The sequence below is a fragment of the Patella vulgata genome, chromosome 7, assembly GCF_932274485.2.
Source record: "Patella vulgata chromosome 7, xgPatVulg1.2, whole genome shotgun sequence".
In the NCBI taxonomy this organism is placed as follows: domain Eukaryota; kingdom Metazoa; phylum Mollusca; class Gastropoda; family Patellidae; genus Patella; species Patella vulgata.
The window spans coordinates 37,060,126-37,348,483 of record NC_065885.2 but is presented as its reverse complement, the minus strand read 5'-3'; the positions used below and the strand labels follow the sequence as shown (position 1 = coordinate 37,348,483).

At 34.3% G+C, this 288,358-nt stretch overlaps 7 protein-coding genes across 13 annotated transcripts; 4 read left to right on the top strand and 3 right to left on the bottom strand.

The window, feature by feature from the left end:
* Positions 1-18,060: 18,060 nt before the first annotated feature.
* Positions 18,061-49,295, bottom strand: LOC126828699 (intraflagellar transport protein 122 homolog). The gene is made up of 28 exons (XM_050558640.2): positions 49,133-49,295; positions 43,746-43,976; positions 42,935-43,011; positions 41,975-42,108; positions 41,773-41,852; positions 41,415-41,490; positions 41,048-41,239; positions 38,629-38,767; positions 37,275-37,333; positions 34,945-35,088; positions 34,516-34,653; positions 33,563-33,727; positions 32,838-32,957; positions 32,434-32,552; positions 31,427-31,580; positions 30,873-31,034; positions 30,186-30,352; positions 29,587-29,758; positions 29,020-29,122; positions 28,327-28,467; positions 28,032-28,129; positions 27,665-27,765; positions 26,037-26,202; positions 25,622-25,733; positions 24,894-25,028; positions 24,078-24,166; positions 22,845-23,009; positions 18,061-20,847 (listed from the first exon to the last, which is right to left on the bottom strand). The coding sequence occupies exons 1-28, from the start codon at positions 49,189-49,191 to the stop codon at positions 20,767-20,769; spliced, it is 3,579 nt and encodes a 1,192-aa protein (XP_050414597.2). The 5' UTR covers positions 49,192-49,295; the 3' UTR covers positions 18,061-20,766.
* Positions 49,296-54,470: 5,175 nt separating this feature from the next.
* LOC126828697 (helicase ARIP4) lies at positions 54,471-89,039 on the top strand. Its single transcript, XM_050558638.2, has 23 exons — positions 54,471-54,548; positions 55,192-55,642; positions 58,838-59,114; positions 59,525-59,679; positions 62,152-62,238; positions 62,451-62,680; positions 62,987-63,326; positions 64,326-64,490; positions 64,829-64,943; positions 67,876-68,103; positions 68,689-68,866; positions 70,237-70,380; positions 70,842-70,960; positions 71,516-71,619; positions 72,077-72,176; positions 76,164-76,369; positions 76,782-76,849; positions 77,080-77,181; positions 77,784-77,974; positions 80,050-80,216; positions 80,595-80,828; positions 81,316-81,768; positions 84,901-89,039. Exons 2-23 carry the CDS (start codon positions 55,273-55,275, stop codon positions 86,286-86,288), a joined length of 5,421 nt encoding a protein of 1,806 aa, XP_050414595.2. The 5' UTR covers positions 54,471-54,548; positions 55,192-55,272; the 3' UTR covers positions 86,289-89,039.
* A 2,129-nt stretch (positions 89,040-91,168) lies between these two features.
* On the bottom strand, positions 91,169-106,413 carry LOC126828736 (ras-related protein Rap1). Of its 2 annotated transcripts, none has more exons than XM_050558714.2 (8): positions 106,302-106,413; positions 101,354-101,463; positions 99,503-99,571; positions 99,273-99,329; positions 96,668-96,808; positions 95,176-95,316; positions 94,333-94,430; positions 91,169-92,960 (listed from the first exon to the last, which is right to left on the bottom strand). In XM_050558714.2, the coding sequence occupies exons 2-7, from the start codon at positions 101,408-101,410 to the stop codon at positions 94,341-94,343; spliced, it is 555 nt and encodes a 184-aa protein (XP_050414671.1). In that variant the 5' UTR covers positions 101,411-101,463; positions 106,302-106,413; the 3' UTR covers positions 91,169-92,960; positions 94,333-94,340. The 2 variants fall into 2 exon arrangements, with proteins under 2 accessions (XP_050414671.1, XP_050414672.1); XM_050558715.2 differs by lacking the exon at positions 106,302-106,413 and adding an exon at positions 106,141-106,269.
* Positions 106,414-109,774: 3,361 nt separating this feature from the next.
* Positions 109,775-135,228, top strand: LOC126827977 (probable serine/threonine-protein kinase nek2). Of its 2 annotated transcripts, XR_008788844.1 has the most exons (13): positions 109,775-110,032; positions 115,092-115,355; positions 116,013-116,113; positions 116,526-116,622; positions 117,286-117,393; positions 118,323-118,466; positions 123,967-124,317; positions 124,577-124,622; positions 124,890-124,935; positions 125,228-125,312; positions 127,092-133,820; positions 134,627-134,770; positions 135,057-135,228. XR_008788844.1 is itself a non-coding variant. In XM_056102461.1 (11 exons), exons 1-11 carry the CDS (start codon positions 109,922-109,924, stop codon positions 127,185-127,187), a joined length of 1,449 nt encoding a protein of 482 aa, XP_055958436.1. In that variant the 5' UTR covers positions 109,775-109,921; the 3' UTR covers positions 127,188-134,302. The 2 variants fall into 2 exon arrangements, 1 of the variants encoding a protein (XP_055958436.1); XM_056102461.1 differs by lacking the exons at positions 134,627-134,770; positions 135,057-135,228 and having other exon boundaries at positions 127,092-134,302.
* Positions 135,229-147,149: 11,921 nt separating this feature from the next.
* LOC126828737 (uncharacterized) lies at positions 147,150-150,495 on the top strand. The gene is made up of 3 exons (XM_050558716.2): positions 147,150-147,490; positions 148,088-148,267; positions 148,944-150,495. The coding sequence occupies exons 1-3, from the start codon at positions 147,407-147,409 to the stop codon at positions 149,160-149,162; spliced, it is 483 nt and encodes a 160-aa protein (XP_050414673.2). The 5' UTR covers positions 147,150-147,406; the 3' UTR covers positions 149,163-150,495.
* LOC126828712 (battenin) lies at positions 149,174-186,026 on the bottom strand. 5 transcript variants are annotated; one of them, XM_056102420.1, is made up of 15 exons: positions 185,964-186,026; positions 164,671-164,719; positions 164,046-164,163; positions 163,426-163,494; positions 162,850-162,929; positions 162,514-162,599; positions 159,725-159,797; positions 156,863-157,006; positions 156,206-156,282; positions 153,784-153,833; positions 153,270-153,338; positions 152,840-152,904; positions 152,115-152,208; positions 151,348-151,488; positions 149,174-150,932 (listed from the first exon to the last, which is right to left on the bottom strand). In XM_056102420.1, the coding sequence occupies exons 2-15, from the start codon at positions 164,712-164,714 to the stop codon at positions 150,801-150,803; spliced, it is 1,242 nt and encodes a 413-aa protein (XP_055958395.1). In that variant the 5' UTR covers positions 164,715-164,719; positions 185,964-186,026; the 3' UTR covers positions 149,174-150,800. The 5 variants fall into 5 exon arrangements, with proteins under 5 accessions (XP_055958395.1, XP_050414625.1, XP_055958393.1 ...); XM_050558668.2 differs by lacking the exon at positions 185,964-186,026 and adding an exon at positions 172,547-172,770; XM_056102418.1 differs by lacking the exon at positions 185,964-186,026 and adding an exon at positions 172,547-172,770 and having other exon boundaries at positions 164,671-164,716.
* A 73,837-nt stretch (positions 186,027-259,863) lies between these two features.
* Positions 259,864-287,346, top strand: LOC126827978 (SCO-spondin). Its single transcript, XM_056102286.1, has 16 exons — positions 259,864-260,088; positions 261,131-261,322; positions 261,999-262,190; positions 262,928-263,119; positions 263,270-263,461; positions 265,578-265,697; positions 266,374-266,544; positions 267,303-267,494; positions 267,645-267,836; positions 275,506-275,697; positions 276,040-276,231; positions 276,738-276,929; positions 279,576-279,767; positions 280,199-280,390; positions 280,858-281,049; positions 287,020-287,346. The coding sequence occupies exons 1-16, from the start codon at positions 259,998-260,000 to the stop codon at positions 287,325-287,327; spliced, it is 2,994 nt and encodes a 997-aa protein (XP_055958261.1). The 5' UTR covers positions 259,864-259,997; the 3' UTR covers positions 287,328-287,346.
* Positions 287,347-288,358: the final 1,012 nt, after the last annotated feature.

Below are 288,358 nucleotides of genomic sequence, written 5' to 3'. Positions count from 1 at the left end.
TAAAACAAGTATCCGGTAGCCAGTATATAGACCTAATAAGTTTTATGTGGTCTTCAAAAAAAAATACAGATGTGACGTTATCTTTTGATGTTGGCGTACTAGTACTTCAAGTAAAGTACACGTCTATGGTACCTACAATTAATCAATTACCTACAAATAACATAATATTGTTTTATATAATTAATAAATCAACAGGTGTTTTAAAAGTCAAAATCCGGTAGGCGTACAGCGCAGTGGTCGCTTACGACTGACCTCCGGATACATTCACTTAATTTGAGATGCTTATTTTTTTAAATATATGTGTAACCTATATTGTGTGTCGTGTCCACGAGTTTGTATTGTGTAGTTGTTTATGTGTGATGCGGTCCTATCGCTCTTACTATTCTCTCAGCTAACCGAAGAACTCCAAATGCATCAGCTGCTTATACCAACGTAGATTTATGACGTCGTGTGCCCATAATCCCTATCAGGGAGCATTAATTTTAGTCTAGACGATAAAAACAGGCGAGTTATGACGTCAACTTTGGCCGAACTCGGAAACACGCCCCTTTCCTTATATGGTCAGTTAGATTGGAGAAATATTTTTGTGATAGTCGAAAATGCAATGGAGAAAATCTGATAGTTGAAAATGCAAAAATGAAAACTTAACAGTGAATTTTCAAAGGCGAAAAGTAGAGAGGGAAAAACATAACTAGATTTTTACATTGTTAATTTTTGTCGAACAATTTTTGTTTTGATACTAATAGTGATTTATCATGATGGTAAATATCCATTAAAATGTATTAACTGTTATGTGATATTTACAAGTGAAAAATCTCGAAAAATTTTACCATTTTGACTATGATAATTTTGCAATTTTAATCATGATATTTTCTCTTAATATGGCAACGATTCGGCTCCATAGAAAACTTGTATCCATCTGCTTTGAAATCTCACGGGATCGCATAATGTTAATATTGAGTGTTGAAAAATTAATAAATTAAACGATACTTACGTAATAAGTTGAAGTTTGATTATGATTTTATGATTTTTCAACAAAATATTAACATTAGAGATCTCGTCCCCACCCTGCTTTGGTATTGGGCCCTACCCTATGCAGTATTTTCATACTTTTTAAACTAATTGATGTTGAAAAATAGTTGTCTAAAAATCAGATTATCGTTTTCTATTGTGTGTGCTATTTATTATAAGATGCAATCTCACGTGATCTCTAATGTTAATATGGTGATGAAAAATCATAATTAAACTTCAATTACTACGTACATGTATCTATATCGTTTAATTTATTAATTATAACACTAGTTTGAAGTTACAGTCCTGTTACGCATAACTGGTAAGCCAAACTTTGTATAATCCTAGTTTAAAGTTAGTCTTCGTATAACTCTAGTTTAAGGCTACGGACATGTTAAACATACATTATGCAAGAGCTAAATCTGTCTATTGCAGGCCTTTCTTTAGTCCTGAAATGTTATCTAAATTATTAATTAGAAATTCATTAACTTATCCAGACCATAATCAACTCTCGATACCATCGTTAGCCTGTGATATTGAGCGTATTGGAATACATTTTTATACGCCCACATTTTCATGTGGACGTATATTGTCGTCGCCCCTGTCCGTCCGTCCATCCGCCCGGACATCCGCCCACAATTGTTTGTGAACAGTCTACAGGTCACAATTTTTATCCGATTTCAATGAAACTTGAAATATAGGTTTATCACCCTAAGATCTCGGTTCCTTGGCATGTATTGGACTGTAACTTCATGGATTATGGCCCCTCATTGTACGAAAAATCACGTTTTAGCTTGTGAACACTGTAGAGGTCACAATTTCTATCCGATTTGGTTTAAACTTGAAATGTATGCTTATAACTCAAAGATCTCGGTTCCTTTCGATATTCGCGCATATCGGAACGTAATTTCCTGAATTATGGCCCCTGATTGTACGGAAAATCGCGTTTTTAGCTTGTGGACCCTATAGAGGTCATAATTTGAAAAACCGTATTATTATATCGCCATTACACCCTAAGGACGACTGAGTTCAAATTTCGTGAAAATCGGTCCAAAACTGACCGACAAAATGGCCGCCCTTCGTTCTCAAATAGCGTAAAAATATGGTATATCAAGGTTGTGGACCCTATAGAGGTCACAATTTTAATCCTATTTTGATGAAACTTGAAAATTAAGTTTATAACCCAAAGATCTTGGTTCCTTTTGATATTCGCGCATATTGGACTGTATCTTCCTGAATTATGACCCCTGGTTGTACGAAAATAGCGTTTTTAGCTCATGGACCCTATAGAGGTCATAATAACCGTAGTATTATATCACCGTTACACCCTAAGGACGACTGAGTTCGAATTTCGTGAAAATCAGCCCAAAACTGACAGACAAAAATGGCCGCGCCTCGTTCTCAAATAGCATAAAAATATGGTATATCAAGGTTGTGGACCTTGTAGAGGTCACAATTTTTATCCGATTTTGTTGAAACGTGAAATGTAAGTTTATAACCCAAAGATCTCGATTCCTTTCGATATTTGCGCATATCGAATTGTAATTTCCTGAATTATGGCCCTTGATTGTAGGAAAAATCACCTTCTTTTTAGCTTGTTCTCTATCCATCTCTCGAAAATGTGGGCGTATCCTGCCTGGCAGCCGCTGGTTTGAAAAATAATTCAACGTAAAAGTGGATAATCGAGACTTTGTTTTTTTATCGTACCGAATTTAGTAATGATGATCGTGGCTAGTCCAAAATTGAAAAGCTTATATCGGTCCAGAGTGGTTCAATTTGACTGAAATGTCAGCATATTCAATTTACGTTATCTATTTTTTAACTATTATAAAACTGTCAACTCTTTATCTAATCTCCCATAATGCCCCGTTAAGTTAAAGTTACAGACACGTTAATTCAACCTTAGTATAACCATAGTTTAAAGTTACAGTCCTGTTTCGTCAATCGTGTCTGACCCGCTAAATGTGGAACTCTTCACAGAAAAGTTACGTGTAAAAGGGGCGAACCTAATACTAAAGCATACGCATAAATCCGTTCTGAGAAGCGTTGTGGACCGAATAGCGTTTATTCTACGAAAATGTAGCCTTACTGTACTCAGAACGGTGCCGAGGCCACTTCAATGCAGTGGTCCAGTAGGGCACGGTTATGTTTGACCCGTTTACACCATTCCTGGCACGCTTGAAGTTTGTAATGTAAACTGGGTTTTAGATAACTATAGTATAAAGTTCCAGTCCTGTTTAGTCAATCTTATTTTTAGTTTAAAGTCCCAGTCATGTTAAGTCAACCCTAATAACTATAGTTTAAAGTTACAGTCCTGTTAAGTTAATCTTAATATAACTCTATAGCACCAACTTACACTCCTGTTAAGTATAACTCTAGTTTTAATTTAAAGTCATGTTAAGGTAGTCTTAGCATAACTCTAGTTTAAAGTTACAGTCCTGGGCCGGTTGCTCAAAGCTCAGTTAACTTATAACTGCTCGTTAACATGGAGTTAACGGATCGTTATCTATAACGGAGAGAAAGTCTGTTGCTGGAAGTCCCGTTAACTTCAACATGTCGCTAACTTGCCAATGACCAAACAGTCTTCTCTTGGATTAACTTTAATCAGTCCGTTAGCTAACGGATAATGAAATTGACTTTCCAGCAACAGAAGTTTAACGGGCGACTGTTAACAAACGACACGTTAGCAAGATAATGATCCGTTTATAGAGTTTAACGGATCGTTAAAATAACTGAGTTTTGAACAACCGGCCCCAGTTAAGTTAATCTTAATATAACTCTAGCTTCAAGTTGCAGTTCTGTTAAGTTAGTCTTAGAATAACTCTAGTTTAGTGTTACAGTCCTGTTAAGTTACACTTAGTTTAACTCTGGTTTAATGTTACAGTGTGTTATGTCAATCTTAGTACAACTCTAGTTTAATGTTTTGAAGTCAATTATTCATGTAAAATAATAATCCTTGGGAGAGCCCCTGGATCTAATATGTATCCCGCAGTTAGATGTTCCGTCATTTATACCCGAGGCTTTTTCAGTATCCTCTTTAACGCCATGTAAATTGTGGTAGTTATTGGCTAATTCCGACCTACGTTTAAGTTTGGGATTTTTACACTGCCTGTCAAGACTAGGGGTCGCCTGCGTAACCTCGTGGGTTTTCTACCACGAAGTAGATAAATAAAATATGTTTCGTCCCGACATGACATAATGGACGTTATATCCTCTCTCAGTGTTTATGTCTGGTATTTTGTAACTGAGAAAAAAATAAGGTATTACGACATGGAGTATTAACCCATTCTTGAAGGTTCCCAGGTTTCATAATTGCAAAGAGCCGCATTGTAATAATTAAGGACTCAGTTCACAATGTGTCTGGAATTTAATATTATGGTTATACATTTATGTATATAAACCATGTATTTAATCTTATAGCCAGATTTATCTTTTGTTTTTACTTTGGGTGGAAGCCATCAGATGTTCAGGTCGATGAACTGTTCCATTTGTGATAAATTCCTAGTTTACCAAAGAGCTTTACACGAAATGTGGGGACCGGGCGATAAAAAACCTACAACGAATGTGTACTTTCTAAAAAAAATAACGTAAACTAGAACTGCGAAAATCAGTACTGGCGTGTTTTGGTACCCCAGGTCACGACTTGGCATGTCAACAATCAAGTTAAACCATGAACTATTCAGTATAGTAACATCCAATACTTATTAAAGTAGAAAACCCTGGCATTTTTAACTCTTAATAAAACCGGAAGTTATAATTCAAGACCGAGCGTTTTGATATTAGTTGTTAGTAGACGCCAGGGTCATCCCATATACAAAGGTCATTTGAACGGCTAGGTCACCAGATAGTAGTCAAAAGTCGAAAAGAGTTTCAAAGTGAAACCGGAAGTAAACAAAATCGAAATTAAAAACTCGGTTCCATAAACATTGGAGTATGTTCAAAACCAAAAACAATTTTCAAAAATCGGGATAAATATGGCGACTAAATATCGATTTGAATATTTTTGCAAAAATCCAATAAGGAGGCCAAACGGTTGAAAATGTTAACACCACCATTATGTCATTTTAAAGCTAGTTTTAAAATGGACAGAACTATTCATCTTCGGGAAAAATTGGGAGGCCTCGATAATTTCCGGAGGTTTCTGGAAGCTGTAAAAAAAAAATTTAATACGCCAATTTGAAGGCATCAATGTGTTCCTTATTCCTACCAAGTCTCAACCTCAAATACTAACGGAGAAAAGTCATCTTGAATGTCGAAAAAAATGGTGAAGAAAACTTTTCGCAAATTTTTGATGCTAAAACTAATCGAGTGAACTTCCGAATTTTGAAAATCTGTCAGTCAGTTCCCATATGGGATTTGTCCAAATTTCAAAGTTCAAAATTTCGTTTTACTTGAGTTTACTACAGTAGGATTTGGAAAAGATGTTATATTACCGGCGTTCTGGTTGAAGTGAGGGATTAGCAAATGAAACGGTCTGTTATGGCAAGTTCTTGGTGTACCGTGTGTAAACCACTTGAAACGTCAACGCTGATTGATTAATAAATGTCTGGCGTCAGATCTTCATGTAGTGCAGGCCATCGAATGCATAAAAAACGAAACGAAATATAGATCTGTATTTTAATCAGATTGCGTCCAAAGAATCCAAAACTGAAGATCCGACGATGATCGTTGGGCCATCTGAGATTATTTTCTGTCCCATCCGTACACTTCCTGTTTGTCAAAAATGACAAAATTTATACTTAATAAATAGTTCCACTAGGGCCAACAACATCTACGTTGGTAGAATGTTTGCACCAAACACAGTTTGGCTGTAAACCCTGACTAAAAGCCAGAAAAAAATTAAAATCCTTACTAAATCAATACGTGGTTCGTATATTGGGGCATTTATATATAGTTGTCCATCCCGTCTGAAAACAGAGCTGAGATTTGGAGATTTAAAAAAAAAAGAAAAACCTGCTGGGATTATTGTTCTATAGTCAGAAAAGATACCATAAAGCTGTTGGATGGCGAATAATTTTAGTTGTTAGACAAGGCTATAATTTTGACGCGAGAAATAATATACCACGCCTGAGACCACCTTACGAAGTCGGTGATTCGGAAAATATTAGTCTTCATATAAATTTATAATGAGTTGAATATGGACCCTTGGCACGCGGTCGATGCAATCCTAATAAAAAAATTGCAAAACAATAAATTTCTAATACATTTTGAATTGCTACTGTAAAAATCTTTTTTTTCCTAGCTGGAAAAAGTGTCTGCAACACAAATATTTAATTCTATCTTTTTAAGAGGTGCGACATTTACTGTAACCGCCATAAAAAAAAATAGAGAATACTGCAGAACTAAAAATGGGCGACCGTCAATGTGATAAAATGATATTCTATGTTTTTATTTTTCATAACCATTCGTTATTACAGATATCCCGGAAAATCAATGCTTTGCAAATAATTAAATGCTTTCATGTTAAGTGCATTTAGCGGAACAATGTAACGTGTAGTGCGGTTTTGTGAGAATGACGCCAACTTCTAATCAAATTGTCAAATAAATTCCTTAAAAAAGAAAATTTTCTCTCAAATTTTGATTAGTTTCTTTTGACGTATGAGTTTGTGAGCGAAGAGTTTTGATCCCCCGTTTGCACTCAAACTTCTACGGTACGGAGGATGGTTGGTGCAACAATAGTGTCTTCTTAAGAAGATGATATGATTAGATTCTAAAATGCTTTTAATGTATTTAATGATTCTAATTTAATCATAACATAGAAAGTTTCTAAAAATGTCCTTTAAGAAGCACGTTTGTTCGTTGATTGTTCTCCGAATTAACAAAAATCTTTTTAAACACCCATTGTGTGGGCGCAAACCGCTCTGCGAAATCGAAATGTTGGTGACCAGTAGAATGAGCAAATTCAATGAATGTGGGTGCGTGTGCGCGCGTGTGTGTGTGTCTGACTATGTGCCTTCCATTCCGAAAAAGTGACCTCACTTCTGAAAAAGTGACCTCACTTCTGAAACACTGGCAAGATTTACCTCAAATACTCATGGAAATCCCGCGTCAATGTCATCATATCTCCATTGTCCTAATGACAACACTGTGCCCCCTTTTCCTGCTACCCTTCCCTTGTTCCAGACAGATCTAACGATACTAAAACTAATGTAGGAACACGCACTACCGACCAATCCTCCTTGCTTGTTGGCTTTCAGCCGCAGTGGGACAGAAAGCCAGATAACGCTGGCTGGCCGCTGGAATCCAATTTTCTCTGATTTCAAAACGTTTGCAGTTTGCAACAATTCAATTCCTCATTTAGCCTCGTATTGAAATTGTCAGGGGCGGACTGGGTAGCTCTGATTCTTCGGACCTACTGGTTTCGATGGGCGGTGACGAATACTTGACATAACGAGAAAACGGAACTAGTTCCATTCACTATTACTGCACCTCACTCACAAAACATTTTCCTCCTTCGGACTGGGACCATTATATTTTACAGTGGACACAAAGATGAATTTTAATTATTTTAAGCAAAAAAAATGTCAAATTATATTTCTCCAATCGAAGCCGATGGGCCCATGGACCTTCCAAACCCTTAGACCAAGTCTGGCGGTCCGAGGCCCAGTCCACCCTTTACAAAAGATTAGTAGTACCTGTACATGTTTATCATTAGAACAACTTGCCCTGGACTAAAAAGTGTCTATGTTTGGCACACATTTCTGGAGAAAACGACGAGGGCTCATATTTTGATAGGTTTTTTGTTTTATTTCGGGATCCAACATCCAATCTATTTCCTCCAGGCCCGGATTAAGCTGGGTGGTGACCAGGCTGCAGCCAGGAACTCCAATGTTAAAGTTGCCCCCAAATTAGTTCTAAAGACAAATAACTTACCTTTTGATATCAAGATTTATTTTATGATCAGTAGTGGAATACCGCGTTTTATCAGTGAAATAAAAGTGTTATTCCACTGGCTTGCAGTGAAATAGTTGTTTTTACCTAAAATGATTGTAAAATCATAAAATAAATAGAACATTTGTCGTTTTGTCGAGAATAACATATTTTATTTCATCTCGAAGCAAGAAAACGTTTATATTTTCACTCATGCTACGCATTCGTGAAAATATAAGTTTTCTTGCTTCTCGATGAAATAAAATATGTTATTCACTCTAAAACGACAAATATCCTCTATATATTAGTTAAGAGCTAATTATGCCTATTGTAAGTCTTTCTACAGGCTTCAAATGATATAGAAATTATTAATTAGACCTTTATTTACAAACAAGGCCAAAATCAACTCTGTGGACCATTGAGTGACTTGGATACAGCTTGGATTTAAACACTTGTCTATTTAATAATTAAATCATTAAATGCCTGACTAAGCTAACATTAGAAGAACGCTAGATCGGCGGCGGTCCTGCACATTTTAGTACATATTTACAAACAAGCCCAAAATCAACTCTGTAGACCCTTGAGTGGCTTGGATACAGCTTGGATTTAAACAGTAGTTGTCTATTTAATAATTTACCGTTAATTACTGACGTCAATCCCGGAGACTGCCGATGAAAGGGTTGACAATCGAGGGTACCGTAGGCATTTAGAATGTTACTTGATAATCGAGAATACGTGGGCGGAGTTATCGTCTGTCAATCAAACGATGAAAGCGGTTTGTAATATATTGGATGTTATTGTTAGCTTATCAATATTATTACGACTTAAAAGTTTGTTTTATCAATTAATGTTTGGCATAACCTTGATTATAATATTTTACGTTCATTAATTTATATCACCTTGCTCACCAAATTTTAAAATTCAGTTGCGAATCTTGTCCCGAATATCGTATTCGATATGGTTCCACCTTAGCCCAAACCCAAGTTTGAATAATATGTGTATCGAGATCTTTGTCTTGCATCGCCATAATAAGCTTAACATGTAAAAAATTTCGGAATGTCGGAAAGATAACTCTACAAGCCCGAACAAATTTGAATTTTGTTCTTCCTTGTATCCTAATGAAACAAAAAAGGAAACGAGATTTTATATAATTTCCTCTAAAACTTCCATAAATTTGAAAGTAAACGGGGTGGTAACTCTCTAATTTGACATTGATCGATACCCAATTAATGTAGGCGCCTGGTTCTTTATCTGGTTCACAAGCGCAATAAACGAATGTTTCCGCATTTACCTTAATTGAAGTTGAACGCTACCATACACTATTTTTTAAAAGTTAAAAAGCTTAATCGATAGCAAACATTTAAAAAGTAAATTGAGGAAATAAATGAAAATAATATTGTAATGGGTTTTATCGTTGTATATCCGTTATTATTATTGTATATTTATTCCTTTATTACCATGTTGACGCAGACAGTTTATTAAAACAGACATTAGTTTTTATTTAGCCAATACCCTGTAAAATAATTCCGTTAACAATAATGAAGAGGAAATACAGTCTTCAAAAAAGTAGGGGATATTCAGAAACAATACAAAACTGCGGAAATGCACTGCTGTTTTTATTAGAGGTAACCAGTGTATGTTAAAAACAGGCCAATTGCCTACATATGAATATAATCAGTTCATATGGGCGGCTTATCTGACGGCCGTATTTCACTCGCAAAGAGATGTATACACCGTCAAAAGTGAAAATGGACGTTTTTGATTTTTGTCTTAATAATGAGTAATTGCTCCACCAATCCTCAGACATTCAGCAATTCGTCCTGGCATGCTCCTAATCAACCGTCCAATCACGATTTGGGGCAATCTGACCCACTCTTGCAGTGCCACGGCCAGTTCTTGCAGTGTAGTCGGTTGACGTCGACGAACACGTCTCCCAATCAAATTAAACGTAACACACTAAAACAAAGATACACTAAACAGTACATCTTATGCAAGAACCGATAGGAAAGCAAACACGGATAGATAAACCAGCACGCGGCAGTTTTCATCAACCCTTCCTTGAAGTGTCAAAATTGACAATGAACCTCTCTAACCTGTATGGCGCTATTGCGTGTCGCATGTGCAGCTCAGTGGTTCTGTTGGGGCGATAAGTTCTTCATTTGTGAACATACTCTCAAAGCATGTCAAGTGTCCATGACTATTTATGATATCGCAACCTGCATAGGTATTTGCATTTCAATATCCCCTTCTTTTTTGAAGAGTATATATTGACCACAATAAGGTATAGAATTTAAAAAAAATTTATACGGAAGCGTGTAGGAATCATGCAAAATTTTGTAGGTCTGGAGATCCTGCGACTCTGTGATACTTTCTCGAAAGATTATCCGAAAGAACAACTTGATTGTTGACTAAATTTGATAAGGATCTAGCATCCTTCAAGAAGTCTAATCTCTGTCGTGTTCACAAGCTTTTCCGGACAAATAATATTTAATCTCTGTAACAGAAAATCTTACATTTCATGCTTGTCGGGGAACACTGTGTATCACGTTAACAAGGTTTTCGGAAAATGGAGAGTCCGAAAAAGAAGATCGCTGAGCACTGAATATCAATAGAGTTCATCCTCTCATGACCCCAATGCTTCACACCAACTTTGAAAGAAATACTTTAAAAAGTGTAGTTTCTACGACGGTAAGGAGGTATTGGAAAGAGAGGGTGGGTGTATTAAGGAACAGAAGGTAGCAGAAGAAGAATATCGATATGGTTCATCTTCTCATCCATAGGCGTACAGGCTCGATGAATAGAGACTTTTGGCAAGCGGAATTTTCCCATCCGTATCACGTATCCGTATCGTATACGTGATACGTTGCGTCAAAGTAGTTTTAGAGTTTTGGCAGATTTTTGCGTCGCGTACATATGCGTCGATGAGCTGAGCTTAGTTCTATTACAGCATGATGGCAGATATCTACCAAGATCACCATCAGTACTAGTCAAGTGCCTATTATAGTCTACAATTTCCCGGAGGGAATGAAGTCGCCCGACAGTGGCTGAGCTATTAAACAAAAATAATATCGAATCTTATTAAAAATCTTCGACTTCGACTCGACTGTAATTTTTGGTTTCACTAATGTAACATTTCAGAAAGTTTATACCCCTTTACCACAGAATAAAATCATTTTCAGATTTGCAAGGTTCCGCCTCCCTAATTTAGCACGTAGATCAGCCATCATGGTTAAAATCACATCAAATATACACCTTCGTGTTCTAGAATACACAAAGATTCATATACGCTATGATACAACATTTCAGCGTCTAAAAGTAGCAAAAAAGACGGTAAAAAGACACGACAATGTTATACGGACCCTTTCCGTATGAAAGCTGTTCGATACGTTCTGCCGTATCCGTGTGCCGTATCACGTATGAGAAATACACACACACTGATGACGTCACACGCAAAATCCATACAGATACGCGATGCGGACCAGAAATTTACGCTTGCCAAAAGTCTCTAATGTTAGGGCGGTTACAAACGACGTAAAGCCCCCCCCCCCACCCCCCCCCAAGGAGGAATATTTGGAAAGTGTGACGGTCGCAAACGCGTTTTCCTAGCGCTAATCGTGATAGTGAGAATCTAGCGTTAAGACGGTTTATTGTAACACCTCACTGGTTTGCACGAATAAAATTAATAGTCAGGTATTTTATGCTCCTTAACGCCGTCACGTGTAAAATATATATAATAGATTTGGGTAACGTCCTTGCTGAATAAGTAGGCCAATATAAATATATAATATGAAGAAGACGGTGTGTGAAGTTGTATAATATCAACGATAAATAAATTCATTATTTATACATTTGGATTATGACGTGACTATTAATTTTTTTAATTACCAGTTCCCTCTTAAGAAGGCAAATCTAGAAATATCATATAAATTTATACATAAAAATGGTCTCGTGATGCATAGGCGTACGAGCTCGAAGAATGTTTGAAAATTTAACTGCCGCAAACCAGTTTTCCTGCTATTCGAGTCTGTGAATACGATGAAAAGATGGGCTTCTGATAAAAAATATTTAAGACAGAATGAAAATTTTAGAATTCGCACACTATTCGCGTGCCAGACTGCTTTCGAGGGCCATTTGTAATGAAGCGACTCGATGAACGGGACTAAACATTATACCCGACAGGAGAATACTACCGATGTAGACTGGAATAACCCGACACCAAAGACTGCCATTCAACATGAACTTTTCGCGTATTTCGCCGCATAACTGATTAGAAATTACAGTAAAACATAAACGACTGAATGTAAATCAGTTTATATGGGTAGGCAACCGCCTACAATGCCCTTATAATGCAAAAAAAAAACCCACAAAAAAAACCAGGAAATGGCTGATAAGGCTCGAATCCGGTGATATTTCCTATCAGGGTATATGGGTATGGTGTGGCTATGTACCCTCCCTTCCGAAAAAGAAAACAGAAATGGGGTTTAGGAAGACTGCCATTGATATTCCGAGAGAGAAGGGGGTGGACGGGGTAACGTCCAATCGACCCAAACTAGTACATTTGGGGACTAACATAGTATGGAGAAACTCCACTAGGTTGGGCAAGAGACCCTACTCTGTGTTACGCAAGCAACTGCCACTGTGTCAGTGACAGCCTTCATGTTTTAAAGCGCGCGATGTTTTCTATAATTTTCGAAATCAAAAACATGAATTAGAATTTAATACTGGTCCATTTCAATCAATGTTGATGTTGTTATCTTAACGTAAAAATGTGGGATCCTAATATCCAATATTTATGACAAAATGAACATTATGAAATCCGTACACGTGTCGTGTACTCTGTAGTTCTGGGTGTCATTTTTAATTGACAAAGAAAAACATAGCCCATATGAACAACAAAAAATCTCTCAAAATATGAGCCCGCGTCGTTTTCTCCAGAAATGTGTGGCAACCTTGAAGCACTCTTTGGTCCAGGGCAAGTTTTTCTAATGATAAACATACGTACAAGTACTACTAATCTTTTTTCAGGAGTGGACTGGGTCTCGGGCACATCGGCTCCGATTGGAAAAACATAATTTGACATATTTTTGCTTAAAATAATTAAAAGTCATCTTCGTATCCACTGTAAAATATAATGGCCCAATCCGAAGGAGGAAAATGTTTTGTGAGTGAGGTGCAGTAATAGTGAATGGAACTAGTTTCGTTTTCTCGTTATGTCAAGTATTCGTCACCGCCCATCGAAACCAGTAGGTCCTAAGAAATAGAGCTACCAGTCCGCCCCTGACAATTTCAATACGAGGCTAACTGAGGAATTGTTGCAAACTGCAAACGTTTTGAAATAAGAGAAAATTGGATACCAGCCACAATAAGTCGATCACTAACCTTCTGTAAAGTTATTAGGCTTTTATATTACCCTCCAATAACCACAAACTTTGAATTTCGCATGCTCAAATAGTTTTTGTCAGATAGCAACTTATTTCCATGGGTTGAGTCCATAGGTTTTATTTCGAATAACAACCATGGAAATAGGTTGCTATCTACTACCCATTTAATTAATGGTATTTTTTTTTTTATTCAAAACAGTAAAAGTGATGGATGAAGTGGAGGGAACGATTAATAATACTGTTTTATTTTTTGGCAAAGACAGGTTACAGTAAAATGAGTGTTTATTCTTTCTTTATGACTTGGTAGTTTAACATTGGTTTAATTTTGGATGGGTAAAATGTCGTTTTATAAAAAGATGTATGAGTTGCTGATGGGATCAATGTTGGTTTTTATTTGTGAAGTATTTTAAACAATATGGCACGTTGGTAGTGTTTGCGATTGCATGTCAAAAAGAAATGTATTGAACACCGCCGTCTGTCTGTTTACATTTGGTCGTGGAAACTCTGCAGGTCACATTTTTTATCCAATTTTGATGAAACTGAAGAGCGAATATTATGTTTATATCACTAAGATCTCTAATGGGTTCGATTTTGGCACGCACGGACCGTAACTTCCTGGGCCCTGCGGTTTCACAAAAACTTAAACTAAAATCACTAAAATAGATTTTAACTAAAATCAAAATGAAATTTTAAATTTTATGCGTTTCACGAAGATCGATTGTAACTTAAAATGCAATTTTAATAGATTTTAGTTAAAATTGCTTGCGCCCGCGCAGTGCACAATTCCGGCGAGGGCACTTAGGGTGTAAGCATAAACGCTTCGGAACTGAAAACTGTTGCCAGGTTGAACTAACCGTTACAATACAAATGAGGAGGATTTCATACGTTGTAACAATGTCAGCACATGGTCAGACATGTGATATTTCTGACTCAAACGATTAATCTAGATTAAAGTATTGTCGAATTTTAAAAGTATTTAACAACTTTTAAACTAATACACGAAATAGCCAATGTTCCGATACCTAGATTTGAATTGTCAGTCCCACGGACCCTTTCAATAATACTTTGAAAATGCCAAAGTGCCACACTCCTTGTTGGATAATGCCTATCTATCTTAGTAAATTAAAATGACATTTACCAATATAAAATACCCATGGCTCCTATATAAATCATCATAACCCCAAAACCATAAATACTTTGCATATGGCGTGTCTAGTATTATAGGACTGGCGAGGTTTCGATTCCCCGGTTGTACGTGACACGGAGTATGGTCGCCCGTCCAACCTCGTGGGTTTTCTCCGAGTCCCCCCACTACTAAAGACACCTATGCGCAAGCGAATTATTCAAATAAAGTTGAACCATCTGTTAGTCCCGAAATGACCTAGTTTGTGTTTAGTGGACGTTAAACCCATCTCTCTCTCTCTCTCTCTCTCTCTCTCTCTCTCTCTCTCGGGCGTTTTGTTATATTCCCTTACAATACAATAAACGGGTGGACCGCAGCTATATTTTTCATGCAATGAAAAGAAATTGAATGAAAATTATGTTTGTGAATGATAGTGTGTTCAAATTATATAACCCGGGCCATTGACAATATTATCATTATTCCAAATATATCGAGGTCGGGTGTTCTATGCCTGCATTGGCCGAAGTTCATCCAGATTTTCCGGCGTGGTTCTCCCTTGTCAGTGATGCAGTACGGAGGGGCTGACAAGGAAAGCTGTCAAGTCGTTCGGATGGGACGAAAAACCGAGGTCCCGTGTACACATTGGCGTGCACGTAAAAGATCCCTTGGCAGTTGGAATGCGATATAAGAGTAGGCCGTAGTGCCGCTGTCCGGGCAAAATTTCCCTCATAGCACACTGTATGGCGTATGCCCGTCTTCATTAGCCCAGGTTAGGAGCAGAACAGTAGGACGTTAAACTCCATTTCATTTCATTTTCATTTTCCAAATATATCTATATGTCGCAATAGATCTGACAACGTAGCTCTAATTAATGTTTATTAATGTCGTGATTTTAAGTTAGGAGAGGGTCACGGCTGTCCTAAGTTAATATTGATTTTAGTTAAAGATATATTCTGGGAGATTCGATAACGAGTCGACAGTTCTCACTATAATAGTTAAAAACTAGATAATGTAAAGGCAATTTGCTAAAAATTTCATTCAAATTGATCCACTATGAACCGAGAACAAAGCGATTGAATTTCCGCCTAGCCTTGATCATCATTATTATTAAAGTCAGTACGATAAACAGCATAGTCTCGATTATCCATTTAATCGTTAAATCGTGAAGGAAAGTTATGCAGTAAATCGACTCACAATCCACTAAGAATCGCAGGCTAGCGATGCCATCTAGAGTTGATTATGGTCTGGATAGGTTAATTAATGTCTAATTAATAATTTAGATAACATTTCAGGCCTAAAGAAAGACCTGCAATAGACAGATTTAGCTCTTGCATAATGTATGTTTAAAATTGTCCCTAAAATAGTTTTGTGAAACGCCACTATTTTATGTTAAGATACAATTTTAACTTACAATATTATTTTAGTGGATTTTATCTAAAATGCTTATAATCGTTTTGTGAAACGCATCTATCTTAAGTTAGGATGGAATTTTAGTTTAAGAAGATTTTAAGGAGATTCAAGTTTTTGTGAAACAGGGCCCTGGATTATTGTCCCTGATTGTACGACATTCATCTACATAGCTTGTGTATCCGCTAGAGGTCCGAAATTTTATTTTATTTTCAAAAAATGCTGAAATATATGTTTATTTCACAATAATCGCTGATGACGTCAAATTGGCTATAAATCGGACCTTAAATTCGCGTTCAAATTGCCACTCCTCATTACGTAAATCGAGTCAAAGCTCGTGATACATATACCAAGGTTGTGGCCCGCCAGAGGCAACAATTTTTGTCCAATATAAATGAAACTTAAAAATATATGTTAAGGATCAAAAAACTTTGGTGCGCATCAAGCCACGACTTGTTTTGTTATGGCCCGAAACAGTGTAACAAAGGGTGGGTTTTCTAGCGTGATGACATGGAATATGAGGGCGTAAAACGTTCATCGTTCTCTGGATGAGCCCTGTCGATAATCAGCATTATACGACCATCAATTCCGGAGTTACTCCCCCCCCCCCCCCAACACACACTTTTGTTTAAAACTTGTAAAAGTGATAGAGGGGCAGTTTTATTTTTTCAAATTTGGTTGGAATCATTGGGGTTAACTGTTAATCATTGCTAACCGAGAGGCTACAGTTTTTAACCATATGTTCTGGTGTCATGTAGGACGAACCCTATCGATAACCAGCATTACGCCACATTTCCCATTACTGAAAGCTTTGGGAATGCGATAGAGGCTACAGATTTTTGTCAAATTTGGTGTGAAGCATTAGGTTCATATTCAGCAATTCAGGCCCTTCAGTTGCAGAGTTACATCCCCTTTCATGAAAATGGGACCAAAACTGCCTGACAAAATGTCGGTTCCTTGTACGTAAATAGTGTAAAAGTATGTCATACCAAGGTTGTGGACACTCTAGAAGTCACAATTGTTGTCAGATTTTGATGAAACTTAAAATATGTTTATGTAACAAAGATCTTGGTTCCTTTCGCTATTTGGGCATATCAGAGCAACTTCCTGTATTATGACCCCTGATTGTACAAAAAATCTTGGTTTTTAGCTTGTGTATTCTGTAGAGGTCACAATGTTTTATTCGATTTTAAAAACTGTTTAAATATATCAACATTCCACCATATGTAATACGAAGGTTGTGGAAACTCTAGAGGTCACAATTATGATGAAACTTAAAATATATCTTTATATCCCAAAGACCTCAGTCTCTTTCGATATTTGCGTATTTCAGGCCATAACTGTCTGGATTATGCAGGGGCGGATCTAGGAATTTTGAAAAGGGGGGGGCGCTGCAAAATAAAGGCATTGACCGTGGAGACGGGGCACGCTGCTGAGGGGGGGGGGGGGGGGTCCCCAAGAAAATTATCCGTCATTTCCTTGCATCTGTAGCCATTCCAAGAGCTATTTCCCAGACTGGTGTGTTTGAGTCGATGGTTTGAGTCATTTGGGATCCCTACAACGGGTTGGGAACGGACATATTTGAGTCTGAGAAAAGGCACTTTCAGCAGTAAAAAAGGGCACTGTCGAAAATTAGGGGGGGCGTGCAACCCTCGCGCCCCCCCCATTGAATCCACCTCTGTTATGGGCCCTGATTGTATCTCTTGCAAAATGTGGGCGTATCTTGCCTGGCAACTGCTAGTTCTTATTCAGACAATGTGAGGATTACCGATTCTCCCTGTTCTCCGTCCAATTCTTGCAAAATGTGGGCACTTATTTAGAAACTGACCAATCTTCCATCCCCCTGAGGCCTGAACAAGGGCGCACCAACTATAATGGATTTATGAGCAAACAAAGTTTTATAAACAAATCTTATATGCTTCCGAAAAATAAATGCATTCAAAAAACTATGTAAAATATGTTTCCATGGAAACCCAAAATTATCAAATCCAAGAGTTTAATAATTATCAATATATGCTCATCATGAACATTCATGAGATAAAGGAGTCCATTTCAATATCTGCTACATGTGAGACAACAAAATCATTAGATTTCCAACTTTACACATATGAAACTGAACTATTCAGAGGTATGTCTAATTGGATATTGATATTAAATGTCCTAATCATTCCATCAACATTACCCACCCTAAAGGGAATACAATTTCTGCACATCCACTGAAGGACAATTATTCTTGAAGGACAACTTTAAAATAACTCCAATTAAATTCATTTTATTTGTGTAACTTGTAAGCTGTAAAAGCAATTATCACAGAATATATATACATGTATATATAAATAATAATAGGACGGAATGTACAATATTTTAAAGTACTATTTTAAACATAGCTCATTTTGTCTTGACAAGACATTTTTAAATTGACAAATTCTTTCAATATTTCACAAATGCAAAATAAATTAACAGGAATATACAATAAATGAAATTTAAATTTACATACAGTAAAACAATATAGTTTAAATGAAAGTGAAATTAAATATGCCCTCTCATGTAATAAGTATAAAATCATATTTCATGCATATTGGTAATAACTTATATTTCATGCATTTACTTCATTAGTCAGTCAACTCAATTATATGGTCATCCATCAAAATTTTAACTTTTAAAAATTGATTTCCAGTAATAAATTAAAGATACTTTCCCACAAAAGTATTTATTTGGTGTTTTTTTCCATTAAAAGTATGGCAATTTTGGTATATATGGAAAGTAGAGACACCCAATCTTTCTAGAAGAGTACTGGATTCCTTGAAAAACACCCATGGGGCGCGCAAAGGACAAAAATCTGAGGATGTCATTAATTGACAGCCCGACGATTAAGGGTTGTCTCCTCACATGATGTCAAAGGTTGCACGCATAGATTGTCTGACATCTGTGTTGGGGAGCACTTGATATTGATGTAGATAAACTTGATGGTGAGCTGATGTGGAAAAAGTGAGAGACTTCAAACGTACAACAGTTTCTGATATAAAAAACACAGAACAAGAAGTTTGCTGGGGATAAACTGAGAATTTACTTAGGCTTCGATATTTATGATAAATGGAAAGCGACTAAAAACAACACTGTCTTTAATATGCAATGAATTTTTGCCCGGCTTCACATCGGTTGCGAGTTACTGAGACAGCCAATTCATGTGACAAAAACATGACTTTTTTTAAAAGATTTTTTATAGCTTGGGATATTTCCTCACAAATACGTTTTCAGGGGGATTTGAAGGAAATTTTTGATAGATTAATTAGACTTTAGTTTAAATATGTTTTTAGTACAAATACATCATCAAATAACCCAGTTTGTACACTGGAAGGTATCTTTAACAAATAATTTATCTTATATGACAAGAAAAGCAATTAATTTACAAATAGATTGACAATGTCTAGCCTGATAAAGATGCTCTTAAGTTAAACACAACAGTTCTATGGATAACAATTACTATATTTAATTAAAGCTACGTTTCAACAATGATTCTCTTGTCGTTATCAAGCACAACAAGAGAATCATTGTTGAAACGTAGCTTTAATTAAATATAGTAATTGTTATCCATAGAACTGTTGTGTTTATTTTAATGTGTTCAATTACTAAATGCCATTCAAACAGTATGCTCTTAAGTCTTACTTAAAGACTTCATTAATTTCTTGAGTCAGTTGAATATTATTCCATTTCATAAAGGAAATTTCATTAATGAGTCCGCAATCCAATTAAAATTATATTACAATTTTGTTTCTTTTTTCTGATATTTACAGTACATTATTATCTAATATACTTTATGTCACAACCATGTTCAAAGAGTTCTAAATATACCAACCAGTAATACATTTCGAGTGTTAAAATTTATGTACATCAGAATTATGGGTAAAATACATAAATATGTAGAGGCCACTAAGTCACTTGTAAATTCTCTGGTCACTTCTTGATTAGATAACTTTAATTCACTTTTTAGTTGGTTTACCTTTAAAGCTTATAGATAAATTACAAAAAGTACAGAATACTGCAGCTAGATTTGTTACTTTAACTAAGAAATGTGACAACATAACTCCTGTTATATGATTTACTCTGGTTAACTGTTAAATATCGAAATGATTTTAAGATTTTATTACTTACTTTTAAATGTTTAAATAATTTAGATCCTGTTTACCTCTCTGGACCCTTATTCACGAAAACTTAAACTAAGATACAATCGAAATTTTAAGAAATACTGCAATTCGATTTATACACCTGGCCAAACATTACATACATCAGATAAACTACTTTTAAAGCCCAAAACTGTTCAACTAGTCTCTTATGGTCAGCACTCTTTTAGTTATCAAGCACCTGTTCTATGGAATAATCTACCATTTAGTCTAAGATGTTGTACATGTCCATATTCTTTAAAAAAACAACTTAAAACACATTTATTTAATCAGGCTTTTTAACTGACTCTGTATACAATCGTTAACATGTTCATAATCTTGTTGTTTATTTATAATTATATTGTCACTTTGTAAAGTGCCCCTGAACATGTTATATGAAAGGGCACAATATAAATATGCTGTAATAATAATAATAAATCTAAATCCTCAGCTTAGTTCTAACAATTTGTGACAATCTTGAGCTAAGAAATATGGATACCTTTTAGCCTAATAATATCAAAGGAATTATGTCATCACACTCAATGTCAGTCAGTAGATCACCAAAATAAAAATCTTCACCTATCAAATCTTTTTATGAGCAGGTTTAAACGAGCTGTTTTAGTAAAAATCATAATAAAGACATAAAATGTTGTCATCACAAGGAAATTTATTAGGATCCTGTAATCATCATCCGATAATATGGACCTAAATTTGAGATGATTTTAGCCAAGATAATGAGGAGTAAACAAAAAAAAGTTGACAGAAAAATAATTTGTCTGTCAGACTACACACCAGTTAATATGAGCATAATTATCTAATCTTCATGTTTCGTACGACAGAATGGACAGTGACCTTTTTGTAGATATTGCTGTTCATAATCATCAGTATGGAACATCTGAAATTATAATGATTTTATCTATTTATGATATTCATATACAATTACATCAAATTATTGTCAAAAAATCCAATAATAGCCATATATTATGACTTAATCAGATTTATGTAATCTCAATTTCAATCATCTGACAGCTATGAGTTATAAATGATAGGGCTGGAAAACCTTTATCAAAGTCAATAGAGAGATAACAAAACAAGAGGAGAGAGAGAGAGAAATGGGGTTTAACGTCCACTCGACACAAACTAGGTCATTTCGGGACTAATATATGGTTTAATTTTATTTCCATAATTCGCTTGCGCGTAGGGGTCTTTAGCAGTGGGAGGAAACCGGAGGACCCAGAGAAAACCCATGGGGTTGGACAGGCGACCCAACTCCTTGTCACGTACAACTGGGGAATCGAAACCACGCCAGTTGACTCAATGACAGACTTTATGATAAAACAAGATGAAAGTCAAATATAGAGATATAAGAGAGGATACAATCAGGAACTTGTGCCAAGAAAAGGGGGTATGAGACAAATGTTTATTTTTCTTCACAATTGTGTTGTTTGTTAGCACATGTACAATACAATATAAACATGTGACTTTAGTGTGTATATCCAAACCATATGTAATGACCAACACATCAGTGCACTATCAGCACTACGGAGAAAAGTAGTATTGCCAGGCAACAAATAAAAGCAACTTTTTGCAGGAAGAGAAAAAATTAATAGATGTTGTGATGTAAAAATAAATGAAATGGGGTTTAACATCCTACTGTTCTGCTCCGAATTGGGCTAATGAAGATGGGTATTTGCCATACAGTGTGTTATGAAGAAAATTTTGCCCAGACAGCACTATGGTCTACTCTTATATCGAATTCCAACTCTCAAGGAATCTTTTACTTGCGTGCCAATGTGTACACGGGACCTTTGGGTTTTTTTTGTCCCATCCGAACGACTAGACAGCTGTCCTTGTCAGGCCCTCCTTCCTGCAACTCTGACAAGGGGGAACCACGCTGGAAAATCTGGATGGACTTTCTCAACCAATGCAGGGATAAAACACCCGACCTCCAGGCTAGAGAGCCAGCGTCTTACCCACTTAGCCACCGTGATCCCCCTGTAATGTAAAAATAAGCACGGGGATAGGTTGCCAGGAAATGAAACCTGCACCTACAGTCATCCAAGAATTTCTAAAACTTTTCACATATTTATTCTTTAGTAGGTAATGGGAGCATTCACAAAGCACTAAAAAGTGATCAAAAATAACAACTTATGAAGTAATTAAAATTTTAATGGCTTCTAACATTTTAAATCAAGTCAATAATTAAAATTTTAATAGCTTGTAGTTATTCCTGTGTATAAATTTTAAATCAACAGGATAACTTTAGCTTCAAGAGCATCCACAAAATTATTCAAACTGATAAAGGTTCATAACTCCCACTAATTATTGGAAATTATTCAATAGGATTCTTCGTCTCATGAACATAAGCATTGTTTATCAATTTTAAGTCAATTACAAAGACAATAACTGTAGCCTCTAGACCATCAAAATATTTTTAAAATCGATGAAGGAATAGCTCCAGCTAATTATCGGAAATTGTTCAATATTATTCTTCAACTGATGAACATAAGCACTGTATATAAACTTCATGTCAATGACTAATGAATATTTACCACCTACACCAAGTTTAAACATTCTCTCAATTAGGAGGTTTATTGATATCCAAAAGTGTGACACACAGACAGAAAGACGGACAGAGGAATTCATTTTCACTCTGACCAGTAGATCGTTTATAAGACTTCAGTAAAACACAGCAATAACTCTGTATAAAACTTATGTGTGGCTCGAAATTTTCAACAGGGTTCCTGCTTATGATAAGCTATACAATGAAAGCAACCATTTTAAATACACTGGCCTTTAGAGTTTTTACAGGACTGATAAAGAGACAGTTGTTGAGACAGGGGGTGACAACAATATAAAATAATTAAAGTGTAAATCATTTTCATTTCTTACCTTATTACAGAATGAGCACTTGGTTATTGAAACATCTACTAATAATGAACGGAAAAACTGGTAACGTAATGGTTTTGGCCATTTTAATATATGTACATCTGATCTGGACATAGATTGTAGAATTTTTCTATTCACTACTACTGGACGGAAAGTTGCTGGTTCACCCTGAAATAATATATTAAAGGTATCAGTTTTAAAAGTTGTCTTAATTACAAAGTTCATAGAACAAGTGACAAAGATAGGCCTCTACTGTTTATGGCTTGCGTTTTTGTTTTTTGTAATTAGGGTGGGGGGGGGGGGGGAGGGAGGCAGTGATCACTAAATGTGTGAGTGGATTTTCAGATATCTGTATTCTGTTGTATTTGGACTGTCATCCCCAAAATTAACAATCAGAAATGGCTGAAAAGCAATGGGTGTCAGTTGAACAGGATCAGTAAATTTGCTGGGGTAATTAAGTAATTCTATTCAGTCAGAAAAAATATTGCAGAATTGTTTCATACAGACTTGTATGTAACCACAGCAGCACCAAATTGCAATCAGCTTATTATATCAATGACTATAACATTTATAATGGACTTGAAAAATAAAATGGAATAGGGGTCAAATGCCCACCAATAGAATTACAACCAACATTTAAAGACTAAAATATGATTAATTTTATTCCTATAGATGAAGAGCTAGCGAGGGGGGGGGGAGGATTTTGTTAGTAGCTTTATCGAATGTACACAGTTTTTCATTCATTATGCAAGACAAGGTAACACTCTATATTTTTGGCCTTGCTGGGAATCTAATAAAGCATTCTAATCGAAAACCAAGTGCCCTTAATGTTCCACTATATTTACCCCCTTTGCCTAAAAGAGACTAATAAAACTGTCTTAGGAGAAAGTATCATTTTATGCTGACATTTTAACCTGCATTCAGTATAAAGATTTAATATTATAAATTCTTTATTTTTTACATGACAAACATTATAAGAATTAAAATATTAGAGATGGATAAAGAGTGGGATCAAAACCCTTGACTCAATGCCAGACTTGCATTAGACCACTCAGCCAGTCACCATCCCCACAAATTTATCAACAACAGGATTGGTTGGTAATACAATACATTCATATAGGTACTTTAAATTTTTCTGCAGAATTTCAAATAGATAAATCAATATCATTAATGGTCAAGTGGCTACACTACGGCCGATTAGGAAATTAAACAAAACTTATTGTACAAATAGCGTACATCATGATCAGGTACTTTAAGCTGAGCAGTAAATGGATCCCCTTCATCTGTTTCAGGATCATCACCAAGCCGTAATGATTGCATATTATCTTGTCATAAGTTAAAAGATAAATATCATTTACATGTAAACTCTGTATTTATAATAATCAATGATATAATTAAAGATACATTATGTAAGATTAAGATAAAGAGCTGGTTGTTCTTGCTATAATAGTTCAGACGTAAGGAATTGAAAAATGAATATATCAAACATTTCTGTCAAATTATTTTATTTTGATCAAAGTTATCAGGTTTTGACAAGATATAGCTTAAAAAGTTTTGATTGTCAAGTACTATTGCTACGATAATAAGTCTTGATTAAACATTTTAATGTTAAATTATTAAATGGGGCAGGTATTCTAATCCATTCAATGCATCGGCCATCTAATAGCCTAGAGAGTTGATTATGGGCTTTCCATGTTAATAAATGTCAAAATATAAATGTTTATTACATTTGAAGCCAAAAAAAAAACCAACTGCAGATTTAGGTCATACATAAATCTTTAAAATATTATTCCTTCACCCAAAAAACAAATATCAAAAATATCTTCCAATTTGGACATGGTGAAGGATTTCGTCCTGGTAGACAAATTACAATTCATTCACAATCACAAGGCAGATGGTACTTAAATATAAGATTTTTAATTTATACAACCTAGACATCATTATAATAAGTAGCAGGAATATGGTGAATAATTTGTGAAAACTAGATATTACATGAAATAGAGTCAGTTCACTGACTCGTTTGATAAGTTTAAATACTTTTAATAAGGATACTGGACATTTTATTTTCCTGCCAACTACCCGTTGGATCTTTTGATTTCTGCTTTGGTATGGACAAATCTAATATCTGTATAGCTTCTTCATCAGTAATGCCATCTTCTATTACAAACTCAACTAATGGTAATACTTCTATAATAAATAATTAATCAAAATCTATTCACATCCTTATTCACTAGATAATCAACCCATAATCAAATTAAATCTATCTATCAAATCCATCGGTCATTGGTATTATATAGGTTTCTAGACGCCTTTCAACAATTATTTATATCCCTCTTGACTGTCGATTTGGTATTGAATGCTATATGCAGTCTGCTTTGACCTAGTTGCTTTATTTAGAAAATCCGAAACTATCATGTGTGCAGAAAGATAACTACTTTGACGAGGCCAAAGATTTTGTTATTTAGCCACATAAAATCCGAGATCTTTGTGTTTAAGAGAGAGAGAGAAATGGGGTTTAACATCCACTCGACACAAACTAGGTCATTTCGGGACTAACACATGGTTTAATTTTATTTCAATAATTCGCTTGCGCATAGGGGTCTTTAGCAGTGGGAGGAAACCGGATGTGTTTAAGAATGAAGATGTTAACATGCTTTAGCTTTCTGTGCCATTATCCAGTCACTTTAAAAAATTTTATAATCCATCAGTCTATATTTGGCCCAAACAACATAATTATCTTCAATTTTATCATAGAATAGAAAAAGAAACAAAATCATTACCATAATTAACAGCAGAAAAAACAAAGGGCTGTAGGCAGTTGACACATTGTGGTCCTATTTTATTTAGTAAGGGATTAGTTGTAGAACATCGGTAACACAGTGGTAACAGATCCTGTTCAAAATAAAACAATTTCCTCCCTCTTTATATTTTTATCATATGGCATATCTTATTAAATTCAATTTAACTGCACACAATCACAAAAATAAATGAGATCAATATAGAGGTCGAAAGTCTGAACTTCCGATCAAATAATGGAGCTTAGGTTATGAAATTGGGTTGATCTGTTATTTTTATAAGTAATGAAACGAAGCTTTAGAATATTTAATTTTTGTTAAGAAAGATTACGCAGAAGATGGTTGTTTAATTTTAGTTTCATTTTTGGCTGTCAACTAATAAAAAAGTATAAATTCTAACCTCTCCATCTTGAAATGGTTTAGCTCTGATAGTTATACTACCTAAATCAACAGCTTCTAGAAATCTTGGTGGTATTCTCAACGATTGTAGCTTATCATAGGCATGTCGTGCTAGTTTATATGCTCCCAGGTTCTTACTCTGTTTGGCTAATGTGTAAAATGTTGCTCTGAAATATTCAAGTACAGATGCTTTACTAACCACTTAAAAAAATCCCACACTGCTTTTTATCTCAACAAGAAGAACAAACCATTACCAGTATGTGATCTATATTATTCTTCTAATGAATCTGGAAATTAAAATTGTGCACTGAAGCCTTTTATTAATGAATAAATGTGGAACTCTGGATTTTACAAGAAACAGTGAAAGACTGACAGACAACAGATGCAAGGGACAACAATATACATGGACATATTGATATTATTAGATGAGTTCATATTAGCTCAGTAATCATATTAGTAGGAAATTACCATAATTAACATTAACGTCTATTTCAAGAATAGAATCCTATATACCGGTAATTATAGAAATCAAATTACGAAAAATTAGCAGCTACACAATAAGTAAACCTTTCTGATTTCTATAATGCATACCATTATAAACACATTGGAATATTATAGTCATATTATGCTCAACTCATCAGACTTTTCAATACTCTAATATTCCATATGATTCAACCAAGTCATTATTTATTGTACTATGTATGGAACAAGAAAGGCAGATGTATTATTTTTTCTTGGTTTATTGTCAAATCGGCCAGATGGTTTAATACCAAAATAAAAAGATGAAACTCAATAATTACTTGCACATTTATCTTTTCATAAAGCATCACTGTACTTAACCAGAGCAGAAAATGGCATTTATCGAACTTAATCAAGGTATTAATGTGATGAAACCAATTACTTACTTCTGCTTAGCCTAAGCAGACTTTGCTCATCATCATACTTAGCTATAGTCATGGTATTAATTGTAACCCACTCTCACTTATAATAAATGTTATCATGTTCCAAGGTCTACAACAATCCAATTGCTTATTACTCAGATTAAGTGGAGCAGAAAATTCTTATCAAACTTAGTCAAGGTACAGATATAATGAAGCGAGAGAGAAATGGGGTTTAACGTCCACTTGCCACAAACTAGGTCATTTCGGGATTAACATATGGTTCCATTTTTTATTTCAATAATCTGCTTACGCGTAGGGGGTCTTTAGCAGTGGGAGGAAACCGGACGACCCGGAGAAAACCCACGAGGTTGAACAGGCGACATTACTCCTTGCCACATACAACCAGGGAATCGAAACCACACCAGCTGACTCAATGACAAGACCTATTGATACAATACAACCAATTAGAATCAGAGTTATTGTGTTACAAAGCATCAACAAATCAAATTGCTTATCTGTGCTTAGCCTAAGCAGAAAATGCTCATCATCAAACTGAACACAAAGTTTCATCACTGTCACACAATTAGAATCAAAGTTATCGTCTTGTTCCAAAATGTGGGACAGACAGAGAGATGGATGGATGGACAAAAGGATTTCACTAGTTCCATGCTTTGTAAGGCCAGAGACAATAAAAGATTAAAATAACAAAAAATAATGATATAGTAGTACGTAAATGTAATAAACATACCCTTTAGAAACACCATGTGGTATATCTGTACCCATACAATGTACCAGATATCGTGATATATTTAATAAACCTTCAGGTAATACAGATGTAAATGGTTCAACCTGTAATTAAACATAATATGAAAGACAGGAAACTGACTAAAATAACATATTCAAATAAATTGTTTCAATGACATTTTTTAAAACCTATTTCATATTAACTGATTGTAGAGGAAATTAATATTGGACATAGATTATAGTTTTACATCAAATAAGATGTAGGTTGTGTAATTATAGACCAAGAACTTGCTGTATCTTCATGTGTTGTAATATATCAAAGAAAGAACGAAAGAGTCAAATTGGTTGAAATATTAATCAAATCTACTTACCACGTGTCTATGTATAGTATGATAAGTATAATACATTTCTGCTTTCTTCTGAAAATCATTAAATTTAATCAACATCTCCTCTTGTTTATCTTTTTCATCTGAAAGGAAAACAAGTTATTCAGAGATATAAACAAACATAATTAAATTTTCTTGATAAATAAATGTTTAATTACATAAGTATAAACTTCTGAATTTAGATTAGTCCACTTTTTCCAACCTTTTCATTTAATTGTTACCTTTTAGATGACCCATTTGTCACAGAAAAATATAACTCTATGAGACATTTACTTATTACCTCTAGCAATATCAAGACACTGCATCGAAAGTTTCCAGAAATAATAACCAGCATCGTCATAGCGACTCTCCACAACAGCATTATGGGTAAGTTGTTCTAATACCTTAACAGCTTCAGCTTGTAAACCCGCTTTATGGAAAGCTGTAGAAAACAAAATCTTCCAGTTAAAATTGATTCTTTATCGCATTTTACAATGTGAATTGTTTTGTGGGATGACAATCTCTCTTGTTTCCAAATTTTACTAAGTTGGTAGTTGTGAGATAATTAATTGTGTTGCACCTCAGTCACATAAAACTAAAAACGGGACTAGACTTAGTACATAGTAAGCCAACTTCTGCGTAATCTTTTGAAACAATTTTTTTTTATCATATACACATAGCACTTTTCCCTCTATTACTAAATCAAAATAACACATTAGATCAGCCCAAATAGTAATTAATTTTTGTCTAAACTATGCCTAGAGACAAGAGTAGTAGATGATATACTTAAATTTTATTTGGTAACAAAAGCTATCCAGTCTATGTACATATGAAAATAGCTACATACTGTACTGTTTTTACCCAGAGTCCTGTATTCAATCTTTTGTTTACACAAACTAGGTCATTTTGGGACTAACATATGGTACAATTTTAATACTTCGTTTGCACATAGGTGACCCAGAGAAGCAGACAAACAAACAGATAAAGGTTTTACCTTGTTGAGCTTCTTCAAACTGATCATTTTCAGCTAGAAATTGTGCATATGGTACATAGACATCTTCTTTATATTCTGGATGTTTATCAACAAGAGTAAAAGCCTGGAAAAATTAACAAGATAACTTTTCTCTGTAAAATATCTATTAACATGCCATTAAAAAGTATGGTATATGCAACAGATACTGTATTTTACCTGGATAGGATGCATAAAGGTATAAAATACAGGCTTTATAAAAAAAAAAAAAAACAATTTATAATTGAGATATAAACTGATCAATAATTGTAACAAGTGATACCACAAGTGACTTGATGCAATTAAGAATGAATAATTATTTCCAAGTATAGCTCAGACAAGACAAAAAAATGTTCCAGTGATAAAAAGTTCTGCTGTTGAACTACTTTACAAAGATAACACTAATAATGTATTATTATTTAGACAACTGAACAATATAAGATGTGTTTTTGCCACATGGGTAAATAATGTCTATTGCCATCATACACCTGTAAATCATCTAAATAAATATTTTACTGCTTTTTGACAGCATCAATATCAATTATTACTTACATCATCCCAATGTTGAGCTTCCACCCTCATGGTGATCAATGATTTAATATCACCCATTTTACTATAGACTTCAGCAGCACTACCATAATCATGTAATCTAGCTAGATGATAGGCACATCGTCCTAGAGCTTCACGATCAGCTTTATCCAATCTTCTTGCTACATCAATTAACCTGATGAAAATATATTCATATATAAAATATGGCTAAGATCAGTGGTTCCCAACCAATGTCCCCCCTGTCACAATAGTATGTGCTCATAGATATCTGTACAAATATAAACTTTGTAAAGTTGTTTCAAGATCAATTCGGTAAAACCTACGATATCTCTAATGACCAACAAAATGTATTGGAAAATAAAAACGGGTAGTACCAACTTCGGGCTCATTCTGCAACTTTCACAGAAATTTTTTATAAACCATAAAATGGGCCATCTTAATTGCCATTCCAATCAAACATGTGGTAAATCAACCTACAGCAAGATAATCACCATTCATATTAATTGACTGTCACATCAGCTATTGAAATTATCTGTCCGAAAACCAACAATTATATTCTGAATTTTACTTGGCTATCCTTTGTTTAATGAAATTGTACTAACATGTCTGTCCAACCATTATCTCCTATTATTTCTATAGCTTTTTTATGTTCTCCTGCTGATATATACATCTCTGCAGCTGCTCTAGGTTCATTACTACTTTTAGCCCAATCTGCTTGTTTGGTCATCAATAATTTCTTATCTTGAGGATCTCCAATACCAATAAATTCCTATACAAAAACAATTTGTCATTTATAACAATTATTAAACATACATTACACAAGAGCTAAATCTGCCTATTGCAGGTCTTTCTTTAGGCCTGAAATGTTATCTAAATTATTAATTAGACATTAATTAACTTATCCCGACCATAATCAACTCTCGATGTCATCGCTAGCCTGCGATGTCTATTGGATTAGTTTCCGATTTGCTGTTCGACTTCCATTCATGATTTATTCATGAAATGGATAATCGAGACTATGTTTTTTATCGTACCGACTTAAGTAATGATGATCGAGGCCAGCTCTTTATCTAATCTCCCATAATGTATCTTTAATAATATTATGGCTATTGATTACTTTCTTTGATTACTATCTGTATTTAACAGTGATTAAATACTGACGTCACTACACAAAGAATCCCAAATAGACCAGTTATAGAATCTTGCTATACCATGATTAAATTACCTTTAAGATTTTCTTGAACATTTTAAGAAAATATATGCGAGGTGTATAAAAATATGTGACATACCTTAGCATTATCAAACATTCGTAGATCTGTGTACATGTTCAAAGCTCTTTGTTCTTGTCCAGCTTTTTTAAACAACTTAGCAGCTTCTTGAAACTTGCCTTGATATGCGTATGTATCTCCTAAAAACACCATGTTGTCATTCTCACCACGCTTTTTACGTTCCTACAAATAGAAGATGAATAATCATAGATCTTATTGTCAGCAAATGATAAGTAGCAACATTGTACAATTAACCGAACAATATTTTGCAGCAATCAATTGTGATAAAAAATTATGACTGGTTATTTTGCCAAATTTCACTACAATATTGATCTGTAAGTGTAACCAATACCAATCTGACCATAAAACTATTAATAAGTAAAAGCTCAAATATGATAATCAGATATATATACGAGATAGCAGTACTTTAACACAATTAGTTTCATTACATATAGAAAATAGTTCAAAGGAAATGTACAGTGTTTCATTTTAAATTTCTTAGGGGAAGAAGATTATTGGGAAAACTGCCTAATTAGTTCATATTTTTAAATGCAAAAATCTTCATTTCTACATACCTCAATATTATGAATAAGTTCAAGATAACGTAAATCTTTGATTTTGATGAAAGCTTTCTTAGCTATTGTAAAATCTGATCCTTCTAATGCTTCATGTGCTAGTACTTCCCAATCTCCATCTGTTACACCCAAACATGCTATCTTATACGCATCTCTATAATATAAAACATAAGATAGTATCAAGTTTTTCTCCGCGACAATGCCGCACTTCTTCATAAAGTCCTTGAAGATTTCAAGAAAATAAAAGAAATATCAAAACAAAAAAAAGTGTTTTTATCATTGAGCTAGATCTGTGACAACACGTCCAATCATAAAACCCTCCCTGCTCACACTATGGCTCCAATCTTTGTGTAATTGGATAAGACAATTTTTCCTTGTATTCCAATATATCCTGCTGAATATGGACCAGTAGTAAAAAACTTGGCAAAGTAATTAATGCAACAGAGATATAACATCGCAAGGGAGATAAAAGCACTATAATACATTCTGTATATTGCTATATTAATAACCTCTGCAGGAAATTGTATTTTTGTCAGGCACATATATTAAATGGTGTGTAACTAAGGATATTATTTTCAGACCATTATCAAGGTCAAGATGAAAACTAGTAAATCCAGAAAGCTCTTAAGCAATATCATTAATGTCTAGCCGTATGTTGTCAAAATTGACATTGTGTGCATTAGCATTGTTTTGATAAATGTGAGTTGAATACTTTGGGATTTAAAACATTATGGATATTCTAGATATTGTCAATCTGGAAATACTAAATTGATGTAAAATAAAGTTTTATTAGTCTTGATAAAACATGTGGTTTAATCAGAATCGGCACATAATCAATTATAGCAAATAAATCATCTATGGAGAGAAGATCCTTTTAATTGACATATAATTAAATGATCAATACTTTTCTCTTCACTAGTGTATCTCGAATTGGGAGAATCAAATTTCTAAAATTCAATAGAGTATTCAAAACACATAAAAGTCATCCATCATCATTCTTAACCTACTTGAATTGTTTCTTCTCTAAATATTGGTACATTGGTGCTGATTGTGGTACATCAACAGATGACATAGCATATACATGTAAACAAAAGATCTTTGATCCTGTAAAACCCACAACAAATCCCTGAAATTTAAAATTACATAAAAGAGTTACTTCATAGCTTATTGGGAATTCTCATGTTTGGCACAACAGCAACACCATAATTTGCAATTAAATTTCAGAGATGATGGTACTGGTGATAAAATGGTTAAATAATGGCCACTATATGATATCATAAATGAATCTAGTTTTGGTCCTTTTACAAAGTAAAACAACTGTCTGACAAGAAGAAATATTGATGTTGAAATGATAACAATGTGTGTCCTTCGTATCGGATCGAGTATTAACCAACAAAATCCTAGACATTACCTGGAGTTTTTGTTGATGAACAGGAAAAGTACTAGCTTTAATATTCAGCATACCATTACCAGAAAAACATATCATATCTTCATACTGTGTATTCCAAGCTACACTATTACCATTTGGTTCCTGAACAAAATCACAACATGTTAGAATAAAGAACATTTTGAATTGAACAATTTATCAGATACTTCAGGATAATTATCTGTATTCAATGTTTGGTGATATAGTATCAGCTAATGTCTAAATAATTTCACCAATCAGAGACTGAGGGTTCCTGGACAAACCTCTTGTTTGCTCAGATTAAGAAAAATAGACTTAAGAAGAATGAAAGATAATTTCAAAATATCCATAAAGTTGTATACATGAACCTATTCCCAATGCAATCGTTCTCATAAAATAACAAACTATATTAAAAGTTGACAATGACAGTTAATATTTCAGTCTCCTGTGTAAATAATTCTTGGATTACTTGGTTAAGTCAGTCATTAGAATTGGCAAATTATTAATGTTTTAGGTAAAGATTATAGTGAGCTTATTTTTAGTGAGATCACATTCATTGCTGAGAATTTTTGTGCATGCATCATTGAATTTGAATGTAGTCCCACCAAACTTGTACAGACTAACATGTACCCTATAAAATAGAAAAGATAATAAATAATGTCATTAAATTAGTTTCTAATTAAAATTCTTAGACTAACATATATCCTATAAAATAAAATAATTTTTCAAACCTGGAATAAGAGTTCCTTAGTAGTAAGATCATATACTAATACAGTACTATGTTCATCTACAACAGCTAGTTTATTTCTACTAGCACTAAGATCTAAACATCTGACAGATGTAGTCTGTTTTAATAGTTGTATAGGAAACGGATTATCTGTAAATACTTTCATTATCTGTAAAAAGAAATATGTAATTTATTGTTTTATTAAAAACAAATAAAAGTTAACAAAACCAGTTTAAAAAAAACATGTAATACAACTAAGACTGGGTACTGCAACCAAAAATCAATAATTGCAATAATACAGCAAAGTGTATTGATATAATGTGTAGTGCAATATATTGCAAAAATCCTTTATACAAGAAAATTCTATTTTATCTTTCTTCATGGCCATTTTTCAATGAATTTTGTTATTAGACTGCATGGTTGGGGTCTTAAAATACCAAACTAAAAGATCAGTGGCCTACTGTAAATAAGTGTCTAAAATGATCCTTGCTGTAGTATTGTTTATATGAATTTAAAGTGTTTTTTCATAAAAATGAATTCCAAGGGTTCTTTTATGTGCACGCCAATGATTTTTTGTCCCATCTGAGCAACTATACATTGTCCCTTACTAGCCCTACACCACGAACATGGGATGACCAAGCCAGAAAATCCTGATGAACTTTCTTGGCTAACACCGGGATCGAACAAGGGACCTCTAGGTTAGTTGTGCAACTTCTTACTCACTGAGTCCACAGCGGCTTGTATATTGTGGAAGACCCCATTTTATTGACAGCCATAAATATTAGATAATTAACAGCAAAATGTGTTGTTAATCAGTTAAAAATAACAGAATTTCTATCACAAATTTCTAAATGTCTGCAGCATATACCTATATGTTACCATATGAGTGAACCAATCATGGAAGACTTTTTTGTTTCTGTAAAGTTGGAATTAATAGACTAACAAACATTACAGTACCTGTCCATTTTTCAATCCAACTAGTAGTCCCTCTCTCCCAGATGCACCACCTATGACTTTAATATAACGAATTAAAGACTCCATTATCCATTCCTTTTCCTTTATACCTTGAAACGACAAACACTGCAGCCGCTTCTCCTGTTAAAAAAAGAAATCCAGTCAAATTAATGAAATATTCAAAATGATTTTGGAAGAAATATCTTTTTGGTCAAAAAGAGAAACTCATTAAGTTTATTTAATTACTTTTGATAAATGGTGTTTTGACACCCACTTAAAATGATGTCATCAGTAGTGGAAGGAAATGTATTAAAACTAAGGTATACAGGTAACTTGAACCATTGTCAAAAACAATCATAGGAACAAATCCTCCACCATTGCAGTAAAAGAACTGAAGGTCATTAATGCCATAACTCGCCTATTAGATCTTACCTGACAGAGTATAATATGTTTAGAACAAACAACTAATAAATTACATTCTAACTTCTTATTAATCTTCTCTTTGACACGATAATGCATGTCAGCTGAATCATCAGAATAAAGTTCATAAATAACTATACGGTCAGGTAGTTGTACCTACAAATATATAATAACGATAGTGTACATCTAGTTCATCCAAATAAAAACTGTCTCATAATCAAAAGTATCCAAAACGGGTCATTATGCCTTTACGGTTGTAATTTGCTCCACAATGCAAGATATAAATTCAGACATTTTGCGTCGGCTAACTTATGCACAAAACTTTATTGAATTTATAAATAGATCAGTGGACGATATGTTGACGTGGATGGAAGAGCTTTATTTACATTAAGAACATACATATCATACATAACATCATAATAAAACATACATAAAACATACATAAAACAAGCCAACAGTGAGGCTGATGTCCCCCGCCGAAATAGGAAAATAATTAGAGGACACATATAAATTTATCACAAATAAGCGGAACGGACAGACAGACAAACAGACAGACGGACGAACCCATTTTAATAGTTCCCTGCTTTCTTCGAAAGGCGGGGGACAATCAAAGTAGGAGAGTTATTGTTTTCCAAAGTCTCGACCAATCAAATTGCGTATCGCTCTGCTTACCCTGAGCAGAAAATGCTCATTATCAAACTTAGTCAAGGTATTACTGTAATGAAACTATACACCAAGTTTCATCAATCTCACTTAATTAGAACTAAAGTTATTGTGTCCCAAAGCATCAACCAATCAAATTGCTTATCTCTGCTTACCCTAAGCGGAAAATGCTCATCTTCGAACTCCATCAAGGCATTGACCTAATCAACACATACACCAAGTTTGAACATTCTAGCTCAATTAGGAAGAGAGTTATCGTGCCCCAAAGTATCAACCAATCAAATTGCTTATCTCTGCTTACCCTTAGCGGAAAATGCTCATCTTCGAACTCCATCAAGGCATTGACCTAATAAACACATACACCAAGTTTGAACATTCTAGCTCAATTAAAAGTTATCGTGTCCCAAAGCATCAACCAATCAAATTGCTTATCTCTGCTTACCCTAAGCGGAAAATGCTCATCTTCGAACTCCATCAAGGCATTAGCCTAATCAACACATACACCAAGTTTGAACATTCTAGCCCAATTAGGAAGAGAGTTATCGTGTCCCAAAGCATCAACCAATCAAATTGCTTATCTCTGCTTACCCTAAGCGGAAAATGCTCATCTTCGAACTCCATCAAGGCATTGACCTAATAAACACATACACCAAGTTTGAACATTCTAGCTCAATTAGGAAGAGAGTTATTGTGTCCCAAAAAGTGTGACGGACAGACGGACGGACAGACAGACAGACGGACAGACGGACGAACCCATTTTAATAGTCCCCTGCTTTCTTCGAAAGGCGGGGGACAATCAAAGTAGGAGAGTTATTGTTTTCCAAAGTCTCGACCAATCAAATTGCGTATCGCTCTGCTTACCCTGAGCAGAAAATGCTCATTATCAAACTTAGTCAAGGTATTACTGTAATGAAACTATACACCAAGTTTCATCAATCTCACTTAATTAGAACTAAAGTTATTGTGTCCCAAAGCATCAACCAATCAAATTGCTTATCTCTGCTTACCCTAAGCGGAAAATGCTCATCTTCGAACTCCATCAAGGCATTGACCTAATCAACACATACACCAAGTTTGAACATTCTAGCTCAATTAGGAAGAGAGTTATCGTGCCCCAAAGTATCAACCAATCAAATTGCTTATCTCTGCTTACCCTTATCGGAAAATGCTCATCTTCGAACTCCATCAAGGCATTGACCTAATAAACACATACACCAAGTTTGAACATTCTAGCTCAATTAAAAGTTATCGTGTCCCAAAGCATCAACCAATCAAATTGCTTATCTCTGCTTACCCTAAGCGGAAAATGCTCATCTTCGAACTCCATCAAGGCATTAGCCTAATCAACACATACACCAAGTTTGAACATTCTAGCCCAATTAGGAAGAGAGTTATCGTGTCCCAAAGCATCAACCAATCAAATTGCTTATCTCTGCTTACCCTAAGCGGAAAATGCTCATCTTCGAACTCCATCAAGGCATTGACCTAATAAACACATACACCAAGTTTGAACATTCTAGCTCAATTAGGAAGAGAGTTATTGTGTCCCAAAAAGTGTGACGGACAGACAGACGGACAGACAGACAGACAGACAGACAGACAGACAGACAGACGGACGAACCCATTTTAATAGTCCCCTGCTTTCTTCGAAAGGCGGGGGACAAATAATTAATACATACAGCAAGTCTATGTTTGTAGATGGCTATCTTTTTTACTAAATCTCGACATTTGATCCTCACTGAAAAGGAGGACAATATAGAATATATCTTTCAAATAAAATTAATACTTCAATTGCAATGAAAACATACACAAAAGTCATAGTAAAACGGATAATTTTTAAAATGCTTGGCTCATACTTGGAATAATTCTAATATGCATGTATCAATTCATTGAAAATAAAAAATTTAATATATCAACAGAAAAATACATTCAAATTCCTGAAAAAAAATTATTATGGCTGCCAAAATATAACCTAGCACCTAGCACATCAAAAGTAATTAGACATTGAATTAAACTTTCAATAGGATTCTTCCTTACATATAATAACTTACAATATACTCACACAAGAAATGTGGACAAATTCATATAGATGACCTAATTACCTTCAAAGTAACATTTTTAAAGAATGAATAAATAGAAAAACAGTACGAGCAGCCACTCCTATTCCGCGACATCTCCATGTAAGCAGTCACGATAATTCCTTCCCCCCCCCTCCTCAGCAATTCTACTGTTTCATCTCTTTAATCAACCGTAACTCTTCTAACATGGCCAGTGGTCAGTATTTTACTAATAAATTTAGCAAAATAGCGCATATTCATTTGAATGACACCATCTTGTCATACTTCGTAGCACTTCTACTGATCCTGTGATTAATAGTTAATTATCTGGCCCCCCCAACGATCAGGTAAAACGGACAGGGAAAATAACAATAAAACTGTGATTATCTGTTAATTAATCTTTTGTTTTATTAAATGACAAACCCTGATCATTGTTTTCACGTGTAACAAAAATATTATTTGTTACTGATTGAAAAAACTAAAAGTACTGTCAAAGTCGAGTTTTGTCACAATCATTTAGTATCTATTTTCCATTGCCACTTTGTTGCTAAACAGAAGTTTTAGCGCCTCCTATATTACATACAGAGTTACATTCCCTGAAAATCGGTGACTTATTCAGCGATGGTTTTTTGGACATGTGTTTTTTTGATAAAATTAATTCATGGATTTTTTTCACAAAATGGATAAATATTATTGAATACATCACAATGGTAGACAGTAGTATCAATGTTGGTACAAAATGACATGTTTACAGCTAAAGATATATCAGAGATTGGAGTCAAAGAATTTTCGTTCCAAGCAAGTTTCAGCGACAGACAAATTTATTGATGCATGTATTGATGTTTGCCCCCCCCCCATGCATCCAAGCGTAAAATTTACTTGTCAGCACTAACAAACACTGATGTTTTATTAAGAGGTCACTCCTGTTAAGCGGTCAGTCATAAAAATTCCCTGCTTAACACAGATTCTACTGTACCTTTTTGTTCTGTAATTAAATGTTGTATTATAACATCTGTCATATTATCTCTGTAGGCATATCTATCTTTATATAAACCATGTACAGTACTAAATATAACCTGATAATAAGCCAATGTACCATCTTGACAACCAACAGCCTACAATATATAAATATAACATTTATTATTCTTACTATAGAACTACACTAATACAAACAGTTTGAAAATTCAGGAGTGTTCAAGACCATTGACATTACTGATAAAGACAGGTTGCCAGGCAATGAAACATACGCCCACAGCAGCTAAATCGTCAGATCAGAACATAATTTTTCACATTTGAGGGTTCACAAGGTTCTACAAAGTACAAACTGAAAACAAGTAATTTACAGAAAATTTTGAAATTTGACATAAATTTCATACAAATCAGATGATAATTTTTGTCATTCGAACGTTCACAAGTTTCACAAAGTAAAACAAGGGCCATGATTCTAGAAATAATTGACCGAAATTGCTGAAATTCAACAGAACTCTGTTTCACAAATTCAAATGATGCATATAAATTTCATACATATCAGATGATAACTTTCATCCATTGAGCATAAACAAGGTTGAACAAAGTGAAACAAAGGCCATAACTCGAGAAGTAATTATTGTAAATTGCTGAAATTCAATAGGTTTCGTGGTTTCACTAATCTAAATGATGCATATAAATTTCATACAGATCGGCTGATAACTTTTGGCCATAACTCTAAAAGTAATAAACAGAAATTGTTGAAATTCAATAGGATTCTTCTTTTTACTAATTTAAATGACACATATCAACAGATCGGCAGATAACTTTTGATGTTAGAGTGTTCACAAGGTTCAACAAAGTGAAACAAGGGCCAGAACTCTAGAAGTAATTAACAGAAACTGCTGAGATTTGATAGGCTTTTTCGTTTCACAAATTTAAATAATGCATATAAATTTCACAAAGATCACATGATAATTTTTGGCGTTAGAACATTCACAATGTACAACAAGTGAAACAAGGGCCATGACTCTAGACGTAATAAACGGAAATTGCTGAAATTCAATAGGATTCTTCTTTTTACTAATTAATATCAATTTCATACAGATCGGCAAAAGTAATTAATGAATATTGCTGAAATTCAACGAGCTTCTTCGTTTCACCAATTTAAATAATACCTATAAAATTTCACAAAGATCAGATGATAATTTTTGGCGTTGGAACTTCCACAAGGTTCAATAAAGTGAAACAGGGGCCATAACTCTAGACGTAATAAACGGAAATTGCTGAAATTCAATATGTTTCTTTGTTTCACTAATTTAATTAATGCATATAAATTTAACAAAGATTGGATGAGAACTTTTGGTGTTAGAGCGTTCACAAGGTTAAACAAAGTGAAACAAGAGCCATAACTCTAAAAATAATTAACGGAAATTGCTGAAATTCAATAGGCTTCTTTGGTTCCCTAATTTCAATATTGCATATAAATTTCACAAAGATCAGATGTTAACATCTGGCATTAGAGTGTTCACAGGGTTCAACAAAGTGAAACAAGGGCCATAACTCTAAGACATAATAAATAGAAATTATTGAAATTAAATAGGCTTCTTCATCTCACTAATGTAAACAACATCTATCAATTTTAAAACAATTGGATGATAACTTTTGGCGTTCACAAGAAATTGTGGACGACGGACGGACAGACGGGGGCGACGACAATATACTTCCATATTTACATGTGGGCTTATAAAAACTAATCTCTTAGGGATAATTTAGTACCTGTCTCCTTTATTCCTAAAAATATAAATTATCAACAGAAAGAAATGATCACTTCACCAGATAGGTTAGGATAGTCAGTCAAAGGAACAGTATCTCGGACTTTGGTTGATCTAAAAATAGTATCCAAAGTTGTTTCGAACGGCACAGTAAATATAGTAGCTTGGATATCTTTGTTTCTGCATAGAAATATATTTCTGGAGCCTCGTTTTGAGAATTTTTTAGATTCATGACGAAAATTGACCATTTTACGGTACAGTAAGTATAGTAGCTCTGATATCTTTGTTTCGGCATAGAAATATGTTTCTGTTGCCTCGTTTTGAGAATTTTTTAGATTCATGACGAAAATTGACCATTTTTAAGCTCATTTCAAAATTTAATATCTTTTAAAACCACGAGAGATATGTGCCCAAACTATGGCTTGAATTGCAGCTTTGTCTATTTAAAGATTATACCAAATTTATGACAAGTTACCATAGGTCAGATATGGCAATGCTCTTAAAACAGATTGTAAATTAGAATGATTTGAATATTGCTAACAAAGAATGACAACTGTTTTCAAAGATAATCCAATTTTGCAGGACTGACCCCCTAATTCCAATCCTTCAGTTGTTTCAAATGAGACAGTCCCTCCATTCATCTTGTGTACCTACCACATAATTACCATCCTCTCTAACTTCACAGCACCATACCCATGATGTCTGATCACCTATAACACCTAGTTTAACACCTTCTTTAGTATGTAGAGAACACTGTTTATTAGCTCCACCTAAAATAACATACTCTCCACCGGCCCACCAGTTTAATGCACACGGATCATAACCTAATGGACGATCTTTACCAATCTGGAATGTATAATATTGTGGCATCGTAAAATCACAGAAATACTTTGTTTTTTTGATTAGATGATGGGCATCAAGAATGATTAGCAAGCGACTACAGGCAATAATGACAAATGAGAAGGTGTTTCGTATAGTGCTCACTCAATGGATTAAAATAAGAAAAACATGAATTATTTACCTGTTTTCCTGATAACTGATAGAATGAAAGTTTCTGTCCCCAATCAGCTACAGCTAACACATCATATGGTTCATCCCTACAAAAAGTAGAACAAAAGTAAAAATTATTTTTTTCATTATAACAAAAGAACTACAGGTACTGGCACTTACGGGGCGATCACATGATAAAGATTTATTTAATAATTTTGCTCACTGAAAGGAAAGCAGACAAAATTCACAAAATTAGGGTACTGATACTCATAAAATGTTCTGCAGGTATAATATTTATTTTTACAGGCATAGGCAAATTCTTTGAACAATAGCCCAATATATGGTATTATGACCACTGGGCACTGACCAGTGAAGAAACTGTTTAATACCTGCTTGGATTCCATGCTATGGCCCACACAGGAGCCATGTTGGCACCAGGTCTTTCTATTTTAACTTTTTCTTCTCCAGACTGTAATGCAATATCAGAGCAGCTTATCACATTATGTCATGAAATAGGCAATCATAACTTAGCACATACAAAATTCAAAAAGTGTACTCAATAATCATAAATAATTTGTTTTCAAACATTACCTTATTTCTAATGCTAACCAGACCATTATAAAGCCCTAATGCCATATACTGACCATCATTGGTCCAACTACAGGCTGTTATCCGACTATTTACTTTATGTTTTGATACAGATTTTTTCTCTGGTGCCCATAAACCTGAAAAAAAAAATTGATGCCTTTCATGTAAATTCCATGATTAACTGTCAAAGAGGCATTAGTGCTTTTAGAATCTTCAATGGTTGGTGTAAAATACATCCTGGAGGAGGGGGAGGGCTTCTAATTAGATTGTATGCAAAGTCTGAGACAAATCGACCAAGTTATGGAATCTGTAAATTTTACTTTATAAATAAATTAGTATAAATTAAGCATTTGTAGTCTAGTGCATCGTATCCAGGTATGCTCCTTTGAAGATAATTTTCTTTAGATTAGTTCTGTAACTGGTTCTGGGACTTAAAGCTGGTGATTGTCATTTGCATCTTACGGACGATGTCTTATATTTTGAGATGAGGGTTTAATCCATGCTAACATACATTGTATATTATGTTTGATGAATAACACTGTCATCTATGAGCGGAAGCGGGTAAAAAATGCTTTACTCAATATAGGTCATTGCTTATATTTACCAGAATTAGTTACATTTATTGTAAGGCTGAGAGTGATAATTCCTCTTGCTCGGCTCATATTATTTCTCGACCATTGTCAGTGATGCAGGATGGAGGGCCCGACAAGGACAGCTGTCTAGTCATTTCGATGGGATGAAAAACCGAGGTCCCGTGTATATATTGGCGTGCACGTAGAAGATCCCTTGACAGTTGGAATTCGATATAAAAGTAGGCTGTAGTGCCGCGGTCTGGGCAAAATTTCCCTCATAGCACACTGTATGACGTATGCCCATCTTCATTAGGCCAGTTCGGAGCAGAACAGAAGGACGTTAAACCCCCTTTTCTTTTGATTTCATTTTTTGACAGGTTTGATTTCTTACCAAAATCTGTACATGCACAGCTTGCTAACTGGTGGGTTACAGGATTATATTTCATACACTGAATAGCATCATTGTGCCTAGAAATAGAATGCAAAAACTTTCAAATACATACATGTGCTCTTTCGATGAGTTTTTAAAATTATGAACCAAAACTTGTCTTTAATTAAACTGTGAATAAAGTTTATCATATATAAGTATTGCCAAGACTTGGGAGACTTTCCTCTAGTTACTGTAGAAACATGTACACATGTATTATTATGCATGAAATACTTGATGTAACTACTGTATGAGAGAAAACCAAATGCAGTTAAAGCTTTTTAATGTAAAAAAAACTACAAGTTTATCATCTAGATTGTTTTTATTTACTATCCTATTCAACCTTTTCATCTACTATCCTATTCAACCTTTTCATCTATACTAATATTTGTGACTGTCGTTTGTCTGTCCGTCTGTCTGTTCGGGGTTGGCAGCTACACTAGGTCTGCCCCGAGTCTGAAATTTGGGGTATAGGGGTAGCATAGGCCAGGTGGCGTTAGTCTACCACTTCCGGTTTCAGAGTTATGACCCCCGAGCAAAGCCGGTCTGTTCGGGGTTGGCGGCTACACTAGGTCTGCCCCGAGTCTGAAATTTGGGGTATAGGGGTAGCTCGGACCGGGGAGTAACATAGGCCAGGTGGCGTTAGTCTACCACTTCCGGTTTCGGAGTTATGACCCCCAGGTATCCTGCTAGTAGTATCATATTATGCAAATATTGCCAATTTAGATTTTCATATTTTTAAAGTATCATTTTGTACGGATTTGTTAATACTAACGTATATTTGAGTATTCCTTCCAATTTACTAGTCCATATGATGACACTCTTATCTGCAGATCCAGAAGCAAAATGCTTTCCATCTTTGGCATAAGTCACACAATAAACTGTATCTTTATGGCCTTTTAATGGTTGAATAATAGAACCATCACTGGTGTCATAGACTAAAACCCTGCTTCCTGCAGCAACAATCAGCTGAGTTCCACTTGGATTAAAACACAGATCCCATATACTGTAAATATAAATGTTGACATAAAATAAGCATTTCACTTCATTATAATCTACATTATATGTATTCTGTTCTAGCTGACTGTATCAATATTAGGTCTACTACATTGCTTGTCTGATCTAAAGGCTATTTGATGAGATACAAATGATGTACATTGTTATTTTGCATGCAAAATATGTAAGCTTTTACCATATTCACATACATGTATCTACATGTACACCTAAATGCTAAGCTAGAATACTTAAGAGATCTACAAACAAAAGAAAGAAAAAGAGTTGGTTTTTGGTAGTTAGTTTTACCTAAGGGTATAGTTGAGTGAGAGAGAGAGAGTGAGAGTTTAAAGTCCACTGACACAAACTACTTGTAGGTCATTTCGAGACTAACATATGGTTCAATTTTATTTCAATAATTCGCTTGTGCGTAGGGGTCTTTAGCAGTGGGAGGAAACTGGAGGACCAGGAGAAAACCCACAAGGTTGGACAGGCGACCCTACTCCTTGTCACTTACAAGCAAGGAATTGACTCAATGAGTCGAATGACAGGCCTTCTGATACAACGCGCATGTGTTAACCATTCGGCCACACAGGTATAGTTAACAGTAGCTTATAAGTAGTTCTCACTTCACCATACCAAGGTAAAGACACTGAAGGTCAGGTGAAAGGTTCCTTAAAATCATGCCAACTTAATTGATATCAATGAATAAGTTTATTTAATGTCCTTTCAGTACATGTACCAGCCGGGCTAATGAAGGTGGGTATACGTCATACAGTGTGCTATGAGGGGAAATGTTGCCTTTACAGCACTTGAATTCCAACTGTCAATAGCGATGCTAAACGCTGCTAGAGGCGCTAGGTGTACCATTTCCAGACATCGCACAAAGCTGACCGAGAAAAGTATACGTCGTGTTAGCCTTCTCGTGAGTGTCAAACATTGACCACATGATGTTTTCTATAGAGAAAAATAGACCAACTTAGTGTTGAGCGGAATTTTGTGGAGCTTAGGTAAAATTTTCTGATATTTTTCGTTTATTGAAATTTTAAGTTTTTGATAAAGGCCCTCGACCCTCAAAATTTTGGTATATTTGGAAGAGCCATTTCATTAACTCAGTAATAGTAATACGGCCAAAAGTGCAACTGGGGAGGAGTAAAGGAAAGACAACTCTTTGTAGGTCATATCTGGGATCAGACCACAATGGATCTTTTTGTCTACCTTTTCATTCTTATTTATGCAACGTAAGTTTGAAGAATTTAGAATAATTTAGATGATTTTTGCATAATGTCGATATCAATATTTTTAATATCATATTTATTACTGGTTAAAAATTATTTTGAGAAAAATGTATCCCCAGAAAGTATTTCAATATGTCTATTCAATGCAGCACTCTTTTATTGTAACTCCAGAAATAACAATAATCTGAAGAGTAATGGGAATATATTGCTTTGTACCAAACAATTATTTTTTCAGACATTAACAGTAACACAAGCTCCAAGATTCTTGCCCCCCTTCACTCCATGCTTCAATTCCAAAAATACAGATTCTTCAACTGATGACTAAAGTTTAAAAGTTCCAGAAAGGGTACATTTATCTAAAGTATTATTAGGCGACTTAAAAAAAAATGGTGATCGTCCCCGCTCGCCCAGAAAATTCTACCCGATCATCATTTTTGATGATACTGAGTTAGAGACTTAGCTACTTTAAAACCAATGGTAAAAGTTCCGAAATGTAGCCAGGCTACGAAATTCCGAAGCGCAAGAGTTAATGAAGCGAGCGGATATAATTGCGACCTGTTAACGGCAGCAATGGCCGACATTTTCGTTTGCACGCGTACAGCACCAAATACAAATTTTGAATACAATTACAATACAACCTGGAACTATATGTTAAGATGGGAATACGTCTCGTCGATTCTGAATTACATGGAACAGTCTCTCTAATAAACGTAACAACAGCAGATTTTCGGAATGGCCGGGGGGGGGGGGGCTTAAATGACTAAATCAGCCGATTATTAGTGATCGTTAGTCGTTATGCAAAAGATTTTTTTTTTTTTTAAGAATTCTTCTGATGGTCTTACTATTTGCAAACTACAATATTATGAAAGTTGAATGTCTAAAAAGAATATCAGTCCAAAGACATGATATGTATTGAAAATTTTGCAACAATTGATATACTGCAACATTAAATCAGTTGACACCACCTATAGGCCCAAGTGTTCAGTTTATAAATCTCTTTACATTATCTGATTGAATCCAAGCTAGAATATCTAAAGTTTAAATAATTAATCTGAACAATGCAAATGACGATCAGTGGCTTTAATATGCAGATGAGTTGTGTTTTGACATGAAATAAAAGGTTGATATTCCTGAAGTATATTGCTTGCTCTGTTCATTAAAAAATTTTTTTAAAAGAAAAACCTCCCCCCCCTCCCACATTTTTGGGACAAAAAGGACGATCACCAACTGTTATAATTGTTATTAAAAACTTGCCTCCATGTATGTGATTAAAATCACCTCTGGTTGAATAAAATCCATAACACAATTAAATATCCCAACGAAAAAAAAGTTCTCTTGAAAAGTCATTGTTTTTGCATGTATTTTCGACAGTGTCCATCACAACATTACACATGTCACGTGATGAGCTAAACCATCGTAATATGTTGAAGGGGGTGAAGGTTGACAAATTTTGACAATCACGTATGTTGTAGTCAAATCAGCGCACAACCTTTTTGATCGTTTGGGTTTAGGCAACAAAATAGCAACTGAAGACAATGACATTAATTTGGAAACAATTGATTGTCAATCTACTAAATTTTATTCACAATGAATATATCACAGATTATACAAATACTCGTAAATATAATATTGCTTTTCACCCCATAATTTCACCCCTGTATATTATATATATTTTTATAAAACATATTACATCCCTGACCCTGTCAATTATAGGCAACTTTGTGACTAACATTTAGAAATAAACACGCTTTATTTTATAATTTTAATTGATCATATTTCATAACGCAGGGTCTAATCCCAATGCTCTGTGGTTATTAGTCCATTTTCAAAGTTTATGATTACCACAAACAGGGATGTCAGCCATGCAGGGCGGCGCAGGGCACTTGCGCCCGGCCCTATTTTTTGCCGCCCAGCACAAAGAAAAAATCGAAGAAAGCCACCCAGTCGCATTTAAACCCCTTCGTCCTTCTCTGTACACAAACTCAAAGCCATGGTAAAAGCTGACGTAAACCATGTCTGCCACAGCATAATTTATTTTTGTGTGCCGTAGTATCATACCAAATTAGTTTAAAGAAAAAAGTATTGGTATTTTGTTTATTTCTATTTAGAAGTTGTGTAGGTCTATTCATTTTACAATTCTACGGTCTTATTTTTCGTAAATAGGTCACCCAGACCAATTTACGGCACTCCAATGTTAAAGGTTTGGATGTCGTAAATGGTGTCATACTATCAATTTTTAATGTATACATTAAAAAATTCATTCTACCGAATCTAGACTAAATCCTAGAGACAGATACAAAAGGCAGCAGATGCTCTGAAAATACACCAAGAAGGGTTGAATTTTCATAAAAGACCACGCCCCCCATCCAAAATTTTTTTTTCTCACTCCGCTCGGAAACTATTTTTTCCACCACTCAGCAAATCCTGGCTACATCCCTGCACAAAAAAATATGAAAAAAAAGGCCACCATAATTTCCATATTTAATTTACGTTCCGACTGTTCATGTCAATAATAATATTCCTGATTAAATTACTTTTTTTGTTCATTCGCCAGATACTGAAATCGAAACATTCTTGATAACAACACTTCGCGATGTCTGTTAACATCGTTTATCGTCTTTATAAAACAAAAAATCACTCGTCAGAAGAGGCATAGCAGATTGCGTGTATTATTGGGTTTTGCGTGTTAATTATGCAGACCGTGGGAAAAACTTGTGCAAGTTTCGCGGCGCTAAATTTAACTATTGTCACTGCATCTGTGTAGCATAACTCATATGGTATGGTACCTTTTACGGTAATAGAATTCAAAGTGTTGATTGGCTGAGGCATGATCACGATCTACTAAATGCCATCGGAAAATTGCATTGTCCGTGGATTTCAAAATATTGAGGTAACTAATAACTGAGAGTACAATGGTATGGATACATTGCCTTGTGAATTTCAAAACGAAGCCGGGAATTTCGGAAATTAATTGTGTTACCGAGACGCATGATTATAAAATTCTGAACAGTTTTTGCACACCGAAAATAATATGCAAAGAGAAATAGAAAGACATGGAACTATCTGCCGATGATTAAACTGATGTGCAGTATGATTTGTTGATAATAACTTTTGGTATTTATATAAAAAAAAGTAACGTTATATACATTTTCAATGATTCAATGGCAGATTGCTGCAGGTTAATTGACAGGACTGCTTAAGTTCATCAGGAAATATTAAAAATATTCAAGGGTGAGATTCAAGGCAAGTAAAACAAATGTAGTTCAAAAGAAATAATCCCACCGAACTCTCTAACCAAATAATTAATACAAGGCAAAAACAAAATATGCACAAACTCATTACTGGGTCTGAGAGCAATAGCTTATTCATACACAAAATTAAAATTTTCGTAAAAGGGCCAAACACCATTACGATAGACAAGCCTTGCTTTGACCCCCTTATACGAAATGATCTATCCCAATAAGTGAAGTAATTCGATTCCATTTTGGTATTTCTCGGTGTCAAAGTTTGTGATGAGTTCAATTTTACAAGAGAGAACTTTTTTATTCTCTGGCATATATAGTTGTACAATGGATTTTATATAACCGGAGGTAATTTCAAACACACAGGTAAGTATATAAATATAAATAATAAATAACCAAAGTAGAGTAGTTTGTTCATAATGGTCATGGAAGAAAGAAATCTGTTTAATTTACCACGGTTCAGACAGTTGGCGCTGCGCCGGGCCTTCCATCCTGCATCATCGACAAGGGGTAACACAGCTCCTTATTTGTCACTGAGGAAAGGCTGCTCTATGATACAACTGTTTGATCATGATAATTCTGATAAATATTTTACTTTTTAACAAGGCCCTAGGCCTAATTTAAATTTAGGTCGCATTTTTTCAATTAAACAATTCTAGCCTAAAGTTGAGTTGTGAAATAAAATATACCATTGCTCTGCTTTGTCTCTATCAAGAACTTTATCAACCCATGTTGGTACAGTCCTCATCTTCTTAATTTACAATCTTAAAATAAAAAAGTCATAGACTACAATTTTGTTGCCGGTAACAAACCCAACAAGTGTCAACAAACTTCGCCGCTTCAGGAATGTTGTTCTTGAGAACCCATGCGCACGAGTCTATTTCCGTTAAATTCGCATTCAATGAAGTTAGCACTCAAAATACATAGCATGACTTTGTTTTCTGACGAGAGAGGGAGAGAGAGAGAAATGGGCTTCAACGTCCACTCGACACAAACTAGGTCATTTCGGGACTAACATATGGTTCACCGTTCAATTTTATTTCCATAAATCGCTTGCGCGTAGGGGTCTTTAGTAGTGGGAGGAAACTGGAGGACCCGGAGAAAACCCACGAGGTTGGACAGGCGACCCTACTTCTTGCCACGTACAACCGGGGAATCGATTAAACCACGCGCCAGTTGACTCAATGACAGACTTTATGATACAGCGCGCACGTGCTAACCATTCAGCCATCCAACCCCCTCTGACCATATACAACCATGCATGGACCTTTACGGTACAACTATTAATATCTAGTTTCATTCACAAACTGGTTAGTTGAAATAGAAGTATCAAAAATAAGTAACTGGGGTTGACCAAATTGTCAATTTTAAGTACTAATTTGGTTTACAATGAATGCAATATTTCATGCTTCAAATGCACATTTAAAATGCTTCAAATTCAAATAGTATCACCAATTTGCTAATCTCTATCATACAGACAGTATCGTAAACGTTTGGCTAGACTGTCCGGTCTTTTACAATATCATTTTACAAAATCTAAGGGAAGTAACTAGCTCTAAAACACGATGTCGACGCCCATGAAATTAATTTAAGAATTGCCATTGCAGAAAATCCATTTGAATTGCAAGTTCAATATCCAAGACTTTTAATTTTTTTATTGTAAAATTTCTCTTCATGGACCATATCTATGTTTTTTATTAATCCTAATTTGTCATCTCGTCACGATTCATGTTTGTTTGGCCCAAAGAGGTGTATCTATTTGTTAAGGCCAGCTCAATTTTTGTCAAGGTCGCCGAGATGTAAATACGGTTATGGCATGTGATTGTTCGCGAGATTGTAGCTTAGGGTTAGGGTAAAGGGCTGGGATTAACGCTAGCCCTGTTTACATCTTGTGACCTAGAGCTATGACGGAAAATTGAGCTGGCTTTATCATTTACCAATAACCACTCTAATGATGTATGAATTATGGGATTTATTTCGGCCGGGAAACGGCGCATCTCTTACTTGACTTTGCGAAATTTACTGGATAATCAACCACATAATGTAAATAGGGTTAGCGCTCGTGATTGTTGACGAGATTGATTGTTGGCGAGATTGTGACCTATGACAAAATCTGTTATCGGTCTTGACTTTTAGACCTTACCGGCCCAGATCCCCCGTACGTTGAAGACTAGATAGAAATTATTACTGGAAAAAAAAGGATAAACAATAAGAAGAATTAAACCGTGGGCTACAGTTCGATTTAAACATAAATGGCATATTGTCCTAAGTCCTAAGTCAATTAATTCTCTAATCGTTTAAATTTCACTACTTTTTTTTACCCTTGCACAGTTTTCATGTTAAATTTGAATTACATTTATTACAGAGTGGTCAAATAGACCATGCCTATTCTCCATGCCGGAAAGGGGAGTAACTGTCATCGGGTAAAATAAGCAAAACGCAAAGGCTCCCCTTCAAAAGAGACAAAAGGTCAGGAATTAACCAGAAGGTAGCCTAATAGAGCGGGAGCCCATGCAGCGGGGGTCAACCTAGCTGGAAAGTGTACCAATTTTCTCCTATATGGTATCAATGCATGTATACCTACCATCAGAATGTAAGTCTGTCGGGTTTCTGGTGGTGGGTGTGGTATTCCATGCCCCCCCACCTCAACTAGGCTAGATTAGCTCAAAAGTGTACCACATGAAAATCGTACAGCAGTGTACCATACATCTTCAGGTATTACAAAAACACTCTGACAGACATTTGTAGTGGTGGGAGTGGGGTACTCCTGACAGAGCTATGTAATTGCCAGACATTTGTAGTGGTGGGGTATCCCCGACAAGAGTTATCTAATTTGTACTACCTAAAACAGATTTGGAGTTGTTGAAAACACAACAGGAATCATGAATGACCACTGCCAGACAGTTTGTGCGGCGGGTTACCCATAACAGATGTGGCACTACGGGGTAGAGTTACGTTGCGACTATCCTTCATCACGACACTAAATAAAAATACGTGACACTATGCGGACAGATGTGACACTTTCTTCTAGGCGTTTCTTCGACTTCACGTTGCGGGATCAATTATTTCAATCATCAATTAACTGACTCTGGAACACCGTTTATGTTGTTACTAAGTTTATATAATTAAACAAATAAAGCAAACTACAAAGTTATGATAGTACTTTTCGAGTTATTAAAATATCCACGGTCTGAGTTTCATATCCTTTCTAACTCAGACCAGAACGGCTTAAACGTGGCAAGAGCCACATACTTCTTGATAGTATAAGGTTCGCACTAGGATGATGTGTTCACCCTAGCCTCTAAGCCGAGGAGGCTATGGGTATGTTCCCCTTGAGCTCCGATTTCATTTTATTTTATTTATTTGTGTTATATTCTTGAAAACGACTTGTGAAATCTTGTTGAAACGTCGCAGTGAAATAAACCATAGTAATTGTTATCCATTAATAGTGTGTTATTCGATTAAACAGAACACCTTTCTTATAACTAAAAGAAACCCTATAGTATTATACATACACGCCCAAAATGCCACGGCCACCAACTAGGATAGATTAGCGGACACTGTTCCCGTGGTCCAAAAAATTAAAAATTGTGCCAGGATGCGTAGAATACTAATACCTAGCACGTATGGAATAGGCGATAAACTGTTTTGTAAACTGTTTTTGATTTGTTCGTAGATCTTAGCTACAATCAAGGCCAGAGCAGATAATTCGAAATCGTGGAAACCCTATGGATTAAACCAGGGTATAGCGGAGTAAACGTAATGAGACCACTGGGGATACCGAGGACGTACAATGAAAAATTAGCCTCGACAAAAACGCAGGATTCAACCGTGCAGTCATGTACGCGATAATGAATTGTATACAGAAATATGTTTGGGGGCATCTATACAGTGAATAAGGAATATATAAAACCAATTGCAAACTTGTTCAGAGAACCAGTATCCGTGGATAAGAAAGTGTGACACAATGGTGGTCAGGGTCACAGCTAGCAGCCAACAGGAACTATGGAAATCTTTTCTATGTCATAGCAGCGCTTCAATATTTTGGACTTCACGGTGAGTACTTTCAAATGACCAATACAAATATCGGACACCGTATTATTCTAAATCAGTTTATGTGAGAAATATAAGAAACTACACAATTCACAACAGCTATGGCATCACATGTATAAGTTGCAACATATAGTCTTGTTCAACGAGCATAGACCTCAAACCTACTTCTAAAACGGTACATGGTCTCACTCTCGTATCGGTATGGTGTTTTTCTATGAACGCCCAACGATGTCGTGATGTCTATATGATGTCTGAACCATTCGGATTATTCGTTCATTGAGACTTAACGGCCACTTCCACCTATATAGGGGAACCATTGAGATCCCGCTCACCGACCCCCGCGATTGATTGGTCACTTGCAAAGATGTCACCCGGAGTCCAATACTATGTACTAATATTGGACCGGGGGGGGTGGGCTAATGCTGGATACCAAGAACTACGATCAACTTTGGATTACCCAATATTATGACGTCACTTATTATTTTATTTGCAGGGCACATATTTAACCAACATCGCATGACCAAGCTAGACGAAGCCCACGCAGTATACCTCTCTGTTGATAGCGTCCATGAAATATGTGGGGTCTTATGGTGTTCTATTTCGGCCACTTCCCGCGTCGCCTTTAAAAAAAAGCGACGCGCGACGCAAAATTCGCGTCGCGCTCGCTTTTTTCATTGTTGAGCTATGGAGAAAAAGCGACGTCGACTCTTTAACACGACGTCGCCCTTTATAAAGCGACGAGTCGCCTTTTGCGTCGCGCGTCGCTTTTCAAAATTATTTATAGATTTACTTCCCTTAGGGAGACTTCGTTATTTTACATTTTTAAATGTAAATTCATGTACAATCATTCTTAAAAATGCACCTGCATTTTTGTAAGTTTTTTGGTTTTGTTTTAATTATAAATTATTATTTGAAATTTATATCCTATTGTAATGTTTTATCTCAGAAATTTTGTACTAGTAGCCAGTGTCCTCACGCTTCTAGGAGGGTGGGGCAAATTATCTAAGTGCTTACCTTGGAGGCTGAGATAAACTTGTGTAAACCAGGACATATTTCAGCAAATAGACGGGTAGAATTATGATTTTGCCTAGATATATTATAGGGTTTTCCGATCAAACGGAGAATTGACTGACGTTATGATAGCATATTATTTTTTTTTATTATTCTTATATGGTATAACATAAGAATTTGTGCCACTAATCAGAAACTAATACCTGGGATTTAGAGTTCAAAAGAGAATAAAATAATTCTAAAATTTTAATGGTTCTAGGCATTGGCTCCAGCCTCTGGAGGTCCTACAGCAGATACCATTAGTCACACTGATCCGCAGTGAATATTTGCTTGGCCGCGACAATCACTGATAAGGATGACATTGATGCGGCTTAATGAGCTAGAAATATTAACTTTTTTCCTGCGACAAATTAAATTCTAAAACATTTTTTGTATATATTGGAAAAATAAATAAAGGCGTTTGACGTATATTTGTAGTTAAAAATTATTTCCGATTTAGTGTAAATGGGTATTAAAATGACTAAAATGCAGCATTCTCTCCAAAGCAGTTATGTCTTATGTAAACGATGCACGCGCCATTCAGCCAATGATTCACACCGCTTGCTGTGACAGCACGTGTTAAGGCAGTCATCTATGACAGATATATTATACGAGACTCGTAATTCTCTGTAAAACAGATTGACCATTAGTATGCAGGTGTTGTATATTTTGGTTGCTAACTTCAAATATTTTTAATTGGTACGAACACATCGTCTGCTTCATGTGATATAACAATTTGTAACACTATACTGACCAAAGTTGAATCGAAAAAGGGATTTATTAATATGCCTGAAATAGGTCAGAACATTTCTTGCGACTAGTAAAGCTATTTATTCTGTAATAAGTTGATTTAGAGTAGAATACTAATACTTTTTTCGGGCACTGGCTGTCAAATTTTCATTTGTAAACCATAATGCATTTCACCGGAAGTTATTAATTGAACAATGGAGTGATTTTCCAGAAAATCTAAAATTAATATATTAATTTACATCGGCATTACAGGTACTCATGATGTTTGTATGATTTTAGAATGAAACTTTAGATATTCATTATCTTCGACAGTGAATGGAGTTGCGGATTATTAATCTTACCAAGCAACCAGGTCTTATCACAAACCGTTAGTTTAAGGTTTTTACTTCATTGGATTGCATTAGTCATTTTTACTAAGTTAAGAGTAGGCTTGCTGGTCATAGTCATAAGTGAAATGGGTTTTCCGGGAAATGTACAGATCTATGTATGGTTATTCAAATGAAACATTTGTCCTATTTTCAAACTTTCAATTCATCAAGATCAAATTTATCTGCTTTTAGTGTAAGTGTAGCCATACATTTGAAAAGAAGAAGAGCATCAGGAGGCTTTCAGTTTCACTTCAGCCATATATCATATCTGATATCATATTCTATTTGAATTAAGATGTAAAATTGAAGGGGTCAACAAAATTGGCTGGTTTGGGTCCCATTCAGACTCTTAGACTACAGCCTATAGGAACTTATTGTTAGACACATTAAAGGGAGTTGTTTTATTACGCCTTAATTAGTAGGCCTACATTAAATAATTTAGTCTGATATATTGATATATGAAATTTATAAACTTCCATTTAATTTGAACTTTTAAAATATTGAATCTTTTCTTCTTTTTGTTTCAGAGTGAAAAACAAAACTATGATTACCCAAATCTGTCTGATTAAACCGGGAATTTAAACAAATAAAAGATTTATTAATTAAGGATGGCTAGTGGAGATCCAGGACCTGAGCTTGAAACAAACAGTAAACTTGCAGACGTGTTGTCAAACAAACTTAATTATGATTCATATATTGAAGAAGACTTACCCGAAGGTAGTGGGGAAGAAAATTCTATTTTAGAAGATGAGCTTTTTGGTCAAGATGCTTTCTTAAATGAGGATGACGTTCAGGTTATAGCAGAAGCCACACAAGATAGTGGAGAAGGTGGAAGTTGTAGTAATCAGGGAGTAGATAATATTGAAGACGATGATGGAAGTGACTGGGAAGAGGGTGATGATGAAGATAAAGAAGATGAATCAGAGGGGGAGGAGGAGGAATCAAGTGGAGAATCCGAAGAAGAGGATGAAGAAGGAGGTAGGGTAAAACACCAATGTATAGTTTGTATCAAAATTACAGGGGTTTCTGATTTCTGTTAAATATATTACAGGTTTGGAAGTCTAAGTCATAACAAGAACTATCTTGGCATTAGGCTGCATTTTTTAACAGCCACCATTCACAGTTTTTAGGAGTATGATGTTGGCTCGCTAGTTAACCTTGGGTCCCGTGTTCGATCCCTGCGGTGGACGAGAAAGTTTATGGAAATTTTTACGGGGTGTGGTTCCCCCTTGTCAGTGGTACAGGACAGTGGGCCTGGGAAGGGACAATGTATCGTTCAGTCGTTGTTTTTTGTATTTTAGAGGAGAGCCGAAAAAAGCTCCCCATAATGAACAAATTGAAAAAATCGCTCCCCTAAAAAAGCTCTCCCAGTTTTGGTAAGAAGAGTTATTTAGAAGTTAAGGAGAGTGGTCTGATGTGATATTTAGGCGAGTGATTAGTTTTATGTAAAGGAAATGGTTCTGAAGATCAATAACTGTGTGTAAGGGGCCATTCTGGTTACATAAATGATAATAAACATCGTCTGCTAAATAATAGCACTTGTAGTTGTACGGTCAAGTGAAACTTCTGCTATCGTCTATAACTACATACGGTATTGCAATAGAAATACTTGTTGACATTTCTAAATATATATACATGTAGCTTGTATAAATTTTGTTTAAAAACATAACCCCTTTTCGAAATATAATCATAAACGCTTGACAATTTCATCCAAATATAATCTACATGTAATGCTTCAGGAATTATTCTCACTGGAAATTTTCACGTGGCATCTGTCATAATTTCTCACGTCTCGAGAGAGTTCTACTTTACATTTCAGTCAAACTAACCAATGCTGCATAGGTGCCATCTATTTTTAGAAACATTTTCTTCAGAATTTTATTACCATGTGCGATCACGTACACTAATCGAATACATCAAATAAATGTTAACAATGATAGCATGGCGGCTATCGGAATGTGATTCTTTCACACTCTTTTGAAAAAAAATACATACATGTACATGTATGTCCATACAAATAAGGAGAGTGATTTTCAATTTTAAGGCGAGGGAGTAAAACCTCCCCTCGGTCGACATTAGGTGCCCAGCAGACGCTTGCAAGCAATCGCGTTCCTCAAAAAAACAATGACTAATAGTTGTTTGGATAGGACGGGAAGCCACCGTGGCTCAGTAAGTAAGACGGCATGCTATCCGTGGGATCGTATGTTCGATCCCTGCATTGGCCGAGAAAGTTCATCGGTATTTTCCAGCATGGTTCCCCCTTGTCAGTGGTGCAGGACAGAGGGCCTGGCAAGGAACAATGTATAGTGGTTCGAATTGAACAAAAACCTGAGGTCCCGTACACACATTGGCATGCAAGTAAAAAATCCATTGGCATTTGGAACGCAATATAAGAGTAGGACAATTTCATTTCATGTAGGACAAAAATACGAGGCCTCGTATACTCATTAGCATGCATGTAGTAAAAGATCCTTTGGCAGTTGGAATTCGATATAAGAGTAGGCCGTATAGCGTCGCTGTCCTGGAAAAATTTCCCTTATAGCACACAATATGATATATTCCCGCCTTCATTTTCCCAGTGGGAGTAGGATGTTAAATTAAACCCCATTTTATTTCACAGTTTTTATACGCCCACATAGAAATATGGCCCTTGTTTCACTTTGTTGAATGTTGTGAACGCTCTAATGACAAAAGTTATCAACCGATCTGTAAGAAATTGATATGCATCATTTAAATTAGTAAAATGAAGAAGCCTATGGATTTCAGCAATTTCCATTAATTTCTTCTGGAGTTATGGCCCTTGTTTCACTTTGTTGCACCTTGTGAATGCTCTAACGACAAAAGTTATCAACCGATCTGTATGAAATTTATATGCATCATTTAAATTAGTAAAACAAAGAAGCCTATTGAATTTCGGCAATTTCCGTTAATTACATCTAGAGTTATGACCCTTGTTTCACTTTGTTGAATCTTGTGAACGCTCTAATGACAACAGTCATCATCCGATCTGTTTGAAATTGATATGCATCATTTAAATTAGTGAAATGAAGAAGCCTATTGAATTTCAGCAATTTCCGTTTATTTCTTCTGGAGTTATGGCCCTTGTTTTACTTTGTTGCACCTTGTGAACGCTCTAATGACAAAGTTATCAAACGATTTGTATGAAATTTATATGCATCATTTAAATTAGTAAAACAAAGAAGCCTATTGAATTTCAGCAATTTCGGTTAATTACATCTAGAGTTATGGACCTTGTTTCACTTTGTTGAATATTGTGAACGCTCTAATGACAACAGTTATCATCCGATCTGTTTGAAATTGATATGCATCATTTAAATTAGTGAAATGAAGTAGCCTATTGAATTTCAGCAATTTCCGTTAATTACGCCGTGAGTTATGGCCCTTGTTTCACTTTGTTGTACTTTGTAAATGCTCTAACGACAAAAGTTATTATCCGATCTGTATGAAATTTATATGTATCATTCAAATTAGTAAAACGAACAAGCCTATTGAGTTTCAGTTATCACCTAAATTAGTGAAATGAAGACAAACAAGCCTATTGAATGTCAGCAATTTCCATCAATTACGTCTAGAGTTATGGCCCTTGATTTACTTTGTTGAACTTTGTGAACTTTCGAACAACAAAAGTTATCATCCGATCTGTATGAAATTCATATGCATTATTTGAATTATTAAAACGAAAAAAGCCTGTCGAATTTGAACAATTTCTGTAGATTGCTTCCAGAGTTACGGCCTTGTTTTAGATTTTAGAACCTTGTGAACCTTCAAACAACGGAAATTATAATGTCATCTGTATGAAATTGTCTATTAAATTCCCCTAATTACCTACAAAAGAATAAATATGTGGCAACCCTTGTCGACTGCTCGGACGATTTAGCTGCTGTGGGCGTATGTTTTGTTGCCTGGCAACCCATCTTTACTTAATTAATTGTACAGTTGCTTCCAAATTTTAAATAGAAAATAGGCCAAATTAAATCTTGAATGTCTTCGTATACACATTCCTATGATCACTGTTGAGTAATATAGTCACTTGATGGTGACAAATGTCAGTGGCAAGTTGTCGCGGCGATTTTGAATACATGTATGTAGAAAATTTCTCAGATTTGATACCTAATATATCAATATGATTACAAAAAAATTATTTTTTACCAGATGACGAATCTGATGAATCAGAATTATTAGATGAAGAAAAGTTAGATCAGTTAGAATCTGAGTTAGGGGTTGAGGATGGAGATGAAATCATTTCTCTTGAGAAATCAGATGAAACACCTACACCAGAAGGAGAAACTACAGCTGTTGCTACAACAAGTTCTGCGACAACTAAACCTGCTTCTACATCTACTAAAAAACGTAAACGAAAAAAGGAAAAGAAAGAAAAGTCAAAAAAGAAATCAAAGAATAAATCAAATTTTAAAAGAAAGAATATCAGGTAATCTAACTGAACAATAAACACAATACAGTGTACATATTCTTGGCTGTCTAATCACGGGCTAAGGTACATGTATTATTGAGCGGTCGTCAAAGACCCTGAAGACACATCTATTTTTAATAAGATTGTCTTCATCATGGACTCTTATATTGACATTATTTTTTTGGTGTACCATTATTATTTAAGGCCATATCTCAGAAAGGGTTCTAACAAGTTGTATTGTAAGAAACTTTGTGTAAACCCATTATGGTAGTTATACTGGTATACATAAGATGCAAAATGACTAGTTTTGAGACGCCCCCCCTCCCCTTCTCTCTCTCTCTCTCTCTGTTGATTGTGTCATTGATACAAAATGGACAACAACAGTGGGCCAGTTACATTATGATTTCAATATCATCTTTGATTTTCAGGCAAATAATCAGTGAAAAGGATTTAGATAAAGATACTATAGCTGCTCAAAATGAAGAATTCGAGAGAAAAAGAAGATTAAATGAACTGAAGAAAAGTTTAGTACAAAAACAAGCCAAGGAAGAGAAAGATTCAGAACTTAAATCTTTACTGCAAGGTACATATTTTATATTTTTAAAAATAGCACCTTATGACAGTGGTGTTGAGGAGTGGCTGGACATATTCAATCTCCATGAGTCAATTTTCCCATCATTTCTTATTGATGCTAAAATGCAATTACTTCTGATGATTGTGTTTCCTATCCAGGAAGTACTCCACATCGCATTCCATCGAGAATTTGTGAAAATGTCCTGGTTACTTGAAAATCCTACCTATCCTGGTGCCACCATTGGTAATTTGTGGAAGGCACTTTTTAATGCCTTCAAACTGTGATTAAAATATACATTCCTTTTGCAAAGTGGTGAGATTATCTGACAACATTTGGTTATTTTATATTACTAACAGAAGACAATCCTCCGTTGTTATTTCAAGTTATGCTTTGGAAAATAATCTCTTTTGGACTGGCTTGAATCGGCAGGTCTGGTCAAAATACGACAAAAAAACAATCAAAGAGTTTGGTTTTTAAATGTAACATTTTAAGATTTTCTGTACAAACTGCTAAATAATTCAGAATGCAAAACTATACCTGTCTTGGATGTCTGGATACACACATATAGTTGTACTTTGGTAATGCATATTGTAATCCCCCATCTTTCTAAGGAAGCAGGGGGGACTATTAAAATGGGTTTGTCTGTCCGTCCGTCTGTCTGTCAGTCCATAACACTTTTTGGGACACAATAACTCTCCTAATTGAGCTAGAATGTTCAAACTTGATGTAGGTGTTTATTAGGTGAATGCCTTGATGGAATTCGAAGATGACCATTTTCTGTTTAGGGTATGCAGAGATAAGCAATTTGATTGCTTGATGCTTTGGGACACAATAATTATATGAGAGTGATCAAACTTGGTATATTGTTTCATTACATCAATACCTTGACTAAGCTCGATAATGACCATTTTCTGCTCAGGGTAAGCAGAGCGGTCAACAATTTGATCGGTTGAGACTTTGGAACACAATAACTCTGCTACTAAACTTGGTGTAGGCGTTCATTAGGTGAATGATTTGATGGAGTTCGAAGATAAGCATTTTCTTGCTAGGGTAAGCAAAGATAAGCAATTTGATTGGCTGATGCTTTGGAGCATGATAACTTGGGTTCTAATTAAGTGAGAGTGATGAAACTTTGTGTATAGTTTCATCACATCGATACCTTGACTATGTTTGATATTGAACAATTTCTGCTCAGGGTAAGCAGAGCTATAAGCAATTTGATTTGTTGAGACTTTGGAGCTTATTGAGTGATAGTGGGGAAATTTCATGTATAGTTTCATTACATCAATTTGATTGTTCAAGTCTTTGGAACACAATAACTCTCCTTCTAATTGAGATAGAATGTTCAAACTTAGTGCGGGTGTCTATTACTATTAGGTGAATGCCTTGACAGAGTTTGATCCATGCAGAGATAAGCAATTTGATTGGTTGAGACTTTGAAGGAAGATAACTTTGGTTCTAATTGGGTGAGAGCGATAAAACTCCGAGTATAGATTCATTATATCAATACCTTGACTATGTTTTGATGATGAAAATTTTCTGCTTAGGCTAAGTAGCGATAAACAATTTGATTAGTCTATCGCTACTTAGCCAATTTGATTAGTCAAGACTTTGGAACATAGCAACCCTGCTTTTAATTGAGGTAGATTGTTTCAACTTGATACAGATGTTCATTAGGTGATTGGTCGATGCTTTGGGACAAGATAACTTTGATTCAAAGTGATGGAGAGTGATGAAACTTGATGCATAGTTTCATTACCAGGTACTTCAAAAACTTGACTAAGTTTGATCGTGAACATTTTTCTGCTTAGACTAAGTATAGATACTCAGTTTCATTGCTCGATACTTTTTGAAAAAGATAAATGAGCAATTAATTAATATGTGTCATCTATTTGTTTTGGGATTTCGTCGGGGGACATCAGCTTCACTGTTGGCTTGTTTTGATAGTTTTTCATGGCAGTTTGAACTTATTTTCTGGTATTCATTACTCAATGTCAGTTAAAACTTATTAGGGCAAATGATCATCTTTTTGTCACCGTGGACATTGCCGGGGTGCCCTTTCAATTGGCCGTCGTGCCCTCAAAATCTTCATTTTGTGGCCGGACATATTAGCATCAATGCAACCCTCTGATCCAGTAAATAAAAAGTCTACCTGAGCCACAGATCTGGCCCATTATATATCATATTCGCCTCCCGTTCACATCGCCATACTAAGTAACAACGCAGAAACAATGTATACCAGTGTGCACGTCTCCATAACGCCGCGTGAATAGTCTCAGAATATGGAGAACTGTATTTGGCCAACCTCGGGTACCGGAATATGCTGGAGGTTGGCCGATGTGTTTCTTTCTAGTTACTAAAGACTAAAATACTAATTCAGATATTATATTTATTAAAGTACACCAGCAATTTAAACATGTCTTACTACACATAAGTATTTATTCTTTTGTGAACAATCATTTATTTTACATTATTTTTCAGCTGCTGAAGATGAAGCTACAGAAGCATCAAAGAACGATGATGTTATTTTATTAGATAACAAAGATTTAGATAAAGAACATGAAAAAGGTAAACCCATCATCCAAGATTAAAGAATAAATATAAGGTTTTATACCATTCACACTTTAAAATAATTTCATTAAAACTAAAAACCTATCAATTCTACCTTCAGATAAAACAATTTACCAGTAATGCTGATACTGGTTTCTATTTATTTCACACTGCCATCTTTATGTTTACATCTGTGGAATTTATCTGAACCATTTGTTTATTGTTTATAGAGATAATAACTTTGAGTTCTGATGAAGATGAAGACATTGTTATGGTAAGACCTAATTTAGAAGAGGACATTATAGAAGAAGAGGATATGAACAATGCTGGATCACATATAGATGATTCTATAAACTGTCGAGATGAACATGGAAATGTATTGGTAAATCTGAGTCATCCACCAGAAGATCCTGATGTATATCTAGCACCACAGATAGCTAGAGCTATTAAACCACATCAGGTTTGTGCATGTAATGACTTTATGTAGAAATTCAAACAGATATTAATATTTAATTTACACATTAAAAGAAATATTTCTTTGACAATCTAGGTGCTGTAATTATTATTGGAATATTCAAACTACTACGTATCGTCACAATATAAAATAATCAAATTAAGTTTCTAGATTTCTGGGCTGCCATTAGGAATGATACATGTACCTGACTTAGACTTGCGTGCATCGTTGCCAAGCAACACATGCTAAAATACCATTTTAGAATTCCAATGTTAATCAAAATATTCTGTTTTGTTGTTTTTTTCCTGCTAGATTGGAGGTGTGAGGTTTCTGTATGACAATGTTGTGGAATCTTTAGAAAGACATCAGACAACACCAGGATTTGGTTGTATATTAGCCCATAGTATGGGTTTAGGAAAAACAATACAAATGATCTCATTTATAGAAATTTATCTTAGATACACTAAAGCTAGGAGTGCTCTATGTATAGTGCCAATTAACACGCTACAAAATTGGATGGTTGAATTTAATATGTGGGCACCTGACCCTAGTTGTGTACCACCAGGTTATACCGATGTTCTGCCGAGGAATTTTAAAGTTTTCTTATTGAATGATAATTATAAAACTACATCGGCACGAGCCAAAGTTATAGGTAAGTAGAAAGATACTAATTTAAACACCAACACCATGTAATTAGTCTACTACAGTATAATTTGGTTGATTCTGTGACAATTACTTTATTCTGGTAAATAAATTTTGATCAACCTTACCTTTAGGGAGGCATACAGGCTGAGTTCCAGGTGTTGGCTGACAAAGCTTTTCAGGATTTCCTAGCTTGGTGTTCCCATTTCAAAGGTGCAGGATGAAGGACTTGGCAAGGAAAAGTGTCTTGTGGTTTGGATGGTATAAAAAACTGTGGTTCTATGTGCAACACATTAAAGATCCAGAAATCGAAATAAGAGTAGGCCATGCATGTAGCACCGCTGCCAAATCAATAATTTCCACACAGCAGCAACATAAATTTTCATTAGCCCAGATGGTGCAGAGATAAGATCTGAAAGTAGCAAAGTCTTTAACTCAGTATCATCTAAAGTCTTTGACATTGAAAACACAAATTATTTGTCAATTAAATTTAAATCAACATTGATGTTGTGATCTTACCGTGAAAAGATGGGATTCTGATATCCAATATGTAAGATAAAATAAGCATTTTAGGATTGGTACACGAATCGTGTACCATAATTCGTTTCAGCACCATTTGTAACAAGGGACTTGAAGATATATTCCACAAGTCATGTCAAACGGTGACACCATATTCTTATCTTGAGAGCATGCGCAATAAATACTACCATTGTAAACTGGAATAACCAGGCGCTAGAGATTATCAGTCGATTGAGACTTGTCACATATTCTGCCGAACATAACTCATTTGAAATTAGAGTAAAAACGGAAACGATTGGATGTAAATCAGTTTATATACATTCATATTACAATATTATATGTGTTGCGACGCATTTGTGTCAAATTCAAGTCCCAAATATTAGTGATTTAGCTCCTTTAAACCCCATTTGTAAATTATGAAAGTGATAGCTAAATTCAATGATATTGTGAAGTGGACCAAAATGTTTAATTTTGTAATGTATATTTATAGGACAGTGGAATGTAGAAGGAGGCGTTATGTTAATGGGGTATGAAATGTATCGTCTATTGTCATCTAAGCGTTCATTTCCTGCTAAACCAAAACGTTCAAAGAAAACCATGGAGCCAGAAATTATAGATGTTGATGAAGAAGATAAAAATAAATCCTTAATGACAGGTAAATGAATAAATAAATAAATCAATAAATACAAACAATTAAAGATTTTTAGAAAGCCTACCATAGTTACATAACTTTCTTCCTGCTGTATGCAAGCAATATCAAACATGCCTTAGTGATGAAATGTTGGGCCATCCAATTTGAAGATTAATTGTAAATCAAACAAAAATAACACTGATAACAATTTATGGGGGGCATTTTATTGTTATTACAAAAAATTATATTAATTTACAGAATAAATCCCTGACCTTGCAGGGTGTCAGTGACAACATTATAATTTTGTTTGGTTAAATTAAAAGAATAACTACCGAGTTATAATATTGTTGTGATTATTTCAGATATATTTGGTGCTTTAGTTAATCCAGGACCTGATATAGTTATATGCGATGAAGGACATCGTATTAAAAATAGCCATGCTGGAATATCTCAATCATTGAAAAATATTAAAACCAGGTAGGATTTGATTGGGTTGTTTCTTATCCTGTAAATTGACCTTATAGACACAATATCGTTTTGACTTTGACCCAATTCTGATTTCAAATACACTGTGTTTCTTTCAATATTTTACACTGACTAGTGAGAATCTTTTTACCATAATTTTCGGTGTATTAGGCACACTTTTTCTTACCAAATATTTTATTTTCTAGAAGGGGTGCTCCTAATACATACCGATAAGCAAATCCAGGCTTTTCCCGTGTTGACACCGAAGTCGGAAGTTCAAGAAATAACTGCCCTAGAATCAACACATGTCGACCGGGTGACGCTACATGTACCTTAAACGCTTATGATATATTATCACTCAAATTAAATACAATACTGTTCCCTTTTGTGAACATTTATATTTGTCAATACAGTGTAATGTTTTAGTTATGTTTAAAATGCGTCCATATTTTAGGGTGCTAACTTTTTTTTTTATTTGATTATTTCTGTAGTTTTGAAATCGGATTCAGCTTTAATTACATTGCTAAAAATGAGAAAGTAATTGTAATGATTACATTTAAAAAGTAATGGTAATGTAATTAATAATATTGGCAATGTACTAATTGAGGTAGAATGTTCAAACTTGTTTTAGGCGTTTATTAACTCTTAACTGACCCACGGCAACTTTTGTCATCACCTATAACGTTACCCTTAAGTTACATACCCACAGCAACTTTTGTCGACAAAACCAGTTAGTCGAATGCAACATTCCTAGCGTAATGAGAGTTACTTCCCTTATAAACAGACAGCTTTTTCTAATTTGTTTACTTCCTGTGTGACATTATGACAGTTAAAAGTCGTACTGTTGCTTCTTAAAAAATTATAATAAAACAGTGTTATGTCTAGGCCTACATGACAACGTTCTCCTAATGATGGATTATCATCCTTATTGAATGACAGTGATTCAGATTTTATCGGTGGTGTAGATATTTATAGTTTTGCATTTGAACGTGATAGAAGTAGGATTAATCAACAAATTTTAATTGCCTAAATAAGCTTAAATTAAAAGAGAGTCATGATGAATGATTTTTAGTTCACAACAGCCAAACAAAAAAAAATAGAAATAACCATTATATACATGAATTTTTCATGACATGTCTCAATTAATGTTTTGTATAAAATCCATATTTATGAAAATGGCATTAAATTTAGATTATTTCATCCATTTACATGAAGGGTCTATCTACAGATGTTTTTTAATGATATGAATTTTAAATGCATATATCTGTACTTTAACACTATTGACCATTATGACGTGCGTTTTTATGATGTCAAATCGCTGGGTCATTTAAGAGTTAAGTGAATGCCTTGATGGAGTTCGAAGATGAGCATTTTCTGCTTAGGCTAAACAGAGATAAGCTGTTTGATTGGTTGATGCGTTGGGACACGATAACTTTGGTTCTAATTAATAGTAAATGCAGGGGGACTGCACCACACATAATTTACACAAAAACAGATATACGGACAAGACATGTTACGCAGAACTCACAAACAAACGTACAAATCAAATAGAGTGAATGGATCCTGGGGCTAGCCGTAAGCTTCCACTGCGCTGTAGTGATGAAACTCAGAGTATAGATTCGTTATATCAATACCTTGACTAAATTTGGTGATGAGAATTTTCTGCTTAGACTAAGTAGTGATAAGCAATTTGATTGGTCAAGACTTTGGAACATAACAGATCTGCTTTTAATTGGGATATAGAGAATCTCCTACGAGTCTTTTTTTAATATCATAAAAGACGAGTAGGAGATTTTATTTATCACCAAATCCTTTCTTACATGCACAAATAGATAAATATATAATTCTTTGTTTGATATAAATTTCACTTTTACTGAACCTGATTACATTACAGCTAGTGATACATCATTTTTTGACAGCAATTTACCTATTACAAAGTCCTATATATTGACCCAGTGTTTCCTTCAAGGTTAATTAAATAAAAATAGTGTCTTTTTAATAAAAAAAAAGAAGTTACTTTTCATTCCAAAAAAGTGTCTCCTTTAAAATAAAAGAAAGTAGTTCCTTTTTAATTGACCAATCAAATTTATCAATTTATCGCAGTAGATTATGTAGTTTATTGCAGTAGATTATGTAGTTTATCACACAAGCGATATCTACTGTAGAATGTGTTATTGGGTGATAAAAAATGTTTTATTAGGTGAATGTCTTGACTAAGTTCAATGATGAACATTTTGCACTAAAGCTAAGCAGAGTTAAGCAATTTCATTGATTAATGCTTTGAGACAAGATAACTTTGATTCAAACTGATAGAGAGTGTTGAAACTTAGTGTATAGTTTCTCTATCAGGTACTTCAAAACCATGACTGATTTCGATCGTGAACATTTTCTGCTTAGAATAAGTATAGATAATCAGTTGGATTGGTCGATACTTTACAAAAGATAAATATGCAGTTAAGAAATATGTATCATCTATTTATTTTGGATTTCAATATTCAAGGTGTCATATGGTTATTGAATAAGTAAATAACATATATGTATTTACTATATAGCCGTGAAATTTGATAAATTCCCAATACAAATACTGCACATACTAGACCCTATAGTATTGGGGATAATCAGCCAGTAGAATTCACAATCAGAGTTTTCTTTAATGCAAATAAATGTGCAGTTTCGACATGTATAGGAGTTAAAAAAGGGTCCATTTCAGAATTATCGAATTGTAATATTTTACTCGATACCAACTAATTTTATTGTGTTGTTTGCAAGGTTGTCAAAAATAAGAATGTAGTCTTTTAAGTGAGATATAGAATGATATGGCACCCACTGGACTATACATAAAGTTTTTTTGAAATTTGAAGATCAGTAGACAGTTTATAGATATTAAACCTAATACCACTATTTTGAATTTAAGGACTTATTTACTTGTTTATTTATTTTTCAGACGACGAGTAGTTCTAACAGGATATCCTCTACAAAACAACTTATTAGAGTACTGGTGTATGGTTGACTTTGTAAGACCTAATTTCCTTGGTACAAAGACCGAGTTCTCTAACATGTTTGAACGACCAATGGCTAATGGTGTATGCGTTGATAGTACAGAAAAAGATTTACGTTTATCCCGACATAGAGCCTATGTTTTACATAGTTTATTAGAAGGTTTTGTACAAAGGTAGTACTTCGAATTGAATATTCTACTGTGCGATATAATGATAATCAATATGGTTCTCTGTTGGATTGACTTTAGTTAGATTTGACCTTGTGAATTAAAGTTAATCATGTTTTTAGGTCTTGCTATGAAAGAAGTATATAGAGCTTGTCCCATTCTTAATAATGGAATTGGTCACGGTGGCTCAGTGACTAAAAGGGGCTGGCTCGTAAATCTGGAGGCCCCGTGTTCTATCCCAGTTTTCACAGAGATAGTTTCTCAGGATTTTTCAACATGGTTTCTGCATCTAGTCGTTTGGATGGGATGGAAAACCGAGGTCTTTTTACCTGTTCTTGTGCAAGTGAAAGAACCTTTGATAGTTGGAATTCAGTTGCTATCCGAGCTAAATTTCCCTCATAGAACACTACTGTATGACGTATGCCTGTCTTCATAAGCATGGTTGGTGCAGAAAAGTAGGACATTCAGCCCCAATTCAACACTTTATTTTGACCTAAATCAAAGAGGGTTAGCTCATTTAAGAAAGTACGATTTTAATCAGAACATAGTGTCCTTGTCAAATTAGCTATTAAACATAAACTTGTCTTTCAGGAGAGGCCATGCTGTATTAAACTCAAGTTTACCAGAGAAACAAGAATATGTATTTATGATACGAATGTCACCTATACAAAGAGCTTTATATAATAAATTTATGGCCTCTATATCAGATACAGGACTTAGTTCCTGGGCTAATAATAATCCATTAAAAAGTTTCTCTGTCTGTTGTAAGGTAAGGACTTAAATTTCAAATTTGTTTTATTATTGTACGCATGAATTTATTTGGCTAAGGCTTACGGTTCTGGCAGTTAAATTGACCAGCAGGAGATTGACATTTCAGTCAATTTGCATGATATAAAATTAAGTATTTCAGAGAATTTAACCTGGCAGATATCTTCCCTGGACAGTCAAGAGTTAAAATACATAAAAATAGACATGAAAATATATTCAGACTACCAAATACAGTGGTCTCTGTCAATTTCGACATCGTATGGGATCGATACAATATGCTGGATTATACAGCATGTCGGAATACTCAATTACACCAAAAGTATTATTGTACCTTTGAATACTGGAAGTTTTATTATAATGCACCCTCGAATACGCAGAACTTAAAATATGATAACACTTTCTGTACATTCATTACTTTATTACATTATATCATAACAATAACATAACAATACATGTACATAACAATTTACTTTGAGTATTATATAATCATCTAAAATCCAAGCCTTACGATTGGCCGACCAATTGACTGACAGGTTGTGTTTTACCACGTGCTTAAACCACTCTGTTTGAATTCATCTTTTTTGCTTTAAAATGTCGAATACTGTAGTACTGCCCATTGAATACTTAATGGCTAATTCCTTCTGTGTAGGTCGTGTCGATCTTTCTCAAAATCTGCTATACTATAAGTTGCTGCTTGACATCGGTGTCAAATCCGTACAGGCATGCTTTGCCGGACGATCACACATTATGAACACAATATTATGATGATAGTGATTCTTCATCTCGGCAATTTATATATAATGTTGCTGTATTTGACGTGAGAAACTCAACCATATACCAAGAGATTATAAAATTAACATGGTAATCAACAAAGACCGACACATGTTTATGCTCACAGATAATTGATTGGTGATGGCTTGTGATGGTTGAAGTAATAAGGAAATAAATCGGGACATGAAAATCATGACAAATTTCACAGAATGCTGTAGTATTCAGATGTAGGAAGTAACAGAGTCCACTGTATAATATATTCAAGTTACAGCGAAAAATATATTTGTTTTTACTTAACAACTTACAAGATAAAATCAAATAAAACTGTAACTGAGAGAAAAAAGGGTCCTAAGAAAATCATGGAAGAGATGATGTTATTCATCTATGTTCTTCAAAATTCTCTGGAAGACATTGCAAGTCACAGGGAATACCTTGTATTAGCTTCCAAATGACTACTGGAATGGTTTATTGCTGATCCCAGTCAGCATAGTGGGGTTTGCATAGAGTATGCCTGTTACCCAATCTCTATTATGTAAACACTAATCTACCATAATAAAAAGAATGTTTATAAAAATTTGCACTTATTTGTTTTATTTATAGATATGGAATCATCCTGATGTTCTATATAAAATAGTCACACAGAAAAAACAATCAGCAGATGATGATTTAGATCTGGAAGGAAACGAAGGAAAGAAGAAATCAAAGAAAGATATAACAACAGATGGCATGATAACTTATGAATGGGTAAAATTAATTGAATAATACAATGACATGTTAGGTGTGATGAGAATTGAATTCTTGTCTAGAGGGATAAGGTTGCACTCCTGTTTTCAGTCTATCATTAAATCTACTAGGATTTAACAATTGTACATTCCCAGAAGTATGATCATTTCCATAACCTTGTTTCAGTGGGTTTGCCATCCCTCTCACTTCTGGAAAAAATCAGAATGGAGTGGCATGGCGCTGTTAATCTGAGATTACTTTATTGGGTCAATTTGTCAAAGCTAGATGATGAGTATACCTAAAACCTAAAATGATATTTCAAATTCAATTCTGTAGGCATCTGATCATGGGAATAAACGAAACAAAACAAATCAGTAAGTTGTTAGTTTTAATTTGAGCAACTTTTCTCAATAATAAATCTAAGGCCTAACACAGTGTTATAAAATCTTATAGATTATGTAATTGTTGTAATGTTTATTCAGGCTGATGAATTAATGAAAGATTATATACCAGGTTTATTAGAACATAGTGGTAAAATGGTGTTTTTAAATACAATTATAGAAGAATCACTAGCTATAGGAGATAAAATTCTAGTGTTCAGGTTAGTGGATTTAATATATAGCTGAAGGCGAGACTTGAACACAAATTATGTTATTGTTCATCAGGGTAATCGAAATTGAATAGTAATAGAATTTTAACGCCATTTGTCCGTCTTTGGATGCCAAACATAATGCTAGGTCAATACCTCCCCTTATGGGTTATTTCTTTCCAGCAGTCATGTTTTTGCTTCAAGATTTTTTTTTTTCAGTTTTAATTTTACCTTTTAGTGTCCTATTGCTACCCATTTACCACATGATAGGATTGAATACGCAGAGCAAAGGAAATGAAACGAAATGAGGTTTGACGTCCTTCTTTTCTGCACCAACTGGGCTAATGAAATTAAGCATTGTAGCTGTTTTGGCTTACTGATCTTTGAATTCCAACTGCCATGTTTTAGTTTACATGAATAGTAATGTGTACATGAGACCTAGGTTTTGCCATGTCTTTCTACTCTTGTCACCTAATAAATAGGATCTGATTAATGTGGTTTGATACTCAAATGTTTTTCTTATGAATAATGATAGAAGAATTAATATAAATGTTTTTATTTTTACAGTCAAAGTTTATTTACATTAAATTTGATAGAAGAATATTTATCACAAAGAAATGTACCAAGACCAGATATGAATGAAAAATGGTGTAAAAATAGATCTTATTTCCGTAAGTTGTTTATTATTTTAAGCAGATTGCTGATATTGATTTGTATATAAACACAGTTTATTTTGGTTGTATAATGACACCCCAACCCCTTGCTGACTTCTTTTCCTCCTCAGTTCGTTAATATAGGTAAACTTATAAACTATGAAATCTATTGAACATAAGAATTTGTTAAAACTGAGTCAATAATATTCCCATTGTATAATGTGCAATATGAAAATAAGTAGATCAGATCTAAATCTATCCTAACCATGCTCTGTTCATCATCACAAGATGAGTAGAGGTTATCTCTTTGTATCAGTCCATTAAACTTCTTATAATCATTTGACATCAATAATGTTATTATAACATTTATCAACCAAAATTTGAATCTTGAAATGACAATTTTATTTGGGGAATATTAATGCTGTGTTTTTAAAATACTTATAAATTGATTGTGTATGGTTTGTTATATGTGTAGGTCTTGATGGAAGTACATCAGCACAAGAAAGAGAGAAGTTAATAAATCAGTTTAATTTACCTGACAATAATACATCATGGTTGTTTCTACTATCTACAAGGTAAACGTTCACTGGTATCCATACACATGTGTTTTAAATAGTCCCAAATTGTCGATTAATCGTTAAGGATGAAAATGTTTTTATCTCAATTGAGCAATCTGATTAAAATACAGATAGGTCTCGTCAGAGGTCATATGAGCGGCTTTTGACCCTATGATGTTAGACATTTGATTAACCAATCAGCATTGATGTTACTAGTGGATTACCCACAGTTCCGTGCAAAACACGCCTAAAGCTCGCCTTAACAGACCGTTTCATTGGCTAATAGCTCACATCATTCAGAACACGTCAATGATAACAACTCTGCCAGATCCTAGTGTAGTAAAGACAAGTAAAACGAAATTTTGAACTATAAAAATGAAACGAAATAGGATCTGTGTTTTAATCAGATTGCTCAATTGAGAAGAAATACATTTTTGAATGTCAAATGGAGATGGAAAAAAACAATGTTTAAATTTGTACTTTAAAGTAATTGTTATATACAGAAAACCAAGAAATTATATATTAAGGTAAACTATGCCCTGACATTTTTTTTTATCATTAACTGCACATTTCTGATCTGTAATTACCTCTCAATCATTGATGATCAAATAGATAGTTGTTAGTGCTAGGCCAGTAGCTGACACCAAATAATGTTATCAGAAAAAACATTCTGCTCCAGGATCAGGAAATGTAAAAGATCTTTGCTTTGACTATAATAAAGATATGTATTCTGTATAAAAATATCGATAGTTCTGAGGTTCTAACCCCGCAGTATTTTTATTAGCGCTCACAGTTGGCGGATTATTTTACCGCGGAAACTTACTCTTTAAACCATATTTGGACATAGGTACTGGTCAAGTGTCTTTAATTAGCCAATCGTTGACATGTAAACAAACGATAACATGTGGTTTATTATTTACTACACATGTAGACACAATGGCACTTTTTTATACGCCCACATTTTCATGTGGAGGTATATTGTCGTCTCCCCTGTCCGGCCGTCCACAAATTGTTTTTGGACACTCTACAGGTCACAATTTTTATCTGATTTTGACAAAACTTGAAATATAGGTCTATCTCCCCAAAATCTCGGTTCCTTTTGATATTGGCATAGATCGGACCATAACTTCATGGATCATGGCCCCTAATTGTACGAAAAATCACGTTTTTAGGTTGTGGACACTCTGGAGGTCACAATTTTGATCTGATATTGATGAAACTTGAAATTCATGTTTATAACCCAAATATCCTGTTTCCTTTCGATATTTGCGCATATCGGATCGTAATTTCCTGAATTATGGCCCCTGATTGTACGAAAAATCATGTTTTTAGCTTGTGGTCCCTCAAGAAGTCAATTTTTATCCAATATAAAAAAACGTTTTAGTATATCTCCATTACACCATAATGATAGTAGAGTTCGAATTTCGTGAATATCGGACCAAAACTGTCGGACAAAATTGCCGCCCATTGTACGCAAATAGTGTATAATATGGTATATCAAGGTTGTGGACCCTCTAGAGGTCACAATTTTCATCAGATTTTAATGAAACTTGGAATGCATGTTTATATCACTAAGATCTTGATTCCTTTCGATAATCGTGCATATCAGATCGTAACTTCCTGAATTATGCCTCCTGATTGTATGAAAAATCGCGCTTCTAACTTGTGGTCCATCTATAGGTCACAATTTTCATCCGATTTAAAAGAAACGTTTTAATATATCACCGTTACACACTAATGATAGTTGAGCTCAAATTTCGTGAAAATCGGACCACAACTGTCGGACAAAATGCACGCCCATTATACGCAAATAGTGTAAAATATAGTATATCAAGGTTGTGGACCCTCTAGAGGTCACAATTTTCATCTGATTTTGATGAAGCTTGGAATGCATGTTTATATCACAAAGATCTTGGTTCCTGTCGATATTCGTGCATATCGGATCGTATCTTCCTGATTTATGGCCCCTGATTTTACGAAAAATCACACTTTTAGCTTGTCGCCCCTCAAGAGGTCACAATTTTTATCCAATTTAAAAAAAACGTTTTAATATATCACTGTTACACCCTAATGATAGTAGAGTTCGAATTTCGTGAAAATCGGACCAAAACTTCGGACAAAATGGCTGCCCCCTGTACACAAATAGTGTAAACATCTGGTATATCAAGGTTGTGGACCTCCTAGAGGTCACAATTTTGATCCGATTTTGATGAACCTTTTCCAAAGTTCTAAGTTCCTTTCAGTATACGCACATATCGGATCGTAACTTCCTGAATTATGGCCCTTAATTGTATGAAAAATCGCGTTTTGAGCTTGTGGTCTCTATAGATGTCACAATTATTATCTGATTTAAAAAAAAATGTGTGAATATATCACAGTTATACACTAATGATGGTTGAGTTCGAATTTTGTGAAAATTGGACAAAAACTGACGGACATAATGGCCTCCCCATGTTCGCAAATAGTGTAAAAATATGGTATATCAAGGTTGTGGACCCTCTAGAGGCCACAGTTTTTATCCGATTTGGATGCAACTTTAAATATATGTTTTTCTCATCATGATCTTGGTTCCTTTTGATAATCACACATCCAAATATAACTTCCTGGATTTTTAGCTTGTGGATTCTCTAGAGGTCACAATTTTTTTTTCCGATTTTAAAAAACATTTAGATATATCACTATTCCACCATGATGAAGGTTGAATTGGAATTTCGGAAAAATCAAAAGGAAAGTGCCCAACAAAATGGCCTCTCTTTGTACGCAAATGGTGTATAAGTATGTAATACAGGTTAATTCGTCGGTGAAGTGTCAAAAGGGTGTATCTCGGGAAATTAGTCAAATACACATTTTTGCATTTTTAAAATCTCCCAATTAATATGCACATTTCTTTCTAAGCTGTGTATCTCTACACCAATTAGAACTGTTCTGGGTATCATGTGTCCAAATGTTGTATCTTGATTTGTGGAAATTTTGAAATGCAAAAGGTTCTATTTCTTAATCTTTAGAAATTCTTAGATACATCCTTTTGACACTTCACCGATGTTATGTACCCTCTAGAGGTCACAATTTTTATCCGATTTTGATGAAACTTAAAACATATCTTTATATTTAAAAAATCTGAGTCCCTTTTGATATTTGCGCATTTCAGACCATAACTTTCTAGATTATGGCCCCTGATTGTACTAAAAATCATTTTTGTGTTTTTGGCCTGTTCTCTATCCATCTCTTGCAAAATTTGGCCGTATCCTGCCTGGCAGCCGCTGGTTTCTATACATGGAAACATTTTAAGAAAAATAGAACCATGCAAGTGAGTTCAATCAGTCTGAAGAGTAAAATATGAACCAAAGTAGTCACAAATATGATAAAACATGTATGCTGGTGGTTTGGCTGATAAAAATTGTGACCCAATTTTGTAAACTGGTGAGATCTGTCGTAGGCCTACATGTTATTTCTACTTGTGACCAGTGGCACATCCATATGTGGGGTCCCTAGCCCCATCCCCTCTCCAATAACAGTATAAAATTCGCAAATTATTGTGTTTCAATGAAATGTGTAAATTTTAATTTTTTTTGTTGCTTGCGGTGATGTGAGTTGCCCCACCCTGAAGAAAATATTCTGTGCCTACCACTAAGGCAGTAGTCTTTGATCCCTAGCCCCACCTCCTACTCCAAAAACTGTATAAAATTCACTAATTATTGTGTTTGTGAGAATTTTTTGTTGCTCAGGGTGACGTGAGGATCCCCCCACCCCACCACCAACAAAATATTCTACATCCCGCCACTCAGGCAGTAAGGTGCTGCCTCACTAACCAGGAGATCTGTTGGTGTGGCGCATAAAAGAACCCTAAACAGTTGATATTCAAAATAATAAAAGTAGGTGGGAGTACCACTGTACAGGCAAAATTTCTTCTGGTATTTCAATTGTAATCATTGTATCTATGCTGATATTTTCTCCTAAAATCTGTATCATGCTTTGCTAACAATCTTCTCATTTATTTTATTTCAGGGCTGGATGTTTAGGTATTAATTTGATAGGAGCTAATAGAGTTATAGTTCTTGATGCTTCCTGGAATCCGTGTCATGATTGTCAAGCCATTTGCCGTGTGTTCCGTTTTGGACAGAAAAAGAAATCCTATATTTATCGCTTTGTTACAGAGAATACACTTGAACGAAAGATCTATGATCGTCAAGTAAATAAACAGAAAATGTCTGGTATGTTTAATGTTTTTCTTATTATCATGTTTCAAGTGTCATCATAACATTAAGTAACCATTTATAAAATACAATTGAAAATAGATTTTTTTCTGAAAGTATATGCATAGACCTGAGTAGCATTTAATTTTGTATGTTTAAAGAAACATTATTGCATAGATCGCTGAGAGGCACTCTTGGAAATATCAGCAATTTGTCAAACTATGTATGTATCCAAAGTATATATCATGCACTTGCATTTTCCTCGGCAGATCCCATCGTATGGTACATTATAAAAACAGTAAATATATATAGGCCTTTAAATGGAATTTAAAAACCGAACTTTTATTGGTATATTTTATATCTTTAAGATGTCTTCCATCTTTTATTTATACATTGATTATATGTGAAACATGATGTTTTTTTTCTACAGATCGTGTGGTAGATGACCTGAACCCAGATAATATGAGACGAACATCCAACGACCTTCTAGTCTTTCAGGTAAAACTGCTCTTATATTCACTTTATCCAGGTATCAGGTTATCTGGAAAGAATATGCGTATAGTGTGTCATGCACCACACTAATCACAGTTTGTAGCTATAAAGACAGCTGATTAGTATGAGATTTTACTCGTTTTTTTGTGGTCCATTGAACTTTTGTTGAATCCCTCACCATTTACTGTGTGACATTATCAATTTTTCAATGTTAAACTGTATTTCTTCTATTAAAGGATCGGGATTATCCTGAAGTAGATTTCTCTGACAAGATGGAGAAACACACAGATCCTGTTATTCTAAATGTTTTGAATAGAGAAGGAAAATGGCTGACTGAGGTAAGAATAATTCATTTATGATCTATATGTACTTTTGCTTTCACACTTACTTTCTGTTTATCCTTTACTCTCACTTTTCTAGCTGGTCAATTTTGGGGTCAGTCTGATTAAAATACAGATCTACACTACATGAAGATCTGACCAGTTGTAGTGGAACGGTGCGTCAGGTGTCATACGAGTGGCTTTTGACCTTATGACATCAGACATTGATTAATCAATCAGCGTTGATGTTTCTAGTGGTTTACCCAAAGTTCTGTGCACCTCACCCCAAAAACTTGCAGTAACAGACCATTTGATTGGCTATCCCCTCATATCCAGAACGCGGGTTATATAACAACTCTTTCAGATTCTAGTGTAGTAAAGACAAGTAAACGAAATTTTGAACTATAAAGAACGAAACAAAATAGGATCTGTGTTTTAATTAGATTGTTTGGGTGTTTATCTCAAATTTAGCTGAAATTTCTTTTCGAAGAAAAACTATAAATTGTACTATGTTTTTTTTTTGTTAAGGTTAAAATTTTTTATCAGTACCTAATGTTATGACATATCAATTGACTGACAGTTCAATTCTCTGAGAGACTGTTTTATTTTATTTTTTTCAGCCTCCGTTCACACATGAATCATTACTGTTGGATCGTAAAGAATTGAGACTAAGTAAACGTGAAAAACAACTTGCCAAAGAAGGTTATGCTAGAGATAAAAAGATGAGTGTAACCTATAGTCGACCGTCGTATGCTGCTTTCTATCCAAATAGAGGTGGTGTTGGTCTACCTATTATCAGAAATCAACAAGGGTATGATGTTAGCCTTTAATTATAATGAAGTCTTTAGGATAGGGCTCTGACAAAACATAGCAGTAAACTTGGACATGTATATTTGTTTTTGTTATTGTTCTTTATTGATATATATGGTTGGGGAGACAGAAAAGACAATATAGAATACCTGCATGAAAATTACATATTATTTTTTCACCAAACACAGTTTGAAACCCTCATAATTTGGAAGGTGCCAAACTCCTGAAAAATAGTACCTATTGGATAAGGCTTTTGATTTCCAACAAAACTTTAGTGTATGTTTGAATTATCTGTATAAAATTGTTCTATAATGATTAAGTGCTGAATTAGGATAACACCACAGTCCCTATGGACTGTAAAAATAAACAAAATATTTCCTTCAGTTTTCTCATATTTTCTCTCATTTTCCATCCTAGGCCACAACATAATGCGCAAAATTTTGTAAAGTATCTAACCTTTAATGTTTTCCAATAAGTCCACTCACATTAGTAAAATTAGGTAGAATTGGGCATAAAGTATATCTCACATCAATCTATTCTGTATTTACGACTTGTGTTCATGTTATTTTTGCTGTAACAAAATGTGGAACGTCACATACAATTCATTCCATCCGCAAACAAATAACGTTGACTTCGGATAAAATGCATTCCAAAATTTTGCGAAAATGAAAGCCAATAAAACTTGTCATTGAGGAGAAGAAAGAGAACAAAAAGCGACATTGGTAAATCTGTCAATTCCTCATGTTTTCAAATTCCGTCTGTTTCATTACTTTACAAAAATATAAACAATCAATTTTTGGAGCTGGCGCACCTGTTCAGAATATAATCATTCAGGTTCCTGGGTTCGTCCAAATTGAGGCTCAGAGGGTGGGTCTGCTATTTTGCGCTAAATCATGTTTACACATCTAATCTATATGAGATTTGTTGCCATTTCAAACATTAGAATATTTGATAATGTTATTTTCCATTCATCACATTTTTAATAATGTTATTTTCCATCCAAGATTTGATAACTTTACTATATTTCTATCCAATGTGACATTATCAATTGCATACAAAAACCATTGTTATTTTGTTAAAAGCTTGACAACAGATTATTTTTTTATTTGTTTGTTTAATAATATATAATTCACAGATTGAATAAAAATTATTGCAAATAAATCAAGAAAATAAATTTGATAGAGATATAACAGTTGTTATTTTACATCCAAGTTATGCCAATTGATAACTATAATTTTAAAAGTAATGGGAATAAACAGTCTATTCAAAGTTATTATAAGGTGGAAATGACGTACTATTACCTTAAAAAAGTCAAACACACATTTCTAAACCTAAAATGGTCATTATTTATCATGTAATATCTGTGGTTCTTTTTTGCTAAATATCTGTGGTTCTTTTTTGCTATCTCTGGGTACTGTTACGTAAACACTCATATGAAGGAGCTATCCTAATGTATGAATTTTAAATTCATAAAATGGTCCCTTTGTATGAATCAAAATAATTAAATGGCATATTATTACATTAGTTTTAATCTTCCTGGTGGGAGTAATATGTGCCATTACTGTGCAAAGAGCCATATCTATAAAAAATATTTATAACTGGAATTGACAGCTCAATGACTAAGTTTGATGATCAACGTTATCTGCTTAGGCTAAGCAGAGATAAGCAGTTTTATTTGTAGTCGCTTTCGAACAGGATTCTAGTTGAGTGAGAGCAACAAGAAGCTTGCTAATAAAAAGATAAATGTGCAAGTTATTAACGAATAACATATAAGGAATTAAGACATGGGACATCATTCTCACTGTTTCCCTGTTCAGTCATTTGTATAGGAAATTAATTACAACCCATACTTTTAAAATTAAGAGTGGTTCCTTGGTAGCAGAAGACAGAGAAGAAAAACTGACATGAAACTAGCTTCTTGATGTCATTTAGAAATAGTCTGCCCAGTTTTCTGCTAGTTTCTCAATCTTCACAAAATACTGATTTATTTATTACGCTTTGTTTACGGTTGCCATAACATCAAGACCATGTTTTCTGCAAGTTAAATATGTAACGAATTCTGATAATACTTTCCAGGTTACCGTATACACGAGGAGCGTATGTACGACCAGTAGCTAGTGTTAAACCTATGATATCTACACCATTACCTATAGGATTTAAAGCTGGTGGTAAACTAGATTCACCATTAGGTAATAGTATAATGAGACCAGGTGTATCAGTTCATCAAGTTATAACAACTACAGGTAATATACTCATTTAGACACCTTCTCTTACCCTGGTTGCCGTGTGTGCATGCACAAGTTGAAAATCGTCAAAGATTATTTAGCCTTGACTCCAGTGTAAGATCAGAATCCTCTTAAGGGGCATATCTATAAAGATAGATTCATAATGAAAAGTGTACAATTCATTTAGAATAGAACCAGAGACTTTTTTTTTAATATGCCATATAATTCTCTTGAAAATCAGGGGAGGTTACTTGTACAAAATATGCAGACATTATATTATCTCCCCTTAGACCACAATGAAAAGTCTAGTAGATGCAATGTTCTGCTTATATTGGTATTTATGTCTTTTTTATGTCAGACAAAATCTTAGTATATTATTATGTTGATTTTTTTCAGAAATTGTATTGCCTGGTTCTAACACTGCTACTCAGGCTGGTGCTGTGAACAGGATTCCACCAGGACAGAAAGTGCTAGTCATTAAGACATTGAAGGGAGTATATATACGTACAGCTGATAAGAAACTATTTGCTGTAAGATCAAAGACCTTACCCGGCCCTTCTATGGCACCTCCTGGTCCACTAAATTTATCATCATCTGCATTAACCACATTGTCAGCTTCACAACCAACAGGTAGGGAACTTATTTGTCACTGTTGTTATTTATTTACCCTTGTTGTTATTTATTTCTGTAGAGAGGGACATATATTTTCTCAATTTTGCAGATATTTTTTGAACAATTTTGCTCAGCATAGCTCTTGGTGTATATGTATATGTGAAGTGGTATCAGGTGTTCTACAAGACATAAGCACAATATGTGTCATGCATTACACACACCTATAAAGAAATGGGGCAATAGGTTAGAGCTGGATTTCAGCAACCCATGTACTTGTCTGTTTTTTAGTAGCCATGCATTATTAGGCCATTAAATATAAATTGTACATTTATCTGACTAAAAAACTGCATAAATAATTTTCAAAAAACAAAATTTAAAAAGAATTCATGACTGACCTGCCCTTCACAAATGACCTCTTATCTTAGGTAGCCTTATATATTAAAGATGTTGCACATTGTAATGGCACCTATGTATTTAATAATATTTGTATTTTTTGTTTTAACAGGATTAACGCGACCAATACCATCCATTTCTTCAAGTACCGCCACTTCATCATCTCCAGCTAACCTCAATATTAAGATTATTTCAAGTGGAGGTGCAGCTTTTAACGGCAAGGAGAAAAAAATTATTATAAACAGGAACAATAATAGTGCTATGGTGAAAGCCTTTCCAAAACCATCCACTCAATCCAAGAGCCCAATGGCAGCAGAATTACTACAGAGTGAAATGTTGTCTACCATCTACTCTCAGACGGACACAGTCAATGCTCTACTGAGAGATCAAGATTCAGAAAATAGTTCAGAGGCTTCTTCTAGTGATAAACCAAATGACACAAATGTCACTTTTACTGGTTCATCAAGGTCTAGTACCAATGCTACCACTAGTATTAAAACTAATAACATGGATGGGGGTGGATATATGGTTCGTGTTAATCCTAATCCACTTAACTCAGTCATAGGTAATTACAAGATAATCTTTATACTAACTGAACAAAACAATTAGTTTTAGATCTTTACTTCATTTTAAAGTAGTCCATGTAAGACGGACTAATTTGTCATTTTTAATCAGCCTTTCATCACACAAATGTTGAATATTCATAGTAATTTAGAATTTCTAAGAGTTTAAGCTCTATTCTCGCCGTACCCTTTCCACAATTCTATGTGGCTGACTAAATGCCATTGAAGCATTTGATCCACACTGGCAATAAAATGCACATTGTGTATCTCTCGATAATGTCACTTACTCACTGTCAACACATGTTATTTTGGTTACCAACTAATTCATGAATTAGCTATTCAAATGTTCTGTTTGAGTAATATGGGAATTTGTAAAATAAATGTGTCCAAATGGTCATAATAGTAAGTCTTTACTCCATGCAAAGATTTGATTTGGGTTGTTTTTATTAGATGATAACAGTAGGTGATAATAATAATAATAATTTATTGAACTTGTGTAGTAACAAAATCCAGCTTGTAGAGCTGCTATGTTGTGCTTGTACAAAAGAAATATATGATTATAAGCACCATAAAAAAGAGTATAAAATAACAACAAATAAAAATAGCACAATACAGGAATAATATTAATATCATTAAAAAGAAATTTAATATTGTAAAAATGACAGAATTTAAAAAAAAAATGAAAATTAAATTAATTGGTAGATCTACAATAAGATAATAAACTTTAAAAAAATAAAATTGCAAGGTACAGACAAGATATACAAAATTATAATATTTGCTAAATGAGATAATCATATTAAGGCTTTTCTTCAGAACAATTCTATCTTTAGATTCTTAACAATAATGCTAAGTTAAGGAAACAGGACCTCTTTGAATTATGTTAAACTGGGCTGGGGTAATTGTAATTGAAGATTTCAAGAGTAATGAAAATGCACTTAATTCTTTCAAATAAATGTACATAGTGAACTATATTTTCAATTTATTTTAAACAACAGTTTTTGTCACCACCAACTCTTAACTTAAAAATTTACTTTTTGTTTAGAAATGACAATGTAGAAAAATAACTGTTATTGTGTATCCAAAGAGTATTTTGAGCCGGATTCTATAGGTGCTTCTTGGTTTTAAAAAAAGGGTTGTTTATATATATATATATATATAGTCATATAGACATAAAGTAATGGGTAATAGTAATTAATTACATTGTTAAAAAATGAGAAAGTAATCTAATTATTTATATTTAAAACAGTTTGCTCTAAGATAGGATACAATAAGATACACAAACTTTACTTTCACATAACAATGATAAATTATATAAAATCAAATTTGATAACACCCAAACACATGTTTTAAAATTATATTTGGAACATGTTTAACCAATTCTATCACATATGGGATAATGACTGACACCAATATTGTCCTTTAATCTGGCATGTTATTGTCCCCCGCCTTTCAAGCAGAGAGATAAGCAATTTGATTGGCCGAGACTTTAGAACACAATAACCCTCCTTCTAATTGAGCTAGAATGATCACACTTGGCGGAGGTTTTTATTAGGTTAATGCCTTGATGGAGTTCAAAGATGAGCATTTTCTGCTTAGGGTAAGCATAGATAAGCAATCTGATTGGTTGATGCTTTGGGGCGAATAACTTTGGTTTTTAATTAAGTGAGAGTGATGAAACTCTGAGTATAGATTCATTATATCATTTACCTTGACTAAGTTTGATGATGAGAATTTTTTTTTAGGCTAAGGATCAGACTTTGGAACATAACAACTCTGCTTTTAATTGAGATAGAATGTTTAAACTTGATGTTGATGTTCATTAGGTGAATGTCTTGTCGGAGTCCAATGATTAACATTTCGTGCTAAAGCTAAACAGAGCTAAGCAATTTCATTGGTCGATGCTTTGGGACAAGATAATTTTGATTCTATCTGATAGAGAGTGATATAACTTAGTGTATAGTTGATAATCATTTTGATTGCTTGATACTTTTGAAAAAAAATAAATGTGCGATTAATTAATGTGTCATCTATTTATTTTGGTATTTCGGCGGGGGACATCAGCCTCTGTTGGCTTGTTTCAATTAGTTGTAGGGCAAGCTCTCTCACGATTGAGTTTTCATTTTGGCAAAAGTTAATCTAGTTATTGATTTTAGTTTTGTTTTGTTGAAAAAATTGATTATATCACAACATTGGTTTGATCTACTGATTTAAAGATTTCCATATTGTATACAATTGAACCTGATTTACGTAGTCATGTTTTTTTTTACCTAATCAAAGAGGTTATGGCCTGTTAAATTTAACAATTGTTGAAGTTTTCCTAAAATGAAAAGTTTCTTCTTTAATATTCTAATACATTAAATCAACTAAACATTGGAACTATTGAATTAGTTGGTTTTTATTCAGGTTAATAGTATCAACTATACATAATATTCTATACCTAGACTGTCTTGCGTTTATTTACAATACTCTTATTAAACAACTACATTTTTCATTTTATGCTGTGGATATGAAGACCAATTTTTTTCAATGTATGATTGATTTGTTGCACTTAATTATATGACGTCACATTGATATCATGTGATGGTACTATCCAAGCACATCTTTGTATGTGTCATAATGTAATGAGGTCTGTGTTGTAAATGAAACTGTAATTTTTTAGGGGAGCGATTTTTTCAATTTGTTGATTAAGGGGAGCTTTTTTTCACTTCTCCTCTAAAATACAAACAACAACGACTGAACTAGGGAGTCAAGACAGACTTTACGATAACAGCACGTATGTGCTAACAATTCGGTCATCCAACCCCCCTGGATGGGGTGGACAAATGGTTAATGCATGTGCATTGCATCATAAGATTTCCCACTTGTAGGGTCGCCTATCCAACCTCATGGGTTTTCTCTGGGTCCTTCGGTTTCCTTCCAGTGCTAAAGACCCCTAAACGCAAGTGATTGATTGATATAAAATTGAAGCATATGTTAGTGTCCCGAAATGACTGTACGAAAAATCACGTTTTCAGCTTGTGGACATTCTAGAAGTCACAATTTTCCCCCCCACCCCTTCCTTCTCTTACAAAATGTGGGCGTATCTTACAGGGCAACCACTTGTTCACATGAAAAAAGAGATTTTTATTTTTCAGATAATGATTCTACGTGTACGAAGGACTTTGATTCTCTCAACTTATCTATAGGATCGATCAACAAACCTGTTGGCATCTCTAAACCAGCTGCATCCACCATTACTACTTCACAGGACAGTAATCACATCCTTGGTCAAACACCTCCTAACTCCTCATCACAATCTAACAGTATGGACAGTTTTCCTTTCAGCAATGAAGACATGAACCCTAGTGCTAGTACAAACCTGACTAATCACCCATATAATGTGACATCAAGTAACATCACCGACAGCAATATAAGTAACTTCCATGGTTCTAGTAGAAACAATAGTTTTAGTGCTCAGAATTCTGGTGTTTTTAATGCAACTAATTCAAACCCTGGACCTGATTATAATGCTTTTCAATCTAACAATGCTAGTTCTGACCCACGAAATGCCTTTAGCAACAGCGGATATTACGATCAAGAATATAATTTTGGTGGATCTAATAGCATGAATAAAATGGATAATGCAAGTGAAATATTAGATTTGTGTAACCAGTATGGAGATAGCGATTCCCAAGATTACAATCTTCAGAATCAATCTGCTAATTCCATTAGTGAATTGTTGGAGTCGTCGTCCGAGAGAACAAGTCAACGGGTTGGTCCACCTAATATGTCAGTCAGTAACCACTCAGAGAACAACATGATCACTGATGATACCAGTACCAGTCAGAATAATACCACCAATGCAAGTGCAAACAGCAACAACCCCAACTACTCTCAGAATAATCAAGGAAGCTCAAACAATCAAAGTTCTTACAATAATTTTGGAAATAACTACAACCCGATGGGAAACTTTGGTCATTCTAACAACTATAATAATAGTACGTTTAATAGTGGCATGCAGCAAGCATCACCAATGATGGACCAGAATTATGTGAACCCTTACACCAATATGCCCGCTAATCCTTTCTTCCCTTATTTCCCGCAACATAATTATCCAATGATGGGACAGACGCCAGGCATGGGCATGCATATGGGTGGTATGCCATTAATGTCTGGTTTTAATCCAGGAATAATGGGTGGTATTCAGCCTCAAATGATGTCTCAGATGTCTAGTCCGACCACATCTAGCAGTCAACAGCCAACAGAACAACCAGCAACTAACACCACCTCATCCCCACAAGTTCCTATGCATCATCAAGGAATGTACGGTATGCCTTACATGAACACTCCTATGAATCCTTTTATGTATAACAATTCCCCCAACTCTATGTATATGCCCATGATGAATCCATTTTCATCTGTGGCTGCCCAACAGATAAATTCCATTGCCAATGGAATGAACCAGACTCCCAACCAATCGCATGAGCAGAGCTCAACAGGCAATATGCAGGCCGATAGCAATCCTGTTACTACAGCGAAGTGAAATGAAGGAATTTTAAAAACTGTTTAGATATAAACAAGTTGATATATCAGTGCAATTTGTATGTCGGTTAAACATCCTGTTTTAAATACATGATTTTGAAAAGTGAATTAATTTGTTAATGTGTAATGGCAATTAATGGCTTTAAAGAAATAGAAGAATAACTGTGTGATCTAAATTACATTAAAATTATTAGTCAAGACGTTTGTAATGTGATCTGAGAATCAGTAGGGAAATTTTGTGTAATGTGAACTTTTAATTTAAGAAGAGTAAACTGTACATGTGTAATGTGAACTTTTAAGTAAAGAAAAGTAAACTGTACATGTATAATGTAAACTTTTAAATAAAGAAGAGTAAACTGTACAATGTAAACTAATTTACATTTAAAGAATCGGAACTGTGTAATGTGAACTAATTACAGTAATGAATAATATTAAAGATAACTTGCAATGTACATGTAAACGAAATTATATTTAAAGGAATTGTTTTACACTATAACTGATAACTGTAGTATGGATATACATGTAGTGGGTACATAGTGTTGTTTGATGATAAAATATTTTCTATGAAAATGTTTTTACGGTACACATATCATTTATTTTGTAGGTCACTAATCGTATCAATGAAATTATGCATTATTGATGTTCTTTGTTTTACATTGTATAAAGTTTGTTCATAATAGCGCATATTGAATTTGATAGGCATTTTTTATAGTTCAAACTTTCATTTTACTTGTCTTTACTACACTAGGATCTGGAAGAGTTGTTATATGAAGTTGATGTGAAGGATTAGCCAATGAAACATCGAGTTCTTGGCATTCGCTGCACGGAACAGTGGGTATTCAACTAGAAACATCAACGCTGATTGATTAATAAAATGGCTGATGTCGTAGGTCATATGCTGCTTGTATCAACGTTGATTGGTTTTTTTTTTTAATCAAATGTCTGACATCATAGGTCGAAGCTCGCGCGTATGACCCCTGGCGCAAGCTCTTACTATAACTGGTCAAATCTTCATGCAGTAGAGGCCATCAAAAGTATAAAAAAAAACGGAAAGAAATATAGATCTGTATTTTAATCAGATTGGACTTTATTAATGAGTCCACAAAATCTATCTCTTGTTATCGCAGGTGGCACACACTCTACATGATGTAGGTGCAACAAAATGAAGTCTTTGGGTGATAATTAGCCTTTGTGTGTGTGTGTGCGTTAAAACCAAAAACATTTGTCACTGTAAGTAAATGATTTTCAAAAACAAGAACCTTTCTGTACAAATAAAATCAGAACCAGTCACAATTAATAACTGCGACCATTTACGGTTCCTGTATATTGTTCATATTTATCATATTTTCATCCAATTTTAATATTTCGGAAAGAATTTTACTCTTGTGTTTGGAATTTGGGCACCAACAACTAGAAACAATGTATAAGGAGACTGTACATTGTTTATGTACTGAATTTCAAGGATGCCACCTCGCTATAGGCGCCAATCTGATAAAATTACAGATCTATGTTTTGGTTTTTTGGTTTTTTTACATGAAGATCTGACTGGTGGAAGTGGAAGGTCGTGTCAGAGGTCATACAAGCGGCTTTTGACCCTATGACATCAGACGTTGATTAACCTATGAGCGTTTATGTTTCTAGTGGGTTACCCATAGTTCTTTATGCCAAAAACTCACCGTAAAAGACCGTTTCATTGGCTAATCAGTCACATCATCCAGAATGCGGTTTATATAACGACTCTTCCAGATGCTAGCGTAATAAAGTCAAGTAAAACGAAAGTTTGAACTATAAAAATCGGAACGAATAGGATATGTGTTTTAATCAGATTGTATAGGCACTTGACTGCAACAATCTAACTAGGCTACTGCATAGAATCATGAAATTAGGAGGTGTGGAATCTGGTTTTAAGATATGTGTGTAAATATAATAATATATGTAACTGTAAGTAAAATATATTATAAGGACCATGTTCTCGTTCAACCTATATTACACACACTTTTCTTTTTCTCTTTTAAAATTACATTCATATGACCATTCTAAACTGGGTATTCTGTAATTTTAATTAATGCAGAGAAAAAGACAACAAAATTGTTTTCTCAACTTATTTATATATCTATATACATACACAACTGTATCTGTTTACATTTGAATTATTGGAGAGGAAAAAGACAATGAAATTTTTTACATTTACTGAATATCAAGCCATGAAATTTTATTTAAAAAAGAATTTGGTTTAAACAAATTTAATACAAGTGAAAAAGGTAATTATGTATAACTTCAGAGGATTTTTAATATTTTATTTCTTTTTATCTGTTGTTTAATTTCGTAAAATATATTATATACCATATATCATTGTTGTACATTATATCTTGTCTTTAATTCTTATCACTTTGTATATCTGTGTAATTCTTCCCATCCAGACTTTCCTTTCCTGTAACACTTGTAATATTTTTGACTTCATTTTAATGTTATTCATGTAAATTTAAATTATTATTCAGATCATGTCCACACATTGTAGAATATTCATATTTACATTAATATATAACTGTACCCTACTGGCTTTAAACATGCACATGAACTTAAATGTTATATTAATATTTGTTAAGGACATCATTTATACATTATGTATGTTTTGTTGCTGTACCATATACCATGTATGGCAATTAATAGTCCTAGTTTTAAATCAAAATTTTGTTAAGATTTAAGAATAACTTTAAATGTAGAATTATTGTGATAAAAAAATAAGAATTTCCTCTAGGTTTTTTTTTCTTCAACATTTTCAGTTTGACATCTTGACTTCTTCAGATCAGTGGGTGGCCAAGAGGTATACATGTGCCCTTTAGAGAAGGTCTGTAAATGAGTCCTGGTTTTGATCAGGGCCCTTATTCACGAAAACTTAAACTAAGATACAATCGAAATTTTAAGAAATACTGCAATTCGATTGGCTGACCAGTAAAATCAATTTGCATATATCCAATGAAGTTGCAGTATTTCTTAAAATTTCGGTTGTAACTTAGTTTAAGTTTTCGTGAATAAGGGCCCTGATGTTTGCATATGACTAGTAGTAATGTCTCTGGTTTTCCTCCCACTACTAAAAATTTAACACGCTAGTCCCAAAATATTCAAATTTGTGCTATCTGTCTCCTCTCTTCAGAGGGGGTTGGGTGCGTATTGTTTTTATACGCCCACATTGAAATGTGGTCGTATATTGTCATCACCCTCTTCTGTCCGTCCGACTAAAGTTAATATTCGATTGACTACAAATTTATACACAGTGTTTAAGGTCACAAGACGAAGAAGCCTATTGATTTTCAGCGATTTCCAATAATTACTGCCAAAGTTATGGCCCGCGATCTCTTTGAAAAATCTTGTGGACGCTCTAGAGGCTAAAGTTAATATCCGATTGACTTTAAATTTATACACAGTGTTTAAGGTCATGAGACGAAGAAGCCTATTGATGTTCAATGATATGCAATAATTACTGCCAGAGTTATGGCCTTGATCACTTTGAAATATTTGTGGATGCTCTAGAGGGTAAAGTTAATATCCAATTGACTTTAGATTTATTCAGTATTTAAGGTCATGAGACGATGAAGCCTATTGATTTTCAACGATTTCCGATATTTTTACTGCCAGAGTTATGGCCCTTGATCTCTTGAAAAATCTTTGTGGACGCTCTAAAGGCTACAGTTAATATCCGATTGACTTTAAATTTAAACACTGTGTTTGAGGTCAGGAGTCAAAGAAACCTATTGATTTTTAACAATATCCGATAATTACTGCGAGAGTTGTGGCCCTTGATCACATTAAAATATCTTGTGGATGCTCTAGAGGATAAAGTTAATATCCGATTGACTTCGGATTTATACACAGTGTTTAAGGTCGTGAGACGAAGAAGCCCAGTGATTTTCAACGATTTCCGATAATTACTACCAGAGTTATGGCCCTTGATCACTTTGAAAAATTCTAATGATTTTCTGACAATTACATAATGAGTTGTTACTCTTAATCAGACTTTAGTGTATTATAAATGTTTCATTACCCACAATAGAAAAAATATGCGACAACTCTTGTTGACTGCTCGGAGGACTTAGCTGCTGTGGGCGTATGTTTCATTGCCTGGCAACGTATCTTCTGTATTACAGTAAATGTCAAAGCATTTCCCAGTGGGGTGACCAAAATATAACCTTCCAAGATTTTTCAAGCTAGGCGAAATGCTGCTATCTCCCCAAAATTCCCCTCCCTTGCATTCCACATGTAAAACAAAATGACCAGAGTATTGTCTTCCCAGGCGGAAACCTCCATTTCCATTCACTATGCCACACACAACTCCATCAGAGGGAACAATAAAATAATGATTCACAGTCTGATTCAGGCATGGGCTTTAGTTGGAGGCTGCAAATGGTTCAATTAATATTCTGTATATATATTTGTAGTAATTATACTATGGTAAACTGAAATTTTGGGGCCCACAAAATCTTAATCCCCCTCTGAATAAACAAGAAAAATGTTGATCACTGTTTGAATGATCAAATATTACATAGGCCTCCAAGAAGGCTAAAATGCAGGATGTAATAAATTTGGATTTCATTTATTTTTTCCAGTTGAAAGTCCATTAGCAGGAAAAAATTTGAATAAGCGATTATTGAGGTTAATGAAACATAGGTTGCTTAGATGATAAACCTCTAATTAATAGCATACCCATTAACCTGCTGTATCTGTACTAAAAACAGCATGTAATTAATCCTGTTCTTTGAAACAATGATGACACAAGCTGTTAATATTATAAAACTAGAAATTCTGGTTCATGTTAGGGGTAATAATTAACCCCAATTTACACATACTAATTGTATAAGATAAGTAAGTTATGAACACGATTAATATTATTCAATTACAGTGTTTTATTTTTATTAAGAAAAATAATGATACTAGATGTAGTGTGGCAAGTTATATAATGAAGATTACATTTAGAACAATAATACGCGAGCACAAGCTTTAAACACTGATTAATATACAATATGCACAATTCAAATAATGGGTTCGTTATATAGACTTATACAGTCTTTAATAATAATAGAGAATGTCAAAAGAAAATCATACTATTGCAGAGCTCCACTTCCTATCCCACTCACATCTATTCTATTAAGTAGAATGATCCAACAGTAACCACTAGTATGCATTAATCAAGAATAGATCCTAGATGAGTAAAAATGGAACTAAAATCCTCATATGCTATTCATTTTACAAGCAAATTGTTCCAAACAGATCAAATTATAATAATGAACTAAATAAAATTGTCAATATTCCCAAACTTCAACATACATGTAACCACTGCCACATGATTTGTAACTCTCTAAAACCAGACTATAAATACAGCAACCATTTTATACAATTTGTACATTTCCATAGGATAACAAACCGAATTTTAATTCCATTTACGTATTCATGATTAGTGTTGTTCTTTTCACATATTTATAAAATATCAATTTAAATTTCAAAATATTTTTATTCTTTTTTTTTTTCTAATTTCCAATGATGTTATAATAACAATGACTTTAAAATGATACTCTACACTCACACCCTTAAGTAACAAATTAAAATCTAAGGGAATAACAATATTAAATGTGTTGGTAAAAAGGCTATAATAGAGACTACAACAATAAATAGAAAATGATTATTAAACAAAGAATTATCGTATGATTATTACATAACAGTTTTAACAAGGGTTTTCATGACGACAGTTGTCCATACTAAGCTTATACCAAAAGTTATCTGTAGTTAGTGTAATACTGTCTTAATGATTAGAACCTGATCCATTACTGCAGGTAAATCTTTTACTGTATATTACTTCGTTAATAAGACTAATGGTTGATTGAAAATGGTCCGCTCTAACTATATCGCAAAACAAACTTTCATTCCAAGACAATCAACTCAAACGATCTCACAACTAGTTCTACAGATTATATATATAGCATGTGTTTTATTAGCAAAAACAAGCAAATAACACACAATTTGTTTCTGTTCAAGTAAAAAAGTAATGATTATTAATGTCATCAATGTTTTATTTTGCATGATATTTGGAAACAACTATGAATCATGTGAGAAATTTAGTACATACACAAATTTCAAAGAAAACTGGAAAAATTTGTACATTTGATAAACTTCACTTGCTAATCTTCTTCTTCAATGTGTAAACTTCACTTGCTAATCTTCTTCTTCAATGTGTAAAACTATTTTGAATTAGTTGTGACTGAAAGTAATCATAAGTTATCCTACCCTCTTCATACCCTTCAACCAAACTTTAATAATACAATTAATTAATTATATATGTACAAACTAATTACAATGAAGGGTTTCATATCTAAATAGAAGTTTTTAAATTAAAAAAACTTAAGTCCATGTTATATTTATACATAGGATATAAGATACTGAAGCCAAAGGAAACAATTGATTGGATTTCTTTATTAGAAAAACAATGCTAATATGAAACACAATCGAAATTGTATTTTAGACAGCATTTACATTTAATAAGGAACATAAGTCAACTGTTTAATAAACAATAATAATTATATTGCCATAGTAATTACTGAATGCCTTTTTTTTAAAATCAGTTTTCTTTTCATTTAAACCACATTTCCATTAATCTTGCGAAGAAAATCAGCCAAGGTCATATCTGAAATATAAGCATTAAAGGGTCAGTATCAGATATATTTTAGTGACTAAAACTGGCTTATCATCATAAAAATACCTTAGTGAAACTATCTGAAGCTTTGTATACTTAGAAGAAAAAAAACCTTTCAGTCTTGATGTGGGGTTGGCAGTAAATGCAAAGCTGCCAAGATTAAGATTTCTATATATACTTGCCCAAGTTATAGTGGCAAATAATCATCAAGATTATCAGTTTCTCGACATGAAAATTCATTATAAAACCATGCTAAGGAAATTCAGCAATCATATTCGAATTGTGAATATTTTATTTTGAAACTTTCAGATAAGGTTAATTGGACATTTCTTCACAGTTTATTCCCACGAAGGTGCGGTTATTGACTGTAACAGATTAAAGGAGATCGTTTTCGACACCTTTGTGGGAATCCAGCTTTCAGGGATTTAAATATATTTAAAAATTTAACAATGGAGTTATAGATTGTTATGATAAGAATTTAGACTTTTATAATCCCCAATGTGACTAATTAACTAACATTTTAACATGTTTGGCATATGACTTTAAGAAATAAAAACAAATTAATTTTAATTTCCCCAAATCAGACACTCTGTCTAAATACTCGACTAAAGTTAATTCCTCTTCTTCGTGTCTACTTTTTAATTCCTGGAGCTGGCTTTGGATTTGGGCATATTTATGTCTCTTCCTTGGTGGTTCCTGTCCCCCGGCATACTGTACAATTCTAATTTCATTAATATTTTGCTCTTGTTGTAAAAATGTGATCACTTCAAAAAAATTCGGATGAGCTTTAACAACTAGCTTCTTGATCCTTGAATGCCATCCTTCCAGAGTGTTGTTGGTTCTGTGTTCCCCTGTGTGGTAGTGGTTCAACTGATGAGTAGCATATTCACCCTCGCCCATTGGTTTTTTACATAGTCGGCCAATTCAGTTATTTTTGGATCTGATTGAGAGTGAGCGAATATGTGAACACTACTTGGATGCTTTGATGATATTCATCATTAGTTGCCAATTGGTGATTAAGATTCATATTGAATACTTGGATGATTTGATGAATTTCATCATTAGTTGCCAATTTGTGAATAAAATCATTAGTTGCCAATTTGTGAATAAAATTCAGAGTGAACATAAATTCATAAAGTCTTTAACACTGTTAATTGGGTCCTAATAACAACATGCCTCTCTTCAAACGAAATACACCTTCTTCACTTCTATTTATTGTTTTCTGATAAATCTGGAACTGGCTTTTTAAACAAATTTATAAGGATTCTCAATTAGGAATTGAAAGTCAAGATACGCCAAATAAAAACAAATACAGAAAATGTCCATATGCTGGATTTGAACAGAAAGTAATTTGTTAAAATACCTGATCATTTATAGTAAAGCACAATTGGATTTCTTCTTGCGTTTCGGTACTTTTTCTGGATTTTTTTGGTTGATTAGTCGAACTAGGTCACAAAATATCTAATAAAAAAAAAGCAAGATATAAATTTTTTGTTGACATAATATTCACAAAATACCAAAGTTATACAAGCTTTATCATAATATACTATAGACTTGATTGTCGAGAACAGGTTGTATAAAATCTGTTAATAACCCTGGCTTAGGCTGCACTCAAAGAAAACTACCTGTCTGATACAAATCACGCTTGACAGAAACTGACTGGGATGAATTGTCCAGCTAGTTGCCAATGATAAAGCGATATATTAGGTGAATTAAAATGAACAACCAATTAAATACATAAATTTTAAACTAAAACTATTTTCATTTCAATCTGAACTTTATATGAAGAGTCCAGGGAAAGAACGATCTAAGTCACATTTTTGTCTTTTCGCATAAAAGGCAAAACAGACTTTTGGATGCGAATGCTTGACGCGAACAGAACAACGAGTGGGTTTAATTACAACTTCAAAATGCTGTTTAATACGAATCATAATTACCAGTACAACCAACTGACTTCCACTTTTCAGCCAAATTAAGGTCAAATAAAGGGTACGATGGCCGATGGACATATTTGTCCGGGAGGCCATTTCAGAAGGGCTTTGGTTCGACATGACTCCGATCGTTTTTATCTGAAGTTGATTGTTCCACAGAAAGCTTATACAATTTGCTACCAGATGGCACCATTAACTGGGGTTCATTGAAAAAGTGACTAAGATCGTTCTTCCCCGGGGCTCTTCACATGTAATCAAGAATCAACAATACTCACTTCACCAACATTAACTTTAGCTTTAGCGGAAGTCTCTAGAAAACCACAGTTAAAATTACGAGCTAAATTAGCACCTTGGTCCTTTCCTACAACTCTTTCATCTTCTAAATCACACTTGTTACCAACTAAAATCATAGGTACCTAAACAAATCAATATGAAAGTTATATTTCAAAGTGTTTCATTAACTGTGTACAGGTATTTGTTAACCGAAGTGTATGTAAAGTTACTATACCCAAGTTCAATACAGTGGACTCTGTCACCTCCGACATCTGAATACTACGGCATTCTGTGAAATCCGTCATCATTTTCATGTGCCGATTTATTTCCTTTTTACTTCAACCCAAAAAAGTTTTGAGTAGTTCGGATTCCAAATTACGACATCAATCAGCAGTCCCATCACACGATTTGTGTACAACTACAATTAACATTGGATAATCCGGCCTTCAATCAAGCCATCACCAATCAATTATCTGTGAACATAAACCTGCGTCGCTCTTTGTTGATTACCTTCATAATTTTATAATCTCTTGGTATATGATTTGTGTTTCTCACGTCAAATACAGCAACATTATATATAAATTGCCGAGATGAAGAATCACTATCATCATAATATTGTGTTCATACTGTGTGATCGTCCTGCAAAGCGTTCCTGTACGCGTTCCTGTACGGATTTGACATTGGATGTCAAGCAGTGAATTATAGCAGATTTTGAGAAAGTTCCACGACCTACACAGAAGGAATTAACCATTAAGTATTCAATTGGTCGTACTAAAGTATCTGCCATTTTAAAGGGAAAAGATGAATTCAAACAGAAGTGTGCCGATAACTTTAACAGCAGTAAGAAACGATTATACTCGAACGCTAAGTTTGAAGACATCAACAGAATGATGCACGAGTGGTTTAAGGGCGTGGACAAAAACAACCTGTAGGTCAACTGGTCAGCAAATCGTAAGGCCTGGATGACAAGTGCTATCTATTTGGTGTATCTTCTGACGATGAAGATGACGATATGTATCGCTTGAAAAACTTCAATTGAAGATGAAGATAACGAAAAAGATGCAGTGTCAACAGATTTAACGTATGCCAAATGTCGACACCTATTACACGATTTGAAAACATTGGCTCCACTTTACGATATTCCAACCAGAACAAAAAGCGATCTACTTGAAATGATGTTACACACCTTGGGATGTTACTTCTTTGTAACATGAAACGTTATGAAATGTATCATGAAACTTACGTTATGAAACTTACAAATCATATTTCATTCTCTTCTGACTACCCCAACTGTAATCATTTCTAGTCAATTATTCAAGTGGTTTGACTGACATAAATAACCAGTAATCAATTCAAATCAAAACCTATAAATTTAATTTAACAGTCTGCCAATCAGAAATAGCTCTCCCTAGACAGCGTGAAAATTTACAATAAATATTAAGAAAACAATCCATTTACCAATAAAACAATTCAATCGAAGTGGATTAAACTTACATCCTCAGTATCTTTAACTCGTAGAATTTGTTCACGTAGATCTTGAAGATCATTGAAGGTTGACTGAGCTGTTATGGAATAAACTAACAAAAACCCTTGTCCATTTTTCATGTACAGATCTCTCATAGCCGTAAATTGTTCCTATAAAAAAAAATAATTTTCATTACTCACTAAAACTTGAATGTTTATTATACATATAAGACCAATAAAAATACATACAAGACCAATTAAAAAAATCATTAAGGAGAAACCATCTCGAAATTTAGACTATTTCATCATTTTATACAAAGTTATTGCCACTGGATGGCAACAGCTGTTGATGGGTGTATGCTCATAATCATTGCCGGTACTTTATATTTTTCTGAGCAATTAAAGTTCCATACACAATCCAGCAACTAATATTACACTTAATAAATTGAGTCCATCCCATCTGATAATGAAACTAGTTTGTTTGTACAATGAATCAGACACTGACAACACAGTGGGAAATATTGTTGAATGATTAATAAAATACAAAGTTCATTCTATGAGAAGTTAAAAAATAATCTGGTTTGTTCACCTAATGTTTTATGAAATTATAAAATTAATCCGGTTTATTCATCTGGTATGTTTTAGAAAATGAAAGATTCATTTTTTTGTGAATTTGTGTTAAAAATAATCTTTTTTGTCCAAACTGTTCATTCTTTGAGAATTTGTATGTTAAATAATCCTGTTTATTCACCATGTATGCCATTGTCTCATGGAACAAACTGCATTACTTAGTAATCTGTTAACACTATAATGAATGAAAAACATTCATTTACAATGTATCTGTGATAAACACTTGCTCTCATAGTATGCGAAATTTACTACATACATGTATACAAGTATATATCAGTGTATATCTATCATATATCTAACTTATCTTCTATTATACATTAATTAACACAGGATGCTATATCAGAATATACTCTACCAAAAATGAAGATATAATATTAATAGGTTAGATAGAAGACTGGTCCTCAGTCAATGGAAATACTAGTTATCTATAATATTCTGTACTAATTTGTATGTTTCTGGTCTTTTTTCATAAACTTGTCCCAAAGCATTGACCAAATCTACACCAAGTTTTAACATTCTACCACAATTAAAGATAGGTTGCCATACAACGAATCGAATGATAACTTTGGTCTCTAGAGCACCCTCAAGATTTTTTAAAGTCATCAAATGCCACAACTCCGGTAGTAATTACGAAAACCATTGAAAATCCCTGGGCTTCTTCGTCTCACGACCTTATACACTCTGTACAAATTTAATGTCAATCAGATATTAACCTTAGCCTCTAGAGCGTCCACAAGCAATTGTAGACGCCGGACAGACATGGGCGGCGACAATATACGACCACATTTCAATGTGGGCGTATAAAAACATAATTCTCATCATCAAATTTAGTCAAGGTTTCATCACTCTTACCCAATCAGAAGCAAAGTTATCGTGTTTCAAAGTCTCAACCAATCAAATTGTTTATTTATGGAAAATTTGCATGATCAAGCACTTCCGAGGCATTCACTTAATTTATGATCGAGTATATCTACCTCAATTAGAAAGAGTTATCGTGTTTCAAAGTCTCCAAGCAGGCATATGTTACAAAATTTCAAATAAATACTGCGTATCTATCTTTCAGAATTTCTCCAAAATATGGTGTTCAAATCATATTTACAACTACACGAGTACAGTACTTACTTCAAGCTACATGACATGTATTATTATCTACAGTTCAGATTATCACTGACCTATTTGTTTACTATATATTGTTTATATATGAATCAGTCTTACACCTGTACATTATAATCTCACTGTAAACAATGAAATACTAGCATGTGTTTATAGTAAGGTATACAATATTATTTATAGACTTGCATTAAACCTGCCTAGTCATTTTGACAACTTTGAGGTATTTCACTACAGTATGGCTTCCTATGAAAATAATATACATCGTAATGCTCCTAAAAAAAATATATTTTTTTAAAAGATATCAGAGAAACTCAGTCATAAATTTAGATGAAACACATACAATTGACTATTTTGGTATTATATTAGGCCAAGAACAATAATAACTGTTGTGTTTACAGTTGTACTTGTCCCAAAATATAGGGCTATCGGTTGGAAAATCTTTTTATTTACTTTATATTATTTTCATTTGTGTGCTAGCTAAATTACTTAGTAAGGTTCTTGAAAAAAATACTGAAATTTAAATTATAAGGCCCGGGATATGAGAAAAAAGTTTAGGTTCAACGATTTTGGCTAAAAAAAAAACCACACTAGCATTTTTCATTTTGGTCTTACTGTAACATCTGGCAATATTATTAATTTATATTATCGCAACCTAACCATTGTTAGCTGTAAGATAATGAATATACATGTAGTATTACATGTAACTAGAAAGATGTCAGACATTAATGGTCAATAATGACAATCTTGAAAGATTCAAAGGAAAATTAAAGAGTCAAGCCATACTGATCCTGCTTTCAACTGCTTTATTGCCAAAGAGTTGCCTTGCCATGGAAACTGTCTTGATTATTGGGGCACCAGACTTCATAATAAATGTTATATTGTTACTACTTACCGTTCCAGCTGTATCTAATATTTCCAACATACATTGACATCCATTAACTTCTACTTGCTATAGAAAAAAAAAATATTCATTCATACGGTACCTAAAGATATTAGTTTGAAAATATCCATTCACAGTTTGCAATAGCATTAACCTTTCAAATTTATAGTATGCAAAAACGTAACTATAAAGTTAATTTCAGAACCTGTGCACAGAAAATATATATTTAAATGAGAACTTACTTTTCTATAACTGTCTTCAATAGTAGGGTCATATTTCTCTACAAATATCCCCTGTACAAACTGCACTGTCTGTAAAATAGAAAATATACATTCTTAATTAAATTGAAATATTGTCACAATGGTATGATTAAAAAGGCGAATAGAGACATTCAGTCTAAATTACATAGTAGTCTGATTAAAATCAACTAATCCTTACATGAATATGCAAGTTAGACCACCTTAAGTTCCAGTTATTTTCTATGGATTTCATGATGTCATCTTTTTCTCTTAGAATATCAGTCGGCTACTACTGAAATTTATTTCTATCCATCAACATGGTTTTGAAAGACAAATAGTACAGTAACTAATGTGAGATTTGATGATTTATAACCATGTTGCATGAAAAAGTACTACCCAGACTGTTTCAGTGTTTGAAAGGAAACAAAACTAGCGGCTGTCAGGCACGATATGCCCACATTTTGCAAGAGATGGATGGAGAATAAGCTAAACAAAAAGTGATTTTTTGCACAATCAAGGGCCATAATTCAGGAAGTTACAATCCAATATGCGCGAATATGGAAAGGAACCAAGATCTTTGGGTTTTAAACATATATTTCTGGTTTCCTCAAAATTGGATCAAAATTGTGGCCTCTAGAGGGTCCACAACTTTGATATACCATATCACTATTTGCGTACGAAGGGTGGCCATTTTGTCCAGCATATTTGGTCCGATTTTCACGAAATTCTAACTCAGCCATAATTAGGGTGTAACTGTGAAATATTCAAACGTTTTTTTTAATCGGATAAACATTGTTACCTCTAGAGTGAACACAAGCTAAAAACATGATTTTTCGTACAATCAGATATGTGCAAATATCGAAAGGAACCAAGATCTTTGGGTTATAAACATGCATTTCAAGTTTCATCAAAATCAGATGAAAATTGTGACCCATCGAGTGTCCACAAGCTAAAAACGTGATTTTCCGTACAATCAGGGGTCATAATCCATAAAGTTATGGTCCGATATATGCCAATATCGAAAGGAGATCTTTGGGAGATAAGACCTATATTTTAAGTTTCGTCAAAATTGAATAAAAATTGTGGACGGACGGACGTCCAGATGGATAGGGGCGACGATATATCTAATAGTTACCAGTAAAAATTAAGACAGTACATGTTTAATATTAGAGTGTGAATATATACATCTAATAGTTTCCAGTAAAAAAAAATAAAGGATTAAATCAATTTGGAATAGTTTAATATCAGAGTGTGGACATATACATGTATGATCTAATAAATATCTAATAGTTCCTAGTAATAAATTTAAGGATTTAATTCAATGTTGAATATAAAGTTCTGTATGAATCTTCAGTCGGTTTAAGATTATATTCCATAACAAATGAATAACTGACAAAACATAAATACGGTCTAGGCCTAATAAAACCAACACTAATGAGCAGATTATCAGTCTGTATTACCTATCTTTAACCGTTACTTCTTTGACATTCGACTCTGGCAGTTTTGTTCAGATCACAACATCGCATCTACTCTATACATGTATGTACCTGTAGGTCTTTTTATATAATCATCTTTCATTGCCAAAGAACACCTACATGTATCACCCCTTAATTTTGTGACTATAATAACATTGCATATTACCCTTCTGGTGGATTAAGCCATTAATATTTTCTTTATAAAATGTTTGATCAAAAACAAACACCTTACTTCATATATCCTATAATTATTTTTATGCATCATTATAAATTTTTAATATGAAATAACATCTTTTGATAAGCCTAATATAATAATAACTTTAATTGTGAATGATGAAATAGTTATTGTGTGTGAGTGAATGATTGTATGAATACTTACTAGAGCTGATTTACCAACACCACCACTTCCTAGGACAACAATCTTATATTCTCTCATCTTTATCTCTTTGTATCTTACGAACAATTATATCGCAATTCAATGAACAATGCCTGGAAAAAAAGAATAATTATAGAGATGTATATATATATACCGACAACAGTATGTGTAGGATGACATACATGTATCACACACAACATTTAACTACAGTAACAAGCATCAGATAAAACACAACACCTTGTGAACCACATGATACAGACAACTATCAAATGAAATACCTTGTAGGAATACAATATACATATTTTCTGGACTACATGTACTTTAAAAGATTGATATGAAAAGCTGAACTTCACGTATTTTGATTTATTGATCTAGAAAATGACTTCAATAACACTTGATGAACCACACCCAAAAAACTCAACTACAGTATGTCTATATAATTACAAATCAAAGATTAAAACTACAATTAAAAATAAATGTCAGCTGTGAATGAATAGTCTAAGTGAAATGAAAGATAGATATGTATTGCATACTGACTACATGTATGTGTAATAATAGTGTCCTTAAATTAGTATCTTATTTTACATCTGACATTATGAAATACATGTACCCACCTATACATGTCACTTAGTACAGTCCCAGTATATATTTTCACTAATGTACCCATTTGAAATACATGTACTGTATACAAACAAGTTGTGAGAAATGTCTCAATCGGTTGATTTTGATTTGGGTTATTATGTGTACATACATTTACAGTTGTACATCATACACCTAAGTCTATATTTTCTTCTTATTGTATAAACTATAGTGACATGTACATACATACATACATACATACATACATACATACATATATATATATATATATATATATATAACATGTACAGTATGTATAACCTGTTTTTCAAGTTCAGACTTAGTTGTTATTAAAACTCAAAAGCGGGTCATAGTTTACTTTGTCTCTTTAGAATTCTCTTAATCACATTAATAGATGTGTACTTGTACTAAGTAGGCCTAGATATAAATATGATAGAGAAAGGACAATATTAATCTGAACATTGTAACATTTATTAATAATACATTTCTGAGAAATAGAGTATTACATTGTACTGTAGCTTCCTAATTATTAATTACATGTAGGTGTACACATCCATAACAAAGTGACCACTATCTTTATGTATACTTCCTGTTCAGCCTACATTGTATGATTATGATTTTAAATCGTAGTTAAGTAACCCATAAAATAGTTTAACCTAGATATAAAGAATCTGGATCAAACAATAATCTATTTCAGCTTGCTTCTCTGTGGGGAGCAACAAGGTGCTGGCTCACTAACCAGGAGTTAGTTTTCAGTTTATATATGTGACAGTCAATGTCTACAATCAGGCAATGTGTACAATGCCTAAAATATACCTGTAACATATATACATGTATGTGTGACTGGGAGTATCCAGAAGAAAATGATCAGCTGAACGTAGGCACATACTCACATAGAGATGAAATAAGTCCTGGAGATACGTACAGTGGAGTAGATGAATCAATTGATTGATATGTTACATCTTGACAACACTGTAATCTTCAGGGATGTGTTCAAATATCCTCAGCCAATGCAGAGAATTTAACACAGGAGAAATGTGCGCTCTGTTTTGTCCTTTAAACAATCTTAGGACTCCGATTCTGTAAATATGCTGAAGGCAGTCATTGTTTTTTAAGACAAGCGATCGCTCACCTGAATGTCGACCAAGGTTTTTTTTCTCCCTCTCCTTAAAATTGAAAATCACTCTCCTTTACAAAGTCATCGGGGGTTTATTATCATACCTGGAATTATCCCATAACATGCAGTAAGCAGTTATTGATCTTCAGAACCATTTCCCATACACACAACTAATGACTCTCTTTTAGTCCTTAATATCAGATCACTCTCCTTAAATTAATTTCTAAATCATTCTTCTTATCGAAACTGGGTGAGCTTTTTTAGGGCAGCGATTTTTTTCAATTTGTTAAGGGGAGCTTTTTTCGGCTCTCCCCTAAAATACATGTACAAACAACAACGACTGTGAAGGTACATTTAAGCTGCACTTGTGATATTCCAGCAAGGATGTTTATACCATACCATAGTGAAACCTTGATATATGATCATGCACCAAACTAGAGTAGCAACAGCACCTCTTGTTATCAAGTGTCTGATAATAGAACCGATTATAATACGAAATCCTACATATATGACTCACATGATCTTCCTTGAGAGAATGAATCAAAAAATATCCTGTGATTCTTTACAGTTGAGGAGAAATGAATGACTGTATCATCAATATTCAGACTAAGATAGTTCACATTTAAGATGACTTAGAAGTCAGAACAAAATGACCCCTGTTTTCTCAGTTTAGTTTCAGCATGAAGAAAAGGCGGAAACAGTGCTGTCCAGTACTTTCTGTGAACTGCTCTTCTTACATAAGCTTACTTCTTGGTATTGTGTCTATCTATAGTCACAACACGATACATGTACATTACAACATACATATTATACATACATGTACATATTCAGTTAGGCTCCAAATTTAACAAGATAATCCAACATAAGAACAAAGTACAATTTACTTTAATACAATGTGATTCGTTTTATACCACAAATTTGGTCAAATTTATGGATTCATAATAAAACAGAAATTGTTCAATTATGAATCGCTATACATGTACATGGCTTCAACATTATCACATTGTACCAGAAACTATCATAAAAGGAATTTCAAGAGATGATTTGTACTGTAACTACCATTCCAATTGTACAGTATGCAATACATTGTGACAAATCATTTTTTACCATTTATAAGTCTTGAAAATAATTATCAAATTTAGGACTGAAGTCCAACCATATACAACCAAAAGTATCTACAAATGTATTAACAATAGACCGACAAATACTTTGTATAATTACTATACAAATCATTTAGGTTAACTACAATATTCTCGATATCATATTCTTTTTACTACCGGTATTGACAGTGATCTTCTACGACAGAGTTTAGAATTGATGTACATTTGTATACAGCTCAACCACATACATTCCTCATGTTCTGCACAGCAACAAACTAAAATTACGTATGCATACATTTAGATAGGTACCGGTTAAATTCAAAAGAAAACATGACCCTAATGGCAAAAATGGTTTTCACTACTTTGTTTTTTCGCCCAAGATGTATTCTGAAACACTGCTTTGGATTCGATCAACCAGAGTGAGGATCTCCAGAGTGTCCATGAATCACGCACATATCTTGAGGCATGTAAAATGTAGTTGTACATAAGACTACATGTATTACATGTATTTGGTTTTTTTCTGTGGATCATCATCAGAACATAAGGAAAGTTTTATGGGGTCGTATACACGTAAGCAATCATGTAAATATTTACGTCTCGATCAGTCATCTGACAAGAGGGTTTAATTTGACTTACCACAAATTGAGATGTGACTTTTAGAAGACATTCCTGATTTCAACATATTGTTTATTTTAGAAGGAATCTAAACTATACGTTAAAGTATAGAAATGAAAGATTTTGCACAGAGCTGGACAAATAAGCTTAATAATTTACATACATGGCAACCTCTAAAATACAAATACATTTCATTATATAACTGGTTCTGTAACAAAAATATGAAATATTCTGATACGGTGCAGGCGGTTTCGTACTTAGTTTATTCATACCTCACTTCATACCTCAAATTGATTCATACCTTTTCCTATACGTTGTTGAAATAAATTGAAATAAAAGTGAAACATAATTAAACAATTTGATAAAATCCAACTGCTATGCAAAATTTATAAAAATGGCTGCCAATACAGAATTAGAACACACGCATGAACTGATATGTACTTCAAGTTGATTCGTACCTTTTCCTATAGGCCTATGTTGTTGAAATAAGTAGAAATAAATTGAAATAAAGTTGAAACATAATTTGATCTAATCCAATTGCTACTACAAAAATACATTTATAAAATTGGCTGTCGAACTAGAATATGAACACACACATGATTTGTACCTCAAATTGTTGAAATAAGTTGATATAAACTGAAATAAACCTACACCAGTATGTTGTTGAAATAAATTGAAATAATCAACGACTGAAAAAAACCCAACAAACCACTGCTAGCTACCTGCCTTTAGTTATTTTTAATCTGGTGTTGATTATTGAACCCATTCTGCTGAGTGAGTTGTGATTATTGAAGATAAATGATTGGTGATTGTTAAAGCGGTTAAAAAATGATTGAAAAATATTTATCTGGTGTTCGTTATTGAACCCATTCTGCCAGTCCCAAGCTCCGGTGCAAAATGAGGGGGTTTATAGTTCTCTTGTTCCCTTGAAATTAACCAAGGTACGAAAACGGCTCATGTGAGGTATGAATGAACTAAGTACGAAACAGCTCGCATTCATAATTGATATGCCAGTTCAATGTCTTTTAGACTTTGTTCTCAAATAAGGAATCTCATCAAAATAAACATGAACTCATTTCACAAGACGGTGGTCTACGTACAGTACCACCAGTTTACAGTCTCATTCTGTTTAGTCTTGGCCAATGACCAAGTCTACTGACCTGGTAGACATTCTCGACAAATATATTCCCAAAGCAGTCTTTATAACACACACTCATCGTGACCACTAAAACAAAACACTACAGATAACAACAGACAGTCTGGTCGTATATAAAAAATTAAAACAACCAAACGAACCCAATCAGACAGCAGACTGGGCTGAGCAATGGCTAAACGAAGTCAAAACATGAAAAACAGACCTCAAAATTTTGGTGTTTTCTTCCTCCGTTATCTCCCTTCTAAGTTTAAGCTATGTTAATTGAATATTTATGTGGAACATTTGCAGTATTGTGCCCTATTCAAACGCCCAATTACGAATAATATACAAGAAAATCAATGATTAAATGTGTCATATACTTACACTCCTAAATGATAGATAATTCCAAGCTTCCGAAATGACGTCACAGCTACACACCCGAATGGTTTCTGTATAAGGAAGTTTCCGTTAAATGGATTGATTATCCAGACTGAATATTGCTCGGCTTATAGCAAATTTCAGTGGTAGCTTTGCGGTGAAAAATGAAATGAAATGGGGTTTAATGTCCTACTGTTTTGCTTCGAACTGGGCTAAAGAAGACGGGCATACGCCATACAGTGTGCTATGAGGGAAATTTTGCCCGGACAGCGGCACTATGGCCTACTCTTGTATCGAATTCCAACTGTCAAGGGATCTTTTACGTGCACGCCAATGTGTACACGGGACCTAGGTATTATCCGAATGAATAGAGAGCTGTCCTTGTCAGGCCCTCCATCCTGCATCACTGACAAGGGGAACCACGCCGGAAAATCTAGGTGAACTTCTCGGCCAATGCAGGGATCGAACACGTACCGACCTCCAGGCTAGAGAGCCAGCGTCTTCCCACTTAGCCACCGTGACCCCCAGCTTTGCGCTGAACACCAAGACCACGCGACAAATGCACTCCGATGGTATACAAAGAGAGAATTTAAAAATGAATGAATAAGAAGCATGATTGATTCTGACAGAGACAATTAGAAAATTCCCAAAAAAGAATTTGTATAGCTAAACAAATGTTGCACATCGCATTAACATCCGGCAAGTTGTAGGCTTCTCATGATGGAAGTATCTAACAATGTGCAGAAAGTTCTAAAGACATTTCAGGTTCATAATTCGAAAACTGCCAAAACAACCAACCTGCAGTGCACGAAAATATTTGCTACCCACCGCTTCTCTAATTCGAGAGACCAAAAGACCAAGACTACTAAACAAGCACCTGCTGCGCATAATATATGCGCAATATTCTACATCGTTTCCGCTTCCTTTCTTTAACTTCAACGACATATACACATTTTCTTCTTCTCTTCTTCTGATCTTTTACATGCATTTTCACCAAGCATACACATTAATATATTTCTTTGCATACACCATAATTTACTACGATACACTTGATCTTATTTGATTGATGCTTAGCCATCAAAATGATAGGAAAAATTCCCGAGCTATTTGTTAGCAATGATCGGTGGGAAACCAAAATCAAAATGTCGGATGTGATGTCTAGAATGGATATATGAATATTTTCGAGAATTCGGCCTTAATGCTGCTTTGAGTTTTTGGAAAGTCTGTTTAAAATACTGCTTTACTGATCCGACAATAAATATAACAACTAGTCCTTTCTTGCCTATCTTTAGACTTGAGAAGTTAATAAAATTCAATTTATCACTTGTGCCGGGTTCTCAGTTCTGTATTGAACATACCCGCACATGGTTAAAATCATGTTGTGGCGTGTTCACATTATTTAAAAACGGCATAAAAATAGACATGGCTGCCTAGGGCAGGAATGCTCCGATCCTGGACTTAAAGATATCCAGCTGTCTGTCTTGTAGCGCTATATACATTATTCCCCTCACATTGTTAGTCTCAAAATGACTTGTCCATAGATTCCATTCAGGCCCGGCAGAGTGGGGGGTAGGGGGGGCTTTATCCCCCCCCCCAATAATTTGGTCGCAAGTACTCTTTTCTCCAGGTTATTGCGGCCCCTGGACCCACGCCTATAAGGACCTAGGATGAAAGCCCCCCCAATCAAGAATTGCTTCCACCGGCCCTGCCATTTCATTCTTGTAACCCCACAAATAATTTCAGAATTATGTTAAACTCATACCCATTGAAAATATAAATATACTGAGACACAATGATCAAGAGCTGCTGATGTGCTGGCGAGATATAATTAAGCTTAAAGGTGATGTTTGGCATGGTCACTTGACATTTACTGACACAAGAAAATCAACAACCCATGGAGGCCACATACAGCAACTTTGTTTTACAATAAAACATAGGCACAAGAAGATTGTAATTTATTCAGAATAATAAAATTCATCTTTGTATCCACTAAAAAATATAATGGTCTAAATCAGAGAAGAAAAAATAAAATGGTCTAAATCAGAGAAGAAAAAATAAGTGTGGATTAAGTGAATCAAGCTAGTTTCGTTTTTAGTCATGTCACATATTCTTCATTCGGATGGGGGAGCCATGGTGGCTCAGTAAGTAAGGGGGGGGGTGTGTGGATGGATGGCCAAATGGTTAGCGTGTGCGCATTGTATCATAAGGTCTGTGATTGAGTCAACGGCCGTGGTTTCGATTCCCCGTTGTATGTGACAAGAAGTATGGTCACTTGTCCAACCTCATGGAGTTTTTCCGGGTCCTGAGGTTTCCTCCCAATGCTAAAGAACCCTACGTGCAAGCAAATTATTGAAATAAAAATTGAACCATATCATAGTCCCAAAATGACCAAGTTTGTGTTGAGTGGAAGTTAAACCCCATTTCTCTCTCTCAGTAAGATGCTAGTTGCCAACTTGAAACTCCTGTATTCGATTCCGGTGTTGGCCGAGAAAGTTCATCTGGATTTCTGGTGTGCATGTAGTTCCCCCTTGTCAGTGGTGTAGGATGGAGGACCTATCAAGAAAAGCTGTCTAGTCGTTCCGATGAGACGAAAAACTGAGGTCCTGTGTACACATTGGCGTGCACATAAAAGATCCCTTGACAGTTGGAATTCGATATAAGAGTAGGCTGTAGTGCCGGTGTCCGGGCAAAATTTCCTCATAGCACACTGTATGGCGTATGCCCGTCTTCATTAGCCCAGTTCGGAGCCAAACAGTAGGACGTTAAACCCCATTTCATTTCTGATCCTAGCTTTTTAAAAGTCACATTTTATACCATATGTTTGCACCATAAAATTGTTATTTTAAACATACCCATCTTTCGAATAAATCTTTGTGTTTGAGAGAATTGATCTGTGGTGTGTTGACGTGGAAACTTCAAGATCTGATGATGTTACATTCAAAATTGTCAACTTATTGTGTTTATCTCAATTGAGATATTCAAAAGTGGTGGATTTTTAGGCATCCAGTTTCATTAAAATCAGATAAAAAATAAGAGATCCCAATGAGTTCACTTAGACTAATTAGCATTAACTCCACAACTAACTTGTGAATCTAGTTCAAATTCAAACGTATCAGAGATCTCATAGATACAAAGTTTTGTTACGGTACAATCAAGTTAAATGGCAAAATGTAGACCTTGCATTCAGAAGCAAATGGTGACGACAATATCTTCATATTACATGTGGGCCTAAATAAAAGGTATTAGATTTTTGCTGGAGCCATTCATTATTTTCGACTTCACGAATTCAGAAAATTACGAAGTCATTAGGGCCCCGGGCCTTTTGAGTTGACGGTGTGACTGTTTCCATTTCTATAAGCAGTAAATAGCAATATGATTTGTATTGAATGTATATTATCTAGTGTATACTATAGGTATGTATGTTTGTATTATAATATACAGAGTAATTTATGTTTGAACATGTCACAATTATACGTCACAGTGAGGGTGAAAACCAAAAACAGGAAGATATTACATATAACCCAACACTATTTAGAGAATAGAAACCAAAAGTAGGAAGATATAGCATAGATTTGCAAAAGGAAGAGGAAAATTAAAGTTTGCTTTTAAAATCGATCACAGGAGAAATGGCTGTTGCTGGAGTTCGTTATACCAATGAATTTGATGTTTTAGGAAAGTTGGGAGAGGGGGCATTTGGAGTTGTCTACTTAATACAACACAAAATAACCAAAGATAAGGTAGTCTATACTAAACCTTGTATAAGTTATAACGCGTGCTGCCAGCTATAAGAGCTCACAACCAGGCCTGTAGCTAGCAGGGGGGCAAGGGGGCAGCTGTCCCCCAGTAAAAAAGTTGCCCATTGGGGAAAAAATCGACTCCCCCAATACGAAGCCAACGACCAACGTGCCCATATCTCTATGGGCGCTACATAAAACCAAGTGACATTGGTTGAGCGCCCACGACAAGATTGGCGGGACACACAACCAATGTCACTTAGTTTTATGGTCGGCTCACCAAAAGTTGCCCATTGGGGAAAAAATCGACTCCCCCAATACGAAACCAACGTGCCCATATCTGTATGGGGGCTACATAAAACTGAGAGACATTGGTTGGGCGCCCACGACAAGATTAGCGGGACACACAACCAATGTCACTTAGTTTTATGGTCGGCTCGCCAATCATGTCAGTATATATGAGGCGCCCTTGAAATGGTGAGGCACCTCATAATGAGTCACACGAATAACAACACAACTTGATGGGGTGCCCAAAATGGCTTGATCTGTGGGGTGCCTTATCTTGGAGGGGCACCTATAATGACATGATTGGTGGGGCACCTTATAATGACAACATATGATTGTTGGGCCGCACATAATGCATAATGCCGAGTATGATTGGTTGGGCGCCCACGACTTGATCAATGGGGCGCCCATAACAGCATAATTGGTGAGGTGCCTCATCCCGGAGGGGCGGCCATAATGCCGAGATTGGTGGGTTGCTCACGACAACATCATGGGCCCCCATATAATTGGCGGGGCGCCCATAATGCCGAGTGAGATTGGTTAGGCGCCCACGAATGAATAACCCAATTGCTAACTTTTCGTTTTTCTCATAAATTATTATAGGTACTTTAAAGTCGTACCCCTTTCTTCAAATTTTTATAATGTTCATATACATTGGACGCAATACAAAGCCAACAACCAACGTGCCCATATCTGTATGGGCGCTACATAAAGCTGATTGACATTGGTTGGGCACTCACCGCGAGATTGGCGGGGCACACAACCAATGTCACTTGGTTTTATGAGGCACCTCTTAATGACTCACAGAATAACAACACAACTTGATGGGGTGCCCAAAATGGCTTGATCTGTGGGAGGTATTTTATCCTGGAGGGGCGCCTTTAATGATATGATTGGTGGGGTGCCTTATAATGACAATATATGATTGTCAATAAGATTGGTTGGGCATGATTCGTGGGGTGCCTCATCCATAGGGGTGCCCATAATGTCGAGTGAGATTGGTAAGGCGCCCACTAATAGGTGCCCATAATATAATTGGTGGGGCGCCCATAATGCTGAGTGAGATTGGTAAGGCGGGGTGATAATCTTCAAAATTCAAACAAGTCGCACTCTAACCCGATTGTGAACTTTTCGTTTTTTTTGTCATAAATTATTATAAGTATGTTAAAGTCGTATGCCTTCCTTCAAATTTGTATAATGTTTATATTAAAATATCATAGTATGCCAATATCGCAAATTCAGCCCCAAAATTGAACCTGTCTGTCAGTTCCAGGTGCAAACCTTATTTTCCAAAATTTTCTGGGGGGAGAGCGCCCTAGACCCTTCTCCGAAAAGAGAAGTGTCCGCAGTACTGTGAATTGTCACGGGTGCCCCCAAAAGCCTTTGCCCCCCCCCCCCAACAATTTTTGGCTAGCTATGGGCGTGACAACTATTCTTAATCGGCTGTATTGTGGCATGAATGTATGATACAGGCAGTTATATAACTTGAACTTTCAAAAGTGGACGTAGAGAAAGTCTCTAAATCTGTCATAGTATTGAATCAAACATAACAACTTTGACCAAAGAAATTATTAGAAGACAATCAAAGAGTTGGAAATATTTTGATGCGTTAATACGATTTCTAAATCCAAAAATCGCCACACTCTGCATTACAAAATTAATTATTACCTGCAGTTAGCTCAAAAAGTAATTATTAAGCATAGCATTATGTAATTTTTATACGCCCACAGTCTACAGGTTACAATTTTTATCCGATTTCAACGAAACTTGAAATATAGGTTTATCTCCCTAAGATATCAGGTCCTTTCGATATTGGCATGTATCGGACCGTAACTTCATGGATTATGGCCCCTGATTGTATGTATAATCACGCTTTTAGCTTGTGGACCCTATAGATGTCACAATTTTTATCCGATTTTGTTGAAACTTGAAATGTAAGTTTATAACCCAAAGATCTCAGATCCTTTTGATATTCGCGCATATCGGACCGTAACTTTCTGAATTATGGCCCCTGATTGTGCTAATAATCGCATTTTTAGCTTGTGGACCCTATAGAGGTCATAAATTTTATCTGATTTAAAAAAAAGTTTTAGTATATCACCGTTATACCCTAAGGATGGTTGAGTTCGAATTTCGGGAAAATCGGCTTAAAACTGACAGACAAAATGGCCGCCCCTCGTTCTCAAATAGCGTAAAAATATGGTATTTGTCAAGGTTGTGGACCCTCTAGAGGTCACAATTTTCTTCTGAATTTGATGAAACTTGAAATGTAAGTTTATAACCCAAAGATCTTTGTTCCTTTCGATATTTGCGCATATCGGACCGTAACTTCCTGAATTATGGCCCCTGATTGTATGAAAAATTGCGTTTTTAGCTTGTGGACCCTATAGAGGTCATGATTTTTATCCGATTTAAAAAAATGTTCTAGTATATCACCGTTATACTCTAAAGAGAGTTGAGTTCGAATTTCGTGAAAATTGGTCCAAAACTGAGACAAAATGGCCGCCCCTCGTTTTTAAATAGCGTAAAAATATGGTATATCAAGGTTGTGGACCCTCTAGAGGTCACAATTTTCTTCTGATTTTGATGAAACTTGAAATGTAAGTTTATAACCCAAAGATCTTGGTTCCTTTCGATAGTCGCGCATATCGGATAGTAACTTCCTGAATTATGGCCCCTGATTGTACAAAAAATTGCGTTTTTAGCTTCAGGTCCCTCTAGATGTCACAACTATTATCTAATTTAAAAATAATTTCAATATATCACCGTTACACCTTAATTTTGATTGAGTTCGAATTTCGTGAAAATCGGACCAATATTGCCGGACAAAATTGCCGCCCCTCATAAACAATTAGTGTAAACATCTGGTATATCAATGTTGTGGACCCTCTAGAGGTCACAATTTTGATCTGATTTTGATCAAACTTGAAATGCATGTTTATAACCCAAGGATGTTGGTTCCTTTCAATATTCGGTCATACCGGATAGTAACTTCCTGAATTACGGCCCCTGATTGTATGAAAAATCATGTTTTTAGCTTGTGGTCCCTCTAGAGGTCACAATTATTATCCGATTTAAGAAAAACATTCAAATATATTACTGTTACACCGTAATGTTTATCGAGTTCGAATTTTGTGAAAATCGGGCCAAAACTGCCGGACAAAATGGCCGCCCCTGGTACGCAAATAGTGTATAGCATCTGGTATATCAAGCTTGTGGCCCCTAGAGGTCACCATTTTGATCCGATTTTGATGAGAGTTGAAATAAATGTTTATAACCCCAAAATCTTGGTTCCTTTCGATATTTCTCACTGCTAAAAGACCCCTACGCGCATGCGAACTATTAAAATAAAAAAAATAAACCATATGTTAGTCCCGAAATGACCTAGTTTGTGTCGAGTGGACATTAAACCCCATTTCTCTCTCTCTCTCTCTCCCTTACTTTTCCATATTTGTGCGTATCGAATCGTAACTTCCTGAATTATGGCCCTTGAATGTCGAAAAATCATGTTTAAGCTTGCCGTCCATGTAGAGGTCACAATTTTTATCCGATTTAAAAAAACATGTGAATATATCACCATTACACACTAAGATCTTGGTTCCTTTTGATAATCGCGTATATCTGAAGTAACTTCCTGGATTATGGCTTTTGATTGTTCGAAAAATCACATTTTTAGCTTGCGGATTATCTAGAAGTCACAATTTTTTTTCCGATTTTAAAAACCATTTAAATATTTCACCATTCCACCATAATGAATGGTTCAATTCGAATTTCGGGGAAATCGAAATGAAACTGCCCGACAAAATGGCCGCTCTATGTACGCAAATTGTGTAAAAGTATGCAATACGAAGGTTGTGGATCCTCTAGAGGTCACAATTTTTATCCGATTCTGATGAAACTTAAAACACATCTTTATATCCCAAAGATCCCAGTCCCTTTTGATATTTGCGCATTTCAGACCATAACTTTCTGGATTATTGCCCCTGATTGTTCAAAAAATCCTGTTTCTTTTTAGTTTGTTCTCTATCCATCTCTTGCAAAATGTAGGCATATCCTGCCTGGCAACCGCTGGTTAAATGACTCAGTTGAATATTAATTTGTAGGCCTCATATTGGCTTGATTGAATGTGTCAAACCAGTCGATTTTCCCAAAAAATATGGCCATCGGCCCATTTGCCTATCTGGATTAAGCTCAGGTTGTGCGGCCCTGGGTCCATGGTTCAACAGAGTGGAGCGAGTAGAATTCATTTTAATATTTCAGTAATTAGCACTGAAAAGATTATGTACTGGCACATATATGTCCTGAAACTTTTTGAGCCATGCATAAAATCACCCAAAACCTGAGATGAAAAACCACACTGTTCCGACGTGCATATGTATCCTACAAAGACTGATAAATAAATGAAAAATATATTTCAAGAATTTTCAGAATTAACAAATGCCAAAACAACATTAGAAGATGATATGTAGATAGTTTAGTTCCATTTAGCAATGTAAAGTCTTAGAGCACAATGCATCCTGCAGATACAAAAACATGGAGCTAAACAAACATGGCACCAATTTGGCCCTGAGGTGTTCTTGTTTCTTTTGAATGCAATACTTCCTGACTTAGTTTTTTGACTATGTATTTTATTGTATTGTAAATGCTTTGTACTGTGGAACCACGATGACTCAATGGGTAAGGTGCTGGCTCACTTAAATTTAAGGAATGTTTAAGTAGCTGTGCTGGCTCACTTAAATTTAAGGAATGTTTAAGTAGCTGTTATTTATCATTACAGTTAGCTAGGAAAGAAATAGCTCTCAAGAATTTAACCGAAGATGAGAAAGAAGCCACAGAGAAAGAAGTGGAGGTGATGAAGAAAACCGACCATCCAAATATCTTGAGTTTAAAATGTTATAATATAACAGAAGATTATCTATATATATACACAGAATATTGTTCTGGTGGAGATCTTCAAGACCTTTTAAAAGATTTTAAAAGACCAACTTTACCAGAGAAGCTGATAGTTTGCTGGCTGAGTCAAATGGCAGATGCATTAAAGGTAAGATATATTTTGAAGCTCATCTGACATTCCAATGTTATCCTTATGCGCTATCTAAATTTACTGTTTATGGAGAATGACAACATCATGTCCATACGTTTAAGCTACATCAAGGAATACAGCATAGATATATACTAATGCAATCAGAATGGAATATATCAGAATTACAATCACTAACATCACAAATATATATCCACCAAAATATGACAGAATCATCAAATCAAGAAGGACAGGACTTTTTGTTGGCTTAACATAGTAGCGAAGGTAGGGACCCCTGAATAAATGACAGCAAGTTATGAGTGATTCTCCACTTGCTCATTTATAGTAGTACTATACGTATACTGCCCTCATCTAAGATTAGCAATTTTAGCCGAATATCGCCTTTAATTGGGGCTATTATTTTAACACATTAATTGATGAGAGTATGATATCTATATCATACAAATATATATATGACACATAATAAATACAAAGGTGAAAATCAAAGCCTCTGTATCAATGAAAACCCAAATAGAACACGCTCAGGCCCACAGTCATATTAATGTTTAATTTATAAATTTAGGACCCTTTAAAACATATGGTCCTGACATAACAGGACATTTTAGAAAGTTTGTCCTATCATTTTATAGCATGATATGATATTTTATTTGTTTTTAGTACCTACATGGTAAGAGGATCCTACATCGTGATTTAAAACCACCCAACATTTATTTAACAGATAAGGCTGATATTAAACTTGGTGATTTGGGTATAGCCAGGTAAGTACTTGTATATATAATTGACATATTAATATTAACTGGATTATGTCCGCATTCCAGATCTTTTATCCGCAACATATTTGTTCGGACAAAAATTGTTACCTCTAGAGGGTCTACAAAATTCATATATATTTCATTCTAGAACAAGAATCTGATGGCCATTAAAATCCAACTCATCAAAGATCTTTTGATTCATAACATATCTAAGTAAAAGACAGGGGGAGTAACTCCAGAACAGAAGGTATGATACATACCAAAATCCAACTCATCCAAGAAGTTTTTTCAATGAGAGGACAAATCCTACTGAATTTCCCTAGTTTATGTACATCTCTTGCGATATGTGGTCGTATCTTGCATGGCAACTGCTTGTTTTGCTTTTAACCCCAAAGTAAGTTATATTATTTTAATGCAGGGTTATGAAACCAACAGAGTCATTAGTGATGTCATTTGTTGGTACACCTGTTTACATGAGTCCAGAAAGTTTATCACGATGTGGATACAATGAGAAGGTAAGAAAATTGATTGGGAGCTGTGGTGGCTCAGTGGTCCTCAATTGGTCGAGAAAATTCCTCAGGATTTTCCGGGATGGTTTCTGTTTGTCAGTGGTGCAGGATTGACAGAGAAAGTTCCTCAGCTTGTCAGTGGCACGGGATTGGCAGAGAAAGTTCATCAGGATTTTCCAGTGTGGTTTCTGCTTGTCAGTGGTGCAGGAGTGGCAGGGAAAGTTCCTCAGGATTTTCCGGCGAGGTTTCAGCTTGTCAGTGGTGCAGGACAGGGGGCCTGCAAGAAGCCCTTGACATTTGGAATCCAGCTGTCCAAGCAAAATTTCCTTTTTGGCACACTGAATGGTGACTGCCATACTTGATTAGTCTGGTTGGACATTAAACACCAGTTCATCCATTCATTCATTCAAGAACATTGCTTACATTACATATTTACAAAACACCGCTCTCTTTGTGGGATTCCATGACCTTAGAGCTAGAGATGGGACATGCTTGTTATTTCAAGAACACATGACACCACTTGTCCTACTAGTTGCTATCCATGACCATTGAAGTAAAGATTTCTATATGAAAACATGTAGCACTAGCACCTAATGAGCAGAGGTATTGTCTCAGAGCTTCTGGTTTTTTTTTTAAATTCTTGAGTGATTGACATTGACTCTTTTTTAGACAGATATATGGAGTTTGGGTTGTATTATATATGAATTGGCTACAACTAACAGGGCATTTAGTGGTTTTACTCTTCCTGGCTTGATCCTCAATGTAATGACAAACAAGGTTAGTGAAAAAGAAAACGATTAATTTTTTAATGAAAAAAAAAAAAGAAATCTTTTTCTTTTCTTTTAATAGAAAAGAAAATTACTTTGTTTTTTAATGAAAAAGAAAATTATTTTTTTTAATGAAGAAGAAAATTATGAATTTTTTCTATTGAATAGAAAAAGATTATATTTTAATGAAAAGAAAATTATTTCTTTTTTTTTAAATGAAAAAAAAATTTTTTTTTAGGTTTTTAATGAAAAAGTAAATGATTATATTTTTAATGAAAATGAAAAATGTTTATTTTTTAATGAAAATGAAAAATGATTATTTTTTAATAAAAATTAAAAATGATTATTTTTTTAATAAAAATTAAAAATGATAATTTTTTAAATAAAAATTAAAAATGATAATTTTTTTAATAAAAATTAAAAAAATGATTATTTTTTAATAAAAATTAAAAATATTTTTTATGGAAAAATGGAAATTAAAACTGATTATTTTTTAATGAAAAATAAAAATAATTAGTCTTTAATGAGAGAATAGAAATTTCAGCTTATCTTGAAATTTCACTATTAGAAGAAGATTAAACACTTCCCGGGTTGTCTTTATATCCTCACTTTTAATATGGAAGTAAGTAAGAAAGAATCATATCGACATTCAAAATCTCCGGATTGCATAATATGACTATAACAAATTGTGGAGTTACTGTACAAATCAAGTTAATGTTCTCTGTTGCATAACAACCGCTTTTGTTTTTATCGTTTTTCAAACTTTGTTGTCTGTCAATAATTTAAATAATTAAAATACAAGCATGGATTGAAGTAGTCAGATTACCTATAAGATGAGATTTTATTGTATCCCAAGGTGCACAGACAGTGGACAGAAGCATTTTTTTCTTAAGGAAAATAAAAAAAACCACTAAAAAGCATTTACATTAATTTTAACAGCCACCAAATATACCAGACACTTACACTAAAGAACTTATTAGAGTTACGTTACATATGCTACTTAAAGATCCAGAAGATCGGCCAAATGCCCAAGATATCATCGATAGCGAACCAGTAAGAAGTTATCTTAGAAACCCTTATGCTGTAAGTACTGTGGACGGTTAGTCCCTACTCCCTGTTAAAATCTAATTTATTACAGTTATAGCCATTATTAGGGTTTCACACTGCGTAGCTTGTGTGAAACACTATTGTTTTTGTTAAGATTATTCTTATTATTATTTTTTTTTTTCCAATTTGATTGTATCTCAGAAACTACATGTCGGATCGATACGATTTCTTCGGTTTTATTGGGAAAATGAGTGTGACTTAGAGATTAAAGCTATTTTGGGCATTCTGTGACAATGCAAAATGTCCGAAATCACCAAAGTTGTCGTTTTTTAAAAAAATGCCGTAGTATTAATAATAATCAATCGAATTTTACCATATGATGCATTTTGACATAGCCGGATACAAGGCACGTAGCTGTGCTACTTTTGATTTTTGATTGTCGACGAATCTTCGTAGATATTGAGCGCCAAATTTCTAAAAATTTAAAATTTTACAAAAACTTTATTATTTATGAATATTTTTATATGGCATTTTAACCAGGGTTGGAGAGTTATCCGATTTGACTAAAAATGTCAACATTTTTTGTGTCCGTAATTTTCCTTGGCCGCCATTGGCTAATTCAGTTTTTCAGTCCTAGATTAATTATTTAATTTATTATTTGATTTGTACAAAAGAAAGTTCATATGCTGCGTGGTCCAAAATGTCATTTTTTTGTTACCGGTAAAGTGATGTAAAATCAGCAAAAACTACAATTTTGACAGATTTTGACAGTTTGGTCCAACTTTTTGAAAGCAAATATCATTTTTTTCAAATCTGATTTAACTGAAAGGGTGCACCCTGTAGAGGCGCACAAAAAATCAGCCTCAGTTTTTTAATTTCGATTTCGTTTTTGGGCCATTTAGATTAAAAGGCGAAAAAAGGTGTAAAAATAAGCTATTTACAACCCATCCACCGTCTTCATATAACAAAATATTTCATCGTAACTTTCATAACCCCGTAGCAATAACCCATAGAAAGAGAATGTATGTCAAAATTAGTTTGTAATAATATTAGCAGTTGTCGAGAAATAGGCAATTTTGCATGAGTCACATTTCATGCTATTTTGCCTGTACAAGAATTAATTATTATTCAATTTTCAATTTTCTTCCACGATTTGATGCTGAATGCCACGTTTGACTAGATTAAACCATTTTAACACCTTTACTGTCACCGGAAGTGACGTCATTTGGGCAAAAACTGAATTTTAGAAAACCGATATTTTTTTCAAATGAGTCGTATATGTTATTTGTTTAAAAGTATGATATTTTTATTTCAATCAACAAATAGTATGAACCCATACGACCATACAGATACCACAAAATGGATTCTAACTTGTAAGGTTGCAGAGAAATAGACGATTTTCTACTAGTCACTTTTCAAGGTTTTTGGTCTATAACAGTGTCAATTATTATTCAATTTTCATAAAATTTTCACCATGTGATGCCTTATGCCATTTCTGATTTCATAAAACTAATTTAACATTTTTATTCTCACCGGAAGTAATGTCATTTTAGCAAAAACTGTATTTTTAGCCTTCAAAACAAATATTTTTCTGAAGTGAGTTATATTTACTATTTGTTTAACATTATGATATTTCATTCCAATGGAAATATAGATTGTAGATTGGATCAATACGATCATAAATATGTCAAAAAATAGCTTCTAGCATCTTCTCTTGCAAAGAAATAACCAATTTCGTCAGGATCACTTTTTAAGACTTTTCGCATTTTTATTACAGTTTATGGGTTCTAAATTAATTATTTATTACCTGATTTGTATAAAACAAAAGCTCATATACTCCTTGCTGCAAATTCTCAACTTGTTTCTACCTATAATGTTTTCTGTCGGCACCAGAAGTGACGTAATTTTGCCTAAAATTTACATTTTGACGGGTCGGGAGGTCCTTTCCTAAGGAACAATCTTAATTTCTTCAATGCAAAATATGTCGGGCTTAGTTTTTGGGTTTTTTTTTTATATCGGTTTTGTATTTGCGCCATTTTGATTTCAGGTTGAAAAAAAGGAGTAAAAATCAGCTATTTACAACCCATTATCGTTTTCATATTTTAAATTATTTCTACGTAACTTTCATAGTTTTGTAGCATTAATCCATAAAAGGACAATGTATGTCAAAATTAGATTGTAATAGCGCAGTTGCCAAGAAATAGGCAATTTTGCATGCGTCACTTTTCACGTTATTTTGCATGTAAAAGAGTCAATTATCGTTCGATTTTCAATTTTTGTTACCATGTGATGCCTCATGCCACCTCTGACTAGGTCAATCCAATTTAAACTTTTCACTGCCACTGAAATGACGACATTTGGGCAAAAACCCATATGACCATACAGATATCACAAAATGGTTTCTAACTTGTTGGGTTGCAGAGATATAGACGATATTCTACAAGTCACTTTTCAAGGTTTTGGTCTTTAAAAGTGTCAATTATTATTCGATTATCATAAAATTTTCACCATGTGAGGCCTTATGCCATTTATAATTCCATAGAATTAATGTAACATTTTTATTATCACCGGAAGTAATGTAATTTTGGCAAAAACTGTATTATTAGCCTTCAAATTGTTTTGAAGTGAGTTATATTTATCATTCGTTTAACATGATATTTGATTCCAATGGACATATAGATTGGATCAATACGATCATATAGATGTCCAAAAATTGCTTCTAGCATCTTCCCTTGTCGAGAAATTTCCCATTAAAAGTCCGCTAACTTAGCGGTAAGTTAGTAACAAATTTTGTCAGGATCACTTTTTTGACATATGTAACACATGGTAACAATGTGACATAATTTCAAGGGTAACGTGGCACCGGTGAAACCCGTCATTACTGCATCGCAGTTCGAGTTATTATTATTTTTTTTTTCCACTTGAGCATATCTCAGAAACTACTTTGCTAAAAAATTTTGCTAAAAAACCCAATTTTGTCGAGTCGGAACGTCTTTTCACTAGCAAATGTTAATTTTTGTAAATCTGATAGATCAAGATAAATGCCCCTACAAAAGGGGCAAAAAATCTCGGACTCGCCTTTTTTAATTTTGGTTTTGTTTTTGCGCCATTTCAATTTAAAGGTGAAAAAAGGTGTAAAAATGAGCTATTTACAACCCATTCAGGCTTTTCATATTTTAAAATGTTTCTTCACAACTTTCATAAACTTGTAGCATTAATCCATATGAAGAGAATCTATGTCAAAATTAGTTTGTAATATGAGTATTTGCCGAGAAATGGTCAATTTTGCATGAGTCACTTTTTATGCTATTTTGCCTGTAAAAGAGCCAATTATTATTGGATTTTCATAAAAGTGACACCATTTGATGCGTAATGTCAATTTTGATACGATCATATAGATATCACAAAATGGTTTCTAACTTGTTCAGTTGCGGAGAAATAGGCGATTTTCGGCAGGTCACTTTTCAAGGTTTTTGTCCATAAAAGTGTCAATTATTATTTGATTTTCATAAAAAAATTTCACTGTGTGATACCTAATGCCATTTACGATTTCATACAAGTAATTTGGTATTTTCATTGTCACCGGAAGTACCGTCACTTTGGCAAAAATTGTATTTTTAGCCTCTAAAACAAGTAATTGTTTGAAGTAAGCGATATTCATTATTGGTGTACAATTATGATATTTGATCCCTATGGACAAATAGTATCAATCAATACGATCATATTGATATCACAAAATTGTTTCTAACATCTTCCCCTGCCGAGAAATAACCAATTTTGTCAGGATCACTTTTTAAGATGTTTCGCATTTTAATTTCACTGGGTTAATTATTTATTGCCTGATTTGTGTAAAAGAAAAGCCCACCTGGTGCAAATTCTCAACTTACTTCTACCTATAAAAGTTTCTGTCAGCACCTGAAGTGACGTAATTTTGCCCAAAACTTCAATTTTGACGTGTCGAAAGGTCTTTTAAAAAGCAAATATTAATGTTTACAAATCTAATAGATCAAGATGAATGCTCATACTAAAGACGCAAAATATGTCTTGCTTTGTTTTGTTTTGTTTTTTTATTTCGGTTTTGCATTTGCATCATTTTGATTTAAAGCTGAAAAAAAGGTGTAAAAATGAGCTATTTACAATGCATTCAGGCTTTTCATATTTTAAAATATTTCTTAACAACTTTCACGAACCTGTAGCATTAATCCATACGATGTCAAAATTAGTTTGTAGGCCTAATATTAGCAGTTGCCGAGAAATAGGCAATTTTGCATGAGTCACTTTTCACGTTATTTTGCCTGTAAAAGAGTTAATTATAATCCGATTTTCTATTTTTTGTCACCATATGATGCCTAATGCCATTTTTGACAGGGTGGATCCAATTTTACATTTTCACTGTCACCGGAAATGGCGTCATATGGACAAAAACTGTATTTATAGCCTTCAAAACAGATATTTTATTCAAATGAGTCTGATTTGTAATTTTTTTAAAATTATGACATTTGATTGCAAGCAACAAATAGAATGAACCAATACGATCATACAGATACCACAAAATGGTTCCTAACTTTTACGGTTGCAGAGAAATATACGATTTTCTACTAGTCACTTTTCAAGGTTTTTGGTCTATAAAAGTGTCAATTATTATTCGATTTTCATAAAATTTTCACCGTGTGATGCCTGATGCCTTTTATGATTTCATGGAACTAATTTAACATTTTCATTATCACCAGAAGTAATGTCGTTTTGGCAAAAACTGTATTTTTAGCCTTCAAAACAAATATTTTTTGAAGTGAGTTATATTTATTATTCGTTTAACATTATGATATTTGATTCCAATGGAGATATAGATTGGATCAATACGATCATATAGATGACCATATTTCTTTGTCGAGAAATAACCAATTTTGTCAGGATCACTTTTTAAGACTTTTTTTTCACATTTTAAGTTCTCATTAGATAGTCAGCTAACTTAGTGCTAAGTTAGTAATAAATTTTGTCAGGATCACTTTTTTGACATATCTAACACATGGTAACAAATGTATAAATGGAATTGATATTGCTGGATTTGGTTGATTCTGCATGACATAAGTTCAAGGGTAACGAGGCACCGGAAGTGACATAAGTTCAAGGGTTACGTGGCACCAGTGAAACCCGTCATTAATGCATTGCAGCTCTAGTTTAGCATTTGTTTTTTTTTCTAGTAGATATAAGCATAATGTGTTTATGGGACGCATATAGTTATGGAAGGTGTCTCAACATTCTTCAGTATTCGAAACAAAATTCCTTTCGTACGGCCAATTAGATGCAATATAGCTTTTCTCATTGGTTGTTGATTCTGCAAGTATACACATGCAGGCCACCGAGGATATATAAGTGCGGTTATTTGGGAATTACGGCACACGTTTCAAGCTTCCTCTGGTCTGAGCAATGTGAGGCTTCATAAGGAGCTAACAAAGCCAATTCAGAGTTGATCAGTGAAGATAGTTGAAAATTAATAAGTATTTATCTTTTTTATGCCCTTCTTATTATATTACAGCCACTGCCCTTATTAGAATCTATGAACTCTTCCTCAGTGGTGCAAGGATCTTTGCGAAGTTCAAAACAACCAGTTAAGGTTTCTGAGGAAATGTATCGTAAAGATATTGGTGTACCAAAAGACGTCCTTTCTACACAAAACATGGATAACAACCAAATAACTGAACTAAATAATGCATGCAATACAATTATAGGAAACCCAAGCACCCTAAGCACAATCATGGAAAAAAAGGAACCGAAACGTAAGAAAACAAGTAAAACTTTGAAGAAAATGCCAACCTTTGATAAACAACCGACCATGGACGAAAACGTGACTATGTCAGACATATTGCTTAGTATGATGTCGTCACTAGTAAGTTAATATGATTTTGAATTTTATACTGTTATGAACACAATGCCACAAATCATAATAAAAAACATCTGAAATGTGCTTACTCTTTCTTGAAAACTTAATGTCACTTCATCATTGTGATTAAACAGTACTTCTAGATTGATAGTTTTTAACTATTTGTTTAATTGTACTTCATTTATTTGGGAATCCTTAAATGTATTTAATAAACCTTTTGGATTGAATAGGTATCAGAATAACTGAGGTTTTTTTGTCATTGCAGTCAACACAAGATTCAACTCTAGGAGCTAGTTCCGGTTTATATACAGGTTATAAAATTATCACCTAAGTTAATATATTCATGTGGGTGCAGGAAGCATAAGGAGTCAAAATAAACAAAATGATATGGACATGTAGTAGGTCTACTGAGAGTACAATTAGTGGCATGGCATTTTAGTGGGGCTACCCAACAAAACCCCATCCTTCATTGGCATACATTTGTTAAATATTTCCTTTCAATTCTTTTTGCATATGTAAACACATGGATTAGAAATAACAAAGAAAAACAACATAACAATTGATTTGATTTATTTCAGAGGACAGGAATAATTTCCTTCTCAAGCAGATACAGTATCTTCAAAGGTTAGATTTGTTTGTATGATTTTGTCATCACCAATTTCCATCTATCCATCTAGAGTTACTGCACTGTCATTAAAACCTTTAACTCACTACAGATGAGAATTTTTGAAATTTTACTGGGATTGTTTGGGTAATCATAAGGAGAAACCGTATTGAAATTCACCTTTAACCATCAACTTTATGCATAATTCTTACCACTTAATTAGCCTGGTTGAGGTAGAACAGCGGTATGTTAAATTCCATTTCATTCGATTTCATTTGTCTTTGCTGATTGATGACACTCTTGATATTGCAGTATGTGCGCACGTGGTATCGGACAAAAAACATTAACCAAAGCTTATGGATTAATGGAAAGTGCGTCTGACCCAACAGTTTTAGAGGTTTGTTTAAATAGTTTTTTGTAAGGTTTATACGCCCACATGAATTTGAATTGTTTATGGTTGTTACCTCTGTCCATTCCTCATCCACAATTCCTTGTAAACACTCTACAGACTACATTCTTTTATTATCCATCATCTGATTGTTCTAAGTTCATCGAATTTCAGTTACTTCTATTTATTTCTTCTCAGGATATACCTGCTCATTTGCAAAATCTTGTGAAAAGTTATTATCTGATTAAAATTGTGTATGTTGAAATTAGTGAAACAAGAGAACCAATTGAATTCACAATTCACTTTTTGGGACACAATAACTCTCCTTCTAATTGAGCTAGAATGTTCAAACTTGGTGTAGGTGTTTATTAGGTGAATGCCTTGATGGAGTTTGAAGATGAGCAGTTTCTTCTCAGGGTAAGCAGAGATAATCAATTTGACTGGTTGATACTTTCGGACACGATAACTTTAGTTCTAATTAAGTGAGAATGATGAAACTTGGTGAATAGTTTCATTATATGAGCATTGTCTGCTCAGGGTAAGCAGAACCATAAGCATTGTGATTGGTTGAGATTTAGGAACACAATAACTCTCCTTCTAATTGAGGTAGAATGTTCAAACTTGGTGTAGGTGTTCATTAGATGAATGCCTTGATGGAGTTCAAAGGTGAGCCTTTTCTGCTTAGGGTAAGCAGAGATAAGCAATTTGATTGATTGATGTTTTCGGACAGATAACCTTGGTTCTAATTAAGTGAAAGTGATGAAACTGGGTATAGTATCGTCACACCAATACCTTGACTAAGTTCGATAATGAGCATTTACGGGTAAGGAGAGTGATAAGCAATTTGATTGGTCGGTACTTTGGAGTTCGACAACTTTGATTCTAATTGGGTGATAGTGGTGAAACTTTGTGTATCGTTTTATTGCATCAATACCTTACTTAACAAAGTTCAATGTTGAGCATTTTCTGCTTAGGCAAAGAAGAGACTTCAATCTCATTGGTCAAGACTTTGGAACACAATAACTCTCCTTCTAACTGAGGTAGAATGTTCAAACTTGGTGAAGGTGTCTATTAGATGAATGCCTTGACAGAGTTCGATCATGCACATATTCCACGTAGGCTAAGCAGAGATAAGCAATTTCATGGGTTCAGGCCATGGAGCATGATAACTTAGGTTCTAATTGGATGAGAGCATATTAATACCTTGACTAAGTTCAATGATGAGGATTTTCTGTTTAGGCTAAGTAGCGATAAGTAATTTGATTGGCCAAGACTTTGAAACATAACAACTCTGCTTTTAATTGAGGTAGAATGTTTAAATTTGATTTAGATGTTCATTAGGTGAATGTCTTGACTGAGTTCAATGATTATCATTTCCCAGTAAAGCAATTTCATTGCTCGACACTTTGGGGCAAGCTGGGGCAAGATGACTTTGATTCTAACTGATGGATAGTGATGAAACTTATTGTATATTTTAACTACCAGGTACTTAAAACCCTTGACTGATTTTGATCGTGAACATTTTATGCTTAGACTAAGTATAGATAATCAGTTTGATTGCTCAATACTGCTGAAAAAGATAAATGTGCAAATAAGTAATACGTGTCATCAATTTATTTTGGAATTTTGGCGGGGGATATCAGCTTCACTGTTGGCGTGTTTCCATTGATAGTTTTATTTTCTTACAGAAGATTCATAGTGCAATAACCTTTATGCACTGCTCATAATTAATGTTAGCTACTGCTATAATAGTTTGTTAACATGTCTAAATTTTAATTTTCTTTCCAGGAAAAACTAAGGGAACTGTTGGGGCATAAATATGAAGAGTACCATACATTTATATTGTATCTACGATTATTTGAATTACTACTGAAAAAGGAGTGAAGCTTTCAATATGGAAAAAAAGCTGTATTCAAATTCGATACTTCTTTATTATTGTCTATGAAATGATATACATATTATACTATTTATATAACTTTGTCAATGTGGAACTGTCTCCCATTAAACCTCAAACATTCTCTCCCCCCCACCAATTTTAAACTCAATCTTAATGAGAGAGAGAGAGAGAGAGAGAGAGAGAGAGAGATGGTATTTTAGGTCCACTTGATACAAACAAGCATTTCAGGACTAACACATTGTTCAATTTCATTTCAATAATTCTTTTGCACGTAAGGAGTCTTTGGTTGAGAGGAAACCAGAGGACCCGGAAGAAAAACCTAGGAAGCTGGACAGGTGACCCTACTCATTGTCACCTACGATTCAAAACCATGCTACTTGACTGAGTGACAGACCTTACCATCTAACGTGCACCGGTTACGAACCCTCCCCATCGCAATTATTGGTGCTAAGCCTTTTTGATTAAGGTCGAGATAAAATGTTGATTTGGATTGGGTTATTGCATTATTTTCATTATAAAGATTATTTCTGTCAAAAAGTTTTTTGTGGGTCTATTTGTTTACTAGTTTTAGTTTTGTTGTAGGGTATTACTGTGAACAGTGGAAGACAAAAATCAGTAACATATATATCAACATTAGCTCTATCTTTGAACCTTCAATTTAAAATACCGGTAGGGTCAGATGCCCACTTCACAAAGAAATAAAAAAAAACAATTAAAGGGTTATGGCTCTATTCTTTGGAACCATGAAATAGACAAAAATGGTTCTAAAAGCACATATTATTGTAATATTGTATGTAAAATAATTTATATTCAGTTTTTGAAAAAAATATTGTATTTTCTAATCAATTATGTTCGGTGAAATACGTGAACAGTTCAAATTGAACGGCAGTCGTTTATGCAAGCGTAGTACTAGTGTATTCTGGACTTTTTTAAAATTATTATTTTGTCGTTTGTGAATCAGTCTTTACTAATTACTTCCACATTGTGTTGTTGTTTTTATTTGTTATACGCACATTTTCATGTTTGTTTGTGGACACTCTACAGGTCACAATTTTATTCGATTTTGACGAAACTTGAAATATAGGTCTATATCCCAACTATCTCGGTTCCTTTGGATATTGGCATATATCGGACCATCACTTCATGGATTATGGCCTCTGATTGAACAAAAATCACGTTTTAGGCTTGTGGACACTCTAGAGGTCACAATTTCTATCTGATTTTGATAAAACTTGTAATGCATGTTTATAACCCAAAGATCTTGGTTCCTTTCGATATTTGGGCATATCGGAGAGTAACTTCCTGAATTATGACCCCTGCTTGTACCTAGAGGTCATAATTATTATCCGATTTAAAAAAAATCGTTCAAATATATCACCGTTACACTGTAATGTTGGCGGAGTTCGAATTTCGTGAAAATCGGACCAAAACTGCCGGACAAAATATGGTATCAAGGTTGTGGACCCTCTAGAGGTCACAATTTTGATCCGATTTTGATGAAACTTGAAATACATGTTTATAACTAAAAGATCCTGGTGTCTTACGATACATATATCGGATCATAACTTCCTAAATTATGGCCCTTGATTGTACGAAAAATCGCGTTTTTAGCTTGTGGTCCCTCTAGAGTTCACAATTATTATACGATTTAAAAATATATCATTGGTTGGGATCGAATTTCGTGAAAATCGGACCAAAACTGCCTGACAAAATGGCCGCCCCTCGTACGCAAATATAGTGTAAACATATGGTATATCAAGGTTATGGACCCGCTAGAGGTCACAATTTTGATCCAATTTTGATGAAACTTGAAATACATGTTTAGAACCCAAAGAGCCTGGTTTCTTTCGATATTCGCGCATATCGCATCATAACTTCCTGGATTATGGCCCTTGATTTTACGAAACACCGCGTTTTTAGCTTGTGGTCCTTCTAGAGGTCACAATAATATCCGATTTAAAAAGAAAAGTTCAAATATATCACCGTTACATCGTAATGTTGGTTGATATCGATATTGGCATGTATCGGACTATAACTTCATGGATTATGGTCTCTGATTGTACGAAAAATCACGTTTTAGGCTTGTGGACACTTTAGAGGTCACAATTTTCATATGAGTTTGATAAAGCGTGTAACACATGTTTATAACCCAAAGATCTTGGTTCCTTTCGATATTTGCGCATATCGGAGGGTAACTTCCTGAATTATGGCCCCTGATTGTACGATAAATCGCGTTTTATTTTTATTTCTGGAGGTCATAATTATTATCCGATTAAAAAAAAAAACCCGACCGAATATATCACCGTTACACCGGCAAAATAAAACTACATTTTTATGCTAACGTTCTCAACGCGATAGCGGCTCTTCAGGCATTTATTAAACAATAATACAATTTCAATTATATATATATATATGTTATTCGGTAATCATACAGATCATAATAATATTGACATTAAATAAAGCTAACATATTCGCATCATTCTTCCAACATACATTAAACTAAATGTAACCACAAATAAAAATGTTTTCCATAATATTCGAAATTAAAAACAAGAATTAGAATTCAATGTTGATCAATTTCAACCAATATTGATGTTGTTATCTTGCCGTGAAACTAGACTCCTAATATCTATTGAATTAACATTTTATAATCAGTACACAAATCATATGGATTCGGGTGCCATTTTATAATGAACCAGTGGCTGCCAAGAAGGATACGCCCACACTTTGCAAGAGATGGATAGAGAACAAGCTAAAAAAAAAAAAGCGATTTTCCTTACAAAAGCCATAAGCCAAGTAGTTATGATCTGAAATGCGCAAATATCGAATTTGGGCTGAGATATTTGGGATATAAAGATATATTTTAAGTTTCATCAAAATCTGACAAAAAAAATATTGAATTCTAGAGGGGCTACAAACGTGATTTTTCGTACAATTAGGGGCCATAATCCAAGAAGTTACGGTCCGATATGCGCAAATATCGACAAGAACCAAGATCTTTGGATTATAGTCATACATTTCAAGTTTCATCAAAATCGGAAAAACATTGCGACTTCTAGAAGGTCCACAACCTTGGTATTACATACTTTTACACTATTTGCGTACAAGGAGCAGCCATTTTGTCCGGCAGGTCAGAATTTAACGAATGTTTAACTCAACCTTCATTGATGTGTAGCGGTGATATAGTGAAACTTTTTTTTAAATTTGAATACAAATTGTGACTTCTAGCGGGTCCACGACCTAAAAATGCGATTTTTCGAACAATCAGGGGCCATAATCAAGGAAGTTACGTTCGGATATGCGCAATTATCGAAAGGAACCAAGATCTTTGTGGTATAAATTTAAGGTTTCATCAAAATCGTATAAAAATGAACCTTATTGATTTGCAGCGCTCCCTTGTGAACGCGTTAGAGCCCTAAGTTTTTCAAAATTTTGGATTTAAAATCTGCTCCGAAGCATTTGTGCCACAAGACAATAAACTCTGTGTCTAGCTTTATTCTAAAACAAAATATGGCCCGAAAACCATGCAAAAAATGACATATTCTATTAAATGTCGCCCAAAAATTAAATTGAAATAATTTAACAAGCATGCATGTCTGTAATTCAAAGCTTCACACATTAAAGCTAACGTGGTAGGGTTTTGAATTTCATATTTGGTGTGAAGTATTTGGGCCATAAGACGATGAACCCTATCGATTTTAATCATATTTCAAATTTAGTGTAAATCATGGGCACCCTATCGATTGTCCGTTTATTTTCTCATTAGTTAGCAGTTTTCCTTTGTAACAAATGTCAGAGTATTTTTTTTATCAAATTTGGTGCGAAGTATTGGGCCAATGGTTGCATCACAACGTGTGTGTGAGTGTGAAATAGCTTTATTTAACGTACGCTTCCACCGAAGTGATATCGCAGATAAGCATCACAACGTGGAGACACTATCATATAAGGTTTCATATTAACTCGGGATCTCGAGAAAATTTACACAGGATGTCAATATTTCGAGAATATTAACTTGAATTCTCGAGAAAATTTACACAGGATGTCAATATCTCAGGAAAATTATCAGGGGATTTCGAGAACATTAGATTGAGATCTCGAGAAAATTACCAGGTGATCACGGGATTTCGAGAAAGTATCATAGGATCGCAGGATCTCGAGACCTTCAGCAAAATTTTGCATGACCCCTATACGCTTCCGTAAATAAAAGTATGAGAAAAATAAATATTTGATAGAAGGTAAATTATAATCTATTAAAATCTGATACATGTAATTACAGAATGAGAAAAATATCTCTTTAATATAAGGTAAAACATAATACATTGCAATCTGCTAATTACAGTATGAGAACCAGCGGTTGCCAGGCAAGATACGCCCATATTTTGCAAGAGGTGGATTGAGAACAAGCAATAAAAAAGGCTATTTTTCATACAATCAGGGGCCATAATCCATGAAGTTATGGTCTGAAATGCGCGAATATCGACATGGACTGAGATATTTGGGATATATATTTTAAGTTTCATCAAAGTTTGCGTCCAACCTCGTGGGGTTTCTCCGGGTCCTCCGGTTTCCTCCCACTGCTAAAGACAACTACGCGCAAGCGAATTATTGAAATAAAATTAAATCATATGTTAGTCCCGAAATGACCTAGTTTGTGTCGAGTGGACGTTAAAACCCATCTCTCTCTCTCTCTCTCTCTCTCTCTCTCTCTCTCTCTCTCTCAAAGTTTGCGTACGAGGGGCGACCATTTTGTCCGGCAGTTTCGATCAGATTTTCAGAAAATTCGAACTCAATCATCATTAGGGCGTAACGGTGATATATTAAAACGTTTTTTTTAAATCGGATACAAATTGTGACCTCTAGAGGGACCACAAGCTAAAAACGAGATTTTTCGTACAATCAAGGGTCGTAATTCAGAAAGTTAAGATGCGATAAGCGCGAATATCGAAAGAAACCAGATGATAATTGTGACCTCTAGAGTGTCCATACGCTAAAAAAAAGTGACTTTTCGTACAATCAGGGGCCATTATTCATGAAGTTTCAATCCGATACATGCCAATATCGAAAGGAACCTAGATCTTTTGGAGATAAACCCATATTTTAAGTCTCGTGAAAATCGGACAAGAATTGTGCCCTGTATAGTGTCCACAAACAAATTATGGATGGACGTTCGGACGGACAGGAGTGACGACAATATACGTCCATATGAAAATGTGGGCGTATAAAAATATCTATTTGATATAAGGTAAAACATAATACATCACAATCTGCTAATTACAGTATGAGAACCATACAAGATAAAACATAATACATTACATTGGAAACGACAAGATCGGACAAGAATTGTGCCCTGTATAGTGTCCACAAACAAATTATGGATGGACGTCCGGACTGACTTTTTCTATTTTTCTTTCATGTTCTTTTATCTAGTGAGAGTCAATTTTGTTTATGGGTTGTCAGATATCCTTTCACAGTCCCATACAACAACTTTTCGTCTTCGAAGAAATTATTAGTGAGCAGAAATTCGCCCCGTCACTTCATTCAGTTATATAAAGGGATAACTCGTGGTTTCGTTTTGCGTTCGTCACTTCCTATTGTTGAAACATTGATTACTCATCTATCGTAGCAATGATCTCTGTGATAAAATAATATTTGGAACGTGTTTAACCAGTTCTATCACATATGTGATAATGACTGGCACCGATATTGTCCTTTAATTGAGTATTTTGGTGTCTTTCTTTAATTTAGTTTATATATATATATTATGTATCACTTCATTTTAATATTTTTATGCATAATTATATATTATTTTAAAACCCTTGTGATATTTGTTTATATGCATGTAAATCTATTGTTTTGTGAGATAATTTAACCTGTCTCATTGTTCATTATGCATTATGTGTTTGGACAATATATTCCGGTTGGAGCTGACATGTATTAAAACTCCATTTCATTCATTCATTCATTTTTACGACTAATCACCGATTTCATTTCATTTCATTTCATTTTGTTATACTTTTTTACGACTAATCACCGAGAGGTTCTAAATGGCTTTTTATAGAGTGTCTTATAGTTACTACTTGATTAGTATAATTGTTGTAACTTCCATGTGCATGCTTGAACATGTAGTTGTGAATAGTGAATAAAAATATTTCATTATTATAGGTCATTATACCATAGTGTGTATTTACACATCGGTTATATATACGCCGGATATAAATATGTATCTAAAAAAAAAAACACATTATAATATAGAGAATCTTAAGGATTAGATAACCATTTTAACTTAACCTTCATATCAATTCCATTTCTGTAAAGTACTCTAATTCTAATATCAAAATAACTTCCTGCGAATCAATGCAGTGATTTTTTTTTACTTTATATCTTGAGAGGGGTTGGATGACCGAATGGTTAGCGTTTGCGCGTTGCATCATAAGGTCTGCCATTGGGTTTCTAGGCCGCTCATTTAATATATTTTCTGTTCTAAAATCGGTTATTATGATGTCTGATTTTAGACTGATGTGTGGAGTTTGGGGTGTGTTATCTATGAATTAGCCACAACGAACAGAGCATTCAATGGTATATCATATGCGCATATTGTTTTTCAAGTGGTATTAGGAAATGTAAGTCCAATCATTAAATTTTACTGACAAATGCAAATTATTCTGCTCACATTCAATGAAAGTTGTTAATTTAACGAAGTTATCTAATAATAATTTGCACATCTAACTCATACATTCAGTTTCATTGTTAACCAATGAAACACCTTGTATGTCATGTGAACAATAAAATTATTCCATTAGCTGAACAACCATCCCTGTGAAATAAGGTTAGGCTAAATATTAAGGCCACTTGCAGATTTCGTCAAGGTCACGAGATGTTAACAGGGCTGGCTCTAAGCCTAGACCTAACCCACAATGCTTAGAAAAAATCACGTGCCCTAACTCCGTTTACATCTCGTGATCTTAACGATAGATCTGCAGGTGCATGGGCGTGAAATAAATAAGATGGAATGAAATATGGCTATTATTTACAGATCAGATCACAATTACTCAACACATTTTATAAACGCTCACATCTATATTCCAGAATATAGAAATATTTATTAAAGTGGCAATATTGTTATTATTCCATAAAAAACTTATTAGATTCAGTCTTATAATGGAGCCATCGGCATTACCCCAATCAGAACAGAGCATTAGGGCTTACTTTAAACCCCATTTCATTTCATTTCTTTGCATGGAGTTAAATGACATGAAATTAGGTTTAACGTCCTACTGTTCGGCTCCGGCTGGGCTAATGAAGATGGGACATGGAGTTAAAACAATGATATGCTATAGTATGGACATCTACTAATATATAATTTGTTGAATCAACAAATACCTATGAAACAAATTAGTTACTATTTATTTTGATACTTATATGGCAGCCACCTTTTATACCAGACATCTATAGCAACGATTTGGTTAATCTTAATTCTCGCATGATGATTAAAACACCAGAAGAACGTCCAAGTGCTGATGAGATCATGGAGTATGAACCTGTTAGAAGCTATCTCAGAAAACCTTACAAGGTATGACATGAATATGCTGATTCTTCTTTAAACAACAGTGTTCAAGATTGGTTTTAGGCTAATATTGTGAAGTTTAGGTTGTCAATTCATAACAATTTGTGTACAGAATTTCACTAACCTGACCTGTTTGAATGATTTCATTCTGGCTTCCATTGATTTCTCTACTAAAATTCACAAAGGAACTTTTACAGATCAATACTACATTTATTCAAAAAGGAAGATTATAGACCTAACCCCTTTAATATTCCTGAGAAATATCAGATACATGCTTTTTACTTTTTTTTAGCCGTCACCATTGTTCAAAGCAATTATCTCCTTCTCAGACAAAACAATTCCTCTGAAAACCCTGTCGCAAAGTTTATCTAATGAACACCCAAAACATGATTTAAAGAAATTTGTGAAAACTTCTGACGATTATACAAAGGAGGTGGAGTTTGCTCAACGACGCAAAAATAATGATTACGCGGCGAAAAGTGCATACGTATCACCTGAATTGATTGTTAATGAACACACAAAACATAATGTAAAACAAACTGATGATAATTATACGAAAAGGTTAGGGAGTCCCTACCCTTTTCGGACCAAAAATAGTGATGATGATGAAGACTACATTAATATTAAATGTATAAGACGCACAAAAAATAATACAAGATTTGATGTAGAACGTGGGTATGAAAGAGATGAATCGACTCGACGTATGAAGAACAGTTCTCTAATTACTCTAAAGGGAAGAGTTTGTGATGATGATTATTACAAGGAAACCTATAATGAAGTGACTAATAAATACCCGGGACCGCGTTCTCCATCACAAAAATACCATGAGTACTGTAACATTGACGAGAACGAGGTAACCTTTAACGAGTATGAGGATATCTCTGGCAAAATTTTAACTAATGAACACCCAAAACATAAGCTAAAACAAATTGTCAGACCTCCCACTCCCAGTGACGAAATTCCAGAAATTGTACGCATTCTAGATTATGACTTGGGAGAGGCTAGTAGTTATAAGGTATCCTCTGACAAAGTTTTAAGTCATAAACACCCAAAATATAATTTTAAAAAAATTTCGAGACCTAAATGTAGAATAACAAATTCAAAACAAACTGTGAAAACGTCTTATTTTAAAATCCCAGATAATGTATACATGCTACAGGAAAATTATAGTGATAGGGATTCTAAACCACTGCCCAAATTAATCAGACATTATGAAAAATATTCGGAAAGTAAAACAAGATCCAGTGTAAATATTCCAGATCAAGAAATGGGTGAACAACACAATAAAGATATGCCAAAACAAAAGAGTTCTGAGGCAGACTGCAATTATAGAAAAAAGAAAAGGAAATCTATAATGAATTTCGTAAGAAATATTAAATCCAATATTAGAAATAAATTTAAACGATCACCAAAGAAAGACATGAAGACAATGTCAAGTTCATCAATTGAGTCCATTTATTATGACGTAAATGATTTACTACCAATTCAATTAGCAAAATTGGTGAGTTGAACTCAACTTTTAGTTGAATTATAATTTTACAATTTAATTAGCACTGAATTCTACTTCAAAAACAAAATCTGATTCCCAGTATGTTTTGTTTGTGCTTGGAAGAACTAGAAGCCTACCAAACTTTAATTATTTCTGGTTATTACTTTATCGGCTGTTTGCCCTTGATCATATTGTTTAGTGTTGAATTAATTGTAAATGCTACCATTACCTACAAAAAAATAAAATTATGACAGTTTTTATGGATAACTCTACTGCAGTAGGCATGCTTCATTGTCTTGCGACCAATCTTTTAAAATTCAATGGGATCAATATTTTCTGATCATATGTTTTGACTTAAAAGACTTACTGAGAGGATTGACATTATTTACAGCAGACTCTATTTTTTTCCCACATTAATCCATGACCTCAGCCCTGCATCTGATGTATGGGGCACCAGACGCAAGGCCTCAACGGTAATATGCCATGCCTGTGTTTAGTATATATCTTCTGTTCATCTGACATTCAAACTGTACAGTAATCCCAACAATGGCTAGAAGAGTAAATGTCATCACCATTTCCTATATGTTTGGTTTTTATTTAATTACAGACTGTTCAAGATTCAGATCCACCCATGGTAACTAAAGGTACATTTCTATATTTTACTATTTAAAATGACATTTGACGTCAAAAACACAATCATTGTCATTGGATGTTTTGTGTGATGACAGTCTGGCTTCGTTCAAAATATTGCATCAATAGATACAGACCATACCATATAATTGGTTATGCATTCCAGACCTGTGTCGACACAGTAAAGAATTAGTAAAGCAAACCGAAATCTGTTTGATCTTTCGAAAGTCTCCATTACCCAGCACTGTACTGTCTATGATCAGTGCTCGCGACAGGGACATCCGGGCTCTGGGACAAGCAACTCAGCAAGAGAGACTCGAGATCGCTCTGCTAAAACACATTGGTCGGAAAGGGCCCGCAGTTGGCAAAAATATCGAAAAACGTCGAGATTTTTAGCACCTAACTTCCATGAAGAAAAAGTCAAATTTTCGCTTCAGTTTTGTTTTTTAATGGTTGGATACCAGCCAGCCTACCTTGAGCGATCGATAACCGCGTGCATGATCACTGGCTGCGACACTGACCATTATCTGACGGCGACGATGGCCCCAAACGGAACGAACACAGGTCCTCAGGGCGCTAAGGCCCAGGCAAGGGGCTTATAGTTTTTAATCCAGCAATTTTTCCCAAAAAAAAAGTGAACTGACAGAATCCGATTCTAATCCTACCCACCACACATTCAGAAAAGTTGTCGGTTATCTTCTAGGCCTACTTTACGATCAAGCAACATTGTATTTTTTTTTATTATTAATTTACACCAACAAATTGTTTTTTTAAAACTTTACATGGCATACCTCCGGGCCCCTCTGCGCTGCTGGACAAATGTCCCAGCTGTTCCTCCCTCTCGAATGGGCCCTGTATAGGATATCTCAAAGAATATATAGTAGTCTAGGAACGTTAATAGGCCGAAACTTGGACTCATATACTGAGAATTGTGGTGATGGGAGGTGGATGGTCGAATAAGGTCTGTGATAGAGTCAACTGGCGTGGTTTCGATTCCCCGGTTGTACGTGACAAGGAGTAGTGTTTGAGTCCCCCCCCCCACTGCTAAAAAACCCCTACGCTCAAGCATTATTGAAATAAAATTGAACCATGTGTTAGTCCCGAAATGACCTAGTTTGTGTCAGTGGATTTTAATCCCCATTTCTTTCTCTCTCTAAGAATTTGGTGTTCCAAATTTATAGAGTACAAATAGCTTATATACAGGTCACAATTCTATGGAATACAATTACTGCTTATTACTGAGCAATGACTAGAGAAGCCTCGTAGAAACCTCGCTAAGTAATAAGCAGTAATCTTATTCCATAGAATTGTGACCTGTATATTCCAGTTTAATTACTAAACCGGTTGTACGCGACAAGGAGTAGGGTCGCCTGTCCAACCTCATGGGTTTTCTCCGGGTCCTCCCACTGCTATAGACCCCTACGCGCAAGAGAATTATTGAAATGAGATGAAACCATATGTTAGTCCCGAAATGACCTAGTTTGTATCGATTTGACATTAAACCCCACTTCTCTCTCTCTCATTTACTAAATGTCTTTGAAACAATTTACAAATAGCCTGTTGGCTATTAATTGAAATAAACAATTACATTTAATATAACTAAATTTAATAAAAGCTCTGTGGTCATCAAAATTACCAGATCGATTATTTGTGCTACATTTTTCTGGACTGTGTCCTCTTATTAGCAGTTTAAGAAATCGCTTCATCAACAATGCAGGTCTTTGCACTCAGACATTACCTCTTCCCGATGGTTAAGTTGGTAAGACGCTGGCTCGTTAGCTTGGAGGTTGTTCAAAATAACCTACTAAATCAAACTAATTCAATACTTTATTTTGATCGATGCTATATAGAACATTCTTTGTTATGGATGAATATATTCCTTTTTGAACTAAATTTTTCATCTGATAAGTAGATATTGTGTTGTTTTTGTTTTGTTTCGTAGATGAAAGGCGAAATTTCTTGAATCAACAGATACATGATCTTAAAAGGTGAGTGGAAATGAAGAGCATTGTATATTTTGTCATAATTTCAAACGTGAAAATGACCCCTATTTAAATGAATGAACTTAATGATCAGTTATGAAATCTCATAATCGTGAGTCAAGGTATTGATTTGAACTACATGTATATTCCTTGGTATGGAAATGGAATGAATGAAATGGGGATTAACCTACTGTTCTGCTCCGAATGAAGAACTGGGCTAATGAAAACGGGTATATGCCATACAGTGTGCTATGAAGAAAATTTTGCCCGGACAGCGGCACTACGGCCTACTCTTATATCGAATTCCAACTGTCAAGGGATCTTTCACGTGCATTCCAATGTGTACACGGGACCTCAGTTTTTCGTATCATCCGAATGACTAGACAGCTGTTCTTGTCAGACCTCCCGTCATGCATAATTGACAAGGGGAACCACGCCGGAAAATCTGGAAGCACTTTCTCGGCCAATGCAGGGATCGATCACCCAACCTCCAGGCTAGCGAGCCAGCGTCTTACACACCGCGACCCCCTCCTTGGTAAGGACAATTGGCCTTGTGTTTTATGTACTTTGCCTCCATTAAACTTAAGGTGGCCAATGAGTTCATGGTGTGCGATGCTCAGAACTGTTGGTATCCTACTAGAAACATCAACACTGATTAGGTAATCAAATGTATGACCACATTGGGTCAAAGGCCGTTCGTTTGATCCCTGACGCAACCATCCACTACAAGTGGTCAGATCTTCATGTAAAGGAGGCCATCGAAAGTATAAAAAAACGAAATATAGATCTGTATTCTAATTAGATTGACATTGGCATGTAAAAGATCCCTTGGCAGTTTGAATTTGATGTAAGAGTAGGTCACTGGCCGCTGTCTGGACAAATTTTCCCTTCTAGCACACTGCATGGCGTTTATCCATCTTCATTAGCCCAGTCAAAGCGGAACAATAGGACTTTAAACCCCATTTTGTTTCCTATCCATTCATTATTTGTAGGTTCTGTGTCCAAGGCTTGGGAAATGAAACATTTGAAATGGCATACGGATTGGTGAAGCAAGAACCCCATTCACCAAATCTAGAGGTATTCATTTTCCTAACATACAGGAGCAGTGGAAGTTATTTCCTAATTTATAAGCACAAATTTTTCACAGCAACTGTATGTCATGTGATAGAGAGAGAGAGAGAGAGAGAGAGAGAGAGAGAAATGGGGTTTAACGTCCACTCGACACAAACTAGGTCATTTCGGACTAACATATGGTTTAATTTTATTTCAATAATTCGCTTGCGCGTAGGGGTCTTTAGCAGTGGGAGGAAACCGGAGGACCCGGAGAAAACCCACGAGGTTGGACAGGCGACCCTACTCCTTGCCACGTACAACATATGGTTTAATTTTATTTCAATAATTCGCTTGCACGTAGGGGTCTTTAGCAATGGGAGGAAACCGGAGGACCCGGAGAAAACCCACGAGGTTGGACAGGCGACCCTACTCCTTGCCACGTACAACCGGGGATTCGAAACCACGCCAGTCGACTCAATGACAGACTTTATGATACAGCGCGCGCATGCTAACCATTCAGCCATCCCCCCCCCCAGGGGTTTAACGTCCACTCGACACAAACTAGGTCATTTCGGGACTGACATGGTTTAATTTTATTTCCATAATTCGCTTGCGCGTAGGGGTCTTTAGCGGTGGGAGGAAACCGGAGGACCTGGAGAAAACCCACGAGGTTGGACAGGCGACCCTACTCCTTGTCACGTACAACCGGAGAATCGAAACCCCACCAGTTGACTCAATGACAGACCGTATGATACAGCGCGCGCTAACCATTCGGCCATCCAACCCCCCTATGTCATGTGATAAACATTTTCACAACTTGATGTAGAACATTGCTTGTTGATTAGTAAGTTCAAAGGGTAACCTCGTCTGCCTATTTTGTGCAGGATTGGTTTTGTTTGGTAAACCTAAAATCTTGAAAATATGTACCAATAGATAAAACTGCATTTTTGAATATGTTATATGCATGATGAGCTATTGTTACTCTTTATTTCAGCAAAAACTTAAAGAAGTACTAAAAGATAAAAATGATGAATATCACGTGCATATAGTTTACATAGCATTATTTGAGACTTTGTTAAGTGAAATTAAATAAAGCAACAAAGAGACTATAAAGGGACACTTTGGCTTGGAAATAGACCAATAACACTGTTCCTTATATAAATTTGACCAAAAAAAAGACTGGAAAGTAGATACGTAGTGATTTAGATAATTAAAGCAAAAAATGTTAGTTGGATACCATCTTGACTTTGAAAATTGTGGATAGAAATTGAGAGGATTAAAAGAAAATAAAGACGACCTTGTGAAATCAGTAGAGGTTTATTGGCGTTTTTGATAATAATTTTAAGACTAAATCTGAGTGTTTATGGTCTAACTAAAGTCTGTCTTTACCATTTATTGTGGAATATTGGGCATTTAACGTTATAGGCATTTTCTGTCATACACATAGTAGGCTACAGTAAGTAATATAAACAGGCATCACAAATGGGTAATTGTAAAAGTGCCAACACAAACCTTCTTAGCAAATTAGTAAAATACTTTGTATATGAAATAATTTGCAGATACATTCATGTTGAAAAGATAATTATACTTGGTGTTTGTTTCTGTTATGGAAAACAAACTTATCCAAGAGTCTTTACATTAAAATAGTACATATTTTTATTATTGAGATATGTGAACACCACAAATGAATACGTGAACACGGCAAATGAATATGTCAGTTATATGAAAAGCTCTTCTTATCCAAAATGCTATCTATTTCAGATATTGGGTAAAACCTGAACAGTGTTCTTTGAAATAACCATAGACAAAATGATCAAGTTGTTTATCAAAAATGGTTTTAAAACAATATTTCATAATTACAACTTCATTTATCAGAGACGACTGCAAGAAATGCAAAATGATTGTAAACAAGAGCATTGCTATTGCTGCAATATACGTCCACATTCAGAATTGCAGCCTGTATACGAAAAGTATACGATAAACACAAAAAATGGGCGTGGCTATGCCCCTAGGAATCAGGACATGCACCAAAATCAATAGTTGCCGTCCTTAGGCTATAAGGAATACTTACATCAAGTTCCGAGACAATCCATTAAAAATTGTGGCCTGTAGGCAACACACAATAGGATCATCCTTAGGGTATATGGAATAGCCATAGATATGCAAAGTTTCAAAAGGATCTGTAAAGAATTGCAGTCTGTAGCGACACAAAGACACACAACAATTGGTCATGGCTCTGTCCCAGCAGGTTTGGCATGCACCAAAAATAATAGAGATCATCTATATGGTATAAGCACAGGCACTTGAAGGGATTAAAATAAAACTTCTTACTACTGCTTGACTATACATTGTCAAGAAGTAGTAAGAAGTTTTATTTTAATCCCTTCAAGTGCCTGTGGGTATAAAGAATAAGTATGAACAGTTTTCAAGACGATCCATTAAGAATTGCGATCAGTAGGCAACACACAGAGAGAAAATAGGTGTGGCTCTGCCCATGGGGGTTGGGCAAGCACCAAAAACAATAGCAGTGATGCTTAAGCGGTATAAGGAATAAGTATTCAAAGTTTCAAGATGATCTGTTAAGAAATGCATCCTATGACAAACAACCAAATACAAAAAATGGTTGTGGCTCTGCCCCTGGGTGTCAGGCATGCACCAAAAACAATAGGGATCATCCTTATGGTATAAGGAATAAGTATGCAAAGTTTGAAGACAATCTATAAAGAATTGGGCTCTGTAGGCACACACACACAAGCAGAGACACAGACAGGGGCGACAGCATAATACGTCCATATTATGAATGTGGACATAATATAAAATCTTAATGGTCCATACTGCGTTTTGGAAATGAAATCTGATATTTTGAATTTCAACTGTCGAGGGTTCTTTTACGTGCATGCCAATGTGTACATGGGACCTTGTTTTTTTAGTCCCATATGAACGCCTCTACATTGTCCCATGCCAAAACCTATGTCCTGTACCTCTGACATAATTGTGAGTAATCTATATATACTATTCAAAAAAAGTAGGGGATATTTGATTTTTAAGTGTTATTAAGTCACCTAATGAAACTGACGAAGAAACAAATGACAAAATGAAATGAAGTTCACATTCATCGATTTATTCCAAATGATCGTTAGACTAAGTAAGGCACAGACTGACCATTATAAGGGTAAAATGATACCCGGGGTCAAACAGCAAAGTTACCACAGCATCACAACCAAGTCAGTAACGGGTAAATCCTCCTCTGTTTGCCAAACAAGCATTGATCCGACGTGGCATACTCCTAATGAGACGTCTGTCATTTTGGTCCAGATTGTCCCATTCCTGTTGCAACGCAGCAGCAAGTTCTTGGACATTGGCAGGACGTTGTTGACGTTGACGAAACCTCTGTCCAAGCATGTCCCAGACATGCTCGATGGGGGAGAGGTCGGGACTCAGTGCTGGCCAAGGTAATGTGGTGATGTTCTGTTGTTGGAGGTAACCTGTAACGATCCTGGCCCTGTGACATCTTGCGTTGTCATCCTGGAAGATGAAACGGCGGCCATGACGTCGTGCGAACGGCACAACATGGACTGCCAAGATGTTGTCCCGGTAGTACTGGCCTGTAACACGCCCTGCAACAACATGTAAAGCCGTTCTTCCAGCAACAGTGATGCCTCCCCACACCATAACAGAACCACCCCCAGATCGATCATGTCTGATGACATTAACGTCTTGGAAGCGCTCGTTTCGACGACGCCACACCCTCCTACGTCTGTCCAAAAAATCAACAGTGAACCTTGACTCATCTGAAAACATCACATTGCTCCAGCGTCGATTATCCCAGTGTTGAAGATCCCTACACCAACGACGTCTTGCCTGAATGTGATGATCTCTCAAACAAGGGATCACGCGAGGACGTCGGGCGCGAAGGTGACCCCTATGCAGTCGATTCCGAATCGTCTGGCCACTCACTCTCACACCAGTGTCTGTTTGAAGACGAGCGCTGATCTGATTTGCTGTGATGACACGATTTCTCAAGGCCAAGGTACGGATAAATCGATCCTGGACTTGAGTTGTCGCCCTTGGTCGACCTGAGCGTGGTCTGTCCTGTACAGATTGTGTATCACGGTCTCTGGACCATAGCCTGCTTATGACAGACTGAGAAACATTCATCGTCCGCGCCACAACCGCCTGTGTTGTGCCGATCTGTAGCATGCAAAGGGCACGTAACCTTTCATTTTGGGTAAGCCGACGCATATCAAAATTTGTTTTCTGGTCACTAAAACAATTAAACTGATGTTTCCACCCTGGAATTCAATGCCACAATGACTGTAACATTCAAAGTCAGAGTAGTGCAAATCTTGGGTTGGACCCCCATTATGATCCCAAGCATCACCTGCATTCCATGCGGTAGCTATTGGGCGTCACATGTAACTGGAAATGTTTCTTCTGTTAGGTTCTATAGTGACTTTTTTCGTAGTCATTTGCATATTTTAGTATTATGCCCCCAAAATCAAATATCCCCTACTTTTTTTGAATAGTATATATATATTTGTGACTGTCGTTTGTCTGTCTGTTCGGGGTTGGCGGCTACACTAGGTCTGCCCCGAGTCTGAAATTTGGGGTATAGGGGTAGCTCGGACCGGGGAGTAACATAGGCCAGGTGGCGTTAGTCTACCACTTCCGGTTTCGGAGTTATGACCCCCGAGCGAAGCCAGTCTGTTCGGGGTTGGCAGCTACACTAGGTCTGCCCCGAGTCTGAAATTTGGGGTATAGGGGTAGCTCGGACCGGGGAGTAACATAGGCCAGGTGGCGTTAGTCTACCACTTCCGGTTTCGGAGTTATGACCCCCGAGCGAAGCCGGTCTGTTCGGGGTTGGTAGCTACACTAGGTCTGCCCCGAGTCTGAAATTTGGGGTATAGGGGTGGCTCGGACCGGGAAGTAACATAGGCCAGGTGGCGTTAGTCTGCCACTTCCGGTTTCGGAGTTATGACCCCCGAGCGAAGCCGGTCTGTTCGGGGTTGGCAGCTACACTAGGTCTGCCCCGAGTCTGAAATTTGGGGTATAGGGGTAGCTCGGACCGGGGAGTAACATAGGCCAGGTGGCGTTAGTCTACCACTTCCGGTTTCGGAGTTATGACCCCCGAGCGAAGCCGGTCTGTTCGGGGTTGGCAGCTACACTAGGTCTGCCCCGAGTCTGAAATTTGGGGTATAGGGGTAGCTCGGACCGGGAAGTAACATAGGCCAGGTGACGTTAGTCTGCCACTTCCGGTTTCGGAGTTATGATTCCCGAGCGAATCCAGGTATCCTGCTAGTAAAATATAATGAAATGGCTATCTCTGAAAAATAATACCAGTGTTGGAGATATAGCAATGCCCATAGTTTTCAGTTCCATCTGAACGACTAAGGCAACACTTTACTTTTGTTAGCCTTGCAGGCACTAGGCCCTTGTAAATGGGAACTGGGCTTGAAAATGATTCTCTTTTCACCATGCATCCATTAACAATTGAGAGATTGAACCTCAGGGAAATTTTGTCAAGTTCAGTTCGCTTATCGCTTGACTACCACCCCATAGTTGCATAGAGTTTGTCCCATTAATGAAACATCAAATTATTGTACAGTGTAGCCTACTTTATTTGGACTGAAATCTAACAGGATTCTGTCAGTTTGTTTGCTCTATAAAATGAATCCCTTTTAAATATTCCGTCTTGTACACAGCTTTGTTCCAGTCCCATCAGACTTAAACTAAGAAGTAAGGTGATACAAAATTGGATATCATGAAATATCAAGGCCAGTTTATTTATGGCCGACATCTTATAAATTGTAGTGTCATCACTTGGACTGACTTATTGAACTGTGTACAAGAGGTAGAGCTACTCTCCCAAGGCATGTTTCAGGGCATTTGTTCAATTGTATCAGACAGTGCAGGCTGTTTCATAACCTGGCTGTTTTGTACCTAGTTCATTCTTACCTCAAATTACTGTCAATAATCCCAACTCACTCGATCAATTATCGACAATAATCCCAAACTCACTCATCTGAATTTGTTCAATATCAATGCCAGATTAAATATGAAAAAAAGGCAAGTACCGGTAGCAGTATTTGTTTTTTTTTAAAATATCGTCAATAATCCCAACTTACTCATCAGCTGCAATATTGTAGCTGCGTCCTGTTTTATCACTCAGTTGCAAAAGTAATCTAAGAAACGTGAAATCATATGCGTGTTCTAATTCAAATCATTTAATTATGCGGTGAGGTTTCACCTCTTTTTCAAATTATTGCAACAATAAAGGAAAGGTATGAATCAATTTGAGGTACGCAACGGCCAGATTACGAAACAGCTCGCATTCGTAATATCAGACTCATAATCAGATCTAAACTGTGAGTTGTGACAAGGTCTATTATTGGTCATTACCAAATATGTTCCGGTTTAAAAATTAATTTCAAATCAGATTGAAGGTTTAAGTCGTGACAAGGTCTATTATTATTGGTCATTACCAAATATAGTTTAATTTCACATCAGATTGAAGGTTTAATCAACAAAGGAATTTTCTCTCTCAACATCGTTTAAAAAACTGACGGAAAGTATCTGAATTCACAATATCATATTCGCCTTTGTTCATCATGTGTGAAACCATGTCAGTTCGTCAAAAAAAACTGTGACTTCTCTGATTGAAAACTATAAATTAATCATAAGCAACTCAGTGGCTGCTTCCACAAGAAATGGTCGTCATAGAAGATAAAACAGGATTTTACAAACTGACATTGATGTGCATGTAAAGATGAGAAAGACAGTCCAGAAGAAAGATGTGTAATTTGTGAAAGAGAGAAATGCATGCATCCGTTTACAAATTTGAAGAAAGTGGCAAAATTACAGGAAACGATCCAGTTTACACATACATGTATGTCGTAAATATTAGTCAATTTCAATAACAGCAGATTTTTTTTGGGTGTTGGAAACACGAAATTTTGTTTCAATAATATTAAGATGTAATTTAATTTTAAATATTGCGACAATTGTTTTTATTTTTTATTTACGACAATAAAAATCATTATTGGTCACTCGTCATCCCGAGCGAAATGAACACTTTTGTTATTAATTAGTCATTTATTCACACAAGCCCATAATCGATGTATAGGCCCTATAATATATTTTAAACATCGAATTTCAACTGCCAAGGGTTCTTTTATGTGCACGCCAATGTGTAATGGGACCTGGTCCAGTGGTAACTGGTACGTCCAGTTTTGAGATGTAACCGATTTTGTGTTACATATTAATAAGACAAAGTTTAAAAGGCGACTTTTAATCGTATAGATGTTGTCCCATTAACATTTAAAATAACAGTTTATGTTTCGAACTCGAACCAATTTTGGCTGTATGTACGTATGCTCATTTCAGAAAGAACCGAATAGTTCCGAGTACAGGGGAAATAGCAAGTAGAGTTTATTTATTTATGTAACTTGCTAAAACTTGGCAAAAGCCTAGCCAATAGTTCATTGTAGTATGGCTATTTTACAAAGATTATCAAGAAATATATTACCCATAATAGATAGTTTGGTACACTTTAGGCGCCCAACAAGTACAAAGGTAATATACACTGTTTTATGATTATGGCAATAATTTAATTATGAATTTATAATTTATGCAGTCCTGGGAATACTCGAATAGCCTATCTATATCTGTTCAAAATCCATTTTAATAATCTGATACGATATAACTCTGATCTATGTCAGGAATTTGGGGTCTATTTTTTGTATAATAAATATGATTATGTTTTTACTTTTACGTAGCTAAAAACGTTGAGATATACTGAGGCTTGAGAGATGAGGTTTGTTATCTTTGGAAAATATTTTTCCAATAATTAGTACGTCAGTATTATATATATGAGATTATGTCCTGAGATAAATACATGATGATATGCCACTAACAAAGTTTTAATATTATATAATATTTTAAAAACTCCAAGCTCTGTCAGAATAATTAATGTACCATATATTCCATGTTTAACTCTTTGTATTGAAAGCCATTAAATATTTAAATGACTCGTAAATTGAAATTTAAAACAGTTACCGGTGTCTGGTATGCAATAAGAATTTACATAGGTTGTTCTTATTGGTCCAATAGAGTATTATATGACATCAAGAAATTAAATCTAAATTAATACAATTTAATTCAATATTTCAGATATTATATGATGGAGAATGTAAAATTTGTTTGGCTGAAATTTCAATTCTCCGTAGACTACCTTCCAAAAAGACATTAGAATTTGTGGACATAACTAAAGAGGAGTATAAACCAGAATTATATAATGGAATAACATATGAAGATGCGATGAAAGAAATGCATGTAATAGCTAATGAAAAGGTATATGCTCTAATAAGTATTAATATGTTTTATTTTATTCAACTCATGAATTGTACTGCAACACAGAACAATTATTGATAAAAATTTTGACCAATATACTAAGCAATTCTTGATAGAATGTCAACCCAATACACAAGCTATAATAAGGAAGCCTGGGCAGTTGGAATTCTAAGAAGAGGTGCCACCATCAAAGCAAAAAGTTGGGTAAGCAAGGACGTGTTCAGGAATTTGAGCAGAGGGATGTCCAGGGTGGAGGAGTAAAGTTTGGTGTGATTTCACGGGGGTTTACCTGAGAATCTTATATAATTAGATGCTCCGAGACAATATTTCTATTCATTTAGGTGCATACATGTAGTGATGCGAAAATGGCAGCAATACTTTGCACATTGGTTTTTTTCATCATTATTTTGATGAGTGGAGAAGTAAATATATGCTTTGCGCAAGCAAAAGATGGGGGGGGGGTGGGCAATCTGGACACTGAGTTGCTGAGGAAGCCTTGACATAATTGGAAGCCTTGGTGCAAAATCATTCTGTTTCCTCACATTGCACAAACTATCATGGTTAATAAAAATAACCATATGTTACTCTCAAAGTGCGTTGTTTAAGTTGCCACCAAGAAGCTAAAGCTCCATTAGACAGAGCTTCTGTTAACATTCTGCCTCTTTTTATATTATAGGTTTATGTAAAAGCAGACGCCATTCGTAAAATGTATGATGAAGTTGGATTGACTTGGTTGGCCAATTTTACTCGATTACCCAAGATTGCACCATACTGGGATAAACTTTATGTAAAATTTGCCCAATACAGACTAGAAAGAGCTCTTAAAAATTGTGATACAGGTTCTTGTTCTGTCAAATTAAAGGCATTGAAGGGATCTCTCCATGACAAAAGTTAACGTCTGGCAAGTGTATTAGTAATAATTTATTTATTAAAGATTTACAGATACTAGTTTTATACAAAAATATTTATTGTATAATAAAGGCAAAAATCACAAGATATTATCTGAAGTCTGACTTTCAGTGGATGGATAGACTGTGGTTGTACAAATTCTAAGTCCAATATATAATTTTTTGTGTATCCCATGCTGACAAAGTGGTATAGACACTTGAATTCACAATACCGTACCATGAATAAAAAACATGAAATATGAATTTACTTTGCAAAGTTTTCGTGCGTTATCAAAAATGACCGGCAGTCATGTATATGGAATGACAACAGTTTTTTTTAGGTATGTTTATTCAGTAGGAAAATTTATTCAAATTTATATTTTAAAAAAATAAAAGACTGCCTCTATTATTTCAATGAGTTAAACCAGTAATAAATTGCAAAATTATGCAGTTATGTGAAAAGTTTATTAATACATATATAAACCAGTGATAAAAGAATGTATCTGGAATGATACTACACTGCATATAAAAATATTTCATTTTCTGTAAATTATCATAGCGGCTTTCAAACGATTGTAAGGATATGTCATTGTATAAAATTTTGTGGTATTGGGTGGTAAAGGGAGACACCTGAAATGCTGAAACACCAAGCTTTGCATTGACCATACAGTCTTTTTTAGTATTGGGCTGTGTGGGGTAAATTGCCCTGCACATTTACTATGAAAAGGTTTTGTTGACTGATTAGGCTCATCCATGCTTTCTTCTCAGAAAAGGCGAAAATTAACATCTTGGTGTTATTTTTTATATGGAAATATGCAGATCTCATTGAGTCTAAGGGATGTGTCACACAAACGAGTGCAGTCAAAAGACAATAGTTCTACCTACAGAAGAAATACAAGAAAGTAAAAATGTTTACATGCAGTAATTAAGGATGGTTTTTATTTTTAAGTGAATATTTTTTATATGGACTTAGCAATGGATGTATTGACCTTCTTGTTAGAAATCTGCCAAAATTTAAAAAAAATTATAATTTAATATTCATATATTTTACTGATCATTAACAATACATGTACTATACACCTAACAGAAAAATGCATTTGTTACAAGAAAGCGCTATGGTTTATAACTAGGGTTTATAAATTGATTTATATTTAAGACAACCAAAAAATGGAAGAATGCTATTTAAATTTTCGGATTTGGATTAAAGTTCTGACCAACAATTTTTTTAGATCTATAAATTAAATCTGAATAAAGATTTAGAATGTAATTTTGTGAATAAATATGCTATGACATTCTAATATTGAACTCAACTTGACAATAAATATGTCTTTTATTTATCAATTCAAGTTTTATTTCTTTTAACATGGAGGCATATGATCACAAACAATATTGGAATCGAGAGTTATCTCCCGTTTTACGTTCCAACTTACAAAGGGTGTGAACACAATGCAGGGGAATGGCAAAGTGTTCATTAGCTTTAATTTTCACTTTGTTTGATTGGCAAGAATTGGAGTGAACACAACAGGATGAAGCCATAATCAATTTTACGTACAGAACAGTTTTCAATAATAGTCTTCAATGAAGCTTGTGTAGTGTTCATATATGATGTCACATAATAAGTAAAGTTTCTTTCTTGGTTGGTTTTATCACTTCATCTTAATTTGAAGACTACACATGTGATTGTGAGAAGGGATGGCCGCTGCCCCTGCTACAGCGATTCCTACAGTATCTCCAATAGTAGCTACGCCCATACTAAACTCTAGATGTTCTGGTGGTACCTGGAACAATTTTTTAAACAATAAATATTTAACATATGCTAATACAAATAAATATTCTTGAAAATGAACAACATTTATATAAATTGATAGAATATTAAGTTTTCTTTCATTCCGTACTAAAAATGCTTTTTATTATTTTGGGATGGGTGAATGATCTTAACCATCATCATTTCATCTTGATTGAACATCTTTGATATTTAGGGCTCAGACTGTGTATGTACCTCTGGTAATTAAGCTAAAGTCACTATACATTTGCTTTATCTAAATAGCCATTTGTCTCGGTGATAAACTTACCCATTCTGTTTGTTAAGGGAAAATCAAATATAACTTACAATGAGGCAAGATATAATTTTTTTCAGAAAAATTTCAGAAGCATGAAGTTTTTATTGGAGACTGTTAGTATCCAAATACTTACCTCCACAGCTATCCTATAAAATGTATTAACATATGCGGCACCTCCTAAAAATCCTTCATAAAATACTATGGCGAATATAATCCATATGTTTGGTATAAAACGATAAAAAACTTGAGCTAGTAATACACCCATATTTATTAACTGAAACACAAAATTTTATAATACCATAATTACCGGTAGTAATCTATCATCTTACATAGAGTTATTCCTCTTCTTATTCTGGGTGGGTGTGTTTGTTTCAATGTCAAATCTCAAGATCACGCACCATGCAGTCATGATCAGTTTTTAAAGGACAGTAAATTTTTCACCATAAATATAGTTATCAAATATGATAGACCCAAGCCTCTTTGGCCCAGGCATATATGAATGAAAATATCCTCTTCTAGCCTACTGTAGGCTTACTACTAAATAACAGACAATATCCACCATTTTAATGTCATTATCTGTTACACTTGATTGTTTTTCAGTCATATTACTACAATGTATATGTAAGTAAGCTTGGATCACAACCTTGCTTTATAAGGGAGTCCAAGATAGCCATGATTGTGATTAGGGTTTGAAAGGTAGATTCACGACCTCAATTAACCGAGACTACTTCAATAGAAACATGACAGAAGAAAAATCTATCATGTATATGTTTTGGGGAGAATTTACTCCGGAGAGCAGACTTTCAGCCAACTGTAAAACAAGGGAAAATCAAATATAACTTACAATGAGGCAAGATATAAACTGAATAAATTATAAGGCTAATATTTAGCTCTCATTACCTGTAAAAATGGTAAAATCCATACTTTTTTAATGGGAAAAATATTCACTGAAGACCTTGATAAAAATACACCAATTTGATAATCTACCTGATACCTGAAAAAAATTATTATATACAAGAACTCAATCCTTTGTTCAGTTTGAGTAGCAAATAATGGTATTTTACATATTTCAAAAAAGTAAAAAATATGTACTATATTTTAATATAAAGACGAAAGTTGTTATATGTTACTAGCTGTGTATTGGGGTGCACAGATAGAGTTATTCTCCATTTTTGTAACATCTCTAGTAACTCCCAAAACCAAATATTGCAAATAGAGTTTTCTCCCTTGGATATAAAGGGACCTGGGTCATGCAGGACAAAACTGTCAATTTCATTATTAAAACTACACCAAATACAAAATAAATAAGACATTAAATTTTTTGTAAAATAAATGGTCATATAAAAATTTACAAGTTAAACTACATAGTCTGCTCTAGTGCACAAATAACCTTCTTGGGCCCTAACTTTTGGACCAAAATATTTTGAAATAAAAAGCTTTTTTGATTTGTGTATGGTCTTAAACTTTATATGTTAGCTTTATTCTTGCATGATGGAAATTAATCTTTTATGAGCCTTAAAAATTTGTATGTACATTATGCTGCAGCACCCGAAAGATGGACTGATGATTAGCAAAGACTGCAATATATGATCACATTTGAATATAAGCGTTTAAAAATACCTTACCATCTATATTGTTCTTTTTTATTTAAATATGGCCAACCAGTATTGTTGTAATATAACAACTCATGCTAAAAATATACATATCATGTTTATAGTATAAGAAACAGACACTGCAAAAGAAATAATGTGTCTTAAATAAACAAAAATATACAATCATTTCCAAATGTTTCAATATTTACAGCTAAAAGGGGAAATAGACTTCTAAATGTGGCATTTCATTTGCATACTTAACTTAACCAAACTTTTTTCAAGCCCGAAAGAAAATATTGTAAAATATTGGTGTACACTGCAGTTTTCTTTCATATTTAACTCTCAAAATGTTACTGTTCCTCATCAGTATACACAGTCATCATTTTGAATATCCTGCAGACACCACTGATGGGACTTCCACACTACATGTATATTTCATTCTTAAAGAAATGAAGGAACTCACCAATCCCTGGTTAATAAAATATTCTCCAAAATACACTGTTGTCAAAGGAATCATAAACTTCAGTAATGGCTGAAACAACATGGAATCTAAATTAAATTTCGTATTGAATATAGTTCACTTAAAATACCACAGGGGCCCTGAATTTGGAAGCAGCTGAGGCGTGCCTAGTGAGTAAGATGTTTGAACCTGGTGTGCACGTAAAATAACCCTTGACAATTGGAATTTGAAATGAGATTTGGTTACAGTGCCACTGTCCTGGCAAAATTTCCCTCATATTACAATGCATGACATATGCTTATCTTCATTAGCTCAGTCAAGCAGAACAGTAAGACGTTAAACCCTATTTCAGTTTTCTCTTATTTCATTTGATTAGTTTGTCTAGTTAGAGTGGTCTAAGGCCATCCATTGATTCATGTTTAATAGTTTCAATCCAACTCTTGTTACCAAATATCAAAACCACAGCCCTGGTGTAAAACCTTGTTAACATAACAATTTTATCTAAAAATATACATACCACAACAAGGCGTAGCTTATCTTTTAATGATAAATTTGCTGTTTTCTTGTCTGTTAAAAATATAAAAAAAATAAAAAATCTTGTTTTATAAACATGTTTAAATATTAATCAATCAAGTATCTTTAAAGATAAGATATTCTGTTTAAACTTATTCTTTAAAAATGGCATAAAGTAAAAATCCAAATAAGGAATGAAAATATAATTAAAATAGTCGTAATTAATTGGTAGTGTGAATATACTGGATCATGAATAAAACACATTCTATGCCATCAGCTGACAATATTCAATTCAATTCAATCAACTGGGTTGATAACAACTTAAGGGTATTATGTGTGTGGTGACACTGTGTTGTGCACACGGTAGGATGTGCTTCTATTTTGAGACCACTCATACCACCTGCCAATTATATGTGGTGTTTACATAGGTAGGTTACTATCTCTGGTGTTATCCTTTTTTGTAATAGGGCTGATCTAAACAAATTCATCAAAAGAGGGATCCATGGTGGCTCGGTGTGTATTGGGCGCTGGCTCACTAACAAGGAGGGCCTTGGTTTGATCCTGGTGTTGGCCACGAAACTTTTTCTGCTTTTCTAGCCTAGTGTTAACCTTGTCAGTAGTGGATACCATTAGCAGCATGTTTACAATTCCCCTCACAGTACACTTTGTGACATATACTGTAATCCCCATTTAATTTCATCAAAAGAAACCATACAATACAAAAAGTTGACTAGTGAGACAAAATCAGCAACAAGCTCATTCTAAATATATATGTTTATGTATCAGTACACTGATATACCCAACTAAATGATGCTGCAATTGACATGGTATATTCAAGAATTATTTGGTTATTTTAATAATTATTAGGAACTTTACTAAGCCTTTAATTAGCTAATATTTATAGAATTAGGTCTCAAAATTAGTTTTCGCAATATAAAGCTGTACAAAAATAATTAACTCATCATCAAAACTTCTTGCTATGTGCTGTATATAAAAAGTGCTCCAATGAATGCAGTTAAAAGGGGAAAGCGTATGGAAAATGTGCGCATGAGAGCTAAACTGTGAAGCAGGGTAGTTACATGATGACAAATCTAGCCTCTAATCAATAAACAAACATGGTTCTCAATCACCAGTACTTTATCCATTTGGTTAAATGGATTTTATCAACCATAAACTTAAATTCCCAGAAAGATTCCTAAATGTAAATACATCAGCACTGGGCATCACTTCTAGCAGTAGCACATAGGCCTAAAGCTTTCATCCTTCATTTCAGTCAAATTTTCTATTATGGGTCTACTCCTGGAGAGGTGGGAATTACTTAATTACTTGCAGAGATGTTGTGGGGATTGGTTAGCTCTCTGTGGAAAGCTATTTTGTATGATATTTATGTGTACTAGAATGATAGAAAATCATAAACTTCGAATATAAAAACATTATCAAAATTTGATACCCAAAGTTTCTAAAATTTTAGTCCTGGTAAAACTGCCCCTGGTACTGGTAAAGGAAACACATGTATGTTTTTTTTTGTTCAAATAAGTAACCTTCTCCAATTTCTTCATTATTTTTAGAGGAACTAGTGAATTGTTGGCTGGCAGCCATGTTAGTAAAAGATTTATAACTACGTGCTGCATCAACATCAACATTATATGCACTGTTACTAACGCCAGACTGTTCCCCTTCCAGTGCCTTCATAGAAACACCAAGTACAGTCGGGGATTTTCTTTTTGGTAAGCAGCAGGACATTCCTAGATACAGACGACAAATCTTAATAATTTTGTCAGACAATTTGAGAATATATATTTAGTACTTTATCTTTAAAGACATATTCTTTTGATGTGTGATCTTCTTTTAACATAATCATTGTTGGAGACTAAATTAAAACTACTGGGAAAATTATACATGTTGCTAAAAACAACATATTTTAAAAATCTATAAATAGTGTCATTATGTGTTGTCGCAAAAAAAAGCATGTAAGCACTGGTAATGATCATTAATAAATTTAGTAAAGCCAATTCTATATTTAATTATTATCCTATTTTAATCCCAGAATTCCAGAGAAAGACATGTACTGGTATGTATTTTGATACAGTATTCATTTATTTCCACAACCCAATTCCCTTGTAATATTCCATCCTTCCTCCCCATTGACATGGCTCTAGAATATTAACAGTGTTTTTCGTAGTCTGCATCCTCCAATCAAATAGTTCAATTTGTGAGATAAACAACTCTATTTTGTATTGAATAAATAAACCACTCTGTAAGAGGTTAGCCCCAATCTTTGTACACCATCCCTGGACTCTGACAGATGTGGGTATAGTTTTGGTTTTTTCAACTTTAAAGGGTTAATAAGTCAAGCTTTTTTCACACTAGACCTTGATATCGTTAGATTTCATGAGAAGATATTCATGGATAAGATTGTAACCTACCCTTGTCTTTTATTAATGAAGCTGTATCATCTGTCGGGTTATCTAAGCCTTTAGGATGAATTAATACACAAAAATAACTGAAAAAACAAGAATACAAAAAAAATAACAACTGATATAGTATAAATAAAGAGAAGTATAGATAGTATATATAAAGATATATATATATATATATTTACGTATATACTCTACGTAAATTTGGTTTCAAGTTATTTATATTGGGGGGTTGGATGACTGAATGGTTAGCACGTGCACGCTGTATCATAAAGCCTGTCATTGAGTCAACTGGCGGGGTTTCGAATCCCCGGTTGTACGTGACAAGGAGTAGGGTCGCCTGTCCAACCTCGTGGGTTTTCTCTGGGTCCTCCAGTTTCCTCCCACTACTAAAGACCCCTACGCGCAAGCGAATTATTGAAATAAAATAAATTGAACCATGTGTTAGTCCCGAAATGACCTAGTTTGTGTCGATTTAAACTCTCTCTCTCTCTCTCTCTCTCTCTGTTTCAAGTTATTACCTCTTTCAAAGTTATCAACAAAAGATTCAATTAGTGTAAACCCCATACAAATACCCTACGTCTGTCAATGTCATTAATTGTCTCACGATTAGAGTACACAGAGAGATGCTAATGTACTGAGAAAATAAATGAAAGTTTTATTTACTTTACTGCCATTATAACAGGAACAACAACCATTAGTAATACAGTAGTTCTAGGACTGACACCAGCAGATGTAAAACCAGCATATGATAAGGAACCAAATACACCAGCGCCACCTGTACCAGATGACCATGTTGATATAACATTTCTAGTGAAGTACAAAATATCAAACAATAAGGAAAACATTGTACTTCAAGAAATATACAAAAGATTAAACATACATTATGCAAGAGCTAAATCTGATTATTGCAAGTCTTAATTTAGGCTTCAGATGTTCTAGAAATTATAAATTAGATCTTTATTTGAACAACAGGCCCAAAATCAACTCTGTAGACCCACGGATGGCTCGGCTACAGCTCGGATTTTAATAGGATTTCACTAATTGATTAAATCAAATATGGGGCAACCTGATGAAAATATGTCAGTTAGATCGAGGCTAACTGATAAGAGTGTACTTAGCGAGGCCGCTATAGAGTGTTTCCGTATGCCATTGAAAACTTTACTTGATAATCGAGATATGTAGGTGGAGTTAACGCCTGTCAATCAAACGATCGGCCAAGGTGAAGACGCATTTCGCTACCATTTCTAGTCAAATATTACAACGATGATAACTATGTTGAGAATAAAGTAATTTGACTGAAATTTTCAATATATTCTTCTTTCATCATCTACTTTTGAACTGTTATAGCAAGAATGGCCAACTCTCTATAAAAATCTCTCATAATGTATCTTTAAGACTGATGAAAAATACAAAATTTTGGACTAGACATTTGTTAAAGACATTTGGCAGAACAAAAAAAAAGGAAAGGAATGGTATTTAACACATGATCAACACAATACTTCGGTCATTTTGAGAATATGAAACGGTTGTTTTTAGTTAATAATGTCACAGGTGTAAACAACCTGGTAAGTTGACCATCTATGAGGGCTGGCTGAAAAGTTCTAAGCCTGAAAAGGTAGATAAATTGGGATGAAACAAACGTTTGCCACCAACAAGTACACTCATCGAAAAATGAATCTGTGTCAGATCAACTTGTGAACCTACCCATTGAAATCACCAGAAATGGACAACACTGGCTATAGGGCAGTCGTCAAGTACCCGCAACTGAAAGAACTATTATAACCCCAACACAGATACATGCGGACATGGACTCCACTTTAGAGGATGGTGCCCCTTTCTTTTCCACATTAAAGAGGAGGGCTGCAGAATCTAAGCATGGCAGAGGTAGCCTTGACATTGATCTGCATCCTTGAAGGCCATCAAACAGCAACCATTCAAGAAAACATTAGCCGGGTGCATGACATGGTAATGGCTGATCAATGATTGACCACTCAACATATTGCCAGTATTGTGGGCATCTCTCATGAGAGGGTTGAGCACATTATTGCCAACAACCTAGAAATGATAAAAGTTTCTTGATGGGTGCCAAAGCTCTTGACTGCGGATCAGAAACATGTCAGATTCCTGACGTCTTGTGACAATCTGCACTGTTTTCAGCTCACGTGAGGACACTCTGCAGGTCACAATTTTCATCTGATTTTGATGAAACTTGAAATGCATGTTTATAACCCAAAGATCATGGTTTCTTTTGATATTTGCGCATATCAAATTGTAACTTCTTGAATTATGGCCCCTGATTGTACGAAAAATCGCATTTTTAGCTTGTGGTCCCTCTAGAGGTCACAATTATTATCAGATTTAAAAAAAAAGTTTGAATATATCACCATTGCACTGTAATGATGCTTGAGTTTGGACCAGAATTGCCGCCTCTCGTACGCAAATAGTGTAAATATATGGTATATCAAGGTTGTGGACCCTCTAGAGGCCACAATTTTGATCCGATTTTGATGAAACTTAAAATACATGTTTATAACCCAAGGATCTTAGTTCCCGTTGATATTCGCACATGTCGGATTGTAACTTCCTGAATTATGGCCCTTGACTGTATGAAAAATCACGTTTTTAGCTTATGGTCCCTCTAGAGGTTACAATTTTTATACGATTTAAAAAAACAGTTGAAAATATCACTGTTACACCCTAATGATGGTTGAGTTCGACTTTTGTAAAAATCGTACCATAGGTGCCGGACAAAATGGCCATCATTTGTACGCAAATAGTGTAAATATATGGTATATCAAGGTTGTGGAGTTGTGGACCCTCTAGAGGACACAATTTTGATCCGATTTTGATGAAACTTGAAACACATGTTTATAACCCAAAGATCTTGATTCCTTTCTATATTCGCGCATATCGGATTGTAACTTTTTGAATTATGGCCTTTGTTTGTAAGAAAAATCAAGTTTTTAGCTTGTGGTCCCTCTAGAGGTAACAATTTTTATCCGATTGAAAAAACTAAAACATTTGAACAGATCACCGTTACACCCTAATAACGGCTGAGTTCGAATTTCGTGAAAATGGGACCAAAACTGCCAGACAAAATGGCAAATGGTGTAAATATATGGTATATCAAGGTTGTGGACCCTCTAGAAGGCACAATTTTGATCTGATTTTGATGAAACTTGAAAAAATATCTTTATAACCCAAAGATTTTAATTCCTGTCGATATTCGCGCATATTGTATTGTAACTTCCTGAATTATGAACCTTGATTGAACGACAAATTGCTTTTTATTTAGCTTATTTTCTATTCATCTTTTGCAAAATGTGAGCGTATCTGCCTGGCAGCTGCTGGTTTAAGGTAGCTGAAGAAAATTTCTTCCTGATCGGTATCCAGTTCTTGCAACATCGTTGACTTAAGTGTGTACACCTCGAAGGGGACTATGTAGAAAAATAAATGGAAACCATCAACTTTATACCAATCTTTCAAGGACTGACTTATAACTTTTCAGCAAGCCCTCGCACTTACCTGTCAAAAAATGATGTTAAACTAAGAAAAGTTATTTCACCTAATCCTCCACTTATACTGGCACACACAACCCCTATAACAAATAACATCATTAAAACGACCTAATAGTGAAGATTTCTTCGGGTTCAAGTTAATTCCTAATTTTTCAACATACATTATGCAAGAGCTAAATCTGCCTATTGCAGGTCTTTCTTTAGGCCTGAAATTATTAATTAGACATTAATTAAATTATCCAGATTAGGATCCGATTTGCTGCACAACTTTCATTCGTGATTTAATCATGAAATGGATAATCAAGATTATGTTTTTTATCGTACCGGCTAGGCTAGGTAAAAAATTCAATCGCTAAAATCTCAGTTCCGAGTGGATCAATTTGACTGAAATTTTCCACAAATTCTCTTTACATTATCTAGTTTTTAACTATTATAGTGAGAACTGCCAGCTCTTTATCTAATTTCCCATAATGCATCTTTAAGTTTAAATGGCATACATTGGTTTAGTAGTTGTCGTAAAAATGCATTTTATATTAAGGTTACCCACACTACTGAAAATGGCAAGATATTTGACCTTGTCAGTGAATCCATCACTTTCACTAGGTCAATGACTACAAGCTAGTACTGCGCTTTAGATCATTTTTTTGTTGGTATATATTTGTCAGGAAAACAACTATTTCTACTGATCACTATAATATTGAGGCAATATATTTACATATCTATAAAATGGAAAATCTTTAATGTGATTTTGGTTTTATGTCCATATGTATTGAAAGCAATTACACTCCACCATATATAACACACCCCTCTCTCATCCAAGGAATTCAGGAAAAATTGATATTCCCTATTATAACACAGAGGTAAAATTGATATTCCCCTATATAACACACAGGTAAAATTGATATTCGCCTATTATAACACATAGGAAAAATTGATATTCCCCTGTTATAACACACAGGAAAAATTGATATTCCCCTGTTATAACACACAGGAAAAATTGATATTCCCCTGTTATAACACACAGGAAAAATTGATATTCCCCTATATAACATGCAGGTAAAATTTGCCGTTGATATCATGCACTGTATAGACCTATTGGAACGGCAATATTTCCGATGGATTTATCCCATGCAATGTTGATTGTTTACAAAAAATGTTTAACAAGCCAACAGTGAGGCTGATGTCCCATGCCGAAATCTAAAAACAAATAGGTGACACAAATTAATCAATTGCACATTTATCTTTTTCAAAAGTATTGAGCAATCAAACTGATTATCTATACTTAGTCTAAGCATAAAATATTCACAATCAAACTCAGTCAAGGTTTTGAACAACTGGTAGTGATATACACTAAGTTTCATCACTCTCCATAGTTTGAATAAAAGTTATCTTATCTCAAAGCATCGACCAATGAAATTGCTTAGCTCTAATTAGTTTTAGCGGGAAATGTTAATCATTGAACTCAGTCAAGACATTCACCTAATGAACATCTACATCAAGTTTAAACTACCTCAATTAAAAGCAGAGTTGTTATGTTCCAAGGTCTTGACCAATCAAATTGCTTATCGCTACTTAGTCTAAGCAGAAACTTCTCATCATTGAACTTAGTCAAGGTATTGACATAATGAATCTATACTCAGAGTTTCACTGCTCTTGTCAACTGGAACAAAAGTTATTGTGTTCCATGGTCTCAACTCCCAACCAATAAAATTACTTATCTCTGCTTAGCATAAGTGGAAAATCTGCATGATCAAACTCACAGTTTTCACATAATAAACACCTACACCAAATTTAAACATTCTACCTCAATTAGAAGGAAAGTTATTGTGTTCCAAATTCTCGACCAATCAGATTGAAGTCTCTACTTTGCCTAAGCAGACAACTCTCAGCATCGAACTTTGTTAAGTAAGGTACTGATATAATGAAACAATACAACTATACACAAAGTTTCACCAATATCACTCAATTAGAATCAAAGTTGTCGAGCTCCAATGTCTCGACAAATCAAATTGCTTATCGCTCTCCCTACAATGCGCCGAAAATGTTTATTATTGAAATTAGTCAAGGTATTGATGTGATGAAACTGTAATTAGAACCAAAGCTATCGTGTCCAAAAAGCATCAACCAATGAAGTTGCTTATCTCTGCTTAGCCTAAGTAGAAAATCCTAATCTTCAAACTCAATCAAGGCATTCACCTAATGAACGCCTATACCAAGTTTGAACATTCTACCTCAATCAGAAGGAGAGTTATTGTGTTCCAAAGTCTTGTACAATCAAATTACTTATCGCAGAAAATGCCCATTATCGAACTTAAGATACTGATGTAATGAAACTGTACACAAAGTTTCATCACTCTCACTTAATTAGAACTAAAGTTATCATGTCCCAAAGCATCAACCAATCATATTACTTATCTCTGCTTACCCTAAGCAGAAAATGCTCATCTTCAACCTCCATCAAGGCATTCACCTAATAAACACCTACACCAAATTTGAACATTCTAGCTCAATTAGAAGCAGAGTTATTGTGTCCCAAAAAGTGTGACGACTGACAGAGAGAGGGAGGGACGGACGGATGGACAGATAGATTTTAACAGTCTCTTGCTTTCTTCGAAAGGCGGGGAACAAATATGCATTTTCCATCTGTAATATACAATGCAGGATACAATGCTAGAAATTTCAGTTATTTACTATCTAGTCTTCTAGATATTTTATCTTCTCGAGGATCATAATTTTGTGCTATTTTATAGGATAAGCGCTAATAGAATTATCTAAGCATAAAAAAAGTATTCTTACCTATAATGCTCAACCACACTTCATTAGCAAATGCTACAATAAGAAAACTGGCCATAGCAAAAAGAATAGTCAGCGAAACTTTAATTCTGGAAAAATAATTCATTGTCATGAGTATCATGAATAATTTGCATTTCTAGTAATTATGACAGTTCTGAGTTTATGTAACAGCTTTATTTAATATCTTTAAATTCAATTCTTTGTAATTAAGGATAGATCAGAGTGATGGTTTTGTTTGGTTAGCATCAGCAAGAAGAGTTGTACTACTAAACATAGTATTACGGCTACCCACTGTCCATGACATATAGATTAGAATTAAATACTGAAGGGAATACTTACCTGTATCCTATACGTTGTAAAAAAAATGGTGCTGTAAATTTGATTAATAAAGTTGGTAATATATCAGCTAGAAGAATTGCCTGTAATATAGTTATTAATAAACCATTTAATACATTGTTCTTGGATCTAAATCAGAAACATTTCACCCAATTTTTGATACAATAAGTACCAAAAATTCAACCACAAAAGAGAGAGACTTTACAAAATGAAACAAGTTTACAACGTCAAAAACATGGATCTGTAGGTGGGCCATTCACAAGCTTATGTAAAATTCGAAGGTAAAGGAAACACATAATATATTTTTCAGCCTAGAATACTTTCTAAATTCTAAGAATCTGACATAATTTATACAAATTTAAGACAATTTTACTCAAAAGTTCCAAAACGACATCTCTGCCAATATACAGCATGTATAAAATTTGGTCTGGACGTAACGTATTGCAATACGTTCATTTCAACTATTATGCTTAATGCTGAATTCTGTGAGGATCTCTTGTTGACTGTTTTCCAGAGAAATCTGACATTGTGGGAATTCAATTTACTGATAGGCTAGTAAAACCATAGAAAATTACTTACCCCGGTACTAATTTGATTACAAGTCATATAAGACGTACCATTTATAGTTGTTGTAACTGGTGATACTGTCTAAAAGAAATGCAGTATAACAAAAACTTGTGAGAAACACATTAATCATTCCCTTGAAGAGATATTCTGTGCAGAAGTGTCATATCATGGCTGGTTAAGTTGCCATGCTCAAGGAAAAAGAAGTGACAAGTTTGATTATCGAAGTATGGTTTTATCACATTCTAACATGCCTGTTGGTCCAGGTTTGAGGGCTAGTGACTCTCAGAAAGCAATAAAAACTAAGACTTCAAAGTGCCATATCATGGCTGGTAACGTTACTTTGCCCAAGGAAATACATGTGACAAGTTTGATTATCGAAGACCACAGCCCTCAAAAGTATGGTTTTATCACATTCTAACATGACTGTTGGCCCAGCTTTGTGCTAAATTTCTTACCAAATTATTCATTTGAGAGAAGCTAGAATTTTAGTTCACAGGCATTTACCCGACAGTGTTCAAAATTCAGCCTGGAGAAGTAATTAACGTTTAGCAAGAAACAGCATGGGAGACATCGCGACTTTGTTAATGCAAAGAGGTTTTCCTAGTTTAAGAATCAGTTTAAGAGATACGTACTGTGGTAGAATTATGTCCCGAGGTACTATTTTGGGCTGCTGCAGTTTCATCATCAAGAATATCATGTGCTGCACTCAACATTATAACATAGGCAAAATTATTACATAATCCTAGAAACCTGAAACAAGAAATCCCATTCATTTTAAAGCAAGCAAAATGAATGCACATAGTATAGACATTTCTAAGTCATTTATGACCCTGGCAGTCTGGCACCATAGGCACAGTTCTAAAGAAGAATTGGAGGAGGGGGGATTTTTATTTCTACATGTAAGTTAATTACAAGTAGTTTTTATGTGGTGCGAGAAGGGATCCAGAGTAGCTAAGTAAATTGAAATGGCTTTTGTGCATTAATTTCTTCTAACAATCCACCCATGCACTCATAGGTATGAAGGTAAATAACCCTTTACGAAATGCTGGCGTCCAGGTGAAATTTCCCTAAAGGGAAACATCATGGTCTAGGCATGTCTTCATTAAACTGATTGGGGCAGAAAAGTAGAACTTAAACCCCATTTCATTTCATCCATTTGTGAAAATTAAACCCAAAATTTGGATATTTTTTGTAAAAAATAGGTGTTTATCTATTAGGCAAAATATTAGGCATGTTAATCAAAATAAATAAACTTACCAAAATCCTACAAGATTTCTTCGTAATGTTGATTTCTCAGACATGACTACTGAAAAAAAAATGTTATGAATAAATTTGGAGAAAAAAAATTACAGTCATAAACTTAAAGAAGGTTTCATAAAAGCAACATAATTTATGAATTGGCATCCAATTATATTGAAAAATCAATTTTATGCTTACTGTTGGATAGGCCTATCAACTTGTGACATTCCCAAGATGTGTTTTACATTCTGAAGTCCAATACACTGTAATTACATGCACCTTATGTGTAATTATTAGGGCTGTATACACTGTAATTACATGCACCTTACATGTATATCAATAAAAATTAGTATATGATTCACATGATCTGGATGGCTTGAGGTGGTTGAGGGAGCAGCAGTTTCAAGCTGTCTAGGGATATATATCGGTTAAATTAATTGTATCACTTTTCTCTAATTTATTTCAAGGAACCATATTTACATGTATCAAGTGCTAAAGAGTTAATTTCCTTTAAGCCTTTGTGGTTTCCAACTACATCCTATGAAATGCCAATAGGCACATTCTTTCTTGTTCCACGAATTACCATGGACCATCATGGTTATCCCACAAACAAGTTTATTTAGGTATGAAATCCCCATGGTTACCTGAAATTGTCTCATGAGCCACAAGAGTTTTGAATTGAGCCCGTTAAAAAGCCAATATGGATCAGTACAATTATTCCATAGAAAAGTTATTGTCCCATGAAATACCCATGGTTATCCCATGGGCAAGGTTGTGCTCTTATGAAAACCCCATGGAATCACTTGAATGTCCCACAGACCACCATGATTTTCCAATGGGCTCTCATGGGACCATATAGATGGATGTCGAAATTTGTTTAGTTAAAATTACTAAAATCCAACAAAGACAAGTTGTTTAAACAGCCCTTATTGTGTAATCCTACAGGATAAAGTCCACTCTATTAAATATAATAAGTCATTTCTCTGACATGTGGTTCACTAAAGAGAGTTTATAGGTTATCAAATTCTTATTTTTGTTATGATTATTTAAGGGGGCCTGACAGTACATTTATTATTGACATAATCTTATTTATATAGAAATATGCATGTCACAGTGCCATACATATTTTCCATGCCTATTTGACGGCTATTGGTGTGGTTGACAAAAAGGGGGATAGTCATGCATAAAAACAAGCTCCAATTTTTATGTCAGTTTTCGAGATCTTTCAAGGTTTGGAGTTTTGGGAATTATCAGATGTTTCTATAACATCTGATAGTAAGATAGGTTGCCAGGCAATGAAACATACACCCACAACAGCTAAATCGTTCGAGCAGTCGGCAAAGGTTGTTGCATATTTATCCTTTTGTAGGTAATAGGGGGGGCATTTATAAGACCATTTCATACAGATCAGATTGTAATTTTCACCGTTTGAGGGCTCAAAATGTTCTACAAACTAAAACAAGGGCCTTAACTCTGGAAGTAATTTACAGAATTTGTTGAAATTTGACAGGTTTTTTCGACTTAATAATTTGAATAATGCATATAAACTTCATATATATCAGATGATAACTTTTGTCGTTAGAGCGTTCACAAAGTTCAACAAAGTAAAACAAAGGCCATAACTCTAGAAGTAAGAAACAAAAATTGCTGAAATTCTATAGGCTTCTTCATTTCACTAATTGAAATTATGCATTTAAATTTCATACAGATCGGGTGATAACTTTTGTTGTTAAATCGTTCGAAAGGTTCAACAAAGTGATGTAATTAACAGAAATTTCTGTAATTCAATAGGGTTCTTCATTTCACAAAGTTAAATGATGCATATATGGTAAATTCCATACAGATCAGATGATAACTTTCCCAGTAAGCATCACAACATCTATATGGTGTTGATAAAATGTTAAATCATGATGTTGAGAAAAAGGTGAAATATGGGTGTATAGGTCATTTGAAACAATGTGTGCACTTCAACATTTATACAACATTACAATTCCAATATTGATTAAATGATCAAATTTCAAAAGTTGAGTTGAAATGAAACATTGAATCAATGTGATTTTGATGTCTGTCCTTGGTTGGAATTTGACATAGGATCCACATGCCAAGGGCTTACTATTTACTTAAAGCACAACCCCTTTCAGCTAACAAAAGAATTTGGGATATCCTAATCCTGTTTGGTAGACGAGGCAAAGGTGTCAGTCAAAAGGTAACACTTCCCTGAACAGAACAAAACAGATCTTTGGTCTTGAAAAAAAAAAAATGGCTAATAAGACAAAGGTCTGCAGTAGCCCACAGATACAGTACAATTTGAACTTCTGTCGGTACCAAAGCCACGACGTACTAAACAATTTGTTGAGGGATGGGAGAAACCTTCGAAAGAATAATGAGCAGGTACCTCAGCCTCTACTTGATATCTGTCGTAGCAACCTATTATCACAGGTTTAGACCTTCAAACACTACCTAGCCGCTACTCGTCAGTGGTTGGGATTATAGGCTTTCAGATATAAGCTTGTGGTACTGTCAATTTGCAAGCATGGGAACTCTTGCTATGGAGACTAACCAGTATAGCTTACACTAGCCAATTAAGATAATAACCCTCTTCATGAGAGCGTGATTACGAGATAATACAGCCTACCTTTCGAACGTCAAAACATGTTTTTATACATTTATAAAAATACTTACAATCTGATGAACGTATGATAAATAACAATACACTTTATAGATCTTATAAATAATGGAACTGAGATATACATGACATGTAATATACCAAAATTGACAAAATGTGATTCTTCATATTATGGTTAATAAATTGAAATGAATAAAATAACATGATAATTATTAGGAATGATTATATATGTAAACAATTACTTATCATTGCTATGAAATAATGAAAATAAAATGAATCGGATTCACCACATGTGACATTGAATCAACTTGGCTTTCTCACGAGTGTTAAACAAACACTTTTTCGGTGTGGTTACCCATGACCAGAAACAAGTAAGTGCTCCTATCCTTACCACTGAATAAATATTGCATTGTCAACATAAAGAATAATTGTTACGTTAAAGATACAATATGTAAGATTTAGATAAAGAGCTAGCCATTTTTGCTATAATAGTTTGAAAATAGATAATGTAAAATGAATAATTTAAAAATTTCATTCAAATTACACAACCTCTATTGCGAGCGAAGATATTGGCCTTCAAAGGTTTGACAAGAAGTGTGCAATAATTTCAAGCACCGAACTGGTTATTCGAAGCTAAGTCTCGCTCCTCCATTTCTAAATTAAATCAGAATATGGCTGAACCGTTCTAATCTATTTAATATCGGAGAAAACCTTAGCCATCAAAAGTTGATTATGGCCTGGAGCAGTTAATTAATATCTAATTAATAATTTAGAAAACATTTCAGGCCTAAAGAAAGACCTGCAATATTGGCAGATTTAGCTCTTGCATAATGTATGTTTAACAAAAAGTAACAACATTGATTCAATGTGTATAAATCAACTTCAGCTGAAATGTTGGATTTTAGGTAGAAATAAACCTGTAAACAATGTTCTGAGTTTCAACCGCCCAAAAATATGCGAAATCACACATTTGACTGATGTAGATTCCTTGTTGAATTGATACAGATTAATTTTAATATTTTACAACAACTTAAAATCAACATGACAACATTAGATCAATGTTTTTGGTTCAATCACACATAAAACCCAAGTTGAAAAGTAGAAATAACAAAATCTGATGATTGAAATAATAAGGTAGATATAAAATTGTTTCACTATAGAAGCCTGATGATTGTCATTAATAACATTGAATCCATGTAGATTTTTGGTAGAGGTTTACTGGGTTTGTTGTTTGCCAGAACTCTAGAAGTAATTAACGGAAATTGCTGAACAAATTCAATAGCTAGTATTCTTCATTTCACTAATTTGAAAAACGCATATAAATTTCATACAGATCAGATAATAACTTTCACTAGTTCAACAAGGACCATAACTCTAGACATGTTTCACTAATTCAAATGGTGTATATAAATTTCATACCGATCGGATGATAACTTTTGTTGTTAGAGCATTCACAAAGTGCAAAAAAGTAAAACAAGGGCCATAACTCCAGAACAAATTGACTTACGTTGACAAAGTTAATTGTCAGCAAATTTCCATGGAACAATTAATAATTGATCCGCAACAGATTACATTAGGAGATTATTCTTTATGTGTTGTCAAAAGTGTGCTACTGACCAATAATCCATTGGTGACAAACCATTGTGGTTGATAGATCTATTTCGAAATAACTGAATACATGGCAATGAAAAGTTGTTCACCTAGTCACCAAAAGCTTTGCTCGATAGGATGTTGCCAAGAAGAAACAGGCTGCCTGTGACAATAAATCAAGAATAGAATATGAAGTTAATGAGTGTCCATCAAGTTTTACAGATATTTATTCCAATTAAACAATGATCGCAAGTGTTGTGGATGAATAAATATCACTATGATTCATCAACTTCTAATGTTGTAAAAAGTCAGTGATCTACCCACACTTTAACATATCACTATTATACCAATATCAAATAGTTTTATTGTTTACTATATATCTCAAATCCATTAATATTAATTTATTCTACCATTCTATTATTAATATTAAATCAATATATAGCCATGCTCACGCTCAGGGGACTTCAAAATATTTGCCACGCTGGAAAAATTCTACATATTATACAGAGAAAAAACTCACTGTATCTACGAAACCATAAACTTCTGCACAAATTTTCCGGAAAACAAATGTGTCTACAACTATTATTCTTATATTCAATATGTATCAATAAATTGTGTTGAATGGTTTACCAGAGAATTAGATTTTCTCAAAAGATTTTTCAAATTTTATTTACCTTAGATAAATAAAATCTTGGTTTACAGATTTACATGAAAGATTTTTTACCGATGTAATATGGACTTGGGTTTTAAAGCATATTTTTCTCTTGGCAGAGTGAATAACAGGTCAAATAAATTTTTTTTAGCCCAGAAGTTACAAGCCAAGTGTCAAAAGTGAACAGATTTGCTTCTTTTTTGTTATCTAGAAACAGACCTCCCTGCTACCCCACCATCCCGCTCCCTCATCAAACCCAAAGTGGATATCATTGGTTTATATACAGTATATAATATACAATCTACTATTTTATTATCAAATAAATATTGTTTAATATAATACATGTACATGTATACACAATTAACTAATTCATTCATTCTAAACAACAGCAGGGTTCCACAAGCTGTAATAAACAGCATTTAATTGTCATTGCAAATGAAGAGTATTATGTGCCCAATATTATGTGCACTAGAATTTAAAGATCCATTAAAACTTAGATAAAGAGCTGGTCGTTCTTGCTATAAATTATTGTTTAAAAAGAGATAATGACAAATTTATTTTATCCTTAGCGTGTATTCTGAGTGTTTGAAGTTCTGACAAAATATATACCAGTAGCTTAATAGTCTTGATTGTTATGTACATGTACTATTGCTAGGAAAATAAACTAAGTCTTGATTATCCATTTTAACGTTAAATCATTAAATGGCGCAGGTGTTCTAATATATGTACATACAATATCTCACATGTTATGTGAATAAATGTCTTAATAATGATTAATGTAACATTTGAAGCAAGAAAAGACCTGCAATAGGCAGATTTAGCTCTTGCATAGTGCATCTTATAATACAAAATTAAGCAACCTAAGATTACAAGAAGTTTACTAGATGCACTTATTTCTATTTGTTTGATTTGGGGTATAGGCTGGTAGGTGAACTAGAAATTCTTTGTAACTGTGGAAAAAATTTCGATACGAATGATTCTTGAATTTTATGAAAGGTATATGTGAGTATGACTTTTGGACAAAAGTCCCCAAAAATCGGCCTCAGGCAAAAAAATTTATAGACATTTTTAGTTTTGGTATCCGAATTTTGGGAAAAAACAATATATCGTATTTTTTCTTTGACATTGTTACTTTGTATGGTGTAAAAATATAGGTTTTCTGGGTCGCAGAATCCGAAAAAGCCATTAATTTTATCGTCCGGTTACCATGGCAGCCAGTTTCATACTTGGTATCCGATTTTCAATGAAAAAATATGCAAAAAAAACGAAAAAAATGACGTGTGTGTATCTAATTATGGTTCATTTTCTAAACACTGGACGCAGTAATACAACATAATCATTTCTCGTGGTATTAAGATCAAGTTTAACATTTTTTAAAATGTTAAACTTGATCTTAATACCACGAGATATTAAAATATCATGATGAAATGCCGCCCTCTCTGTCGGTGGCAATCGTTCAGGTTCAATCTTCTTCGCATTAAACACCATTATCTGCCACCGACAGAGAGGGCGGCATTTCATCATGATATTTTAATATCTCGTGGTATTAAGATCAAGTTTAAGTATGTTAGGATTACAGTATGTTTATATATACTAGTTGTATGCTATCGTATATAAAACATGTAGATAGTCAGTGTGTCATTAACTCTTCTGAAACACACTTCTACAATCTAACTAAATATGACGTCTACACATGCTCTAGCTGCACGTTTACTAAATAACTGGTTAATCAAGACTCCTATAGACAGGAACAATACAGGAAGTTATGATATTGATGAGAATTTGACTGGTTTGAGGTGGTTACAAAGTCTAAACGTTGGTCAAATCAACAAGAATTTTTTCCACAGCTTGGAGGTTCTCCTACCAGCCTAGTAATCATATTAATCAGAATACGACATGCTGTACATAACACAAGAAATATTTGTAGATAAAGTCTATTAAAGGGTATGGAAGCTTACTGACCACATTTTTAAAATCACATGTCATCAGTGATGACCTTATTCTTGCCTTTGTCAAATCCAACTAAAATTGCACGACAAGCCAAATCATGAAACAGGAACCTCGTTTTAGCCTATTGGTATTGTAATCATGTCTATTACAGTCAGTAACCAAACTGTTGGTGTTTGGTACATGTATGCATGTCTGAAAAATATCTTCAATTTCACAATTTTTCCCGAAATCTGAACTATTATATGTATTTGTAATTTAGCATGAATAGGTTTCTCTAAAACTTATGTTAGGGATTTGTGATATTTTAAACTTTTCCAGATTTACATCATGTATGCAGAAGTTTGTATCGAAAATGTTCATTTAATTGCGACTACAGAAATAAAACAAGTGAGAGAAGTGATAAACCAATCATTTAATTGTCAAAACAAGTTGAAGATGCTTTATGTAAGATTTAGAAAAAGAGCTGGCCGTTCTTGCTATAATAATATCGTTCCAAAAAAGATAATTCAAATTAATATATTGAAAACTTCATTCAAATTACTTTAGACTGAGCGACGTTATCACTGTTTGAAGTTTTGTTTACTATTGTATAGCAATGTTACTTGGTGACTCAGCCCCACTTCTCCATTTTTAAATTTAACCATTAAATTGCAATCGTATTGTAATCCATTTACATCTGCGCCATCCGATGGTCTACAGAGTTGATTATATGCTTGTCATGCGAATAAATGTCTAAATAATAATTTACATAACATTAACCTAAAAATAAAAACCTATAAAAGGGATCTTTAAGTTAAAGCGATAATTACATAATTTCTAAGAACGTCAAAACATAATTAATTAACAGAAGTCAGAAGGATGATTTATCTTATCAACTGGAATGTACTTTTATATGTAGACCACTTCGAATTCTCCCAAACAGGATGATAACACTGTATCTTATCAGTGGAGATTAACCTTAAAAGAGTTGATAGTTTTTCAGCTACATGTGTGCCTAAATAATGGAGGTGCGATTGAGATTCATATAATGATCCTGCGATCATGAAAAAAAAATCATTCCTTGTGAGTTGACTTACTATTGTGTCTACGACGTGCACGACTGCTGCCACTCACTATTAACGGTTCACTATCATCTGATTCAATAATTAATGGGACATCATCCTCTAACGGAAGCGATTCCGTATCTGTTTTTCTATATCTACTACCCATTATATTTATATCTATTTGTTATCTATACATAAGTGTTAATCAATTTATCATTTATCAGTTTGTTTTGATAAATTTACAACGCCATGTTGTACAGGAAATTTATCACGTGACGAAACGTAAATCATGTGACGACTATGAGACTACTCTATTTAGTTGGCATTTGGGCTCAGACTAGTAATCCTCTCCTTTAATTAATTGCCTCGTTAATGATCGGCACTTTGTTCTTTGTGTGCTTTTTATACGTAATAAGCTGCGCCCCTTTGCCAGCACATAATCGCCATATATTAGGTTTTAACTGGTAGGCATTTATGTTCAGCGGAATTTATTAAGACCAACCATTTGCGTTAAAGTGGTTATGTTATATATAGCCCAAAATGTCTGGTTCCGAGAGTGAGTCAACCGTCAAACCAGACATTGAAAGGAAAGAAAATATGAGAACAAGGACCAGAATGACGGTTCATGCAGAGTGCGCGTCATTAAATCAGGTCCAGGAATGACTTTTGGGTTGTTGTAATCCTTCGCATGTAAGCTTACCGGTATTGAATTTAAGTTGCAACCAATAACGATCAGAATATTCTTTAGTGGGGTCTATTACTCATATAGCCGAGAATTACCCCACATAATCTGTCATGTTGCTAGACATTATATATTTGGAGAGTGGAGTGTGTGTGGGGGGGGGGGGGGAGGGGGGGTCTGTGTGTCGCCTACAAGCCGCAATTAAAACTTTACATACTTATTCCTTATAGGCCTACCCTAAGGATGATCCCTATTGTTTTTGGTGCATGCCCGACTCCCAGGGGCAGAAACACATCCATGTTTGTATCTGTTTTTTTGTCGTCCACAGTTCGCATTTCTTAACGGATCCATTTCAAACTTTGCATACTTATTCATTATACCCTAAGGATCATCAGTATTGTTTTTGGTGCATACCCACGCCCCAGGGCAGAGCCACGCCCATTTTCTTTTTGTATGTGTGTCGCCTACAAGCCGCAATCATTCATCGATCGTCTTGAAAAATTTTCATACTTATTCCTGATACCCTAAGATGACCCTTATTGTTTTTGGTGCCTATTTTTTTGTATATGTTTGTTTGTCGTCAACAGTCCGCATTTCTTAACGGATCCATTTGGAACTGTACATACTTCTTCCTGATACCCTAAGGAACATCCCTATTGTTTGTGGTGCATGCCCAACCCCCGGGGATAGAGACACGCCCATTTCCTTTTTTGTGTTTCTGTGTGTCGCCTACAGGCCGTAATTCTTGTGGTTTGTCTACAGGCTGGAATTCTAAATGGATCATCTTGGAACTGGGTATATTTATTCTTTACAGTGTTTATTTTGGTGCATGTCCCGCCCCCCAGGAGTGTGGTGCCACACCCACTTTTTTGTTAACCTTTATCTGCAAATACTCTACAGGTTGCAATAGTTAACAGATTTTGTTCAAATTCAGCATATCAATTATTTCAATAACAGGGTGATAATTATTTATATTGTTCCATATCCAACTCCCAGGGGCTGAGCCACGCCCAATTTTTGTATTTATCGTCTACAGGCTGCATTCTGAAATTCCTTCTACTGTAAGACCACAACTATTTATTTTGGTGAATGCCTCGACCCCCTGGGGTGGTGTTAATTTTAGTCTGTAAATTTGGCAAAACAAACCCAACACCTAGTCTTCTTTGCCTCTTGTCATATTACATTCATATTTCATTCTCTTCATTTTAAAAAGTACCATATCAATGAAAGCAGGAATGTGGACGTATATTGCAACGTTAGCGATGCTCTCGTTTGTTATTTTATGCACTTTGTTTATTATTAGAGGTTGTCATATTTGATATATTCCGATATTTTCGTTTGTACGGTGTCCATTACCCCGACTTGTGCAGAAAAGCAAGACAGCAATCATTTTTTTCAGTTTGGTTATATATCAGAATTTGAATAATTCAGTTTAATTGTATTCCAAGTTTCTTGTATGAACCCAGTATAGATAACCAGTGTGACGCACTATAACGTGTATCCGTCATAGACATATTATTACTAGTAGAAGGTAAAGCATCTATAGCGGGATAAGTTTCATTTTTAATGTGTAGCTGGCAAAGAAGGTGTCTCTGGTCTTTCTGGTCAACGAAATTTAACGTTCCATGGTGGTTCACTTGGTGAATCGTGTGGTACATACAGAATTCAAAGAGGAGGTGAAATGCCATCGAACGATATAATGCTCATTCAGGCACTGCCCAGCTAATTATAGAAAGTAAAAATAAATACCATTTAGCTTTTTCCAACATGTTTATATTGGTCCCATATTGGTTACGTTTGGTATATAATTATATATTGTTTATACAGGAATTAGTACGAGATGTATAGTGTATCAAGACGTTCATGAATTCAAAATTGAAAGAATTTTTTATAGGGTTATTTAGTCTTTTACATGGGGTGACGGAAGTCGAATGTTTAGAGAACTGTACTCGCGATTATGATGACCCGGATTCGAATCACGACGCGAGCCGAGAAGAACCTTGGGAGTTTAGATTTTTTAGCCCGGTTCCGACGTGTTAGGGGTAACGTCTGTGGAACTGACAAAGGAAGTGTTACTCGTCGTTAGGGTGAGGCGATGACAGTTCATCCTGCCACACTGACATGTGTGTAAGAGAGCCTTGGCAATTGAATTCGAAGAGGTGTATCCGAAGACGAGGCCGTTCGGGTGAAATGCACTTCCCAAATATATCCCATGTATCCATAGTGAATAAAAAATAATCGTGTGTTAGTCTCAAAATGACCCGCGTATAGTGTCAACGAGAGGTTAATCTGCACCATTTTACTTAACACAATACACAGATATTATTATTATTAGTATTATTACAGCATATTATAGTGCCCCCTTCATATAAAATGTTCAGAGGCACTTTACAAAGTGGCAATGTAATCATAAATAAACAACAAGATTATGGACATGTTAACGATTGTATACAGTGTCAGTTAAAAGCCTGATTAAATAAATGTGTTTTAAGTTGTTTTTAAAAGAATATAGAGATGTACAACATCTTAAACTAAATGGTAGATTATTCCATAAAACAGGTGCTTGATAACTAAATGAGCGCTGACCATAGTTGAACAGTTTTGGGCTTTAAAAGTAGTTTATCTGATGTACATAATGTTCGGCCAGGTGTATAAAGACCTGAGAGGTAAACAGGAGCTAAATTATTTAAACATTTAAAAGTAAGTAATAAAATCTTAAAATCAATTCGATATTTAACAGGTAACCAGTGTAAATTATATAAAACAGGAGTTATGTGGTCACATTTCTTAGTTAAAGTTATAAGTCTAGCTGCAGTATTCTGTACTTTTTGTATATAATTTATCGATAAGCTTTAAAGGTAAACCAACTAAAAGTGAATAAGTTATCTAATCGAGAAGTGACCAGAGAATTAACAAGTGACTTAGTGGCGTCTACAGTTACAAATTTACGTATTTTATCAATATTTCTGATATTAAAATAGCACAATTTACAAATATTATTTACTTGAACACCCATAAGCATAAAACTATCAAAGATTGCCCCAATATTACGAGCAGAATAAGATGAAAATATATCACAATTACCAATTACAACAAAGGGGTTATCATGTGAAAATTTACTTAATTGGTGCCTTGAGCCTAATAACAAATATTCGGTTTTATCATCATTCAATTTTACAGAGTTCTTTGGCATCCATTTTCTAATTTCACTAATACAGTTCACAAGTTGCAATTTTGATAAATTGAAAGAAGATGGACAATTAGGTGTAAATGAAATATATAATTGAGTATCATCGGCATACAAATGAAAGCTTAGCCCATATTTTCTGACAATATCACCTAATGGTGACGTATAGAGGGTAGATAAAATCGGACCAGATGATATATTGAATTTTAGTAAAGATTTCTGATCAGGTCACAAGACCTTCTACTCATTGTAAGGTTACTTGAGATATCAGACTACAGGTACACTGTATTAATCTTCTGGTTAGACATCTTAAAGATATTACACTGATGGCAGATCCAATAGCACAACGGGGGCCGCGGTACCTCAGCCAAGAAGACGCTGGGGTGCTCTAGTTATATTTATTCGGTGTGCTCCGGGTAATAACTTGTGCGGGCTAGATAATAACCAAAGAGCGTCAGACATATATTTTTTGTATTTTGCGTCCCTTACCGGGCTCCGTAGATATCATAAAAAAGTCAATATAACATTTATGCTCCATCGTACGTGAAAATGTTATGGAAATTGAAGCTATGAATGTTATTATACAGTTTCCCACTACGTCTCCGATTGGGTCAGTGTTTAGTAGAATATACAAAACGAAATGGAAAGAACGGGAATGTTGAGAAATTCAATCATCGACGTTGTACATATGTTACTCTTTAAAAGTTGAATTGCTGGCCATGGTTACAAATCAAAAATCTTAATGGCAAAAGACCAGCAATTCGTAACCCCATTTCAACAATTCGCGGTATTAAAGAAACCAGAGTCCAATCTATTTTAAGTCAAGTCGCGATATTGGCAAATAAAAAAAAACACCAACAAATATTTTACTTTTATAAGATTTATAGGGCATGTTTCAATCTAAACACAGGGTTAAAGAATAAATTAATTTTAAAATAGTTTTACAATAATATTTATAATAGTTCTAAGATGCAGAACAGCTACTAAGCACTATAATATATCACATTCATACATGATTAAATATTAAACATGTTAAATATATCTATATCATTATCAACATTATCTAATGGTGGAATACATATTTCATTATAATCATTATTTAAAAATGTAGAATAGTTTGATGTATTTAGTCCATGGTTTTTATTAAAGTTTTTATCAAGGTCTTTCTGCCACCAATCATGATCACCACTTCCATCTGATATTAAAGATAAATCTAAAGAATCCCTTGATTCATCATTGACAATATTCGTAGATTCATCAGTAAAATTAATAACTAGCAGATCATCAAAACACGTCATTTCATCAGAATTAACGTCACAACTGGAAAGAGGTGAAGACATTGTATAACTATTAAGGTCATCAGCTTCATCACCGGAAACTTCTGGAGTTATGAATTTACCGTAACTATCATCATTTAAAATGTTTTCAGTTTTAATTTTTACACCATTTATTTCTATGTCTCGCTGTAGGACTGACGACCAATCAAAACCAGTTTTACAAGCCAGTTCTGGTTGTTCTGTTGGTGTATTAAAAGATGAATGACTGTCAGATCTGTTCTCTTCAACTAAATTATAATTTGAAACTGTCAATGTCTCTTCTTTTATCTTAGTTCGTTTAGCTGATGGAGGAAAGCAGAAATCCTCACTTGCTATACGTTTCTTTGTGATATCAGTTTGTAGAATATCTTCCATTTCTGGTTTTATTCTCCAATATCCACCTTTACCAGATTCATTAGGTCGTCGAGAGATCTTCTCAAAACGTTTGTTTAAAGATAGATTGTGTCGAACTGAATTTTTCCAGTGAGAATCAGACATTTTGTAGTAAGGAAAATTATCAGTGATCCACTTGTAAATTGAAGATAAATTGATTTTCTTCTCCTTTGTTTCGTTGATTGCCATAGAGATGAGGGTGGCGTATGAATACGGTGGTTTATTGAAACCATTGTTTTTATAATATCTATATTCTGTAGACTGCCTGTCTTCATCACTGGTGCCTGGTAAACGATCTCGGGTACTGGTAAATTTTGACTTGGTGCTGACGTGGGTTTATTCTTGTTGATTTGACCAACGTTTAGACTTTGTAACCACCTCAAACCAGTCAAATTCTCATCAATATCATAACTTCCTGTATTGTTCCTGTCTATAGGATTCTTGATTAACCAGTTATTTAGTAAACGTGCAGCTAGAGCATGTGTAGACGTCATATTTAGTTAGATTGTAGAAGTGTGTTTCAGAAGAGTTAATGACACACTGACTATCTACATGTTTTATATACGATAGCATACAACTAGTATATATAAACATACTGTAATCCGATCATAGTCAGCAATACAATAATCACTGCTATTTCTTTATATCAATCTTATTACAGTTAGTTTACTTTATACCGCGTTTAATGTCAAATTTCTGTTAACCCGTAATCCTTTAACTAACTGTTACAGATTGATATACATGTAGCACTAATTAACGTAATGCCATTTGATTAATTAAAAAAGATAATTTCTTTCTATAACTACAACCACCAAAGCCCTTGCTTCACCAAAAGATAAACAAGAAATTGAAACATAGTAGCATTATATATATATAATATATATTAATAGATTTTACGATATCTACCTATCTTTTACTTTCTAAATGTGTATAGGATGGTCTTTTCGTTGTTGTGTTCATGTATATCGATCACAGTTTGTACACGTTTATGACAGCTACTTAAAACTCATTAAATGTTGTTTTTATATATAATCTAACTGTTGTTGTTTGATATGTCATTTTGTTAAAATCAACCTGGTAAAACATGTAATTTGCTGTAATTGATAACCCCATTTTGTTAATGTTGACATCATTACAGTTTTGCAATGTTCTCTATACAGCTAATTTTTTTTATGTAATTCAAACTGCTGAATGTATTATGAAATTTCAATGTTTTCATGAATTACAGAAGCTGAGATAGGATAATTGTTGCATATATATTGTATGATTTTTCTTGATGAATGTAAATAAATATAAAACATAAACTTTGATGCAACTTTTATGTAATGATTTCATTGGCATTAAAATATTTCCTAACTATCTAGATAAATGTAGGTCCATAACAAACCTCCATAGAGAGGGGAAATTCTGTCGATTGGTCCAATCAAACCTACTCCTGAGATCTGTTCATTATAAATTATCATTTATTTGTGTCTTTTGGTTTTATTTAGAGGGGATAATCATTATCAATCAGCAAGGGGTCTATCGGCGCCTCTTATTTCCAACTAAACCTAACCCCTGGGTCAATAGTATGTTGGTACCTCTAATCTAACATGTTTCTGAGATCTGTTCATGATAAATTATCTTTTATTTGTATCTTTTGGTTTTGTTTTAGAGGGGAAAATCATTATTAATCAGCTAGGTTCTATCGGCGCCTCTAATTGACAACCAAACCTAACCCCATACCGAAGCTTAATTACCACATATATGTAGCCTAAAAGAAATGGCGGCAGTGACAAACTTATCGTTATGTTTTCTGAGCCAACCATTTATTAGGTGGCTTGTTATAGGATAGTAACAAGTATTTGGCATAAAATATTGTAAAAATGAAATTAGTTAGTTTTTAAAGTACTTTCCACAAGAAACTCAGATGTGTTTGTAATTATACTACAAATACTGATGTTTAAATATATATAGTTATTACATACAGATTAATGTTGATTATTTTACAGTATTTGTGTAAAACTAGTCAAATGATGTTTTTACATACCTGGATTAATCCATGTCGGTTTTATTACACATGACACTGACATTTCAAATACTAAGCAAACTTATTAATGAATATAATAGCAACACTGATGTTTATTTTAATTGTTTATAATATATGTGTATAATATTTTCTGAAATAAAATTAATACATAATTATCACGCAATATAAGTATTAAGATCTTCTAAGTTTATTTCAAGTTTCTTTCTCAAAACTATGATGTATTTTAGCCCTATAACAATTTTGTTCAGCGTTCCCAATCGTTTTACCCACGTGAACTTTACCAAATTATGATGATTAAAGCTTTATGTATAGAATAAATCTACATTATGATGATAAAAGCTGTATGAAATGGATAGATCTAAATTTTAACGAATACAGTTTTATGAATAGAATAAATCTTATCTATGACGAATAAAGTTGTACGAATAGAATAAATCTAAATTATGACGATTAAAGATTTATGAATAGAATAAATGTAAATTATGATGAATATAATGAATATAATGAATCGATTGTCAAATACCGGTGCTACGATAATAACCAATCTACACTACATCTTGTCATGTCAAAGCTTCAAACATTCATAACTTTGCTCAAATTTGACTGATATTTTCAATATATTAATTTTAATTTTCAAGAACCACCATTTATTTATCTAAATCTTCAAAATGCGTTTTAAAGCTTTGTGAACCGAATAAATATAAAATTAAGAGAGACAGATATTATGTTATTCCGGATGAAAAGTCAACAAATACGTATGGGGCAATAGCAAGATTGGCATCAGCGTTGTTGATTGGTCCAAAGAAATTTATTTTCGGTCTTTCTGCTTTGTTTTGCTTGATTAATGAATAAGGATTAATTAGGATTATTGGTTTCCAAACCTTCTAACACCCAAGCACTGGCATAGTAAGGCCGGGTTTATCCAAATTTCATTTTTCCAGTTTTGTAAATTTTTTGTAAAATTATTTAATTTTTGGATATGATGGTTAGAATGTGCATATACATAGCATAAAATTATTTTTCCGTTTCCGCAACCTTTTGCCAATCTTTCGATATGTTGTGTAGAATATACATATCTATAACATAACTTGTCTTGTCGCCTACCTTTGCTATTCTCTGGGTGCTTTTACCAAAAAATATCGGTCATTGGTAGGACCGGAAGAACAGCCCACAACAAAATACTATGCCAATGTTAAACGTTCTAAATAAGAAGCTTTAAGATGTCTTAAACTGCATGTGGTTTCCTTATAGATGATTGAAAAGTTGTCTCGTATTTTTATGGCAACTATTGGAACACTGCCAGCCAATATTGCCAGTCAGTCTAATACATGGGTAATGCTAAAACCATTCGCGGCTAGTATATGGGTAATACTGTTAACCATCCCCAGCCTAGACATGAGTAATATTGCCAGCAGTAATAGGTGGGTAATGCAACAATCTATTGTCGGCTAGTACATGGGTAATAATGCCAACCATTCACAGTTTAAACATAGGTAATATTGCCAATTAGTCTAATAAATGCGTAATGCTAAGAATTATTGTCGGCTAGTACATGGGTAATACTGTCAACTATTCAGCTAGTAAATGGGTAATACTGTTCATGAGTATTAATGCCAACTATTCTCACCTAGTATAAGGGTAATATTATCAGTCCACCCCAGCTAATACATGAGCAATACTATTTTTCGCGGCAAGTTCATAGGCAATCCCGCCATATACATAGGTAGTGCTACCAACCACTCTCGGCTAGTTCATGGGTATTACTGCTAAGAATTTACAACAATAGTGCATGGGTAATACTGCCAACTATTCTCAGCTAGTAAATGGGTAATATTGCCAGCCAGTTCCAGCTAATACATGGGTAATACTGCCAACCATTCTCAGATAGTACATGGGCAATACTGCCAACAATTCTGAGCTAGTACATGGGTAATAGTGCCAATCATTCTCAGCTAGTACATGGGCAATACTGCCAACCATTCTCAACTAGTACATGGGTAATACTGCCAACCGTTCTCAGATAGTACATGGGCAATACAGCCAACCATTCTGAGCTAGTATATGTGCAATATTGCAAACCAAACTACTGGGAAGGAATATATTTAAAACAAATTATCTGAAAGTTGGGAATAGTTGATAAAGTAACATGTACAGGTATGTGTATTCTGGTAACACAAATCAACCTAAAGAAAAGAATGATGCGTAGATTATTTTGAGAATAACATACGGTTATTTGATTATTGTTACAGGGAAGAATTTTGCACGAACAGACGTGTTTCCGTCTCATTCAGTTTTTTGTACCAACAGGGTCTACACATGATAAGTGAACATAAAAACCAAGTCTAAATAAGAGAGGTTTTGATGATTACGGTATAAATAGTTTATATATATAAATAGGGTATATATAGTTTATTGTTCTTAAATACATGTACACGTAAATATAAATACGGTATAAATAATTTATTATTCTTAAATACATGTATATATAAATACGGTATACATAGTTTATTATTCTTAAATACATGTAAATATAAATACGGTATAAATAGTTTATTATTCTTAAATACATGTACATGTACATGTAAATATAAATACGGTATACATAGTTTATTATTCTTAAATACGTGTACATGCAAATATAAATACGGTACACATAGTTTATTATTCTTAAATACATGAACATGTAAATATAAATACGGTATACATAGTTTATTATTCTTAAATACATGTATATATAAATACGATATACATAGTTTATTATTCTTAAATACATGTATATATAAATACGATATATATAGTTTATTATTCTTAAATACATGTACATGCAAATATAAATAAGTATACATAGTTTATTATTCTTAAATTCATGTACATTGTATATATGATTAAGATGAGGATAGAAAAACATTTCATATATATATATTACATAATATTGTATATTGTGAAAGCTTTGCTTTCGGAGAATGTATATAAAAACTACAAATACTAATAGGTATCACAGATAACTTTCCGTGGCACGAAGGCTTAGGACAAAAATCCCTAAATAAATTACGATAAATGCAGTAAAGAACATTCATGAAGCCTATCATCACAAATAACTTTTCAACATTGAAAATTAACAAAACATATTCCGGGTTTATATTGCATACTATTCAATATTTTAAAAAGTTTGGTTTTGGGAGAATATAAAAAAAAATTACTAATATCACAGATTGCGTATCACAGATAACTTTCCACAGCTCGAAGGCATAGGAAAGAAATCCCTACATAAATTACGAGAAATACAGTAATGAACATTCAAGAAGCCCATCAACACTTCCCCCATAATCACCAGAATAGCAACTGATCGTATCAAATGATCCAGATAAATAATGTACCTCTTCATGGTTCCCTTCTAATTCATCTAATTCCATTACTTCATCACAATATAAACCACTAGATGGTGTCTCTGTTGTTACCCCTGGACTCATGACGTGGTTCTCTTCTGAAATATGTTCAGCGCACAACATGACACCATTTTGTATACCTTCAATATTCGGGTATATAATATAGGTATTTGTTTTATTTAAATAAACGAGAACGTTGACGTCATCATAAGCATAAAGAGATTGGTCAGTTATCAGCACTTCATTTTCAGTTTCCTGATGAACAAGTCTGTTTATTTCATTTGAATTTTGTAACGCATCGCCATTTGGTAAAACCATGTTCTGTTGGACTTGATTTTCACAAGAATTCATGAACTGTAAATAGGACTGGAAACTCTTTAGTGACGTTGTATTATCAAATTCTAGACAGGATTTTACACATATCACCCACCCTTTTGCTAGCGAAGACTGTTGATTTGCTATATCATTATCCTGACTTAAATAGTCTTTTTCTTCCGGTAGACTTTCTGTGTTTTGAAAAAATTGACGACCACATCTTGGTAGGTTATCCTTATTTTTGAGAGTTCTTAATTTTCGCTTGCCTTGACGACAAAATACTGCAAATAAATCAAGATAATAATTTTTCATTTTGAAATAATATAAATAAAAGCTAAACGATTTTTCCGTGTCCACACACGGCGTTTCTTCACTAGCTAAAACATTCCACACATCAAAGGTGACCAATGTAGTATTTGTGATGGTTCCGTGTTCATAGATTAAACTAGATTATCTTTCTAACTTCTAATTTCATATTAAAATGACGCTTTTGCTAAGAAATAATAAAATACTTACCAAAGGCAAGTGACTATCTTCATTTGGTAACAAATCCATAGTTTTGATAATATTGTGAACAGATTATTCCTTTAAAAATACAAAATGGCACCCTTCATATCGATTCTAATGGCCTTTTCTACCAAGTTTGATATCGTAGACATGGGCAAAATTTCTTTATTTATATTAATTATTATATACTATTGTAAATATTGATATGAAGAGAAAAACTTAACCAATAAAAATTCAGATACCAACCATGGTCGTGAAGGGGATTAACGGTGGATAATTAATCTATTCATTAATCCCGAAAATAAAGGTAGCAAAACTTAAAATAAACCTCGTGGACCAATCAACAGCACCTGTGTCAAACTGACTATTGCCCCATGCGTATTTGTTTGTAAAATGTTAGATGTTCTCAGGCTAGTAATTCTCATCCACCCATTTAATGTTAAATAAATGATAGTTTTGGCCTAGATAATATTTCTTAATTAAAGTATCGAAAGACCTGATCAAACGAATCTATAGACAGAGATATCATTTATTGAGCGATCATCCTAATTCATGTCTATTTACTTCCTGTTCTTTCCGCCTCAAAATCATGAATATTCACCAAGTGGTATAAATATAAATTTAAACGCTGTCTCCCATGATTAGATGAAAGCGTCAACAAAGCTGGTCATGAACAGGAGGGGGGGGGGGCTGTAAACAGAGGCACTATTTCATGAGATCAGAGGATGCATTACTTGTCTGGTTTTAAATAATAGTATTCATAATTTAGTTACCATTATTTATATTTGTCTCTGCAGAAAGCTATAATCACCATAACTTGGAAGAGCTCTTGTCGGCTTAAAGATGAGGCAATCAGAAATAAACAGGGTGGTATAGGGATAAAAGACATCATTGCTTTGAGAAAGAAATTTGAAATTTTGATTTGAAAAACAGAACAAGTTGTTAATACTGATATACCGTTAAAAATACATTTATTAATTTTATTTCAGTAAATACAGTACACCCATACCATAAACTATGACAATAACCACTAGTGTAGCTATATTATTATTTATTAAGCTAATTATATTACTTCTCATAATGCTGACTGATATTCTAATGGTGAACAATATTAACATTTTTTTCTAACACTATTTATTCAATAAATATTTACATAATATAAATGTAATATGTATAAATCTGGGATCTGAAAACAAGCCGGGGCTAATATAAATTCATCTCATAATGCTGACTGATATTCTAATATTATATACAAGGGTGAACACTATTAATTGCCATATGTTAAATTATATGACACACCCTTAATCAACTCTCCAGAATATCGGATGTTCGCAATTTTCAATGGTTTGAACCAAAATCGCCTATTAATAATTTTATTAAAAAATGGACAATCGGGAGTTTCTTTACTAGCGTAACAACTGTGGCAATGGCAATCGTAGTCCAGCTCTGAACGAGGTCTCATTACACTCACCTCTACGTTCAGGGACCGTGTTATTGAAGCCTTGGCGAAAAAGTTTGGCTTCCCAGTCAATTTTACTGGGCAACTTTTTACTGCGAAACGGTCGCGTGCCAGTCCCTGTGAACGTCTGAACAATATAAATGAACATCTTAGTGAGAAAATAAGACCTTGCTTACCTCGCTAGAGTCAGTATGAGCGACACGACACACTGTTAAAAAATACGTCTCCGTCTTCTAACCGACTTGGCAGACATCATTGAAAGGGTAACGCACAAATTTAAGAACTCGGTCATATAAGATGAAACGAAATTTAAGTAAGCCTGGGAGAAAAAAAAATGAAATCTTTGAAAAGTTGAGAATCTTCAGTGACTTATTGCTTTGCCTAGCTAAATTACAATAATTTACAATCAAATTCTTTCAAAAATCCCAATAACTCCGACGGGTTAAATTTATTTAGTTTAATTAGAAATTAGGGTCGCCGAAAGGTCCCTACCTGATTACTAATGATGGTCTCTTCCTTTCTAACACAATTATATATATAATTGAATGTGGGTAGAACTCAGATTAAGGGAAACGAAAGAATAAAGATTCTGTATGAAAGATTATTCCAGACCTTTATTTATAAATTTATCTCACATACTTGTTTTATCTCATCACAAGCCACGTCGTGTCTAGTTCCGACATTTCTTTTAATGTACACAGGTGGTAATTTAGCTTCAATTAATTTTAAAACTCCATGCATGGGGCTAGGTTTCGTTGGAAATTAGAGGCGCCGATAGACTCCTAGCTGATTAATAATGATTGTCCCTTCCATTCTAAAACAAAACCATAAGACACATACAAAAGATAATTTAATCTGAACATATCCCAGAATTATGTTAGATTGAAGCGACCGACAGAATATCCCCTCTCTATGGAGATTTCTTCAGGATCTACGTTTAACTAGATAATTGGGAAATATTTTAATATCAACGGAATCATTATCTAAAAGTTGCATTGATGCGATCCAATGCAATTATTATCCTATCTCAGCTTCTGTTGTCATGAAAACGTTGAACTTGTAATTTAACCATACTTTTAGCGGTTTAAGTTTGATAAAGAAAAGAAAGTTACACTGTCGAAACTGTAAGTTCATGAAAAGATTGAAATTGGAATTTCAAGAAACATTTAGAATTTCATAAAGAAAATATAGTTGCAAAGCTGTATAGAGAACACTGTAAAACTGTAAAGATGTCAATAAATAGAAATGGGTTATCAATTACAACAAATTACATGTTTTACAAGGTTAATTTTAATATAATGGAATATCAAACAACAACAGTTAGATTATATCAAAACAACATTTAACGAGTTTTAAGTAGCTGTCATCAACGTGTACAACCTGTGATCAATATACACACAACAACGAACTAAACAATCTGTGCAAATTTAGCTGGACGGATATCATAAAATCTGTGTAAATTATAATATATATAATTTATTGTTGATTTGTTTTTCTTTTGGTGGCGGACGAATGGAGGTGGGGTAGTTGTGGAAAGAAAATTATCTTTTGTATAGAATGAACGGATAAATGAATGATATGGTTAGTTGTGGAAAGAAGGTGGCATTACGCTAATTAATGCTATGTCAATCTATAACAGTTAATTAAAAGATTAACGGTTTACAGAAATTTGACATTAAACGCGGTATAAACTAAAGTAACTGTAATAAGATTGATATAAAGAAATAGCATTGATTATTGTATTGCTGACTATGATAGGATTACAGCATGTTTATATATACTAGTTGTATGCTATCGTATATAAAACGTGTAGATAGCCAGTGTGTCATTAACTCTTCTGAAACACACTTCTACACTCTAACCAAATATGACGTCTACACATGTTCTCGCTGCACGTTTACTAAATAACTGGTTAATCAAGAATCCTATAGACAGGAACAATACAGGAAGTTATGATATTGATGAGAATTTGACTGGTTTGAGTTGGTTACAAAGCCTAAACATTGGTCAAATCATCAAGAATAAACCCAGTTCACCGCCAAGTCAAAATTTACCAGTATCCGAGGTAGTTTACCAGGCACCAGGGATGAAGACAGACAGTTCTACAGAATATAGATATTATAAAAACAATGGTTTCGATAAACCACCGTATTCATACGCCACCCTCATCTCTATGGCAATCAACGAAACAAAGGAGAAGAAAATCAATTTATCTTCAATTTACAAGTGGATCACTGATAATTTTCCTTACTACAAAATGTCTGATTCTCACTGGAAAAACTCAGTTCGACACAATCTATCTTTAAACAAACGTTTTGAGAAGATCTCTCGACGACCTAATGAATCTGGTAAAGGTGGATATTGGAGAATAAAACCAGAAATGGAAGATATTCTACAAACTGATACAAAGAAACGTATAGCAAGTGAACATTTCTGCTTTCCTCCATCATCTAAACGAACTAAGATAAAAGAAGACCTCTTGGCAGTATCAAATTATAATTTAGTTGAAGAGAACAGATCTGACAGCCATTCATCTTTTAATACACCAACAGAACAACCAGTTTTACAAACCAGTTTTGATTGGTCGTCAGTCCTACAAAAAGACAAAGAAATAAATGGTATAAAAATTAAAACTGAAAACATTTTTAATGATGATAGTTACGGTAAATTCATTACTCCGGAGGTTTCCGGCGATGAATCGGACGACGCCATGTCTTCACTTGATTCAGGTTGTGGCGTTAATTCTGATGATATGACGTGTTTTGATGATCTGCTTGTTTTTAATTTTACTGATGAATCTACGAATATTGTCAATGATGAATCAAGAGATTCTTTAGATTTATCTTTAATATCAGATGGAAGTGGTGATCATGATTGGTGGCAGAAAGATCTTGACAAAAACTTTAATAAAAACCATGGATTAAATACATCAAACTATGCTACATTTCTAGATAATGATTGTAATGAAATATGTATTTCACCATTAGATAATGTTGATAACGATATAGATATATTTAACATGTTTAATATTTAATCATGTATGAATGTGATATATTATAGTGCTAAATAGTTGTTCTGTATCTTAGAACAATTGTAAATATTATTGTAAAACTATTTTAAAATTAATTTATTCTTTAACCCTGTGTTTAGATTGAAATAATTATGCTCTATAAATCTTATGAACGTAAAATATTTGTTTGTGCCTTTTTTTAAATTTTGCAATATCGAGAGAAGACTTACAATGGTTTGTCTTTTAGAACGTTTATAAATGTTATTGTGAAAACGTGTTAAAATTAGATTGAAATATGTTCTTTAAAACTTATAAAAGTAAATATTTGTTGGTCTTGTTTTAACATTTCAATATCATGACAAAGGGCAGTCCAGAAAGCTTCGGTTTCATTTCTTTGACAGTTCAAATTGTTGGGTGAAATCAAGACAATTTTGGAGTTACGATGGGTACTGGTGTAATAATTTTATAATTTGGAGTTAGAATTATGACTCGCGTTTTCATCTTTTCAAGCGCCACGCAAATATTCCTATTTGTTAGGTGGTAAGGAAACCAATACAAGTTAACGATATGAAGATGACAATGTGGAAACTGCATTTAAGAAGTGACCACAGAAAATAAATTCACTATGAAATGAACAATTTTTAAAAGACAGTATTGCTTTGAAATACAAAATATTAATATACAACCATATTGGATACAATTCAAATAGCCACTAACATCGCCTTTGTCTTCATAATTTATTTGTTTTGAGCTAAAACAACGTTAATTGTTTAAACTGATAGAAGCATAATTTCATTTTCATGCATAATAAAATAGTAGAATAATGCGAGTTTTATGTGTAATAAAACCAATCCATATATCAAAAACCTGTTGTAATATAATCTGTATATAAAATATATATTTAAACAGCTGCTGAAATATGAATGTAAGTACTTTAGATCTGATTTGAGAATTAACATTAAAGTCTATGGGGAAATAATTGGTGATCTGTGGCCAATTATATTGTTATGGATATAGTCATTACTTTAATATCTATATTGTTCTATATAGCTATAGTCATTACTTTGATTTTTATATTGTTATAGATATATTCAATATTTTAATATTTATAAATGTCGTTATAGATATATACTAAGCAGCAAAAGGAACTACAGGTTGGTATGTTACTGTGAATAGACGCATTGCATAAAACATGCCTAATGTTTTTATTGTATAATTGTGACCACATCTCCAACTTTATCTGAGCAATAAGGCTCCTTCCCAAACACAGAATTGAACCCAGGAAATGTTCTCAAAAACGCAACCTGACTTCTGAGATGGTAATGTCTTCTCCATGATTTTCATGTGACTCATGCTGCACGTGCTGTTCTCCGGGACCAGCCCTGTAAAATACACCACCATACCTTGTTGAATCATTCACACTACAACGTCAGAAGCATGCCACGACTCACGACAGCTCAGAAGATCCAGGCGCTTGGAAGGCTCGTCGCTGACCACAGTGTCCAAGCCAATCATTTCCAGTTCAACGGTGTCAACGTCATGCACTGACCAGCCCTTAGTCCGTAAATTCAGAGGAGACTTAATAACGTCGTACCGAGACCAAACACAGCCGATGGATTGCACCAGGCTTTTCTGGGAGTGTGGTTCCAGGTGCCAATGGCGTTCATCAATCGTCTGGTCCACTCCATGTACAGACGCTGCGCTGCTGTTATTGACTCTCGGGGTGGACACATAAGATACTGGGGTACAGGCTGTGTACAAGTACTCTAAACCTTATCGTAATCTCTTGGAATTGCGATGAATTAATCACTAATTTGTTAACATACTGTTCACAAAAAATTGCTTTGATCCATTTAGTAAGTCGTTTTCTAGAATGATTTGATTAAAGTGCCTCTTTGATTTTGTAATCGTACTGACGTTTTTTTTGGGTTTTTTTTTTTGCTGTTTAGTAATAGTCATTACTTTATTAATATAGTTATACTATAGATATATTCATTATTCTATTGTTGTAGATGTAGTCATTTCTTTATTATTTATATTGTGATATAGATATATTCAATATTTTATTATTTATGTTGTTATAGATATAGCCATTACTTTATATTTGTTATAGTTTTATTTTAGTATTTATATTGTTATATTTTAATATTTATATTGTTAGAGATATAGTCATTAATTTAACATTTATATTGTTGTAGACATAGTCAATATTGTAATATAGGTCATAGCTTTTAGTTGCACCTGGTCCTCAATGCTTTATGTGAATAAAATATTGCTTAAAACCAAAAAAAAATTTGTAATGTAGACAAAAGATTTGAGACTGGTACGGAGCCTGACAAATAACTCCAACATAATTGTCGTGCGCTAATTATTATCTTCTGCTCTAGTTATTACCCGGAGCACACCAAATAACTGTAACTAGCGCACCTAATAATAAGTAGCGAGCCAGCGTCTTATTCACTTGGCTACCGCGGCTCCCGTTTCACCGATGAATTAATTTTTACCGATGAATTAATAACTATGCCAATTTCAATGGAATATTTATAGGGAGGTGTGGGTTTTCTCCGGGGTCTCCCCCCCCCCCACACACACTGATAAAAAACCCTACCCTAGGCATCTTTGTCAATATATATATATATATATATATATATATATATATATTGCGTCCCTTACCGGACGAAAGACTAGGGATCGATTGTTCAAAGCTCCGTTAACTTTTAACGGAGAGAAAGTCTGTTGCTGGAAACAAACTTTAACTTTTGCATATCATTAACTGGCCGTTATATTTAACGGAGGTGTTGGGCTTCGTTGTCTGTTTAACAATGGCATTAGTTGGTTGTCGGTCAGGTATAACCTTAGTAAAAAGTCATAGATATTGCAAAATTTAAAAAAAACACCAACAAATATTTTACTTTTATAAGATTTATAGAGCATAATTATTTCAATCTAAACACAGGGTTAAAGTATAAATTATTTTAAAAATAGTTTTACGATAATATTTACAATTGTTCTAAGATACAGAACAGCTACTAAGCACTATAATATATCACATTCATACATGATTAAATATTAAACATGTTAAATATATCTATATCTAATGGTGGAATACATATTTCATTACAATCATTATCTAGAAATGTAGAATAGTTTGATATATTTAGTCCATGGTTTTTATTAAAGTTTTTATCAAAGTCTTTCTGCCACCAATCATGATCACCACTTCCATCTGATATTAAAGATAAATCTAAAGAATCTTTTGATTCATCATTGACAATATTCGTAGATTCATCAGTAAAATTAAAAACAAGCAGATCATCAAAAAAAGTCATATCATCAGAATTAACGGCACAACTTGATTCAAGTGAAGACATGACGTCATCCGATTCATCGCCCGAAACTTCCGGAGTAATGAATTTACCGTAACTATCATCATTTAAAATGTTTTCAGTTTTAATTTTTACACCATTTATTTCTATGTCTTGTTGTAGGACTGACGACCAATCAAAACCAGTTTTACAAGCCAGTTCTGGTTGTTCTGTTGGTGTGATAAAAGATGAATGGCTGTCAGATCTGTTCTCTTCAACTAAATTATAATTTGATACTGCCAATGTGTCTTCTTTTATCTTAGTTTGTTTAGCAGATGGAGGAAAGCAGAAATCTTCACTTGCTCTACGTTTCTTTGTGATATCAGTTTGTAGAATATCTTCCATTTCTGGTTTTATTCTCCAATATCCACCTTTACCAGATTCATTAGGTCGTCGAGAGATCTTCTCAAAACGTTTGTTTAAAGATAGATTGTGTCGAACTGAATTTTTCCAGTGAGAATCAGACATTTTGTAGTAAGGAAAATTATCAGTGATCCACTTGTAAATTGAAGATAAATTGATTTTCTTCTCCATTGTTTCGTTGATTGCCATAGAGATGAGGGTGGCGTATGAATACGGTGGTTTATTGAAACCATTGTTTTTATAATATCTATATTCTGTAGAACTGTCTGTCTTCTTCACTGGTGCCTGGTAAACGATCTCAGGTACTGGTAAATTTGGACTTGGCGGTGAAGTGGGTTTATTCTTGTTGATTTGACCAACGTTTAGGCTTTGTAACCACCTCAAACCAGTCAAATTCTCATCAATATCATAACTTCCTGTATTGTTCCTGTCTATAGGATTCTTGATTAACCAGTTGTTTAGTAAACGTGCAGCTAGAACATGTGTAGACGTCATATTTGGTTAGACTGTAGAAGTGTATTGTAGAAGAGTTAATACTGTACTGACTATCTACATGTTTTATATACTGTAGCATACAACTAGTATATATAAACATACTGTAATCCTATCATAGTCAGCAATACAATAATCACTGCTATTTCTTTATATCAATCTTATTACAGTTAGTTTAGTTTATACCGCGTTTAATGTCAAATTTCTGTAAATCGTTAATACTTTAATTAACTGTTATAGACTGACATAGCACTAATTAGCGTAATGCCATTTGATTAATTAAAAAAGATAATTTCTTTCCATAACTACAACCACCAAAGCCCTTGCTTCACCAAAAGATAAACAAGAAATTGAAACATAGTAGCATTATATATATATAATATATTACATAGATTTTACGATATCTACCCATCTTTTATTTTCTAAATGTGTATTGGATGGTCTTTTCGTTGCTGTGTTACGTGTATATTGATCGCAGATTCTAAAAGTTTATGACAGCTACTTAAAATCGTTAAATGTTGTTTTTATATATAATTGTACTGTTGTTGTTGTTGTTGTTGTTTGATATGTCATTTTGTTAAAATCAACCTGGTAAAACATGTAATTTGCTGTAATTGATAACCCCATTTTGTTAATGTTGACATCATTACAGTTTTACAATGTTCTCTATACAGTTTTGTAGCTAATTTTTTTCTTATGAAATTCAAACTGCTGAATGTATTTTGAAATTTCAATCTTTTTTAAGAATTACAGAATCTGAGATAGGATAATTGTTGCATATATATTGAATGATTTTTCTCAATAAATGTAAATAAATATAAAACATAAACTTTGATGCAACTTTTGTGTAATGATTCCACTGACATTAAAATATTTCCCAACTATCTAGATAAATGTAGGCCCATAACAAACCTCCATAAAGAGGGGAAATTCTGTCGATTGGTCCAATCAAACCTACTCCTGAGATCTGTTCATTATAAATTATCATTTATTTGTGTCTTGGTTTTATTTAGAAGGGATAATCATTATTAATCAGCAAGGGGTCTATCGGCGCCTCTTATTTCCAACTAAACCTAACCCCTGGGTCAATAGTATGTCGGTTCCTCTTATCTAACATGTTTCTGAGATCTGTTCATTAAATCATCTTTTATTTGTATATTTTGGTTTGTTTTAGAGGGGACAATCATTATTAATCAGCTAGATTCTATCGGCGCCTCTAATTGACAACCAAACCTAACCCCATACCGAAGCTTAATTACCACATATATGTAGCCTAAAAGAAATGGCGGCGGTGACAAACTTATCGTTATATTTTCTGAGCCAACCATTTATTAGGTGGCTTGTTATAGGATAGTAACAAGTATTTGGCATAAAATATTGTAAAAATGAAATTAGTTAGTTGTTAAAGTACTTTCCACAAGAAACTCAGATGTGTTTGTAATTATACTACAATTACTGATGTTTAAATATATATAGTTATTACATACAGATTAATGTTGATTATTTTACAACAGTTGTGTAAAACTAGTCAAATGATGTTTTTACATACCTGGATTAATCCATGTCGGTTTTATTACACATGACACTGACATTTCAAATACTAAGCAAACTTATTAATGAATATAATAGCGACACTGATGGTTATTGTATAATATTTTCTGAAATAAAATTAATACATAATTATTACGCAATATAAGTATTAAGATCTTCTAAGTTGATTTCAAGTTTCGTTCTCAAAACTATGATGTATTTTAGCCCTATACCAATTTTGTTCAGCGTTCGTTTTACCCCACGTGAACTTTACCAAATTATGATGATTAAAGCTTTATGTATAGAATAAATCTAATTTATGATGATAAAAGCTGTATGAAATGGATAGATCTAAATTTGAACGAATACAGTTTTATGAATAGAATAAATCTTATTTATGATGAATAAAGTTGTACGAATAGAATAAATCTAAATTATATCGATTAAAATTTATGAATAGAATAAATTTAAATTATGATGATTAATAGAATAAATCTAAATTATGTTGAATATAATGAATATAATGAATCGATTGTCAGATACCGGTGCTACGATAATAAACAATCTACACTACATCTTGTCTTATCTAAGCTTCAAACATTCATAACTTCGCTCAAATTTGACTGAAATTTTCAATATATTAATATTGATCTTCAAGAACCCCCAGTTATTTATCTAAATCTTTCAAAATGCATTTTAAAACTTTATGAACCGAATAAATATAAAATTAAGTGTTATTTTATACTTGATAAATGAATAAGGATTAATTAGGATTATTGGATTCCAAACCTTCTAACACTCAAGCACTGGAATAGTAAATCCAGGTTTATCCAAATTTCAATTTTCCACAGTTTTGTAAATTTTTTGTAAAATTATTTAATTTTTGGATATGATGGTATGTGCATATACATAGCATAAAATTTTTCGTTTCGGCAACCTTTTGCCAAACTTTCGATATGTTGTGTAGAATATACATATCTAGAACATAACTTGTCTTATCGACTACATTTGCAATACTCTGGGTGCTTTTACCAAAAAATATCGGTCATTGGTAGGACCGGAAGAACAGTCCACAACAAAATACTGTGCCAATGTTAAACGTTCTAAATAAGAAGCTTTAAGATGTCTTAAACTGTATGTGGTTTCCTTATAGATGATTGAAAAGTTGGGTCGTATTTTTATGGCAACTATTCGAACACTGTCAGCCAATATTGACAGCCAGTTTAATATGTGGGTAATGTTACAATCTATTGTCGGCTAGTACATGGGTAATACTGCCAACTATTCTCAGCTAGTAAATGGGTAATATTGCCAGCCAGTTTCAACTAATACAAGGGTAATACTGCCAACCATTCTTAGATAGTACATGGGCAATACTGCCAACCATTCTGAGCTAGTACATGGGTAATACTGCCAATCATTCTCAGCTAGTACATGGGCAATACTGCCAACCATTCTCAACTAGTACATGGGTAATACTGCCAACCATTCTCAGATAGTACATGGGCAATACAGCCAACCATTCTGAGCTAGTATATGTGTAATATTGCAAACCAAACTACTGGGAAGGAAGATATTTAAAACAAATTATCTGAAAGTTGGGAATGGTTGATAAAGTACCATGTACGTGTATGTGTATTCTGGCAACACAAATCAACCTAAAGAAAAGAATGATGCGTAGATTATTTTGAGAATAACATACGGTTATTTGATTATTGTTACAGAGAAGAATTTTGCACGAACAGACGTGTTTCCGTCTCATTCAGTTTTTTGTACCAACAGGGTCTACACATGATAAATGGACTTAAAAGCCAAGTCTAAATAAGAGAGGTTTTGATAATTACGGTATAAATAGTTTATTATTCTTAAATACATGTATATATAAATACGGTATACATAGTTTATTATTCTTAAATACATGTACATGTAAATATAAATACGGTATAAATAGTTTATTATTCTTAAATACATGTAAATATAAATACGGTATACATAGTTTATTATTCTTAAATACGTGTACATGGAAATATAAATACGGTATACATAGTTTATTATTCCTAAATACATGAATATGTAAATATAAATACGGTATACATAGTTTATTATTCTTAAATACATGTATATATAAATACGATATATATAGTTTATTATTCTTAAATACATGTACATGCAAATATAAATAAGTATACATAGTTTATTATTCTTAAATTCATGTACACTGTTTATATGATTAACATGAGGATAGAAAAACATTTCATATATATTACATAATATTGTATATTGTGAAAACTTTGCTTTCGGAGAATGTATATAAAAACTACAAATACTAATAGGTATCACAGATAACTTTCCGTGGCACGAAGGCTTAGGACAAAAATCCCTAAATAAATTACGATAAATGCAGTAAAGAACATTCATGAAGCCTATCATCACAAATAACTTTTCAACATTGAAAATTAACAAAACATATTCCGGGTTTATATTGCATACTATTCAATATTTTAAAAAGTTTGGTTTTGGGAGAATATAAAAAAAAATTACTAATATCACAGATTGCGTATCACAGATAACTTTCCACAGCTCGAAGGCATAGGACAAAAATCCCTACATAAATTACGAGAAATACAATAATGAACATTCAAGAAGCCCATCAACACTTCCCCCATAATCACCAGAATAGCAACTGATCGTATCAAATGATCCAGATAAATAATGTACCTCTTCATGGTCCCCTTCTAATTCATCTAATTCCATTACTTCATCACAATATAAACCACTAGATGGTGTCTCTGTTGTTACCCATGGACTCATGACGTGGTTCTCTTCTGAAATATTTTCAGCGCACAACATGACACCATTTTGTATACCTTCAATATTCGGGGATATAATATAGGTATTTGTTTTATTTAAATAAACGAGAACGTTTCGACCATTGACGTCATCACAAGCATAAAGAGATTGGTCAGTTATCAGCACTTCATTTTCAGTTTCCTGATGAACAAGTCTGTTTATTTCATTTGAATTTTGTAACGCATCGCCATTTGGTAAAACCATGTTCTGTTGGACTTGATTTTCACAAGAATTCATGAACTGTAAATAGGACTGGAAACTCTTTAGTGACGTTGTATTATCAAATTCTAGACACGATTTTACACATGTCACCCAGTCTTTTGCCAGCGAAGACTGTTGATTTGCTATATCATTATCCTGACTTAAATAGTCTTTTTCATCCGGTAGACTTTCTGTGTTTTGAAAAAGTTGACGACGACATCTTGGTGGGTTATCCTTATTTTTGAGAGTTCTTAATTTTCGCTTGCCTTGACGACAGAAAACCTGCAAATAAATCAAGATTATAATTTTTCATTTTGAAATAATATAAATAAAAGCTAAACGATTTTTCCGTGTCCACACACGGCGTTTCTTCACAAGCTAAAACATTCCACATATCAGAGGTGACCAATGTAGTATTTGTGATGGTTCCGTGTTCATTAGATTAAACTAGATTATCTTTCTAACTTCGAATTTCATATTAAAATGACGCTTATGCTAAGAAATAATAAAATACTTACCAAAAACAAGTGACTATCTTCATTTGGTAACAAATCCATAGTTTTGATAATATTGTGAACAGATTATTCCTTTAAAATACAAAATGGCACCCTTCACACATCGATTCTAATGGCCTTTTCTACCAAGTTTGATATCGTAGATATGGGTAAAAGTTTCTTTCTTTATATTATATACTATTGTAAATATTGATATGAAGAGAAAAACTTAACCAATAAAAATTCAGATACCAACCATGGTCGTGAAGGGGATTAACGGTGGATAATTAATCTATTCATTAATCCCGAAAATCAAGGTAGCAAAACTTAAAATAAATCTCGTGGACCAATCAACAGCACCTGTGTCAAACTGGCTATTGCCCCATGCGTATTTGTTTGTAAAATGTTAGATGTTCTCAGGCTAGTAATTCTCATCCACCCATTTAATGTTAAATAAATGATAGTTTTGGCCTAGATAATATTTCTTAACTAAAGTATCGAAAGACCTGATCAAACGAATCTATAGACAGAGATATCATTTATTGAGCGATCATCCTAATTCATGTCTATTTACTTCCTGTTCTTTCCGCCTCAAAATCATGAATATTCACCAAGTGGTAGAAATATAAATTTAAACGCTGTCTCCCATGATTAGATGAAAGCATCAATAAAACTGGTCATGCACCGGAGGGGTGTGGGGAGAATTTCTGTAAACAGAGGCACTATTTCATGAGATCAGAGGACGCATTACTAGTCTTGGTCCATACTTGTCTGGTTTTAAATTATAGTATTCATAATTTAGATTTATTCCATTCCCAAAGCTTTAGTTACCATTATTTATATTTGTCTCTTCAGAAAGCTATAATCACCATAACTTGGAAGAGCTCTTGTCGGCTTAAAGATGAGGCAATCAGAAATAAACAGGATGGTATAGGGATAAAAGACATTATTGCTTTGAGAAAGAAATTTGAAATTTTGATCTGAAAAACAGAACAAGTTGTTAATACTGATATACCGTTAAAAATACATTTATTAATTTTATTTCAGCAAATACAGTACACCCATACCATAATCTATGACAATAACCACTAGTGTAGCTATATTATTATTTATTAAGCTAATTATATTACTTCTCATAATTATGACTGATATTCTAATATATACAAGGGTGAACAATATTAATATTTTTTTTCTAACACTATTTATTCAATAAATATTTACATAATATAATTGTAATATGTATAAATCTGGGATCTGAAAACAAGCCGGGGCTTATATAAATTCATCTCATAATGCTGACTGATATTCTAATATTATATACAAGGGTGAACAATATTAATTGCCATGTGTTAAATTATATGACACACCCTTAATCAACTCTCCAGAACATCGGATGCTCGCAATTTTCAATGGTTTGAACCAAGATCGCCTATTAATAATTTTATTAAAAAATGGACAATCGGGAGTTTCTTTACTAGCGTTACAACTGTGGCAATGGCAATCGAGACTACGCTATTCCCCAAACAGCCATAGCGTCGCTCAAAATGAAGTAATTTGGCTGAAAACTATTATAATGAGAACTGTCAGCTATTTATCTAAATCTTACATAATGCATTTTTAACGTAGAGTTTGTGGTCGCCCAGACTGAGTTTGCCATATACATATAGCTTCTAAAAGTCCAACGGGTTAAATTTATTTAGTTTAATTAGAAATTAGAGTCGCCGAAAGGTCCCTACCTGATTACTAATAATGGTCTCTTCCTTTCTAACACAATTATAAATAAAATTGAATGTGGGTAGAACTCAGATTAAGGGAAACGAAAGAATATCGATTCTGTATGAAAGATTATTCCAGACCTTTATTTATAAATTGATCTCACATACTTCTTTTTATCTCATCACAAGCCACGTCGTGTCTAGTTCCGACATTTCTTTTAATGTACACAGGTGGTAATTTAGCTTCAATTAATTTTAAAAAACCATGCATGGGGCTAGGTTTAGTTCGAAATTAGAGGCGCCGATAGACTCCTAGCTGATTAATAATGATTGTCCCTTCCCTTCTAAAACAAAACCATAAGACACATACAAAAGATAATTTAATCTGAACATATCCCAGAATTATGTTAGATTGAAGCGGCCGACAGAATATCCCCTCTCTATGGAGATTTCTTCAGGATATACGTTTAACTAGATAATTGGGAAATATTTTAATATCAACGGAATCATTATCTAAAAGTTGCATTGATGCGATCCAATGCAATTATTATCCCATCTCAGCTTCTGTTGTCATGAAAACGTTGAACTTGTAATTTAACCATACTTTTAGCGGTTTAAATTGATAAAGAAACAAAGTTGCACTGTAGAAACTGTCAGTTCATGAATAGATTGAAATTGGAATTTCAAGATACATTTAGAATTTCATAAAGAAAATATAGTTGCAAAGCAGTATAGAGAACATTGTAAAACTGTAAAGATGTCAATAAATAGAAATGGGTTATCAATTACAACAAATTACATGTTTTACAAGGTTAATTTTAATATAATGGAATATCAAATAACAACAGTTAGATTATATCAAAACAACATTTAACGAGTTTTAAGTAGCTGTCATCAACGTGTACAATATACACACAACAACGAACTAAACAATCTGTGCAAATTTAGCTGGACGGATATCATAAAATCTGCGTAAATTATAATATATATAATTTATTGTTGACGAATGGAGGTGGGGTAGTTGTGGAAAGAAAATTATCTTTTGTATAGAATGAACGGATAAATGAATGATATGGGTAGTTGTGGAAAGAAGGTGGCATTACGCTAATTAATGCTATGTCAATCTATAACAGTTAATTAAAAGATTAACGGTTTACAGAAATTTGACATTAAACGTGGTATAAACTAAAGTAACTGTAATAAGATTGATATAGAGAAATAGCAGTGATTGTTGTATAGCTGACTATGATAGGATTACAGCATGTTTATATATACTAGTTGTATGCTATCGTATATAAAACATGTAGATAGTCAGTGTGTCATTAACTCTTCTGAAACACACTTCTACAATCTAACTAAATATGACGTCTACACATGTTCTAGCTGCACGTTTACTAAATAACTGGTTAATCAAGAATCCTATAGACAGGAGCAATACAGGAAGTTATGATATTGATGAGAATTTGACTGGTTTGAGTTGGTTACAAAGCCTAAACATTGGTCAAATTAACAAGAATAAACCCAGTTCACCGCCAAGTCAAAATTTACCAGTATCCGAGGTAGTTTACCAGGCACCAGGGATGAAGACAGACAGTTCTACAGAATATAGATATTATAAAAACAATGGTTTCAATAAACCACCGTATTCATACGCCACCCTCATCTCTTTGGCAATAAACGAAACAAAGGAGAAGAAAATCAATTTATCTTCAATTTACAAGTGGATCACTGATAATTTTCCTTACTACAAAATGTCTGATTCTCACTGGAAAAATTCAGTTCGACACAATCTATCTTTAAACAAACGTTTTGAGAAGATCTCTCGACGACCTAATGAATCTGGTAAAGGTGGATATTGGAGAATAAAACCAGAAATGGAAGATATTCTACAAACTGATATCACAAAGAAACGTAGAGCAAGTGAAGATTTCTGCTTTCCTCCATCTGCTAAACAAACTAAGATAAAGGAAGACCCCTTGGCAGTATCAAATTATAATTTAGTTGAAGAGAACAGATCTGACAGCCATTCATCTTTTAATACACCAACAGAACAATCAGTTTTACAAACCAGTTTTGATTGGTCGTCAGTCCTACAAAAAGACAAAGAAATAAATGGTATACAAATTAAAACCGAAAACATTTTAAATGATGATAGTTACGGTAAATTCATTACTCCGGAGGTTTCCGGCGATGAATCGGACGACGCCATGTCTTCACTTGATTCAGGTTGTGACGTTAATTCTGATGATATGAATATGACGTGTTTTGATGATCTGCTTGTTTTTAATTTTACTGATGAATCTACGAATATTGTCAATGATGAATCAAGAGATTCTTTAGATTTATCTTTAATATCAGATGGAAGTGGTGATCATGATTGGTGGCAGAAAGACTTTGATAAAAACTTTAATAAAAACCATGGACTAAATACATCAAACTATTCTACATTTCTAGATAATGATTGTAATGAAATATGCATTCCACCATTAGATAATGTTGATAATGATATAGATATATTTAACATGTTTAATATTTAATCATGTATGAATGTGATATATTATAGTGCTAAATAGTTGTTCTGTATCTTAGAACAATTGTAAATATTATTGTAAAACTATTTTAAAATTAATTTATTCTTTAACCCTGTGTTTAGATTGAAATAATTATGCTCTATAAATCTTATGAAAGTAAAATATTTGTTTGTGCCTTTTTTTAAATTTTGCAATATCGAGAGAAGACTTACAATGGTTTGTCTTTCAGAACGTTTATACATGTTATTGTGAAAACTTGTTAAAATTAGATTGAAATATGTTCTTTAAAACTTATAAAAGTAAATATTTGTTGGTCTTGTTTTAACATTTCAATATCATGACAAAGGGCAGTCCAGAAAGCTTCGGTTTCATTTCTTTGACAGTTCAAATTGTTGGGTGAAATCAAGACAATTTTGGAGTTACGATGGGTACTGGTGTAATAATTTTATAATTTGGAGTTAGAATTATGACTCGCGTTTTCATCTTTTTAAGCGCCACGCAAATATTCCTATTTGTTAGATGGTAAGGAAAACCAATACAAGTTAACAATATGAAGATGACAATGTGGAAACTGCATTTAATAAATTCACTATGAAATAAACAATTTTTAAATGACAGTATTGCTTTGAAATACAAAATATTAATATACAACCTTATTGGATACAATTCAAATAGCCACTAACATCGCCTTTGTCTTCATAATTTATTTGTTTTGAGCTAAAACAAAGTTAATTGTTTAAACTGATAGAATCATAATTTCATTTTCATGCATAATAAAATAGTAGAATAATGCGAGTTTTATGTGTAATAAAATCAATCTATATATCAAAAACCTGTTGTAATATAATCTGTATATAAAATATATATTTAAACAGCTGCTGAAATATGAATGTAAGTACTTTAGATCTGATTTGAGAATTAACATTAAAGTCTATGGGGAAATAATTGGTGATCTGTGGCCAATTATATTGTTATGGATATAGTCATTACTTTAATATCTATATTGTTCTATATAGCTATAGTCATTACTTTGATTTTTATATTGTTATAGATATATTCAATATTTTAATATTTATAAATGTCGTTATAGATATATACTAAGCAGCAAAAGGAACTACAGGTTGGTATGTTACTGTGAATAGACGCATTGCATAAAACATGCCTAATGTTTTTATTGTATAATTGTGACCACATCTCCAACTTTATCTGAGCAATAAGGCTCCTTCCCAAACACAGAATTGAACCCAGGAAATGTTCTCAAAAACGCAACCTGACTTCTGAGATGGTAATGTGTTCTCGGTGATTTTCATGTAACTCATGCTGCACCGGGACTAGCCCTATAAAATGCACCAACATACCTGGTTGAATCATTCACACAGCAGCATGCCACGACCCACGACAGCTCAGAGGAACCAGGCGCTTGGAAGACTCGGCGCTGGCCACACCGCCCAAGTCGTTGCCAATCACTTCCAGGTCAACGGTGTGTCAATGTTATGCACTGGTCAGCCTAGTCCGGACTTAAACCCGATGCGGTGGAACATCTTTCGAATGAAATTCAGAGTAGACTTAATAACGTCCTACCGAGACCAAACACAGCCGGTGTATTGCGCCAAGCTTTTCTGAGAGTGTGGTTCCAGGTGCCAATTGCGTTCATCAATCGTCTGGTCCATTCCATTTTCAGACGCTGCGCTGCTGTTATTGACACACTTGCGGTGGACACACCAGATACTGTATGTATAGACTGTGTACTCTAAACCTTCTCAACATATATACATATATACTGTTAACCATGGATATATTTATTATTCTAACACGGTTTATTGTTGTAGATATAGTCATTTCTTTATTATTTATATTGTGATATAGATATATTCAATATTTTAATATTTATGTTGTTATAGATTTAGCCATTACTTTATATTTGTTATAATTTTTTAATTATTTAGTATTTATATTGTTATATTTTAATATTTATATTGTTACAGATATAGTCATTAATTTAACATTTATATTCTTATAGCCATAGTCAATATTGTAATATAGGTCATAGGTTTTAGTTGCCCCTGTTCCCCAATTCTTTATGTGAAAGTTGGATCGTCGGTCAGGATTATACACCTCAGAAATCTAAAAGGAAAAAGACCAGGGACCGGTTGTTCAAAGCTCCGTTAAGTTTTAACGGAGAGAAAGTCTGATGCTGGGAACCCCGTTAACTTTACGTGTCATTAACTTACCGTTATATTTAACGGAGGTGTTGGGCTTCGTTGTTTGTTTAACAATGGCATTAGTCGGCTGTCAGTCAAGTATACCCTTAGCAAAAAGTCATAGATTAACAGTGTAGTCTTCTATACAACGTTCCAGAGGGTTGGGCGATGGGGCCTATTCCATTTGCTATACAACATTCTAGAGGGTTAGGCGGCGGGGGCGCAGGGGGGCTATTCCATTTTCTATAGGATGGAATTCTATAGTATTCTACAGAATAGTTTTTTTATAGTGTTTTCTGTAGTAAATTCTACAGTTATCTTTTTGTCTTTAATCAAGTTTTGTGAACAGACTGCACAGTTGTCCCACTGTCTTCATTTTCTTGTTAATTCTAACTTCTATTAATTTGTTATAGTTCGTGATAATGACAAATAAAAAAAATCACCAACAAATATTTTACTTTTATAAGATTTATAGAGCATATTTATTTCAATCTAAACACAGGGTTAAAGAATAAATTAATTTAAAATAGTTTTACAATAATATTTATAATTGTTTTAGGATCAAAACAACTACTAAGCACTATAATATATCACATTCATACATGATTAAATATTAAACATGTTAAATATATCTATATCATTATCAGCATTATCTAATGGTGGAATACATATTTCATTACAATCATTATTTAGAAATGTAGAATAGTTTGATGTATGGTTTTTATTAAAGTTTTTATCAAAGTCTTTCTGCCACCAATCATGATCACCACTTCCATCTGATATTAAAGATAAATCTAAAGAATCTTTTGATTCATCATTGACAATATTCGTAGATTCATCAGTAAAATTAAAAACAAGCAGATCATCAAAACACGTCATATTAACGTCAAAACTTGAAACAGGTGAAGACATGGCGTCGTCCGATTCATCGCCGGAAACTTCCGGAGTAATAAATTTACCGTAACTATCATCATTTAAAATGTTTTCAGTTTTAATTTTTACACCATTTATTTCTATGTCTTGTTGTAGGACTGACGACCAATTAAAACCAGTTTTACAAGCTAGTTCTGGTTGTTCTGTTGGTGTATTAAAAGATGAATAGCTGTCAGATCTGTTCTCTTCAACTAAATTATAATTTGATACTGCCAATGTGTCTTCTTTTATCTTAGTTCGTTTAGCTGATGGAGGAAAGCAGAAATCTTCACTTGCTCTACGTTTCTTTGTGATATCAGTTTGTAGAATATCTTCCATTTCTGGTTTTATTCTCCAATATCCACCTTTACCAGATTCATTAGGTCGTCGAGAGATCTTCTCAAAACGTTTGTTTAAAGATAGATTGTGTCGAACTGAGTTTTTCCAGTGAGAATCAGACATTTTGTAGTAAGGAAAATTATCAGTGATCCACTTGTAAATTGAAGATAAATTGGTTTTCTTCTCCTTTGTTTCGTTGATTGCCATAGAGATGAGGGTGGCGTATGAATACGGTGGTTTATTGAAACCATTGTTTTTATAATATCTATATTCTGTAGAACTGCCTGTCTTCATCACTGGTGCCTGGTAAACGATCTCGGGTACTGGTAAATTTGGACTTGTCGCTGACATGGCTTTATTCTTGTTGATTTGACCAACGTTTAGGCTTTGTAACCACCTCAAACCAGTCAAATTCTCATCAATATCATAACTTCCTGTATTGTTCCTGTCTATAGGATTCTTGATTAACCAGTTGTTTAGTAAACGTGCAGCTAGAACATGTGTAGACGTCATATTTGGTTAGACTGTAGAAGTGTATTGTAGAAGAGTTAATACTGTACTGACTATCTACATGTTTTATATACTGTAGCATACAACTAGTATATATAAACATACTGTAATCCTATCATAGTCAGCAATACAATAATCACTGCTATTTCTTTATATCAATCTTATTACAGTTAGTTTAGTTTATACCGCGTTTAATGTCAAATTTCTGTAAACCGTTAATACTTTAATTAACTGTTATAGACTGACATAGCACTAATTAGCGTAATGCCATTTGATTAAGTAAAAAAGATAATTTCTTTCCATAACTACAACCACCAAAGCCCTTGCTTCACCAAAAGATAAACAAGAAATTGAAACATAGTAGCATTATATATATATAATATATTTTACGATATCTACCCATCTTTTATTTTCTAAATGTGTATTGGATGGTATTTTCGTTGTTGTGTTACGTGTATATTGATCGCAGATTGTACAAGTTTATGACAGCTACTTAAAATCGTTAAATGTTGTTTTTATATATAATTGTACTGTTGTTGTTGTTGTTGTTTGATATGTCATTTTGTTAAAATCAACCTGGTAAAACATGTAATTTTCTGTAATTGATAACCCCATTTTGTTAATTTTGACATCATTGCAGTTTTGCAATGTTCTCTATACAGCTAATTTTTTTTCTTTATGTAATTCAAACTGCTGAAAGTATTTTGAAATTTCAATGTTTTCATGAATTACAGAAGCTGAGATAGGATAATTGTTGCATATATATTGTATGATTTTTCTTGATAAATGTAAATAAATATAAAACATAAACTTTGATGCAACTTTTATGTAATGATTCCATTGGCATTAAAATATTTCCTAACTATGTAGATAAATGTAGGTCCATAACAAACCTCCATAGAGAGGGGATATTCTGTCGATTGGTCCAATCAAACCTACTCCTGAGATCTGTTCATTATAAATTATCATTTATTTGTGTCTTTTGGTTAATCATTATCAATCAGCAAGGGGTCTATCGGCGCCTCTTATTTCCAACTAAACCTAACCCCTGGGTCAATAGTATGTCGGTTCCTCTTATCTAACATGTTTCTGAGATCTGTTCATGATAAATTATCTTTTATTTGTATCTTTTGGTTTTGTTTTAGAGGGGACAATCATTATTAATCAGCTAGATTCTATCGGCGCCTCTAATTGACAACCAAACCTAACCCCATACCGAAGCTTAATTACCACATATATGTAGCCTAAAAAAAATGGCGGCGGTTACAAACTTATCGTTATATTTTCTGAGCCAACCATTTATTAGGTGGCTTGTTATAGGATAGTAACAAGTATTTGGCATAAAATATTGTAAAAATGAAATTAGTTAGTTGTTAAAGTACTTTCCACAAGAAACTCAGATGTGTTTGTAATTATACTACAAATACTGATGTTTAAATATATATAGTTATTACATACAGATTAATGTTGATTATTTTACAGTAGTTGTGTAAAACTAGTCAAATGATGTTTTTACATACCTGGATTAATCCATGTCGGTTTTATTACACATGACACTGACATTTCAAATACTAAGCAAACTTATTAATGAATATAATAGCAACACTGATGTTTATTTTAATTGTTTATAATATATGTGTATAATATTTTCTAAAATAAAATTAATACATAATTATCACGCAATATAAGTATTTTATGTATTATGTATTAATTAATACTTATATTGCGTGATAATTATGTATTAATTTTATTTCAGAAAATATTATACACATATATTATAAACAATTAAAATAAACAAGATCTTCTAAGTTTATTTCAAGTTTCTTTCTCAAAACTATGATGTATTGTAGCCCTATAACAATTTTGTTCAGCGTTCCCAATCGTTTTACCCACGTGAACTTTACCAAATTATGATGATTAAAGCTTTATGTATAGAATAAATCTACATTATGATGATAAAAGCTGTATGAAATGAATAGATCTAAATTTTAACGAATACAGTTTTATGAATAGAATAAATCTTATTTATGATGAATAAAGTTGTACGAATAGAATAAATCTAAATTTTAACGAATACAGTTTTATGAATAGAATAAATCTTATTTATGATGAATAAAGTTGTACGAATAGAATAAATCTAAATTATGACGATTAAAATTTATGAATAGAATAAATGTAAATTATGATGAATATAATGAATATAATGAATATAATGAATCGATTGTCAAATACCGCTACTACGATAATAAATGAAATGAAATGAAATGGGGTTTAACGTCCTACTGCTACGATAATAAACAATCTACACTACATCTGGTCCTGTCAAAGCTTCAAACATTCATAACTTTGCTCAACTTGGACTGAAATTTTCAATATGTTAATTTTAATTTTCAAGAACCACCAGTTATTTATCTAAATCTTTCAAAATGCGTTTTAAAGCTTTATGAACCGAATAAATATAAAATTAAGAGAGACAGATATTATTTTATACCGGATGAAAAATCATCAAATACGTATGGGTCAATAGCAAGATTGGCATCAGTGTTGTTGATTGGCCAAAGAAATTTATTTTAGGTCTTTCTGCTTTGTTTTGCTTGATTAATGAATAAGGATTAATTAGGATTATTGGTTTCATAGTAAGGCCGGGTTTATCCAAATTTCAATTTTCTACAGTTTTGTAAATTTTTTGTAAAATTATTTAATTTTTGGATATGATGGTTAGAATGTGCATATACATAGCTTAGAATTATCTTTCCGTTTCGGCAACCTTTTGCCAATCTTTCGATATGTTGTGTAGAATATACATATCTATAACATAACTTGTCTTGTCGACTACCTTTGCAATTCTCTGGGTGCTTTTACCAAAAAATATCGGTCATTGGTAGGACCGGAAGAACAGCCCACAACAAAATACTGTGCCAATGTTAAACGTTCTAAATAAGAAGCTTTAAGATGTTTTAAACTGTATGTGGTTTCCTTATAGATGATTGAACAGTTGTCTCGTATTTTTATGGCAACTATTGGAACACTACCAGCCAATATTGCCAGTCAGTCTAATACATGGGTAATGCCACAATCATTCGCGGCTAGTACATGGGTAATATTGTCAACCATCCGTAGCCTAGACATGAGTAATATTGCCAGCAGTTTAATACGCGGGTAATGCTACTATCTATTGTCGGCTAGTACATGGGTAATAATGCCAACCATTCACAGCTTAAACATAGGTAATATTGCCAGTCAGTCTAATAAATGCGTAATGCTAAGAATTATTGTCGGCTAGTACATGGGTAATACTGCCAACTATTCTCAGCTAGTAAATGGGTAATACTGCCAGCCAGTCTCAGCCAATACATGGGTAATACTGGAAACCATTCTCAGCTACTACATGGGCAATGCTACTTTTCTCGGTAAGTTCATGGGTAATACCGCCAAATACATGGGTAGTGCTACGACCCATTCTCGGCTTGTTCATGGGTATTACTGCTAAGAAATTACAACTATAGTGCATGGGTTATACTGCCAACTATTCTCAGCTAGTAAATGGGGAATATTGCCAGCCAGTTTCAGCTAATACATGGGTAATACTGCCAACCATTCTCAGATAGTACATGGGCAATACTGCCAACCATTCTGAGCTAGTACATGGGTAATACTGCCAACCATTCTCAGCTAGTACCTGGGCAATACTGCCAACCATTCCCAGCTAGTACATGGGTGATACTGCCAACCATTCTAAGCTAGTACATGGGCAATACAGCCAACCATTCTGAGCTAGTATATGTGTAATATTGCAAACCAAACTACTGGGAAGGAAGATATTTAAAACAAATTATCTGAAAGTTGGGAATGGTTGATAAAGTAACATGTACATGTATGTGTATTCTGGCAACACAAATCAACCTAAAGAAAAGAATGGTGCGTAGTTTTTTTTTTAGAATAACATAAGGTTATTTGATTATTTTTACAGGGAAGAATTTTGCACGAACAGACTTGTTTTCGTCTCCTTCATTTTTTTGTACCAACAGGGTCTACACATGATAAGTGGACATAAAAACCAAGCAAGTCTAAATAAGAGAGGTTTTGATGATTACGGTATAAATAGTTTATTATTCTTAAATACATGTATATATAAATACGGTATACATAGTTTATTATTCTTAAATACATGTATATATAAATATAAATACATGTATATATAAATATAAATACATGTATATATAAATATAAATACATGTATATATAAATATAAATGCGGTATACATAGTTTATTATTCTTAAATACATGTACATGCAAATATAAATACGGTATACATAGTTTATTATTCTTAAATACATGAACATGTAAATATAAATACGGTATATATCGTTTATTATTCTTAAATACATGTACATGCAAATATAAATAAGTATACATAGTTTATTATTTTTAAATTCATGTACACTGTATATATGATTAACATGAGGATAGAAAAACATTTCATATATTACATAATATTGTATATTGTGAAAACTTTGCTTTCGGAGAATATATATATAAAAACTACACATACTAATAGATAACACAGATAACTCTTCGTGGCCCGAAGGCTTAGGACAAAAATCCCTAAATAACTTTTCAACATTGAAAATTAACAAAACATATTCCGGGTTTATATTACATACTATTCAATATTTTAAAAGTTTGGTTTTGGGGAAATATATAAAAAAAAATTACTAATATCACAGATTGCGTATCACAGATAATTTTCCACAGCTCGAAGGCATAGGACAAAAATCCCTACATAAATTACGAGAAATACAGTAATGAACATTCAGGAAGCCCATCAACACTTCCCCCATAATCACCAGAATAGCAACTGATCGTATCAAATGATCCAGATAAATAATGTACCTCTTCATGGTTCCCTTCTAATTCATCTAATTCCATGACTTCATCACAATATAAACCACTAGATGGTGTCTCTGTTGTTACCCATGAACTGATGACGTGGTTTTCTTCGGAAATATTTTCAGCGCACAACATGACACCATTTTGTATACCTTCTACATTGGGGGATATAATATAGGTATTTGTTTTATTTAAATAAACGATAACGTCTCGACCACTGACGTCATCATAAGCATAAAGAGATTGGTCAGTTATCAGCACTTCATTTTCAGTTTCCTGATTAACAAGTCTGTTTATTTCATTTGAATTTTGTAACGCATCGCCATTTTGTAAAACCATGTTCTGTTGGACTTGATTTTCACAAGAATTCATGAACTGTAAATAGGACTGGAAACTCTTTAGTGACGTTGTATTATCAAATTCTAGACACGATTTTACACATGTCACCCAGTTTTTTGCTAGCGAAGACTGTTGATTTGCTATATCATTATCCTGACTTAAATAGTCTTTTTCTTCCGGTAGACTTTCTGTGTTTTGAAAAAGTTGACGACGACATCTTGGTCGGTTATCCTTATTTTTGAGAGTTCTTAATTTTCGCTTGCCTTGACGACAGAAAACCTGCAAATAAATCAAGATTATAATTTTTCATTTTGAAATAATATAAATAAAAGCTAAACGAATTTTCCGTGTCCACACACGGCGTTTCTTCACTAGCTAAAACATTCCACACATCAGAGATGATCAATGTGGTATTTGTGATGGTTCCGTGTTTATTAGATTAAACTAGATTATTTTTCTAACTTCGAATTTCATATTAAAATGACACTTATGTTAAGAAATAATAAAACACTTACCAAAGACAAGTGACTATCTTCATTTGGTAAGAAATCCATAGTTTTGATAATATTGTGAATAGATTATTCCTTTAAAAATACAAAATGGCACCCTTCATATCGATTCTAATGGCCTTTTCTACCACGTTTGATATCGTAGACATGGGTAAAATGTCTTTATTTATATTATATATACTATTGTAAATATTGATATGAAGAGAAAAACTTAACCAATAAAAATTCAGATTCCAACCATGGTCGTGAAGGGGATTAACGGTGGATAATTAATCTATTCATTAATCCCGAAAATCAAGGTAGCAAAACTTAAAATAAATCTCTTGGACCAATCAACAGCACCTGTGTCAAACTGGCTATTGCCCCATGCGTATTTGTTTGTAAAATGTTAGATGTTCTCAGGCTAGTGATTCTCATCCACCCATTTAATGTTAAATACATGACAATTTTGGTCTTAATAACATTTCTTAACATTCCAATAATCCTGATTAAAGTATCGAAAGGCCTTATCAAATGAATCTATAGACAGAGATCTCATTTAGTGAGCGATCATTCTAATTCATGTATATTTACTTCCTGTTCTTTCCGCCTTAAACTCATGAATATTCACCAAATGATAGAAATATAAATTAAAACGCTGTCCCATGATTAGATGAAAGCGTCAACAATACTAGTCATGCACAGGAGGGGTGTGGGGAGAATTTCTGTAAACAGAGGCACTATTTCATGAGATCAGAGGACGCATTACTAGTCTTGGTCCATACTTGTCTGGTTTTAAATTATAGTATTCATAATTTAGATTTATTCCATTCCCAAAGCTTTAGTTACCATTATTTATATTTGTCTCTTCAGAAAGCTATAATCACCATAACTTGGAAGAGCTCTTGTGGGCTTAAAGATTAGGCAATCAGAAATAAACAGAATGATATAGGAATAAAAGACACCATTGCTTTGAGAAAGAAATTTGAAATTTTGATTTGAAAAACAGAACAAGTTGTTAATACTGATATACCGTTAAAAATACATTTATTAATTTTATTTCAGTAAATACAGTACACCCATACCATAAACTATGACAATAACCACTAGTGTAGCTATATTATTATTTATTAAGCAAATTAAATTACTTCTCATAATGCTCACTGATATTCTAATATACAAGGGTGAACAATATTAATTGCCCTGTGTTAAATTATATGACACACCCTTAATCAACTTTCAAGAACATCGGATGCTCGCAATTTTCAATGGTTTGAACCAAGATCGTCTATTAATAATTTAATAATTTAATAAAAAAATGGACAATCGAGAGTTTGTTTGCTAGCGTAACAACTGTGGCAATGGCAATCGAGACTCCGCTATTCCCCAAACAGCCATAGCGTCACTCAAAATGAAGTAATTTGACTGAAAACTATTATAAGTGAGGACTGTCAGCTATTTATCTAAATCTTACATAATGCATTTTTAACGTAGAGTTTGTGGTCGCCCAGACTGAGGTTGGCATATACATATAGCTTTTAAAACTCCAACGGGTTAAATTTATTTAGTTAAATTAGAGTCGTCGAATGGTCCCTACCTGATTACTAATGATGGTTCCTTCCTTTCTAACACAATTATAAATATAATTGAATGTGGGTAAAACTCAGATTAAGGGAAACGAAAGAATATCGATTCTGTATGAAAGTTTATTCCGGACCTTTATTTATAAATTGATCTCACATACTTGTTTTTATCTCATCACAAGCCACGCCGTGTATAGTTCCGACATTTCTTTTAATGGTAATTTAGCTTCAATTAATTTTAAACCTCCATGCATGGGGCTAGGTTTAGTTGTCAATTAGAGGCGCCGATAGACTCTTAGCTGATTAATAATGATTGTCCCTTCCCTTCTAAAACAAAACCATAAGACACATACAAAAGATAATTTAATCTGAACATATCCCAGAATTATGTTAGAAGGGAGCGACCGACAGAATATCCCCTCTCTATGGAGGTTTCTTCGGGATCTACAATTAACTAGATAATTGGGAAATATTTTAATATCAACGGAATCATTATCTAAAAGTTGCATTGATGCGATCCAATGCAATTATTATCCCATCTCAGCTTCTGTTGTCATGAAAACGTTGAACTTGTAATTTAACCATACTTTTAGCGGTTTAAGTTTGATAAAGAAAAGAAAGTTACACTGTAGAAACTGTCAGTTCATGAAAAGATTGAAATTGGAATTTCAAGATACATTTAGAATTTCATAAAGAAAATATAGTTGCAAAGCTGTATAGAGAACACTGTAAAACTGTAATGATGTCAATAAATTGAAATGGGTTATCAATTACAACACATTACATGTTTTACAAGGTTAATTTTAATACAATGGAATGAATATCAAACAAGAACGGTTAGATTATATCAAAACAACATTTAACGAGTTTTAAGTAGCTGTCATAAACGTGTACAGCCTGTGATCAATATACACACAACAACGAACTAAATAATCTGTGCAAATTTAGCTGGACAGATATCATAAAATCTGTGTAAATTATAATATATATATTTTATTGTTTTTCTTTTGGTGGCGGAAGAAGGGAGGTGAGGTAGTTGTGCATAGAAAATTATCTTTTGTATAGAATGAACGGATAAATGAATGATATGGGTAGTTGTGGAAAGAAGGTGGCATTAATTAATGCTATGTCAATCTATAACAGTTAATTAAAGGATTAACGGTTTATAAAAAATTTGACATTAAACGCGCTATAAACTAAACTAACTGTAATAAGATTGATATAATGAAATAGCATTGATTATTGTATTGCTGACTATGATAGGATTACAGTATGTTTATATATACTAGTTGTATGCTATCGTATATAAAACAGGAAGATAGTCAGTACAGCATTAACTATTCTACAATACACTTCTACACTCTAACCAAATATGACGTCCACCCATGTTCTAGCTGCACGTTTACTAAACAACTGGTTAATCAAGAATCCTATAGACAAAAACAATACAGGAAGTTATGATATTGATGAGAATTTGACTAGTTTGAGATGGTTACAAAGCCTAAACGTTGATCAAATCAACAAGAATATACCCACGTCACCGCCAAGTCAAAATTTACCAGTACCCGAGATCGTTTACCAGGCACCAGTGATGAAGACAGACAGTTCTACAGACTATAGATATTATAAAAACAATGGTTTCAATAAACCACCGTATTCATACGCCACCCTCATCTCTATGGCAATCAACGAAACAAAGGAGAAGAAAATTAATTTATCTTCAATTTACAAGTGGATCACTGAAAATTTTCCTTACTACAAAATGTCTGACTCTCACTGGAAAAATTCAGTTCGACACAATCTATCTTTAAACAAACGTTTTGAGAAGATCTCTCGACGACCTAATGAATCTGGTAAAGGTGGATATTGGAGAATAAAACCAGAAATGGAAGACATTGTACAAATTGATATCACAAAGAAACGTATAGCAAGTGAAGATTTCTGCTTTTCTCCATCAGCTAAACGAACTAAGATAAAAGAAGAGACATTGGCAGTTTCAAATTATAATTTAGTTGAAGAGAACAGATCTGACAGCCATTCATCTTTCAATACATCAACAGAACAACCAGAACTGATTTGTAAAACTGGTTTTAAATGGTCGTCAGTCCTACAGCAAGACATAGAAATAAATGGTGTAAAAATTAAAACTGAAAATATTTTAAATGATGATATTTACGGTAAATTCATTACTCCGGAAGTTTCCGGTGATGAAGCTGATGACCTTAATAGTTATACAATGTCTTCACCTGTTTCAAGTTGTGACGTTAATTCTGATGATATGACGTGTTTTGATGATCTGCTTGTTTTTAATTTTACTGATGAATCTACGAATATTGTCAATGATGAATCAAGGGATTCTTTAGATTTATCTTTAATATCAGATGGAAGTGGTGATCATGATTGGTGGCAGAAAGACTTTGATAAAAACTTTAATAAAAACCATGGACTAAATACATCAAACTATTCTACATTTCTAGATAATGATTATAATGAAATATGTATTCCACCATTAGATATTGTTGATAATGATATAGATATATTTAACATGTTTAATATTTAATCATGTATGAATGTGATATGTTATAGTGCTAAATAGTTGTTCTGTATCTTAGAACAATTATAAATATTATTGTAAAACTATTTTAAAATTAATTTATTCTTTAACCCTGTGTTTAGATTGAAATAATAATTATGCTCTATAAATCTTATAAAAGTAAAATATTTGTTTGCGTTTTTTTTTAATTTTGCAATATCGAGAGAAGACTTGTTCACTTGGCTACCGCGGCTCCCGTTTCACCGATGAATTAATTTTTACCGATGAATTAATAACTATGCCAATTTCAATGGAATATTTATAGGGAGGTGTGGGTTTTCTCCGGGGTCTCCAGCCCACACACACTGATAAAAACCCCTACCCTATGCATCTTTGTCAATATATATATATATATATATATAATCTATAAGTAAACGATATACTATGTAACCGTAGACAATGGTAACTATAGCCAATTAAAACCACAGTGTTACTATGTAAATATGTATAAATATACTATACTGTCCATCTCTATACAATGACATTATTTATGAATAGTCCCAAGACGGACGAAAAGTACTTTAAAATGTTAAAATGTTATTAAACCAGTGTTGAAATCAGTTTTTTGTCGGCATACCTTTTATCCTTTCATCGTTTACCGTGAAACAAAGTAGTGCAGCTTTACGGTTGTACTAATATTTCTGGATATATATATATATATATCTTTTCATCGTTTACCGTGAAACAAAGTAGTGCAGCTTTACGGTTGTACTAATATTTCTGGATATATATATATATATTTTGCGTCCCTTACCGGACGAAAGACCAGGGACCGATTGTTCAAAGCTCCGTTAACTTTTAACGGAGAGAAAGTCTGTTGCTGGAAACCCACTTTAACTTTTGCATATCATTAACTGGCCGTTATATTTAACGAAGGTGTTGGGTGTTTAACAATGGCATTAGTTGGCTGTCGGTCAGGTATACCCTTAGCAAAAAGTCATAGATATTGCAAAATTTAAAAAAAAAACACCAACAAATATTTTACTTTTATAAGATTTATAGAGCATAATTATTTCAATCTAAACACAGGGTTAAAGTATAAATTATTTTAAAAATAGTTTTACGATAATATTACAATTGTTCTAAGATACAGACAGCTACTAAGCACTATAATATATCACATTCATACATGATTAAATATTAAACATGTTAAATATATCTATATCTAATGGTGGAATACATATTTCATTACAATCATTATCTAGAAATGTAGAATAGTTTGATGTATTTAGTCCATGGTTTTTATTAAAGTTTTTATCAAAGTCTTTCTGCCACCAATCATGATCACCACTTCCATCTGATATTAAAGATAAATCTAAAGAATCTTTTGATTCATCATTGACAATATTCGTAGATTCATCAGTAAAATTAAAAACAAGCAGATCATCAAAACAAGTCATATCATCAGAATTAACGTCACTACTTGATTCAAGTGAAGACATGACGTCATCCGATTCATCGCCGGAAACTTCCGGAGTAATGAATTTACCGTAACTATCATCATTTAAAATATTTTCAGTTTTAATTTTTACACCATTTATTTCTATGTCTTGCTGTAGGACTGCCGACCAATCAAAACCAGTTTTATAAGCCAGTTCTGGTTGTTCTGTTGGAGTGATAAAAGATGAATGACTGTCAGATCTGTTCTCTTCAACTAAATTATAATTTGATACTGCCAATGTGTCTTCTTTTATCTTAGTTCGTTTAGCTGATGGAGGAAAGCAGAAATCTTCACTTGCTCTACGTTTCTTTGTGATATCAGTTTGTAGAATATCTTCCATTTCTGGTTTTATTCTCCAATATCCACCTTTACCAGATTCATTAGGTCGTCGAGAGATCTTCTCAAAACGTTTGTTTAAAGATAGATTGTGTCGAACTGAATTTTTCCAGTGAGAATCAGACATTTTGTAGTAAGGAAAATTTTCAGTGATCCACTTGTAAATTGAAGATAAATTAATTTTCTTCTCCTTTGTTTCGTTGATTGCCATAGAGATGAGGGTGGCGTATGAATACGGTGGTTTATTGAAACCATTGTTTTTATAATATCTATAGTCTGTAGAACTGTCTGTCTTCATCACTGGTGCCTGGTAAACGATCTCGGGTACTGGTAAATTTTGACTTGGCGGTGACGTGGGTTTATTCTTGTTGATTTGACCAACGTTTAGGCATCTCAAACCAGTCAAATTCTCATCAATATCATAACTTCCTGTATTGCTTCTGTCTATAGGATTCTTGATTAACCAGTTATTTAGTAAACGTGCAGCTAGAGCATGTGTAGACATCATATTTGGTTAGATTGTAGAAGTGTGTTTCAGAAGAGTTAATGCTATACTGACTATCTACATGTTTTATATACTATAGCATACAAGTGGTATATATTAACATACTGTAATCCTATCATACTCATAGTCAGCAATACAATAATCACTGCTATTTCTTTATATCAATCTTATTACAGTTACTCTAGTTTATACCGCGTTTAATGTCAAATTTCTGTAAACCGTTAATCCTTTAATTAACTGTTATAGATTGATATAGCACTAATTAGCGTAATGCCATTTGATTAATTAAAAAAGATAATTTCTTTCTATAACTACAACCACCAAAGCCCTTGCTTCACCAAAAGATAAAACAAGAAAATGAAACATAGTTGCATTATATATATATATAAATGTGTATTGGGTGGTCTTTTCGTTGTTGTGTTACGTGTATATTGAGCACAGATTGTACCAGTTTATCACAGTTACTTAAATCTCATTAAATGTTGCTTATATATATAATTGTACTGTTGTTGTTTGATATGTAATTTTTGTTAAAATCAATCTGGTAAAACATGTAATTTGCTGTAATTGATAACCCCATTTTGTTAATGTTGACATCATTACAGTTTTACAATGTTCTCTATACAGCTTTGCAGCTAATTGTTTTCTTTATGAAATTCAAACTGCTGAATGTATTTTGAAATTTCAATTTCAATATTTTCATGAATTACAGAAGCTGAGTTAGGAAAATTGTTGCATGATTTTTCTCGATAAATGTAAATAAATATAAACTTTGATGCAACTTTTATGTAATGATTCCATTGGCATTAAAATAATTCCCAACTATCTAGATAAATGTAGGTCCATAACACACCTCCATAGAGAGGGGATATTCTGTCGATTGGTCCAATCAAACCTACTCCTGAGATCTGTTCATTATAAATTATCATTTATTTGTGTCTTTTGTTTTTATTTAGAGGGGATATTCATTATCTATCAGCAAGTGGTCTATCGTCGCCTCTTATTTCCAACTAAACCCAACCCCTGGGTCAATAGTATGTCGGTTCCTCTAATCTAACATGTTTCTGAGATCTGTTCATGATTAATTATTTTTTATTTGTATCTTTTGGTTTTGTTTTAGCTTAATTACCCCCTATGTAGCCTAAAAGAAATGGCGGCGGTGACAAACTTATCGTTATATTTTGTGAGCCAACCATTTATTAGGTGGCTTGTGATATGATAGTAACAAGTATTTGGCATAAAATATTGTAAAAATGAAATTAGTTAGTTGTTACAGGCTCAATACCACTCTTGTTGTAACTGAATAATATGTCCCAATCTTTATTCTGGTCAACAAATTGTACTATTCTATAATATTCCAATTAATTGATGATACAAATTCATCTTAACACACCTAATTTAAAAAATTGGAAAAATTCAACTAAATGATTTGAAAAGCCTGACGTAAAGCGTTTCAAATGTGACTTGGTTTTAAAAATATTTTTGAACCCTCTGGATAAGTAAAATAGGATTTAATGGATAATTTACGCAACAGGTAGGACACTAACACATCTAGTACTTAGAATAAGGCTATTTTTTATTTTCTGGAGCTGTCAAGCCAGCAAGAGTGTTATTGTCCCTTTAAAGTACTTTCCACAAGAAACTCAGATGTGTTTGTAATTATACTACAATTACTGATGTTTAAATATATATATAGTTATTACATACAGATTAATGTTGATTATTTACAGTAGTTGTGCAAAACACATCAAATGATGTTTTTACATACCTAGATTAATCCATATCGGTTTTATTACACATGACACTGACATTTCAATTACTAAGCAAACTTATTAATGAATATAATAGCGACACTGATGGTTATTTTAATTGTGTATAATATATGTGTGTAATATTTTCTTAAATAAAATTAATACATATATTATTACACAATATAAGTATTAAGATCTTCTAAGTTGATTTCACGTTTCTTTCTTTTAGCCCAACACCAATTTTGTTCCCAATCGTTTTACCCCACGTGAGCCAAATTATCATGATTAAAGCTTTATGAATAGAATAAATCTAAATTATAATGATTAAAGTTTTATGAATAGAATAAATCTAATTTATGATGATTAAAGCTTGCTGAAATGAATAGATCTAAATTTTAACGAATACAGTTTTATGAATAGAATAAATCTTATTTACAATGAATAAAGTTGTACGAATAGAATAAATCTAGATTATGACGATTAAAGATTTATGAATAGATAGAATAAATCTAAATTAATTATGATGATTAATAGAATAAAGCTAAATTATGACGAATAAAGCTTTATGAATAGAATAAATTTATTGTCAAGTACCGTTGCTACGATAAAGTTTCAAACATTGAAAACTTCGGTCAAAATAAAGTAATTTGACTAAAATATATTTAATATATTATTTTAAAATTTTCAAGAACGACCAGTCATTTATCTAAATCTTTCAAAATGCAATTTTAAGGCTTTATGAGCCGAATAAATATAATTAAGACAGATATTATTTTATACCGGGTGAATAGTCATTAAATACGTATGGGGCAATAGCAAGTTTGGGCCAGTTTGGCAACAGAGTTGTTGATTGGTCCTAAGAAATTTATTTTAGGTTTTTCTACTTTGTTTTTCTCTAACACCCAAACATATGATGTCGTAAGGCGTGTTTATCAAAATTTCAATAACCCACATTTTTTTTAATTTTTTTGTGAAATTATTTAAATTTTGGATATGATGCGTAAAATGTGCATAGCTACAGCATACTATGGATGTTTCCATTTTTTTCCAGTCAGTCTAGTACATGGGTACATGGGTAATACTGCCAATCATTCACTTCTTATACATGGGTAATACTGCCAACTATTCTCAGCAAGTATATGGGTAATACTGTCAACTATTCTCAGCTAGTACAAGGGTAATATTGCCAGTCAATCTCAGCTAATACATGTGTAATGCCACAACCATTCTCTGCTAGTTCATGGGTATTCCTACCAAATACAAGTGTAATGTTACAAACCATTCTCGGCTAGTTCAAGGGTATTACCGCCAACCATTCTTAATAAGAGCATGGCTAATATTGCTAACTATTCTCAGCTAGTACATTGCCAGTCAATCTCAGCTAATACATTGGTAACTTAAATTGGTAAAGAAGTGGACTTAAAAACCAGATCTAAATAAGAGAGATTTTGATAATTACGGTATAAATAGTTTATTATTCTTAAATTCATGTATATCAAAAATTATCACCCAATAATACATTCTACAGTAGATATCCTTTGTGTGATATATACTATTCAAAAAAAGTAGGGGATATTTGATTTTGGGGGCATAATACTAAAATATGCAAATGACTACGAAAAAAGTCACTATAGAACCTAACAGAAGAAACATTTCCAGTTACATGTGACGCCCAAACGCACCAATAGCTACCGCATGGAATGCAGGTGATGCTTGGGATCATCATGGGGGTCCAACCCAAGATTTGCACGACTTTGACTTTGAATGTTACAGTCATTGTGGCATTGAATTCCAGGGTGGAAACATCAGTTTAATTGTTTTAGTGACCAGAAAACAAATTTTGATATGCGTCGGCTTACCCAAAATGAAAGGTTACGTGCCCTTGGCATGCTACAGATCGGCACAACACAGGCGGTTGTGGCGCGGACGATGAATGTTTCTCAGTCTGTCATAAGCAGGCTATGGTCCAGATACCGTGATACACAATCTGTACAGGACAGACCACGCTCAGGTCGACCAAGGGCGACAACTCAAGCCCAGGATCGATTTATCCGTACCTTGGCCTTGAGAAATCGTGTCATCACAGCAAATCAGATCAGCGCTCGTCTTCAAACAGACACTGGTGTGAGAGTGAGTGGCCAGACGATTCGGAATCGACTGCATAGGGGTCACCTTCGCGCCCGACGTCCTCGCGTGATCCCTTGTTTGAGAGATCATCACATTCAGGCAAGACGTCGTTGGTGTAGGGATCGTCAACACTGGGATAATCGACGCTGGAGCAATGTGATGTTTTCAGATGAGTCAAGGTTCACTGTTGATTTTTTGGACAGACGTAGGAGGGTGTGGCGTCGTCGAAACGAGCGCTTCCAAGACGTTAACGTCATCAGACATGATCGATTTGGGGGTGGTTCTGTTATGGTGTGGGGAGGCATCACTGTTGCTGGAAGAACGGCTTTACATGTTGTTGCAGGGCGTGTTACAGGCCAGTACTACCGGGACAACATCTTGGCAGTCCATGTTGTGCCGTTCGCACGACGTCATGGCCGCCGTTTCATCTTCCAGGATGATAACGCAAGATGTCACAGGGCCAGGATCGTTACAGGTTACCTCCAACAACAGAACATCACCACATTACCTTGGCCAGCACTGAGTCCCGACCTCTCCCCCATCGAGCATGTCTGGGACATGCTTGGACAGAGGTTACGTCAACGTCAACAACGTCCTGCCAATGTCCAAGAACTTGCTGCTGCGTTGCAACAGGAATGGGACAATCTGGACCAAAATGACCTTAGACGTCTCATTAGGAGTATGCCACGTCGGATCAATGCTTGTTTGGCAAACAGAGGAGGATTTACCCGTTACTGACTTGGTTGTGATGCTGTGGTAACTTTGCTGTTTGACCCCGGGTATCATTTTACCCTTATAATGGTCAGTCTGTGCCTTACTTAGTCTAACGATCATTTGGAATAAATCGATGAATGTGAACTTCATTTCATTTTGTCATTTGTTTCTTTCATCAGTTTCATTAGGTGACTTTAATAACACTTAAAAATCAAATATCCCCTACTTTTTTTGAATAGTATATTTCATAATCTACTGCGAAATCTAATTCATATTACAAATTCTAATTCATATTACAAATTCTAATTCATATTACAAATTCTAATTCATATAACAAATGGCATATAATTGATAAATTTTCAAAAATAAAATACATTAATATTAAATTCATGACATATTATAGAAAAACATTAAATATATTAATTAATATAATAAATAGCGTATCTCAAATAAATGTATATAAATCTATAATATGTGTAAAGAAAACCATTATACTAATCACAATTTGCGTATCACAGATAACTTTCGAACAGAAAAGCAATTACTAATTAGCGTATCACAAATAGCTTTCCAACAGGAAAACAAAATAATACTAAAATATTCACAATTTGCCACAAAATAACAATTTAACATATAAAATTAACAAAAAAATATTTATATTACACACTATACTATCTTGTAAAAAGCTTGGCTCTCGGAGAATATATAAAACAAATATTAATATCACAAATTGCGTATCACAGATAACTTTCCAAGGCTCGAAGGCACAGAACAAAAATCCCTACAATTACGAGAAATACAGTAATGAAAATTCAGGAAGCCCATCAACACTTCCCGCAAAATCACCAGAATAGCAACTGATCGTTTCAAATGATCCTGATAAATAATGTACCTCTTCATGGTTCCCTTCTAATTCATCTAATTCCATGACTTCATCACAATATAAACCACTAGATGGTGTCTGTGTTGTTACCCATGGACTCATGACGTGGTTCTCTTCTGAAATATTTTCAGCGCACAACATGACACCATTTTGTGTACCTTCTATATTTGGGGATATAATTACAAGTCTGTTCATTTCATTTGAATTTTGTAACGTATCGCCATTTTGTAAAACCGTGTTTTGCTGGACTTGATTTTCACAATAATTCATGAACTGCAAATAGGACTGGAAACTCTTTAGTAACGTTGTATTATCAAATTCTAGACACGATTTTAGACATGTCACTAATCTTATGCTGGCGATGACCGTTAATTTGTTATATCATTATCCTGACTTAAATAGTCTTTTTCTTCCGATAGACTTTCCGTGTTTTGAAAAAGTTGACGTCGACATCTTAGTGAATTATCGGTTTTTTTGAAAGTTCTTAATTTTCGCTTGCCTTAACGACAGAAAACCTGCAAATAAATCAAGGTTATATTTAGTAGTAGTAGTTAGTTGTATTTTACGTCCGCTTCCACCGAGGTGATATCGCAGACAACTTTGCACTTATATTTTTGATGGTTCAGTATTTAGCAATTTAAACATGTATAAGTTTAGATTATTTCTTTAACTTCTAATTTCATATTAGAATGGCGATTATATCTTAGAACACTTCATCATTTATATCCTCTCGGTTGTTATCCGGGAAATAATACAACACTTACCACCAAAGACAAGTGACTATCTTCATTTGCTACGAAATCCACAGTTTTGATGATATTTTGAACAGATTATTCTTTACCAAATACAAAATTGGCACCCTTTACGTCTGCTCTAACGGCTTTTTCTACACAGTTTCATATCGTAGACAAGGATGAGATATCAAATGTCTTCATTATTTATCTATTGTAAATATTAATAGGAAGAAAAAACTTGACCAATAATATTTCAGATACCAACCATGGGGATTAACGGTGGATATAATCCTAATTAATATATTCATTAATCACGAAAAACGAAGTAGCAAAATTTAAATATTTAACTTCCTTAAACTGGATATTGCCTCATGCGTATAACATATTTTAACTTTCCAATGATCCTGATTAAAGTATCGAAAGACCTGATCAACGAATCGATAGACAGATATCATTTATTGAGCGATCATCCTAATTCATGTCTATTTATTTCCTGTTCTTTCCGCCTCAAAATCACGAATATTCACCAAACGCTCTCAATCAAAACTTCAACAAAAATTTCCATGAAAAGTGGGGTAGAGAATTCCTATAAATAAGGGTACTATTTCATGAGATCCATAATTGTCTGGCTTTAATTCAAATTTATTCCATTCATAGAATTTTGTCACCATTATTTAGATGTATTCTATTTGTAAATATTTAATTACTATTATTTATATTTACCCTATTCATAAAGCTATAATCAGCATAACTCTCCAAGGTTCGCATGGAGTTAAAATCAGGAATTATCTAGGGATAAAAGACATCATTTTTTTTGGGGGGGGGGGGGGTTTGGAAAGAAATTTGGAATAAACTCTGAAAAAACAAATTTGCTTTCAAAAACATAATAACATGTTAATACACCGTTATAAATACATAATATATAAATTGTATTTTAGTAAATACAACACAACCATATCATACAAAAATATAATTTCCACAGTATTGCTAAATGTCAGTGCCATGTGTAATAAAAACGACTTCGATTTATCTTTATAGAATAATTGTAAAAAAAAAATAACCAAAGGAGTTAAATTTAGTTAGATTTAATTGGAAATGTTCTAAAACAAAACCATCAGCCACAAACAATTAAATATAATTTAATGTGAGTAAATCTAAGACACAGGTTTGATTAAGGGAACCGACAGAATATTGATACACAATGAATGTTGTTTTCTGGACCTACATTTATCTATAAGATAATTATATTATTATTAAGGTTGATCTCTTGTTTCTATCTCATCACAAACCATTTATTTTCCGGCATTTCTTTTAATGTACACAGGGGATAATTAATTTAGCCATAGTTTATTTCAAAACACCATGGGGCTAGGTTTAGTTGGAAATTAGAGGCGCCGATAGACTCCTAGCTGATTAATAATGATTGTCCCTTCCCTTCTAAAACAAAACCATAAGACACATACAAAAGATAATTTAATCTGAACATATCCCAGAATTATGTTATATTGAAGCGACCGACAGAATACCCCCTCTCTATGGAGGTTTCTTTGGGACCTACATTTAACTAGATAATTGGGAAATATCTTAATGCCAACAGAATAATTATGCAAAAGTTGCATTGATGTCATCCAAAATATGCAATTATCATCCTATCTCAGTATCTGCTGTCACGAAAACATCGAACTTGTAATTTAACCATACATTTAGCGGTTTGAGTTTGATAAAGAAAAGATAGTTACGCTTAAACTGCCAGTTCATGAAAAGACTGAAATTGGCATTTCAAGATACATTTAGAATTTTATAAAGAAAATATAATTGCAAAGCTGTATAGAGAACACTGTAAAACTGTAAAGATGTCAATAAATGGGGTTATCAATTACATCAAATTATATGTTTTACCAAGTTAATTTTAACACAATGGCGTATCAAACAACAACAGTTAAGGTATATATAAAAGCAACATTTAACGTGTTTTAAGTAGCTGTTATTTAAACTGCGATAGATATACACATAATAACAACGAATTGAACAATCTGTGCAAATCTTAGTAATTAAAAGATGAACATATCATAAAATCTATGTAATGCACATAATATATATAAAGTTTCCTTGTTTGTCTTTTGGTGGCGGAATGGTGAGGTGGGGTAGTTGTTGAAAGAAAATTATCTTTTGTATGGAATGAACGGATAAATAAATGAGATGGGTATTTGTGGAAAGAAGGTGGCATTACGCTAATTAATGCCATGTCAATCTATAACAGTTAATTAAAGGATTAACGGTTTACAGAAATTTGACATTAAACGTGGTATAAACTAAACTAACTGTAATAAGATTGATATAGAGAAATAACAGTGATTGTTGTATAGCTGACTATGATAGGATTACAGTATGTTTAGTATATAAAACATGTAGATAGTCAATGTGTCATTAACTCTTATGAAACACACTTCTACAATCAAACCAAATATGACGTCTGCACGTTTACTAAATAACTGGTTAATCAAGAATCCTATAGACAGGAACAATACAGGAAGTTATGATATTGATGAGAATTTGACTGGTTTGAGGTGGTTACAAAGCCTAAACGTTGGTCAAATCAACAAGAATAAAGCCATGTCAGCGACAAGTCCAAATTTACCAGTACCCGAGATCGTTTACCAGGCACCAGTGAAGAAGACAGACAGTTCTACAGAATATAGATATTATAAAAACAATGGTTTCAATAAACCACCGTATTCATACGCCACCCTCATCTCTATGGCAATCAACGAAACAAAGGAGAAGAAAACCAATTTATCTTCAATTTACAAGTGGATCACTGATAATTGTCCTTACTACAAAATGTCTGATTCTCACAATCTATCTTTAAACAAACGTTTTGAGAAGATCTCTCGACGACCTAATGAATCTGGTAAAGGTGGATATTGGAGAATAAAACCAGAAATGGAAGATATTCTACAAACTGATATCACAAAGAAACGTAGAGCAAGTGAAGATTTCTGCTTTCCTCCATCAGCTAAACGAACTAAGATAAAAGAAGACACATTGGCAGTATCAAATTATAATTTAGTTGAAGAGAACAGATCTGACAGCTATTCATCTTTTAATACACCAACAGAACAACCAGAACTGGCTTGTAAAACTGGTTTTAATTGGTCGTCAGTTCTACAACAAGACATAGAAATATATGGTGTAAAAATTAAAACTGAAAATATTTTAAATGATGATAGTTACGGTAAATTCATGACTTCAAAAGTTTCCGGCGATGAATCAGATGACGCCATGTCTTCACTTGATTCAAGTTGTGACGTTAATTCTGATGATATGACGTGTTTTGATGATCTGCTTGTTTTTAATTTTACTGATGAATCTACGAATATTGTCAATGATGAATCAAAAGATTCTTTAGATTTATCTTTAATATCAGATGGAAGTGGTGATCATGATTGGTGGCAGAAAGATCTTGATAAAAACTTTAATAAAAACCATGGACTAAATACATCAAACTATTCTACATTTCTAGATAATGATTGTAATGAAATATGTATTCCACTATTAGATATAGATATATTTAACATGTTTAATATTTAATCATGTATGAATGTGATATGTTATAGTGCTTAGTAGCTGTTCTGTATTTTCGAACAAGTATAAATATTATTGTGAAACTATTTTAAAAATAATTTATTTCTATTGAAATATGTTCTATAAAATTTATAAAATTAAATATTTGTTGGTATTTTTTAACATTTCATTATCGAGACAAAGCGGACACCAGAATGCTTTAGTTTCACTGCGAGTTGGGTGAAATCAAAGCAATTTGGGGGTTTGGGGTTACGGAGGGTACTGGTCTAGTGAATTTAGATTGGATTTCATCTTTCCAAGGTATAAAGTAGAGGTAGAAAGTAGAAGTTCGAATTTAATACCTTTCACCGTTCTTTTAGTTTCCTTTTGAATGGTCTTTTAAATATTGTTCCAATCGCAAACTTTACGCAACTTCGATAAAATATCAAATGTTTTCATTTGTACAATTGGTTGGTTGGTTTTGACACAATCGTTATCTTAAATGTAAATGCAATAACTTTTGTTTGAAATCTAGATACGATGCATTTTCACAGCTTTGCTTTAAAGAACCATGCAAGATACAGGAATGAATAATGTTTGCGGAGTACATGTCTTTATTAATTTATTTGTTTTGTGTTGATACAAAGTTAAATGTTTAAACTGACAGTAACTTAATGTCAGTTTCATGTATAGTAAAACCTATGTGGATTAATCTGCATAATTATAACAAAAACGATCTGGATTAATCTGTATATATATAAAAAAAACATCTTTATTTTTAAACGAAATTTTCTGTATATAATAATAGTTGTAGTATAATTATAAACATTTTAGATCTGTGGAAAGTATTAAACTGACTAATTTCTGTTTTACAACATTTTGTCTCACTCAAATACTTTCACAAGTCATCTATTAAATGTCTACCGGTAGTTCACCCAATATAACGTAAAGTTTGTCACCGCCGACATTTCGTTTAATGTACACAGGTGGTAATTTAGCTTCAGTTAGGTTTAGATGAACCCTATCTATTTAACAATGATTGTCCCTTCTAAAGCTGCCAACCATTCTCAGCTAGTACATGGGTAATACCGACAACCAGTCTCAACTAGTACACTGGTTAGAATTCCAACCATTCTCAGATAGGATATGGGTAATACTGCCAACCATTCTCAGCTAGTACATGGGTAATATTGCCAACTATTCTCAGCTAGTATATGGATAATACTGCAAACCATTCTCAGTACCACTGGAAGATATACTCTCCTTCTCAGCTCAACAGGCTGCCCGGATAGCGGCGCTACGGTCTACACTTACATCGAATTCCAACTGCCAAGGGATCTTTTACGTGGATGCCAATGTGTACACGGGGCCTCTTTTTTGTCCCATCCGCACGACTAGACAGCTATCCTTGTCAGGCCCTCCGTCCTGCTGCACTGACAAGAGGAAACCATGCCGGAAAATCCCGATGAACTTTCTCGGCCAACACCGGGAGCGAACCCGCGACCTCCATGCTAGCGAGCCAATTTCTTACTCACTTAACCACCTTGGCTTCCTTTGAAGGCTCAATACCACTCTTGTTGTAACTGAATAATATGTCTCAATCTTTATTCTGGTCAACAAGTTGTACTTTTTTTTAGAATATTTCAATTAATTGATGATACAAATTTCATCTTAACACACCTTATTTAAAAATTTTGAAAAATTCAACATAATGGTTTGAAACGTCTAACATAAACCTTTTCAAATGAAACTTCGATTTAAAAATATTTTCGAACCCTCTGGACAAGTAAAATAGGATGTAATGGATAATTTACACAATAGGTAGGACACTTAAACATCTAGTACTTAGATAGAGATATCATTTATTTTCTGGAGCTTTCAAGCCAGCAAGAGTGTTATTGTCCCTTTAAATTTAATGATATAAAAATGTTACCGATAAAACGTCGATAAAGTTAAGTTTTTGGTCAAGATTTTGTGCGTGGCATCTTGGCCAAAGAATGTAGAAACAACAATCTCTAGTTTAAATTATTGCTTTCGTATATAAAATCGCTAGTAGAAACACAAATCATTAATATTGTTCCATTTCGTCTCCTATAAAAAGCGTCATCGATTAATCTATATAATACAGTATTTAAACCAATTATAAACAAGATGTGAAAAATAACCGTAAAAAAAACAGCGGAGCTAACACATTCAGTTATAGAATAATAAATGACTTTTTTTTACAAAGATTAACGTCAAGATTCAGGCCCTTGAGACTTTTTTGAATGCCATTAGAAGCGCCGATGAGTCAACAGCGGATTAATAATAATTGTCCTTTCGCTTCTAAAACAAAACCATAAGATACAAACAATGACAAAGATAATTTAATGGAGTAAAACCCAGAAACTTGTTTGATTAGAGGAAACGACATAATATTGACCTTTGGGATAGGTTTATCTAATTAATAATTATTGTCTCCTCTAAAGCAAATCCACAAGACACAAGCAAATGATAATTTAATCTGAACAGATCTCAGAAGAGGAACCGACATAATAATTTTGAATTTATATAACAGTATATTATGGACCTACATTTATCTATAGTCAATTATATTGATCTCACAAACTTGTTTCTATCTCATCACAAGCCACCTAGTGTTTAGTTCCGACATTTCTTTTGATGTACACATGTACTTATTTAGCTTCAGTTAATTTTAAAACTCCATGCATGGGGCTAGGTTTAGTTGGAAATTAGAGGCACCGATAGACTCTTAGCTGATTAATAATGATTGTCTCTTCCCTCCTAATCAAAACCATAAGACACATACATATCTCAGGAGCATGGTAGATAAATTGACAGAATGTTCCCCCTATACTAGGGTTTCTTATTTACCAGCATTTATCTATATAGATGGGAAATATTATACAAATGTCTATTTTCATTTATCAAGATAGACCAACTACTAAAGATAAAATCATTATGCTATTTCATGAAAACATTGAAATTTTAATTAAAAAATACATTAAGCACTTTGAATTTCAAAAGAAAAGAATAGTTGCAAAGCGGTACATGAACACTGTGAAAACTGCAATGATATCAATGTTAACAATAAATAGAAATGGGGTTATCAATTACAGCAAATTACATGTTTTGTCAAATTGATTTATAACACAATGACATATAAAACAACAACAGTTAAATTATATATAAAAACAACATTTAACGAGATTTAAGTAGCTGTCAAATACTTGTACAACCTGTGATCAATATACATGTACACATAAAATAATAACGAAAAGAACAATCTATGCAAATTTAGTAAATAAAAGATGGTTAGGTATATAATATGGATGTTGCCTTGTTTCAATTGTGTTTTGAATTGTTTGTCTTTTGATGAAGGGAGGGGTAATGTGGGGTAGTTGTGGAAAGAAAATAATTTTTAATTAAGAAGATGACTGTACATACATTTGACATTAAACGTGGTATAAACCAAACACAACTCAAGCTGCATTAGGCGTAGCCATTCCTGAATTTAATGTTAATATACGGAAAAAAATACCAGATGGATGTTCCATCTATACTGCAGAATTAAAGGCAATATCCACAGCTCTTGAGTGTTTTGTGTCATCCACCGTGCTCAAAGAGCAGTCTTTGTGTCAGACCCCCTTAGCAGCAAAATGTCAACAATACATAACAAAACAACATCTAGACCAGAAATGGTTTAGAATATTCGAGTAAGTGTTTGTTCCCTCCGAAACAAAAATAAAACTGTAGAATTTACATGGATACCATCCCATGTTGTCATTGTAGGCAATAAGTCTGCAGTGCAGACTAAGCCTCTGTGAGACCGAAGGCTTAAAATATAGCGTTCAGGGTTTTTATAGCATTGTTAACACTAAAATTAATCCAGAATGGAAAACTGAGTTGGCCAGAGTAAATACTTTTAGATTCAAATTATATAACGATCTAGTTGTAAAAACGGAGGTCAATCACCCATCGCGCAAAATTTGTGGATCAATCACAAGACTGAGTTCTAAGGATTTAATTACCGACCATAAATATAAACCAGTAAAGTGCGAATGTGGCCACATTTTGACCGTTAATCATGTCGTCATTGCGTGCAGTAAATTGGAGGAGAAAAAACTCCCTGTAAGAGGTTTAATGGAAGATGCCAAACTTCAATATGCCATTCAAAATGTACTCTTTCCCCCCTCGGAATATGTCATATAAAATTTATAAAGCATCTCAAAATTCATAGCAAAATCGGGAATTAACTATAGTCATGGAGAGATAACTGATTGTGTAGACCAGGTTTGCCGCTAAACCACCTGGATGCTTTAATAAAATCAGAATAAATTGACATTAGGGAATTACATATTATCTACTTACAAAGGAATGAACTATTGTTGTAGGACAGTATGGCGGTTCAGTCCACTGTATGATTTAATATAATAATATACTATTCAAAAAAAGTAGGGGATATTTGATTTTGGGGGCATAATACTAAAATATGCAAATGACTACGAAAAAAGTCACTATAGAACCTAACAGAAGAAACATTTCCAGTTACATGTGACGCCTAAACGCACCAATAGCTACCGCATGGAATGCAGGTGATGCTTGGGATCATCATGGGGGTCCAACCCAAGATTTGCACGACTCTGACTTTGAATGTTACAGTCATTGTGGCATTGAATTCCAGGGTGGAAACATCAGTTTAATTGTTTTAGTGACCAGAAAACAAATTTTGATATGCGTCGGCTTACCCAAAATGAAAGGTTACGTGCCCTTGGCATGCTACAGATCGGCACAACACAGGCGGTTGTGGCGCGGACGATGAATGTTTCTCAGTCTGTCATAAGCAGGCTATGGTCCAGATACCGTGATACACAATCTGTACAGGACAGACCACGCTCAGGTCGACCAAGGGCGACAACTCAAGCCCAGGATCGATTTATCCGTACCTTGGCCTTGAGAAATCGTGTCATCACAGCAAATCAGATCAGCGCTCGTCTTCAAACAGACACTGGTGTGAGAGTGAGTGGCCAGACGATTCGGAATCGACTGCATAGGGGTCACCTTCGCGCCCGACGTCCTCGCGTGATCCCTTGTTTGAGAGATCATCACATTCAGGCAAGACGTCGTTGGTGTAGGGATCGTCAACACTGGGATAATCGACGCTGGAGCAATGTGATGTTTTCAGATGAGTCAAGGTTCACTGTTGATTTTTTGGACAGACGTAGGAGGGTGTGGCGTCGTCGAAACGAGCGCTTCCAAGACGTTAACGTCATCAGACATGATCGATTTGGGGGTGGTTCTGTTATGGTGTGGGGAGGCATCACTGTTGCTGGAAGAACGGCTTTACATGTTGTTGCAGGGCGTGTTACAGGCCAGTACTACCGGGACAACATCTTGGCAGTCCATGTTGTGCCGTTCGCACGACGTCATGGCCGCCGTTTCATCTTCCAGGATGACAACGCAAGATGTCACTGGGCCAGGATCGTTACAGGTTACCTCCAACAACAGAACATCACCACATTACCTTGGCCAGCACTGAGTCCCGACCTCTCCCCCATCGAGCATGTCTGGGACATGCTTGGACAGAGGTTACGTCAACGTCAACAACGTCCTGCCAATGTCCAAGAACTTGCTGCTGCGTTGCAACAGGAATGGGACAATCTGGACCAAAATGACCTTAGACGTCTCATTAGGAGTATGCCACGTCGGATCAATGCTTGTTTGGCAAACAGAGGAGGATTTACCCGTTACTGACTTGGTTGTGATGCTGTGGTAACTTTGCTGTTTGACCCCGGGTATCATTTTACCCTTATAATGGTCAGTCTGTGCCTTACTTAGTCTAACGATCATTTGGAATAAATCGATGAATGTGAACTTCATTTTATTTTGTCATTTGTTTCTTCGTCAGTTTCATTAGGTGACTTTAATAACACTTAAAAATCAAATATCCCCTACTTTTTTTGAATAGTATATATTAGGTAAAAATAATGACAAAAGGAATAGTGAACTATAGAACCATCATTAACAATGGCAGAGCATATCAATCAATATAATTTGTGTTTTAAAAATGTAATGCCATGTTTACTGCTATAAATGTTTTAATTTGTTTTAATTGTGTTGTTCTGAGTTGCTGCTGGCTCTTTTCTTTTTCTTTTCAGGTAACTTTTATCATACGCAAGAAAACCCCTAATGGAATGTCTGTAACTCTCAAACGCTGAATTTTTGAACCGCATTAGAAAACTTTTAGCTACCTTTAGCCGATTTGGAACCTATTGGACGAACAGTTTTTAATATGTAAAAAAATCCTCTATCCAGCTATGTGGTTGTTACTGCGAACACGTTGCTTTTCCACATAAAACAAGCGGAATCCTTTTTCCCCACGGGTTTTTTTTCTATTCGCCATTATAGATATTGTAAAACTATATATTTTAAAATTAATTTATCCTTTAACCTTGTGTTTAGATTGAAATATGCTCTATAAATCTTATAAACGTAAAATATTTGTTGATGCTTTTTTAAAAAATTTTTTTGCAATATCGAGACAAGACTTGTATTGGTTTGATTTCTTTAACAGTATGAGCTGCATGATGAAATCAAAACAAAGTGGGGTTACGGAGTGAAGGTACTTGTGTTGTGCCTTTAGATTTCGTAGATATTTAAGAGCCTCGTAGATACTCCTGTTTGTTAGATGGAAAACCAATGCTTTTGGGTGTTCTTCAAAATATTCACCCGATCTACATCCTGGATGGAAAATATACGGTACATTTCACAGCTCCAATTTCGATTACTACATATCCCGGGCAATGGAGCATAACTAGAAATGTGCAGAGGGGTCATAGCGCAGGGCCAGGGCCTGAACCCAGTCTTCTGAAATATACCGGGCAACGAGAAAATATTATGTCCTCATTTGTACATATTGGGTTGGTGGGCTTTGACCCAATGGCTATCATGTAAACGCAATAACTTTTGGCTTCTGAAATCCAGGTACACTGCATTTTCCCAGCTTTAGGTAATCGTGCAAGATACAGAAATGAATAATGCGTGTAGAAAACGCGGTGTCAATTTTCGTTTACGGACTACACATAGCTAACGGGTTTGCAAATATTTACTGGAAAACAACAAACTAACCACTGATTATTCAGATATATCAGCCATTAAACAATTAAGCGATCAATATAATACTAATTAATCTTATCAATATTAACAACTCAACCACTGATTATTCATATATATCAACCATCTAGTAAATGATAAATAAAATACTAATTAATCTATTCAGTTCTTAACAATAACAGAGAAACAAAATTAGATTGAATTTCTTTGGACCACCAAAAAAGCTCACTAACCATATTTATTCTTTTATTAATAAAGTTCAGTATTCTTAATTTGGAATGGTTAACACGGAGTAAAAAAATATATAACGATAAATGACATTATGGATTTGAAAAACAACAATACACTAACACAACTATATACAATTATATTATATACAATTGCAATAACCACCAGTGTCGCTTTGTCGTCATTAATTTATTTGTTTTGTGCTAACACAAATGTTTAAAATGAAAGTGGCATAATGTCAGTGTCATGTATAATAAAACCAATCTGGATTAATCTATATATAACAACATTTCAGTAGTTTTATAGTGTTGTAAAGTAAGTTGGATTAATCTGTGTATAAAAACAACCATTTCGCCAGTTTTAAACAACCCTTGAACACTAATCTGGATTAATCTTTGTAAGAAAATAACCATTTCACTACCTTTAAAGTGGTGTAAATTCAATAGATTTATCTGTATACAAAACTTTCCACTAGATTTAAAGTGTAGACAACAACATATTTTAAACAACTGTTTATCATAATTATTATCTTTTAGGTTTAATTTCGGCAATACTATATACCGGAAAACACCGGAAAACAACCGGAAAACACCATTTTATACTGAATACCGGAAAACACCGGAAAAACACTAAATACCGGAAAACATCCTAAATACCGGAAAACATCCTAAATACCGGAAAACACCCTAAATAGGTAACCCGGAGCCTGGTCCTCTGTGTGCGGTGTTGGACCAAGTGAGCGCCGATGAAGGAAGGTCAAGGTCATTATGATGTTCGTTTTACAAATAGACCCCCCACCCCCCTAAAAAAATTTCGATTTTTTTTTCTCCACAATTTTTTTGACGAAAAAAAATTCTGTCACAAAAAAAAATTCAAATTTTTCCGAAAAATTGGTTTTACAAAAAAACATTCCGTAGAAAATAATTTTACAGAGAAAAATACTGGAAAAAAAATTTGAATTTTTTTTTTGAGAGAAATTTAGGAGAAGAAATTGTTAAAAAAAAATCTGAAAAGAAATTTTTCTTTGACCGTAGGCGATCGCTCGCTTGTATGTTAATGAACTTATTTCATCAGCGCTCACCTGGTCCAAAACCACACACCAGGACCAAACTCCGGGTTACTAAATAGCTACCGGAAAACTTAGAAGAGTAAACTGTGCCCGAGATTTTTTTAGAGAGCGCGCCGCGCCGCGCCGCTCCGGGAGGGATCATCGTCAGGGTGGGGCGGGGGTGAAATTGTCCAGTCACGTGACGAACATAGATCTTCTGTTCCTCAACCCATGTTATTTCCACAGTCATTGTCATTAATCACAAATTACGGGATGATATACGAAAATGCAGGTTTACTTTGAAATAGTGCAAATGATACAGTGCAGCATAATTTGTGCAAAATAAGACATCTCGAATATCGATTGTCGGAAAAAACATTTTCTCGGGGACATTTTTTTCCGAATACGCATTCGGTGTAAGTCTTCAGCCACCAGGAAGTGGTTAACATAGTAATGTTTTATTACGATAGTAGTGCATAAAACAAATTGGTTGCCTGAGATTCTCGGGGGGAAAGTAGCCTCATCCGCCAGAGTCCTCTATTTCACAAACAAAAACAACAATTGCTTCCTTGAAAATTTATCGATCAACCCTTTTCACAGACGTCCAGCTTACCACTTCCCGTCAATGCAGAAAGATAGATTATGTAGTTTTCTCATGGACAATTGGGCGAAAGTTGGGGTTTTCTCAAGGAAAACTGGTCAACAAGTTGGGGAAAAAAGCTCGAAAAGTAATCCAGAAAAAAATCCTGTGTGCGGCCCTCGGAATATGATGGAATATGTTGAATATTATTATGGTTCAAGTGATTATATTTGACCCTGGAATGAAAGTAAGCTCAGAAACAAGTAGATTTTTAGCCGTTCCAACGAGATGGATAGCTCTTGGAAAGGATAAACACTTTTTAGATTACAGCCTGTCCGAGAATTGCTTGGCATCCATTTCGTTTGGTGATTAGGACACATAGCGGTTAAACCTGGAACTTTAACTCGAACTATTCAGAGATTTATTAACTCGCTTTTGATGATACTTGCTGTTTTATGATGCGATTTTTTGTTACCTAGGGAGGAGTTGGCCTAGTTGTGCCTTCCACTAATTCGTACCACCCTGATGCCAGCGTTACTGGTAAGAGACAGGAGACCGGCGCAACCGGCACATAATGGGGCCCTCCGAGGGCAGTGTTTAATCTAATGAAATACTGAAACACTGAAATCTACTGAAATTTACTGAAAACTAAAATTAAAATACAAAATAAAATATGGTCAATGATGGAGGTAGACTGATTGCGTCTTTTAAAACATTCAAAACATAATAGGCACCAACAAAATTTTAGAGAAAAAAAATCGGAAATTTTTATTTTTTTTTTTGGTGGGGGGGGGGGGGCTGGGCTATTTGTAAAACGAACATCGTAATGACCTTGATCTTCCTTCATCGGCTCTCTCTTGGTCCAAAACCGCACACAGAGGACCAGGTTACCTATTTAGGGTGTTTTCCGGTATTTAGGATGTTTTCCGGTATTTAGTGTTTTTCCGGTGTTTTCCGGTATTCAGTATAAAAGGGTGTTTTCCGGTATTCAGTATAAAAGGGTGTTTTCCGGTTGTTTTCCGGTGTTTTCCGGTTGTTTTCAGGTGTTTTCCGGTATATAGTATGGCCCGTTTAATTTCAGTTTTATTTGTTACTGTCCCCTACACAAGTCATCTGATGGTGTATCAGGTATGCTGTTCGTCTTCATTATCACGGATTGCTCAGACAGTAGGACGTCAAAAGCCTTGTCAATTCACTGATAGACCGGGAGCCCAGGGGGTTAACTTAGCTGAAAAGTGTACCAATTTTTTCCTATATGTTATCCATGCATGTATATCTAGTATCATCAGAATATAAGTCTGTCTATGACTACTTGTTTCATACTAGTGTGCAACTATACTAATAATGTCCAAAAGAAAGTATACACTGTGCATTTCGTGCTGCATCAACCAAAGTCGCTTTCCATCGTATGCGGCATTTGGTTACAATGTCAATCTGTTTCGCTTTTTTTTTATTTTGCTTAGAAATATTGAGTTTGGACGCAAGAGACAAACCCAGTAAAGTTTTTTCAAATGTTTTTAATCAAAATAAAACTTAGTCATATTTTTAGTGTGTATACTTTCTTTTGGACATCAGTATAGTATAATATAAACATACTGTAATCTTATCATAGTCAGATTTACAATAATCACTGTCAGATCTTTATATTTATTTAATGCACAAACCGCTACATACATAACATTTTAATACATGTTCAATAAAATCAGTTTCCGGCCAATACTAGACACGACAGTTTCTTTTTTTAAAATCGATGTTTACTCTTAAAATCTTCTTAAAATAATATTATATAGAAAGACCGACAAGTATTCAGTGTTCATAATAAAACTTAGCTGATCTTCAGTGTTCACAATGTTTATTGAATATATCAGTATAACAAACACATCCCGTAATAAGGACAGTTGAACTTGAAGAAATAAATATATTTTCATTGTGAGCCGTTTGGAATAACATCCTGTCTCCTCCACGGCTATAGGAAATGAACTAGGGTTTAACGTCCTTCGTTTCTGTACCGACAGGGCTAATAAAGACGGATATACGCTATGAGGGAAATTTTGCCCGTCCGCGGCGCTAAGAGTAAGACCTAATATTTTTCGAATCCCAACTGTCAAGGGTTCTTCTACGTGCATGAGTTGGAAATGAATTTTGAATATCCATTTTTGTAGTATTTCTAAAAACAAAGCGGGTTGATAAAACATTCGTAGGTTTGAAAATTTATTGATATCATTCATTTTGTCCTGAATGGTAATGTTACTGTAAAAAGGTAGACAATGATGCATATAATTCACCTCAACCCCTCTTCCCCACTGTTGTGTGCGCGCTTGAGGAGTAGGTGGCTGTCTCTGCAGATAATATAAACAATGTTAAGATAAAGGACTGATATACGTCAATGCTCGATGAAATGAATATGTAACATATCGATTAGTATATTAAAAGTTCTGTATCATAATACTAGATCGTGCCGGATACAGGAAGATAAGATAATAAGATAATCGCCTATTAATATGCAGGGAAATGTTGATGAATGTCGTTTACGGTTTGTTTATAAAGGAATGAAACGGGATTTAACGTCCTACTTTTCTACCACGACTGGTTAATGGAGACGAGCATCCATACAGTGCACCCCGAGGGAAATATTTTACCCGGACAGCGACAGTATGGCCTACACTTATTCGAATTCAAACTTTCAAGGACTCTTTTACGTGCATGCCAATGTTTACAAGATGGTCGACTTTCGGGCAACGAAATATCATTTTTGTGATAAAATTACAAAAATTGTCATATTTTATTGATCCTAACATCTTTTTTGGTTACATCGAAATCAGACAAACATTGCGGGTTCTAAATGGTAAAAAAACTTCGTACATATTTCCCAATTATCCATAAAATCATAACCTAAGAAGTTGCGGTCCGATGCACACCAAAATCGAACCCGTCCAAGATCTGTTTGAAATGAGCATATTAGTTTTATCACAATCGGATAAAAAATGTGAATGGACGTCCGGACGTCAAGACAACCGGACGGACGAACATAGGTGACCACATAACACGTCCACATGAAGTCCTCCCAATCAATCCAATTGTGTGAAAGAAAAGCCTAAAATTTCAGCCATTATGAAAATTCTAGTGACCAACGTGATTTTCTTTATTTATACCCTAAATGACACCTATGCCCGTATCCAGATTTGTTACAGCTATTTTTAACTTTAAATATGTACTTTGTATGAAAGTTACAGCTCAATATGAATGTGTTTAATAGGGTTATTCATAATCAAGACGAAAAGATTTAATGTAATAAATAACCAAATAAATGCAACAATACGACAAGCATCCATACTAATGCCGTTATGAGTTTGCAAACATGGCGTCGATTAATATAAACCGACTGTTTGTATTTCGTCAAAACATTATCATCGAGTTTCGATTATCTGCGCTGAAATAGGAACAACAGGTTTATTCACTAAATATAATTAGCTAGTTTTAGTCACTAAAATATGTTTGATAGATTGCCCTTTAATAGCCTTATTGTCCTGAAAATGGCAGCAATTGGATGTACATATTAGGGCTGGAATTCAAATTAACAAACGAAACGAAATAGGATCTGTGTTTTAATCAGATTGATAATTTGACATTGCTTGTCCATATAAATCAAATATTAATACTAAGGTTAAAAAATTACAAATATTCTTGGGTTGACGTGAAATGTACATTCAGTGGTTGATCGGAATGTGACTAACACATGTTGCTGCCATTTGGAGGTAAAATTCGCGTCTTTATGTGCAAAAAATCAAAATTCTGTGGAAAAATCCACACATGTCAGTCCCTGTTTATACAGTAATTACAGTTTTATAAATAGAGATACAATTTTTTAAAAATGGAACGAACAGATTCTGGATGGTCTACAAACACAATTTCATGTTTAGAATTAAACTCGGGCGTTTCAAGCATATTATTTTACATTTGAATGGTAAGATTTAAATAGAGATATTCGCCTCGCATAAAAATTGTTGGTTTGTTGAACAGTAATCAGCAGTTATATATTCGTCGTAATTAGAAAACCGGGAACAACCCATTAGATCAAAAGGGATAGGGGTCGGATTCCAATAAAAAACATCCGTAGAGTTGTTAGGCCATCTCCATTCACCATTAGTTTTTGTAAGGCCAACCAGAAATGTATTACCACTCGGAAAGGTGATATCTGTATTATAAAAAAGAAGTTTATATTAATATACAAATGAGTCATTCTAATTTAGACATGCACTAAGCATACCACTACGTATATGGATGATTATTTGGTTTACATTTCAATGAAATTCAACATGTAACCTATTTCCTGAAAATCTCTACTGAAAGATGCATTATGCAAGAGCTAATCTAAATTTGCCTATTGTTGATCTTCTTTTGGCTTCAATAATATCTATTCACATGGCAAGCCCATACTGAACTTCCTAAGATGGATGTTACGCAACAAAAGGACTGGCAATCGATACTTCTTTTAGTATCATGGCAATGGTACTCGAGAATCGATTATCTATCCAAACAGTATCGCTTAAAATAAAGTAATCTGACTAACATTTTCAATTTATTCATTAATTTTTCATTGTCTATTTTTGAACTAATATACATGTAGCATGACTGACCAACTATTTATTTAAATTTTACATACTGCATCTTTAAATAATACTTCTAACAACAATACAACAATAATATCTTGTAATGGCAGAAATTGTTCTTCCTTAAACTTGGCCCGTAAAAGCAGTAACCTGTTCACAATAATTATTTAATGTCTACATAGTTGATATATGATATGTTTTAAATAAAATTCTACGACACGTTTCACTCGGCGGAAGAATAGGTTTATACCGGGTATATAAAGCAATCCCCAAAATCTATACGATTTCACCCAGTTTATTATTCAAAAGCCTTGTTACAAAACGTCAACAGCGTTACTGATGTTCCCAGACTCAATCCCCCAAATGAATAGATGACACATAAATATCAATTAATTGCACATTATGTTTTTGTATAGCATCGATAAATCAAACTACTTATTTATACGTAGCCTAAGTAGAAACTGCACATAAGTAAACTTACTCGAGACTTTAATGTAGTAAAACTATACACTAAGTTCCATCCTTCTCCCTCAGAATCAAAGTTATCGTGCCCCAAAACAGCGGTAAATCAAATCGTTTATCTCTGCTTAGCCTTACCGGAAAAGGCTAATCACCGAACTCAGTCCAGACATTTACCCAATGAACATTTACACCAAGTTTGAATATTTTACCCCAATTAATTAGGTATTGGTGCAATGGAAGGAACTGTACACTGATAACTCTCACTCGTTCAAAGTCTCGACAAATCAAATTGCTGATCACTCTTCTTAACCTGAAGTAATGAAACTCTACTCAGAGTTTATCACTCTCGCCTAATGAGAATCAAAGTTATCGTTTTCCAAAATCTCAATCAATGAAATTGTTTATATCTGCAGTCTCTACTTAGTGAAGGTATTGTTCTAATGAAACTACACACCAAGTTTAACCACTATTACTTAATCAGGGTTAACTTTATTGCGCTCCAGAGTATCGACCAATAAAATTGCATCATTATACACAAAATTTCATTATTATAACCTAATTAGAATCAAAGATATCGAGTCCGAAAGCATCGACCAATAAAAGTGCTTATTTCAGTCAAGGCTTTCGCAAAATAAAATCTTACACCTAGCTGAATTATAAGCGGAGATATTGTGTCCCAAAATGTGTAACAGACGCACAGACAGACAGATGAACCCATTTTAATAGCTTCGGGGGACAATAAATGAAATGAAATAAAATGGGGTTTAACGTCCTACTGTTCTGTTCCTACAGGGCTAATGAAGACGGGGTTGGGGGGGGGGGGGCAATAAAGAGATTTTATTAACGTTAAATGATACGAAGTACTGATTTGTGGAGCTGTTTAACTGACTGATTTTTTTTGACCAAATCCATTTACTTCTGATCGTTAGTTAAACACAAGGGAATCCCGGTGGCAAGGGACAACGTATAATCATTCCGATGGGACGAAAAGCCGAGGTCCCCCGTACGTAGTGCCACAGTCTGCCCAAAAATTCCCCTCATAGCCCACTATATGGCGTATGCCCGTCTTCATTAGCCCAGTCGGAACAGAATGCGACGTTTAACACAAAATCGCTAAGCTGATTCTCCGTTCTTTATTTCCTAGATAGAAAGCAGACAAGCGGAATGAAGCATAACCTCGAAAACCCGGGCAATAACAGATTACATTGAGATTTGTCATGAATCATGATAAATCTGCCAGTATATGATGCATCATAAATCGAGTTGAGTGCTAATGGTGTTGTACTTACCTGACAAGTACTGTAGCAACAGTGTTCGTTTGGCTAATGTATCTATAGCATACAAAGAACTTCCATCTAAAGTGCATGTAGCCAGGGCATCGACATATATTTTATTGGGATACATCTTCAGAAAATATGGATTATAATCTAGATAACCATTCGCAGTGAGATCTGAATAGATAATGAAATAACAAGTTTGATGAGCTACAGGTAGAGGAATCATAAAAGGGTTTTTATAAACTGCAAGTCATGATTCCATACAAAATACATGTATCTATTTCTGAAATGTTTCATCGCGATGGTTACGCATTGGTCACCCGCCCATTAGTTTCTCACTAAACTGAACTTTGACATTATGGAGGATATGCAACACATTTACGATGTTAATTAAATTTGATCTGATCGTAATGCCGTAGAGATTTATGACGAAAAGCATATTTACGGGTGGCCTTAATGAGTATGGGTTCCATCCCATTGTTGACCGAGAAACAACGTCTAGCCGTTTTGATGAGACAGAAAACAACCACCCATTGTACATGCTGGTATGTACGTAAAGGTACCCTCGATAGTTGGGATTCGAAATATGAGTAGGCCTCTGTTTGTGTAGAACCGTTAGACGTTAAACCCCAATTTATCAATGATGCTCGAATTGAAACGATTACTTCTTAATTTTTTTTTATGAAAACAAGCCAAAATGACAAAAAATCTTTTTGTAGTTAGAATTAATAAACTGCGCAGATGGTATTATTATTATGGAAGACACATCTAGTAGTTATTGCCATTCAAAGAGCCAACCAAAGAAAATACAGGTGACCGCACGGGGAGCGTTGTCATAAAATTTAAAGCATATTTCAAGATTCTCAAAATCCATTTACTAAGAAAATGTTATTGGGTTAATGGCTCAAGTAGGTAGGCGCGGATGGTTTTGAGAATGGATGTATATTTGAAGTTTTACCAATATCAAGGTACAATAAGTAAACTTCTTACATTTCAGATGATAAGCCAATAAGTTAGCAGTCGGCTAAATTAGTATGAAATGGGGTTCACCATTCTGCTAAGGTCACGAGCCTGGAAGCGAAAGATCCAAATGTGTTTTACATTTTGTATGATACAATCACAAACAAGGGCCGAGATGTTGAAAGAACCGTGATATACGATGTAAGACTCTGAAATTAAAAATTAACGCGACCCCTCCCACCCACCTCTCTACATCAAAATAAAAAAAAAGTACGGAAGGTGTTGTACCAAACGGTTGAATATATCGTACCTTATCGAATTAATCAACCCACTAGTTCTTCTTTATTCACCTGGTTCTCAGGTCCCGGAGGAACGCAAACGATAACAGATAATGGTTTCATAATTTTCAAATGAAACAGTGCCAGTGGACAAATGTGCTTTCGGACTTTCGTCTCACCTGTGCGACTAGACAGCCGAAATATTGCGCCTTCGTCTCTTCAAATGAAATCAAGTTGTTGGTTTATGTAAATATATCCTAGTCTTTTAAAACAGTATGTTATATTTGTAAAGGTTTTTCTTACAAAACACCCTCTTCCTCACAAACAGAAAAACAACTCTAAATAAATTTTAAATAGACCCGGGCCACATGCTGGTGAGAGTCTACCGGGATTACCTTTTTTGAAAATTTTTAAACTTACCATCAATAAACTGTTGAGAAGTCTTGGAATTTCCTTTAGGTACGTCTACTTTATAAAAAGATTCCAAATCAACATTTCCTAGAACTTGGTTATGTGTGCCTGATTCGGGAAAGAGCAAATAACATACAGAATTTTGAAAAGCGAACTTCGTGCATGACGAATCATGTGACACGCACCACAAACTGCATGCTCCCTTTGAATTGAATTCTCGCGAGGCGACAAAGTCGCAGGCTTTTGGTGGATTTAGAACCTCTATCGCAAATAAAATACCAGATACGCTGACGAGTGCCGCATTCATCATGGATACCTCGTTGTTAATTTCTAGACACCGGTACCAAGTTCTCTGAATACCTTTTGATATTCACAACCGTATTATAATGATCAATAAACCAGAGGTAGCTGGGTAACCGACACGCGCAGGTAGTAGCGGAGGTTACCGGGCTTAATATACAGTTACTTCAGAGAACAGTCATGTACGTAAACAAAGCGTGACCACTGATATGTGCCTAATTGCGCGGACTGAACGAAAACCGAAATCCATCCAATATACCAATGCTAATATTAAAAGAAAGGATATAAGTTTTATTTGAACGAGAACATCATTTTCCCATTAAATTAATGACAAAGGTGACAGAAATGAAAAGGTTTGATCTGTAGACGATGACTTGATTATAAGAAACCTAAAAGGACTAAAGGTGTCTCTAATCTGTCCCGTTTCAAAATGATTGAAAAGTTCAGCCTTAACGGTTTAATATTATCTCATATACACTTATGCATAGCAACGAAGCAACACGTGTTCGTGTTTACAACGACATCTTCACTAACTAGTCTACACTAGTCTACAGAATAGTGTTTAGGGTTTTACTTGTCATCAATTTAAACTGTATTGGTAGACCGATTTAAAGAGGGCATACAAATGACCATACGAAAGCGGTATGTTCTTAAAGTCAGTGTTTCTTATATACACTTACAGCAATTTAATTCAAATCTATTAATAATTAATTGAGGCATCTTCACTTAGAGTCGCAAATATAGATCTCGCCTAAAACACTCTTCATCTCCCGAAAAGCCGATGACGTCAGGGTGACCAACTGCTTATTAGAAATACTTTTTCCTTAATGACCATAAAAATGTCGCCGAGATATGTGCTTGTTAACACCTGACTGCTCCCTTAATCCCCTAGCGTAATAAAATAAGACGGAATAATTTGTAGCGTATCTTATTAAAGGAGTGATTTAATTTTAAAAAACATTTATAATTTGTCTTATAAAGGTCATAAGCAAGAAAATCGATGTGGCATTTTGATCCGAATAATTCTAGTAAGCCAACAATACATCTACAAAAAATAGGCTTCCGATTTTTACAACATGGTGGGTTTGGGATTGTTATCGACAGTGCAAACATGAACACTTATACAGCCTATATAAATAATTAATCATGTTGGGTTTTACAAAACGAAAGAGTTTCAAGTAATAATCGTATAAATTTTGTTCATTGATATTTGTGTTATTGGTCATTTGGACATACAATTAGACAATGGAGGAATAATATTTAGGTATAAAATGTAATATAACCCCTGAGTTTTCAATATTTGTTATGCCTGCAGTATCTCAACTTTTACATCCAATGGTCTCGTGTTCTCCAATATTCAATACTGTCGATGAATATCCTATTTGTTGTTTTACTGAAACCCATCTGAATCAAAATATTAAGGATATTTCATTATTATACAGAGTTATTTCCAGTTATGTCGTATAGATCGAGATGATCCTGGTAGTAGAACCTCATGTACGTGAACAGCAATATATGTTCAGAAAAGGACTTGATCTTGAAAGAATTATTATTGAGATAATTTAGGTTGACGTCAAGATCAAGTCAACATGATTTTTGTTAGCTTGTACATATCATACATTTAACATCTTTTATGAATGTTGGTTTAGTGGGGTGGGAAATTGATTAATTGAAATTAAAGGACAGAATGTACCATAAAGGTTAACTATGTTTATATTGTAGATATTATGGGTTTACAAACTTTATTTACTTTTCCATCATTATCAGTTCCATTGGTCTATACAAACTTCTATGTCTGTTCATTTTGATCGTCTATTAATTTTCGCCCCACCTTCTGATGCTCGTCGAAAGCTAAAGATGGGATATTGTCCCTGTTTGATGCATGACTGTGGGTGTTGTTGATGCGCTACGATTGCGGATGCATTGCTTCTGGCTTTAGACTTGGCTTCCGCCATTGTTCTAATGACCGTCTTTATACAACAAGCCTGTGCCGAGAAGTAGGGGCGTTAACACCATTTCATTTCACTTCTATACGTTGGTCTTTTTGTTGGGATTTATCACAGGAACCAGACTACTTATTTTAGTTGGATTTAGGTGGTAGGTAGGAGTTTATAGCTCGCTTGAAGAATCTATCATATGATTCTTGAACTGGTGAAATTGGTTTCAATGTTTACCATGGATAATGCTACTGGGATGGTTTTTGTTTGGGTTTATCATTTTTGGACGTCAACATCTACGAAATGCAATATACGTCAGCTTCTGTTTCCATGGTTAACTTAATCCCGGAGTGCTGTTTTTCAGGTGAGCAAGTAAGACTGCTGGATCGTCTTCTTTCAAAAGTGCCATCCACCTTACGATAACAGCATACATGTATTTTAAGCGAAGATTGGAGAGCTTATTCTTCAAATTGTGTTTTGTAGATTTTGGCAAATAATGGTGATATGGGGCCATCTATCTGTTCACAAGGATCTCCCACCAGGTGTTGTAGGTTGTATTAATGCGCATGCAGATTAAACTGGTCATGTTGATAGGTTAGTGTCCCGCGGATCTTCGAGATTGGTCTATATGTGTTCGAAGGGTATATACGGCTTCATGAACTTCTTATATATGTGATCTTTTCACAAAATATTACGAAATCTTTGATGGATGAAGAAGAGATCCTGTATAACGGAGAGAGAAAAGTTAAGTGGGGTTAAGCCGAACGGTGTAGAACAGATTTTCTATGTGCAATCTTGGCTTGATTGGGTTCTTGGCAGTAGCACGTGTATATGGTTGTCAAGGATGATTGCTTTTAAATTGGTATTTGGTGATCCGTTAGTTCTTTCTAGCTTCAATTACGTTGTTTTTATACGGCCACATTTTCATGTGGACGTGTATTGTCGCCCCTGTCCGTCCGTCCACAATTTGTTTGTGGACACTCTACGGGTCACAACTTTTATCCGATTTTGACGAAACTTAAAATATAGGTCTATCTCCCAAAGATCTCGGTTCCTTACGGTATTGGCATGTATCGGACCATAACTTCATGGATTATGGTCCCTGATTGTACGAAAAATCACGTTTTTAGCTTGTGGACTCTCTAGAGGTCACAATTTTGATCCGATTTTGATGAAACTTGAAATGCATGTTTATAACCCCAAGATCTTGATTCCGTTTGATATTCGCGCATGACGGATTGTAACTTCCTGAATTATGGCCCCTGATTGTGCGAAAAATCGAGCTTTTAGCTTGTGGTCCCTCTAAGAGGTCACAATTTTTATCGGATTTAAAACACCGTTTTAGTATATAACCGATACACTCTAGTGAAAATCGGACCAAAACTGCCGGACAAAATGCCCGCCCCTTGTTCGCAAATAGTATAAAAAATATGGTATAGTTTTCATCCGATTTTGATGAAACTTGGAATGCATTTTTATATCCCAAAGATCTTGGATCCTCTCGATATTCGCGCATATCGGATCATACCTTCCTGAATTATGGCCCCTAATTGTACGAAAAATCGCGCTTTTAGCTTGTCGGACAAAATGGCCGCCCCTTGTATGCAAATAGTGTAAACACCTGGTATATCAAGGTTGTGGACCTCCTAGAGGTCACAATTTTGATCCGATTTTGATGACACTTGAAATTCATGTTTATAACCCAGAGATCTTGGTTCCTTTCGATATTCGCGCATATCGAATTGTAACTTCCTAAATTATGGCCCTTGATTGTACGAAAAATCGGACTAAAACTGACGGACATAATGGCCGCCCCTTGTACAAAAATAGTGTAAAAATATGGAATATCAAGGTTGTGGACCCACTAGAGAGGCCACAGTTTTTAACCGATTTGGACGAAACTTTAAATATATGTTTTTATCATAAAGATCTTGGCTCCTTTTGATAATCACACATATCCGAACGTAACTTCCTGGATTATGGCCGCTGATTGGTCGAAACATCGCATTTTTAGCTTGTGGATTCTCTAGAGGTCACAATTTTTTCCGATTTTAAAAACCGTTTAGATATATCACCATTCAACCATAATGAAGATTGAATTCGAATTTTGGGAAAATCGAAATGAAACTGCCCGACAAAATCGTCGCTCTTTGTACGCAAATTGTGTATAAGTATGTAATAACAAAACTGACACAGTTATATGGGACAACGTTTCGATAAGTATTCTCTTATCGTTATCAAGCACAATGATAAGAATACTTATCGAAACGTTGTGCTTGTGTATAATAAACCAGTGATTGTTGTCCCATATAACTGTGTCAGTTTTGTTATGTTTCCAATTGCTAAATGCCAGTAAAGGATTATAAGTATGTAATACAAAGATTATAGACCCTCTTATAGAGGTCACAATTTGTATCCGATTTTGATGAAACTTAAAACATATCTGTATATTCCAAAGTAAAAGTTCGGTGCTAAGACCACCATAAGATAAATTTTAAATGTTCCTATTATTAATTAGAACAGGTTTCGCTTTAGTTTTTTTTATTTTACGCTGACATTTATTACTTTAAATCTTCCTAGTGCTAAAACGGAAAATGTGACCTTTTGACCCCTGGGGTCACAAAGAACAAAGGTGAATTTAGCAAAAGTTTAGCAAGTGATTTCTTTCGATCATTTTCAGCTTATTTTCATAATACAAGAATGACTGCGCATTCACTTTCAGTGCAAAGGAACTCATTTGACCTTTGACCCCGAATATCTCGAAAACGCCCCAACGGCGGACTGATTACCACTCGGCATCGTATTCTACGCAAAATCTTAATCTAGAAAAGTTGACAAATTGACAAAACTATTTTCCAGAACAAAAATGGCGGCCATCTTGGATTGTTCGGCCATATTGGCTAAACTACAGGCCAGATGGATTTTTGACTATGATATTTCGTTTCAGAGACCCTTAAAACATACAAATAGACACCTGAGAAGCCTATATTAAATAAGTTTATATTTTCCCGAGAAATGTGGCCGCCATTTTGAATTTGGACCTCTGGCACCCAAGCTTAATCGCTTCAACAGGTTTTTGTCATATAGAAACCACCTTCAAAACAACTTCCCCGAAAATTGGTCACGGATTTTAGGTCTCGTACCCAACTTACTCTGTACATATAATATGCAATTGTGTGCAATATCACCTTACTGGAAGCAGACGTTAAATAAAGCTATTTCACACACATTTCCTTTTGCTTTCGTCACCTCTATTTATTAAAATCTTCGTTACGCATCTATCGTAGCAATGATCTCTATGTTAAAATTATATTTGCCTATACGTGTTTAACCAGTTCTATCACATATGTGATAATGGTTGACACCAATACCGTCCTTTAAGGTGAATTCATATTTATATGGTTGTTATTTGGTGATATGGATAAACCCTGTCGAGTACCACATTATATTTCAATCTCGTCAATTAACGTCAATTTTGTATTTAATGACTGGGTTATGTACCTAGAATGACCCAAGAAACGAGTTTAATTTTAATTAAACTCATTTAAAAAAATAAATGGTGAATGACCTAATACTGGGATCAATAAAGTAATAGTTTAATATTTTGTAACTCATAGGCGAACATTTTTTGCCCATTTACATTTACTTTACCCGTGTGAAAATCGTTACGAAGTAAAAAATAATAAATATACCATATTTTTCATCTTAGAATCGACACCTTTGGAAATCAGAAATTGCCATCGTATTGGAGCTTAAAACCACAATATTTATAATGATCGATAAATCTATTAAAATAAAAATTTGCATGGCTTTTAATGGTGATGTTTACTAAGATAATACGACATACATTAATAAATATATTCAAAAACAAACCATTAGCATTTTAGACTGGCATCCTATAATCAATAGCATTAACGGAATCAATATATCACAATAGAAACTGTTTTGGATAGACAATTACAAAGGACAACTAGAACTGCGATGCAGTAATGACGGGTTTCACCGGTGCCCCGTTACCCTTGAACATATGTCACTTCCGGTACCGATGAAACCATTAAACAGGTTTCCATTTAAGCATTGCACACATCACATAAAATGTACGCAGAGTCAACCAAATCCGGCAATATTAATTCATTGTATACATTCATTACATGTAAGTGATCCTGACAACATTACATTACTTCCGGTGATAATGAAAATGTTAAATTAGTTGCATGAAATCAGAAATAGCATAAGGCATCACATGGTGAAAATTTTATGTAAATCGAATAATATTTGCCACTTTTATAGACCAAAATCCTTGAAAAGTGACTTGTAGAAAATCGTCTATTTCTCTGCAACCGTACAAGTTAGAAACCATTTTAAGGTATTTGTATGATCGTGTGGGTTCATTCTATTTGTTGATTGGAATCAAATATCATAATTTTAAAAACAATACAAATCAGACTTATTTGAATAAAATATCTGTTTTGAAGGCTAAAAATACAGTTTTTGCCACAATGACGTTACTTCCGGTAACACTAAAAGTGTTAAATTACTTGTATGAAATCGTAAATGGCATTAGGTATCAAACACGGGGAATTGTATGAAAATCGAATAATAATTGACACTTTTATGGACCAAAAACCTTGAAAAGTTACGTGTTGAATTTCTCCGCAACTGAACAAGTTAGAAACCATTTTGTGATATCTATATCATCGTTTGGGTTCATTCTATTAGTTGATTGGAATCAAATATCAAAATTTTAAACACATAACAAATAAGACTCATTTGAATAAATTACTGGTTTTGAAGGTTATAAATACAATTTTTGCCCAAATTACGTCATTTCCGGTGACATTGAAAATGTTAAATTGGTTTGACCTTGTTAAAATTGACATTACGCATCAAATGGTGTCACTTTTATGAAAATCGAATAATAATTGACTCTTATACAGGCAAACTAGCGTAAAAAGTGACTCATACAAATTGCCCATTTCTCGGCAACTGTTCATATTACAAATTAATTTTCACATACATTCTCTTCGTATGGATTATTGCTACTAGTTAATGAAAGTTGCGAAGAAATATTTGAAAATATGAAAAGCCTGAATGGGTTGTGAATAGCTCATTTTTTCACCTTTTTTCACCTTTAAATCGAAATGATCCGAAAACGAAATAAAAATTAAAAAAACTGAGCGCTATGATTTCTGCGCATTAACAGGGCAAACCCTTTCAGTCATACCAGATTTGAAAAAAATAATATTTGCTTTCAAAAAGTGGTACCGAACTCTCAAAATTGCAGTTTTTGCTAGATTTATGTTACTTCCGTTGCCGAAAGGAAAATGTACCGGTAACAAAAAAAATGACATTTTGGACCGCGGAACATATGAACTTTGTATTATACAAATCGAACAATAAATAATTAATCCAGGACTGAAAAACTGAATTAGCCAATGGGGGCCAAGGAAAAATACGGTGACAAAAAATGTTGACATTTTTTGTCAAATCAGATGACCCTTTAACCCTTGGTAAAATACCACATAAAAATATTCATTAATAAAAAAATTTTTCGTAAAAATTAAAATTTTTTCAAAATTTGGCGCCTAATATCTCCGAAGATTCGTCGAAAATAAAAAATCCAAAGAAACTTAGCTATGTGCCTTGTCTCTGGCTATGTCAAAATGTATCAAATATTACAATCAGACAATTATTGATAACATTACGGCAAAATATCAAAAAACGACAACTTCGGTGATTTCGGACATTTCGCATTGTCGCAGAACGTTGGAAATAGCTTTAAATAGTAGTTTCTGAGATATGCTCAAATGGAAAAATAATAATAATAATAATAATAATAATAAGAAGAAGAATAATAATCCGAACAAAAACAATAGTGTTTCACACTGGCTATGCAGTGTGAAACCCTAAAAATCTGTAAAGAAACAATAAGGAAACTCTACGTAATCTTTTATCTAAATACACACAAAGCAGGGATAAATCAATGAAATTGATGCAGGACGTTTACACGCTGCTGAGTGAGCTCTATAGAATTTATAAATGAACTTTCCGGACGATTAAGACTCAAGATGGAATTCTAATTTAAAAAATACTCATAAGAAAATATTTGCTTAAATTTAATCTCACTAACACTAGAAGTTGTGCCCGGAAAGAACACGTACACCATGCCATGTGTACGACATAAAAATACCTAGATTATGATTAAAACAAACATAATGTACTTTACCTAATAACCCACCAATCACATAGGGCTAAACCAAAGTTATGTTTATCTGACAATTGGGGATACGTCTTTAGGTCACTCAGTGGTATCAATTACTTCGATCGAAAGAGAAATACAAATATAATTAGTATATTATTTTAATTCTATTTGAACAATAAACATTCAACATTTATCTAGAATTAAGGTACGTATCGGGAATATCGTCACAACTATTAAATCCTTTCCACCAGTAATGTGACACTTTTTTGTTCAAAATTAGCAATCCAAAATTTCGTTAAATTATTTAAAGGACACTACTGGTGTCAGTCATTATCACATTTGTGATAGAACTTGTTAAATTCATTCCAAATATATTTTAAACACAGAGATCATTGCTACGGTAGATGCGTAATAAAGGTTTCAACAATCGGAAGTGACGAACGCAAAACTGACTGAAGTGACGAGTGATATAACAGATACACGTGCGAATATCTACTTACTAATATCCGGTTTCCTACCACTGCTAAAGACCCCTATGCGCAAGCGAATTATTGAAATAAAATTAAACCATATGTTAGTCCCGAAATGACCTAGTTTGTGTCGAGTGGACGTTAAACCCCATTTCTCTCTCTCTCTCTACTTACTAATAATTATACGAGACTCTAAGAGGATATCTGACAATTCAATAAAGTAATTAAATGTCATTAGATAAGAGAACACGAGAAAAATAGAAATAATCCGTACATTTTATTCTATACCTTATAAAAACATGGTAATGCATGGACTTTTTATATTTTTCTTTCGTGTTCTCTCATCTAGCGACAATCAGTTCTTTTTATGAATTGTCAGATATCCCCTCACAGTCTCACACAAGAACTTTTGGTCTTCGAAGGAATTATTAGGTCTTCGAAGGAATTATTAGTGAGCAGAAATTCACCCGTGTATCTGTTATCACTCGTCCCTTAAGTCAGTTATATAGAGGGATAACTCGTGTTTTCCTTTTCCGATTGTTGAAACCATTATTACGCATCTATCGTAGCAATGATCTCTGTGTTAAAATTGACTAAACTTGAAGTTGGCTTTATGAAATTGATCTAACCCGAGCTCAATTGTCTGCTATATCGACTTCAAAGGCCGACTCGATTTGTCTACTTCCTTTAACGAAAGTTCTTTGCCACGCACTTGATTTACAGTCCGAAACTTGAATAAACAGAAAACAACATGGCGGAATAATACAACTGCAGATAACATTGACGCATATGTGATGTTTATTGTTCGTGGTATTCTGTTTGTCTATGTACGTGTTTTGCGTTTCCTCTGCACGTATTTTAACATTAAAATAGTCTGTACAAATTGCTGACAATACCAAACATGACCCTCTCACCAGAAGTAGCCGTGTCCTTCGTTTCTTTTACCAGGAACTGGTCCTAAGCGCTATTCTACTTACATCGACATGGAATTTGACACAATTCTATGATGGCTTCGATGACGTCATTGTCAGTTCCTGGTACATAGTACGGGGATAATAGTTAAATCTAAACATAATTGCATTTTTCACATGAATATTTAAGCGTATCGAACAAATACTTAGATGTTATTGCTTTAAAAAAAACCAGGAAGGTTGGTGTAAAACATTTTCATAAGAATTTGATCAAAGCCAATCCAATGTCACTCTAATTGACACGCGGGCTTAAAATATGTTTGTTGTGGCTGCCATTAGTAAACTGGTATTCCAGTGGTATCCCGAGAATGGGTCAGCACATAGTGGAGATACATTCGAATGGGATGATCGAGTCTGTTGAACTATTTAATATTTATCGTATACCGAATACGCAACTTTAAAAATGCATTATGCAAGATCTAATTATGGGTATTGTAGGCCTTTTTCTGGCTTCAAATGTTATAAAAACTATTATTTAGATATGTATTCACATATGGATTAGAACAACCGAGCGAAATGAATAATTAACGTTAAAGTGGATAATCGAGACTTTCTTTGTTATCGTAGCAGTTGTAATTTGCCAATCGAAACTTTGTCAAAACTCAAACGTTCATAATTTAGCTCAGAATAAAGCAATTTGACTGGAATTTTCTATATATTCATTTCTCATTATCTATTTCTTTTTAACTATTATAACACTCCTAACTGCTCATCTAAATCTTACATAATGTATCTTTAAGTTTACTTTTTTTTTCGTAAGAAACATTTATCCGATTGAGAAGATATCCACTTTCCCGTGTGTGTTGTTAGCTTTACAGGGAACATTAGACTCTTGATACCATTTATCAACAAAAGTCTACAATAACACTTATTCAAATATTAAATATATCTTATAATTTTTAATACCCATATTTCTTTATATATCTGGTTGGCAATTCGTATTACTTGTCATATTCTACGCACCATTTGTGACTAGAAGGACGAGGTTTGGTATAGATTTTACCGACCAAGATGGGATTATTGTGGATCCTTGTTTCATTTCTAATATCATTTTTGGCTAATTATGCTCTCGCCGATACGTACGTGCTATGCAATAGTTTGAACTTTTTCTTATTACTTTCTTCTATTTTGTGTCTATATATATTTTTTTATTTCAATTCACTCTCCCTAATTACAACCTAATTCGGAGTTTGTATAACGTTTGAAATGGTTATAACCCTATAACGTCTATAGACTGCACTTTAATTTTCACCCTTTAGTCTGGAATATCGTGCTTTTAAAATCCAAACCTATAACCTGGATCTCTAGATCGCGATATTTATACCACAGCGAATGCAGGGCCAGAAGTCGCCCCAAATAATATATAGGTATACGTATCCAGTCCCCTTTTCGACCGTATCGTACTTACTTGCATACTGATCTTTAATTAAATATTTTATATGTTTAGCTGCAGTGGTTCATGTGGAACAACACAGAGGCATTCAGTTAGTTGTGGTCTTTGGAGTAGATGTACCAGATACAGGTATCAATTTATTTTTATTGCGTGTCATGTTCACGAGTTTGTCTTGTGTAAATTTGTTTATGTGTTTTGGTGGTGCGGTCCTTCTACACATAATAAAAGTGATGCAATCATCTCTTAGCCGAACAAAAGTCGACGAAATTCTTTATCAGGGTTGTTGATATATTTGATGTAAGAAAGTTGAGTTCCAAATCCTATTTATAACCCAATACCATTCTTAAACAAAAAGAAGAAAACAAATTAAGGTGGCCAATGAAACGTTTGATGATACCACTTCGATGACAAACAGGGGATTTTAACACCATTCGGAATCTTTGATTGTAAAATAGGCGACCTGATTGGTGTCGCACAATATAAAGAGTATACTTACTGTTTTCGAAACTCCCACAGTACTGTGTCATGAATATTTCAATTATTTGGTTTGATTTCACGTACCATTACAATACTTTGTCATCTTGTATTGATGGTATTATATTTTATGTTTGTAACTGTTCGGAATAAAGATAAAAATGTTATGTTAATGTTTGACGTATATACAGAACAAAGATATTGGGACCAAATAGAGGCCCTTGTGTAACGTCGTAAATTCACAGGTTTGAATTATGTTTGTCAATGGATCAATATTAAAGCAATACAAGATGAGATGTTAGACCAATTGAGTGATAAAATATCACTGTCCGCCATATCAAATGTTAATTATAATCAACAGGGAATTAAGAATGTGAATTATGAAATTTAAAAACGGCGGTCTCGTCTGTGCTATAAAAGTTACACTAGTTCCATATACAAATGTAATTCGAATTCACAAGGAATATTTTCATTTATGTACAAATGCGTTTTTCGAAGTAATTTGGAGATAAAGCGCAAATCATTTAAGGCACTAAAAAGTAGCCAGGAGGTCCGGGGATTGATTCTGGTGTTGGCCGAGAAAGTTAATTTCATTGTGCAAATCAGGTACATTTCGTTTATTGTGATACGGGCGTTGTACTTATGGGGAAAAACTAGTCGCTGTCTTGTCATTGTTATTTAGTGAAGGAAGTTAAGACTACCACTTTCAAAATGAGCATGACATTGATTTCGAATAACATTTGAAAGCTCGTATAAACTAATAGGCTGAAAGTTCTAAGATTACATTCTGCGACAACATTCAAGTGTTATAAGGTTTCAAATGTACATGTAATAAATTTATCCCGTTACTTCATTTTCCTTGTATGCCTTTATATAAACTCTCTTAGAGGTCAATGTAAATTTAGTCTCATTTTCAGGGATGCCTTTACAGATGCCGGTCTCTAACCTTAGTTTTATTTCTAAGATTCTGGAAAAGTGCATTGCTTCACAGTTAGTTGAATACATTGGTGAACACAGTCTTCTTGAAACATTTCAAAGCGCTTATCGCAGAAACCATAGCACTGAAACAGCCTTGCTCCGTGTGCAAAATGACATTTTATGTTCCATTGACTCTCAGAAATGTGTTGCTTTGATACTCCTCGATCTGTCATCAGCCTTTGACACAGTTGGTCACACAATTCTCTTAGAACGGTTATTGAGTGATTTCGGAATCGTTGGTCATGCTCATAAACTACTCGAGTCTTATCTTGAAAACCGCACACAGCAAGTCTGTATTGGGGACTTATTTTCTGATAAGAAACAGCTAAAATGCGGAGTACCACTGGGATATGTGTTGGGGCCTATCCTCTTTAGCATCTACACGACCCCATTGGGCAGAATTGTCAAAAAGTATGGCATCGCATTCCATCTCTGTGCGGATGATACCCAGTTGTATCTATCCTTTAGGCCTTCTTTAACTTTAACCCATCTAAATCCCAGCTAGAATGTTGCATCGAGGATATTAGAACATGGATGTCAAACAACTTCCTTAAGTTAAACGACAATAAAACTGAATATATCATTCTCGTTTCTGATAATTTATTTTCTAAAATTGATTCTGAATGTAATAAAAATGTTTTAATAGGAGATTTTAATGTAACCCCGTCAAACTGTGCCCGTAATATAGGTCTTCGAGAGTCGAATGGGCATGGAAAATCAAATAAATAGTGTGTGTAAATCATGTTATTATCAACTTCGTAATATTGGCCTAATACGTAAATATATTTCAGACGAAGCAACAAAATCGTTAGTGCATGCTCTGGTTACATCTCGTCTTGACAATCTTAACTCTCTTTTAGTTGGTCTTCCTTGTCGCCTATTGCATAAACTACAGAAAGTCCAGAATTCAGCTGCTAGACTGGTTACCAGAACAAAACTGAACGAACATGTTACACCCATTTTGTACACCTTACACTGGCTGCCAATTATTTATAGAATCCGTTTTAAGATTTTACTCTTAACTTTTAAATGTTTAAATGGAATGGCACCTGCGTATTTGTGTGAACTAGTAGAATGGTACTCACCATCACGAAGTCTACGTTCATCAAGTGACTATCTCCTTAAACGTCGAACTGCGAGACTATCGACATATGGAGAAAGATCATTCTCGTACCAAGCCCCACTGCTCTGGAATGGACTTCCGATTAATATACGCAGGTGTCACACCTTACCAACTTTTAAATCACTTCTTAAAACTCACCTATTTGTACAAGCTTTTACATAATTTATCTTTGTTTTATAATTTTATAGAGGTTCCATAATTTTTATAAACAACTTATTTTTGAATAATTTTATCCATTATAGTTTTATTTATATGATTTTATTTCTTTTTGTATGATTTTATACCATTATTGTTAAGCGCATTCGAACACTTTATAGTGGAATCTGCGCTATATAAATTTATGTAATAATAATAATATAATGATGATTGGCAAAGTTACTGAACTTTCTTTAGTACTGAAACCAAGAACTCGTTATAGAACATACTAAACTTATAATAAGAGTTATAAATTTCTATGTTTACTTTTACAGGACAGTATACTCAGGTTGCTCTTGCAGTAAGTGAATAATGTTATATTTTAACAAACATAAAATTAGTATATTCATGTATATTTTATATAACTTATCGCAATGTCGTAGTTTAAAGTTACGTACAGTATGTTGTTTATGAAGAACACAGCACAATTTATATGGAAAACAATCACTGCTTTGTTTAGTGTGTAATAGGGTGACTAATTTAGGACATGAATGGAAAAAATATATAACAATAATAATATCGCCAGCGCTCGAGATACTAAATCAGACATCGTAGTGTAATACAAATCAGTGACGGGTTTTGATATAAATAGTGTTGTTTTATTGTGCTTATTCGCTAAATGTTACTCAAGGATTATAATAATTATGTTGCTTATTTTATTTTCATTGTAAAGCCTATTCATGGGTAGCTGATACCAGTTGCACTAAATCCTGTGGAGGCGGAACGATACAACAAAAGATGGTCATATCACGATGTACTTCGTCAACCAAGCCATCATCGTGTTCGATACGTATTCGTACCGTTTCTTGTAATACCCACCACTGTCCAGGTATGTGTAAAATTTTAGTTGTTTTGTAAAACCAAATTGTACATTTATATATAGTTTATAAATAATCATGAAGGGTCAATAGTTTTGGCATTCTATAAATAATAAGGGTTTTATATAACTGTTTTAGATTAAACATACATTATGCAAGAGCTAAATCTGCCTATTGCAGGTCTTTCTTTAGGCCTGAAATGTTATCTAAAGTATTAATTAGACATTAATTAACTTATCCAGACCATAATCAACTCTCGATGGCATCGCTAGGCTGCGATGTTTATTGGATTAGGTTCCCATTTGCTGCTCGACTTCCATTCATAATTAAATCATGATATGGATAAACGAGACTATGTTTTTTATCCTAACGACTTTAGTAATGATGATCGCTAAAATCTCGGTTCATAGTGGATCAATTTGACTGAAAATTTCAACAAATTCCCTTTACAGTATCTAGTTTTTTTTATCTATTATAGTGAGAACTGCCAGCTTTTTATCTAATCTCGCATAATGTATCTTTAATAATAATCATATTCCATATCTAGTTTAGAAAAATAATAATCATATTCTATAACTAATTTACATGAAAAAAATAAACGTATTCTAGAATTAAGATAAATAATAATCGTATTCTATAACTAGGTTATATAAATAATAATCATATTCTATAACTAGTTTAGATAAGTAATAATCGTATTCTATAGTTTAGAATACCGTACGTATTCTATAGTTTAGATGTCATAAATAATAATCGTATATATTTATGTACAGAGATGCCATACTTATAGTAAAACTTTGGTCGTCTTGCGGATCATATACTTATCCGTGTCTGTGCCTAGAATGTTGCCTTGCTAGAAATATATTTGGAGTATGTTAAATAAAGTTTATGGCGCCCCTTGTTCTTCCTCGTCGGATATCTTAATAAAAGGTACATTTTGTATGGACTCTCTCCGCTTTGTTCCATTGTTAAGAGCCTTGCTACTACATAACTTATACTAGACCTCATTTTTAACACATGTCATTAATTTATATTTACTCTGTTTGTTTGTAGTTAACGGAGGGTGGTCTTCCTACGGATCGTGGATAAATTCTGGAACCTGTTCGAAGACGTGCGGAGGGGGTTCACAACGACAGATTCAAAGCAGAACATGTACTCAACCTGCTCCTGCTTATGGTGGAGCCCAGTGTGGTGGAAATGGTACTCAACAAAAATCTGTTCCATGTAACACAAACCCCTGTCCTGGTAAGTCACACAACAAACAACTTTAATATACCATACACTTATTTTAGTTTAAATTCAATTATACTTTTCATTAATAAACAAAACCTGATAATGTATGTAGTCATTTGCCTTGCCTGGACAATCGTTACAGATAAATAAAAGATGAACTGTTTCAAATTTTGTTCAATTTTATTTCAATAATTCGCATGCGCGTATCGGAGGAAACTGGAGGACTGGGAGAAAACCCACGAGGTTGGACAAGCGATCCTACTCCTTGTCAAGTACAACCGAGGAATCGAAGCCATGCCAGTTGACTCAATGATAGACCTTATGACGCAACACGAACGCGCTAACCATTCGGCCATCCACCCCCACCCCCCGAAATAGAAATGAAACCGGGCTTCGAGTTCACAAAGCATTCTTAGACTCAAGTTAAAAATTTACTCAACTTTCAATCACTGTTTATGAGAAATATCTTTCACCCAGAAACACAAAACTTTGCACATAGTTTCTTATTGATGTATTTGATACATTAAAACAACAAAAGTTTTATAAAGGGCTATATTTTATTTCAAATAAGGCAAACAATTTTGAGTAAATTCTTAACTTAAGTCTGAGAATGTTTTGTGAACTCAGGGCCAGGCTAATAAATACGACCTTAAATAGAATCAATGAATGTCATCTTAATATTTTACAGTTAACGGGGGATGGACATCATTCGGGTCATGGAGAAATTCTGGAACCTGTTCGAAGACATGCGGAGGGGGTTCTCAACAACAGGTCCAGACAAGAACATGTACTCAACCTGCCCCTGCTTATGGTGGAGCACAGTGTAGTGGGGGTAGTAGTCAACAAAAATCTGTAGAATGTAATACAGACCCGTGTCCGGGTAGGTCACATGAATTATAATTAAGAGGCAAACCAAGAGGTTACGCCTTTATTACACAGGTGCATGTCTTATTTATCTTTAATACAATACTCTAGTTAATAACCGGCAATACTATATACCGGAAAACACCGGAAAACAACCGGAAAACACCATTTTATACTGAATACCGGAAAACACGGGAAAACACTAAATACCGGAAAACACACTAAATACCGGAAAATACCCTAAATATGTAACCCGGAGACTAGCACCCTAAATAGGTAACCGGGAGCCTGGTCCTCTGTGTGCCTGGGTTAGGGTTGGGGATAGTTTCCGGATTATAGTATAGCCCTTCTCCGGGTTACCTATTTAGGGTGGTTTCCGGTATTTAGTGTGTTTTCCGTTATTTAGTGTGTTTTCCGGTATTTAGTGTTTTTCCGGTGTTTTCCGGTATTCAGTATAACATGGTGTTTTCCGGTAGTTTTCCGGTGTTTTCTGGTATATAGTATAGCCCGTTAATAACATTAAAGAAAGCAAAACAAAATCGGCGGCTATGTGAAATGACGTGATAAGGGTATTGTCAGGGCATTGTCTACATAGAGTTCCTCCACATGAACCGTTGCTTCAAAGTCGGTCAGTCAGGAACTATTGATCTTCAGACTAAAGTCTTACTTTTGCATGATTTCTGAATTGTCTGAACTCCACTCTACCAATCATTTATTGAACACAATTTGCATTTAAATCCACACGAATTACAGTAAACGGCGGGTGGACCTCATATGGACCATGGGTCAATTCTGGACCTTGTTCGAAGACATGTGGAGGAGGTTCTCAACAACAGGTCCAGACAAGAACATGTACTCAACCGGTTCCTGCTTATGGTGGAGCACAGTGTAATGGAAGTAGTAGCCAGCAAAGACATGTAGAATGTAATACAGATCCCTGTCCTGGTAGGTTACATAACTGTATCATAAATAACCATATACCCTAATAAGTATCATATATTTAATACAATCCCGTAGAAAATTATATGCATCCATATTAAAATATATGCATCTTTAATACATTTTGCCTACATTATGAATACATATGGATTACAGTAAATGGCGGATGGACTTCCTATGGATCATGGAGCAATTCGGGGCCCTGTTCCAAAACATGTGGAGGCGGTTCTCAACAACAGATTAGGACAAGAACATGTACTCAACCTGCCCCAGCTTATGGTGGAGCAGAGTGTACAGGAAGCGATAGTCAACAACGGCCCGTGGATTGTAACGTACACGAATGTCCAGGTAAGTTACGTGTATTTTAATGCCAACCCACATCCTAGCAAATTACATGTATTTTTAATTTTAATCCACATCCTAGTAAGTTATGTGTATCTTAATGTGTATCTTTAATACCAACCCACACCCTAGTAAATTATGGGATTCTGTAATACCATTCTACGCCTTAGTAAGTTATGTGCATCTTTAATACAAACCCCACACCCTAGTAAATTACGTGATTGTTTAATACCAATCCACACTTTAGTAAGTTATGTGTATCTTTAATACCGACCCACACCCTAGTAAGTTATGTGCATCTTTAATACTAATCCACATTCTAGTAAGTTACATGTATATTTAGTGTCATCCTGTGTCCTAGTTACTCGTATCGTTGTATTATCTCACCCTTAAAAAGTTGCGTGTATATTTGGTACTGGTAAGTTGATTATATCTTTAGCACCAGATATGTTATATTGTTTTACACATATATATTTAGTAACACCCCATGTCCTAGTACGTTACAAGTGTTTTTAATACAAACCTATATCCTAGAAAGTTACGTTTTTCTATTAGGTTAGATGTGTTTTTAATACACACTTATGTCCTTGTAAGCTACGTGTATCTATTATGTTATATGTATCTTAAGTACCACACATATGTTCTACTAAGTGTATCGATATTTAATGTCAACCCATGCCATAATACATGTATATTATGTGTATCTTTAATACAGGCCCGTGTACTGAGTTGTCAGTATATTGTTATGCACATGCTGTATTGAGTGCTCATTTGTTCTGTAAATATCAAGTGCTAGAGTGCTAGGAGGTATGGCATTACTTTCGAGAACTTAAATGTATCTTCCACCCGGGCACGTGATGAGGGCCGAGGCCCGTGAACCTCTCCCCCGCCCTTGAGAAAATTTGGAGAACGGTAAAATCGAAGGTTCATTTTCTAGTATATCTGAGAATGTTTCTAAAAGGTAATTCAATAATCGTTATGCATAATGAGAAATGATCTGATTTAATTATTAATTATATTTACTTAGTGAAGTTTACGAAAAATATGTCTAAACAAAAAGATATTTGAAACATTAGTCCCAGAAACCCTTCGACATTCTGAAAACTCCTGAGACTTGACCCACTATATTTTCCTTTCCAAATTTCTTTTAATATTTTTCTTTGGCAAAATTGCAGGGCTTTCTTTAGGCCTGAAATGTTATCTAAAGTATTAATTAGACATTAATTAACTTATCCAGACCATAATCAATTCTCGATGGCATCGCTAGGCTGCGATGTTTATTGGATTAGGTTCCCATTTGCTGCTCGACTTCCATTCATAATTAAATCATGATATGGATAAACGAGACTATGTTTTTTATCCTAACGACTTTAGTAATGATGATCGCTAAAATCTCGGTTCATAGTGGATCAATTTGACTGAAAATTTCAGCAAATTCCCTTTACAGTATCTAGTTTTTTTTTATCTATTATAGTGAGAACTGCCAGCTCTTTATCTAATCTCGCATAATGTATCTTTAATAATAATCATATTCCATATCTAGTTTAGAAAACTAATAATCATATTCTATAACTAATTTAGATGAAAAAATAAACGTATTCTAGAATTAAGATAAATAATAATCGTATTCTATAACTAGGTTATATAAATAATAATCATATTCTATAACTAGTTTAGATAAGTAATAATCGTATTCTATAGTTTAGAATACCGTACGTATTCTATAGTTTAGATGTCATAAATAATAATCGTATATATTTATGTACAGAGATGCCATTCTTATAGTAAAACTTTGGTCGTCTTGCGGATCATATACTTATCCGTGTCTGTGCCTAGAATGTTGCCTTGCTAGAAATATATTTGGAGTATGTTAAAAAAAGTTTATGGCGCCCCTTGTTCTTCCTCGTCGGATATCTTAATAAAAGGTACATTTTGTATGGACTCTCTCCGCTTTGTTCCATTGTTAAGAGCCTTGCTACTACATAACTTATACTAGACCTCATTTTTAACACATGTGTCGTTAATTTATATTTACTCTGTTTGTTTGTAGTTAACGGAGGGTGGTCTTCCTACGGATCGTGGATAAATTCTGGAACCTGTTCGAAGACGTGCGGAGGGGGTTCACAACGACAGATTCAAAGCAGAACATGTACTCAACCTGCTCCTGCTTATGGTGGAGCCCAGTGTGGTGGAAATGGTACTCAACAAAAATCTGTTCCATGTAACACAAACCCCTGTCCTGGTAAGTCACACAACAAACAACTTTAATATACCATACACTTATTTTAGTTTAAATTCAATTATACTTTTCATTAATAAACAAAACCTGATAATGTATGTAGTCATTTGCCTTGCCTGGACAATCGTTACAGATAAATAAAAGATGAACTGTTTCAAATTTTGTTCAATTTTATTTCAATAATTCGCATGCGCGTATCGGAGGAAACTGGAGGACTGGGAGAAAACCCACGAGGTTGGACAAGCGATCCTACTCCTTGTCAAGTACAACCGAGGAATCGAAGCCATGCCAGTTGACTCAATGATAGACCTTATGACGCAACACGAACGCGCTAACCATTCGGCCATCCACCCCCACCCCCCGAAATAGAAATGAAACCGGGCTTCGAGTTCACAAAGCATTCTTAGACTCAAGTTAAAAATTTACTCAACTTTCAATCACTGTTTATGAGAAATATCTTTCACCCAGAAACACAAAACTTTGCACATAGTTTCTTATTGATGTATTTGATACATTAAAACAACAAAAGTTTTATAAAGGGCTATATTTTATTTCAAATAAGGCAAACAATTTTGAGTAAATTCTTAACTTAAGTCTGAGAATGTTTTGTGAACTCAGGGCCAGGCTAATAAATACGACCTTAAATAGAATCAATGAATGTCATCTTAATATTTTACAGTTAACGGGGGATGGACATCATTCGGGTCATGGAGAAATTCTGGAACCTGTTCGAAGACATGCGGAGGGGGTTCTCAACAACAGGTCCAGACAAGAACATGTACTCAACCTGCCCCTGCTTATGGTGGAGCACAGTGTAGTGGGGGTAGTAGTCAACAAAAATCTGTAGAATGTAATACAGACCCGTGTCCGGGTAGGTCACATGAATTATAATTAAGAGGCAAACCAAGAGGTTACGCCTTTATTACACAGGTGCATGTCTTATTTATCTTTAATACAATACTCTAGTTAATAACCGGCAATACTATATACCGGAAAACACCGGAAAACAACCGGAAAACACCATTTTATACTGAATACCGGAAAACACGGGAAAACACTAAATACCGGAAAACACACTAAATACCGGAAAATACCCTAAATATGTAACCCGGAGACTAGCACCCTAAATAGGTAACCGGGAGCCTGGTCCTCTGTGTGCCTGGGTTAGGGTTGGGGATAGTTTCCGGATTATAGTATAGCCCTTCTCCGGGTTACCTATTTAGGGTGGTTTCCGGTATTTAGTGTGTTTTCCGTTATTTAGTGTGTTTTCCGGTATTTAGTGTTTTTCCGGTGTTTTCCGGTATTCAGTATAACATGGTGTTTTCCGGTAGTTTTCCGGTGTTTTCTGGTATATAGTATAGCCCGTTAATAACATTAAAGAAAGCAAAACAAAATCGGCGGCTATGTGAAATGACGTGATAAGGGTATTGTCAGGGCATTGTCTACATAGAGTTCCTCCACATGAACCGTTGCTTCAAAGTCGGTCAGTCAGGAACTATTGATCTTCAGACTAAAGTCTTACTTTTGCAAGATTTCTGAATTGTCTGAACTCCACTCTACCAATCATTTATTGAACACAATTTGCATTTAAATCCACACGAATTACAGTAAACGGCGGGTGGACCTCATATGGACCATGGGTCAATTCTGGACCTTGTTCGAAGACATGTGGAGGAGGTTCTCAACAACAGGTCCAGACAAGAACATGTACTCAACCGGTTCCTGCTTATGGTGGAGCACAGTGTAATGGAAGTAGTAGCCAGCAAAGACATGTAGAATGTAATACAGATCCCTGTCCTGGTAGGTTATATAACTGTATCATAAATAACCATATACCCTAATAAGTATCATATATTTAATACAATCCCGTAGAAAATTATATGCATCCATATTAAAATATATGCATCTTTAATACATTTTGCCTACATTATGAATACATATGGATTACAGTAAATGGCGGATGGACTTCCTATGGATCATGGAGCAATTCGGGGCCCTGTTCCAAAACATGTGGAGGCGGTTCTCAACAACAGATTAGGACAAGAACATGTACTCAACCTGCCCCAGCTTATGGTGGAGCAGAGTGTACAGGAAGCGATAGTCAACAACGGCCCGTGGATTGTAACGTACACGAATGTCCAGGTAAGTTACGTGTATTTTAATGCCAACCCACATCCTAGCAAATTACATGTATTTTTAATTTTAATCCACATCCTAGTAAGTTATGTGTATCTTTATGTGTATCTTTAATCCCAACCCACACCCTAGTAAATTATGGGATTCTGTAATACCATTCTACGCCTTAGTAAGTTATGTGCATCTTTAATACAAACCCCACACCCTAGTAAATTACGTGATTGTTTAATACCAATCCACACTTTAGTAAGTTATGTGTATCTTTAATACCAACCAACACCCTAGTAAGTTATGTGCATCTTTAATACTAATCCACATTCTAGTAAGTTACATGTATATTTAGTGTCATCCTGTGTCCTAGTTACTCGTATCGTTGTATTATCTCACCCTTAAAAAGTTGCGTGTATATTTGGTACTGGTAAGTTGATTATATCTTTAGCACCAGATATGTTATATTGTTTTACACATATATATTTAGTAACACCCCATGTCCTAGTACGTTACAAGTGTTTTTAATGCAAACCTATATCCTAGAAAGTTACGTTTTTCTATTAGGTTAGATGTGTTTTTAATACACACTTATGTCCTTGTAAGCTACGTGTATCTATTATGTTATATGTATCTTAAGTACCACACATATGTTCTACTAAGTGTATCGATATTTAATGTCAACCCATGCCATAATACATGTATATTATGTGTATCTTTAATACAGGCCCGTGTACTGAGTTGTCAGTATATTGTTATGCACATGCTGTATTGAGTGCTCATTTGTTCTGTAAATATCAAGTGCTAGAGTGCTAGGAGGTATGGAATTACTTTCGAGAACTTAAATGTATCTTCCACCCGGGCACGTGATGAGGGCCGAGGCCCGTGAACCTCTCCCCCGCCCTTGAGAAAATTTGGAGAACGGTAAAATCGAAGGTTCATTTTCTAGTATATCTGAGAATGTTTCTAAAAGGTAATTCAATAATCGTTATGCATAATGAGAAATGATCTGATTTAATTATTAATTATATTTACTTAGTGAAGTTTACGAAAAATATGTCTAAACAAAAAGATATTTGAAACATTAGTCCCAGAAACCCTTCGACATTCTGAAAACTCCTGAGACTTGACCCACTATATTTTCCTTTCCAAATTTCTTTTAATATTTTTCTTTGGCAAAATTCTATGCGAAATAATTTTTTTTATGATAGTAAGTAGTGGCGCAAAAAGTAAGAGTGACACAAATAATTAGGTGGTACATGAGTATTTGCACTAGCAAACTATGTATCTTCTTTATATTATTTGAGGTTGGTTAGAGTACGTTCTGGAGCGTTTAATGTTTCGTGTGGATTGGGACAAGACAGGCAGATCAGAACACGGACGTGTTCAGAGCCGGCACCAGCTCACCGGGGTGCTGATTGTGAAGGCAGTGAAGCTGGAACTCAGAATATTAATTGCAACCCCGGCCCCTTTCCCGGTATTTTACCCAATGCTTGAAACAAATACACAAAACTGAAAAGTAATAAACCTACCTACTGTTGTTATATATGCGTGAGTCAGTTGAGATAAAGGTATACCTTGTTTTGTGCAGTTAGTCCCGAAATGACCTAGTTTGTGTCGAGTGGACGTTAAACCCCCTTTCTCTCTCCCCCTTTTTGTGCGAGTACAATTGGGAGTGCTCCACGTTCTATCTGTGACTACCGTCGTTCCACAGCAATGAGTGTTCTGCTCGCACAACTCAAAATGTAACGAGTATTATCATCGTCTATCTGGGTAAGAATAGCCCCAACTCCAACCGGGCTTGCATCAGCAATGATTTCTGTGTTCTTGGTTGGATCGAAATGGGAAGTAACATTGTCAGCAGATAAACTGTGCTTTAAATTCTGGAATGATTTTTGGTGTTCTTGGTTATGTCTCGTAGAGAATCAGTGATGATGAAATGATTTGGAATAAAACGGGCATGAAAAATAGTCATTCCAACTAGACTACGTACTGCTGCTGCATCTTGTAGTACGTTAGCTTGTTGAATGGCAGTTACCTTGGATGATCAGGTGAGATACCTTTATTGGAGAAAGTGAATCCGAAAAAATCAACTTGATTTGATTAAATAGACATTTGTCAATGTTGAGAGTAAGATTTTTCTTCTCGTAGACGACAGGATACTCTACGTAAAGAGGTATCGTGCTCTTCGGTAGATTTGCCAAACACTATGATGTCATCTGAGATATTTTTAACTCCAGGTATGCCATCAAGTACCTGTTGGATAATATGTTGAAATATCTCGGATGCCGATGATAAACCAAAAAGAAGTCTTTTGTAACGTCGTAACCCAATGTGCGTGGCAAAGCTTGTTACTCGTAGGTGTCAAGATGATGGGTGCATTTCTATCTGGTGGTAGCCTTGTTTGAGATCTAATGTCGAAAAGACAGATGCACCATTGGGATCATGGATAATCTCGTCTAAGGTGGGTGTTGGGTGACAGGTAATTAGGTGATCGCATGTCAACACAAATGCGTACAGACTTCTGATCTTTCTTGGGGACGATAACAATGGGCGAGAACTGGTTGTTTCGTCGATGTGAATTTTAAATTGGTAGTCATTCAATTTACCAATTCCTTGAAAATATCTTGGAATTCTTTGATGATTGGTGAAGACTGTTGTGTCAACAACAAAGGTGATGTGACGAGGCCAACTTTTTGAGGTTTCATAACCTAGTAACAGGGGCGGATCTAGGAATTTTGAAAAGGGGTGGGGGCGCCGGAAATTAAGGGCACTGAGCACAGAGACGGGGCACACCGCTGAGAGGGGGGTTTTGCGGTTACCCCCAAGAAAATTATCCGCCATTTCCTTGCATCTGTAGCCATTCCAAGAGCTATTTGGCTGATATTTTCGTCTAAGTAAACGTTCGGAAATCGTTGAAAAAGAGCCTTAAAATCGAGCAAAAAAGCCAGTTGAACATGCGACTCGAAAATTGTCAAGGCGAGCGAGGCATTATGATGGGAAAAAAGACGAATCTATTCCCTAGCCACTTCACTATTTAAGCCTTGTAACTTGTACTGTGTACTGTCCACACATGAAACAATGCTACATCAAGTTGCACTCATCCGCGTCGGTGATGGGCATGAGTGTATACGCCGCCGATTCCACAAGATGCTATCAACAAGAATTCGTTTGAAAGTGGAACCATCAATTAGACTAGACTGGTGTGTTTGAGTCGATGGTTTGAGTCATTTGGGATCCCTGCAACGGGTTGGGAATGGACATATTTGGGTCTGAGAAAAGGCACTTTCAGCAGTAAAAAAGGGCACTGTCGAAAATTAGCGCCGCCCCGCCCCCCTTGGATCCGCCTCTGATTAAGGATCCAGAATGTTGATAGGTGACATGAAAGAGTGGTTCAAATTGCTGGGTAGCTACATTGATTGTTCCCCAAACTGATAAAGGTGTGTCTGAACTAAATGTTCATCAATGGGCGCCGCCATTATGAATAATCACATGAACAACCATTGAGGCGATTCCTGGTCCTTCGCTGTGATTTCGACTAGTTGAGGATGTGATTTCGATAACGATCTATTTAAATTATTACAATACAAAAAAAAAGACATTTTAACACGAGTTTAGAAATGTTTCTATAAGAAATTTAAAAGAAATGGCGCGTGTAGAATTTAATCGTCTGGAATGCTTAAAAAATATTTGTGTTATTGTTTTCAGTGTTAAATAACAAATATCAAAGCATAAATATTGTTATTAATTTATTAAAACTTTAATTTGAAAACTCTAATTCTTAAATTAATACATTAATAAAATAACGTTTGTTTACAGTAAGTTAAAGATACACAATGGGCAATATTCAACATTATTACAAGTAACCGACTTTAAATTGTTCGAATTACTAAAGCCTGAAACAAAGCTCATTAAGGACGACAATTATAGAATAGAATTATTGGCGCTAGCTTATCTGGTGATTGAAACCTCATTGGTTGTGTATCTACGTCGTACTTGGCGGTCTTACTAATCACAGAGAAGGGCCGACAAGAACTGGATTAACCATTATGCAAAATAAGCACGTGTTTAGGATATCATGGAAATGGGGGCAATTAATAAGGTTGCAATTAATAATGACGTGTATAAATCCCCAGAAAAACTCTATACACGTGCTCAACGGATGTTTACGCTTTAATATTTTTTATATGTTTAATTTTATAAGGGCAACAAAATCGTTTAAGTGCATAGGGCATCTCTGCTTGTCTTAATCTGGTCATCCCTATGCATATCCCGTTCCCTCATTTTTGATCATGGTCCCTAAAGATCCACTCTGTAAGATTTAGATAAAGAGCTTGTCGTTTTCGCTATACTAGTTAAAACGTGGATAATGAAACGGGACTAGATTGGACATTTTAGTCAAATTATTTTATTCTAAGCGACGTTATGACTGTTTGAAGAATAGCATAGCCTCGATTTTCATTGCTCCGTTGTTACGATAATAAACAAAGTCTCGATTATCCATTTATAAATTAAATTATTAAATGGCGATCGTGTTTAATCCGCTCAAAATCACAACCTGAATAAATGTGAATAAATGTTTTAATTAATAAGTTATATAACATTTGATACCAAAATAAAGATATGCAAGTAGCTCTCTGTTAAACTATTAAAGTGGTTTCCAAAGAAAGAAACCAACTGTTTATTATTAGTATAAACCTTAAGTATATTCCTTTGATTACCCATAAGCATACGGAACCTGTTTTGTTTTATTCAGCTCCTTCAGTTTTGTTCATTACACTTAGTAAACTCTGTTAAATTGTTGAACTGTTTTCCAACAAACCTTTGTATATATTTTATGTTATACGTATCATTTACTTAGGCCTACTGGGTATTGTGTTATATATTACACGGGTCTATCATTTGTTAACTAAAAAAACCCCACGAGATACAGAACAACGACGTGACATCGGATGATACAAATATAAAAGGATAAGAAGACCCTGTCAATTGGTGTTATTAACCAATGGGCGATTTGCTGAGATGTATTGTGTTAATTTTATTTATGTAAATGGCAATAATCACTTTGCTTTAAATATTTACTATCTTCCTCAGACTATAATGGACCAGGAGCTTCCGTTATTAAGACTTTTAGACTAAAACGAAACAAAAGAAAAGCATTAATACAGGACAGATGCGCTTGGTAAGGCTAATGGAGGATAAGCAAGATTAAACATCATGCGAATAGTTTAATAACCTTCAATATAGTAGTTTTTATTCAGATGCTGGCCAAGCAAATATCACGTTTGACCGCAAATCCAATACAATGAAATAGCCTATTGCCAAAGATAACCAAGGATAGCAAAGCTATGAAAGTCTGCTCTCTGGAGCAGCCATGGGTACCTGACCGGGGGGATCCGAGAGTTTAACAATCTTCAATATAGTAGTTTTTATTCGGATGCCAAGCAAATATCACGTTTGACCGCAAATCTTATACAATAAAATAGCCTATTACCAAAGATAACCAAGGGTAGCAAAGCAATGGAAATCTGCTCTCAGGAGCAGCCATGGGTACCTGACCGATGGGAGGCAAGAGATGAGAGAGAGAGAGAGAGAGAGAGAGAGAGAAAGATAGAGAAATGGGCGGGAGGGAGAGAGTTTAACGTTCACTCGACTCAAATTAGGCAATATCGGGACTGAAGTGATATAATTTTATTTCAATAATTCGCTTATGCGTAGTGGTTGTTAGCAGTCAGAGGAAATCGAATGAGCCCAAGAAAATCCACTTATACGCTTGGGGTCGAAACCACGCCCCTTGACTCAAAGACAGACCGTGTGATCTCAATCTGAAGTACATGCGTTAAAATACTCGGCCACGCAATCCGAGGTTAGGCCAAGGCCAGTAACATTCTTATTGTTCCCCGCCTTTCGAAGAAAGCAGGAGACTATAAAATGGGCCTGTCCGTCTGCCTGTCACACTATTTGGGACACACTAACTCTACTTCTAATTGAGCTAGAATGTTCAAACCTGATGTAGGTGTTTATTAGGTAAATACCGTGATGGAGTTCGAAGATGAGCATTTTCTGCTGAGGGTAAGCAGAGATAAGCAATTTGATCGGTTGATGCTTTGGGACACGATAACTTTAGTTCTATTAACGTAAGAGTGATGAAACTTAGTGTATAATTTCATTACATCAGTACCTTGACTAAGTTTGAAATTGAGCATTTTTTACTGAGGGTAAGCAATTTGATTGTTCGAGACTTTGGAACACAAGAACTCCCCTACTAATTGAGATAGAATGTTCAAATTTGGTGTAGACAGTAGACGTCCATTAAGTGATTGCCTTGGCTAAGTTTGAAGCGATATTCTTAAGCATGCTGCTTGTTTTCATATCCTTTAGACTGTGCAATTGTATGACTATATGTAATTATATTGAATAAAATATTGTTTAAACCAAGTTTGAAGATGAACATTTTCCGCTTAGGATAAGCAGAGGTAAGCAATTTGATTGGTTGATTCTTTGGGAAACGCTAACTTTAGTTTTAATAAAGTGAGAGTGATGATACTTGGTGTATACTTAGACTAGGTATAGATAATCAGTTCGATTAATCAATACTTTTTAAAAAGATAAATGTGTAATTAATCAATATGTGTTATCTATTCATTTTGGGATTTCGGCGGGGGACATCGGTCTCACTGCCGGCTTGTTTTATAAATATGTTAGTAAATCACAACCCCTTAAATTACACTCGGCGGTCTTTCCTTGTAAACGGATAGAAGTATTTGATATAGACATTTGAGCTGTTTAACGATATATTATGCTATCCATTAAGATAGTATTATCTTGGGTGTTAGTATGTTATTGGCTCCATCTATGGCTAATCTACACTAGCTTAAACTATTCCCTGCAAATCCGAAAGGAGATTTGTTTTACAACACAATATTATCCGGCTTTTTGGATAAGAATAAAAGCTTTGCGGGAAGCTAGGAGGGTTGTGTATGTCTTGCCAAATATATAAACAGTCAGTGGGTTTGAACAAAACTTATCATTGGGTTTTAATGTTCCACAAATTACTGCGACCACTGTCTTAAGGTTCCTTCATGATTCATTCAGTAAACCCAGAGTTAGTTTAATCGGGGTTGTTTCCCTTTAAACTACAGACAAACTGTTGTGAATGTTTGGTTTGTTTTCGCGATTACGCGTGGGAGGGAGGAAGGGTTTAACGTCCACTCGACACAAACTAGGTCATTTCTTGACTAAGAAGATAAAGTATTGAAGGAGGCAAGTCTCCTAACATTACAAACACGACTTATTGGCCCATTTAAGTGAAAATTAATGTTGTTATCTTATCGTGAAAAGATGGGCTTCTGATATCTAATATTTAAGACAAAATAAATTTTTTAAAATTGGCCAGAAAGACATACGTTTAATTGCTAGCAGTCTTTATAACATAGGGTGCAAGAATGTTGGTCATTAAACTCCGTTGCATTTTATTCATTTGAGGGTTAATTTTTGGTGGCTTGCGAATCTCATTTTTAAACTTTCCCGACTTTCTCATTATATACCCTGTAATCGCCCCGCCCCATCTCACAAACTGGTACTCAGTAGTGAATTAATTGATCGTGGACACCACTCTACCCTTAATAATGTGCTGTAGTTATGACCCAGGGGCATAGGTTATACAGGCCTGCAAATTATATTTCAGTGAATGGTGGGTGGAGTGATTTTGGAGATTGGGGAGATATTACCGATTGTTCAACAACTTGTGGAGGCGGAGAAGGTATCAAAACCAGGCACAGAACATGTACTAATCCAGCACCTTTATATGGTGGGACAGAATGTGAGGGGGATACATCTGAAGAAAAATCAGTCGACTGTGCCCCAGTACCTTGCCCGAGTAAGTAGTTATTGTGTAAATAAGGTTCATTTTCACTATTTTACTTTTCGCTTAAGTTATTGCCCTCTAGTTCTACGTTATATAACTGTAAACAATTTTAACATCCAAAAGGGGTACAAATTCACAAAACACGTATGAGGAGTGGGGTGTAAAGAGGTGAACTCGTGGTCTACGGTGGCGTGCCCGTGCCACCTTTCACCCCCTGATTTGGTTTTGCTCGCGGCTGCTAATAACCCCACTGCGGCGGCACTACAAAATCTTACGCCCCTTGCTGAGCATGTGCCCCCACGCCACTGTTATCTTACTCTCTATTAAATGCGTATCTGTGTATGTAAATTGTAGTCAATGGAGGGTGGTCTGAGTACAGCAAGTGGTTATATACGAATGACTGTTCAGTATCATGTGGAACAGGAACACGATCGCAACTTCGCACCAGAACCTGTACCAACCCAACACCTCAATTTGGGGGTGAAGAATGTGAAGGAAATTATAATGAAACACTTGAAGAAGAATGCACTTTTGATCCATGTCCTGGTATGTAGGTTTACTCTTATTGTGTTTCTGCAGGTACGATCCCACACGGGACACATAGTAGGGTTACCTACATCTTATCAAGTTATACCAACCCACTTTTAAAGATATCCATGTGCATAAGTGAGGTAGTGGAAGGACAATATATCACGTGCAAGTCCGAAAATCAGCAAAATCACATCTACGTTAATGAAGATGTTGTAAATGAGTTAATATTAGTTCTGAAATTACCCGGTTATATTAATTGAATGCGTATCTCATGCCTATTCATCAATGAGTCGGTGGTGACTGGTCGAATATTTTCGGTACACCTTGTCATGATCGTTAATGTTTTGCAATGACGATTTTCTATGAACTTTACATCGAGAATTTAATATCAATGAAGATGTACATTTTAAATCTTTGAATATGCAATAAAATGTATTGATAGCATGTTCATCGTCCCACTATCAAATTTCGGAGTCGCGCAATGATTTGTCGTTGAGCAACGGTATGTTTATATGATTCAGTCGATGGTGGTTGGAATGACTGGGGTAATTGGACAGTAAATGGCAAATGTTCTACGACATGTGGTACAGGGGAACAGATCTACACTAGAATCCGCAAATGTAACAACCCAGAACCAGCTTTCGGGGGTCTTAGATGCGAAGGAAAATCGCTTCAGCAAAAATCGGAAATTTGTGGAACAGACCCATGCCCAAGTAAGTCCAATAATAAACTGTACTTTTCGTTCTATACTAAGTGGGCATTATGTAAGATTTAAATAAAGAGGTGGCAGTTCGCGCTATAATAGTTAAAAAATAGATATTGAAAAGGTAATATGTTGAAAATTTCAGTCAAATTACTTCACTCTAGCCTCGTTATCATCGTTAGAAGAAAATGTAACCTTTATTGTCATTGCTACCGTTGTTACGATAATAAACAATGTCTCGATTATCCATTTTTACGGTAACCGCATCAACCGCAAAACGTATTTAATTCTATTGAAATTCAAGCATATACGATGGCATCGAGAGTTGATTATTGTCTTGGTAAGTTAATTAATGTTTAATTTATAATATATATAAAATTCAATGCCTAAAGATAGACCTACAATAGGAAGATTTAGCTCTTGCATAATGCCTGTTTAGTTGTGAAGATTGGCACTACTGCATCTTTAAGAAGTTTCTGCTCAGTTGACCAGACCTTGACCAGGACAGATATTAAGTAATCATACTGGCTTTAATTGTTAAGGAAGTAATTAGAACTCATGTAGACAAACCTATAAAAACCTGCGTCAGATGGCTATAATTTTCGTTAGAATGGTTCGATTTGCATAGTTTTTGGACCGACATGTTCTTAATATTTGCTTTGGCACAGTCTTAGTCTCTGTATTTGCTGTTGATTATTTGAATAACTTTTGGACTTGTATGTATTTAATATTTTTCATGTCCCATTATTATTGAATTTGGCTTTATTTAAATTGAAGGCAGCCATTTGATGAAGTAACTAAATGGAAATACTAAACAAAATCCTTCATGAGACTGGGAATGCTTATCTTCCTACACAACTTGGTATAGTTTCCCATGTAGCTAATTATTCCTTCTGTACTTTGACATTCTGCACTGTCCTCGGCAAAAGTGACGTATTTTTCAATTTTTGTTGACATTTTGAATTTAGTAAAACGAATGAAGTTGAGTATGCTTGAACTGAGAAGGTGTAAATTTATTATTATCACGTCTGAAAGCTCCCGATAATGGGTAGACAATGCTAAACTTGTATCGCTTATTCACTTATACAATGCAATGTTTGTAATGATAGTCTTTTGAAGTCTTAAAGAGACAGTTCGCCATATTGTCTTTCCACTTTAGACGTAAAACCCATTCCCATTAATGCCGAGTATAACCCCATTTTCCGAAGCAATGGTAACTAGCATTTTGATTTGGTAAAGATGTAAAACTCGTTCTCATTAATGCAACGTATAACTCATTTCTCCAAAGCAATGGTAGCGAACATTATGAGATCATTTCTCTACCTCGTTGAGATGTATATTTCGTTCGCATTAGATCAGCTTACTATCCAAGTTTTCCAAAGCAGTGGTATCGAACATTATGTCTTCAGTAACCAGTACCACACTTTAAGCAATTATGGGCGAATATGTTTTCTTTGAAGTATTAGCGTCACTGGCACATTAATCGTAATTACTTCAATTAGCATGTAACTGTTGTATGCATGAATGAATTTATTATTTTTACATTTCGTTCTTTCATATATGTTCAGGGGCCCTTTACAAAGTGACTATGATCATAAATAAACAACAAGATTATGGATATGTTAACGATTCTGTACAGTCAGTTAAAAGCCTTATTAAATAAATGTGTTTTAAGTTGTTTTTAAAAGAATATAGAGATGTACAATATCTTCTTAAACTAAATGGTAGATTACATTACTTCCGGTGATAATGAAAATGTTAAATTAGTTTTATAAAATCAGAAATCGCATCACATGGTGAAACGTTTATGTAAATCGAATAATAATTGCCACTTTTATAGACAAGTTAGAAACTTATTAGCAGATATATCAGTATATATGGACCGGCCACTGATGTAGATTTCTATAGTAAGTGTTCAGAGAGCTGATAATGCCTGTAACCATTGTTTCAGCAATATGGGTAAACCCTTATCGTTTGCACTGTCTATAAATACCCAGCTCCGTCACTGATACAATGACAAGGCCAAATGAAACATTTTGAAGCGCAAACGAAGATCTGGTTGAAAACTACTGGATATTTGCGGAAAGACTACTATACAAATTCATAGATGTCACTTTTTTCTATTAAAATATTCTTGATGAGCTAGGATTTCTTCGGTCAATTATTTCAACGTATTACACCCGAGAAAACGCGTGTGCACGTGTCGAGCGATGGCCCTGTTCAAGACACACAACTCTTTAATTCTAAAAATCAAACTAGGCTCAAGTATTTCTATGAAGCAGCTATACAACTCTCAGTAACTAGAAATAAATTAGCAATGGTAGTATTCACAATGACAAAGAAGGCGATATAAGTTATATTTTCCTTTTCGAAATCCTTATAAAATACATTAAGTGTCGGAAATACAGTCCCCTCCAGGAGACATATAACTGAAAGCGCGATACTGGGGTAGCTAATCGATAAAAATAGTTAAAAATAGCAGATAACTTGAGACTTAATGGCATCCAAATTTAGTATTAATAGGCAACTGTCAAAAGTCTAGTAGTTTGTCACATTTCAGGCGATTTAAATTCACTTTTGTCTTCTTTGTTTCATACTTAGTTCAAAGCGGAGACTGACCCCAGTTACATAACATAAATATGTCTGTTAATTTAAGTTGACGGTAATTGGAATGAATGGCAAGACTGGGCTCCCCTTGGTAAATGTTCTAAATCGTGTGGAGCAGGATTCATCAAAGAAACTAGAACACGTGTCTGCGATAATCCAGAACCACAATATGGTGGCGAAGACTGCTGGGGAGACAGCACTGAACGTCGACAAGTTGAATGTTTTAATACGCCATGCCCGGGTCAGTATATCCTCCTGTTCTATATTCTTGATCGTGAATTCACAACTTTAGACTAATCAAAAAATCTATATCTCTGTCTGTCTTATTAAAATTATACAAACATTTCGTTTCGTTTTACTTTTCGGTTGTTTAATCCTCTTTATCTTAATAGGTAGTCGCCAACGACCAACGTGCCCATATTAGTATGGGCGCCTCATAAAGACGAGTGACATTGGTTGGGCTGCCCCCCCCCCCCTTGCCCCCGGTAATTACGGGCCTGTTAAAAGATGCACATTCACAATAAAGGGAAGGAAAATAGAAATTGATTTTGATAAAATTGTAGCTCTGTCATTGAGAACATACATACATGTATTCGTATTCCAGAATTTCACATACACGGATTCTGGAAAAATAATAAACTGCTCATTTTTAATATTTCACTTATACTTTAGTGAACGGAGATTGGTCAGTTTGGACCGATTGGGAAATAGATGGCCTATGTTCAGTTACATGCGGCAAGGGTGAAATACCAGAGAAAAGAACTCGAACTTGCACCAATCCGAGACCAATGTATAATGGCGAGGAGTGTCAAGGTGATTCTATACAAAGACGAACAGGCAGTTGCAATGAAAGTTCATGTCCAGGTTTGGTATCACAATTAAAGCATTATTTTTTACTAAACGTCTGAACTTTAAACTAATCAAAAAATCTATATCTCTGTCTGTCTAATAAAAATTGTAGAAACATTTCGTTTTGTTTTACTTTCAGGTTGTTTACTCCTCTTCATCTTAATAGGTAGCGGCAGTGGCTTTCCATTGGACGCAATACGAAGCCAACGACCAACGTGCCCATATCAGTATGGGCGCCCCATAAAGACGAGTGACATTGGTTGGGCTGCCCCCCCCCCCCCGCCCTTGCCCCCGCTAACTACGGGCCTGTTAAAAGATGCACATTCACAATAAAGGGAAGGAAATAGAAATTGATTTTGATAAAATTGTATCTCTGTCATTGAGAACATACATACATGTATTCGTATTCCAGAAATTCACATACACGGATTCTGGAAAAAATAAAAAAACTGCTCATTTTTTATATTTCATTTATACTTTAGTGAACGGAGATTGGTCAGTTTGGACCGATTGGGAAACAGATGGCCTATGTTCAGTTACATGCGGCAATGGTGAAATACCAGAAAAAAGAACTCGAACTTGCACCAATCCGAGACCAATGTATAATGGCGAGGAGTGTCAAGGTGATTCTAAACAAAGACGAACAGGCAGTTGCAATAAAAGTTCATGTCCAGGTTTGTTATCACAATTTATAGCACTATTTTTACTAAACGTCTTTGAAATTAGTTGTGAATGTAGCTGATCTCTCTATTTTAAGATTATTATGCTAAAATATAGAACTATTTTCATCTGTTAGAATGTGATAGTAGGGGAAATGGCCCAATTTAATAAAGAATTTGGTACGACACCAAACGTTTAAATAACGCAGCGGAACCAAAAAGTTCGGCAATAAAATATCCCTTGGCAATAGCAATTCAAAGAGTAGGCGGACATATCACTGTTTGGTCAAAATTTCAATACGTTACCATAGGAAAAAATTACCATGTTAGTCTAAAACTAGCGAAAGTAAAGTGTCGACGACACAATAAACACCATGCCATTATATTCCTATCAAAGTACTATGAGATAAGTAGTATTGCCCATAGACACAGGCCTGCCTAACTCCTACTAGTTACTATACTTGTAACGTTAAACTGTGTGTTTAACGTTACAATTGATACAGTTTAAGACTCCTTACGAAAGTTCAAATAGGTTCAAACGCACAATTGTCAACACATATCATTACAGTTTGTATTGGAATATTGGAATAAGTAATTCTATGACAAATAGTGAAAACTGGACCACTAAAATAGTTACCAAACAGTTTTTCTTTGTGGTTATGCGTTCTACATTTGCATAGCGATGTTTCTTATAATGACGTATTACGCAAGCCGCCATGACACCGGCCAGTTGAAATTTCGCCAAGCAGTTGGGTTTCATCAAATCATATAATTATGCTGTAAGGCTTCATCTTTATTTCAATGGGAATTGATTTATTATATGTTAAGCTATGTGCAGTACTGTTTTGGGTCAGTTTATGTGTAAATTAAGGGAGCTATAGGCCAGTAACCTTTTTGTAGTCATTTGACTAAAAAAACTTGCGCAAAGGAATTCTGTAGGACGAGCCACTACTGTGGCTGGAGTAAGGCGGAAGACATCAGTAGTGGAACCATTTCTAAACTCCTACCACTAGTCATTATTCCTGAGGACGACATACTAAACTATCAAATAAATCAGTCTAGACAAACCAAATACATTCAATGAAATTCAAATTACGAAACAAAGGACATGCAGATAGACTGAGCGATAGAAGAAAGGAATACAGGGCCGACGGACGGACAGCATCAGTACTTAATGCCCATATTATGCCTTTAGAGGATTAATAATAGGCATATAATAATTTGTTTTTATATTGTAAATTTCTATTTAAACTACCCAACACTGGTCAATCTAATTCAAAACTGGCGTGCTCAAGACATGATTTGGATGCTTCTTTCTGGAATGTCCGAAAATCACCTCTGGTTGGCTAACATAAAATAGCTTACAAATTAATCTTCTTTATATTTTCTTAATAATTTTACCCCAGTAAAATTTATCATGTCTATAATACAGAGTTTGTACGAATTACATATTGTCTTAATACAAAATGCGATAGCCCAAATGAGGGTCAGTTGCGTATTGTAACCAATTAAAGTACCAGCGAGCATTTCACGCAATTTAAAAATCCTATTGTAAACGTAACAACACTGTAAATCAACAGAGTTAGTCACTTTATTTGTCCATATATGGCAGTCTATCCATAATTCATCTAAGTAATATAGTAAGCACGATCACAGGGTGCGTCTGTTCTATTATGGTTGGTGCCTGTAGCTAACGGTTTGAATTACTTTGACAGGATGGATTTAATGCCGTATTTACGTAAAACAATTCGCTGTGTACATGATTTATGTAACGCTAAATTACTGGAAATGATCCCGTAAGTGAGTTAACAAGATTGCAATACATTATGTGTCCGCTGACTAGGTTAATGACATGCAAGTCTTCGAGCCGACTTTAAAATGACATTACTATTTTCGTGTAGTACCTTGTTGAGCAGTTAAGCGACCTACCCAAGTCTTGTCGCGCGAGTCCGCTGGTGTATCCTCCTTAACGTTCACTGGCGATGGGACGATTCCAAAAAAGGCAAAGTCTGACCATTCCACGGAAATAGAATCAATACCCCCTTAATACACAGATATACCACCAACAAACTGTCAACCAGACAACGTATATTCTGTTTCGAAATGCCTTTTCAACAAGCCTTAAATGGACGATTTTTTTAAAATCTATTGTCGACCTAGCCAAAATTGTTTTGAAGCCGATAATTGATGTAGCTGCACGATAGTTTTTGATCGATATGTTGAAGACGATTTTATAAAGAAAACGAAAAGCTTCAGGAAACGAATCAATGGATTATTATTTAGTGTCAGGGAAACGTGTTGTTCAAAATTATAAAAGGTTCTGAACAAATTCAAAGCAGTCTTCACAACACCAGTTTCGAAGTACGTATATTCAAACGTACAGACTAGTAATCATGCACATTTAGGTATGGCTGGCGGATACTAGAATCCTGACACAGTTCGAAAATTGTCCTTAGTCTCAGTTCTAAATCTTCATCACTTGAAGGTCAGCCAGGAGGAAGATGACAGTGACACAAGGATGTTGCAGCATGTAGCTGACGCTGCGATAAACCATAATCGCGTAATAATTAGAACCTGTTTAGCCGTGTCCCCGGAAATTACCTGTAAGCCGAGATCTGAACATTTTAAACTGATACATCTTTATACACATTAAGGGCCCAAACCATTTGTATGGCATTAAATTCTGATTCTGGTGTCACAGATTTTATCAGAATTTCCTTAAATGATACGTCAATAGTTTGACAGTTAGAATACACAATTAAACAAATAAAAAGAGATTATTATCAGGCGCCTAGTGGTGGCCTCAATAAATTTGGTTCCTTGAAAACTTGTACTGGGGCGTTGACGATGAAAAGCTGTATCGAACATCACTAGCGATACGCTACTCATCCAATATGGTAAGTTATACGAACAATTCTGTATTTTCGAGCGCATTTTGTGCGTATGAAAATTATTTTATTAATTTGCATGGGCATTGCATACGCTTCCCTCGTTCGCAATAGTGTGATTGGGTCATAAAGCAAATACGTATATTCACAGAACTTGAAAGATCATAGGGATTGAAAGCTTTGGGGATACTTATTTGTTTCCATCCCTACCCCCAACACCGAACGTATACATCAACCATGCTACTTCAAATCGGAATATTCTAAGACGCAAATCAGTCTCTTGTTTTATCATATATGATTGATTATTTATTGATCGTATTAGAGTGTTAATATCTTAGATTAGTTTTATGTTTGGCGTCGTTAAGGCAACACACCATCTGGCATTTGAATATGTCAAAACAACTTAATAATTTTATCTTTGTTTGTTTAGGGCTTTTATAGTTGTATAATAATATAGTGGTGTTAACATGATCATATTTCTAATGCCAGGCAACGAATAAACGCCCACCAGCAGCTTTTCGAAGCGTGGAGTTCATGTTTAAAGGGGCAAGTGCAGTAACTAGCATAAAATTAATGAGCGAGTCCTAACTTCAAAATAGTTCCCCCGTATGACCACCCACATAATATCCCTGCAAATTCGTTTTTACCTAAGAAATCTGACCCATATAGCGTTATAAACAATTCTGTATTCCATAGAATTGTGTATTTCCCGTTCAATTAGTAAAAGGCACCGAACAAGTTTAATCTTACAGTGTCTGATACATGTCACCGGAAAAGGTGTCATATTCCGCCCACATTCCGGTAAGGAAGACCTTAAGGGCATGCCAACCAACACATACAAACTTTCTATATCTTGTACCAACAGCTGAAACGTCAAATTTATAGATACGATATATAGATATTAACATCAATGGTCAATAATATTACTTTACGCTGTCAGTCTAAAATATGCCTTTAAGTAAAATGCGATATATTAGACATCCTAAAAGAGATAAATGCGGGTTGGACCACACTGAGTAATTCTAAGTTTATAAAAGACGAAGTTATAAATGGCAAATCAAAATTAACAATATATATACAAAGCTGTCATTATAGTTATATAAATTATTACTTAGACAAAACAGATGTTAGGCGTAATGCATTGATATCTTTCTTGCTGGTGTTATAAATTATCTTTATCTTATCGGACTCCATTATTGATAAAAAAAAAAATCTATTGATATTTCATGGGCCGCCTTCACAAACGGGTTAACTGTGGCTGAACAACTCTATTCAGAAAATGAACAAAATCAAAGACAAAAAACGTGAAATTAAATCTGAACCTCGAATGGCAACATTTTGAAACATTAATAATGATTATATGAGTTTGATTAGCAAATACCAAAACAGAAGAATATTATTACGACAATAGACGATAGATTATCGATTAAATGCTAAACAGAATTTCGATAAAATGAATGGGCGGGACATATTCGGGTCGCTTATGGGATATTCATTCACTTATGGATAATGGGATTCCATGTTTAAATGAATATTGTATTAACCAATCACATCCGCTTGACTGACTAGACAAATACACGACTTCCTGATCGTAAACAAACTCCTGATTCAATTTGTCACCTAATACTAACGCCTACAGAGATTGAAGACTTAATTTCCATTATTCATATTTCAAAAACTACAAACCCGAGAAATGTTTTCTGTAGTTCATAACTTTTCTTCCTCTCTCAAAGATTCTGAATGAATGACATATTGTTGATTATGGTTTGCACATATCATGTATATAGTGCAAATACTAATATGAATAATTTTATTAGTTTACTTCTTCCATAAATTAACAATAAATAAATATTTATGGCTTCTCTATGTTAGTAATATTAGTAAGACAAAACAAATGTTAGATGTGTTGCATTGATATCCATAAAGCCGGTGTTATAAATTATTTGTTAGGCTAAAAATGTTAGACTATGAATAAATATGTATTTTTTTAAAAAAAAAATATTAGTAAGACAAAACAAATGTTAGACGTGTTGCATTTATATCCATAAAGCCGGTGTAATAAATTATTTGTTATGCAAAAAAAAAATTAGATTTGTTAAGCCTTCGAACTGCATGAAGAATAAAATATCACGTTTCTTCGATAGTCACGGATCGACAAAACAAAAGTGTTTGATTTGTTTTAAAATACAACCAGGATGGTCAGACTAATTTGTATTAGTGAACACGTTACAAGTCACTTTTCACTGGATTCATTTGTGTTACGGTGGCAGGTACACGTAGTAGATTTGTATTTATATTGACAGTTAAATCATCTGATTTATTTCTTTTTTAAAATACCGTTGTAGTATTAGATTTAATGACATGCTGCCACCATTTGAAAGGTCAATATAAGATCTGAAGTGTCACTACATCAACCTTACTAAAATTGGACCTTTCTTTGTTTACAGTATTATTGTTTCTTGTCCCTTATCAAGAAGTACTTCTTTATTACTCTCCTGGAGGACTATAGATTATCTATCAGCCTGTCTGTCTGCCATTTGTTTTTTAAATTTAACTTTTAAGATTTTTGATCAATTACAGATCGTGGTAAAATCGTTTCCCTACTTTTGTATATGGAAACTTGAGGTAGAGCTATTGACCACAGGCACTTGAAGGGATTAAAATAAAACTTCTTACTACTGCTTGACTATATATTATAGTATGTAAAAGGTATTTCAGCCGCCATCTTTGTTTTCATTATATACTATAATATATAGTCAAGCAGTAGTAAGAAGTAGCAAGAAGTTTTATTTTAATCCCCTCAAGTGCCTGTGCTATTTTGACTGAGGTTTGATACATTATTTTATATACAGAGTCACATACCGATTTAGTAAAAAATTCAGTTTTACAGAATTTATATGTATCTGAATTATTTATTCATAAAAAAATATTCGAAATGTCAGCCTATTGCTAGGTACATGTGTTGTTTCAGCAATACTCTCAGAATGTTTGTTAATTTTAAGTTTATAGATGTTGATGGAAATAAGATATAATTTAGCTTTAATAGTCTAGCACTGCATGTACCTGTGACCAATACATCTTATTCTTCTATTTACAGGTCTTTGTGACGTTGATGGATATACTTTCGCCTCTGAACAAGATTTCACCAAGTATTTCGTATGTCAGGGAGGTCGTGCTGTACTTTCAGATTGCGCGTACAAACAACGCTGGAATGAGGAAACGAGGAATTGTGTGCAAATCTGTCCATCGTTTTTTTCAAGTACGTTTGCCCACCCAAACGACTGTCGTCGGTATGTCCAATGCATGTGGGGATTTTCCATTATATTAATGTGTCCATCTGGAACAGCTTTTGACGTAGCAACCAATCGATGCATTCATGAAGCTCAGGTGACCACATGTAATTGATACACATACGCGACCGTGACTGGATTAAAGTTTAAAATGAATAAATAACATTCTAGTAATCGTTTGTATTGTTGTCCACTTCACCCAATCATACCTTAACAAAATAATTCTCCCCAGCTGCATCATCATTATATTATTTTGTTTAGACTTTTGTATTAACATTAATTTAGTCTAGATTTAGAGAATTTTTTTGAGGAACAATAATGACACGAAGGTGATGTGAATTCTTCGATTGAGGGGTGGTATAATTGATATAAGGACCAGCAGGAATGAAATGAAATTAGGTTTACCGCCTGTACTCTTTGTGTTCATGAAGATGGGTAGAAAGGCCATACAGTGTGCTATGAGGAAAGTTTTGCCTGAACAGCGGCGCTACGGCTTACTCTTATTTCGAATTCCAAATGTCAAGGGTTATTTTACGTAAACACTGACAAGGGGGAACCACGCCGGATAAAGCCGATGAGCATGTGAAATTTCAAACCGTACTTTCCATATAGACTGGACTAATAATGAAAAAAAAAATGAAATGAAATGGGGTTTAACGTTCTACTGTTCTGCTCCGAAATTGGGCTAATGAAGACGGGCATACGCCATACAGTGTGCTATGAGGGAAATTTTGCCCGGGCAGCGGCGCTACGGCCTACTCTTATATCGAATTCCAACTGCCAAGGGATTTTTTACGTGCATGCCACTATGTACACGGGACCTCGGCTTTTCGTCCCATCCGAACGACTAGACAGCTGTCCTTGTCAGGTTGTCCGTCCTGCATTACCGACAAGGAGAAACCACGCCGGAAAATCTGGATGAACTTTCTCGGCCAATGCAAGGATCGAGCACCCAACCTCCAGGCTAGCGAGCCAGCGTCTTACCCACTTAGCCACGTGATCCCCTGACTAATAATGAACATGAGAGCATGAAACCATCGTTCTCAGTCCATCCATCCGCGACCTTCCGCTCTAGAGCTACCCCCCCCCCCCCTTTACCAAAAACCGTTTGGAACACAATTTAGAGGCTAACGATTTTAAAGAATT

Coding starts and splice junctions, on each gene's coding strand:
- LOC126828712 (XM_050558668.2), bottom strand. CDS start 172,679: ATGGGTAGTAGATATAGAAAAACAGATACGGAATCGCTTCCGTTAGAG. Junction 159,798..162,513: donor AGTGTGGTTGAGCATTATAG/GTAAGAATACTT, acceptor TATTTGTTATAG/GGGTTGTGTGTGCCAGTATA. Junction 153,834..156,205: donor TTCATTAATAAAAGACAAGG/GTAGGTTACAAT, acceptor TATTTTTAACAG/ACAAGAAAACAGCAAATTTA.
- LOC126827978 (XM_056102286.1), top strand. CDS start 259,998: ATGGTCATATCACGATGTACTTCGTCAACCAAGCCATCATCGTGTTCG. Junction 261,323..261,998: donor TAACACAAACCCCTGTCCTG/GTAAGTCACACA, acceptor AATATTTTACAG/TTAACGGGGGATGGACATCA. Junction 263,462..265,577: donor TAACGTACACGAATGTCCAG/GTAAGTTACGTG, acceptor GCGGAGGGGGTT/CACAACGACAGATTCAAAGC.
- LOC126827977 (XM_056102461.1), top strand. CDS start 109,922: ATGGCTGTTGCTGGAGTTCGTTATACCAATGAATTTGATGTTTTAGGA. Junction 115,356..116,012: donor AAATGGCAGATGCATTAAAG/GTAAGATATATT, acceptor ATTTGTTTTTAG/TACCTACATGGTAAGAGGAT. Junction 118,467..123,966: donor ATCTTAGAAACCCTTATGCT/GTAAGTACTGTG, acceptor ATTATATTACAG/CCACTGCCCTTATTAGAATC.
- LOC126828737 (XM_050558716.2), top strand. CDS start 147,407: ATGGCTATTTTACAAAGATTATCAAGAAATATATTACCCATAATAGAT. Junction 147,491..148,087: donor GGCGCCCAACAAGTACAAAG/GTAATATACACT, acceptor TCAATATTTCAG/ATATTATATGATGGAGAATG. Junction 148,268..148,943: donor ATGTAATAGCTAATGAAAAG/GTATATGCTCTA, acceptor TTTATATTATAG/GTTTATGTAAAAGCAGACGC.
- LOC126828736 (XM_050558714.2), bottom strand. CDS start 101,410: ATGAGAGAATATAAGATTGTTGTCCTAGGAAGTGGTGGTGTTGGTAAA. Junction 95,317..96,667: donor GAGTTAAAGATACTGAGGAT/GTAAGTTTAATC, acceptor TGATTTGTTTAG/GTACCTATGATTTTAGTTGG. Junction 94,431..95,175: donor CTAAAGTTAATGTTGGTGAA/GTGAGTATTGTT, acceptor TTTTTTTATTAG/ATATTTTGTGACCTAGTTCG.
- LOC126828697 (XM_050558638.2), top strand. CDS start 55,273: ATGGCTAGTGGAGATCCAGGACCTGAGCTTGAAACAAACAGTAAACTT. Junction 77,975..80,049: donor ATTATCAGAAATCAACAAGG/GTATGATGTTAG, acceptor AATACTTTCCAG/GTTACCGTATACACGAGGAG. Junction 81,769..84,900: donor TCCACTTAACTCAGTCATAG/GTAATTACAAGA, acceptor TTTATTTTTCAG/ATAATGATTCTACGTGTACG.
- LOC126828699 (XM_050558640.2), bottom strand. CDS start 49,191: ATGAGGACTGTACCAACATGGGTTGATAAAGTTCTTGATAGAGACAAA. Junction 33,728..34,515: donor TTGGATTGAAAAATGGACAG/GTACTGTAATGT, acceptor TTCTTTTTACAG/ATAATGAAAGTATTTACAGA. Junction 32,553..32,837: donor TTCATCAACAAAAACTCCAG/GTAATGTCTAGG, acceptor TTTAAATTTCAG/GGATTTGTTGTGGGTTTTAC.